This window comes from Podarcis muralis, chromosome 1 (assembly GCF_964188315.1).
Source record: "Podarcis muralis chromosome 1, rPodMur119.hap1.1, whole genome shotgun sequence".
In the NCBI taxonomy this organism is placed as follows: domain Eukaryota; kingdom Metazoa; phylum Chordata; class Lepidosauria; order Squamata; family Lacertidae; genus Podarcis; species Podarcis muralis.
Window position 1 is genome coordinate 119,393,542 of NC_135655.1, and position 233,469 is coordinate 119,627,010.

Consider the following 233,469-nt stretch of genomic DNA (forward strand, 5'->3'; position numbering starts at 1 on the left):
CTTTTATAATAATTTCATAATAATAATTTATTATTTGTACCCCGCCCATCTGGCTGGGTTTCCCCAGCCACTCTGGGCGGCTTCCACGGAGACCAAAAATACACTAAAATGTCACACATTAAAAACTTCCCTGAACAGGGCTGCCTTAAGATGTCTTCTGAATGTCAGGTAGTTGTTTATCTCTTTGACATCTGATGGGAGGGTGTTCCACAGGGTGGGTGCCACTACCGAGAAGGCCCTCTGCCTGGTTCCCTGTAGCTTTGCTTCTCGCAATGAGGGAACTGCCAGAAGGCCTTCGGCGCTGGACCTCAGCATCCGGGCAGAACGATGGGGGTGGAGACGCTCCTTCAGGTATACTGGGCCAAGGCCGTTTAGGGCTTTAAAGGTCAACACCAACACGGTGTTCAAGAGGCTGCATTTCATGTTAGAAAAATCCCAATTTTGGGAGCCGGGCTGTCTGAAGCCTTCCAGGCATGGCTAAGAAAGCGGGGTATCATTCATCGCATATCAAACCCATTTTCTCCCCAAGAAAACTCGGTTGCAGAATGCAAAATTAGATCTTTGCAGACAATGCAAGCTTCTATCCTGTGTGATTCTGGTTTACCCCAGAACATTCTGGGAAAACCAAGATCCTTCAAAGCACTGTCAAGACATTCATTCCAATTCCTAACAGATTACCGAAGCCCACAAAGCCATCTTGGGCTTTGACAATCTGCTTGGAATTGGTATGAATGTCTTGACGGTGCTTTGAAGAATCTTGGTTTTCCCAAGTATAGCTCAATAGAAGTATAGCTCATACTTGTATGTACACCAAAGGTACAGGTGACAAACGTGAACTGTGTCTTTCGTATGATGATGCTTCCAGTCTTGCCTCTGTGTTAACTCTCACATTTCAAGCAATCACGTTAAAATTAATTTTATGTCTTTTCTATACGGGCATAGTAGAAAGGATGCTGGGACATCTACTCTAATAATTCAGGTCTTCTTCATAGAAAGTATCTGTCCGTGGTATGTTTTAAGGTAAGGTAAAAAGGTAAAGGACCCCTGGACGGTTAAGTCCAGTCGAAATCGACTATGGGGTCCGGCGCTCATCTCCGCTTTTAGGCCGAGAGAGCCGGCGTTCGTCCGCAGACAGCTTTCCGGGTCATGTGGCCAGCATGACTAAACCACTTCTGGCGCAACGGAACACAGTGACGGAGGCCAGAGGTAAACGGCAGTATGTTTTACATCCTTCCCTTCACCTTGAAAACTGGTTTAAGCAGATGTTTTAACTTAAAATAGAGAATTACGCTGTAAATGTGCTTATTAAACTACAGTGAGGTAGTGAGGTAGCTCGGTTTCATAGGGATATATCCTATTACAGTGATCCCCCCATCTTTCTTGGTCCATTTGAAAGGGGCTGCAGGATATATTGGATGCAATATATCAACTTTCATATCAATAACCTTCAAGGCAGGTGTAACATTTCTCCCCCACTTGCAAACAGGTGCAGGCTTTGAACTGGTATTCCCATTTGGAAGGTACTAAACAAACGTACCAAATTTGATTCTTATCCCCCAGGTGCTTAGTGTGGTTACTGAGTTACAAAGGGACTAAACCAAAGGACTTACTTCGCTGTGCCATGATCTTAAGCAAAGGGTGGTGACAGCATGCTAAAGATAAACTATACAGTAGTACCTCGGGTTAAGAACTTAATTCGTTCTGGAGGTCTGTTCTTAAGCTGCAACTGTTCTTAACCTGAAGCACCACTTTAGCTAATGGGGCCTCCTGCTGCTGCTGCGCCACCACCGCGTGATTTCTGTCCTCATCCTGAAGCAAAATTCTTAACCCGAGATATTATTTCTGGGTTAGCGGAGTCTGTAACCTGAAGCGTATGTAACCTTAAGCGTATGTAACCCGAGGTACCATTGTATTAACAAACAGAGTAAAATTATAAACAAGTTCAGAAGGGGATTTATTCCAATTCGCTTTGGTGTAGGTAGCCTCACAATCAAGAAGTCCACAATCAAGAAGAGCAACTGTATTCAAGTATGCAACCACTTGGGAAAGGAAATGGAATTATCTGTCATGCACAAACCCTTCTGCTTTTACTTCTTCTTTCCACTAGTCCTTTTTGAAACCAAAAGCCTTGTTTAACTGTCAACAACGGTCAATGTTGAAATTTACAGAACAGGATAGAACGCTTAGAAATATCTTCTTCATTTACACCTTATAAGAATGCCTATGCTGATATCAATTATCAATTATTCTTGGTTTATTTTTCATTTTGATATCCCAAGTGTAGTACTGAAAAATCTCAGCAATGGCACATTGTCATACAGAGGCTGGGGCAAATGGCATGGAGCTCCCATTGAAATGGATGGTGGCAGAATTCACTTTTCACATCTGATTTGGTCTGGCATTTTGATGGAAGCTTTTTGGACTTCTTCTGAGATATCAGTCCCAAGCAGAGCTCTAATAAATAAGAATTAAAAAAACAAAACATTTAAGACACAAGCATAGGCATACCATTATAAATTCAGTATCATACAAAATAATTAGCCAGCATTATAAACCGCATACGTATTTGGCTCCTGTAGGTAATAATGAATTCTATGCTCAGTATCTCCTTTATACCATTCTTAATCTTAATTCCCATAATGAAGACTGTTGTACTATGCAAAACAATGCAGCTATAGTTTAGTATTACTACATTGTGCAGACTAACACCAAGCAGAAGTATTTGGGTTTTCTTGATCCGTATAAACAGATTTGACCTTTTGTATCTCATCTAGAATTTAAACATCTTGTTAATAAATTTTAAGTTTCCTCATAAGTCTTCGGACAATTCCTCTCATAACAGTGATGTCTCTTCATAGGATTTTTGAGTTCAGTATACTTTCTTCAGGAAAAGAATTATACATTTTCCACAAGGATAAAATTATTATTTGCCCTCACCCTTCTTTTGTTCCCAAGACAAATATCAGTAGTTCATTCTCCCCTCTTTCGCTCCTCAACCCCAAGGAGAGGAGAAGCTACACCAGAGAGATTTACTAAGTCCTGAAAGACCATATAAATAGGACAGAGAACATCCATAAGCTGAGCACTTTGTTTATTTCCTTCAGGGCAGCAGCCACGTGAGAAATGGTAAGTTGACACTATAGCTAAAGGAACGTATTTACATTTCTTTTATTTTCCCCACTCCCCCAAATTTCTATTTTGGAAGAAATTCAGTGAGAAGGGTGGCTACTTCTGTTGTTTTTTGGGAAGAACTGTCCTCCCCAGAAATATAGAGGCTCTGAAAGTACAGTTGGCAGAGCAAGAAACTTGTTGTCCAAGCCAAAAGCTACAGACAAAGTCACAGGGAATCAGACACAGCCGTTTGTGAGTGAAAAATCAGATACATGGCTGAGAGCCCGGAAGAGGGCATTGACAACAGCACATAGCTCAAATTCTGATGAAAAGCCAAGATGAATTTGGTCCTTAGGAAAGTGTAACTCAGTCTATGTTTAGATTTGGGATTGCAGCTGAGCCTAAAGGAAAAAAAAGATGCCAAGCTACAGCAAAAGAAAACAACACGCGACTAGTATTGCTGAACGAAATGCCGCTTATTCTTTCTTTTTTATATATTAATTTAAACAATTTAAGGACCTCCCACTATATAATATCAGCAGTAGGGTGTACCCCCAAATCCAGTGAGAGGAATTATGTGCTGTCTATAATATGAACAGGGTCAACACTGATATGGAAATCGTCCATAAAAAAGCACAGTGGTGAACAAACCTGTTGAAATATCTGAGCACTGTAATTAAAATTTAAAAACATTCTTTCTGTCTCTATGAAACCCCTGATGGATTCTGAGGTCCTATAACACCTTATCCAAGGACGAATAACAGAATTCAAAAAGCTCTATGTATCCATTCAACCTCCAACATGTCAATCAGTGTGGGCCAGCTGGAATTTGCCATCAATTTTTGTTCACTACAGTGATTTCCAACGGACAGGAAATCATATTCCCAAATTTTGAGAAGAACACCTGGGTAACATTAAAAACCTGAAATGGTCAGAGATTGGTGTTTTCTCTGTCAATATGTCCAATTTTATTCCCAACAATTGTGCAACATTTTCCTATTGTGCATTTCCCACACCTACACCCACCCACACCCACCCACCCAATATATTATATTTTGCAAGGTTAAATACTACTGAACTGATTTGGGCTGCTATACAGCAAGGAAGAATACAGAGGTATAATCCTGGATATAAGGAACAAAGGAGAGGAACACAAAACTATGGCATGGGACTTCTGCTACTCCACTCTCTCTAGGTCTCGTAAGATTTTAAAGCAGTCCACAGATAGTCTCTGTTTTTCTGGAGTGCTACAGAGATAACAGAACACAGTATATAAAACTGAGGGGAAAATATAATAAATACTACTTACTTTGGTTCGTATCTTATGCCTTCTGTGCTATATAAAACACCCAGTCCTGCACAAAGCCTTTCAATGCCATTCCTAAAGAGAGAATATTCGTGTAAAGTGTTTTTCATAAACTAGTTCATTTCCCCGCCCATTACAGTGAACTAAATGCAGTATTGTTGATGTAAGCTCAGCAAAGAGATTTCAGACAGAGATAATTTCTGCTAGCCTAAGAAGAGCCCTTGACTGGAGAAAACGTGGTTTGGCCATGCTCTTTCTTCTTCTTCTTCTTCTTCTTCTTCTCCTCCTCCTCCTCCTCCTCCTCCTCCTTCTTCTTCACCCAACAATAACAGGCTGTTTTCTCTCCGAAGGACAATGCTACCAGGGTGGTTCACACTTAATGAACTTCCATGTAAGAAAGGTAAAGGTAAAGGTACCCCTGACCGTTAGGTCCAACCGTGGACAACTCTGGGGTTGCGCACTCATCTCGCTTTACTGGCTGAGGGAGCCGATGTTTGTCCACAGACAGCTTCTGGGTCATGTGGCCAGCATGACTAAGCCGCTTCTGGCGAACCAGAGCAGTGCACGGAAACCCCATTTACCTTCCCACCAGAGCAGTACCTATTTATCTAATTGCACTTTGACGTGTTTTCGAACTGCTAGGTTGACAGGAGCTGGGACAGAGCAGCGGGAGCTCACCCCGTTGCTGGGATTCAAACTGCCGACCTTCTGATCAGCAAGCCGTAGGCTCTGTGGTTTAGACCACAGCGCCACCCGCGTCCTCTAAGAAAGGTATGTACCCCAAATATACAACGCCATCACATATACAAAACGTATACATTTATTGGCAACTAACTCCCATGGGGCTATATACAACTACACAGAAACTGTGTTTAGATATACCAACGAAGTGTTTTCCAATTAACTATGTTGCATTATAATTCAGAACAGAATTCCAAACAGAAGAAAAAAACCACATATTTGCTTACCATGCAATCATAACACCGTTGTCAGTGCACAGTCTGGGAGGCGGACATACCAGGGCGAAATCGGTGGCATCTGTTAAAACCTGCAGAGCTTTCCGGATATACTGGTTACTTGCAACACCCCCCGAAGCCACCTGAAACCAGTGTTTGAAAGTCATGTTTATGGGAAGTCTGAGGAAGTAGGGTGGCAGGATTATGCTTATAGCAACCTGGCACACCTTGCTGGCAGTAATCCCTGCACAGGGCAGAAACGTGGCCTCTCCCCCTCTGCCATTTTGAAATTCATATAAAGATATCTGAGTAGGCACAATTAGGTATTACATACAATGGGTGTGGCAAAGCCACATGACATGTTGACTTTCCCCAAGTACATGCAAAGTCTTGTGCTCTTGGATTCAGTTTTCATTTTATTTCCTTCGTGTTAGTTAATAATATTTGTTACTAATTTGTGTCTCTCTGTTGATCAGGTTACCACTTCCTGGACCTAAAGGTGCAAGCGATTAATACAACTAAGCTGCTGGCCACATTGTTGGAGCTTAGGATAAGTTAATTGTGCAACACACACATGTTGGGATTTCATTCCTCCCCACTGCTGATGTGTGATTGTTTTCATCACATGTCTGTGTTGACATTCCACACTGTTGGAGTCATGAGAAGGGAAGTTCAGTTACACTGTTCCGTTATGTTATGCTTTTGCATTTTCTGTTCTCTCTCGGACGAGAAGGAGAGAGGAGCCTTGATTTCTTTGTTCTGCAACACTTGATCTTGTACATAATAAATTAGCTGAGTATTCTACACCTCAAGTCCAGCTTCTGCTTTGAACTCTGCTATGTTTGTGTGTGCAGATATCTTCGGATATATGTCAGGACAGAAGAGTGATGAATCATCCCAAGGGGCGCTTCGGAGGGAAAGACACAGTTCCCTGACAACACACACACACACTGAAGAAGTGTGCATGCGTATGAAACCTCATACCAATAACGAACTTAGTTGGTCTCTAAGGTGCTACTGGAAGGAATTTTTAAATGTTGCTTTGACACTTACCAAAGTTGCCTTCCTCTGTGGCAAGATACCCTTCCTTCTACAGAAATGAATGGCTCGGTGCGTTCGAGCGACAATATGAGCAGTCACCGTGTGCTGGACTGCTGCAGCAAGGTCTGGTATGCAGGACAGGAGTTGTCCTTCCTGGCGCCCTGCAGAAATCACGATCAAATAGGTTTCCCAAGGCTATGTGAAGCTCTCATGCGCAATTTGTATCCGTCCTATTTTGGTAAATACCTTCCTCCTTTTCTTTTTCTGCGATTGCTCTAGTGACCTGGGACTGAAGTCCAGCAAAGGAAAAGTTGCAGTTGTGATGTTGCTCCATGGGGACTTTGAATTCATAACGCCATCTATTTCCCTGCTGAGCCAAACGTTCTATCGCTTTTCCACCGCTCAGGCCAGAGCACTCTGGGTGCTTTCGTAAAGAAAGCCTTCTGGCTACCTAAACAATCCAAATGGAAGCAGAAAATAAAAAAAAATGTGAACATATATTTTAAAAGTCACTGGAAAAGGCAAATGAGCACAAGGAATAGCTTTATGATTCTGAAGGACCCAAGTCACACCTCAAATCCTTGTTGTTATGTGCTGAGGCTTGACACTGAGCCAGCCGCATGGCAGCCACATTGTTACGGTTTTATCCCAATTAGCTAAATGATCACCAAGCAAGTGGGACAATTGCACAGGGCTTTCCTCATTGGCCCTGTCCCGTGGGCTATTCTGCCAACAGGATTCAGCAGGGGCCTTCTGTGCCAACCTTTAAACGCCTGCTGAAAACTTATCTATTCCACCAGGCCTATGCAGGCGATTAGGAATACTCAATCAAACTCAATCTGTTCCTGTAGTCCATTCAACTCCTGAAACTGTTCGAAAACCAAGGCGTGGCTTCCAATTGACTGCAGGAACTTCCAGCACTCAAGCAGAAGCTGTGGAAGCCACGTCAGATGTTTGGCTTCTGAAAAATGTTCACAAACTGGAACACTTCCGAGTTTACAGTGTTCGGGAGCCAAGCCATTCGAGTACCAAGGTACCACATCCTTCCACAATGGTTAATTGATGTCTGTTTTTAACTTTATAGCTGTATTGTATTGTATTGTATTGTATTGTATTGTATTGTGTTGTGTTGTGTTGTGTTGTGTTGTGTTGTGTTGCTATGTGTTTTTATTGCTGTAAACTGCTTTGATAGATATATATTTATGATATAAGGTAAAGGTAAAGGAACCCCTGACCATTAGGTCCAGTCGTGACCGACTCTGGGGTTGTGGCGCTCATCTCGCTTTATTGGCCGAGGGAGCCGGCGTACAGCTTCCGGGTCACGTGGCCAGCATGACTAAGCCGCTTCTGACGAACCAGAGCAGCACACGGAAACGCCGTTTACCTTCCCGCCAGAGGAATACCTATTGATCTACTTGCACTTTGACGTGCTTTCGAACTGCTAGGTTGGCAGGAGCAGGGACCGAGCAATGGGAGCTCACCCCGTCACGGGGATTCAAACAACCAACCTTCTGATCGGCAAGTCCTAGGCTCTGTGGTTTAACCCACAGCGCCACCCACGTCCCTATTTATGATATAGCAGCATACAAATGTTATAATAAATAAACACTAATTAAAAGGATTACCTTATCCAACATGTCCCCAGGTGCAATGTCCAATGTCTGTCCAAGGAGAAGGAAATCTGAAACTCCTTGCGCTACCGCTAGTATACAGTGACCCCCAGAGAGCAAAAGAACCAGGAACGGGAAGTCCACACGATTGGTCAACCTAACGGTGAGAGCGTGCGCCTCCATATGATGGATGGGAATGAAAGGCTTCTTGCATTTCTCCACCAGTTCCAGACTATAGGCCAAGCCAACTCCGAGGCTCAAAGCAAGTCCTGGCTTCACGGTTGTTGCAATGGCTGAGAGTCCATCTGCGCTAACTCTGCTGACGGCAAGTGCTTCTTGCACTACCCTTGCAATGTTTTCTTGGTGAAGCTGTTGTGCCACCGAAGGAATAATTCCACCTGTTCTGATGAGAAACAAACATGTACATGATGCTTACGTGAAAGGATAAGAAAGAGGGATTTATATCTAGATGTTAGGATAGAGATGATAAGGAAAACAGGAAGACACAGTGAGAGATAAAGGAGGTGCTGTGGGATTCGTGGAAGTCAATGTCTTGTAGCTGTTGTTTTAGTGTTTATAGTATTAACTTGTAAGATATGGATATATTTTTTAGTTGTTGTTGCTTTCTTTAGTTTTCAAATGTTGGTTTTTGTGCGTTGTGTATTGTTAATTTTCCATATTTTTCGTGTTGTTGTTGTGTGGAAAATACTAATAAAATTTATTTTTTTATAAAAAAAAGTACACAGTTCTTACGTTAAATCTGTTTGGCTTAGCTCAAAAGTCTCAAACACAGAAGTTGATGTTCTGGCTAGTCAGCACTTCTTTCTTTTTTGGCAACCTGCAGTTCTGGCTTCCAACACAGCTGTAGTAGCAACACTAGAGATCAATTTTGTGTGTGTGTGTGTGTGTGTGTGTGTGTGTGTTGTTTTTCCCAGACTTTTAGGAGCTTTTTGACACCACTAATCTTGGATTGTTGATACTGTGGCAGTGATCTAGATGCACTTACAGATACTGCGGCGTAACACATGATGACAAAATAACATGATATTCAACGTACGTAGTGTATGGAAGTGAGAGCTGGACCATAAAGAAGGCTGATCGCCGAAGAATGGATGCTTTTGAATTATGGTGCTGGAGGAGACTGTTGAGAGTCCCATGAACTGCAAGAAGATCAAACCTATCCATTCTGAAGGAAATCAGCCCTGAGTGCTCACTGGAAGGACAGATCGTGAAACTGAGGCTCCAATACTTTGGCCACCTCATGAGAAGAGAAGACTCCCTGGAAAAGACCCTGACGTTGGGAAAGATGGAGGGCACAAGGTGAAGGGGACGACAGAGGACGAGATGGTTGGACAGTGTTCTCAAAGCTACCAGCATGAGTTTGACCAAACTGCGGGAGGCAGTGGAAGACAGGAGTGCCTGGCATGTTCTGGTCCATGGGGTCACGAAGAGTCGGACACGACTAAACGACTAAACAACCAAGTACCTAAAACTATGTTTTCACCAACAGTAAGAATTACTTACTTCAGATGAACCGCGCTTTGAGAATGCAGGGCTTCTCCTAAAATGTTGCCAGCTTCATCCACCACAGCTGCGGCTGTATCATCGCAGCTAGTTTCGATACCCAGAACTATTTTGGTAGAAAAGCATTTGCCACAGCAAACAGGAACTCTTCTTAAACAATAGATCCAGCAAGGTTCAGGAGGTTTTGAAATTGCTCCTCCAAAACCGCTCACTGCGAAAGATTTCTGTAGACAGGCATACCTACAAAGAAACTGTACAATAACAGAATTTAGAATTTAACATCTTGTAGTCACTACCGTGCCCAGGCTCTCTATTCCCACCCTACAGGTGATTAGTTCCGGCATAACTTATGAGGGAAGGGAGTGCCTCAGTTGACTTTTTAGATGATTTTCCAAGTGAAACTAATTGTTTTTCCCCCTGTTCTCAGTGGGACGTCTTGACTGAGCTGACATTTAACCCCAGATCACCAGAACTGAGATCCTACATTTTGTTCCCTATGGACTACAAGCTATGGTTCAATGTGAACACTCAACATCCTGGAACACACTGTTCAAAAATTCCCATGGTGCTCGTCTGCTGTTTCTGCTGTTCCCATACCACTGATGAAACAAGCCAGGATCCAGCCTGTTGTGGTGTTCAAACCTGGGCTGCTCTGGACTGTTTTCCCCAAACCAACCATGAGTGGAAATCAAGGTTTGTTCTTAGATTACTGCTTGTTGTTTGTTTGGGGGAAAGCAACCGTGAGCCCTTTGAAGACGTTATGGTAAGCCAAGCTCAGGGTTGTTTCATACACGTTGTCAGTGCTTTTCTTCTAGGAAAAAATGGTACTGCATACTTTTGAGAAAACCCCAGGGGTGAAAAACACTGCATGGTGTGGCAACAGCTGGAGCAGGGGACGTATACCCTGGGAATTTTTGAGCATGCTACATGTTCACATTAAAACATAGTTTAAATTTGTTTAATGCAATTTAACAATACAGGCCCTCCCCCCACTATTGTTTCTATACGTGTATGTGATATACACCCACACATGTTATTTAATGCATATAGGCTTGAACAAATTCTGTTCTCTAAGCATCAAGCAACATGACAATACTTTTGCCAAGGTTTATCTATTTATTCAAAAACAAAGGCAGCCATGTTGGCCGACAAAAAAAGAATAAAAAATTCACATTAATAAAGTTGTTGACCTAATTATCTCCCTCCCATATGGATTTGAAAACCTTTGGTGTGGGGGGTAAGAAATTGGTAAGCCGTAATGAAGGAGGTGAGGACAGGTGACCCCACTTGGCCCGAAGCCCCCCCCCCAACCAGGCCTCAAAACTGTCCAAAATTCCTTTTGTCTTCTAAAAATCCAAAACAGCTTTTCTCTGCTCTTCTCTGCTTTTCTCACAAGATGCTGTGGCAAGGGCAAACCATTACTTTTTATCAGTACAAGAATGCTTCAAAAAGCTAATGAATAGGCTCTGTTCAGAGCAGGCCTGAGAACTGACTTTTATCTCACTCTAGTTGCAACATCTTTGGACATGCTGAACCACTCTCATTCCCCTTTCCTGGGAAGGGTGCCAAGAGTCCACAATAGTCCCAAGACAGCGTTCTGTTCATGCTCAGAGGAAACACATCATGGGCAGGACTCCTGAGGGAGGAGAAAGGGGAGGGAACTGGAAGGGGTACATATATATATACTCTGTGCATATGACTGTGAACTCATGCATGCTTTTTGTGAGTTATCACACTTGCTCCTTCTACCAGTTCATGGATGGTAGAAATAAAGCTTTTTCTCCGAAACTATTCCTTGAGTGTCTGTTGACTCCCATTTTCCCTTTCCCGGGCGCAATATTTTTCCCACCCGAGGGCAAAGCCTCATAAGGCTACAGTATAATTCTCTTTATCAAAGCTGGGGTCCCAAATAAGAGCTAGATGAGTATTTAAAACAAATTTAAACTGCAATACATGTTGGGGTATTTCAAAAACCCAGTGGATTCACACAATTACTCATTTGTTGGGAAAGATTCAGGTGTCTTTAACGTTTCTGGAATATCGGTTTCCTTGCACTCAGCAGTGCACTATTTTTCACTACTGCAATGCGCTCTACGTGGGGCTACCTTTGAAGGTGACTCGGAAACTACAGCTATTCCAGAATGCGGCAGCTAGACTGGAGACTGGGAGCGGCCGCCGAGACCACATAACACCGGTCTTGAAAGACCTACATTGGCTCCCAGTACGTTTCCGAGCACAATTCAAAGTGCTGGTGTTGACCTTTAAAGCCCTAAACGGCCTCGGCCCAGTATACATGAAGGAGCGTCTCCACCCCCATCGTTCTGCCCGGACGCTGAGGTCCAGCGCCGAGGGCCTTCTGGCGGTTCCCTCATTGCGAGAAGCAAAGCTACAGGGAACCAAGCAGAGGGCCTTCTCGGTAGTGGCACCCGCCCTGTGGAACGCCCTCCCATCAGATGTCAAAGAGATAAACAACTACCTGACATTCAGAAGACATCTTAAGGCAGCCCTGTTCAGGGAAGTTTTTAATGTATGATATTTTAGTGTTTTTTGGTTTCTATGGAAGCCGCCCAGAGTGGCTGGGGAAACCCAACCAGATGGGCGGGGTACAAATAATAAATTATTATTATTATTATTCTACCGGGTCAGAAGCAATCCTCCTTCCTCCTAGCACAGACATGTCCAAAGTCCATTTCAGGGGCCTAATCTGGCCTCCGTGGCAGTATATGTCCTGGGGTAAAAGCCTTAAAAAAGCTCAAAAGCTCAACAACTTTGGGGTTAAATCCTAAATCCTAAGAACCTGGGGTAAAATCCTTTAAAAAGCTCAACAACTTTGGTCGGCTCTCACGCATGTTCACTTCATCAAACCTGGCCCTCTTTGAAAAAAGTTTGGGCACCCCTGTCCTTGCACATTAATTGATTTTGAGGAATCTGTCACAGGCCTCTCATAAGCAGCACAAAGCAAACATATCCATTCTCTTGCGGTTTTGCAAACTTTATAGCTGTATAATTTTAACAGGTTTTTTTAATGTCTTGGCTATCTGTATAACTTGTTGAGGTATGCTGGATTAAGGGCAGCCTGAGGCTAGTGAACTATGAATAAATGTCATCAAACTATTTGGAAAACACCAATACTGTCTAGAATGACAGTCATGCTGAAGGTCAAACACTGACAGAAGAAAACAAAACACATTCTGAGGTAATGTAATGGGCTAGACATCTGGAAGCAAAGAAAGTGATCAATCATATATATATACACACACACACAGAGAGAGAGAGAGAGAGAGAGAGAGAGTGTATGGGGGATGATTTTACCTGTGTCAAAAACATTGTGTTGAAAGAGTGTTCTTTCTTTATCAATTCAGGCGTCACATTTCACAGTTTCCAAAGAGACACGGTTCAAATAAATCTGGAATAAATAGAAATCATGTTTTGGTTTAATGATGATGATAATAATAATAATAATAATAATAATAATAATAATAATAAGCCAAGACATAAAGTAGGCCTTTGGGTAATGCTACATGTTTTGGGATTGGCTGCAGCTCTTTGCTCCTTCTCTCTTTCCGCAAGCCAGCAAATATCTGCCAGCAAACGATGAAGTCTTTTATTAACTATAGCTTCCTGTTTTGTCTGAACTGGGAAACTGTGGCTAATTATTTCAGAAACAAGTCAGGATCTCAAACAATGGTTTGAAGCTGTCTTAATACCATGGCTTGTTCCAAAGCCATTGACCAATGGAACAAGCCAAGATTCTGGGTTTGTTTGTTGGCTTGTGCAAAGGGAAAAGCACATGAACAGGCACGAGGCCCTGAATTCCTTGTGTTATTGTGTAGTACAATGCTAGGGGTTAACAGACAGAAGGGGAGGTTTCTGCTGGGGTTTTTCTTCTGCTGAGTTTTTTACTGTAGTTAAGCATAGGGCTCATTTTCACAACAACCTTCTCTGCCCACAGCAGGCGTCAGTTATGGGTAACAGGTGTTTATGCAACATAAAGTAGCTGTGTGAGTGTGGGACGTGGGTGGCACTGTGGTCTAAACCACTGAGCCTTTTGGGCATGCCGATCAGAAGGTTGGTGGTTCGAATCCCCACAACAGGGTGAGCTCCCATTGCCTGGTCCCAGTTCCTGCCAACCTAGCAGTTCGAAAGCACACCAAAAAAAAATGCAAGTAGATAAATAGGTACCACTCTGGCGGGAAGGTAAATGGCATTTCCATGTGCTGCTCTTGTTTTGGTGTTCCGTTGCACCAGAAGCGGCTTAGTCATGCTGGCCACATGACCCGGAAAAACTGTCTGCGGACAAATGGCGGCTCCCTCGGCCTGTAAAGCGAGATGAGCGCCGCAACCCCAGAGTCCTCCACGACTAGACTTAACTGTCAGGGGTCCTTTATCTTTACCTTTTTTAAGCATAGGGCTCATTTTCACAACGACCTTCTCTGCCCATGGCAGGCATCAGTTACGGGTAACTGCTGTTTATGCAACATAAAGTAGCTGTGTGCGTGTGGATGATACACAGAGAACTGAAAACAGTTTGATTCTTGGAATGCTGCAAACAAGAAGTGTGTGGCAAAAGCTGGACAGTGGTGAATTCTGTGCATTTCTTCAGGATTCATGTGACCAGGGTATTCAGGTGTAGCTGGAAGTCAGTATCAATTGCCCCAAAAGTGGGAGAATAGTGAAACTGGATATTTGAGTCTTCAGCCACCTTCATTTTATGAATAAAGACTATGCCAATACTAATCAAGCCCTGTTTGTTGTTTCCAAAGAATCCTCAAGATTTGAGAAAGCTAAGCGTTATGGATGGCTTCGTATGCCAAAACTAAGAAAGAGAGATATGCTTTTGAAAGCTTTCAAACACTGAGAAATCTGTTGCGGACAACAAACAGAAGGATTAAATAACTGGACAAAACTCTGTTGGCAGGTTACAGAAGGGAACACAGGTGAACGAAACGCGAGCATCTGTGTTAATCCTTTATTATAGGGATTTTCCTTCATCGCTTCTCAATAAATAATGAAAAGCTTCTAAACCTTCAGCAGTGCATCATGAACCTTACTCTTGGCTGATTTGGAGAGTGGGAAAGGCACTCAGAGAGAGGGTCCCCAGAGCCAAACCTCTGCTATAGAGCATCTCAACAAATAGCACTGTGCTCTGGCAGAGCTCCCATTCATTTAAGAAAGGCTTATGCAGGAGAGCTCAGAGCTACCAGAGGCAATTTCTGCAGAGACTTCTGGTAGGTCTCTGAGTGATTTGCAGGCTATTGGAAAGAGCTTTTGGCTCTCAATTGTCTTAACAACAGCAGCAGCTAAAAAGCTCCCTCCTCTTCCACTCCACGCCAAATTAGATTGTTCAAACAGGAATCTTGAAGGAAAGCCAGGAATGGATTTTTCATGTGAAAGGACTTGTAAACTTGGAGGTTCGAAAACCGAAAAATTTACTTCTGGTGTTCAAAAACCAAAATGTTCATCAATGGAGATGTTTGAAAACCGAGGTTGTTGTTTAGTCGTTTAGTCGTGTCCGACTCTTCGTGACCCCCTGGACCTGAGCACGCCAGGCACTCCTGTCTTCCACTGCCTCCCGCAGCTTGGTCAAGCTCATGTTGGTAGCTTCGAGAACACTGTCCAACCATCTTGTCCTCCATCGGCCCCTTCTCCTTGTGCCCTCCATCTTTTCCAACATCAGGGTCTTTACCAGGGAGTCGTCTCTGTCCTTCAAGCTACACCTGCTTAAATTCCTTCTTCCATATAGCTATTCAAGGTACAACAGCCGTGTGTCCCCTACATCTGGCTGCTATATAATTTCATTTTCCCCTGTAGGCTTGAAATTACTGCAGTTTTGCTAAAAGCAAATTACATCCATTAACAGTGATTTATACAATCTGATGTTTCAAAACAACCCCTCCAAAAGACAATTTTGTGTGTTAAAAATCGTTTTAAAAGCTTGTGGCGTAAGAATTCTTTATAGTTTTTGCTCTTATCACTTGTGTCTAAAAATGTGTTACTCTTTTCCTTCATCCTTTAAGCAATATAGAAGACAGCCAAACACTAGAGTATGCAGTAGATGGAACATCAAGGCCTCTGTCTCCTGCTTAAGAGGTAGGTAGCATCCCTGGAAGGTTTGATGTAGGGTTATATGAAACTCAAAAGGGACGTGGGTGGCGCTGTGGGTAAAAGCCTCAGCGCCTAGGGCTTGCTGATCGAAAGGTCGGCGGTTCGAATCTCCGCGGCGGGGTGTGCTCCCATTGTTCGGTCCCAGCGCCTGCCAACCTAGCAGTTCGAAAGCACCCCCTGGTCCAAGTAGATAAATAGGGACCGCTTACTGGCGGGAAGGTAAACGGCGTTTCCGTGTGCTGCGCTGGCTCGCCAGATGCAGCTTTGTCACGCTGGCCACGTGACCCGGAAAGTGTCTCCGGACAGCGCTGGCCCCTGGCCTCTTAAGTGAGATGGGCGCACAACCCTAGAGTCTGCCAAGACTGGCCCGTACGGGCAGCGGTACCTTTACCTTTACCTATATGAAACTCAGGTTACATATTTGTAATCTGTCATAAATAAGCCAAATAAAAAAATATCAGCATACATTTAGTACTATTCCCTAGAAATTGCTATTAAAATTTGGGCTGCCCTTGAAGAATGCTTAGAAGTATCAACAGAGGCAGAATACCGGAATGTTTAACTGCCTACTGCTAGATGGAATCATATTACGCCAATTCTGAAATATCTTTTGCTTCCCACCCTAATTCAAGGGGCTGGTGCTGACCTTTAAAGCCATAAAAGTCTTAGAACCCAAATACCTAAAGGAGTGCCTCTTCCTAAACCACCTGCCCATTTCTTAAGGGGAGGATATTTTCTTTGTCCTGATGTCAGGGGAAATTCATCATGCAGCAACAATGTCATGGTGTTCCATTTGTGGAATGGAGAATGACTGGTGCCAACATTACCATCTGGGTTAAAAGGTTATTTGACCAAGCATTTGAAAGTTCAAAACCTGTTTATTATTTAGTTTCTTCTGTTTGTTTTTATATGCCTCTGTTTATTCCTGATGACTTTTTTTCAGCATGACTCGTTTTATTCCATGTCTTTTGTCTTCTGCCCGGGTGTGTAGATGAAGAGCAGTTTAAAAATATTTGCCATAAACATTTTTATTTATTATTATTAAACAATCCTGAGGATGTTTTCCTGTAGAAACTGTGCACCCACCACTGAGCTGCAAGGCTTCTGCTCAATGTTTGAAACTCCCATTGTTCTAGGCACATTTTGCAATGGGGAATTTCATTAGCGCAAGCAGTTTCTGAGCTCTGGGCGCAATATTGTGCCTAAGGTTTCAGATTAAAACTGCAGAGTGGAAGGAAAGGAGGACCTTTTTCTGCCTCCCCACTTCCAGCTACTCTCTGAAATCTGGAGAAGAGACCCTCTTAAGAATATTACGGGGGTGGGCAGGAGAAGGACTAGACCATGTGAAAAATGAACATAATATTTTAGCTGCAGTTCATTCCTTTTCAGCTTTGTATCCTTGTTATTAAAAAAGCTCGCCTGTACATTTCGTTGTGGCGCCCACAACCCAGGTTTAAGGTGCCATTTAGCTCCTAGTTTTCATATCTCAGTTTCTAACACTGCTTCTGCTGGGGAAAGCATCCAATTTATCAGCACTCAAATCAAATCGCAAATGATATGCCTGAGGTGGCAAATTGTACCCATGACTTAATGATATACACAAAGTCACCCAGAAAAGTGTCTTATGCCAAACTATTGCACAGCCTTGCATGCTCTTCCCAGCATCTTCACCTGATTGATATCTGTCTGTTAAATCAGAGATGCTAGGGAACTGGACAAGAGACAAGGCCCAGTGCTAGCACGTGGCACAGAGAGGCAAATTCGGAAACCAGTTTCTCCTATCTCCTTTTAGATATTTCAAGTTTTGTGACTTTCTGTTTTGTGGTTGGCGAACCCTAAGCAAATAACATCAGCATTCGTACAAGGTACATTGCAAACCACACTGGGATTGTTAGTGTTGTAGGACAATCTGCGTTTTCCTTTTTGTCTTTCTATGCACATCTTAGAATTGCTGCTCCCAAGTATGCACGCACAGAGAAGCAGCTTTAAATAATTTTGATTTAGGCACTGCATCATTGCCATTACCTCGCCCCTTTCTTTCTGCATTTGGCTTTGGCGGCTCCGTCCACAAAAATCATAGAACTGCACAGCTGGGTGGGATCCCAGCGGGTCATCTAGTCCAACCCTCTTGCAATGCAGGAAACACTGAAGAAGTGTGCATGCACACAAAAGCTCATACCAATAACAAGCTTAGTTGGTCTCTAAGGTGCTACTGGAAGGATTTTTTCTTATTTTGAAGCATCCATGACAGGTAACCACCCAAATTAAACAAGGTCCCTGCAGAGAAGGTCCCCCACCCCTTCCCTTAATCTAAAAAAAACCTCCCCTTTTCCCCAGGACGACAGTTACCTTCCACTCGCTACCCGCCAACCGGGTACTGTATGTGTCTACGAACGGGCAACAAACAGCCTCTCCCCCATTCAAGGGCGTGCAAAGAGGGGTAGGTTGAAAGCCCCCGAAAGGGTTAAACTGGCGCAATGACGCTTGGGACGGCCTTCCCCGCCCCCCATCGCACGTTCGGTGGGACCACGTGAGCGAGGGTAAACCAATCGAATTGGCAGGAGAGGCGAACGCCTGCAACAATCACGTCGCTGCAGACGAGCGAAAGGGTAGAGCAGCGAGCGCCCCTCGATTTCCGGGTCACTTTTTGAACCCTCCATTTTGGAGGGCATGGGGTCTGCTAGAGTTAGGGTTATTCTTTGTTTTCTGTGCTGTATTTTGCATGCATGGCGCTTTTTTCTTTTGGTAGGGAATCAAACAGGGAATTAAAAAGGGGAAAAACATTTTCCCCACGCTTGCTTTCTATAATGAGGGCTTTTCCAAACAATCATGCAAATTTTATAGCAGATGGTCCTAACTGCATAATAACATTGGCCCCAATTTTATTTTTTAATCCAAAAATGGGGTACAGTTTTGGGGCAGCCAAAAATGCACACCATAATGTGCAAACCTTTGACTTCTTCAGGGCTCTTAATCAGACTATGTCAAACAAAATCATGGACGGGGTGGGGGTGGGAAATTATCGGGTTGAAGAATTCTGGGGAACTTGGAAAGCTTGCATCCTGCACCCTCATGTGACATTTTAATGGGTTGGGGCAGCCGCCGGACCTGAAAGACAACTTCCCTTTTCTACAAAATAGGAACTACGCCTTCCTCTGCTCTCTGCTTCACCCTACTCCCACAGCCATGACATTAAAAAAACAAAAGCCTATGAGGTGACCTAACATCTTTTGGAACAAAAGAGTCCATCAAGCAGCAGTCAGGAGCCCATGAATCAGAATGGTTCTGTTCTTAATCATGATGTGCAAGTCTGTAGTGTGGAGTGGTATATGCTGCTTTCTAAAATAATTCAGAGATATTCTTGGTCTCAATGCAAGCCTTGTCCTGTCCCTTTCACTCACCAAATCTTTGCCCAACAGTAAACATTGGACTTCTTGTTGTTTAGTCGTGTCCGACTCTTCGTGACCCCATGGACCAGAGCACGCCAGGCACTCCTGTCTTCCACTGCCTCCCGCAGTTTGGTCAAAACATTGGACTAGATGAGCCTTGAACGAGCAGACTCTTATATTACATTCACATGCATTGCAGGGGACTGATCGCTCAGGATCTCTTCCAACCCTATGATTTGATGATTCTATCTGTCCTTATTAAAACCTCCCCCCCCCCTTTAGGCTGCATACATGCCATACACTTCAAGCAAGTTTTATTATGATTTTATATGTGCTGGAAGCCGCCCAGAGTGGCTGGGGAAACCCCGTCAGATGGGCAGGGTATAAATGATAATTATTAAATTGTTATGAGCACACACACACACCCATAGAAGCCTGTGAAATGTCCAACATCCTTAATGAACCAGTTACCAGGATGGTTGGAGGTAAGTGATGTGCTTGCAATGTATGGTGGCTTTGCAGTTAGTCTGGATTTGCAGAGCTGTTATCTTTTCCTTAGGAATATTATTTAAGAGGGGGAAAGAAGCTAAATGAGGCTGTTACATGATTTTTCTCCCCCCCCCCCCATATTGCATGTACACCCTGTTATAGGAATTCTAAGGTCTCATATATATATATATCATATGTTCATAAATGTACAAGGCAAACACATACATAAGTATATAAACCACATGTCTCAAATAGTACAGGAGAGCAATCCTGAAACCATGTTGACTCTCCCAAACGGACCTCAAATATTTCTCTGTGAGGAGGAAGGAAATGGGAAAGCCTCTCCATTGTCTTTTGCTTACTGTCTTGAGGATGTATTTGTGTATGAATAGGGTGAACCTGTCAGGTGGCGCTGTGGGTAAAACCTCAGTGCCTAGGACTTGCCGATCGTATGGTCGGCGGTTCGAATCCCCGCGGCGGGGTGAGCTCCCGTCTTTCGGTCTCAGCTCTTGCCCACCTAGCAGTTCAAAAGCACCCCTAAGTGCAAGTAGATAAATAGGTACCGCTTTAGTGCAAGTAGATAAATAGGTACCGCTTTATAGCGGGAAGGTAAACGGCGTTTCCGTGTGCTGCGCTGGCTCGCCAGATGCAGCTTCGTCACGCTGGCCACGTGACCCGGAAGTGTCTCTGGACAGCGCTGGCTCCCGGCCTCTTAAGTGAGATGAGTGCACAACCCTAGAGTCTGTCAAGACTGGCCTGTTCGGGCAGGGGTACCTTTACCGTTACCTTTAGGGTGAACCTGTGACCTGGATTCAGGAACTAAGTATTTAGCATCTCAAAAGGAATGGCCAGGCTGCCCAGGTAGAGGAATGAGTGGCTATTATCAGGTATCCTGACAAAACAGGAATTTTGTTGGAGACTGCCTCCTTCTGTGATGTACAGTGGTACCTCGGGTTAGGAACTTAATTCGTTCTGGAGGTCTGTTCTTAACCTGAAACTGTTCTTAACCTGAAACACCACTTTAGCTAATGGGGCCTCCCGCTGCCGCCGGCGCACGATTTCTGTTCTCATCCTGAAGCAAAGTTCTTAACCCGAGGTAATATTTCTGAGTTAGCGGAGTCTGTAACCTGAAGCGTATGTAACCCGAGGTACCACTGTATGTATGATGTTTTGGGGTGGCGGTCTTGAGCTACAGGGCGGGCAATTTCAAGTGTCTATATAAGGGCTTGTGCACCATTGTTCTGGTCCCTCCTGCCTCCTGCGTGTGGTAGTGAGCGTAGGGATGCAGGTGGCGCTGTGGTCTAAACCACTGAGCCTCTTGGACTTGCCGATCAGAAGGTTGGCAGTTCAAATCCCCGCGACCAAGTGAGCTCCCGTCGCTCTGTCCCAGCTCCTGCCAACCTAACAGTTCGAAAGCATGCCAGTGCAAGTAGATAAATAGGTACCGCTGCAGCAGGAAGGTAAACGGCGTTTCTGTGCACTCTGGTTTCCATCACGGTGTCCCGTTGCGCCAGAAGCAGTTTAGTCATGCTAGCCACATGACCCGGAAAGCTGTCTGCAGAAAAACGCCGGCTCCCTCAGCCTGAAAGTGAGATGGGTGCCGCAACCCCATAGTCGCCTTTGACTGGACTTAACCGTCCAGGGGTCCTTTACTTTTTTATCTGGTAGTGAGCACCCTGTTGCAACAGTTAATAAATATAAGGCTTACTAGCTGCCTTGCTTCTCAATATTCTCTGGTTGGCTTCTGTTATTTTCTCCTTCTGATAGGCGACCTACTTAAGGACTCCATACAGGCTCTGGGATACCCCTAAGGGAAAAGGAGCAGTATTTTCTTATAACAACCCAAATTTCAGTTTTTTAGTACCTACTTTTTCCATTACAGAAAAAGAATATGCATATTCAAAAAACACACACCGATACAGTATCAGAGCAAAAGCAGTCTGAAAGGAATTAAGCCACAGCAGTGTAAGAAACTTCAAGAGCTTATGGATGCAAGCGTTCAAAGTCTGTTAAGTCAGGTAAGCTGTCACATGATCTCCCAAACATGAAGCTGCATAATATTCTATTTCTGGATATTTGGAAAGAAGATGTCTTGGACAAAATGAGTCACTTTGTATCCAAAGTCCAGGCCAGTTGTGAATGTTGTCGCTTTCCTTGTGTTATCTCCAGTGATAGTAGAGTCGAAAGCCTTAACAAACAGCAACTGATTTAAAAAACAACGTGGCTGTACAAAGCTTCTGTCAATCATTTTTTTAAGCGTTGCTGACATTTAGCACTCGGGCACATTTCTTCCATTAAATCCTCTTTATTGATCAAGCTGAAGGTAAACATTCTTTAGTTATGTGTATGTATCTGGGTGGCTTAGCCTCTAATTCTAAAACCAGCTACTCCCATTTATTTTGTCCAGCTGAAACAATTATTTAGTCATTAAAAGGGCTTGGAACAACTTGCCCCAAAAAATACAGGAGCATGCAGTATGCCACATGAAAGGGCAATCAGTTGTTCCTCTAATAATTTTTAGTTACACAATTCTTGCTACGTAATTATTTAGTAAGTAAATAATCACCCTGCATTCAAACCAGTAGTCATATTTACAGTTAACACAGTATCTGATCCACTATTGTCTAATATTGAGCTTGTGACTGCAATGTTTTGTCTGCTTTTTTCTTTTAAAATCTTTTAATATAACTGCTATAAAACTTCCTTTGAAATTTGCAGCAACTTAAAAGTGGGAACAGTATTTTAGAATTCAATTTTAAAATCAGTTGTTAGGGTTAGGAGGTATAGCCACTAAACGACTGATTTATATTATGTCTTTAGAAATTTAATAATAATAATAATAATAATACCACCCCACCCATCTGGCTGGGTTTCCCCAGCCACTCTGGGCGGCTCCCAACAGAATTAATGATAATAATATAAAAGCGATGAAACATCAGACATTAAAAACTTCCCTAAACACGGAAGGCAGAATTTCATCAGGTTTGGGTCTCTCCCCATCCCCAATGGGCTATACAAGTTCTCTAGGCAACCCTAGTTGAATTATAGTCAGAAAAATTGAAAAGTTTGTCATTTGGAATATTATGCAAAAAGTTACTACATTTACTGCTAGAAAAGTGTTATCGTATCAGATTTAAATATTGCGGTGGCTGATAATGAAACAATGTTTGCATTTAGGATCTTTTAGTTCTTAACTGCTAATTTTAAAGAAACTGGTAAAGTGCACATCCAACGAATGGGCAGGAGGACATTCCCATCTGCTCCCTATTTCTGTTAGCAACATAGTTGGTAGAGATAGGATATAGACCAGGGGTAAGCAACTTAAGGCCCGGTGGCTGGATGTGGCCTTCTAAATCCAGTCCGCGGACTGTCTGGGAATCAGCATGTTTTTCCATGAGTAGAATGTGTCCATTTATTTACAATGCATCTCTGGGTTATTTGTGGGGCATAGAAATTTGTATTTTTTTCCAAAATATAGTCCGGCCTCCCCCACATGGTCTGAGGGATGGTGGACTGGCCCACAGCTGAAAAAGGTTGCTGACCCCTGATATAGGCCTAGAGATCAAGACAAATTGCAGGCAACTTCTTACTTCATATTTTCCCCTCCAACTCTGCATGGTTACTGGGAAGGAAGGGAAAGACTACTAGTATTCAGTTCATGAATTATGATCCGCCCATCACGCCTTATACTATGTACTTTGGAATAAGTTCAGTATGTGGTGCATGACCTAGACTACTTTGCCTTAAGCTTTTCAGCTTTTATTCTTTAAATGGAATATGACTATGCAAACCAAACCCAGTGACCCAGGTTAGCTGTCTGGTTAAGACTCACTTGATGCATGAGTAATTTCAATGGGGTAATAGTTACTCTGCACTTCAGCTTTCATTAGTCACAGTGGAATCAAAAGCAAAATACAAGTTAAACATGGAAGAGGCAAGCCTAAATGATGACATAAAGGTAAAGGTAAAGGGACCCCTGACCATTAGGTCCAGTCGTGACAGACTCTGGGGTTGTGGCGCTCATCTCGCTTTATTGGCCGAGGGAGCCGGCGTACAGCTTCCAGGTCATGTGGCCAGCATGACTAAGCCGCTTCTGGCGAACCAGAGCAGCGCACGGAAACGCTGTTTAGCTTCCCGCCGAAGGGGTACCTATTTATCTACTTGCACTTTGACGCGCTTTCGAACTGCTAGGTTGGCAGGAGCAGGGACAGAGCAACGGGAGCTCACCCCGTCACGGGGATTCAAACTGCCGACCTTCTGATCGGCAAGTCATAGGCTCTGTGGTTTAACCCACAGCGCCACCCATGTCCAAAAGGACTTTTGAGTTAAATCATTTGTCTCCGTCTTGGGAAAATTTACTATGTAAATAAGCTACGCATGCCTGGCAGAAATAAATGGGAGCGTAGGAACCGTAGTGCCTGAAGACTGTCAGAATGCATAGCAGTAACCACTAGGAGGAATGCAGAGAGAAGGGACGCCGTGGTATATCTGCAGCAGCTGCAACGAAACCTATCTCTCCCTTATCGGTCTCTACTGCCACAGCAGGCGCCATAACCTTCCAACAGTTTGACTTCAACCCCAAAGGCGCACTCCTCCATTGTCTCCTGAGACTGATGGATGCTAATAGTGACCTGTATCTTTCTTGCCACATCACAGGCCATTTAACGTGACAATTTTCACATAAGATCAGGCATCTCACATTGTGTAAGCAAGCCTTAACCTGCCATGTTAGCTTACGTAAGGTAAGCAAAATGGTGCGTTGATTAATTCATTTTTAAAACAAATGAAAGACTTCTTAGGGCATTTTTTCTTTAATCTGAATAAATCACAGAAATCAGATTTGAGGGGAAATGTCAAAAGGCAGACAGAAAACCCTTACCACATCAATGTCTTAGATAACTGTTGAAAATGCTTCTTACTCAATTCTTCATACATTTTTAGTACGTAGTGTTTCAAACACTAGCCCTACATTACAACTATAATTCTATTTACAATTCGTTATGCTTGCTTCTTCTTATTTTGGTACAGTGAACTGTACTTAACAATGCACTGTACTGATATGATCAGTCTCAAAGTCATTCACTTTATTAATATAAAACATTGATATTTTAACAGACATTTCCAGAGTCCAAGGAAAGTATAGTTTATTGGAAGTAGCCCATTAGTGCATAATCACTACTAGCTTGAATTCACACGTCTCTGTGGGCAATGAGGCAGAGTCTTAATTGAAGCAAGGTGCTTTTGTTTGCTACCAAGTCACATCCATTCCCCATTCAACAGGGGGAAACACATGCCTCTTCCTTGGGTCACACAAAATGATTTATCCAAGAGGTATTTGCCACATCAGGTTGTTTGTGCATATGCTGATACAGGGTGTGGTAGTACCAAACACTGAAACAAAGACCTTAAGCTCTTAAGGCAAAAAAAATCCCCAGTTTACAGTTCTAATCAAGCCTGCAGTCCACCCTTAGTTTTCACAACTTGCGTAAAGCACAAGGGGGTGGGTGCGGAAATCTGGAGGCAACACAATATGGTGTTGTGTGTTTCCCATCGCGTGGCAATTTCCAGCCGAGTACAGGCAATGAATGTTTTGCACGTGTCCAATATGTGCCTGACTGCACACGTGGGACAAGGAAGTATCCGGACAAGGGGGCATGGGCACAACAGAGCAGAGCGGGCTTATGCGAACTCAGCCGACACACACTGGGGTCAGGTCCACAACCCCCGTGCAAAATGGTTGTTGCCTGTACAAAGCCAGATATTCCACTGGAGACAGCGTTTCTACTAACTGAAACAGGGCTCTCATTTTTGCGAGCCATCTCTGGGAGTGAAAAATTATTTAGCTGTTTGCACTGAAGGCAAAATATCTCGGTCTTAATGAACCCAGCCACTAAGGTCAGCCAAAGCGGAAAAGAACCCAGTTCTACAGATCATTTTGTAAGTTTAGATACTCTGAACGTTTTAGAAGGATCAGCTTTGTCGGGAAAACATTATTGATTGGTTTAAATAGGTATGAAACAAAGACTTTAAATTTGACCACAGCCCCTAAACCGATAAGGCATGAAATCCATTACAATGGAGTCACAGCACTTGCTAGTATAATATTAACCTGGCAACTCCTGCAGCTGGAGATAAAATCCCGGATGTAAAATAATAACATTAAAAAACACCCGAAAAGCATTAACTGGCTACTTTACAGCATTTAAACCATACTCATCTCTTACAATGGGGAACTTGGGCAATTCCCCTTCTTTTCCTAATGCACTTTGCGTTACCACAGCTGTCTTAAGCTTGTGAAACATTATGCCTATGCTTCAATCAAATTACTCATTCTCCTTTTGAGACTCATTTATGCTAGCTTGGCATATATCCTGCCAGTGCACCTAACATAATAGAACTAGGCCTGCCCAGCTCCTTATGCAAAGCCTTTCCTCCAAAGATATACCACTTAAGTCTGATACGTCTTGAGAAAGTCTTATTCCTCTCCCGCATAGCTTTGAAAGAATAGCACACATCTTGGGAGTAGAAAGTCTTGTTGTAGATTGTTAGATAAGTGGCACTGCAAACTTTTCCTTCCGCCGAGGGAAACAAGCAGCCCATGCCACGTTTTGGTCAGATTGCTCGTAGTTTCGTTTCTCCTGCTTAATACTTGTTGATCCCAAAGATTCTGACTCCGTGCAGCTGTGGCAGCTTAGGAATAAGTACGCTTAAGAGAGAAGCTGTGTTTAGGATGAAATGCGCCGGATCATATTTTGTGTAGAAGCTTGCCAGGAAATACCTGCAGAAAAACAAAGGGGGAGTGAATACAGGGCAGAAGGAAAGAAATTTCTTTTTCATGAAGGGCATGCATAAAGTTACCACTTCAGAACTGACAACTGGTTCAAGGGGAAAATCTCAGCAAAGAATATGCATTTATTACAAAATATTTCCAACTGCAGAAGTCACAGGAACCTTTAAGAGATTAGACCAGGTGTAGGCAACCTACGAGGGATGCGGGTGGCGCTGTGGGTTAAACCACAGAGCCTAGGACTTGCCGATCAGAAGGTCAGCGGTTCGAATCCCCGCGACAGGGTGAGCTCCCGTTGCTCGGTCCCTGCTCCTGCCAACCTAGCAGTTCGAAAGCACGTCAAAGTGCAAGTAGATAAATAGGTACCGCTCCAGCAGGAAGGTAAACGGTGTTTCCGTGCGCTGCTCTGGTTCACCAGAAGCGGCTTAGTCATGCTGGCCACATGACCTGGAGATGAGCGAGATGAGCGCCGCAACCCCAGAGTCGGTCATGACTATACCTAATGGTCAGGGGTCCCTTTACCTTTAGACAACCCAAGGCCTGGGGGCCGGATGTGGCCCGATCGCCTTCTAAATCTGGTCCGCGGACAGTCTGGGAATCAGCGTGTTTTTAGACTGTGTTAGTAGAATGTGTCCTTTTATTTAAAATGCATCTCTGGGTTATTTGTGGGGCCTGCCTGGTGTTTTTACATGAGTAGAATGTGTGCTTTTATTAAAAATGCATCTCTGGGTTGTTTGTGGGGCATAGGAATTCGTTCATTTTTATTTTTTTTCAAAATATAGTCCGGCCCACCACATGGTCTGAGGGACGGTGGACCGGCCCATGGCTGAAAAAGGTTGCTGACCGCTGGGTTAGACTTTCTGGTATGTGGCTTGCAAGACAATTAACATCCATTCACAAAAGCACTTTCCCCAAGCACTCAAACCATCATATACAATATGTCACAAATCATTACGAGTAGGAAGCTAAAGGAGTGGGGATGCAGACAGTGACTTACCTACAACAAATTGCCACGTTTATACTATGGTATAAACGGTTTATATACTGTAGCTGAATGCCAGCAGTCTCGAGATATTTCAGGTTGTTGCATAACGTTATTTGCAATACCTACTGAGCTGCCAATGGACAAATGCATTCCTCTGTATAGTTCATGTTTCACAATCTAGGTTGCTACCTTGCTTGTTTCAGAAAACAGATGATCAACAGAGTACCCACAGGGCATTCTTAACACTTATGAACATTACCAACCGTTGTAATAAGGTTGCTCAAAGTTTGACTCTGGCTTAGAATACCATGGATACTGCATTAGTTGGTGGAAACGAAAGATCAAAGAAAAGGAAAAAAAAAACAATTAAAAGAGTCTTCACTAAAGTAGGTGTGTGTATCCTGAGGGCAGGAACAGCAATAAGATTATGTTTCTAAGCAGCTAAACAGAAAAAAATGAGTTCTTTTGTTTGAGGAATTACTGAACTCAGTGGGACTTACTTCTGAGTAGACAAGTAAAGGATTGTGTAAAACATATGTGACCCCAATATTATTATTTTTTTGCAGATTTCACACATTGTTACCCTATGCAATAACTGATTTTTCGCACCAAATATTACTGTTTCACAATTTCCAGACTACAAATACTGCCATAGTTGAACTTGAAAAAAAACAAAGAGACCTACAAAATAATTGGAGAGATTGTGAAGAATTTCCGGGAGGACGTAAACTGCACGCCGTAGTCCAGCTGCTCCCAGTGCGTCAGCAGTCTTGCTTTACCTTGGTCAGGTGTTTCAAATGGTGTCCCCTTTACAGCATGCAAAAATACATACATTCCCTGTGGAGAAAAAATAAAATAAAAGGCAAGCTATGGCATTATTAGAAAACCACAGAGAATCTCTGCGAGAAATAATCATGCCACATTAAGAACTGCCATTGAACGAAAAGAGGAATTTGTTCTGTGTTTGCATATGTACCCATGCTCGACAAATGACTACGCAGAAATGCCAAGACAAATGGCGATTGTCCTCAGTGGCTGGCCTCCATGTCACACACCCCTTAGCTTATTATTTTGGAAAAGTTGAATAGTTGATAAAGAAACGGACTGTGTGATCTTTCTCAAAATCCTATGAGTGGGGGTGGCTAAGTTCAGCCAAAGCAAAAATTTTGGCCCTGCAAAACTCCTCTGATTTTGAGCAACAACAACAAAAAGGGGGGGAGATTAAAGTACAGATAACACTGGATGAGGCGAAAGGGAGAGGTTTAAAGTTCTCTACTCTATTTAGGGCTTTAATGGGGATCCAGATTGCTTTTTCCCTGCCCATCAGACTGAACATGTGATGATGCCTTCTCTTCAGCTGATCTGCACAGAGCACCTACACTAACGTTGGAAGGCAGCAATGTTAAGTACCGTATTTTTTGCTGTATAAGACTCACCTTTTCCTTCCTAAAAAGTATGGGGAAATGTGTGTGTGTGCGTCTTATGGAGCGAATGCAGGCTGCGCAGCTATCCCAGAAGCCAGAACAGCAAGAGGGATTGCTGCTTTCACTGCGCAGCGATCCCTCTTGCTGTTCTAGCTTCTGAGATTCAGAATATATATTTTTCTTGTTTCCCTCCTCCAAAAACTAGGTGCGTCTTGTGGTCTGGTGTGTCTTATAGAGCGAAAAATACGGTAAATCCCAGGCCTTGTTTCTGAATAGAACTGCCCAGGATTGAGCTGCAAGTCACACCAATGTTGGAGAAATTCGCAGCTGGGGGTGCGACCCAAATAAGCTGATTTAAAGGCAATTTAGAGGTAGAGACAGTGGTGCACCGGTGTGTTTCACAATAGGAGCTCTCAAGTAACAAGTTGCTTATTTCTCAAGTAGGTCTCTTCAGGTGTCAAGGGTGTTAAGTGTCCTCAACACTGCACTCCCTTCAATTGAAGGAGAACATAGCATTCCAACTGCCCATTTTCCAGGGGTTTCAAAATGGTTTCGTAAGGTTCTCCCTTCAATTTTTGCACTGGCCATATGCAAAACAGGTTGAATTCCTAGGCTGCACCCAGTTGGGAAATTTCTGAAACGTTAAGCAGCATATAAATGTTTTCAATAAATAAAATAATCAAGTCTGTGATACTTAAAGGGCATGGCAGGACAAGGCGGCTCCTGAATCTTCACTCTAATCACCTTTCCCCCCCTCAACCACAAACTGAAGGTGCAAATTGAAGACAGGGCCCGAAATATGACTTTGTTGTTGTGGTCTCTCCACATGAACTCCCTTTCTTCATATATCATTTGTTCCCTTTTCAGTATCAAAAAGTACAGGAAGACTATTTTAATGCTCCATGTGCTTTTAGGAGCAGAAATGGAGTTTTTTTCCTCAGAGAAGAGCAAAAGAAAAGGTAGTCTATAAGCTGGTACTAAAGGTAAAGGTACCCCTGCCCGTACGGGCCAGTCTTGACAGACTCTAGGGTTGTGCGCCCATCTCACTCAAGAGGCCGAGGGCCAGCGCTGTCCGGAGACACTTCCGGGTCACGTGGCCAGCGTGACAAAGCTGCATCTGGCGAGCCAGCGCAGCACACGGAACGCCGTTTACCTTCCCGCTGGTAAGCGGTCCCTATTTTATCTACTTGCACCCGAAGGTGCTTTCGAACTGCTAGGTTGGCAGGCGCTGGGACCGAACGATGGGAGCGCACCCCGCCGCGGGGATTCGAACCGCCGACCTTTCGATCGGCAAGCCCTAGGCACTGAGGCTTTTACCCACAGCGCCACCCGCGTCCCAAGCTGGTACTAGAAAGCAATAATTTTAAAAATAATGGCCAGTGTGTTTCTGGAGCTTTGTGTGTTACTCCAGTACAGTAAAAGCAGCTCACTTAAAATTACTTCCTTTCCCTACAGCCTACAGGTTAATTAATAGCAGATAATGTGCAAATTATTTGCAGTCTAACATCTCACAGTTCTCCATTCATAGTGCCTGAAATTGAGCAAGTTATCTGCTTGTCACAATCAACACTTAATTCTACAAGCAGCATTAATACTCGCCAGGAGTAATTCATCACAGCTGAGATGTTTTTATAGGTACGGCACTTAGTAATATTCCCCAAGATGCCTCTTGTGTCAGAAGTTATAAATTTGACTCTTTAAATGTGGCATTTAAGGTAAACAAAATAAGAAGCCACTTTGGCTTGCTTTAATCAACCAAATGCCTCCCTGCATAACATTATCCAGAGATTTGCCTGCATCAGCTAAGTCTCTCGGGCCTTTCTAATGACCCCAGAGGCCTAGGCCCTGAGGTGGCACTTTGTTTATCCAGGGGAATATGGCAGTCATAGCATTTCTCATTAGGATTTTACTGCATACTTAACCTGTTGTGCCAAACAATTGCAAAGCGTTTGCAAAATTAAACCCTGCAGTTGCACACAAGGATCAAAGCTCATCTATATGAAGGTGGTTGCTTCAGTAAGGTATGCCTTGCAACCTAACCCCATCTCTGTGGAGTTAGCGCTGGACAGTCGAGAAGGAGCATGCAACAACAACAACAATTTATTATTTATACCCCAGCCACTCTGGGCGACTTCCAACAAAATATATATATCCCTATATTTAGGGTTTGTTCGTGCTGACCTTGCTATGCCTGTCATGGGGTCGTCTACTTTGGAGCAGGGGCCTTGTAGGAATTTTTACCACTTGGCTGATTGGCTGCTGCCATTTGGTTTTTTGCCTACCGCGTAGCAAATGGTCACAACTTATAAGGTTGCAGTTAGGCATTGGTTAATTTTGGTCGGTGGAGGGGATGTGGTTGGCTGTGCCTGCCCTTTCAATGCTGCTGCAGCAAGGGTATTCTGGTCAAGGAATCCAGGGGCTTGCCATGCTCTTGTCCGAACCCCTGGCAAGGGGCTAGGGCCACGCAAGAGCCCCTGGGAGCATTTGGGGAGAGGCGAGAGCCTGGCGCCCAGCTCTATTCTCTCCCCAAAAATGTTTACCCTTACTGACTTCCGCAGGCTTGCGGTTGTCAGTTCTGTTCCTACCTCTATATGGGAACAGATAGTCATAACCAATGCCTAAGCAACCACTCACATACTGTAATTCAACAAAGTTGTGGCCAAAATCATGCCAAAAACCAAAACAAAGATGTTGTGTGAACTGTGTCTTTATTTGGGGGTGTCCTGGGAGGCTTCGACACGCAAGTAACACCACCATCAGCACCCACAACCCTCAAGCAGCTTAGCTGGGGAGAATCCAGCGCCCTGGATTGAACGCAATTGTTGCTCTAGAGGTCCAATGAAGTCATTTAAATTCCTCACGAGTTTTCAGATGAGCAAGAGTGCTTTCAACGGCCATTTTATTTGAATTTTCCTAATATTTATTTTGGTCCATGGGGTCACGAAGAGTCGGAAACGACTAAACAACAACAAAAAATATTTATTTTTGTTCCTGTTTTATGTCCTTGGGTGTGTTAAGAGCCCCCCCCCCCCAAGATCATTCTGCATCCAGACGATTAGATTAAACATTTTATTTAACGTCTTGGGAACGATTTACTCCAATGACATTTCTGTTTTGACTAATTTCAAGACAATATTCGACAGTCTCAATTGTTTTCTGGGAAAGGAGCCAGGCCTCTACCTTGTAACAGGTATCTTAGTATCACCTTTCTTTCTCCATTTCTTTGTAAGGTACTTACCAAATTGTGAATAACATTGGTTAAGGTCCATGCAACCGGAACACTGAAGAACGGGATGCTCAGCAAGACAATATGGAGCAAGCCAACCCCAAGTGCGTACGTGAGCCACATTCCTCTGCTGTTCATTACTCTTGTGTTGGGGTTTACTTCACTGTGGGCAACCCCGACGTTCATCTTTTCTTATTCTGAAAAGTAATATTGCAGAAAGGTTGACAGAAAGTATGCTTTGTCAGGGATACCTGTTACATTCTACATACCACTGGCAGTCTATAGATGTGATCATAACAAGAAATTGCTGCACAAAATACCTTTAATAATAATAATAATAATTTATTACTTGTACCCCGCCCATCTGGCTGGGTTTCCCCAGCCACTCTGGGCGGCTTCCATAGAAACCAAAAAACACTAAAATATCATACATTAAAAAGCATCTTTCTCATAGGTTAAAACAATATATGGTATTTCAAAACAGTGTAGCACCAACTTCTGGCTTGCTTTTTAGCTGCGCTGCAAAATTACATGCACAGTATCTCCATTTTTACAAGTAGACCAACCCCTACCTAGCAGCAATGTTTGTGGCTTAGTGTATAAGAAGTGCTCGAGTTCAGAGGCACTTTAGTTTCAACGGACTTTAGTTTCATTTGTCTTCAAGGCAACAAAAATTCCACATATATCAGACACACACACACCTCCCCTGCAAACAAAGAGTTAAGAATGATGGAAGTTAAATAAGCTTTTGGAATGTTTATAAGCTGTCAGTTTTAGAGGTTGCTGCAACTTTATGCAGTTAGTCAATCACAGATCAATTTTATGACCTTCCATAGAAGAAATAAGCCCCCCCCCCCCAAATTAGGGAGGGAAATAAGTTTGCTAGAAAGTGTAGTCAATTCCCTACTCACAAATACTCAGAATTTAAGCATAAAATGTCAACCGCAGTTAACGTTACCTAAACATCAGGCTTAAAAACACACACTGAATGCTTATTTCAATGCACTTTACACAATGTAAAATCAGTCACAGAATTCGGTACACACAAAAAGGTCAATTTAAGAACAGGTAAAAAGTTAAAGGACCCCTAGATTTGTTTATATTTTGGATGAAAGGAGATGAGAGAGTGCAAGATCATCAATTTCCTAAAACTCAGCCTTCTTTTTTTAAAAAGAGAGTTCAATTGCATCTTCTAAATAATGTGATCCAGTTTTGTCATTCAAGAAATGACTTGACACTAAGGATGAGAATAATTTACATTAACCAAGTATGTTGGGAATAGAGACTTTGTGGAAAGCCTGAGTCTTATTTCCAAGGAGACACTAGCAAGTGCGTTGTCAATTTTAAACAGAACGTTCACTCCATTTTCCCTTTTGCATTTTCCTTATTGTACTAGGAGATGCATAATACCTGACTGGTGAAGGATGCCTCCTTGAAAACAATGTTCAGTTAGGCTCTGGTCCTTCCAATATGTGCATACTCACCCACCTGAGTCCCCAAATGAGAATATAGTTTAATGTAAATTGACTGTACACACACACACACACACACACACACACACACACAATTATTCTCAAGACCAGGCTTCCTCAGCCCTCCAGCATCCCTGACCACTGGTCCTGCTAGCTAGGGATCATGGGAGCTGTAGGCCAAAAACATCTGGAGGGCCGAGGTTGAGGAAGCTGTGGGAGCAAGATCTTCAAGAAGAATTAGTACAAGACCGAAGCCACATCAGCACATAGACTTAGGGCGTTTAAAAAAATGTGCATACTTGAAAATTAATCACTGTCCCAGTAAATCAACCAGGCTCATCTAGCAATAAAACTGCATACTTTCTCGAGAGTTGAACTTTTTAGGACTGGAGGTGTTTGGGTTACTAGCTCCACTAAAACCAAAGCTCTAAAACGGCTTTAATGGCAAGTATACGGGCATGTCGCTTGCAAACAACACCTGACTATAAAAGAAAGCGGAGAAGAACTCTTTCCCAATAGTTTGCTTCCAGGTCGAGAGGCCATTGTTTCACCACGTTCTTAAAATGTGCACGCCTCGGGGTGCATTCCTGCTTTGCAACAGGATACACAACTCCTGTACGTCTCTCTCTATGGGGTGCAGTATATATGGGGAAAAGGTAAACATCGTTTCTTCCTCCTCCGGTTCACACCCCAGTGTGGGCCAAGCAAAACTGCACGTCTATTTCACACCCCACTCCCCAGCTCCGCACAGCTCAAGCCACTTTTTGCGTTCAGCAACCACCACCCCCCGTGCATTTGTTTCGGCAACGCCTGCATCCATTTCTCTCTCTCCTTGCCAGCAGCACACCATCGCCACCAGCCCCGACACCCTGATCATGGCAGATGCAGCGGGCTCGGCCCGAGACATGACGGCAGCTTACTGAGGATCCTTTGTCTCGAAGCCGAGAGGTGCGCCTTTGCTAGAAAAGACGGGGCACACACCTCTAAAGCAATTCCTGCATTTAAATACCAGCAGCAAGAAGAGGCCTCCGTGCAATGCCTCTAGGACGCAGACGCAGCAGCAGCAGAGCTCTCTGCATTGTTCCCCGAAGGGTGCAGCCGCCTTTTGCTGCGCAGAGGAGCCGCGCTTGCAAGGAGCGCACGGCCCCGCGCACCACCGCCGCCACCAGTTGCATAACGACGGCCTTGGCGCCGAGAGCGCGCGCGCACACACACACACAACCATCCATGCACCTACCTGCCCCACGGCACAGCGCGCCTTCTTCGCCCTTACCGGGAGGGGAGATGCACTCGGCGACGGACCCTCCTCAGCAACCCCGGCTCGCTTGCAAACGCTGCCCGCCCCTTCTGGCCACCGCCGTGGAACGTTGCCCTGGGAGCAGGCGGAGCAGCTGATTGGCCGGCGCGTCTCGGCCCCGCCCCCGCCGCTCCTCCGGCCGAGGTGTGCGCGCGCGTGTGCGCGAGCGGTGTGGGGAGCGGCTCGGCGCGCGCCTCGTTCCCGGAGGCGGAGAGAAGGGGGAGTTTCTTCGGCCGGCTTGCGTGGCCGCCCCGGAACAGGTAGCGGAGGGCCGGCCTGACCAGCTGCTTTTTTTGGGTGCAGGGGGGGCTGTTTGCTTGTTTGTTTGTTCGCCTTCCTCTGGCCTCGCGGCGTTGCATCTGGGGACTGAGGTCCCTTCGTCCCAACGCCCCCACCCCCCATATAAAATACAGTGGTACCTCGGATTAAGTACTTAATTCGTTCCGGAGGTCCGTTCTTAACCGGAAACTGTTCTTAACCTGAAGCACCACTTTAGCTAATGGGGCCTCCTGCTGCCACTGTGCCGCCAGAGTACGATTTCTGTTCTCATCCTGAAGCAAAGTTCTTAAGCTGAGGTACTATTTCTGGGTTAGCGGAGTCTGTAACCTGAAGCATATGTAACCTGAAGCGTATGTAACCCGAGGTACCACTGTATTTAAAATTTTTCCAGTGACATGGATTTCTGTTCTCATCCTGAAGCAAAGTTCTTAACCTGAGGTACTATTTCTGGGTTTGCAGAGTCTGTAATCTGAAGCGTATGTAACCCGAGGTACCACTGTATTGCAATATCGGAGGCATTGCAATTCAATCGTGCATGCACTGCGTCCTGCGATCAGTTATATGGGGGTGGGGCTTACCTGCCTGCCCCCCACCCCACCCCCAATATTTTATTCCAGTTGGCACCCTTCTCCGAGGATCTTCCTCCGCTTTGCTATAGGCCTGGCTTGTGGCACCGGATGCAAGGGAAGGAAGAAATTGCGCCTTGGCGGAGAGAATATATGGAGGGTGGGTGCGAAGCTTTCTGGGGCTAAAAAACTTCAGGTTCTGTTTTTTTGCCACATACATCCCCAATCCAGTGGCATCTAAAAACTGACTTCAGTATGCAAATACAGTACGTATTGCACGTAAAGGTAAAGGGACCCCTGACCATTAGGTCCAGTCATGACCGACTCTGGGGTTGCGGCGCTCATCTCGCTTTATTGGCCGAGGGAGCCGGCATACAGCTTCCGGGTCATGTGGCCAGCATGAGTGGTACCTATTTATCTATGTGCGCTCAATGTCCTGTGGGGCACAGCACACCCTTGTATAGGTAAAGGTAAAGGGACCCCTGACCATTAGGTCCAGCCGTGACCGACTCTGGGGTTGTGGCGCTCATCTCGCTTTATTGTGTACAGCTTCCGGGTCATGTGGCCAGCATGACTAAGCCGCTTCTGGCGAACCAGAGCAGTGCACGGAAACACCGTTTACCTTCCTGCCAGAGCGATACCTATTTATCTACTTGCACTTTGATGTGCTTTCGAACTGCTAGGTTGTCAGGAAGAAGGACCGAGCAACGGGAGCTCACCCCGTTGTAGGGATTCTAACCGCTGACCTTCTGATCAGCAAGTCATAGGCTCATAACCCACAGCACTCATAACCCACAGTGCCACCCGTGTCCCAATTACAGAATTGTAGAGTTGGGAGGGATCCACCAGGGTCCTCTAGCCCAACCCTGCAACGCAGCTATGCTGCCCGCAGTTGTCGCTCAAGCCATCAACTTTCTGGTTGTAGGAGTCAACTCCTAGGAGCCGAGGTCCTCTTCAGCACCACCACCCTCAACATGGATGTAGCCAGGAGGGGCAAGTCAATTACGATACGATAATCTTTATTGTCATTGTCCCATACAGAACAACGAAATTGAAAAAAATCTACACCAGACATTCAGAAACCAACAAGTCTGCTATCCCAGCCTGGTTAGCCCCCTAAAAACTCTGGTACCCCAGAATTAAATACAATATACTCCCATAGAGACTACCTTACACTGCGTTTAAAACCAAAATCACATTTGGATAGAAACTGTTTCTCACGTGGCTAGTCCTAGTCTTTATAACCCTATACTTTCTTCCAGAAGGCAGAAGCTGAAAGAGATCATTTCTGGGGTGTGCACTATCCTGCACTATCTCTGCAGCTTTCTTATGACACCTGGAAGCATAGATTTGATCCAAGGTGGGGATTTAAAAAAAGCTTAACTAATAATAAAGAAAGAAAAATACTTCACCATTGCAGATAATTTGGTTCCACTCCCCCTGCAATATAATCCTGAATATGCCCATGCCCTAATAAAATATTTGAGGGGGCCCACCCCCTTCCAATTTGATGGGCATTGGCATTTAAATGGTATGCATGCACCGTGTCTTGTGGTCAATTATGCAGGGCAGGGTTTACCTGAGGGCCCCCCCCCCCCCATATTTTATTCAAGTTGGCACCTTTGCTTCTGGTTAACAGACAGGTGCACTGACTCACTGTGCCGTGACGACCACCTTCACCTTTTTAATTTCTCTGTTGAAGGGCGGGAGGTAGAATGCCCTTTCCACATTTTTTTTTTTTAAATGTGCTTCTAGGTAAAAGAGCAAAAAGGAAATTTATTGTGTAGTGAACGCCATCCACATCCCAGAGCGCTGTGGGATGCTGACCCTTAAAGCCCTAAACGGCCTTGGTCCAGTATACCTGAAGGAGTGTCTCCACCCCCATCCTTTCGCCCGGACACTGAGGTCCAGCACCAAGGGCCTTCTGGCAGTTCCCTCGCTACGAGAAGCTAAGTTACAGGGAACCAGGCAGAGGGCCTTCTCGGTAGTGGCACCCGCCCTGTGGAACGCCCTCCCTTCTGATGTCAAAGAGAACAACAACGACTAGACTTTTCGAAGACATCTGAAGGCAGCCCTGTTTAGGGAAGCTTTTAATGTTTAATAGGTTATTGTATTTTGGTGTTCTGTTGGAAGCCACCCAGAGTGGCTGGGGAGGTCCAGCCAGATGGGTGGGGTATAAATAAATTATTATTATTATGGGATGTTTTGGCTTCCTTCCTTCCGAGAGTAATAGCCCAGTCGCAAAGCATGCGCAAGTAGGGAGAAAGGGGCGCCCATCGCATGGCGTGGGTCTTGCTGTCAACAGGATTTCTTGGGAGTGTTAAATTGTGCTCAGGTGCTACGCTGGGACTTTCCATAGGCACCTGGTTGGCGACTGTGAGACAAGAATGCTGGACTAGATGGGCTCTTGGCCTGATCCAGTGAGCTCTTCTTGTGTTCTTATGCAATATCATCCTGCAGATCATAGAGTAGGAGGGGACCACAAGGGTCATCTAGTTCAATCCCCTGCAATGCAGGAATCTTTTGCCCAACGTGGGGCTGGAACCCACAGCCCTGAGATTAAGAGGCTCATTCTCTACTGTAGAGGTTTTCAACCTTTTTGAGCCCACAGCTCCCTTCACCAACTACATTCTTTCCAGTGTTAAAAACCGAGATATGAAAGCTAGAAGCTAAATGGCCCTTTATACCTAGGTTATGTGCGCAACAATGGAATGTCTAGGCGTGGCTTTTTTTTAATAACAAGAATGGAAAGCTGAAAATGAATGAACTGCAGCTAAAATCTTAGGTTCATTTTTCACATGGTTTAAGTCCTCATCTGGAGACTGCAAAAAACAAAAGCATGCTTCCTCTGCCTGCCCCCCTGATATTCTTAAGAGGGTCTCTTCTACCGTATTTTTCGCTCTATAAGACGCACCAGACCACAAGACGCACCTAGTTTTTGGAGGAGGAAAACAAGAAAAAAAAATATTTTGAATCTCAGAAGCCAGAACAGCAAGAGGGATCGCTGCGCAGTGAAAGCAGCGATCCCTCTTTCTGTTCTGGCTTCTGGGATAGCTGTGCAGCCTGCATTCGCTCCATAAGCCACACACACATTTCCCCATACTTTTTTAGGAGGGAAAAAGTGCACCTTATAGAGCGAAAAATACAGTATTTTCTTCAGAGAGTGGCTGAAAGTGGGGAGGCAGGAAAAGGCCCTCCTTTCCTTCCACTGTGCAGTTTTAATCTGAAATCTTAAGCGCAGTATTGCACCCAGAGCTCAGAAACTGCTCACGCTAATAAAATTCCCTGTCGCAAAACACACCTAGAACAATGGGAGTTTCGAATGGCAATTCTTTCTGTGGCTCCCCTGTGGAAAAACGTTCTCCGAGTCTCAGGAGCTCAGTTATGTCACCCCACGCCTGCCGAGCCGTCAACTCTTCACCCCTTTTTTTGGACACCCTCCCTTGTGGAGGGTTCCCTCAGTCCTCTCTCCTCTCCTTGGGAATCCTCGCCTGCTTACTCCAAGGCCACCTTAGCTCCTGGCCACCGGCACCCCCTGGCCAGCCGCAGAGGCACAATTTGCCAACAAACTGCTGTGCGTGCATCTAGAGGCAGAGACATGAGAGGGCAGAGGAGGAAGGGAGGGACAGAGGCCGGTGCTGCTTGTGGCGAACTTGTCCAGCATTCAGGGCACCCCAGGGTGCCACGGCTCACTGGTTGGAAACCACTGTTCTACCAACTAAGCTAATCAGGTAAAGAAAGCCAGAAAAGCAGCCTCTGGGGAGGGAGGCAAAGGTTAGCCAGTACAGAGGTACCTCAGGCTAAGTACTTAATTTGTTCTGGAGGTCTGTACTTAACCTGAAATTGTTCTTAACCTGAAACACCACTTTAGCTAATGGGGCCTCCTGCTGCTGCCGCGCCGCCAGAGCACGATTTCTGTTCTCATTCTGAAGCAAAGTTCTTAACCTGAAGCACTATTTCTGGGTTAGCGGAGTCTGTAACCTGAAGCGTATGTAACCTGAGGTACCACTGTAGTGTTCCAGGCCAGTACCAGCAGCGTGGGCAACACCTTTGAATCAGTGTGGTTGCATTCAGTCGTTGCCTGGTCCAGTTTTTGCATTTAACAAGAACACAGTGAGAGGGTATGGCATATAATAAAGTGCATGGAAGCAATGGAGTAGTCTCTGTCCTCTTCATAGAGCCAGATTTAGGGACCTGCTATACAAAGGGTGTGTGGGATGTGGGTGGCGCTCTGGGTTAAACCACAGAGCCTAGGACTTGCCGATCAAAAGTTTGGTGGTTCGAATCCCCGCGACAGGGTGAGCTCCCGTTGCTCGGTCCCTGCTCCTGCCAACCTAGCAGTTCGCAAGCACATCCAAGTGCAAGTAGATAAATAGGTACTGCTCCGGCAGGAAGGTAAACGGCGTTTCTGTGCGCTGCTCTGGTTCGCCAGAAGTGGTTAAGTCATGCTGGCCACATGACCCGGAAGCTGTACGCCGGCTCCCTCAGCCAATAAAGCGAGATGAGCGCTGCAACCCCAGAATCTGTCATGACTGGACCTAATGGCCAGGGGTCCCTTTACCTTTACCTATACAAGGGTGTGCTGCAAGATTGCCCCACAGGACATTGAGCACACATCACCCGGTCAGACACAAGGGCCACACATTGTAAGAGCACCGCTGGATCATGCCAGAGGCCCATCGAGTCCAGTGGCCAACCAGATTCCAATGCAAGCAGGAGCTGAGAGCAACAGTGCCTTGCTCTCCCCACTGGTGGTTCCCAGGAGATGTTCTTCAGGGGCATGTTGCTTCTAATACAGTGGTGCCCCGCAAGACGAATGCCTCGCAAGACGGAAAACCCACTAGACGAAAGGGTTTTCCGTTTTGGAGGTGCTTCGCAAAACGAATTTCCTATGGGCTTGCTTCACAAGACGAAAATGTCTTGCGAGTTCCTGCAGGGTTCCCCCCCCTTTTCCCCAAGCCGCTAAGCCGCTTATCAGCTGATCCGCTAAGCCGCTTATCAGCTGATCCGCTAAGCCGCTTAAGAGCTGATCCATTAAGCCGCTTATCAGCTGATCCGCTAAGCCACTTATCAGCTGATCCGCTAAGCCGCTTAACAGCTGATCCGCTAAGCCGCTTATCAGCTGATCCGCTAAGCCGCTTATCAGCTGATCCGCTAAGCCGCTTATCAGCTGATCCGCTAAGCCGCTTATAAGCTGATCCGCTAAGCCGCTAATAGCGCTAAGCCACTAATGGTCTTGCTTCGCAAGATGAAAAAACCGCAAGATGAAGAGACTCGCGGAACGGATTCTTTTCGTCTTGCGAGGCACCACTGTACTGTCCTTCCATAGTGTCCAAATAATGGCTCCCAGCAGACAGCTCCCTCCAACTTTGCCCAACATTGGACCACTTCTGTATAGCAGGAAGGCTTGATAGCCTTGCTGTGAAAAGAAATGGAACATGTTTCTTTTTTAGCAACCCAACCAAGATCACACTACTCATACAAAACAGTGGTGCCTCGCAAGACGAAATTAATCCGTTCCGCGAGTCTCTTCGTCTTGCGGTTTTTTCGTCTTGCGATGCACGGCTATTAGTGGCTTAGCGGCTATTAACGGCTTAGCGGCTTTAAGAAAAAGGAAACAAACTCGCAAGAACTTGCAAGACGTTTCGTCTTGCGAAGCAAGCCTATAGGGAAATTCGTCTTGCGGAACGACTCAAAAAACGGAAAACTCTTTCGTCTAGCGAGTTTTTCGTCTTGCGAGGCATTCGTCTTGCGGGGCACCACTGTATTCCTTCAGGGACATTCCTTCCATGTTCAGTCTAAATCACTCACCTCAACGGGTGAACTTTGTTAACTACTTTGGATTGACTGCCTTGGACCTCAGTGGGATGTTTTGTGGGGGGGGTTCTGTGTTTGAATATACCGAAATCAGTGTTTTGTAGATCACAGTCTCTAAATAATAAATTTATATTGTGAGTCTGCTCTTGAAAATATATCTATGCATTAAAAAACACCCGTACATAATCTCAGTGTCTTCAGTTACAACTGAATACAATTGTCTCTGGGGTCTCACACGTTCATGTTAACCCATGGTTGGCTTAGCATGTCATGCAGTCTGCGTCACAGTCACATTCTTACAATACTAAACTATGTCTGAACTAGTTTATTGACAACAAAAGAGCAGTGTGCTCTTAAAATACACTGGCTTTTTTTTTTTAATGCAATCTTGAAAATATTCAGCAATGGGTCTTTGGGTCGTCTAAACTTTCCCTCCCCATCGGCCCACTTCTATCAAAACCTGAAATTGGTCCCTGAAGATAAACCAAGCGTTACAAGAACACAGCTGTCTATATTTGAAAGGGATGGCCTACATTTTTTCCACTAATAAATTGATATTTACTGAAGTAGGCTCTGATTATATATGCAGTATGCAACAGGTACTGAGTTCAGTAAAACGACACCTGCAATTTAGCATTGTTTTGTGCTTCTGTCTTATTTTATATTTTACCCCAGTCGGAAATGAGCAAATATTTTTATTTTTTTTAAAAAACTACTACATTCATAAAATTGTGTTATTTATATTTCCCCGTTCAGATTTGATCCTGAAAGCCTGGAAATGAAGCAATTGGCAGCAGAAACTATCCGGCTGGTTTCGAGTTCGCAGGTGATAACGTCTGTTGTCAGTGTGGTTAAAGAACTATTAGAGAATTCTTTGGATGCTAACGCAACAAATGTTGATGTTAAATTGGTAAGTCATATTAAGCTAAAACTGGAACGTGGATGGGAATACAATAATACTCATTTGTTGTTGCATGAAGGTTTGAATAGTGCGTTCTTTTATATACAGTGGTGCCTCGCAAGACGAAATTAATTCGTTCCGCGAGTTTTTTCGTCTTGCGATTTTTTCGTCTTGCGAAGCACGCTGTCGGAAAAGTTTTGGAAAAGCTTCAAAAATACCAAAGTCTTCAAAAACCTCAAAAAAGGCTACCACCCCGCATGCTATGAGTTGCTCCTCGAAGTCAAGTCGCAACTGTATTAACGGTTTTAAGAAAAAGGAAACAAACTTGCAAGACGTTTTCGTCTTGCGAAGCAAGCCCATAGGGAAAATCGTCTTGCGAAGCAGCTCAAAAAACAAAAAACCTTTCGTCTTGCGAGTTTTCCGTCTTGCGAGGCATTCGTCTTGCGAGCTACCACTGTACTTGTGCTTTAAAATTTGACAAACACATTTCTGTCAACATCTGATCATCTTTGGCGGTTTATATGGATGTATAGCTTGAATTCACACAGGCACCATATAAATCATTCTGAAGTTCCTTAAACCTGCCAAGCGCAAGGAAATTGAACTTTGCTGAAATGCAGATCGCTTTGTTTGTGTCTATGATCTAAAGATGTTGGGTTTTGGCTGGTAAGTTCTTGATTGAAAATGTGTGCATATAATTGTAGAGCTCCCTATTGAACTCAAGATTTCATTTTGAAAGGAAATCATATTTTTGCATATGACTATTCATGTGGAATAATTATTAACATCCAGTACATACCAAAAAATAATAATTGTTCCACTCAGTGTGTTAGAATATGATTTTCAATTTTTTTTGAAAAATCCAAAGTTCCAGATAATATCAAATCATTGAAACAAGTTTGTGGACTGTTTCTGTGACTTCTGTGGGGTTAATCATTTGTTTGTTTGAGGATTACAATTTACATTTTACAGACTTTGCTCACTTGAATGCTGTTTACTTGAAGAAAGCTTCTGGTAGCCTGTTTAAAAACGGAGGGAGTGACCGGTTTTAGGAAGGGGTTGACAATAAATGTTTTCTGAAATGTAGAGGTCTCTGCTTTTCCTAAAACATATTTTATTTTCATTTAAAAAAAAATCCTAGCATCAACAACAACAGAATTCCTCTTAAAATACTGCACCCAGTAAGATCAAATATTCTATTTTCTGAAGGACATATGAGGAGTCTCTATGCAGAGGCGGTAGATTTGTTGAATATTCAACTATAAAGCATAGATTTATCTCTTATTGCTTCTTTTGTCTTCCAAAACACTATTTTGTTTGCACTCCTCAAATACTGGAAGGGAGGGGGTCATATAGAACAAGGCAACGAGTTGCTGTCTGCTACGCCATAGGTCTGGACTAGATCCAATGGGCTTACATTACAGGACAGTGGATTTTAGTTGCACGTTGGGAGGAACATACTGATGGCAGTTTGGAAATGAACCAGTTTTCTGGATGGGGTGATGGACTGTTCCTTGCTGAAGGTCTTTAAGAAGATCTTGGATAGCTGTGTGTTGAAATTATGGCCCTTGAACCGAACGGGATATAGGATCAGGATGAAAGCCATGGGACCCATGTACCCAGCAGGGTCTAAAAGGGTAGCATAGAGTCCAGGCGCAAATCTACAAGTCACATTGCGGTAACCATGCGCCACCAGATTCTCTGCATATCTGTGTGTGTTTCATAAGTAGGCAGTAGGCTTTCATGTGGGATTGATTAGCAAGGGAATACCAGGGTCAACAAATATAATGTGGAAAACAGCCCTGAGGAATTACAGATTTTGGACCCCAAGGTATGTACACGTGAACCTCTACAAAGAGCAGGTTTTCCAAGATTTCTCTTGTATGTTGCTGCTCCTTTTGGCAATGTGGATGATCTGGTTTAACTTGCCTTCAGGACTAGCAATCAAAACCAAAGGGGATTGTTTGAGAACGCAGAAGTCTTTCCATATACAGTGCCGGCTGATAATTTTCTGAACTTTGCTTGCAATCTTTTGTTTTGTTGAAACATTTAATAGATCGCACTTCTGCAAAAAAATAACAAAAAAACCAAACACCTGAAGTGGGATGCAAAGCATTCTAAGAAGCTTCAATAGGAGTATAGCATCTAGATCAAGGGAAGTAATAGTGCCACTGTATTCTGCTCTGGTCAGACCTCACCTGGAGTACTGTGTCCAGTTCTGGGCACCACAGTTCAAGAAGGACACTGACAAACTGGAACGTGTCCAGAGGAGGGCAACCAAAATGGTCAAAGGCCTGGAAACGATGCCTTATGAGGAACGGCTGAGGGAGCTGGGCATGTTTAGCCTGGAGAAGAGGAGGTTAAGGGGTGATATGATAGCCATGTTCAAATATATAAAAGGATGTCACATAGAGGAGGGAGAAAGGTTGTTTTCTGCTGCTGCAGAGAAGCGGACACGGAGCAATGGATCCAAACTACAAGAAAGAAGATTCCACCTAAACATTAGGAAGAACTTCCTGACAGTAAGAGCTGTTCGACAGTGGAATTTGCTGCCAGGGAGTGTGGTGGAGTCTCCGTCTTTGGAGGTCTTTAAGCAGAGGCTTGACAACCATATGTCAGGAGTGCTCTGATGGTGTTTCCTGCTTGGCAGGGGGTTGGACTCGATGGCCCTTGTGGTCACTTCCAACTCTATGATTCTATGATTCTATGATTCTAAGCACTAATGGTTTGTGTGTGATTTAAAATACAGGCCGTAAATCTTATTGGGCTCGTGGGCCTATTTGCAAAATGAAAACGCCATTGTGGCTACTGCCTACATGTTGCAGCCATGTACAATTACAATTAACCCTTTCCTCCCCAGATATGACACCCCCCCCCCCCCCCCGGAAATCACCACTCTCCTGCCACAATTAGGCTTGGGGAGAGTCCTATATAGTTGTACCTTGGAAGTTGAACGGAATCCGTTCCAAAATGCTTGCAAACCAAGGCATGGCTTCTGATTGGCTGCAGGAAGCTCCTGCGGGGGATGCTCGGGTTCCAAAGAACACTCGCAAACCGGAGAACTCACTTCTGGGTTTGCAGAATTCAAAATGTTTGAGTCGCAAGGCGTTCATCAACCAAGGTAAGACTGTACTGGTTCCAGGTGAGTGAGCATATTGTGGCAGGAGAGTGGTGATTTCCGGGGGGAGGGGGAGGGTCATATCTGGGGAGGAAAGGGTTAATTGTGATTCCCCCCCCCCCCAATTGTCCCTCTGTAGTTGTATTTGGGTTTAGGAAACTCTGTTATTTTGGTTCCAGTAGAAGGATGTTGTTGTGTTTTTTTGAAAAAAATTCTTATGGATACAGGCTAAAATTTCATCAGAATTAATGTCCGTAGAATTTGTGGTACACTATAAATTGTGTGCATGCTTACAGGCCCTGTAGCCTATAAAAGTACACATATTTTTGGAGCTCTTTGACAATTATGGATATGATATGTATTGAGAAGAGTTAAACAGTGTCCGGTTACACACCTGATGTGTTTGTGTGTGTTCTTTTAACTAGGAAAACTATGGTTTTGATAAGATTGAAATTCGAGATAACGGTGATGGGATCAAGGCAGCGGATGTTCCTGTTGCGGCAGTGAAACACTACACTTCAAAAATAAGCTCATCTGAGGACCTTGAAAACTTGGCAACATACGGTTTTCGTGGGGAAGCTTTAGGTTCAATTTGTAGCATGTCTGAGGTAAAAGCCTAACATAGTTTCCGGTGCTTATTTGTTTGTAAATTATTCTGGATCGGCCTGAGTGCCGATCTCAGGTAAGGCTCTGTTAGTTTCAAATATTCCATAGTAAAGGTAAAGGTACCCCTGCCCGTATGGGCCAGTCTTGACAGACTCTAGGGTTGTGCGCCCATCTCACTTAAGAGGCCGGGGGCCAGCGCTGTCCGGAGACACTTCCGGGTCACGTGGCCAGCGTGACAAGCTGCATCTGGCTAGCCAGCGCAGCACACGGAACGCCGTTTACCTTCCCGCTGGTAAGCGGTCCCTATTTATCTACTTGCACCCGGGGGTGCTTTCGAACTGCTAGGTTGGCAGGCGCTGGGACCGAGCAATGGGAGCGCACCCCGCCACGGGGATTCGAACCGCCGACCTTTCGATCGGCAAGCCCTAGGCGCTGAGGCTTTTACCCACAGCGCCACCCGTGTCCCTATTCCATAGTACTTTATCACATTTCTACATTTCACTCCGGGTACCATGTGTTGCCTTCAAACCTAAACTTCTGGATTCAATGTAGTAATTTAGAAGATGCTAACAAGGACACACCCATATACATACAACATCCGTCAACGGAACTCAACCTCCTTGCGCAAAACAAGGCGACAGACTTGCTCTTAAGATTTTCTTTGTCTTAAACGACCTCGGCCCAGTATACCTGAAGGAGCGTCTCCACCCCCATCGTTCATCCTGGACACTGAGGTCCAGCTCCGAGGGCCTTCTGGCGGTTCCCTCCACTGCGATAAGTGAGGTTACAGGGAACCAGACAGAGGGCCTTCTCAGTGGTGGCACCCGCCCTGTGGAACGCCCTCCCACCAGATGTCAAGGAACGCCCTCCCACCCCAATCGTTCCTCCCGGACACTGAGGTCCAGCGCCGAGGGCCTCCTGGTGGTTCCCTCGCTACGAGAAGCCAAGTTACAGGGAACCAGGCAGAGGGTCTTCTCGGTAGTGGCACCCTCCCTGTAGAACGCCCTCCCACCAGATGTCAAAGAGAACAACAACTACCAGACTTTTAGAAGACATCTGAAGGCAGCCCTGTTTAGGGAAGTTTTTAATGTTTAATGTTTTATCATGCTTTTAATATTCTTTTGGGAGCTGCCAGAGTGGCTGGGGAGGCCCAGCCAGATGGGCAGGGTATAAGTAATTTATTATTATTATTATTATTATTATTATTATTATTATTATTATTATTGATAAAGTATCACAGATTAGTACACGGTGTGTGCACAAAGGATGCTAAAGAAGGAGAGGAGGCGGCAAGGAAATGGGTATGGTGTTTTATGTGGAAGGAAGAGTGAGGAGGATGGAGGAGGACGGAAAAGGGGCAAAGAGGATAATGTGTGCATGTAAAAGTGTGCTGCACAAAAGCAGAGAGAATATGACTGGGACTGCGGTGATATATCAGTGTATTGTCCAAAACTGGTTTGAAGTCCATATTGTGATGCCAGTTTCGTAATTTTTGACCTGGCAATATATCGTGAATTGTGATTCTTGCATAACACACACACACAATGTGAGAAAAGGCTTCTCTCGATTCCTGCAGCCCCCATTAACTTTAATGGCTCAGCTCTCCCCTTCTGCCTCACACAAGAGGCAGCGAATCACAAGAGCAGGTGCCAGCAAAAATCACAATGCGGGAAAAACCGCGAGACCAGCCAATGCTCCGTCCTTATTGCAGACATAGTGATATATCGGTATATTGCGACGTTTGGTTGGCGAGGTTGAAAACCAGATCTTGCCCAGCCCTAGATAAGACACGGAAATAGGGGGTGATCAATGTGCAAGGGAGAGTTGAGGAAAACTGAGGAGGAGGGTAGAGGAAAAAGGAGTGAAGGTGAAAATGGGGCGGGGGGAAGAGGGAATAGGAGGCATGGGATTGGGTTCAAAGATAAAAGGGTCTGTGGAAGAGGAGGTGGGGGGCGACCTCACAGCTACACAGAAGGTGAGAAGGGTGCTGAGCAGCTGCAATGTGTGGGGGGAGAAGGAGGTGGAGGATACAGGAAGCTACCCATAAAAGTGGTTTGGGTGCAAGGAGGGTTGCACAGAAAGGGGGGGGAGCACATGGGTATTGGCGTGACGGCGAAAACAGGTTCACAGTGGGGCTGCAAAATGGAAGAGAGAAATCGCTTTGGGATTGGCAGGGGACAAGCGAGCTGAGTCGTCGTATGGGGTAGCCAAGGGGAAGCTCCAGGCGATTAATATGTGGGAAGATGGCAGCAGGGATTGGCCAGCAGGAGAGCAGCCTCTACTAAATGATTTTGGAAGCTTCCGTTTGACGCCAGCACCTTCCGCTTCTAGGTCCTGATTACAACCAAGACCGCTTCTGACGATTTCAGCACCCAGTACCTGTTGGATAGAAGCGGTCACGTGACTTCTCAAAAGCCGTCTCATCTCGGACAAGGTAGGGCCGTTAACAGGATTTATGGGGAGGAATTCAGTATCGTACTCTTTGGACCATTCCATCTGCAGGAGAAAACAGTCCCTTTGCCAGAGAAAACAGTCCCTTTGCTCTCCTCCCATCGCGGGCTGGGCGGGGGTTTGGGGGGGAGGTGATGGGGGAGGGAGCTATGTTGCCCTAGTGGGGAGCCCTTGGGCTGGCTTCCACTTGCACTGGGTTAATTGAACCCAGGCCATTTTCAATACCGTATTGGCCTTGAATATAAGCTGCACTTTTTACCCCCAAATTCCAACCGTGAAAAGTGCAGCTTAAATTCGCGACCTTACCAAAATTGGCTTTTACGACATCGCTGCTGAAACAGACATACGGTAAAACGGAACAAAAGAATGTTTTGTTGCCGATTTGCGAGCTTGAGACTGTTGTGCAGTTAATTCTAATGTCCTTCATCGCTTTCAATTGCGGGTCCTCTCTAGTACCCGTAGGATTTTCTTCTACGTTTGCCATTTACGGGTGTGAGTGCCTGTGGAATTTTAAGGGAGTGGCTTATATTTGGGTATTGTCTCTCCCCACCCCCCTTGAATTTTAAAAGTGCGGTTTATTTATGGGTGCAGCTTATATTCAGGCCAATACGGTATTTGAAGGGGTCTTCTCTTCTAAACCGCTCATGGACCTCCTCTCCCCATATAATAATGGTAATAGTAGTAGTAGTATCAGTAGTAGTAACAACAACAGCATTTGTATGCCGCCCATCTGACTGGGCCTATCCGAACTCTGATATCATCTTCTGAGGCCCTTCTTCACATGCCTCCTCCATGAGAGGTCTGGAGGGTGGCAACACGAGAACAGGCCTTTTCTGCAGTGGCTCCCCGTCTGTGAAATGCTCTCCTCAGGGAAGTTCGCCTGACGCCTTCATTATACACCTTTAGGCAGAAACGTTCCTCTTTCACCAGGCCTTTGGCTGATTGACATCCAATGCCCTTTTAAAATGTGATGGGGAGGGGGGATATTAGGTTCTTCTTTTTTATTATTTTCATTATGTCTTTTGTATTTTTATACAGTGGTACCTCAGGTTAAGAACTCATTATTTTTCATGTTAACGGCAAGCAACAATAATATGGAAAACTCCGTGACACGACTAAACTATTCAGAATGTAAAACAGATCTTATTAAGGAGATTATATGCCCATTTGAGCCCACAGAGCTCGGGGACAGGAGAGATAAACGTTGCTCAAATTTGCTGAACCAAAAGGAAATACAATTAGTATAGTAACTGATCTTGACTTGAATTTACATGTGCCCTTGTGCATGTCAAACATCTCATGCAAAAATGCCCCCCCCCCCATTCAATTTCTGTACAAGTTTCACTTACACATCTTGGGACCCAAAACCTTATAATATATTTTACAAACCCCTATAAAAGTCAAATATAGATGAAAGTTGGCATCCCAACACCATGGCATAACCAAATGTTAAGTGCAATATCTAGGAACAGAGTGGCATAACATCTACAAAATCCGTGATTAAATAGAATAATGTGCAATTATTTTAGAGTTTGGAAGATTTAACCCCCCCCCCTTTAATATATAAAAAAGGATATAAAAATGTCCTCATTTTCCAAAGCAGCAAACAACTTGCCGATTTTTAAAACTGCTGTATCAGGTGAAAATCTTTCAGGGAGGGGGGATAACATTTGCAATGCTAGCACAACACCCCAAAACATGATGCTATATAAGTGACTTTACAGTTGAGGTGCAAGCAGATATGACTGCACAAGTGTTTTATGATCAGAGCGATAACATATTTACAAGCAAAATGGGGGAGACACTATCATATTTAACAAGAAGATTCTTAAGATTTAACTGCTCTGATTTCTGTTTAGGCGACTCTCCACGCACCATGATTAAATTCCAGCATGGTACTCTATTTTACGAAGTACACGCCGTACCAGCATAAAAGTCCTACCCTTTATAGATGCAACGTATAAAGTTACATTTAGGATTGCACCATGGTGAGGTTTTCATTTGTTAAAAAGGTGACTCTACCAGCAACTAGCAATAAAATCAAAGTGGTGTGCCACCAAAACACATCTATTTAGATGTAGATAATGTAGTAGAAACACGTTACATCTTTAGAGTATAATCCTGCCAGTTTTTTTACTATTATTATTATTATTAAACAATCATAGGAAATGAAATGATTGATGAGTGATTGCTATTATGGGAATACATCTTATTAACTGAGATGCACCTAGCTTACCCTAGGTAAAGGTAAAGGGACTCCTGACCGTTAGGTCCAGTTGCGAATGACTCTGGGGTTGCGGCACTCATCTCAATTTACTGGCCAAGGGAGCCGGCATACAGCTTCCGGGTCATGTGGCCAGCATGACTAAGCCGCTTCTGGCGAACCAGAGCAGCGCACGGAAACACTGTTTACCTTCCCGCTGGAGCGGTTCCTATTTATCTACTTGCACTGGCGTGCTTTCGAACTGCTAGGTTGGCAGGAGCAGGGACCGAGCAACGGGAGCTCACCCCGTCGCAGGGATTCGAACCGCCGACCTTCCGATTGGCAAGCCCTAGGCTCAGTGGTTTAGACCACAGCGCCACCCGCGTCCCACTTACGCCCACTCGCTTACCCTACTTAAGCCCAATTCTCAGTTTTTAAAATACGGTTTCACTCCTGTGCTTAAGCTGCACCGACTGAGGAGCTATGGGATATGGCAGAAGGCCCTCACGCCAGTGCCTTCTCTGCCAATGAAATCATAGATACTGTACAATGCTACAACTACATGAGATATACAAGCATAAACTTATGGCAGCTAAACTGGCACAGCTCCACCAGCATGACAGCCATGCCAGATTGGAGACATATTTATAATTATGATTATGATTATTAAAATTTGCAAACTGCCCTAGACCTGCAGGTCTCACGGTGGTTCACAAGATAGAATCGCAGTGCAGTGGTACCTCAGGTTACAGACGCTTCAGGTTACAGATTCTGCTAGTACCTCGGGTTAAGAATTTTGCTTCAGGATGAGAACCGAAATTGTTCTCTGGCGGCGCAGTGGCAACGGGAGGCCCCATTAGCTAAAGTGGTACCTCAGGTTAAGAACAGTTTCAGGTTGAGAACGGAGCTCCAGAACGAATTAAGTTCTTAACCCGAGGTACCACTGTACTAATATGGGTACCAGTGGGAGGGAAATAGCATACATTGATAGAGCCATGAGCACTTGGACATCTTTGGCTTACGTCATATATCAAGTTAATCTTACTCTGTGGTTTCCCCCCCTTTCTCCTTCTGGCAGGTACAACTGTAACTGTTCTGAAGCTGTTCAAGAATCTGCCTGTGAGAAAGCAGTTTTACTCAACAGATAAAAAGCGTAAGGAAGAAATTAAAAAAATCCAGAAACTTCTGATGGCATACGGCATCATAAAACCAGAACTGAGGATCACATTTACACACAACAAGGTAACAAACGCATTGTCTTCAAAATGACTAAGATGGCTGCACTATTACGGTTGTATTTTTCAAACCTGGAGTTCTCCAAAGTTTAGATAACGTCAGATTTCCGTGGCCCAAATCCAAAGAAAGTTAAATTAGGCACCTTAGGATTTCAGCAGAGCTTGAGCACAGCAAGGTTTCCCATTTGGGCACCTATTGCCTCCATTTTGAGATGGTGGCTTGCAATACTGGCCAGAATAAAGGGGGGAAAGGCTATTTCATTGGCTCTCTGGAGATGCAGCTGCCTTTGGTCTCTAGCACTACCCGTTTGGTCAGGCTTTGGCAAATCTGGGTTCTTGCTGGGCTGCTGTCAACTCAAGAGTTTCCCCAACCTGTCGTGTTTCTTCATGCTAGCATACCATTACAGTGGTGCCCCGCAAGACGAATGCCTCGCAAGACGAAAAACTCGCTAGACGAAAGGGTTTTCCGTTTTTTGAGTCGTTCCGCAAGACGAATTTCCCTATGGGCTTGCTTCGCAAGACGAAACATCTTGCGAGTTCTTGCGAGTTTGTTTCCTTTTTCTTAAAGCCGCTAAGCCTTTAATAGCCACTAAGCCGTTAATAGCCGCTAAGCCGCTAATAGTCGCTAAGCCGCTAATAGCCGTGCTTTGTAAGACAAAAAAACCGCAAGACGAAGAGACTCGCGGAATGGATTAATTTCGTCTTGCGAGGCACCACTGTACCAGGAATTTGCCTCTGCTCCTCTTCCCTTGATATATTTTTATTAACCAAAATTTATATTCTGCTTGTTTTTTTTGAAAAACAAAACACCTGTAAGCAGCTGAAAATGATGCCCTGCTCATACACTGCTGCTGTCCTTAACTTTCTGCAAATCTGTGCAAAGCACTTCTTAGACTTGGTACCATTTTTAAAAGGGGATTGAGATTGTGGTGTGTTTTCAGAAGGGGATATTTCTGAATAGGTAGAGGTGCCCTACCTGTAGTCCATGACCATCATCTTTCCGGGCTTTGGTGAAGTTTTAAATAATCTTATTCTCGAACGGTAAAAGTTACCCACAACTCTCCTTGGATCTGTCTTGCGTTTGGAGGAAAGAACCCTCCTGGACATAACTGCACTGTTATTTCCAAGACGAGAGTGACATCTAACGGTCAAGCTGAATTTGTCAAAGCAACTTGATGATGTTTGGGTTATTCCTTCAGAGAAGCTGAGTTCAGCTGGCTTAAACGGGTTCTGTTATCTCTTCTGTCAAGGTCATGCTGAAAGTAGGGCCAGAAAGAGCCAGGGCTTCTCTTTCTCTTTCTGTCTCTCTTTCCTTCTGGTGTGGGGTTCTGTACATAGTTTGCATAGTGTTAAGGTTTAAACTTATTATAAGTTATTGTAAGCTTAAGTCTGCTGCAACTGGATTTCTTATGGACAGTGCCAATCCTGAAATGTATTGGATTTGTGACCATTCTGCTCATTTGCCTTCAGTAGCAGCAAAGCTCTGCTAGATGAAATACAATTGCCTTCGGTCTATTTTGGGGGGAATCCCGCAATGTATTTTAAGTTTTTACTATATGTCGGAGTTCTGCTCTGGATCGAAATTGAGTAGAATTTCATGTCAGATAAATCACGATGTTGCAAACCAGATATCGCCCAGTTCTAGCAGCGGGGCTGCCCCCATGCTTTACAAATGAGTTCTCCCCGAAGCACAGCAGTGCCAATGGGTGGCAGTCACAGCAGGTGGTGGGTTGTGTGGTTTTGTTTTTTAATTGGCTAGCAGGGCCTGGTGGTGCACAGCAAGCTGGTAGCAAAAGTACAGATTGCTACATCACTCCTTTGCCATTTCTGTTCTGACTGTAGAGGCCACGGGGCTTCACTTTCTCTGCAGCCAGTGTGGATTTATGTTCTTCTATGTTCTTTTTAGGGACGCGGGTGGCGCTGTGGGTTAAACCACAGAGCCTAGGGCTTGCCAATCAGAAGTTCGGCGGTTAGAAACCCCGCGACGGGCTGAGCTCCCGTTGCTCGGTCCCTGCTCCTGCCAACCTAGCAGTTTGAAAGCACATCAAAGTGCAAGTAGATAAATAGGTACCACTCTGGCAGGAAGGTAAACGGCGTTTCCGTGCGCTGCTCTGGTTCGCCAGAAGCGGCTTCGTCATGCTGGCCACATGACCCAGAAGCTGTACACCGGCTCCCTCGGCCAATAAAGCGAGATGAGCGCCACAACCCCAGAGTCGGCCACGACTGGACTTAATGGTCAGGGGTCCCTTTACCTTTACCTATGTTCTTTTTATTTAATTTTATTTTTAAAAAACATTTATAAACCGCTTAATATTTTTTAAAAATCTCTTAAGCGGTTATACGAGCTGCTATAATTGTGTAAAAGTAGATGCCTGCATTGAATTCCTCGTTGCCCATGGGGACCAGGTAAGTAGTTAAATTCAAGACGACTCTTATTTTTTTCCACTCTTGTTTGATTTCTGTATGAATAAATCGGAGTTATTTATAATAAGAAATCCTATCTGTGGGGGGAAGACTTTGTACATGTTTATTGAGAGCCAAGGGGTCTTTTAAGACAGAGTACAACTACTCACAATTGTTTGGGGATTTTTCTGTAGTGTTGACTCACCCCAAGTGATTTCTTTGGGGGGGGGGGGTCACAGCTTGTGAAAATCACCACTTGTTCATTTACTTTGGTCGCTTTGCGCTTGCTCTTATTGAATTTGTTTGACTCACCTGCGTAGTTGTGTAATGTCATCCGATTTGTGAACAATGGTAATTAATTGTGGACAAAGAGAAAATATTTCAGGGAAGTTTTTAATATGTGACATTTTAGTGTATCTTTCATCTTTGTTGGAAGCCGCCCAGAGTGGCTGGGGAAATCCATCCAGATGGGCGGGGTACAAATAATAAATTATTATTATTATTATTATTATTATTATTTATCCGTATTGAAAGGGTGGGAATGTGTCTACACCAGTGGGGGAAAGCAATTGAAGTGAACGCTATTGGAATAAGGTGAATATTTTCCCAGTTGAGACATTTTAGGGAAATGGCTTAACAAAAATGTCCACGTTCACCATTTCAGCTCAGAAATTTAAACCAGGGAGTATCAGATACAGTCATAACCTTCATGATAATCTTGCAGAATCGCATCCTTCTCAAATGTTGAGAATAAAACAAGCGATCTATAACAATCCTCGTCCAAATATATTTATAATGAGGGAAAGCCTATGCAAATCAAGAACCAGTAAGAAGGAATGTTTTCAAACAGCGATTTGCAGCAAAGTACTAAAGCTCAAAATGTTTCCCCAGGTCAAGAGATTCTGTAACAGGGCCTAAGCAAAAAGCCACATAATATGAATTCAGCTCTCTGTAGTGAGAATTGCATTTCTAAGTGTTAAATTGGAACTTTTGACAGGGCAGCTGTTAGTATTCAAAGCATTGCCCTTGAGACTTTTCAGCACTAGAGGGCAATCATTAGCTACAGCGTGAGTGGGAGCAAGGCAAAAACAAATCACTAGAATCCATTGGCCTCTTCATTAGTCAGTATATATACCGTATTTTTCGCACCATAGGGCGCACCTGACCTTAGGGCGCAGAGGGGGAAATCAAGGAAAAAAATATGACCCCCCCCCCCCAAGCTCTGGGAGCAGCGGACAGGCTGCAGGCAGCCTGTGCGCTTCTCCCAGACCTTCACCCTGCTTTTGCGGGAGGTGGGGGAATTCCCCTACCTCCCACGAAAGCCCACAGTTTGGGGACAAGGGGACAGAAGCGTGCAGCCTGCGCGCTTCTCCCAGACCTTCTCCCTGCTTTTGCGGGAGGTGGGGAAATTCCCCCACCTCCCGCAGAAGCCAGCAGAAGCCGTGCGCTCGTTAAAGGGTGCGTGGCTCCTGTGGGCTTTTCTACGAGGTAGGAGAAGGGACTGATGCGGCCAGTCAGTCCCTTCTCACTCCTGGGGAAAAGCCTGCAAGAGCGCACGGAGCTTGTGTGCGGCTCTTGGGGGCTTTTCCCGCCTGCCTCCCCCCCCTGCATTCGCTCCATAAAACGCACACACATTTTCCCTTGCTTTTTAGGAGGGAAAAAGTGCGTCCTATAGAGCGAAAAATATGGTATATAGAGAGAGAGAGAGACAGGTGTGCTGCCTAAAAGCCTATCCTGAAGACCAAGGAATCTATAATAATAATAATAATAATAATAATAATAATAATAATAATAATAATAATAATAATTTATTATTTGTACCCCGCCCATCTGGCTGGGTTTCCCCAGCCACTCTGGGCGGCTTCCAACAAAGATAAAAAATACACTAAAATGTCACATATTAAAAACTTCCCTGAACAGGGCTGCCTTCAGATGTCTTCTGAATGTCAGGTAGTTGTTTATCGCTTTGACATCTGATGGGAGGGCGTTCCACAGGACGGGCGCCACTACCGAGAAGGCCCTCTGCCTGGTTCCCTGTAACTTGACCTCTCGTAGTGAGGGAACCGCCAGAAGGCCCTCGGAGCTGGACCTCAGTGTCCGGGCAGAACGATGGGGGTGGAGACGCTCCTTCAGATATACTGGACCAAGGCTGTTTAGGGCTTTAAAGGTCAGCACCAACACTTTGAATTGTGCTCGGAAACTTACTGGGAGCCAATGTAGGTCTTTCAAGACCGGTGTTATATGGTCTCGGCGGCCGCACCCAGTCACCAGTCTAACTGCCGCATTCTGGATTAGTTGTAGTTTCCGGGTCACCTTCAAAGGTAGCCCCACGTAGAGCGCATTGCAGTAGTCCAAGCGGGAGATAACCAGAGCATGTACCACTCTGGTGAGACAGTCCGCAGGCAGATAGGGTCTCAGCCTACGTACCAGATGGAGCTGGTAAACAGCTGCCCTGGATACAGATTTGACCTGTGCCTCCATGGACAGCTGTGAGTCCAAAATGACTCCCAGGCTGCGTACCTGGTCCTTCAGGGGCACAGTTACCCCATTCAGGACCAGGGAATCCTCCACACCTGCCCGCCTCCTGTCCCCCAAAAACAGTACTTCTGTCTTGTCGGGATTCAACCTCAATCTGTTAGCCGCCATCCATCCTCCAACCGCCTCCAGGCACTCACACAGGACCTTCACCGCCTTCACTGGTTCTGATTTAAAAGAGAGGTAGAGCTGGGTATCATCCGCATACTGATGAACACCCAGCCCAAACCTCCTGATGATCTCTCCCAGTGGCTGCATGTAAATGTTGAAAAGCATGGGGGAGAGGACAGAGCCCTGAGGCACCCCACAAGTGAGGGCCCAGGGGTCTGAACACTCATCCCCCACCACCACTTTCTGAACACGGCCCAGGAGGAAGGAGCGGAACCACTGTATGACAGTGCCCCCAGCTCCCAGCCCCTCAAGACGGTTCAGAAGGATGTTATGGTCGATGGTATCAAACGCCGCTGAGAGATCCAGCAGAACTAGGAAACAGCTCTCACCTTTGTCCCTAGCCCGCCGGAGATCATCAACCAGTGCGACCAAGGCAGTTTCAGTCCCATGATGAGGCCTGAATCCCGACTGGAAGGGATCCAAATGGTCCGCTTCTTCCAGGCGTGCCTGGAGTTGTTCAGCAACCACTCGCTCAATCACCTTGCCCAAGAATGGAAGATTTGAGACTGGGCGATAATTGGCCATCGTGGCCGCATCTAAAGATGGTTTTTTAAGAAGCGGTTTAATAACCGCCTCTTTCAGCGGGTCTGGGAAGGCTCCCTCACGGAGGGAAGCATTCACCACCCCACGAAGCCCATCGCCCAGTCCTTCCCGGCTAGCTTTTATAAGCCAGGATGGGCAAGGATCCAGGAGGCAGGTGGTTGGCTTCACTCGTCCAAGCAGCCTGTCCACATCCTCGGAGGTAACAGGTTGGAATTGATCCCAGACAACTTGACTAGACAGGACTCTAGCACTCTCCCGCCCTGGCTCTGCTCCCACGGTGGAGTCTACTTCTTCCCAAATCTGAGCGATTTTATCTGCAAAAAACTTTGCAAAATCATTGCAGGAGATCGTGTGGCCCATACTGGGCCCAGATGTCGCAGGTGGTTCCGCTAAATTGTGAACCACCTGAAAAAGTCTCCTGCTGCTGTTTTCTGCAGATGCAATAGAGGCGGCGAAGAAGGTCTTCTTCGCCGTCGCTATCGCCACTTGGTAGGCTCGACGTTGAGCTCTAACCTGTGTCCGGTCAGATTCGGAATGGGTTATCCGCCACCGGCGCTCTAGCCGTCTCAACGATTGTTTCATTGCCCTCAGATCCGTGGAGAACCACGGGGCTCTCCGGGCTCCATGCAATCGGAGAGGGCGCTTTGGAGCCAAACAGTCAATAGCCCTGGTTAACTCCACATTCCAGCGGGCCACCAGGGAATCGGCTGAAAGGCCATCAACATGGGATAAAGCATCCCCTACCACTCTCTGGAAACCATTTGGATCCATTAAGTGGCGGGGGCGGACCATCCGAATTGGTCCCACCTCCCTGCAGAGGGGATGGGTCGCAGAGAAGTCCAGTTGCACCAGGAAGTGATCTGACCATGGCACTTCTTTCGTTTCGCTTTTACTTAGTGTCAGATCACCAACATCCATAGAGGTAAACACCAGGTCCAAGGCATGTCCGCGGCTATGGGTTGGGCCAGACTTATTCAGGGACAGCCCCATGGAGGCCATGCTTTCCACGAAGTCCCGAGCAGCCCCTTGTAAGGTCGTGTCGGCATGGATGTTAAAATCCCCTAGGACAACCAAGCTAGGTGTCTCCAGGAGGACATCCGCCACGACCTGAAGCAGCTCGGGCAGGGAATCCTTGGTGCAGCGGGGAGGTCGGTACACCAGTAGGAATCCTGTACTGCCCCTATTGCCCAACTTCCAGAACATGCACTCGGAAAACTGGGTCTTCCCAATAGGACGCCTGGTGCAAACTAATGACTTCCTAAAAATCACTGCAACCCCCCCTCCCCGCCCACATGACCTGGGTTGCTGTGCGTAAGAGAAACCTGGTGGACAAGCAGCGGCAAGGACAGGCCCATCTGCTTCATCCAACCAAGTCTCTGTCACACATGCCAGGTCAAGTCCTCCATCCATGATCAAGTCATGGATGGCAGTGGTCTTATGAATCATTGACCTGGCATTGCACAGCAGCACCTTCAGGTCATGTGGGTATCCCTTGCTGATTCTAGTATCCATCCGGTCAGGACCAGACCCGGAGGCAGGGATAGTCCTCAGACAACGACTAAACCTGCCTCCTCTGTAATGACATGGTCTGGTCTTAGCGTAACTCCTCCTCCTACCCTCCTACCCATATAAAGGTTGATAGGGTGCTATTGAGAGAATCAGCAGGTGCACAGACCTCGATCTCTGGATTCTCATGTTTAAAACCAGTCTCATTTTTCATATACTTTGGTTGTTGAATGCCTTGCGACTCGAACATGTGGGCTCCTAAATTCCGCAAACCCAGAAGTAAGTGTTCCGGTTTGCGAACTTTTGGGGGAAGCTGAACATCCGACGTGGCTTACGTGGCTTCCAGTTGAGTGCAGGACACTCCTGCAGCCAATCAGAAGCCGCGCCTTGGTTTCTGAACGTTTTCGGAAGTCAAACGGACTTCTGGAACGGATTCTGTTCAAGAACCAAGGTACGACTGTATAAGGAAGTTTTGTGTGCAGTGAATAATTCCGTTGTGGGCCACAGGAGCTGTGATGGATACAGAAAAATGCCACTAGCAGTAAGCTCAAATTCCAGGCAAGAATAAGTGATTATGTTGAGCAGCCTTTGTGTATTGATTATTGATTGGCTTTATCTATTATTATTATTATTATTATTATTATTATTATTATTATTATTAAAGATTTTCTTGTTTTACAAAAGTGTTTGCAATGTCTCTCTCGTATTTATTTTTTTCCATGTAACATTTTTACAAATCAGTTTCATTTGTTGAGACATTGGGAAGAAAAGGGGGAAAGAGGTGGAAGGAGGGGAAAGATGGGTGGGGTTGGGGTCTGGCGACGGTGTTACTATTTTACTTACTATATGTAGGGTTTGGTGTCAGCGTTGCTTGTGCAGGTTCTTTGTTGTTCGCTTGTGTTCCTTTGGTGGTGAGAGAGGTTGGGGTTGGCTTAGGGTGTGGCTGTTCATTTGTGGTTGGCTGTGGTGGTCTTTGTTTTCAGGTGTGCATGGGGTGGGTGGGTGTTTTGGATCAGGTTAGCCTTATTGATTTGTATGCTGTTGGTGGGTTTTTGTCATTGTCTTGTTGTGCTGTGTATGTGATAAAGGGGTATTGATTGGCTTTATGTGTTGTGTCTTGTCCATGATTGTGACAGAAGAGTCCCGTGAGCTCGGGGAGGCAGCTTCTAAAAACAAAAGAGCAGGAAGAAATGGCTTATGAGATAAATTATGAGATGAAGCAGGTAGCATAAAGTATTTTCAGGTAATGGGTACTTTAATAGCTAACTGAGGTGGTAGCGTGGTAGAAACCTTTAGCCCAGGAGTTGGCAACGTGCGGCCCATGGGCCGGATGCGGCCCACGAAGACTGTTTTACCGGCCCACGAGCCGCCCCCAAACTGAGCTGCTTGCTTGGCGAGTCCTCTGCGGCACCGGAAATGGCGTCTGCGCACGTGCAGATACTGGAATTCGCGTCGGTGCATGTCCAGACGCAGGTGCAATTTTTGGCATCCGGGCATGTGCAGAAGCGATTTCCGGCGTCTGGACATGCGCAAACGCCATTTCTGGCATCGCGCTTCTCCAGTCTGGCCCACGGACAATCTCCGTGGGAGTGATCCAGCCCATGGCCGGTAAACCTTGCCGACCCCTGCTTTAGCCCCAAAACGTAGTGATTGTGTGAAGAAAATTAAGAAATTCGCTTGTTGAAGCGTTATGGGTCGAACTGAGAGAAGCGTGAGGGAATCCTTCCTTAAACAGTGAGGCGCCCCACAAAAACCTTGTGGGTTTTGAAGAATGAGGTCTCTCTGGAATGGCATGGGGGAATTGGAATAATTTGGGGGGTTGCTTTGTGTGACCAAAAGTGCCTTTCTGCTCTGCTCAAACACCACGCCTTTAGACCCATCCCTATAACTACTGTGAAAATTTACCACAGCTCTTTTAAAAGGATTTCCCACCCCCATCCTGCGGTCAAAGATATTCTGGTGAAGATTCTGATGAAGATTCTGGTGAGATTTTTGGGTGTCTCATCATACAGTGGCATTTGAGCTCAATGCAAATAAGTAGGTGCAGTGCTTTTCCCCCCTTAAAAAAATCTTTAGGGGTACTCTCATTTTCCTACTCATATTGAAATACTGCCCTTCAATGAGGCCAAACTTAGATTCAGAAAATGTTTAGGGGTATGCGTCCCCCTGCGTTCCTCCCAGGAAAAAAAGCACCGAGTAGGTGTATTTTATAACACGCTGAAAATAACGAAAAGAAAATTAAAAAACCTCTTGGTTCTTTTCAACCCCGCTGCTCATTTTCTGTTTTTGCCAAACAGTATCAGTCAAATTACCTCTTTCATTTCTTGACATTTGATTGCCACGTACTGAAAGAACAGTCTGTTTTGTTTACGTGTTCAATGAAGACTTTATATTTTTGCACAATCAATCGGTGTTGCCACATGCTGACATTTTATTTATTTATTTCCAGACCAAAGTGGATATATAGGCTTAGCAGTCTACTTGGAAGTTTCCTGGTCGCTGCCCTTTACAAATTTAGGGTGATTTTTTTGTTTTGTTTTGGTTTAAAATGTTTTGTTTGCATTAGCAGTAAATAATGGCTTGCTTAACAGATCAACCCTTGACGGGACTATTGCTATTTTGACAACTTGGATTAGCTTGTGCCTCATGTGTTTATGAAGGTTTATCCTGCCAAGACATTCTTTGAATGCTGATAATGTTGATACTCCTGCCAGTATGGTTATGTTAGAAAGAGGTATTTTCCCTCTTTCGTCACCATGTTCCTTGAAAGCCAACTGAATATTGAGGTGGCCACAGGGAGATAATTTACTGAAGTATTTGTTAGTTAGTTTTTGGTGTTTTTTTAAAAAAAATCGATGTTCTCGTGGACAACAAAAAGTTGATAATATTGGGTGTTTAAAACGCAAGAATTAAAGAATGTTAAAAAAGAAATTAGCTTGCCATATTCTAGATACCTGGAAGCGACTAATTTCACCCTATAAAAGAATGCTGCACCTTGAAATCTGAGCTCTCTCATTGGTTGTTGATAAAGATAGTTTCAAATTCTTTGCTATTTAAAATCTTAGGAATAATTTATGCACATATACTATATGTACTTCCGTACTATATTAGCTATGTAGGCATTTTATTTGAATGAGTTCTAATGTGTTTTTTTTATGTATCTTGTGACCGTTGGAAGTAACTTCCGTCAGTCCATCTCAAATCTTCTGTCTGCAGAATTCTTTAATCTGCTGTAAGAAAATATTATATATTGCACACACAGCACAAACTCTAATTGATAATTCCATTCCAGCTATTTGTAACACTTCAGAAATAGCACTGAAAATAATACGAGATTGTGTTGCTACCTAGGAAGCGCTAACAGTTGTAGAGGCAACTTGGAGAGTGATAATGAGTTGTCGCCTGTGCCAACCTGCTCACATTTTGCTGTAAAACATCTTCGGGAAATAAATTAGACCACTTGGTAGCTGGAAAGTTTGAACTCCTGTTGCCTGTGTTTACCAGGTGTAAGGTAAAAGGTAAAGGACCCCTGGACAGTTAAGTCCAGTCAAAGGTGACTGTGGGGTTGCGGCGCTCATCTTGCTTTCAGGCAGAGGGAGCTGGCGTTTGTCCACAGACAGCTTTCCAGGTCATGTGGCCAACATGACTAAACTGCTACTGGCGCAACGGGACACCGTGACGGAAACCAGAGCGCACGGAAACGCCATTTACCTTGCCGCCGGAGCGGTACCTATTTATCTACAGTGGTACCTCTGGTTAAGAACTTAATTCGTTCTGGAGGTCCGTTCTTAACTTGAAGCACCACTTTAGCTAATGGGGTCTCCCGCTGCCGCACAATTTCTGTTCTCATCCTGAAGCAAAGTTCTTAACCCGAGTAACTATTTCTGAGTTAGCGGAATCTGTAACCTGAAGCGTCTGTAACCCGAGGTACCACTGTACTTGCACTTTGACGTGCTTTTGAACTGCTAGGTTGGCAGGAGCTGGGACAGAGCCAACGGGAGCTCACCCTGTTGCGGGGATTCGAACCGCCAACCTTCCAATCGGCAAGCCCAAGAGGCTTAGTGGTTTAGACCACAGCGCCACCCACATCCTACCTGGTGTATGGGGTGTTAGGGGAAGGGTAGTACCTCTGGTGGGGGACATGTCATGCTCCTTCTGGGATAGTTTGTCCTCCTGTGGTCCCCACCCTGCCCTCAGCTCTCACCTGTGGCTCCTAGAAGCTGTGAGCATGTGATAGTAGCCACATCCTGGGAAACAGCTTTGACTGGCTGCCTACACCAGGTGAGGTTAGCCGATGAGTGTCAAACCCTCAGTGAGTTAGGGACTTACCCTGCATGGGAAGATAGGCTTCAGCGGATTGAGTGTATGAGATTGGTGGAGCCTTATATGTTTCCTTCCAGCAACTCCTGCCGCCAAGCTGGTGCCAAACATATCGCTCTGCTTTCCTTTGGATCGACATCAGCGAGGCGAGGCCTTGTCGTGTGGGGAGGCCAGGACCTCCATACAAACTGCCCAGGCTTGCGCCTCACAGAGGTCCCTTTGGTGCTGTTTGACTTCACCCCTGGAGGTGCACTCCATTTTTATCTTAAGGCAACTTAAGTGCAAGGAACTGACTTTGAAGAGGTGGAGAGAACAAGGAAGGGCCTGTTTGTATGATTCACTGGCCCTGTAAGCAAGTGACCAGAGGAGCCTGCTGAGCTGAAGGCCAGAAACAAACATGTCTACCTGAGGAGTAAAGGTAAAGGGACCCCTGACCATTAGGTCCAGTCGTGGTCGACTCTGGGGTTGCGGCGCTCATCTCGCTTTATAGGCCGAGGGAGCCGGCGTACAGCTTCCAGGTCATGTGGTCAGCGTGACTAAGCCACTTCTGGCGAAACCAGAGCAGTGCACGGAAACGCCATTTACCTTCCCACCGGAGTGGTACCTATTTATCTACTTGCACTTTGACGTGCTTTCAAACTGCTAGGTTGGCAGGAGCAGGGACCGAGCAACAGGAGCTCATCTCGTCACAGGGATTTGAACCGCTGACCTTCTGATCGGCAAGTCCTAGGCTCTGTGGTTTAACCCACAGCGCCACCCACGTCCCTGAGGAATAGTTTGTGCTACTATGGCAGATTGGGAAAATGCCTCCATAATGGCCGCACCCTGGCAGCTGCATATACAGCCTCCTCCTACATTCGTGCAATAGTTCATCCACGTAGCATCTCTGTGGGCGTCTTCTGGTTGCATTCTTGGTGAAACCTCTGGCTAGCGTGAAGAGGCCTAGCTTAGCAACCTTGCTGAAGCTAAGCCGCCCTGGATCTGCTCAGTCACCTGGCTAGGGAACTGCTTGGAGGCCACATGTGTGCTGCCTTGGCTTCGATGGCAGAAGGGCGGTGGGATAAAGAACAGGTAAAAACAGTACAAGTGTTGGCTTTCAAAGACTGAACAGCTATATATCTAGCAGCTTTTGTTGGTTGATAGTTGGTTTGACAAAAACAGGATACTTTCACTGCATTGTGGTTATTGAGGACCGTGAAAGTCGCAATTCCCTTCAACTTCATGCTCAATAGGACTTCCAGTTGTTTCATTCTTTCTTTCTTTTAGCATTATTCTTTTTATTTATTTAGATTGTTTCTTAGGAGAGCCGAGGTGGAGAAATTAGGTGCTCTGGAACATCTGCCTCTCTGTGTGGCTTCTTTTAACTCTGTCATTTCTCGTATTAGCATGTTCCGATCTTTTCGACCTTTTCACTCCCCTCTCTTGAGTTTGTGAAGAAAGGAGGCGATCATTTCTTGATGCCCGGGAGTGGCTCATTTCCCCCATAGCAGGGGAGCAGACTGTTTTCAGTCAATGTTTCTGCCTTGGAACTTGCTCTGCAAAGGTCCCTTCCAAGGCAGTATGAATGGAGGGAAATGTTTTGCGTAAGAAAAAAAGACCCGTGCATACCCATGTGAAAAAGGAGAAAGGGAGCATGTTTAATAGAACCAGAAAAGAACTTATTGATTGGTTAGTAAATGTGCGAGAGATGGACACCTGTCTACTAGGAAATGACTGAGACCAACTCATCTTACTCTCCCAGCTGTTCAATATTCGATGTAACAACTCCCCCCACCCCCACCCAAAAAACAGGTTGAATTTGAAGTGCTGACCTAAAGGTGGAATGTTTTGTATCATGTTACCAATTCCTTGAGTCATCTAGTTTCTCATCCATTGCATTTTTCAAATGACAGCACATCATTTATAGCAGAAATGTTGTATCAGCTGCTCGCATATATAGTATGCGGTACCTGTTGAAATTCTTGTCTTCAGGTCTTATAGGTCATAGTCAGACATTACGGGCAGGGACTGCGTAGATTGGAGTCCTCTGAGTGTGTTTTGCAATTTTTCGAAAGGGAGCGGACTCGCTTTCCATCGATGTCCAGGAGAATTGGAGGGAGCTGCAGAAACGTCCAATGACGCCTTCGTTTTACTCCTTGCTTGCCTTGCAGTGTCACTGCTGGACACAAAGATATGTCCTCCATTGCTCCCCCAGAAAACAAAACAGTTGCTCTCGAAATGGTTGAGGCAAAGCTCAGTTGCTGTGCTGGCTGCCCATTTTAAAAACCCAATCAGTATGCATGACATGAGTGCTTCTTTCCCCTTTGTGCAGGAAAATGCAAGCAGCAAACTATCCTGCCCCTCTGCATTTTTCCTGTTCTTTCTGATTTTACTGGATCCTATTCTGAAGGAGCCCAAATTGTTTCTCCCTCCCACAGATGCACACCATGTATAGGCTAATGTGAATCCGCACACATCTCTTGCCTGTTTTCAGCTATAGAGTTATTTGGGGACATTCAGGAAATGTTTTAAAAAAGACAAATGGACCAGGGCAGTATTTCCTTGGACACAAGCGGCACTTAGGGTAGAACCCAAAGCATCTAAGTGGGTTGGGTTCAGACATTCACCATTTGGACTTTCAGCTTGGGCCAGATTGTTCTTTTTCTCTGGCAATTCCACTAAAAGTAGTAGAATCATAAAGGGGCCACAAGGCTCATCTATTCCAAACTCCCTGCAGTGCCGGGAATATTTTGCTCAATGTGGGGCTCGAACCCACAACCCTGAAATTAAAAGAGTCTCATGCTGTGCCGGCTGAGCTAATAATAATAATAATAATAATAATAATAATAATAATAATAATACAGTGGTACCTCGGGTTACATACACTTCAGGTTACATACGCTTCAGGTTACAGACTCCACTATCCCAGAAATACTGCTTCAGGTTAAGAACTTTGCTTCAGGATGAGAACAGAAATTGTGCTCTGGCAGCAGCAGGAGGCCCCATTAGCTAAAGTGGTGCTTCAGGTTAAGAACAGTTTCAGGTTAAGTACGCACCTCCGGAACGAATTAAGTACTTAACCCGAGGTACCATTGTAATAAAATCTTCTTCATCTTATCAGAAGAATGAAACCTGACACCTAACAATACAACCTGCTTTTGAACTGTATGATCTTCAGTGGCAGATACATAATAATTGGCAGAAATTGCGGGTCATCTTATACACGGAAAGCAGAGGTGTGACGGGCAATTGGTGGCATCAGGAGGTTTGCAGCAGTGATTGGTCGTGTGATTTGTTGCTGTGGCAAGGCCTGCTGGCGATTGGCTGTGATTGCGTCAAGTGGGCAGGCGGTCTTTTGGCTGCGAGTGTGCAGACGATTGGTGGTCGCAGCGATCTCCCCCCGCCCCCCCCCCAAAGCTCTGGACAATCTCCTCCCAAAAAAAGCTCAACAACTTTGGGCAACAACTTTGCTGACCCACAAAATAAGGGTCATCTTATACATGTGGGCGTGTTATACACGAAAAAAATACGGTATATGCACATGTCTGTAAAGGAGAAAATAGCGGTGGGTGGGGAGCCAAAACACCATAAAGTGCAACACTTTCTGTCACACTTCTTTGCAGATTTGAGATGCTTGCATAGAGTTGTCAGACTGTGTCTCTTGCATTTCATGACTTGTTTACAATTCCCTGCTGTAAGCCCATAGGTGCATTATTTAATATATTATCTGCTAACTAAGCAAAACTCTTTGTGCATCCGAGGGCTGGTGGTGGTCATTAGTCCATGAAAACTAATGCCACCGAAAGACTGTTAGTCTTTTAAGATGCCGCAAGATGCTTCACTGTTCAAAATAAGAAATGTCTTTAGCTAACTCAAACAAGCGGACTTGTGGAGGGAAACCTTTTTCGTGTCGTGTTCTTCAATCTCTTTCATACGCAGTGGAACAAGGGACTCATAGTTTCCGTGCTAAGATTTGTATGGTTGGGGTTTTTTTTTTGCTAAACTTCGCTAGAGGGAAGAGCTCGCTGTCTGGAGGCTCAGTACTCTCCCAACACTTCATTTTCAGATTTTTGGCAGTCCCTTTCAGTAGCTAGCTACCCTGCCAAAGGCTTCTCCGTCACCTGCTCCCCCCGAATACCTCCCCCTTTGAGAGGAAAGGTTTAGATGAGCAAGGAGAAATTTGAGTATGACAATGTTGACAGAATTCGCTCTGAAGACTGACAGTGGGGAAATCTAATAGAAAACAGATCTTCCCGAGGCCTGCAAGAGAGTGCGGGTGATGCTGAGAAGGTGTCCATAAAGAATAAAATGTGGCTCACCTGATCAGTATTGCACTCTTCAGTGAGCTGGGATTTATAATTGAGCACCATTCAGGTAAACAACAAATAGTTTTTTTTTTAAAAAAGCAACCACTGCTTGTAAATTGAGGGTGCAGAATTCCTTATCTCTGGAATTTACAAGTACTTGCAGTGCTTCTGTAGGACCAGGCAAACTCCTGATGGAGGTATTATTTTTCACCCGGCATTAGCTTTCAGTACTACACATGGCTGCATCTGCTTGTAGCTTTTTAACACAGGATTCTAAAGTTAGGCTCTTTAAAACAGGGGAGGCCATCTGGCAAGCCCGTAGGCCAGATCCTGGGCCCTGAAACGGCCTACCTTGGCTAGAAACGGTGGTCCCCTGTCCCCCCCACGTAAATGTGTGAAGGTATTTTTACACTGGAACTCCTTGCAGGCTGAGGGTTCAGCGTTCATACAGATTTTTGCATTTGCATAATGGGCCTACAGGACGAAGTAAGCTGTACAAATAAAAGTCTCTGCAAACGCGCGTTCGTCTTCTGTGGAACCACTCGCGGGACAATGATCTATGTGGAGATAGAATGACTGCCGAAATTATTCCCTTAAGGGAGAGGCAACAGTTGATCTTCCATGTTTGTGTTCAGTAGTAGCATACATATCCTAAAACAAATTGGTTTTACTTGAACAAGTATAGAATTCAATGAGGTAAAAGGTAAAGGACCCCTGGACGGTTAAGTGGAGTCAAAGGCGACAATGGGGTTGCGGTGCTCATCTCGCTTTCAGGTTGAGGGAGCCGACGTTTGTCCACAGAGAACTTTCTGGGTCATGTGGCCAGCATGACTGAACCGCTTCTGGCACAACGGAACACAATGATGGAAACCAGAGCGCACGGAAACGCCGTTTACCTTCCTGCCACAGTGGTACCTATTTATCTACTTGCACTGGCTAGCCTTCAAACTGCAGGAGCTGGCACAGAGCTCACTCCCTCACTGGGTTTCAAACTGATGACCTTCCAATTGGCACGCCCAAGTGGCTCAGTGGTTTAGACTACAGCACCACCCACTCCCGGAGAATACCATGAATTGTGACATGATTAAGGGGAAGACACATTTTACACAATAAGCGAACGAGCTGTACTTTCTCTTCTTACACTTCCAAGGTTTCTTCAGATATGCAGAGTAATTCATCTCCCCTCTGGAGAAAAGTATGAACACATGATGCAATTTTCTATGCACTAGCGTGCTGTTTACCTGGGATAGATTTACTGCATGGGAAAAGCTAGATTTTTCTGTCTGGGGAGAAAACTAGCAAATTAATTAGGCCTAGCAGGAGATATTAACACATCCTCTTCTAAAATTGTTTTCTCAATGCATAGGACATTGCGCTTGTTTAGTAGTACCTTGGTTTACAACCATAATCCATTCCAGAGGTCCGTTTGTAAACCAAAACAGCTTGTAACCCGAGACGCGCTTTCACCAATGGGTCCTCGTAATCCAAAAAAATGGGTTGTAATCCAAAAAAAGGTTGCAAACCGGGACATGCACTTCCGGGTTTGACGTGTTTATAATCCAAAATGTATGCAAACCAAGACGTAAACAAACCAAGATACCACTGTACTGCTAACCATGGTTTAGCAGCTAAACGTTAGCACTACATAGACAAGACTCGGGGGGCCTAGACAAAGTGTTCTTGTACACAATCCCTTCCCTCTGCTGTCTGTGAAGATTACTTTCAGTTTCAAGGGCACCTTGTTTGTTGTGTACAAACCAAGAATCCTGGTTTCAAACAAACAATAGTAGAGCCAGCTCTATAACCTGTGATTCGTAACTTGGGTTTAGTAACTAAACATGGTTCATTTTAAATCAGGATTCTTAGTTAACCCACTATTAAACCATGATTCTTTGAAACTGGAGGTAATTTTGGCAGAAGGTCTTTCTCATTTATATAGGAAGAAGAAGGGGGAGGAAGAACATGCAACCCTGATGCTTCCTGTCTCACTGAGGGTTGTCCACTAAACCATGGCTTAGTGCTACTTGAGACCCGGCCATTGCCACAGATCACAACTCAGTTTTCGTTGCCTATCAAGTGTTTGTTTGCATAGAACAGATGAACCAGTTTCCTACAGAATCTTAACCGGTTCATCTATTCTATGCAAACAAACACTTGATAGGCAACGAAAACTGAGTTGTGCAAGTAATATAAAGAAACGAGAATAGATTCTATTCTTTCATTCAGTACTGAACAGTTAGCATTGCCTCAATGGCCTGGTATGCACCTATCACTAAGCCAAACTCTGACTTATTGTGAACAAGCAAGTGTGCTGGTGCACATGGAGAAAATTGCAGCTGTTTTGCTCCTTACCTGCTCTTGGTACTGCCATGCAACCATGAGCTAAGCCATGGTTTGCCTTAGTGTTGTGTCCAAACTTGCTTGTAGTGAGACAAACCATACATCCAGGTTTGGACATAGCACTTAAGTAAACTATGGCTCAGCTTTTGCTAACATGGCAGCAGGACAGAGGGAAGAGGAGACTTGTGACAGTTTTTCCCCTGTGCACAAGTAAGCTTGCTTGTTCATGGTAAACCATACTTTGATATTGTATTACATGTGAACTAGGCCTTTGTATATGCTTTTGTTTTTAATATGGGTTTTTCTAATATATCAGTTTTTGCTTCTTCAGAGCATGATTCTGGTACTTGCAAATTCCTTGCAGAACTCATGATTGGTTCCCATTTTTCTCTATTCTTTTCATTTTTTTATATTATTATTCTATATTTACATTTCATGCACCTATTCAAAAATGTCTTCTGGGTGGTTCACAAAGGAACAGTAAGAGCTGTCAAAACAGTGGAATGGTCTACCTTGGAAAGTCTACCTTGGACGCTCCTTATTTGAAAGTTTTTACGCAAAGGTTGAGAGGGACGCGGGTGTCGCTGTGGGTTAAACCTCAGAGCCTAGGGCTTGCTGATCAGAAGGTTGGGGGTTTGAATCCCTGCAACGGGCTGAGCTCCCGTTGCTCGGTCCCAGCTCCTGCCAACCTAGCAGTTCGAAAGCACGTCAAACTGCAAGTATATAAATAGGTACCGCTCCGGCGGGAAGGTAAACGGCGTTTCCGTGCGCTGCTCTGGTTCACCAGAAGCGGCTTAGTCATGCTGGCCACATGACCTGGAAGCTGTATGCTGGCTCCCTCGGCCAATAAAGCGAGATGAGCGCCGCAACCCCAGAGTCGGTCACGACTGGACCTGATGGTCAGGGGTCCCTTTACCTTTACCTTAAGCAAAGGTTGGATAACCATCTGTCAGGGTTTCCTTAGCTGTGATTCTTGCATTGCAGGGGACTGGACTAGAAGACTCTTGTGGTCATTTCCAACACTACATTCTGTCAGAAATAAGCATCAGCATAAAAATAGTTCAATCACCACAAGACATCCTCCTTTTCACAAGTGTGAAGTTGTGTCTGTTTTGAGAGGAACTTCCATGCTCATCTCTAAGATTTTGTTTTACAATGTTTGCATCTACTTAAGGATCTAAAATTGAATTCCGCCAGGACGCAGTTGTCCTAGGTGGCAAGCATCTCTCTCTTTTTGCCCTGCTTGTAAATATACTATTTCTTTATCTCCTCTCTTGTTATTACCGTATTTTTCGCTCCATTGGACGCACCGGACCATAGGACGCACCGGACCACAGGAGGGGAAGAACAGGGAAAAAATTTTTTTTCTTGTTCTCCACCTCTAAAACAAGGTGCGTTCAAGGTACATTCACCCAGGCTTGTGGGGCTGGTGGTGGGGGGAAGCGCTGCTTTCCCCCACCACCAGCCTCAAAGATCCCTGAAGCCTTTGGAGCGCAGCGCCCGCTGCCCTGGAGAGGCTGTGCGCACAGCCATCCCCAAGCTAAAACAGCGAGACGGAGCCCTCCGCCTCGCTGTTCTGGCTTGGGAACAGCCTTGCTAGCTTCTGCAGGACAGCGGGGTGAAGGCACCCCGCTGCCCTGGAGACGCTCTGCGCGCAGCCGTATCCAAGCTGGAACAGCGAGACGGAGCCCTGCGCCTCGCTGTTCTGGCTTCGGAACAGCCTTGCAGCTTCTGCAGGACAGCGGGGTGAAGGCCCCCCCTGCCCTGGAGACGCTCTGCGCGCAGCCGTCCCCAAGCTGGAACAGCGAGACGGAGCCCTCTGCCTCGCTGTTCTGGCTTGGGAACAGCCTTGCTAGCTTCTGCAGGACAGCGGGGTGAAGGCACCCCGCTGCCCTGGAGACGCTCTGCGCGCAGCCGTCCCCAAGCTAAAACAGCGAGACGGAGCCCTCTGCCTCGCTGTTCTGGCTTGGGAACAGCCTTGCTAGCTTCTGCAGGACAGCGGGGTGAAGGCACCCCGCTGCCCTGGAGAAGCTGTGCGCGCAGAAATCCCCAAGCTAGAACAGCGAGACGGAGCCCTCCGCCTCGCTGTTCTGGCTTGGGAACAGCCTTGCTAGCTTCTGCAGGACAGCGGGGTGAAGGCACCCCGCTGCCCTGGAGACGCTCTGCGCGCAGCCGTATCCAAGCTGGAACAGCGAGACGGAGCCCTCTGCCTCGCTGTTCTGGCTTGGGAACAGCCTTGCTAGCTTCTGCAGGACAGCGGGGTGAAGGCACCCCGCTGCCCTGGAGACGCTCTGCGCGCAGCCGTCCCCAAGCTAAAACAGCGAGACGGAGCCCTCTGCCTCGCTGTTCTGGCTTGGGAACAGCCTTGCTAGCTTCTGCAGAACAGCGGGGTGAAGGCACCCTGCTGCCCTGGAGAAGCTGTGCGCGCAGAAATCCCCAAGCTAGAACAGCGAGACGGAGCCCTCCGCCTCGCTGTTCTGGCTTGGGAACAGCCTTGCTAGCTTCTGCAGGACAGCGGGGTGAAGGCACCCCGCTGCCCTGGAGACGCTCTGCGCGCAGCCGTCCCCAAGCTAAAACAGCGAGACGGAGCCCTCTGCCTCGCTGTTCTGGCTTGGGAACAGCCTTGCTAGCTTCTGCAGGACAGCGGGGTGAAGGCACCCCGCTGCCCTGGAGACGCTCTGCGCGCAGCCGTCCCCAAGCTGGAACAGCGAGACGGAGCGCTCCGCAGTGCTCCGTCTCCCTGTTCTGGCTTTGGGCTTAGCGGCGCAGCCTGCATTCGCTCTATAGGACGCACACACATTTCCCCTTAATTTTTGGAGGGGAAAAAGTGCGTCCTATAGAACGAAAAATACGGTATTTTAGTCTCCTTAATCCAGGAAGGAAGAGTGCAGTGCCTACAAAATATAGTTAGGTTATTCTCTTCTGGATTGAAAAGGGACGGACAAATAACTTTGATATGTCAAACAAGTGCTAAACAGTTTATGCTGTTAACTAATTGGCAGCTTAAAAAACGTACTTTGAAACGGCAAAAGTTTTCAAGGGGTGGAGGGAACAGTTGGAAAATGGAACATTACTGGTTTGTATCATTGATCATGGGAATTCACCAGCCCTGGAATCACCTCTCTGTGTTTGTTTTTTAAAGTAAATTTTCTCAGTGGCAGCCCATAGGAAGCAGTATCATTCGAATAGGTCTAGCAGGCATTTGTTCTGTGTAAGGTGGGCTGGTTCCCCAGCACCCCACATAGAACAGATCTGGGCAAAAGCGATGTCAAAGACTTCGTAGTCTTTCGATTCATGCAGTACTCTTCAATGAAACAGAGAGGAGTCAAGATATATTTGGCCAGCTCTGTCAAAACCTAAGATGGTCTGTATGTAATAATATATTTTGATAGGGTACTTTCGCAGTGTCATCATACTGCCCAGAGTCATATTCTTTCTTGGCTCATCCTAGGCCCCAGGTTTATGTGACCTAGAAAATACATGGGGGTGTGTGATATATTTATAGCACGATTTCGGAGTATAATCAAGATTATAAAGTAGTGCAAGGAAGCTTGCTTGGGAAATCAAGTTGCTTTCAGAAGTAAAGAAATGTAAAAGTTAACAAGGCTTTTTGGGCTTGGTGCATTTGATTTTTTAAAAAATCAGCTTTGGAGGTTTCCCCTACTGATTCCAGTTCCTAAGGAAAAGTAAATAAGAAATTCCTCCGGTGATTAGCTGTTACCTGCTTTTACAAACTTTGCATTTAGTAAGTTCTCATGTTCCAGAGCTCTCTTAAAACTTTTTTTAACTGATCTTTTGAAGAGTTATGTATATCAGACATTCAGCAGGTCAGGCAATGTAATAACATCCTTGCATTAATCAGCAACTAAGATTTATATCTGCGGCGTCACATTGATAGAAGCTAAAATAAGCACCGTGATGTTTATATCAGTTGTGTCAAAAGCATCTTGGTTTAGATGTAATCATTTGCTTTAAATGTTTAAAAAAAATACTTTTTAACAAAACAAGTGAAAACAATGCCTTGCAAATATAACCTCTCTCTTTTTTTAAATGCTATTAAAAAAACTGCTTTGTTGGAAGAAACAAGACCCAATCAGAAAAGTGAAAAACTATTGAAAGTGTCTCTACAAACAACAATTCCACAATTTTGGGGGCAATAGTGTTTGGGTCTCTGGTTGATTTCTTAGGTACTGTTTGCAGTCACATTACGGGGAATGTAGATCTGGGAAAGTTACTTTCAGAGCATATTTAGCTTCTCTGCAGTCTGTAGAACGTAGACATTTTAATCTCAGGGCTGTGGATTTTGGCCCCATCTCGTAGTTCCCTTCTAGCACTACAATTCTGTGATTCTATGTGCAGTATTGCATTTGCATACTGAAGTCAGCTTTTAGATGCCATTATATTGGGCAGGGGGCAGAAATAACAGAACCTGAAGTTTGTCCTTTGTGTACATTCTGGACGGTGCTGCGTGCAGGAAAACTGCTTGGATTGATCAGGTCCACTAGACTCCGTAGATGCAAAACCCATTGAATTTGCGGACCCCTGAACATAAGATAGTTGTGTTGCTCCTGAATCCGGGCGTAATTTTCCAATCCATCTCTGAGTGTTGGTACAAGTGCAGAGCTGTAGCTAATACGGTGGTACCTGAGGTTACAAACACTTCGGGTTACAGACTCCGCTAACCCGGAAGTAGTACCTCGGGTTAAGAACTTTACCTCAGGATAAGAACAGAAATCACGTGGCGGCAGCAAGAGGCCCCATTAGCTATAGTGGTACCTCAGGTTAAGAACAGATTTAGGTTAAGAACGGACCTCCGGAACGAATTAAGTTCATAACCAGAAGTACCACAGTAACTGCTGATGTGAATGGAACATATAACAGTAAGCAGCCTTTTGAGGATGTGCATATCTAGATAAAGGCCGTTTTCTGATCTCTCTGCAGCGGTAGGTTAATTGAGCATTTATAGTTTGATGGAAAGTGCCTATTTTGAACAGGATTATAATGAGGTAAAGGTAAAGGACACCTGGATGGTTAAGTCCAGTCAAAAGCGACTATGGGGTTGCGGCGCTCATGTCACTTTCAGGCTGAGGGAGTTGGCGCTTGTCCACAGACAGCTTTCCGGGTCATGTGGCCAGCATGACTTAACCGCTTCTGGCACAATGGGACACCGTGACAGAAACCAGAGTGAATGGAAACGCCGTTTACCTTCCCACCACAGTGGTACCTGTTTATCTACTTGCACTGGCATGCTTTCAAACTGCTAGGCTGGCAGGAGCTGGGACCAAGCAACAGGAGCTCACCCTGTTGCAGGGATTTGAACTGCCAACCTTCAAATCGGAAAATTGACCAAAGCACCGGCCGCTTCCCTAGGATTATAATGAACACTTAAAGGAAGACTGGTTTCTAATGCTCCTGCGTCTTCGCTAATTGCTGCTTTAGTTATTTTATACTTTTCGGGGAAAGGTTTTATAAAGATAACCAATAACTTCCTATGTACATACATACATACATGTATCCGATCTGCACCAGTGAGCCTATTTATTAACCTGTTTTGCAACTTTCCCTTAAGTCTGTTAATTGCGTTGTTGGGATTTGTGAGCGAAGAAGCAGACATCAGTGGTAGAATCCTGCATTTTCATATTTCTCAGTGGTTAAAAATAAAGCCCAACTCCTCAATCTGGAAGACAGGCAGCTCAGCCAGTCATGCCCCCTGCACTCAGATAGACAGCCCAGTTGCTTCAGCTTAGCTCATTGTGTACAAAAGAAGAAGGAAAGTGTTCTGTATTAGATACTAAATCATAAGAAAATAATGGGTTCACATTGGTGTCTAGGAACAGAATGTTAAACACACTGTTTCAAGTGTAGTGTTGCGCACAAATATCTGTGGTCATGTCATGTCCCTGTTGAATAAATCTAAACCTAATGTCAAAATTTTGACATGAAGTCTATGCTATATTGTTTCAGACAGTTATGTGGCAGAAGACCAGGGTGTCCGATCACAAAATGGCTTTCATGGCAGTAGTGGGAACTGCCGTTATGAGCGGCATGGTACCTTTTCAACACCATAGTGAAGATCCTGAGGTAAGTTTCTAATTATCTATATGTTTCCCCCACCTGTTATTTCATCAGTTCAACCAGCATGAGTTCTTCACTTTTTAAATAAGGATATAAAATCGAGCACCGTGCTTCTATTTTGGGTTGCTATTGTGTTAAATTCCATTCCTTTCTATCTGCATATGTTTTGTTTCGACAACAAAAAACATGCTTAATTTTTTTCTCAGTAAGGTGTAGTTTATATCTAAAGAACTTTTTATGCTTGGACCATCAATGGGTATATCATAGGAATGGCTTTGGAGTTTACCTGTTTGTCACTGGTTCACACAGTGAATTTCTAGCATCACATAAAAGGGCAACGAAGTTCGCACTTCTTAGGCTATAATCCTAACTAGATTTCCATGACAGTACAGGGGTACCTCGGTTTTTTAATGTCTCCGTTGACAAACATTTCGGTTTTGAATGCCGTAAACCTGGAAGTAAATGCTTCGGTTTGTGAACGCGCCTCAGAAGTCGAACATGCCACGCGGCTTCTGCTGAGCGCAAGATCCTGAGGCCTAGCTGTCGGCTATTGAGTTTTCGGTTTTCGAACGTTTCAGAACTCAAATGGACTTCCAGAATGGATTACATTCGAAAACTGTACCACTGTACATTCCCATGAAATCAATATGGCTACCTTCCAAGTAACTGTAATTAGGAATGAGGTAAAGATATTATTCCTATAAAAAGGATGTAAAAATACTTAAGTGCTGCACATGCAGTGCTTTTGTGATTCTGATTGGCTTGTGGTTGGTTTGCTCTGTGTCTTTTTAAGGTTTCTTCATTGCTTCTTTTTAACATTAGTGGAGGTGGGTGAGATCTCTCTCACCTGCCTTGGATTAGCTTGGAAATTATCCGAGTCCCTCCCTCCCTCAGTTGAGAAGAACTTGATTATTTCCTGAATTATCTTAGCAGGGCTGTTCTTCAAAACATCCCATTAGGCAGAGCAGCAGAAAAATTGCGGGGGGGGGGGGGGGGGCGCAAAAGAAAATTTCTGTAGAAGGCCCTTAGGACAAGAAGATCTACTGTAGGGGCTTCGAGCCTCCAGCAACTTTTCAAATTCAGGCTTAACTCCAGAAATCTCCCCTAGTTCAGAATTAAATCTCAGTTAGAGATGAATTCATGGTTAGCTTCAGTGTCTGGTAAGTGCTGACCAGAGGAGGGAGAACCACCTGGTGAGGTTATGAATGACATCTAGGGTTACCCGTTGACCTTCAAACCTGGATGAGATTTGAACTTGGCTTTTCAACATCCAAATTTAGTGCTCTGTCGACAGCCTCACACTAACTCTTGATCTCATTCATCGTCAACTGCCTTGATTTAATTTCAATGAAAGCGAAGCAGGAGACTTCTAAATGCCATGAAAATCTGGAGTCATTTCTTCTTTCTGATCTGAACCTTCTAGTTTCTGTGAAGTGATTGTCATGGGAAACAGTAGTTTTTAATGGCCAGTTTCATTGCAATTCTAGGTGTTTCTCAGCGGCTTTCTTCCAAAGCCCAGTTCAGATGGTTGTTTGACAAGTCATGCAAGTGCAGAAAGGAGCTTCATCTTTGTAAACAATCGACCAGTGCACCAGAAGGAAATTCTAAAGGTACGGTTTTTCTCAGCTCCTTGACCCAGCAGATTATAAAATATTTGCCAGGTTTGAAAGAGCTGCATTAGCTGCATGCAATGGCTAGGTTGCGCCAGCAGGGTTTTTAATTTTGTCAAGCAGGCCACATCATTTGAAATTCCCTTCAGTTTCAGAGTTGGTTAGTATGAGATAGAGATGGCAATGCCAAATCCCACTCTAAAGGTAATGGACCCCTAACAGTTAAGTCCAGTTGTGAATGACTCTGGGGTTGCGGCGCTCATCTCGCTTTACTGGCTGAGGGAGCCGACGTTTGTCCGCAGACAGTTTTCCGGGTCATGTGGCCAGCATGACTAAGCCACTTCTGGCGAAACCAGAGCAGCACCCGGAAACGCCATTTACCTTCCCCCCGGAGCAGTACCTGTTTATCCACTTGCACTTTGACGTGCTTTCGAACAGCTAGGTTGGGAGGAACTGGTACCAAGCAACGGGAGCTCACCTCGTCGCGGGGATTTGAACCGCCGACCTTCTCATTAGCAAGCCCTAGGCTCAGTGGTTTAGACCACAGCACCACCGCATCCTAGTTTGTGTAATTGGTTGCATGGCTCTTTCGATCCTGGCCATGAATTTTTTCCTTCTATATATCATAAAATTGAGAGAGATGCAATCTTTCTTAATAAGATAACAATAAAGGACCCCTGGACAGTTAAGTCCAGTCAAAGGCGACTATGGGGTTGTGGCGCTCATGTCACTTTCAGGCTGAGGGAGCTGGCATTTGTCCACAGACAGCTTTCTGGGTCATGTGGCCAGCAGGACTAAACCGCTTCTGGTGCAACAGAACACCATGACAGAAACCAGAGTGCACGGAAACGCCATTTACCTTCCCGCCACACCAGTACCTACTTACCTACTTGCACTGGCGAGCTTTCGAACTGCTAGGTTGGCAGGAGCTGGGTTCAGAGCAACGGGAGCTCACCCTGTTGCAGGGATTCGAACCATTGACCTTCTGATCGGGAAGCCCAAGAGACTACTAATGGACAATTAATTAGTGCATTAGTTAACTCTTGTAGGTGTAGAATAGTAATGAGCCAATTTTATTGACTCTCACATCTATTTACAATGCTTAATGAAAAATTGTAGCTCAATACCATTGTGTTATGGTAACATTTCTGGTAACAAGGTTTTAAAAAAAATATTCACAACTCTTTGAAAGTTGATTCCTTCCTACTAATGGGGGACTCCCCGCAAGATGTTATAGAAAAATTCATGCTTTGCATGCACATAAAATGTTGCTACTTGCACACATAGAAGATAAGTATATATCAGATTAAAGTTTTGTATTGCATTCATTTCTAATTGGAAAGTACATTTAAAATGCTATTCTTTTTGGTTTTAGCTGGTTCAGCAATACTATAACCTGAAGTCACACAAGGATTCTAACCGTTCACACCCTGTTTTCTTTATAAACATTGCTGTTCCTCCATCTGCTGTGGATGTCAATTTAACACCAGATAAATCTCAAGTGTTTCTGCATAATAAGGTACAGCGTGTCCATTTATATACAAATGAGCAGTTTAATAATGTTGTTTTGCTACAATTACAGTTAAAAATGTGTTTAGATTTTTAAAAAATAATAATGCTTCTATGCATAGCTTTAGGTTTAAAAATAAGCTGAGCAGAATCCATTTTCAATTGACTTAATTATGCTGTAGCTAGCTAGCATAAGTTATTTATCACAATAATGTACTTACCATTTTTCTGCTTTAGGAGTCTGTCTGTCTTGCTGTTGAAAATGTCTTGACCTCACTCTATGGACCTCTACCTGGGACTGCTTCTTGTGAAACTGATTTGTCAGGAGACATCTTTGTTAATGAAGCAGAACAAATGAATGTGTCTGTAAATGAAGCCGAACCCAGGAACATTGATTCACCTGCACACACTCAATTGATTTCATTGAGTAATGCACAAAATAGTGGAATGGAAAAACCCTCAGAGGTTTGTTTGGAGAATCAAATGTTGTATAATAATTCAGCTGTAGGATTTTCTACCAAAAATGAACTATCTGGCTGCGAGACAGCTGTGTCTGATAGATTTTTGTGTGAGCACCAACAGAATAAGTCTAAGGTGATATTTAACCTAGATGGCAATCCTTTAACAGACACAAATTCTAAAAATGGCCTTGATGATGATTTGAGAAATGACCATTTCCAGGAAGCAATAGAGAGAACCACAACCCTGAAAGCTTCTTCTGAAGTAACTGCTGACAAATGGAGTTTGGGGAATGCATTTAAGAATACCAGAGGAGAGAACATTGAACCTGTTCGGATTTTGGTTCCTGAAATGGAACGTGCAAGGCCTCAAGAGAGAAGAAATGATGATGGCCAACAAACATTTCAAGAGGGAAGTAGCATTCAAAGTCTGAAAAAAACAAATGTGGTAAATGATAAACTGGGACAGATTACAGCCTATGACATAATAAAAAATCGGATAATAAAGAAAGCCATGTCAGCATTTGACTTTTTTACTCAAGACCATCGCCCACGATTGTTAGCTGAAAATGCCAAAGTGAGCATGGAAGAACTAATGCTGAAATTGGAAGAAATGTGGGAAACACTGAATGAAGAAGAGAAAAAGAAGTAAGTTTGCAAACTTCACTTCTGCTCACTAAAACTGGACTGTAGTTTCCATCCTGTGTGTGACTCATGTTCAAAAACAAGTTTTATCCATATTGATTTCTAAACCAGAATGGAAAATGCTTTTGGCTTGATAAGTGTAACATCTTGTATAGATAATTTAATTCTAATTATCTACTGCTTGCTGCTACTGCAGCAACTTAGGTGTTGCTACCTCCGTCCCTCAGTTTTCCATTAAATGTATTCTCAAATCTGTATGAAACAGCTTAATGCCTGTACAGCTCATAAATTCCCATAATCTTGTATACAGTGCATATAGTTTGTATATCATATTTTGCATTTGGCGTTAATACTTTCCGGGTTAGTAGCGGTAAACAATACAAACATAAGATCTGTAAAGTAATGTGTTGATAAGCACTACTACAAACAGAACTGGCTGCTGAACATTGGGGTACTTATAAGAGACAAGATATTAACTAAGATGATAAAATAGCGTGGGAGAATGACATTTATTTTTCTTCCAACAATTAATTTTGAGAGAAAACATATTTTATAGGTGGATATATAATGACTCTGACTGAACCATTGCTAGTGTTTCATATGTTCCTTCTCTTCCCCCTTCTTCCCCTCTTTGTTAAGATATGAAGAAAAGGCTGAAAGAGACTTGGAGCGATACAACAAGCAGAGCAGAAAAGCTGCAGATCAGAGTATACAAAGATCAACAAGGGAGAGAGAGAGAAAACATAAGTCCAAACTTAAAGACTGTCTAATTAATCAGCAGAAACTTGATAAACTTTTTCATTCTCAAATGGAGGAGAAACCAAATAGTTGCAAAGCAATAAAAATTGTCCAAGTGCCCTTCTCTGTGGATTCATTCAGACATAAACTTCATGTGCTTAAACAGAAAGAGGCTGTTAAGGATGATCCTTGCCTAATTCGTCTTCCGAATTTTCCTGATGCGTGGATAATTGCCTCTGAGAAAAAGATAATGATGTTGAATCCGTACAGAGTAGAAGAAGCCCTTCTGTTTAAAAAACTGCTTGAAAACCATAAACTTCCTACACAGAAACTGGACAACCCGATTATATTAACTGATAGGTAAGGCGAAAGCCATTTCAAAAGCAGATCATATAAAGGACCACAAGCAAATGACTGGTTTTATTTTACTTTTTATTTTACAACAGTGTAATAAAAATGATTCCACCTTCCTGCGTTCCCTCCCAAATCCAGTATAGACCCAGCTTATATAGTTACAATCTAACAGAGATCCTAAGATCTCCAGCTTCACTTTGCTTGTTCTAAATGTGCCTGTGGCCTGTTTTGGACATTACATTTGAAGCTTCCCAAACTGTGGTTTTATTAAGCTCAAAATGCGCCTCAGGCCTGCTCACCAGCTTCTACACTGCCAGCCTGGTCTCTTCCACGTTATGTCTGAAACAGGACCCGTGGTTTAATACCGTTTCCCTCATCAGGGTCCTTAGTCCATGGCTTGACCCTGGTTGGTAAATTGACAGCAAACCATGGTCCTGTGTTTCAGACACACTATAGGAATCAATGTGAAGCCAGAAAATAACAAATGGCAGGATACTGGGCATTAAAGCTTGCCATTACAGCTGAATTGGCCCTATGATTGTTGTATGCATTGAGGTATAATAATATTCCAGTATCAAACAAATTCAGGAGATTTGATAAGTATAAGATATGTATAGATACCTACAGAGACTACTGGTTCAGACAGCCAGGACAAGACACATGTAGTCCAAGAGTTAGACCAGATTTTATTTACCCTTGAATGCCAAAAGCGCCCTGGTGATTTTTTGAAAGCCTACTACCTATACAAACAAAATATGGCAGTCTTAGTAAATACAGTGGTGCCCCGCAAGACGAATGCCTCGCAAGACAGAAAACCCGCTAGACGAAAGGGTTTTCCGTCGCGGAGGCGCTTCGCAAGACGAAGTTCCCTATGGGCTTGCTTCACAAGACGAAAACGTCTTGCGAGTCTCGCCATTTCCCCCCCACTTCCCCCCCCTTTTTTCAAAACGGCTAAGCTGTTAATAGCCTTTTAACAGCTTAGCCACTAAGCCCGCTAAGCCGCTAATAGCGCTAAATCGCTAATAGCGCTAATCCGCTTAGCCGCCAATGGGGTTGCTTTGCAAGACGAAAAAACCGCTAGAAGAAAAGAATCGCGGAACGGATTCTTTTCGTCTTGCGAGGCACCACTGTATCAGTGGTGGGGGTATGAAATGTGACATCATCAATATGGCCACCATTTTGTGAATCACCTTTTAGCTGTGCTGTGCTTTCTCCAAGGAAAGGCTTGCTGTTGCCCGGTCGCCATAATGTTTTGACTGAGTAGAGGGAACAAGGAAACCTTTGCTTTCCTTGCTTTCTCTGGCATTGTCTGTTCTTGCCTTAAATTGAGAGGGGAAAGAGCAGGAAACACTGGATGCCAGAGAGAAAAGAACTGTGCAATTACTTCCTTTGTTCCTGTGGGCCTTTGCTCTTCGGCCCAACTATATGTGACAGCATTTAAATATCTTTAATATTAGGGGGGGGGTGATTTCTAGCAGGATTTCTGCATGCGGGGAAGGGAGGTTTCGCCCCTCTCTCCTCAGCTGTGATCCCAATGGAAAATCCCCACATGTGCTGCAGTTGGCAAAAATAAAAGTATCTCAATGGTTTTCCCTACATCACTTAACTAGAAAAATTAAGATTGCAACTGCGATGATGTAAAATGGACAGCGGCTACTGTGGCTCTCTCCTTGTGGGGTAACACAGGACAATGGATAGCGGGGAAGATGTATTCTAACTGTGTATGTGTGTTTGTAGTTGCTGTCTGAGCTGGCATCCTCAGAAATACAGTGGTACCTCGGGTTACATACGCTTCAGGTTACAGACTCCGCTAACCCAGAAATAGTACCTCGGGTTAAGAACTTTGCTTTAGGATGAGAACAGAAATCGTGCTCAGGCGACGCGGCGGCAGCAGGAGGCCCCATTAGCTAAAGTGGTGCTTCAGGTTAAGAACAGTTCCAGGTTAAGAACGGACCTCAGGAACGAATTAAGTACTTAAGAACGAGGTACCACTGTAAAGCAGTTCTAAAATTTCATTGACGTGTCCTTTGATTGTGGGACACTATTAAAATTTGATTCTGTCTCATAAAAGTGATTAATGATTGATTTTCAGTTTTTTTAGTGATTCACGTTATAAAGAGGTTCTTTGCAATATGCCCAAGGAAAGCATAAGATTTGATGGGTCATCCTACTTGTCGGATACAAGACTTACAGCAAACGGATTTAAGATAAAGATAATACCAGGTATGGTGTGGCTTCATATTTTGATTTAATTCAGCACCTGTAGTTCTTATTACGTGCTTGCCTTTTTTTCATAGTTTTGTTGTTGTTTAGTCGTTTAGTCGTGTCCGACTCTTCGTGACCCCATGGACCAGAGCACGCCAGGCACCTCTGTCCTCCACTACTTCCCGCAGTTTGGTCAAACTCAAGCTGGTAACCTCGAAAACACTATCCAACCATCTCGTCCTCTGTCGTCCCCTTCTCCTTGTGCCCTCCATCTTTCCCAGCATCAGTGTCTTCTCCAGGGAGTCTTCTCTTCTCATGAGGTGGCCAAAGTACTGGAGCCTCAGCTTCACGATCTGTCCTTCCAGTGAGCACTCAGGGCTGATTTCCTTAAGAATGGATGTGTTTGATCTTCTTGCAGTCCATGGGACTCTCAAGAGTCTTCTCCAGCACCATAATTCAAAAGCATCAATTCTTCGGCGATCAGCCTTCTTTATGGTCCAGCTCTCACTTCCATACATCACTACTGGGAAAACCATGGCTTTAACTATACGGACCTTTGTTGGCAAGGTGACGTCTCTACTTCTCAAGATGCTGTCTAGGCCTATCATTGCCCTTCTCCCAAGAAGCAGGCGTCTTTTAATTTCGTGGCTGCTGTCACCATCTGCAGTGATCATGGAGCCCAAGAAAGTAAAATCTCTCACTGCCTCCATTTCTTCCCCTTCTATTTGCCAGGAGGTGATGGGCCCAGTGGCCATGATCTTCGTTTTTTTGATGTTGAGCTTCAGACCATATTTTGCGCTCTCCTCTTTCACCCTCATTAAAAGGTTCTTTAATTCCTCCTCACTTTCTGCCATCAAGGTTGTGTCATCTGCATATCTGAGGTTGTTTCATAGTACTGTATATCAAAAACAATACTTGTGTTTCATTACCACATTTGTGTCTAAAAAAACCCCAGACCCTATTATCCACTATGGGCCCCTCCGGACTTCCCTTTTATTGAGCATTCATTATGATTTTTTGCTTATAATGTAATTGAACTGGTTATATGCAACCAGTTGTGCCTGCAGAAGTTTTGGGCTTGTCGTAGTCCTTCGTTTGCAATCAGTGCATGTCCTGTTGCTTCCTGCGAAAATCCTGTAACGTTTCATACCACAAATGCTCTGCCCTGAGCCCAGTTTTAAAGAGGAAGAATGGACTCTCTCTCTTAAAAAGGAAGTACGAATTGGTGCCGCCTCATAGCTTGACCAATCACAGCTCGCAAGCAGCTCGTAGCTGGGTCAAATCATAGATTTAAAAGAAACAGTGTAGACTCATACACCAGCCAGCTTCCATTTTGACTTGAAATGCTCATTTTGGGCTTCTCTGAAGTACATAAAAACAAGAAGCGGGCAGGGGGAGCGCTGGCCTGCAAGGGCACCCATTAGAGAGGTGCTGGAACTATGCTCTGGCTGAGAAAAAGCACTGATTTTTTTTTTTATTATTATTATTATTATTATTATTATAATTATTATTATTATTATTTATACCCCACTCTCCCCAGACAAGACCGGGCTCAGGGCGGCTAACAAGCAATAATAAAAACAAGTTGAATGAATACAACTTAAAAACAAGATTAAAATACAACATTAAAATATTGAAACATTAAAATATTAAAATGTACTTAATATTTAAGTACTTAATATTGATTGGATTATTTCCACTGTTCACAGAGGTACGCATAGCATGAAGCAGAGTCTTCAAATGTTTGCAAGGACTTGAAGAAATAAATCAGCAGGTCTCTTGGGTGACCAGCAACCCTTGCCCTGCTCATCTTCATTCACTCAAAATCATTTAATTTCTCAGGGTTGTCTTCTATTCTATTCCTACTCAGAGTAGACCCATTGAAATTAATGCGTGACTAATTTAGAACCATTAATTCCAGTGGTTCTACTCTGAAAAGAGCTAGCATTGACTACAACCCTCATTTTCCATGAAAATTTGCTGGCCTCCTTTTAAATTCATCTCTGTAATCCTGCGGATTAGAGAATAGGGAGAAAAGAAGGCGTCATGCAGTATGAAGGAGACATGCGGCACACCCGAGCTTAGCACATAATTCATGCACTCATTTAGATGTTCAGAGAATATAATGTTACGTTCCCAATGGTACAAATATGTTGACATATTTTGCTAGTCTCTAATAAGTAAGGCCCACATAGGCCATGCGTTATAAGTTTGTGTGTAAAAACTTCCTTGCTTGTGAATAAACAGGCATCAAGCATTCTACAGAAAAGAGCTAGGTTAGACCATATGAAATTATTCTAACATCATTTTTCTCTCATACACACACAGACAGACAGACAGACACACACACATATACATATACACATACACACATACTGTATAGGATTAAAGCTTTGTTTCAAACATTGAAATACTAACAAAAATTTAAACAAGCATTTAGCCAATGCTTTCCAAAGTTGAACTTGAATAAACTGAAGCACTCTCACTGTGCAAGTAACTAATAATGAAATATTTTAAGTTGTGTTCATCATTTTAAGAAAACTAAAAATGTGTAGCTCTGGGGATCTATAATTGCAACTTTACAGCACAGTTCTATGCATGTTTACTCAAAAGTAAATCCCAATGAGCTTAGCCCCTAGCGTGTCTAGGATTACAGCTGCAACAACAATTTTCAATGTGAATATTTTGTTGTGTAAATCAAAACAGTATTTAAAACACACTTGGTAACTCCAGGTATCATTGTGTTCAGTTTATTCATTTGTTTACTATTTGGTGTTTCAGCTATGGGAAATCAGCTGGAAATAGAAGGAATGGCAAACTGTCTGCCGTACTATGGGATACCTGATCTGAAAGAAATTCTGAGTGCTGTGGTAGATTGTAATGCAAAAGAAGTTCATGAGTGTCGACCTCTTAAAGTCATGAACTACCTGGAGGTAAGTATTGCTTTATGGTTTGCAAGCTCTTCTTTAGCATGCTGCTTTTAATGCCACTGTCCTATCAAAAGATACAGCTTGATGCTTAAAGCATTGCTACCTAAAAGGAGAAATTAATACCAGAAGCAATCGCAATACAGATCCGGCCTGGATGACTGTTATTTTCATTACAATAAAAGGTTCCATTAGCACAAATGGGTGCCCTTCTTCCAATGCAGGTAGCAGATTTGGGTTTCCTGATCTGGAACGCACAAGCGGTCCGAGTGTTTAAAGCTCTACTCCTGTGCCCCAGTCCAGATCGCTTTCCTCCACCACCCATCTGGTGGTTGTTGTTTAGTCATGTCCGACTCTTTGTGACCCCATGGACCAGAGCACGCCAGGCACTCCTATCTTCCACTGCCTCCTGCAGTTTGGTCAAACTCATGCTGGTAGCTTCGAGAACACTGTCCAACCATCTCATCCTCTGTCGTCCCCTTCTCCTTGTGCCCTCCAACTTTCCCAGCATCAGGGTCTTTTCCTGGGAGGCTTCTCTTCTCATGAGGTGGCTAAAGTATTGGAGTCTCAGCTTCAGGATCTGTCCTTGCAGTGAGCACTCAGGGCTGATTTCCTTAAGAATGGATAGGTTTGATCTTGCAGTCCATGGGACTCTCAAGAGTCTCCTCCAGCACCATAATTCAAAAGCATCAATTCATCGGCAATCAGCCTTCTTTATGGTCCAGCTCTCACTTCCATACATCACTACTGGGAAAACCCATCTGGTATCAACTTCTAAAAAGCTATTCATGTAGTTGCTAAGCCAGGAGTGCCCAAACTGTGGTCTGCAAAATGTCTGGATTTGTGGTGGAAGATGGCCCATCAGATACCCATATAGATTTTAAAACTGTGTTTTTAATGGCCATTTTTATTTCTTATATATTGCATTTTATTGTTTTACAGTTTGAATCCCGTGGAATTGAAACAGTAAAACAATAAAATGCAACGCGTAAGAAATGAAGCAACAAAAATATAGTTAGAAATCATACGGCCTCTAAAACAGAGCATTGCAATCAGAAAAATCTTTAAGTGGTCCATCGAGACACTCAGCAAATTTCAAGTGTTCTGTGGAGGAGAAAGTTTTGGACCCACTGCCCTGAGCCATTTGAGTCTCCAGAATGTGGAATATATGAGCTAAAGGAAGGGAGGAGAGTGAAGAAAGGTTCCTTTTTTATTTTGAGCCAGCCCATGTATCAAATTCCATTCCTGCCTCTTTCCTTCAATGGCAACTTCTGAGTAGAATAATTTAGCTGCAGTATATCTGTAGGTTACCTATCCGAATCTGTACTTCAATTTATGGCAGGATCTTTTCCACACAGAAGAGTAACCTACTTACACATTGGGATTTGGGAAACTGGACAGCAGGGCAAATTTGTTCTAAAGTAAGCCTCACTGAGCTTGTTTCTGAATAGCAGCCTGATCTTATTTCCGCAGCAAAAAGGAAAAAAAGAATGTGGTTAAGAATGAGTAGTAAAAAATGTTCAGTGGAGAAGTTTACAACCTATATCATTTATTGGATTTTATTTTAGCCTCAGGTTAATGTCTAAATGTAAACATTTTTGTTCCCATAGGGAGAAGCAGTAAGACTGTGTCGGCAGCTACCTTTGTATATATCCAAGGAAGATGTACAAGACACCATCCACAAAATGGAGACACAACTTGGAAATCAACATAAAGGCTGTGTTCATGGTCGTCCATTTCTTCATTATTTAACAAATATTCCAGAGTAACTAGCAAGGAAAAACCTCATCCTGCAGTCACATTTCACACAATTACAAACAAAACTCTCCTTTTTTGCACAATTTATTAAGAAATTATTTGTAACTGTCTTGTGTTTTGATCTCTATGAAGTGGAAGAGTGCTATTTTTTAAAATGAACATGAACATTGAATTAATGGTATTGAAATGTGTTTTCGAATAATTCATTGTTTCTAAGAAAATATACTGAAGGACAATCCACGTTCTGAAAGTGTAAGATCAGCTGATGGAAATAGCTTTCCAAATAACTATTTTTACATTATTTTTCTACTGGACAAGTTTGTAGTTCATAATAAAAAAGTACAAAAGAAGACTGCTCACAGCAAGAAGAAAATGGAATATAATGTTTAATACTGATTTGTCTCCACTAAACTAAATGGATACTCAGTGTATGGCTCTATTTACAGATGCATTTTCTACAAGTGAACAATATGTGGATACATCCAAATAAAAATTTGTATTTCTCTTGTGTTATTTCATATTCTAATTTTTCAAAATTTATGAGATGGCTATTACTCAAAGCCACTGAAGCATGTGCAGAATCTGCGTCTGCTTGGGGATTGTTTTGCTGAATTAGGAGCTCTACAGATATTCAGATGTATATTCAAACATGAAACCTGGGCTGGATCTAGACACATCAAAGAAATGTTTCAGTTAAACGCATTGTAAACCTTGCATGAGAAACCCGCTTGTGTGCCATCTGGTGTCACAGTGTTATAATGCATATACGGGACACGGGCGGCGCTGTGGTCTAAACCACTGAGCCTCTTGGGCTTGCTGAACAGAAGGTCAGCAGTTTGAATCCCTATGACGGAGTGAGCTCCTCTTGCTCTGTCCCAGTTCCTGCCAACCTAGCAGTTCAAAAGCATGCCAGTGCAAGTAGATAAATAGGCAGCACTGCAACCAGAAGGTAAATGGCGTTTACATGCACTCTGGTTTCCATCAACAGTGTTCCGTTGCGCCAGAAGCGGCTTAGTCCTGCTGGCCACATGACCCGGAAATCTGTCTGTGGACAAACGCCAGCTTCCTCAGCCTGAAGCTCAACCCCGTAGTTGTCTTTGACTGGACTTAACCATCCAGGGGTCCTTTACCTTTTTACCTAATGCATATACAGTGGTACCTCGAGTTAAGTACTTAATTCGTTCCGGAGGTCCATTCTTAACCTGAAACTGTTCTTAACCTGAAGCACCACTTTAGCTAATGGGGCCTCCTGCTGCCGCCGCGCTGCCGGAGCACGATTTCTGTTCTCATTCTGAAGCAAAGTTCTTAACCTGAGGTACTATTTCTGGGTTAGCGGAGTCTGTAACCTGAAGGTACCACTGTACAACACATATATCTTTATCTAGCTGAGTCCTTGGTGAGTCTTCATTGGTGTAGTGCTCTGAAAAGTTAAATCTGTGGACTCAGCATAAGGTTCACAAGATCCAGTTACAGTATAATATTTCAAATTATAGTAGTGAACTAACATTGCAGCATATGGCTGTTTTTAAGAAAATACAGCCATCTGAGAAATGCACATTAGCAATCAAATGAAGCAGCTTATTTGTGAACAATGGCAAAGTCCTTGCAGTCATTATGCTGCAAAAGATTTTATGTCGCTAATCAGTTCAGCAATAATCAAGGACTGCATGAGACACACCAGACATAATCAGATTTCACTGCCTTTTCCATAACTTCAGAATCTGGATATGACATTCTGGGCCACATTTGAGAGATAGGACTTTTGGTTATTGCCACAGGCTAGGCTTGCTTGAGTAGAGGATCTGCAATGCTCGAGCCTGTTGACAAGATCCATTAAAAAAGCAACTGTACCAAAAGGAATTATTGTGAAAATAAGGATTTGGGGTGGGGGCAATTTATGGTCCTCCCTCAAAGCACCAGCAAAGCTGGTGGGGCTTCCCTCTGGCTAAATTCTGCAAACATACGAGGTCACTCAGACCTGCAAGTGTCCCTATTTTCCAGGGACTGTCCCAGATTTACAGAAATGGTGCCAGTCTCTGATTTGAACCCAGAATGCCCTGCTTTTCCTTAAGATGCCCCTATTTTCATTGGAGAAATGTTGGAGGGTATGGAGTTATGTGACCCCAGAGTCAGGGAAATAAGTAACTATACAGTCTTTAGAAAACACCTGAAGGCAGCCCTGAATAGGGAAGTTTAATGTTTTATTATGTTTTTATTTATTTTGGAAGCCATCCAGAGTGGCTGGGGCAACCTAGTCAGATGGGTGGGGTATAAAGATGATAATGATCACAGAATAGGACGTCCATAGTTTCATTGGAGAAATGTTGGATGGTATGGAGTTATGCAACCCGGAGCCAGGGAGATAAGTAACTATACAACCTGTAGAAGGCAGCCCCATATAGGGAAGTTTTTTTAAATGTTTAATGTTTTATTATGTTTTTTAGGGTTCCCATTCCATATTTCAAAAGTAAAATTCGTGACACCACATGCAAAGTTGTTGAGCTTTTTTAAGGAAACCGCCAAGATTGTCGAGCTTTCTTTTAGAAAACCACCAAAGTTTTAGAAATAAACCCAAAATTGTTGGGCTTTTTGGGGGATAACTAACCCCAAAATAGTGATTTAAAGCTTTTGGAGCGCTTTCTGCTGTTTTTTCCATCCATCCATCCAAGTTTCCCAGACATTTAGGCAAAATTCCTGCCCGACACCCATATTTACACCCCAAAAGCCTACTTCCTTATGTATGTTGGAAGCCGCCCAGAATGGCTGGGGCAACCCAGTCAAACGGATGTGGTATGAATAATAAAATGATGTTACCATGGACAATATGGTCAAATACAAAATACGGATTATGCAATAATATGCCGTTGAAAATGTTGACAATAGGACCCATGAAGGGGGGGGGGGGGGAGTCCCGAGATTCAGAGTAACCTCTAGATATGGAAATGCATTTGGATTGTTATAACTTTATATTTGTAAAATCAACTAAAAATGATGTAAACAAATAATAATTAGATGATGATGGAATAGGATGCCCCTATTTTCACGGGATAAATGTTGGAGGATATGCACACAGGTGTCACCCCCCCATCCCATCCACACACCGAAGGTCTCTCGCTCTCTCACACCCCCCCCCCCCCGTTCCTTCTGTTGTGACTCCAACCGCCATTCCAACGGCCGCAGAACGTTGCCTCCATTCGAAACGAGCTCGTGGCCTCAGCTTGGCCAGAGAGCGAGCAAGAGAGTGAGAGAGAGGCGCGTCGCGGCCTTCCTCATCCCCTCACCATCCTCCTCCTCTCCTCTCCCGCCGGAGGGAAAAAAAACACCTCTCCCCGTCCCCCAATAAATACTTCAAGGAACACCGACGAAAAGCGGGGAAAAGAAGGGGATGTTGTGAGGAAACGTTGCACTGGGGCGCCTAGATCCGAGTCCTGCCCGTCTTTCCCGCCTCGTTTGTGCGCCTCGAGTCCCGCCGAGTTGACTCGGGTTGCCTCCTCAGGCCTTGCTGGTGGTGATTGTAGTTGTGTGTGTGTGTGTTTTTAACAACGACACACGCACACACCCCGTCCACTTTAACTCAGTGCCTCAGTCTCTCAGCAGGTGAAGGAGAAGGGCGCCGATAGGAACCCCCGCCATTTTCTCTCAAAACGGGCAAACGGGCTTAGTCGGGTTTCGAAAAAACAGAGATGCCATTTCGGGTTTGGGAGCAGGAGGTAAGAGTCGCAGAAATGTCCCCAGGTTCAATTGCAAACACCCACCCACACCCACACCCAAACCAGCCTGTTTTAAGAGCCTATGCTCTTAAACCACCAAAAATACTCATAATAATTAGAAATAAGTTCTTGGTTCATGAATTGGTTTAAACAATTAAGAAGAAGAAGAAAGGGGGGAAGAGGGGGACATTGACCACTAATAATGAAACATACGTTGTAGATATTTTTTCCACATTTATTATGCTATTTTGGGGATATACAGATGACATGAGAAAACCTGGTGCACTTATTTGTACAGCATTCTTGTTTATAAAACCCAGTAAATAATTAGAAATAAATTAGGCCCTGAGGAATAATTCATGAGCGGCTCTAAAACACACCTTTCTAAATTGGTGTGATTTGCAAACAGCTTTGGGAGTGGCTACTTTATTATTATTATTTATTGCATTTATATACCGCCCTATACCCAGGGGTCTCAGGGTGGTTCACAGAATACATAAGAAAAATAAAAACAACAACCCAATAACCCTCCCCCCCCCCATTGGCAGTACCTCTCTCAGGCAGCACTTGTCTGCCTGTTGAGGCCTAAGCTTGCCAAAAGAAGCCTTCAGAGACCTGCTTCTTAATTATGTGTTAGGGCGGCTAACAAGCAATAATAAAAATGAGTTGAATGAATACAACTTAAAAACAAGATTAAAATGCAACAATTAAAATATTGAAATATTAAAATGCAGCCTCATCACAGGAGAAAGGAAAAAGAAAAAAGAAAGGGGGAGGGAATCAAATTGGCTCCAAGCCAATGGCCAGGCGGTACAACTCTGTCTTACAGGCCCTGCGGAAAGAAATCAGATCCTGCAGGGCCCTGGTCTCATGAGGCAGAGCGTTCCACCAGGCCGGAGCCAGTGTTGAAAAGGCCCTGGCTCTGGTTGAAGCTCATCTTACTTCCTTAGGGCCCGGGACCTCTAGGGTGTTGCTATTTATGGACCTTGAGGCTCTCCGTGGGTCATACCAGGAGAGGGTAGGTACGAGGGTCCTAGGCCGTGAAGGGCTTTAAAGGTCAAAAACAGTTTCTGGGACAGCTTCAGGGGCAGCTTCGCGTAGAGCAAATTACAGTAGTCAAGCCTGGAGGTGACCGTCGCATGGATCACTGTGACCAGGTTGGGGCAAGAAAGGTAAGGGACCAACTGCTTGATGCAGCGAAGGTGGAAAAATGTCGCCTTGGCTGTTGCTGTAACCTGCGCCCCCATGGAAAGGGAAATGTCAAGGATTACACCCAAACTCTTAACGGAAGGCAATGGCACTAATTGGGCCCCCGCAAAAGAAGGGAGTTGGTCCCTCATCCCCATGCCATCCCGACCCAGCCATAGGACCTCTGTCTTCAAAGGATTTAGTTTAAGTCAGCTCCCACGAAACCATGGGAGTGCTGTGGTTGCAGTCTCAGGTCAGATTTAGGCCTTGTACTGGGTTCTGCCTTGTCTGCTGAAGACCAGTGTCCTAGGGGGCACATCCCCTCACCACCCCGGGTATTTCTGCCATTACCTTTCATTCTGAGGTCCCAGGCAGGTTGCTTAATAGAGTCTGAGGAGGTTAGAAGAGTTGCTTCTAAAATTTCTTTAAAATACTGTGAGGCAGTGGGGAAATGAACAAGGACAGGAAAATCCCTTGTATTGCATAGTAGTAGCATGTGACGGCTGAGGTCTAGCCCTGAGCATCAGCAAAGCAACTCCAGTACAGTGGTACCTAGGCTCTCGAACGTAATCCATTCCGGAAGTCCACTCGACTTCCGAAACGTTCGATAACCAAGGCGCAGCTTCTGATTAGCGCAGGCGCCCCAGAAACAATAGCTGGCAGCCGCATCCGACATTCATCTTCCGAAAAACGTTTGAAAATCGGAACCCTTAGTTCCAGGTTTTCAGCGTTCGGGAGCTGAAATGTTTGAGTTTCAGGGCTTCAAGAACCAAGGTTCCACTGTACTGTACATTGTTATGAACAGAAATTTAGCTACGATTTCTGTAATATTTTTATTAGAAGAAGGAAAAAGTGTAATATATCATGGCTTGATTTCAATAAGGCTTCTGACAAGTTCTTCCATGATATTTTTGCCAGCGAGTTGGTACAATGTGGGCTAGATGATGTTTATATTAAGTGGATTTGTAGCTGGCAGGTGAGCCATACTAAAGGGTGCTAGCCAATGGCTGCGCATCAACCTGAAGAAAATTGACTGATGCGATGTCCCTGGGTTGTGTCCTGGACCTGGTGTTGTTTAACACATTTATAAATTGCTTGGTTAAGGAGCAAATGGCACCAAACTGAGTTGACGAACACTGACAGAAACAGGATCCAAGATGATATTGACATAATTGGAGACCTGGGCCAAAACTAACAAAATGTATTTCAATGTTATGTGTAAGTTCTGTATTTATATGGCAACTTAAAAAGTAGCTGCTGTTTGAACTTTTATGTTGGACCTTTGGAATTAGATCCACTGAATGCAAAACCAGCAAATTTGGCATGTATTGGATTAGGTCAGTGTTCTTAAACTCAGTAAGTATGGCAGTACAGTGGTACCTCGGGTTAAGTACTTAATTTGTTCCGGAGGTCTGTTCTTAACCTGAAACTGTTCTTAACCTGAAGTACCACTTTAGCTAATGGGGCCTCCTGCTGCCGCTGTGCCGCCGGAGCACAATTTCTGTTCTCATCCTGAAGCAAAGTTCTTAATCCAAGGTACTATTTCTGGGTTAGCGGAGTCTGTAGCCTGAAGTGAATGTAACCTGAAGCATATGTAACCCGAGGTACCACTGTCCCTTATTTAACAGGCTTCCAGCTTAACTTACATAAAATGAATAACCATTTCTTGATATAAAATAGTTTAATTTTACTTTCAATTGCAGGAGACTTATATTGAAAGAAAAAGCTTGATATATGACATCTCTGTGTGTAAAGTTGAGGCCCGTGAAGTAATTGAAGTAAGTGGAATTATCACATCTGTTAAAAAATACTTATAAGCATTTTCATACTGATAAGTGGATTTCTTTTTATTCTTTAAAAGGATACCCAGAGGAGTTCATAATTATTACAAGTAATATGATTTATTGCTTAATACAAATCATTCTGTGGCATTTCTTTAACCAAATCCAGCCACCTCTTAGATTAGTTAAAAGGATTTTCTTTTTACTTTTGTTCAAGTGCTGTAAGACCTAGAGTCGTGATAATACGTTTAGCACTACTGAGTGTTTAAAAGTGAAAATATTTATCACATTTTGTGAAGCGCACATCGTTGCAAATGGTACAGAAAACTGATTTTAAATAAATATACAATTTCAAGCTTGATGATCATTTATAGCTTAACTAAGATAGAGATATATTACTGCTATGAATTTGATCCTCTGTTGCTTCATAATTATCATGGTTTTCTGCAGTGAATTTGATATATAACAGTTGGCGAAGAAAAGCTGCTCAGTTGTGTGACTAAAGATTTTATAGAAAACATCTGACATAATTAGTTCAGCATGTGCACAGTATAAGCATAAGATTTTGAATTAAACTTTGAAGAAAAGTTATTTCATATATGTTACATATGAATCAAAGTCCATACAAATTAACTGTTTATAATATTGTAAATGGTGTTTGGAATATAATTTCAAAACATTCAACAAGGAAATTGAATTTAGCTTCTGTTTAAAGGCTTGAATGAACTGTTCACACCTGTTAGTTTAAAACAGCTGCTTCTTTTATTATCAGTAAGCAGATGCAGAAAGTAATGGAATGTAATAAGATAATCCTCACTACAAAATATCCTCAGAGCATAATGATTCAGTATTTAAATGTAATGCAGCTGTAATTTACAATTGTAGAATTTATGCCTTTTTCTTTTTATTCAAAATGCATATATAGTTGACAACCATTTCTCATGGGGGTTCTGTTCCTGGCTCCTGCATACGCTGGCAGAGCGCGTATAAGCATATTCCTCCCTGCCCCCGTTCCGCCCTTTTAGTGATGCATTCAGTGACGTTTTTGGGTAATTTCCGGGTTTGGCACCATGCATGCTTGTGCAATTGCACGTCATTCAGACATGTGTTAATCAGCCGTTGCCTGTACTTGAAGTCTAAAAATGTAAGCAATCCTATTGGATTCTTTTTCATATCCTCCAGGCCTCATCCTGCATATATTGTGCATATGACTTTGCTTATAAGTTCATGTGACAGGATAACTGACTGAAAAACTGCTGCATTTTCTCTGTTTATTGTACAGTGGTGCCTCGCAAGACGAAATTAATTCGTTCCGCAAGTCTCTTCGTCTTGCGAGTTTTTCGTCTTGCGATGCACGGTTTCCCATAGGAATGCATTGAAAATCAATTAATGCGTTCCTATGGAAACCGCCTTCAGACCAGGTCCGGGGACAGTCTGTCCCCCGACCTCTTCTGAAGGCTGGGGGGGGGGGGACAAGGGCTTTTCTTCCCACCCCCAGCATTTTTAAAAACCCCGGGACAGCGGAGGACTTCTCCGCTGTCCGGGGCGATCTTAAAATGCTGGCGGGCGGCATTTTAAAATCGCCCGGGACAGCGGAGGACTTCTCCGCTGTCTGGGGCGATTTAAAAGCCCCTTGGAAGGCAGGCAGGGGGGACAAAGACTTTTGCCCCCCGCCTGCCTTCAGAAGTGGTCCAGGACCTCTTCTGAAGGCGGGCGGGGGGCGAAAGTCTTTGCTCCCCCCCCCCTGCCTTCAAAAGCTGTCCTGGACAGGCTTCGCGGACCTCTCCGCAAGCAGCGGGAGCGCTCCAGCTGCTTGCGGAGAGTTGCCAGCATGCCGAAGCCTGCGCGCGCTGAGATCAGCGCGCCCAGGCTTCGCGGCCCCGCCGCCCCGCTTCGGAGCATCGTTCCGATGCCGGGCGGCGGGGGGAGGCGTTCCCGCCCCGCCGCCCCGCTTCGGAGCATCATTCCAAAGCCGGGCGGCGGGGGGAGGTGTTCCCGCCCCTCCGCCCGGCTTCGGAAGAGCCTTCCGAAGCCCGGCGGCGGTGGGAGGAGGTGTCCCCGCCCCGCCGCCAGGCTTCGGAGGAGGTCCGAGGACAGCGGGGGAGACGCGCTGCGCTTCCCCGCTGTCCCGGAGATTTCCCTATGGGCTGTTGTCTTGCGAAGCAAGCCCATAGGGAAATTCATTTTGCGAAGCGCCTCCAAAACGGAAAACCCTTTCGTCTAGCGGGTTTTCCGTCTTGCGAGGCGTTCGTCTTGCGGGGCACCACTGTAGTTTTATGTTTCAAAGTGGGCTTTCAACTAATGAGTCCCATCAGCTGAAGCCCTGTGCAAAGACTTTTGCCTGCCCAATAAGGTTCTCCCCTCCAGCCAATTGAATCTGTGGGGGTCTGGAGAACCCCTGGAATATACACTGTGGGTGGGAAAAGGGAGATTGTTTTGGTAAGTCAAAATGCTTGTGCTGATTGAACATTCGGAAGAGCACAGTGTTGAATTCCTCCCAACAAACGGACATTTTAGAGAAAAAATATTATCCTAGAGTAGGAGAGAGCCAGAAAGATATGCTTTGACTGTGCACAGTATTCATGCTATTAAAGTGGTAGTCTGTGACCCAATCCAGATTTTGTCAAGAAGATAATAGGAAAGTGGGAAGGGCAGAAGGCACTTGCAAGGATGGATTTACAGATAGGAGCGACAGTGTTTAATCTGCAAATTCCACCCCAAGGTTAATTTTTCCTCAGCTGAGTTTATTTGGAGTTTTAGCATTTTCTTGGTGGTGGTGGGAATGTTGTAAAACTGTTTGAACAGCATTTGCACAGGGAAATAATGGAGCTGGGGTATATCTAAGCACTGCTTTCCAGCCAGAAAAATTATTTCCCACAAGAAGGGCTTTTCAAATATATTTTACTGCCTGAGAACAGCAAATAGCACCACGCTAGTCAAGGTGTGTAGTATCTGAGGCGGCCAAGATGGGCATGGCATCCATATCAGAAAAAACCCACAAGCTCCTCTCCCTAGGAATGAAAATACTTTAAGTAACATTTTGTTGCTTTTTCATGACTTCTGAATTCAGTCGATAAAGGGAGCAACCTTGTTCTGTCTAATGGTAACACTAGCCCTGTACCCCCCAGCAGTAGCATTACCATGGAAATACAAGTTAGACACTCAGTCTAAGCAAAGCTAGAAGGAAATACAAAGTAGAAGTGGAATGGAGTAGCCAAGTACCATAGTTAAATAATTTCATTTTGCTCTGCATGTTGTAGATTGACTTGAAGTCCAATCCTTAACATATTATGTGGAGATACACTCTGTTATTGAATAAATTTGATGTTTAGCTCTGTATCCAAGTGGGTGTGTTTGGAAAAAAGGATTATGTCAATTTTTTTTATACTATACAAGTAATAATGGTCTATTATATTAGTATATTTATGGCATGCCAATCACTGTTCCTCTGGTATGGGAGCCTCAGCCAAACAACAGAGGCTTTCTCCATGCTAGTGTTGCTTCAGATTTAGGAAAGGATGATGTTTTTTGGCGTGGAACTGGAGTAGATGCATTTTAGGCTTTTCCCATACGGTTCAGGCTACATGTCTGATGTTATCAGAGTATGATGAAAGGTAGCTAATGCTGTTAAGATATAACTGCAGGCACATTTGATTTACTTTGGCTTCATTATGGCTTGAGGTGGAAAAAGGTTTTGTTCCATAATTAAGAGGGATGAACACTATTGTACTCCCCTTATAAACTGCAGGTGGGGGACTTGGTGGCAGATATTTTTTTCTTACTAGGGAATTGCCTCATACTGTGACACCATGTTTAGCTTCCTGGAGTCAACATGCATTTCATTTCACAGTGTCTCTAGGAAAATGACATTGTCTAGAGCAGGCATAGGCAAACTTGGCCCTCCAGATGTTTTGGGACTACAACTCCCATGATCCCTAGCTAACGGGACCAGTGGTCAGGGATGGTGGGAATTGTAGTCCCAGAACATCTGGTGGGCCGAGTTTGCCTATGCCTGGTCTAGAGATGTCTTAATATAAAAAAGAAAGATGATCTCTCCCCCCCCCCCAGATACCACTCATGCTTAGCATTGTGAGAATACAGTGATTAACTTGGATTGCTTGAAAAGAGGATCCAGAGAAGTGTGTTCAGAATTCAGCTTGCAGGGTGAGGATTTTGTGGCTCCTCTCCCTTCATAGCCCTCTGCACTTACTAAAACCCATTCCTGTGGGCCAAGAAACCCTCTGCAACAGTGAGAGATGGAGCATGGGGAGTTTAAGTAGGATGAGGAAATAAGAATTCAGTGGAGCTTCCTTGTACAAGCAGAAGTATATTTCCTTTTGTACAATACATCCTTGGATTGCTTTAAGCACTGAATTACATAACTTTCATTTGTCACTATTGTCTGTTCATTTGTCACGACAATCTTATCAGGTATAATGTATTTAGACTGTTATGTCGGCTACATTATAACCGAATGTAATTTAAGCATAAAGTGTTGACGTTATATTATAAATTGAATTAGGTATTCATTAGCATTGCATTAAGAACCCTTGTATGAACATGCAATCATAATTTACTTATAAAACAGCATTTATTCATTTTAATTTGGGATATTGGCAGATATTTTCATATTTTAAGTAGCGTTGTTAATGAAATGTCATGCAACTGTGAAGCATTATTAAGTCATCACTCAGAACAGAATAGAAGCATAGTAGTTGAGTGTTGTAACTTACGTAGGAGATTAGTTTCCGGAAACATAGAGACTAATGAACATGGCAGCTGCATTATTAAAATATTGTACTCCAGCCCAGAACAGTTTCTTAATTCATGCATACAGGAATTTAACATTAATTCATTCACTGTTTTTTTTGAGGCATCTATCTTCCATGTTTTTAGCAAATTGTGAGCGGAAGCCCTGGCCTGTGAGGGACTAACATCTGGCTGCTTCAGCCATTTCCAGGCCAGGAGATTCAGCTGCAGAGTAAAAATTGAAATGCTAGAGAACTGCTTCTAACACCATTGCTCCCCCAAGCTCCTTTTGCAGCTGCCAGTAGATGCAGAAGGCAAGGAGACATCAGCAGTAGCCCAGTGACAAAATCCCTGGCTTGTCTGCTTCTGTAGACATATCCAGGCTGGGAGTTTCAGCTGCAGTGTGTTAGTTAGAATATCAGAGGGCAAGGGGAAGACTTCTAACACCATGGCTCTCCATCACATTCTGCATCTACCACCAGAACCAGTAGCTCAGCAGTGGCCCAGTGGGAAAGCCCTGGCTTGTTAATTATTTTCATCCATCTGCTTTGGTACCATAGTAGAAAAGGCGCTTTCCTGTGACTTAACTAGCTGGCTCTCTAAAGGAGGTGCAACACACAGCCAAGCCCTTTGAGCACAGTGGACAGGCAGAATCATATGGAAGGGCACAATATTCTTCAAATATCCTGATCCCGTACTATTTAGGACTTTATAGGTAAGAAGCTGCACTTTAAATTGTGCCAGGAAATTAATTGGAAGCCATTGTTGATGCAATCAGGAAAGTAGAAAAGAGAGCAATTTGGCCACTCCATTTTGCAGTGACTAAAATTTCTAAATTCTTTTCAAGGGTTACTCTATGTAGAGTACATTACAGTAATCCAATTGTCTGTGACAAAGGCATGCATGGCAGTGGCAATATCTGCTTTATCACAGTCAAAGCTCTACAAAAGCACCTTACTTGCTATGGCAGCCACCTCGGAATCCAGCAGCAATGGCAGATACAGAAACACCCCCAAACTACAAACCCTGATTTTCAAAAAGGAGTGCAGCCCCATTCAAGACAGAACAAATTCCCACTTCAGTTTCAGCTCTCCTGCTGGCTAACAGCACCTCTATCCTTTCTGATTTAAAGCTGAATTTATAAACTTGATCCAATCTGTGACGGCACAACTGCACCCTTATAACACTTCAAAACCTCCACTGCTTCCTTGTCATTTGATGGAAAAGACCTATATAGAGAAATTGTTAAAACAGATTTAAGGATAATTATTTTGTTAAGCTGTTTTCTGGTTATCCAGCCTTTCAGCCATAGTTTAAAAAAAATCCAGAGCAACTATTTTGGCATAGGACAGTTTGTTGGAAGGAAGATTTCATAGCTTGTTATGCTCTATTTATACAAACATAAGTCACTTGGAGTTCAGGAGATATATTTAGGATCAGCATTTGTGCATGGTGTTGCAGCTAAATAAAGTAATGCTAGAGCAGCTTATTAGAAATGCATGAAACCAGAAATGCAAAATTGTCATTTATTAGTAATCAAATATAATTTGAAGATTCAGTAATGGAATCTGAATAAATAGACCATACCTAGACTTCATATTTTGTTTATTTAAAAAATGATAAATATCATTTACAAACAATTACCACAATCAAAATATTCATATAATATAATTTTTATTTACAGATATTACTGTGCAATGTTTCTCTGTTATCATATGTAATTATGTTGGTTCTGTTATTGTAGTTTCTAGGTAAATCCTGTGTAATTGTGAGAATTTGCCAGAAGGATTAACATTTTGAGAGGTCTGTTATGCTTTATGCATGATGTATCAGACTGTTAACAGAGATTACAGAATGATTTCTAATCTGTTTTCTGATTTGAAGACTTAAGTGTCTATAATAGCTGAAAAAGTATGCTAATCTGTCAGTTTATCATACGAATTTTATAGCATATGGTAAACTAAAACCATATTGACCTTTTGGTCTTGTTGATCACATGGATGAAGATGATCATCTGATTATCTGTACTAATCACTCTGAAATAACACCTGTGCAGAAGGCACCATAATACTGTTTGTTTCTGCTGTATTTCCTCTTCTAGAAATCTTTTATATTTAAAAACAATTTAGTGCACCTAGCTTAATATAAAAAGAATCAGAATATGCTTAATGCAGTGGTTTTATTTTATATTTGACTGTAATTTAAATTCATTTTATAATCATTTTAATTATTTATTTTAACATTTATATCCCGTCTTTCCTCCAAGTAGTTGAAGGTGGCATACATAGTTCTTTCACCTCCTATGAGATAGGTTTGGCTGGGAAACTGTGAACAGCCCAAGTCACCCAGTCAGCTTCATGGTTGAGTGGGGATTAGAATGCTACTTTCCCAAATTCTAGCCTGACACTAATCCTAGGACACTTTACATTCTTAATACAAAAATCCTTAAAAATACGACATCTGATGGGAGGGAGGGCGCCACTACCGAGAAGGCCCTCTGCCTGGTTCTCTGTAACCTTCTTGTGGTGAGGGAACCACCAGAAGGCCCTCGAAGCTGGACTTCACTGTCTGGGCAGAACGATAGTTACACTACATTATGCTTTTTGTAAAGGGACAAAGGTAGTTGGGCTTTGGCACTGTGTACATACTGTTATGAGTTTGGTCAGTCTGGATGATACCTGTGGGTACCTTCCACATCTGTATATGTGGAGGTAGAGGAGACAAATGAGTGGATGTTGGGTGATCCCAGGATGAAAGGTAAACACCAGCCAGTAGCTCATGGACTAGAGGAGCGGGGAAGGCTGAGAAATGGGGGAATAAGGGTTGAAGGGTGTGCAACTCAAGATCAAGAGACAGAAGGACTGATGGCGGGGCATTATAGATTTTGGTGCTGAACCTTAAAAACTTTCATTTGAGCTTCTAAACTTAATGGATGCTAATGCATTAATGGTATTGTTCTACCAGAGGGTTTCATGGTGCTCCCTGCACGGTGCCTTCTACCTCTAAAATGCCATGTGACTTTTGACCTAAGTAGAAAAGTTTCGATTGGAAGGAGTAAGGCATTTACTCATTCTCAGAGCTTTTTTTCTAGAAAAATAGATGCCGGTACTCACTGTGAAGTTGTTACAGTAAGTGCCACACTTTTTAACAACAAAAAGAGGTGCCATTACTGCGTACATTTGAGTACCCCCTGAAAAAAAGCACGCTCATTCTGGACGTCCAGATGCTTGGTGGGGAAATTCTTCCTGTCCATTCCAAAAGAGGACAGGTATACTTTTCTGGGACGCGGGTGGCGCTGTGGGTAAAAGCCTCAGCGCCTAGGGCTTGCCGATCAAAAGGTCGGCGGTTCGAATCCCCGCGGCGGGGTGCGCTCCTGTTGTTCGGTCCCAGCGCCTGCCAACCTAGCAGTTCGAAAGCACTCCCGGGTACAAGTAGATAAATAGGGACCGCTTACTAGCGGGAAGGTAAACGGCGTTTCCGTGTGCTGCGCTGGCTAGCCAGATGCAGCTTGTCACGCTGGCCACGTGACCCGGAAGTGTCTCTGGACAGCGCTGGCCCCTGGCCTCTTAAGTGAGATGGGCGCACAACCCTAGAGTCTGTCAAGACTGGCCCTTACGGGCAGGGGTACCTTTACCTTTTATACTTTTCTGCTGTTTGTAACCACTCCTAGATTCCCTCACCTTCCAAAGCAAAACAAAGGTTTTGAAGTAAAGGTGCTGGGAAAACCTCTCAAAACAGCAATGAGACATGCTCCTTAGGCTAAAGCAGTTTCTGTTTCATATGTTCCAAGCCATGTACAGCTATTTTTCCACACTGACAGTCTTGGAAGACAACATTTCAATACTGCTAAACTTACATCCTGAGATACAATTGTTTCTATTGACAAATGACTTTTGTAGGATTTTGCTGAGTAAAGCTATTCTTGTATATGAGCAATTGGCCACCTGCAACTGTTTGTCATATAGCCTTGTTTGGGAAATACTGGTAGTAACTGAAAACTTAGGAATGTGTGAAAGCTAGAAGCCAGCTGTGCCTTCCTCAGCTTCTTCCAGGTGTTGAGATACATGGTTACTTTGCTTCACTTTTGGCTATGTAGGCATAATAAACTCTTAACCCTTTCATTGATGTGGAATTGTTTTGGTCAAATATAGGGCAGTAATGGGTGAAATAAAAAGCAATTGGATGCCCAGATAACTTCGCTACCTCCTGTACCCTCATTGTACTCATTGCTTCATTCCTTTGTGTGACAAAAACAGGATGCAACTTCTTGGGGTGGCAGGAATAAGTAAATCCAAGCACAGTCATGGATGGGTCAGAATGGGACATGGAGGGGGAAACTGGCTCCTCAAGTACCACACTGCATTTAGCATGCATCTTCTTAACTAAAAGAATAGGTTTGCTGATTTTGAAACCCTTGCTTAAAAAGCTACATGCAGAATAAGAATTTGAGGGGCTAGGGCCAAGAATGGAGAAAGGTGGCTGCATGGAACATCTGCATGAACCTGGCTGGTTCAGTTAGTAGAACATGGCACTCTTTATCCTAGAGTGTTGGGTTCTTCCCTATGTTGGATGTATATGATTTTCCATATGATTGTAACTTTTTTTCTAAAAACAAAAAAACTCTTATGTGAGTTCTGTGAACTGCCCTGAGACCTCCAGGTATAGGATGGTAAATAAATTCAAATAATAATAATTTAAGATGGTAATAGATTTTTTGTCTTTGGGTGAATCCTATGTTAATATTAAGGTTGTTATGTTCTTCTATGTATCCATGTCACACATTTTGACATATGATACCATCTTGATGAAATGTTATGCAGCCTGCTTAGATGTTTATACACTAATGTTGTATCTACATGATTCACACAAACTCCTGTACTTGCTACAGAACATTTTTTTCAACACTGAAGCATCAGCCACTAAATCAGTAACTCAAACTATTGTCTAGAAGGTTGCTAATCCTTCATTTCACATAGCTGCTTAGATCCTTGTAGACCTTTGCACTCTTTATGTTAAGCTAATATAAGATAGAAGCAAAAGGCTTTGTCTTGATGACAGATAGTTGGATGGTAAACCTCTAAGGAATAATCTAAATGGTGTAGGAACTTGTGAGGCATATCTCACCCTTCCATTTAATTCCTGCATAAGCCAAAGCCAAGCATTATGTTTTAGAGCTTCTGTAGACTGAGATGTAAAACCAAGGTCCTGACCACTTGTAGCTGTTAAAATTCCTATGGGACTCATCATAGAAGTATAAGATGTTAATCTTAATATCCTGGCCAAATTCCAAAAGGGATAATTGCATTCTTCCTACCTAAATTCTCCCCGCAATTTCAATTAGTTCTGGTATTCTTCTTCACTTCCTTTTCTATGATGGGATGCATTCTATACTATGAAGCAGTTGTTGCATTTCATTCCAGAAGTGGCTGTATTTCAGTAACTGATTAAGTGATCACTGTGTATAAACTGTAGGCACTATTGAAGGAAGTGGAACATTTGATTATACAGCTGTAAATTATTTACATTTTCAAGTAAAAGAACAAGGTAGCAATGATAAAGTGCAAAATTAGCAGCAGCAGATAAAACAATAGAGTGGGAGTAAGAAACTGTTTTATAGTTCCATCCTCCTCATTTGCTTGCTGCTAGCTGGACCAAGCAGGATAGCCAGCAGGAATCAGAGTACATAACACCACCTGGATAAGATGGAGGTTCTATTCCTGCTGTAAAAATTATGTCTTATTTTTAAGCACTGTTGACTTTAATTCACCTGTCCTGCCACCCATTTCTCCTTCTTGCAGCTACCAGGAAACTTGAGCTACTGTGCTTTGAGGTGGGAATTGCCCTCTGACAATGTGGTGCTAAACTGCTCACTTTTACAAACTCAACGTAGAAAGCTGAAATTAGACAAGCAATCCTCATCACTGCTGGTCATAAGTCTGAAAGGCCTAAAAGTGATCAAGTTACTCATTTTAAATAATGTGTGTGCATACGTTTTAGAGAGCCATGGCTTGGTAATCTCACAGTGCTCAGAGTACAGTAGCTCAAGAGTCCCAAGCTCCAGGGAGAGATGGATAACTTACTGCTCACTCAACCTTGTGCAACAGTACACTTGACCTGTAGCGCTGACTTTGTTCCAGTCTTGCCATGTATGGCAACATCCACAGGTTTTGGTGTTACACTTGGGAAGCAAAGATTTGGGGTTATTGAAGGGCATGGCCTTTAGTCTTACAAGCCGCATGGACATCATGTTGATTCAGCAGTGATGACCTCGGGTGGTCATCTTAAGGTAGAAAATGTCTCCCCTAGAGGTTATGGAAAGGAGGTATTGAAACTAAGAGTTCAAATAAAGCAATCCACAAAAAAAGCAGGGAACTGCAGCTGGCCCTGGATAGGTCTGATGGTGCAATGGTACCTCACCCCAATGTTACAACAGCCTGGGAATGGATTTCCAGCAAGTGAGTGTAGAGGAACTAAACAGAGGCTTGACCCAATTCTGTGGCAGGTAAGTTTGGGAAACGTTAATGGGAGATGAGGGAACAGGTGATGACCCTTAGACACATTTGCAGGTGAAGGATTTTTCTGGGGGCCAGAAATATTATTGAGGCCAACCTGCCGCACCTGCAGAGATGGGAAGGCCTGGAAAAAATTGGGAGGGGCAGGTTCCCCCCCCCCCAAAGCCATTTTTTACCAGAAAAAAAAAGGTCTGGAATATTCAAACTATATCAAACTGTTTTTTTCAATTGTTCTGGAAACTAGATCTTCCCATCTCTAGTTGTGGGGCCCAGGAACGTGGGGTAGGAAGGCCTTTCTACTCATAAGGTTGGGCCCAGGCTTTGGAGCTGGGCTTCTTTTTTGTCAGTTGGCAAGGCATGATTTGGTTTATCCAAGGTTCCCACACTTGTCATTTCTCCTGCAGATGTTCTTAATAAGATGTGGCCCCAGTTTAAGCCATTTCATTCAACCCATCTCTATATCCAGTTGCAATTGTCCTGTGGTTCTTGCAGCTGAGGTTTGAGGCTGGATGAGTGTGAAGCTTCTCTTATAGATGTGTAATCTCATCCTATGTAGGGCTTCACTTGTGCTTGATCTGGAAGCTGCAGTTACAGGAGTGGGAAAGACTCTGTCAGCATATAACACCTGTGCTCAAAGATCTGTACTAGTTGCCAATTTGCTACTGGGACAAGTTCAAGGTGTTACTATTTAGTATATAAAGCCCTTAATAACTTGGCCCAGTTTACCTACGAGATTGCTTTACCCCATATATGCTCACTCAGCCACAACGATTTGCAGAACTACAGGCGCCGCATAATGCTCATTCTGCATTTGTAAGAAATTGATCTTAGTGTGGCTGTAGCCACACTTTGGAACTCCCTGCCTATTGACATCAGACAGGTATCTTCACTATGTTGTTTTAAGAGCCTGCTAAAAACATTTTTGTTTAAAACAATCCTACTCAAATATGTAGAATATTTACATTTATTTACATATTTACAAGGATCTGCTTCCATTATCAACCTCTTATAGTTTGTAATATTGAGCAGTATTCAGTTATTGAATGAATGAATGAATGAATGAATGAATGAATGAATGAATGAAAGAATGAAGGAAAATGAAGTAATTATTACTTGTTTTCTCTGAATTGGGAACCATAGCCAGCACAACCCAGTTTTTCAGTTCTTGTCAAGTAAGCATGAAAGCTCTGCCCACTATGATGGTCCAAACACTCTAGCCATTCTCAGTGCCAGTCAACGAGCTTGAGACTGAGAACCCTCGCAAGGAAAAGTGTTGAATTAGAAAAAATAATAGGATATTCAAAACTAGCTAAACACAGACACAGTGTCAAAGGGAACAAAGCTCAGTGCTGAACAATATTGTAGAGATGGATTCAGAAGGACTGTGAATGTCTATGTTTATGTGTTATTAATGTTATGTTCCAAATATATTGAAGTACAAATGGTGATATAAAATATCATTTCATTGAAAGAAAGTGACAGGAAATGTTTGTATTGCTTACTTAATATGAAAATAAAGATCTTGACATTTAAGAAATAGCGAAGTCATCAAGGGTTTACAGTGGTACCTTGGGTTAAGAACTTAATTTGTTCTGGAGGTCTGTTCTTAACCTGAAGCACCACTTTAGCTAATGGGGCCTCCCGCTGCCGCTGCGCCTCCACCGCGTAATTTCTGTTCTCATCTTGAAGCAAAGTTCTTAACCCGAGGTAATATTTCTGGGTTAGTGGAGTCTGTAACCTGAAGCGTATGTAACCCGAGGTACCACTGTATTTGCAGCTAGAAAATCATATGAAATTTGTGTGTGTCCCCCTCCAGTATGTCTTCATCGTTTTAATGTGATATAAAGCATTTATACATTCTTTACAACCTAGTTCTATTTAATTCCCTCTTATTTTAATTATTCACAACCACTTCATTGGGTTCTCATAAAGAATAGCTTACTGAAATTACGGAGACTTGTTCTTATGGAGAGCTAGTGATCATCTTACTGTTTTTATTGCTTGTTCCTTTATCTACTTCCACTTTTTAAACTGCAATCCTGAATAAATAGGGAGGATGTAATTCCCAGTGAACACAATGAGACTTCCTTCCATACCCAGAGCTCTGTGGTTATCTTGGCTCTCTTTTTAGTTCTTTGCATTTTATGGCAGTTTCCCTCTATTTTCTTTTTGTTCTGTACAAATACATGCTTCCAAATGGGGATTTCTTATTCGTAATTTTCAGATCTGACACCTTCCAGAGGAGTAAGACAAAGCGCTATGATCTACTATCACGGTGTGAGCTGTGGAAATCTATGCAGTCCATTGCCAAGAATGAGCATCACAGGAAGCAGGTACTTTCAGTTGAACTAAATTTAGTAAAACACACGTTGAATTTAGTATTGAAATACAGCAGTTAATAATATTTTAGGAAGGTGTAATAGATTCAGAGCAACTGGAAGGACAGCTCTGAAGCATGTACTGTTGAACTTGGGTGATGCCCAATATGTTGGTTGCTGCTTGGCACTGATAGTAACTGAATAAGGTCAAAAGTTCTGTATGTTTTTTCTTCTCATCTGAGGCCATCGGCCAGCAGCCGTAATAGCTGTCAGCTGTGATGAGAAGTAGGGGCTGTAGGAAGAGTACATCAGTACAGACCCATCCCAAATCCTAGAATAGGCTACTCTACTTAGTCATTTATACTTTACTTCTTGAAGCACTGCAGGACTGTGGGAATTTTCACCTTCACTGGAACCTCAGAGCCAATTCATGACATCATATTAAACATATGACTTCTCTCAGAAGTGCCAAAAGTTACAACTTGCTGGCCATAGCTCTGTAAAGTTAGAGTCATGCTACATATGATTTATACTATGCAAATCTCCAGTCAAACTCCCCAAACATTATGATAATAGCAAGAGCGAGAACTAGAATTTAGTAAACAAATTGGTGATTTTTTAAAAGAGGGTTTGTTTCTCAGGATTTAGAATTATGTCTTGAAGTACATGTGTGTGTCTTTTTGAGAGAGAGAGAGAACAAAAAAATGTGGATAGGAGTGCATTATAAGAACAGAGCATAGAAGTACCGGTAGGTTTTTTGAAAGCCATATAACTCAGTGTTTGACGATGCTTTGTTGGAAATCACACCTATCCCAGACCACTTCTGTTGTGTCTGTTTTTAGGAGCAGTTGCTTATACATTAATCTTTGATCACCTAGAGAGCAAGCCTAATTTCTGGGTGGGGAGCAATGGGGTTCAAATCTGAAGCCCTGTCACTTGCATTGGTCAGAGCAGAAGGGGGGGCAGTATTTTACTTTTTTACTTTTTTTGCTGTACCAGTACCAAACTGACTCTGCAGAGAAATTGAAATTGGGTCCCCTCTGGCTGCTGGACCATCTTAACACTCAGTAGATTCATGGGTGACTCAGCTCTACCTCTTTCCAGTTCTTGCTCTACCCTGCTTTGGGGGCCTTATACTTGCTACATGTGGCAGTAGTCTGTCCAGAGCCTGCATTATTGGTGGATGTAGGAAAGACCTCTGTCCGCTGTTAGCAGAGCTAATCAAAGATGGATGAAGACTGATGGAAAAAATCTGTCCCCACAAAATGCTCTGCCCCAAAGTGTTTCTCCTGCATTGCTAATATGTCAGTCTTAGTTTTCCGCAATTTATAACTGAGAGTAAATTACAATCAATGAGTACTGAACATTGTCAACAATTGATGGTGTTAAAAACTGCGTCTTTCATTCTTTCTCAGTTCAATGCCACAGATGCATTACTTTACATTATAGAAAATAAAAAAAATAAAATATTTCTGAGTAAAGATCTAATGGACCATTCATAAAACCCACAGTTAATAATACAATGCAAGTAATTGCTAAAAGAGGGGCATTCTGGTTCAGGTATACATGCAGCCAGGATTTCATCTGTGCTGTAAAAGGAATAGTATTTCCACTTCAAACTTGATATGAATTATACGCTTTTTGTACTACATTTCCCACTCTTTGGCAATCAGGACTGCATCAGTCTTCCCACATGCTATTGACCGGTAAAGCTATTTCGTAATATCTGCTTGCAGAGCAATGATGTTACTCCAATTCTTTAGTAATGTTTTTTGTTTACTGACGTCTTCTCAGAACAACTTTTAGCCAATTCAATTTTACAGTTATGGATGCTAAATGTTTGAAATCACTCTCAAATACTTCATCATGTGCTGTTCAACTGTGTCTTAAGCTCCCAGACTGATTCCAAAACTAACAGTTGGATCTGGAGTTGGTCAGCTGTTGAACAAGCTATTTACACATGTCAGCATCAAAGCACCTCGGCCAATAATTAGCCACTTCTTTTAAAATTTATGTGTAGAATCCTTACATTGTAATTGAAGAGCAAGGTTGTGATTAGTAGATAATTAGCTTATTTTTTAAAGAATATTTAGCTTCTTCCAGTTGGAAGATAGTAGAAAATGAATTACTAGATAGGGAAAGACATTCCTATAATGTGCATAATATGAACTGCATTTATAAAAAAACAACCTTAAACCCTTTTGCTGATAGGTATGAAGTCAATGATAGTCATAAAAGGCAGGCTCGATAGTGAGAAAAGCGTGTAGTATTAGGAGGATTATAGACTCAGTTGTTTAGAAAGCAGAAACTTAAGAAGACCTTTTGTGGACATAGTGATAGCCATGGTGGGAAGTGCTTCTGGCACGAATGTGTACTGCAGCAAAAGTAGGGTGAAGGTAAATATGAATAATAGCTAAGCACTTATAAACAGGTGCAGCACATTTTGTCTTCCCTGGAGGCTTGCCACTGTTATGTGATAGCTCAGCTTCTGTACAGCTGGGGTGGCAGTGATATTGAATGCACATCACTCTGCATAAGGCACATAAACGAATATGTCCTGATAAAGTCACATTAGAGGTGCCGAATGCTCATTCAGTAGTTAACAGGATAATATTGTAATATTATTTAATATTAGTACGGAATTTCTCTACCTTTTGCATGTTTGTCCCAGAAAATCAACCTGGTATTTAGGTGAAATTGAAAGCTATCTTGATAAAATAATTACCGTACCTCTTTTCTACTGGCTACAATCTTGGTAGCTTTCCAGAGGTGCACTTTGCATTGTTGTAGATACAAACATCTAGGTTGTTAGATACATTTCTGACACAGAAATTTATCTTATTCCCACATCCAGAGTTCATTTTCAACCCACTAATCTACAGTATTGCTGCACTTTAATTTTTTTCCTTTTATTGCCAGGTTTCTCAGTTTTCCTCCTCCTGTTTCTTGGCCCCCCACTTTTTTCTTTCTCCTGCATTTTCCTCACCCCACATCTCTCTCATTTTCTTAAAATCCTTGGTATTATTATCACTTCCTGTATATCTGTGTTTTGCTCATTTTAATGGATGTCTTGCATGCGGTACATAATGATTTCATCAGCCACCCTGAGATCGCTTGATAAAGGGTTTGCTTATAAATTGATGGTGTTGATAGTTGTAGTAATAATAATAATATTAAACAATTTGCTTCTTTCAAGGCTTAATTTGTGTCAGAGTCAACCCCATAACCTATTTAATATCAGGGTTGCGTTCTGAGATATAAGAAGAGAAGTTTCTATGTGCATAGGGATTTCCCCTCAAGACCAAGTAAATCACCACATGCCTGTTTCTATACATTTAGGATTAAGGGAGTATTACTTCTAGAGTAGGTAACATTCCTTCCAGCCCAAGGAAATAGCACACTTTCTTTTTACAAATCATTCATACCCAATTCAAATATTCTTTACCCATCATTAAATAAACATTAGGGATGGGAAAGATATTCTGTTCAGTTTGCATTTAAAGGTGAACCTCCCTAATTCACTTTACAAAATAACACAGGAACTGAAACAGCCATGCACTTTTTGGAATTTTGCAGTGCAGGTTTCCAGGCAAGTAATATGTACAAAAATGCATATAGTAGAGCGAGAAAACTCGCCGCGATCTCCCTGCGACCTGCCGCTGACTCTGGCAGCGAGTGGGGGGGAGGGAGAATCGGCTTGAGTTCGCTCAAAGGCAAAATTGCACCCGCCATCAAGTCAAATATAAAATGCAGATTTAAAACAGCTTAATTAACAAGAGAATAAAATATTATCATAAACATAGAATTGAGAGAAACCAAAACTGACAGATTTGCACATCAATAGAAACCTTATCTAGTCTATGTACCTTCGGAATTGGGTGCATTTGCCAAAACAATTATGATTTAAAACACAGAGGAAGATCAGATAGATGAGAAGAAAACCTTTCCTGGGATTACAGTTTGTTTTTAAATTATTATTATTTTAAAAAAATATGTTTAAATACTTTAAATAATATGTATACTGCTTTCAAGTGGATCTCACAAAGCAGTTTACATGAGATTATTGCAGCAATAATAATAGATTTTTCTAAAAAGTTGCAATAAAATGGAAAAGACAACTGTTTAGAAGAAGCTGTCACTGCTGCTGCTTACTTGCCTCAGGGCTAGATGTTTCTCTCATCCTGTGAAGACAATTGGAGGAATGAGGAACCATCACTGGTAGCTGTTTGAGGTACCAGTAAAGTTAACAGCTTTAACAACTATTTCAATTCATGTAAGGATATTTCACAGCCAAACATGGTAAAACCATGAACATAAATACTTAGCTCTATCAGGTAGGTTTGCCTATTTACCTTCCTATGAAAATGCATAGGATTAGGCTACATGCCTTCCCTACCTCCTCCAAGCAGACTCAGCACACTGGAACCCAGTGTACTGAGGAAGGCCTGTTCAGTATACCAGCTCTAGGGTGCTTGTACAAAGTCTTGTGGGGCCATCTAAGTACCCTTGAGATTTCCCAGAGCATCCCTAGCCCCTTAGACAAGGCAGAGAGCTTAAAAGCTCTTTTCACGTCTGGTCTGCTTGGGTTACTGGCAGTAGGGAGGTGAGGGAGAATATATTTTCCTCAGTTCCACCCTCACCCTTTGTTAGAGAGTCTTCCAGCCCTCTAGAACCTATTTTCAGGATAGGGACTGCAAGGAGAATGAAGAATCCCACTTCCACTGGTGTGAGTGCCCTGTGGGTGTAGTCTGCTCAGTGAATGCTTCCTTCAGTGGGAACAAACTAAGGATCTTAAGTGGCTTATGTTAAGGCTTATAAAATTGTGCATGGTACATTCATTATACTAGAACTTGGGATTGCTCAATGAAGTTGATTGTTAGTAGATTCGGGACAACAAAATGAAGTACTTTTTCACACAACACATAACTAATAGAATAGTAATCCATACTAGTTTAGCAAATTCTAAGGGTTAAAATCCTGAATTATAGGTGATGGATCTATGTAGATGGTGACTCCATGCGTCAAAGAGAATTACCATTGGTTGCAGGCTTCTTCCCCTTCCTGCAGCACATATTTTTGTATGAGGCACTAAATAAAGAAGGGCCATTCAGTTGTGGAAACCTGTTTGTGCACATGGATTGCCATGTGCTGTTCTGATCTGTATACATTCAGAAGCAAAGAAAACTGCCAGAGGTTGAGAGAAGAGAGGGAGCTACATCACTGCTGAGAGAAATGTGGTTGGGAAAACTGTTAATACTGTAGTTGTTAAGGCTGAAAATCACTTACAATGTAGTATTTTACATTCATAACATAGTTCTTAGAATGATTTCCATGGATACACATCCTAGAAAACCTTCCATTGGAAAGGTTCAACCATGCAACTTACTGGAAGATTATCTTGTGAAATGAAACCATCCAGCCTCATCTCACAGTATCATCTTTGAGCAAATTGCATTCTGTTGAAATGTTTTCATACGTATACATCTCTTGGATGCCAAACATTATGAGAGGATTGACCTCTATATCTCTCCCTACTATGGAATGTTCCAAACTGCTGTCAAAATCAGAGGTATTAATAGCTTTTGAATTAAATGTCATATGCATTATCTTCAACTGTCAGGCAAAACTGCAACTTAAACTGAGACCTTGACTCATATATCAACGTTGTTCAATGGCTGTATTGTTTGATCCAGCACAGAAAGGTATTACAAGATCCTTCAGAATAGAAACACAAGACCTAATCTAGACCAAGAACTAGTTATCTGTGTATTTCCCCACAAACATTCTTTGTGCATGGACTAAGATTTTCATTGATAGAAGAGTGATGGTGAAAAACAGGGGTTGTATCCAATATTGTGCAAGTAGAATAGACTTCTGCTCACACATCCCTCCCCCTGTAGCCCCCTGCACACCCTAAAAATCTAAGAACCTCTGGAGCAGATTTTGTGGGTATGAAGGGGGCTGCAGGGCAGAAGAAAGAAATTCTGTTGCACTTGCAGAATGTTGGCTACAACCTTATGTCTTTATCATTTTTCCATTTTCTTTTCTCTGGAGTCAACATAGCAACTAGGCATACTAGGCATACTCTTTCACATTATTTTAGACCAACAGCGTATGATTTTATGAAAGAAAAGTGTTCCTGAATTATATTTTGAATTATAGTAATGAATGTGACTGCCAGTCATGTAATAATGAACATTAAAGTACAACATAACAAAACAAAATATTTTTGATATAAGATCTTAGAGGAACGGACCACAACATTGTGTGTTTTTGTATCAGAACTCACTTTAAGAAACTTATCTGTTGCTATCTGATTAGTTGAAGATACAAGTGGTTAATATGCAGGAGGGTTGATTTATGCTGCAATCCTATCTCTACTTACTTGTGAATAAACCCCATTAAATTCAGTGGGACATACTTCTTAATAGAGTTGATTCAAATTCTGTTGCAAAAATACTCTCCCCCGGGTAGGGCTGCAGCACCACAACTAGGGTAGGTGGCGCCATTACAGAACTTGTCACTTGTGGGTGGAGCTTGGCAGAATCTAGAATTTGCTACTCTTTCAGACCCCCAAATTGACTTTCTGGCAGAACATGCAGGAAATTGCAGAACATGCAATTTTTCATTCAATTTTGTATATTTAGTTTTTATGAGCTGTGTGTGTCCTTTTATTTCTTTCCTGTCATTCTATTTCTAATTCATCATCAGAACTGTGTTTACATTTTTAAAATTATTAATATTATATAGAAAAAGTAATCTATATAATTATTATTTCCAAATGGAATTATTAGTCTATTGAAGACACATTGAGATGCATTAATCCCAGACGGCATACTGAATGCATCAGCAGAAACTTTAGGAAGATGAGAAGCTCCTTCTGTTTCCTGCAGAGGGTTACAGATGCCTCAAAATATCACATTCACAAGCTTAGCACGTATATTAGGTTTTAGGCATTTATAGATTTCATTCTTTATATATAGCCTATGTATGTCTTGAAAATAATTCTGCAGTGGAATCTTTTTTTATTAAGCTGAGATCGTCAGTGCAAATGTAATAAACGAAAAGGCAATTAATTAATTTCTTAATCAAGCAGTGCCTTGGCCAAGCATAGTTACCATAGTGAGAGGCAAGTTTCCAGGTCTCAACATTCCAGACATGTTAATCTAATGGAAACTAATGGAAAATCTTAAGTAAGAGTATTTTAGTGATGCCATTAAGATGTGATCTATTACACTTTGGTTTCAAGTTTCAAATGATCGTATTATCTTGATCTCAAAACTTGTTTGCAAAATGAATTGTAGTGGTGGTAGTACTAGTTGGAAACTGAGAAAAACATTTTAACATGTCATATCAAACTGATACACCTTTGTGTTATATTTTATCAGGATTTTTAAATTGCAAATAATGTTTAAGACTGATCTACCATTTTACACACATTAATTGATTACCTCTATCATCTGGTTTCCTCTTTGTTTTTCTGATGGTTTACTTGAAATAACAATGCTACTTAAGCTGATTTGCAAAAGGGTTTATTCCAGCCCCCCTGGATAACTGCATGGTATTTCACATTTAGACCTTGTGATATTCAGATAGCCAACTGGTATTGTATATTGACTGGTACTGCACATTGACATACATTCACACAGAACCAAAGACCTGCCTCCTGGCCAGGATAAATATTTACATAGGTGTAAAGGAATGAGATGTTAAGGAAACAAGAGGAGCAGAGGGAGAGCAAATGTTGTGTTGGAGCCTTGAACTGCTGTGCACAGGGTTGAGAAACTAGCACTGAATATACCACATGTTCATCTTCTTTCTACACTAGCCATCAATGAAAACTTTTCTATTTTAAATGTTTGCATAGATTGCCTTATTTCTACATATAGTACTTGATATAGCTCTGCTAACATTAGCACCACAATTGCACTATGATCCTTCAGGCAGCTGGCAATACTCTAATGCTTTTGGATAGTGACATAAAAGGGAAAGGGATATATCTTCTTTCAGTGTGCATGTGTAACTGCAATTAGTGTTAATAGGAGTTACGTGCTCACATTGGGAGGAAAACATATCCCTGAAATATGTAACTATATTTACAATTGGAAAATAAATATACCCTACCGGCGCTGCATATTACTTTTAGAGTAAACATCTGTTCTCAAGGAAAAATATGCACTCTTATAATGTCCTTGCCTTTATTTATTTTTATATTCTTTCTGCTTTAGAATACTTGATCGGCCCACAGATTATGTGAAAATTTCAGTTTCCTTCACCTTTGTGATCCTATCCACAATGTAATCAGTGTACTTTTACTTATTTTTTTGGGAAGAAAATGGGTTTATAATTTTAAGTGTTTTCTATAATTAATATTTGCGCCATCATGCAGGATAGATGTAATCAAAAGATGGAAGGAGAAAGGCAGGGGCCCTCTGCAAGTAAGCTGTTCAGATCTCTAGCAAGAGAGTCCGGTTCCTCTGCTTGGGCATATCTAGGAGTTGGTGAGGTTGGCAACCACCAAAGGCACAAGCACGGGGAAGTGGTACAAAATTGGCACCTCTCCACTGTGGTTCAGAGTGGCTATGAGCCCGTCTGCTCATCCGTCTGCTCTCTGTTGCTCTGGGCTGCTCCCTGTTGCTCTGGGCCATTGAGAAAATCATGGTGGAGTGCGAAAGGTGGCAAAAAGCAAAATTTCTGAGTTTCTGGTCCATGGTCTGGGGTGGGTGGGTGGCAATACAGCTCTTTGAAAAGGGTGCAACGGAACCTAGGTACGTGAGAAGAGAGAAAACTGGGATGGTGAGAGTGTGTGAAGGGGAAGTCAGAGGAAGGAGAAGAAGGGAGTTTAAGAAAACAGAGGGTGGTAGAAAGAGTGAAATATGGGTGTTGCAGAAAGACTTGGTTTTGGCACCACCACTACCAGCATATGACCCCTTGCAGATTGCTCCTAAGATAATGTAGTCCTTGATAGAAAAAGTTTCCCATTCCTTCTGTATGCAGTTATGTAATAATTGCATGAGGATGATTGACTAAGATGTGAAGTTTCATAGATTCTTGATGCAATTGATGTTGAAAGTAAATTCTCTTGCCTGGGTACTGTAGCTTGGAAATTAGGGAGTCTGCTTTTTTTCTTCGTCTTTTATTACAAACTGTAGAAAAGGTTAGAAAGCCTTGGAGTGTGTTCAATGTGAACTATAGAAAATAATTTTGACATTATTAAAAACATTTTCAGATAAAAACTTACACTGAACTAGCAAGTTGTTTTTGCCATATCGCTTGTAATAAATCACATGGAAAATGGAAAATATTTTTAGGATATGAGATAAGATGCTGCGTTTTGTGCCATGTATCAGTATCAATGAAATGAGTGGTATTTTCTCTATGGCCCATCACCCAGGCTGTGTAGTAATACCACATGGCAATAGCATCATGACACAGCAAACATCTTATCGCAGCCAAAAAGCATCTATGTAATATTCCTTCACTGCCATTGAGGTTGTTTGGCACAGTTCTACTGAATCATGCTGAATAGTAATGTAATGAAGGAGTGTTTGTGTGTATTGTTTTGATTTATGAAACTCAGTATGTCAAGTATATTGGCTATAACTGGCAGTGAAAACACCAATAAATCTTACTTAGGCCCATCTTTTGAGCAAATCAAAGAAAAATTGTCTTACCCAAGCATGGAAATGTTTTGGGGTTGTTTTTTTCATTTCCATAATATGGAATATTTTTCACCACATACTTTTTGTGTTATTTATGATAAGTGATCAGTGGATAAACTGGGTCCAAGACAAAACATATGGAACATAGTTTTAGACTAGCTGATTTATTGAAATATTGATCAAAACTGTTCTTTGCTGCTGCTGCTAGTTGAGGTGTTGCTTATGATCTCTGAGCGAATGTTGTACATCACTAAGTAATATTTTTTCTGAGAACAAAGTGAAGTATTCAGAAACAAAACGACCCTTTAAAACCCGACTTATTGCCAATCTGTGTGAATATTCTCTTTCAAAAAGTGCAACAGAACTAGATCCAAATGTTGCAAGCATGGAATGTAATAGGATTTTAAAGAATTGTATTATTTAAAATTATTTGGTAGGAAAATATTTTGAAGGACTCCTGTTCCCCAGTTCAGGCAAAGCCCATCAAAACATGCTATTTGGGCAGAGTGAAGCAGCCATGTATGGCAGCAGAATTTGGGTATGTTAACAGGGCATTAAATTTTATATATTGGTGAATTTTAATCCAAGGGGAAAACATTTGTGGACTTTTTCCTGAGGTGCCAAATAACTTTGTCGGCCCTGAAAACTATTGCTGTTGACTCAGGGAAAGCACAGTTATGCACATAATATTAGGGCTTTAGTGCTTTGAAGAGAAACTTCTCTTAAAGGAATAAATTGGAGAATGTGGTGCATGCAATTTAATGTGAAGCTAGCTATTTAAAAAATATTTCTTCAGCATTAGAAGAGACATAAGTAAATCTTGTCATTTGTGTGAGTTTTAAGACAAGGACCTATTTTATTATCATTGTATATATAATTTATTGCAACCGCAGCTACCATTGTATCCAGAACCTGTGCTATGTATTGAATCCATTTGATCAAAATGTTGCTAGTTCTTTAAACAAATTCCTAGCTGCTAACGTGCTTTCTGGAAAATCAGATTTGCGTTATCTAGTCATCTGAGATCTGCCAAGATTTCTTACGCATTCTTTCTATGTTTAGCTTTAAGGGCCTATTCCTTAAGAATGTCTATAAAAGGGGGCTAGACCAAAACAGTGGCTAAGGCACACACGATTGTTAAACACGAGAGTCACACGATTGTTAAACATGGTCCCTTCTCACAGGGGTGTGGGCTTGACACTTTACACAAAATGGAGCATGTGGGGGAAGTGATATTAAAGCACTCTCATGTGTTATCTTGCTGTATTTTGTAGCTTTTAAGCAAATCTTTCTTAGCTTGGCCTCGGTACTAGAACCGAACCAGGTAGGGAGCACAGCAAAGCAAGGCCAGGTGAGGGGTTGGTTTTGTTCCTTGTACTCCATTTTATGTACTGCAAGAGTATTTAATGCCCTCCACATTTTGGGGAAGTACAACTGCCATTACCTGCGACATCAGTTAAGTTGGCAGGACTGACATGAGTTGTAGCCCAACAATATCTAGAGGGCCACAGGTTAACTACCCATGGTGTAAAGAGCAGGCCACCAAAGCCTGTTTTATACGTGTATGGGAAAATGTGTGTTTTCCATGCTCCACATGTCTCACCTAACATTGTATTGTAGTATACCTAATATTCTCCAATATTGCATACACATTCTGGCTTCAGTACACTACAGGGTTAGACATACCTAAGTCTCACTGATTTCTGTGACTGCCATGTGTGATCTTCCATACGTGCGCAAGGACTTCTCAGTCATGCCATTCCTAATTTAGCCCCTCCCATGTAGATAGCTATGCACAAGGTCAGGGGACCTTCCATAGTGACATTCTGTTATGCTTGAGGGGGTGCTGTTGTGAGTAGAGAAAATAATTAGGCTCACTGTGTACAAGGGGAAGTGCTTTCCTTGTATGCATTATATTTCATGGATTCTGATAGTGGATCTTAACTGCACTGAACTGTGGCCTCTTCGTGCAACCCACAAAACTGTTTAAATTCCACTGAAATAAAAATTAAAAGAAAATTGGCATTTTAGCTATTTCACAGCTGGGGGAAAAGAAGAAAACCCAAAGACTGATATTCTGCTGTAATTTCACACAAAATGATAAGTTGAAATCCAGTATACAACAAATAGAGTTTTGATATTATACAAAAGTGAAAATATTTTAACAGAAATTATAGTGGTTATTGAACAATGTTTGTATTTTCAATTGTTTTTCACATTTGAAAATAAAGTTTCTTAATAGGAAATAGATTTCTAAACCTTGTTTTGATTAAAAATTACTGATTATGCTGAGCAAAATATACAGTAATACATGAAAATTAAAGTTTATTACATATAAAATGAAGGTAATAAAATATTTTGCAAGATTCTAGCTCATAAGAAAAATACAGTTAGTGAAAATATATGGGTTTGTGCTGTCAACAATGTGTTTATATATTGCTAAGAATTTAACTGAATCAATGATATGTTGAATGCAAAGAATGTTGAGTGAAGGAAAACAGCCACTAGTGCTGCCCTTCCCTTCCATCCCTGAAAGGTTATCTTTGGATCCAGCCCACAATATTTCCTGACATATACTGCTAACATAGTTGATCTGGCAATAATAGTTGGTTGCAGCAGACTAAATTCTACTCAGATTAGGCCCATTGAATTTACTGGACATAAGTTAGTCATGTTGATTAATTTCAGGGCATTTGTGTTTAATATGGATACCATTGTTTACAACCTTATGTCTGCCATTGCTCTGATCCACTAATTCAGGTGAAGCTACTTGATGTTGTTGGACTCCCATCAGACCTGACTGGTATGGCCAATGATCAGGGATAATGGGAGTTGGAGACCAACAAATATCTGGAGGGCACCAGGTTGGCAAACCCTGCACTAAGTCATGTGCATATGAAACTCTTACATGTAGGCTCACTCATAAATTTTAAAAGAAAGAAAAAACAGAACCCATATAAGCAACAAGTATACGACAAGTGGGTAGAGCAATAATTGATTAGGGTGATTTCATTTATATAACAGTGTTCTCAAGAGCATTAGAATAAATACTGAATCTGAGTATATTTGTTGCAAAATAATAAAATAACTTATTTATATCATTGACGGAAGTGTAATTTTAATCTGAGTTATTCCAAATTTGTTGCATCATATATATGGTATAGTCATAGTAACTTAAAAAAACACACATTTATTTACATTATAATATTGTGTGTATATATAATATATATATTATATTACACAAATATTCATGTTTTATTTTTACAGTACTGTACTTATGAATTCTCTCAATTGGTTTATCATAGTGCAAACTGTAATGTTGCAATATGGGTTATAACAATTGTACAATAAAGAACAATTTCTTGCCATTTATCATTTGTAATACAGCTGTCTGCTAAAGTAATTTTAAAAAATTCTTGTGAATGACAAACTGTAGTTTAGGAGAGGGAGATTCATTGTCGTGTGTGCACTTACAGCTGTCAGAACCTCAGTTCTCCTGGTGTCTGCAGTTCCAATACAATATCCAGTTTTGTGACAATATTGTAATCTAGCTGTTGGTACATCCCATCCAAAATACTTATTGCTTCCTGCAGCAAATCTTGGGACTGGATTGTAAGTCTACTATGATAGCACCATTGGCAGAAAGTAATGTACATACTAATTATAAAAGGAATGGAAACAAAATGTACCTACCCTAATTTGTGAACTTATCTGTTTTGTGGAATTTCATCTTATCAGTTTTTATACTCTAAACTCAATTCAAGTGTTTGAGAAAAATTCACTGGTACTCTTTTCACTCTATACGTCACAAATATATCCTCTAATGCAAGTACAACAGTGAATTCAACTGTTCAGACTATATTTAATAGCCTGCTCCTTTTCATTCTCTGGAATACAAGGAGGTTGCCTTTTTCTACTTCTATCTGCTGAAACTTGTATATGATTATGTTGTTTGCATAAATGAAAAAATACCTTCCCAGAATAAGAAATTCATTGTGAAATCCTGTGAGTTTGATTGTAGCTTATCTTTTTCACTGGTTTTTAACCAGCCCTTGCATAAAAATGTCTTTCAATTCACATACTGTAGCTTGTCTGGTACGAAATCTTTACAATAGCCTAGAGTATAGCCTATCAGAGGTAGGCCTATTGTACAAAAATTCACAGTTTCAAAAAATGCTCAAGGGAAATACTTTTCATAGACTCCATATTTTATGAAGTGGCAAACCTAATGAAGAACTCATGAGCACCCACAACGATCTACCACCATAGCTGGTATCTTTCCATATATTATCTGTTCTTTTCCATTGAAATACAGCATATTTATTGGGGACATCTTAGTAGGTGTGCAGCATGGGCCTGCTGAACCTCTTGGATTTGCTTGGTGTACAAGATGAGTGTGTGGATACTTTTGTAAAAATACAAATTCACATTCTCCAGAGCAGTAATTTGCTTTGTATCTTTTGGGTGCAATTATCCAGTCCCATCCAAAAGCTTCAAAATCCACAGTCAGCGGGTAACGGCAACATCGAGATTCTGTTGAGTGTTCATCACAGTCCAGACCAAAATCTCTGCGTGATCTTTTTGGTGTATCTGTAATCCTGACCTCTAAAAATGGGTTCTATGAATAAAGAAAAAGGAATAGTATTTTGGTAAAGTGATTGACGTTTGACACACAAAATATATTTTTCTAAACGTATAGCATTCGAGAGCTGTAATGATGATGATGATGTAACCAGCCTTGTTACAAAAAACAACACCTTGTCTACTTTTTACTTGGGAGGGGCTTTTATGTGTAAGGAGAAGAGTGGTAAAAATAAAATAAAGCCTAGAAGAATTGCAGCAGCTACAGTGTTACATGGCAATCCATTTTTTTAAAAAAACTAGGATGGTTTTGAAAACAATTTGTTATACAGTATACTGCCCAAAGGATAAAATTTTAAAATGTCACTGTAAATCCTCAAGCTCTTGGACACATACAAAGAGGAACTCTTTGGCTCCTAGTCATAAACTTTTTCATTGTCCTGTTAGAAAGCATTAAGACATCAAACACCCAAATTGTTGGTGTTATTAATTTTTAGCTATTAAAAATGCCCCATATAACCACCTTCCATATAGCACTCAGCTTGAGGAACTGAAAAATAAGTGTTAATAATTCCAGTTACAGACAAACAACTACATGAAGTTTATATACAATTCTGGTTTAATTGTTCTGCTGGAGCACGGAGGACATTTTCCAGCTCCTGGTATCATTAATTTGCTGGAGCTTTCACACTGCATTAATAATCACAGCTTTTGTAAATTCCTCTTTCATTTGTCTGAAACACCCTTTTAAGCAATGAATTACAATTAAGTTCCTGCAAAATTTCCAAGTGAAACTTACCAAACCATCTTCCCCTGGTCCTGGATAAGTTACTGCAAGATCTCTTCCTTTTTCATCCAAAGCTTTGATTTCAATACCCAAGTTAGATTCAGGTTGTTTGAGCCAATTTTGCAACACAGTCTTCACATCAATGCTCTGCCAAATACCAGTGCCTGGGTTCATGTCAAGTTTCAAAGATCGAATTGCAGTAGAGGTTGTACCATCTTTCATGGGTCTGATGAGTCTCAAGATCTGTACAAATACTGTTGTAGGCCTCTGGACTGGTCTTAAGTATATCCACAACTGAGCCTTCACTACTTTATTATACTGTATTTTGGAGCTAAACTTAAAGAAGCAACATTTGGGTTTTCCTTCCACTGGCATAGGGAAATCAGCTATAAACAAATGGATAGAAAATATTACTTGTTTGCAAACATCAGAAAACATGTAAACATTTTATAATATCTTCAGACAATTTCTTAGCAGTGACTTACAATTTGCAGTGGAAACAGTTGCTCAGATCTCATGTGACCACCTAAGATGTATACCACTTTTATTTTTTTAACCACCACAAGTGCTTCACACTTTGCCCCATTTTAATCAATATCCAATACTTCCATCAAAATTTTGCTATTCCCCTCCCACAACCTCTTGATGTGCAGCAAACATTTATGGCCAATTTGAGTGAGTGCATATCCAGTAATAAGGAGCACATAATAAATCCATGCCCTTATCGCATAGAGATCCCCATTCGCAGTTTGTATAGTTCCATGTATAATGTCTGCTGTTCCAGTGGTATTTTGGAGTAGGTCCAGTCACTTTTTACATTTAAAATTCTCCCTTGTCAATAGATGGTGGCCTTGGATCCAGTATTTATTTGTATTTATTTAATTTGAATTCCACCACCTTCTGGAGTCTCTAAAGCACCTCACAGTTTCCATAGGGTTGGGTCCAGAGTCTAGACTAAATTAGTTGCACCTAGATTCTGTTGATTTCAGTAGGATCTAAGTCATAACTAAGTTTTCATATTGATTTGAATGATACCTACATGCAGCTAACTAAATCTGGATCTACCAATAAAACACAATGATTCCATTAGCTTGCAATAAAAAAGAGAAACATAATCACAAAATAAGTGGCCATATGAAAGCAGATCGTAGGAAGAAAAGAAAAGGGGGGAAATATTGAACATAGATTAAGAAAGAAACTTAATGAAACAAAAAAGCTTGGATTTTATTTTATTTTTAATTTCCAGTACTCAAAAGACCTTTCTTGGAGGAAATCCGCTGAAATCTTAAGGAATTGCTTGTTCATTTGAGGACTTAGGTGAAAATGATTCATGTGTATATATAATTTCACTATTTGCTTTTTCTGTGTTGTGTTTTATGTTTTGATCTTGTACCATTTACCTGGGAGTAAATACCATTGAATTCCATGGACTGCTAAGTGGATATGATGAATATGATGTAATGTTTATACTATGTGATTACGCTGATTTCTGCTGAAAAGGACAGGCTGAACTTTTAAAATTATACTGATTATTAAAAAGAAAACAAATCATAAGGGAATATACCCTGAGAATCTTGGAGAGTCTGTGTAGTTATACTAACTGTCCAGCTGTACAAATCACTCTCTGAAATAAAGTCTCTCTCTCTCCCCCCACCCCCTAGTCAAAATTACCAAGGGTACTGAACACATTGTACAGTGTACTCAGCCTGAAAGTGGCTGTGACATATAACTTCCACTTAAAACACAATGAATGGCAAACATTCATTCAAGTTATGTTAGTGTTATTTCTATTTTAATTACATACAGTGGTACCTCGGGTTACATACGCTTCAGGCTACAGACTCCGCTAACTCAGAAATAGTACCTCAGGTTAAGAACTTTGCTTCAGGATGAGAACAGAAATCGTGTGGCGGCAGCGCAGAAGCAGCGGGAGGCTCCATTAGCTAAAGTGGTGCTTCAGGTTAAGAACAGTTTTAGGTTAAGAACGGACCTCCGGAACGAATTAAGTACGTAACCAGAGGTACCACTATATAGTAGAGTTGTGAATAAGCTATAAAAGAGTAGGTATAGCAGAAACCAAGTTGCTTTCATTTGCATTGCAACAAAATGTATGGTTAATAACTTTATTTTAATTTACTGATTTTTAATTTGCCATATCTGACTTACTTTGTGAGACTAGGAATTGCAGTATAGTAGGAAATCTTATTTTAGCATACAGTGAGATTATATAAGCTGTTAGATACATTTTAACTCTCCGTACATCTAGTGTAAAATAATATCACATATTGATGTATTCTAGCACTCATGTACCACAAAGAACCCCTATATGAGTGGCTTTTTCCAGAGACAGCAATATAAAGGACAGATTTACAATAGCATTCTTTTCTGTGCATGGGCCTGCTTCTAATTGGGATGTGGTTGCAGACCCAAGATCCTGTGCCTGAAGTAAAAATATGTTAAGGCTGCAATCCTAATCACAGGGGATTTACTTCTGAGTAGACATGTACTCTTAAGTCATTTTCATATTAAGTTACCAAAAAAGTTTTTGCATTTTTAAAATGCCATCAATGAAGAGTGAAATAAATAGGATAAAAGTATTTTCTACAATGTTTTTTATAAGTCAGCACAAATGATTAAATCATGTTTCTTTAAATATGAATTTCTAAAACATAAATTCTTGATTATTCTTTCCAAAATAAATGTTAAAATAACCATTTCACTCCTTTTGAATATTTTATGCCACTGTTGCTGGTAGCAAATCTAAGTCGTGTGTGCTCAAGCTGTCCTTTTACTTTATTTTATCATCGCCTTAAGTGTTATTCCGAAAACAGCTGCCATAGCCAAATACTTCAGCTAATGAAGAACATAAGATACTATAATATAAGCTGTGCAAAAGATACTTGATAGGAGCCATGGCAGATGCTCGGCACTAAGAAGATAACTAAGAATCTGCTCATTCAGTAAATATCTTCATTCCTTAACACAACTAATAGAATTCCTAGAGCTGTGCATGAACATTTCATTATTTAAAATATAGCACCATTGGCATTTATTAAGTGCTACATTAATGAATGCATTAGATTAATAAAGTGGTTAATATATAGATTGTATTAATTAACAGTTGTGGACAAAGTAATTAGATTAGGAGAAAGCAAATGTATGCTGGAGACTGAGTGTTGTGAACATTTTTGCCACTCAGAAAGCACCCGTCATGTTTAGTATTTTGCGGGGATGCAAAATGGCATGAAAATGTTTGTTGGAGAGAGAGAGTATGTGGCTCCGGATGTATTGACAACTCAACCAAGCCTTCCTGTCTGGTAACATTTTCACCGCAGAACACACCTTGGCAGAAAAGGAACGTTGTCTCTCGGTACTATGTTGCCTCAACAGGACACATGTTTGAAATGAGTATTGACTCGGTGACTCGGAAACTAAAACTAATCCAGAATGCAGCAGCTAGATTGGTGACTGGGAGTGACCGCCGGGACCATATCACCATATAATTCACTGGTTCCCAGTACATTTCCAGGCACAATTCAAAGTGTTGGTGCTGACTTTTAAAGCCCTAAACCTCCTCAGCCCAGTATACCTGCAGGAGCATGTCCACCCCCATTGTTCAGCCCAGACACTGAGGTCCAGCTCTGAGGTACTTCTGGCAGTTCCCTTGCTGCGAGAAGTGAGATTACAGGGAACTAGGCAGAGGGCCTTCTCGGCAGTGGCACCCTCTCTGTGGAACACACTCCCATCAGATGTCAAAATAGATAAATAACTATACAACTTTTAGAAGACATCTGAAGGCAGTACTATAGGGGGAAGTGTTTAATGTTTGACCTGGGCTCTTTCCAGTACATTAATTCAATCAACTACTTTGGGGTGCAGCTAGAGCTGAGTTTGGGGTTCTGGCTGGATTTTTTGCCCTCACTGACAACATTAGGTAAAGGGTAAAGGTAAAGGGACCCCTGACCATTAGGTCCAGTTGTGACCGACTCTGGGGTTGCGGTGCTCATCTCGCTTTATTGGCCGAGGGAGCCGGAGTACAGCTTCCAGGTCATGTGGCCAGCATGACTAAGCAGCTTCTGGTAAACCAGAGCAGCGCACGGAAGCGCCATTTACCTTCCCGCTGGAGTGGTACCTATTTATCTACTTGCACTTTGACGTGCTTTTGAACTGCTAGGTTGGCAGGAGCAGCGACCGAGCAACGGGAGCTCACCCCGTCGCAGGGATTCGAACTGCCGACCTTCTGATTGGCAAGCCCTAGGCTCTGTGGTTTAACCCACAGCGCCACCCGCGTCCCATGACAACATTAGGTAGCCAAATCTAATTGATTCTATGATGCTATCAAATTCACTATGTGATACATGATTGGCTGAGATAGTGTAAGGAAGAAGAAACGAAAGCTCTGCTATAATTAAAAAATTGTGCCAGTGCAACAGAAGATCAGAAGAATGATTGTGAATAAACACCAAAATTCAAAAAGTAGGAGTTTGGGGAATTTTCACACAGAATTTTTGGCATAGTTATAATTTATATATCTGTATGTGAAAACATGTAAAAATATATTAGTACATTGAAGCTTAATGTTTTATTTTGTCAGTTACATGGATGTTCCCCTTACTCCCTGTTTTCTGGAACTCCTAAAAACAAGTGTCCCTAGAAGATTTGTTAATGCAAACTGATGCATTAATATGCCTTTTTTACTTTTGCACAATAAATTACTGAAATAATAAGGTTGATTAACTAAATAACTTATTTACATACCAACAGCAATAAACAAGTTAATTGTTAGTTTGTATGTAAAGGGGGAAATACCATTAAAAGAAAAATTACTTGTCAGTAGAACATGATTCAATTAAAAAAAATGCTTTTCTCTCTCTCAGTTGCATGCTTCCACAAGCAGTTTGTTAGATGAGATCAAGAGGAGATTGTTGGTCTCTAGTGCTATCTTATAAAGGAATAAACGTACTTACACTCTGTAGGCATTGTAATAATAGTTTCAGTTGTAGCATGATAATCATCATCTTCCAAAGAGCCATCACTGCTGTCATCTCTCTGGACATCATATTGATCAATCAGTTCTTGCAGTGGCGGAGCTTTAGGTAAAAGTTGCCTTATAGCATCCCGGCTAATATTAGGTGCTTGCTCCAGACGCAGTTTACTGAGGATCTGAATTTTTATAGCTTCTATTCTTGAAGATTTTGTACTTTGCCTCCATGTACATGCGTTGCACAGTCCATCTTTTTCCATGTTTTCATTTGCCTGGTTACTTTCATTAAGATCCACTGGACCAGGTATGATTAACATGAAAAGGTAAATATAAAGATACATTTTTTATTTCTGCAGGATCTCACATTCAGTGCAGTGCTTTCCCTTCCTTCCTTTCTCCTTCCTTTGGTTCCTTTTTTAATCTTTCCGTACTGTGTGAATCACTGAAGGCAAATGCAATCTGAGACAACTCACCACTCTGGTGAATCATGTATATTCCAAGAGGGCTTTTTATATTCCAACCTTCATTAGACTTGTGTCGTCAAAACCAATGATTGGCTGCTAAACCAACAATGAATCTAACTGTCAGATGTTAAAGCCATGTCTCTCATAAGTTGCTAGACCGCATTTTGTTACTGCCAAGGGTGAGCTGATTTTCTGACTATTCCATAGAGAGTATCTCCTCACAGGCTGTAAGAATATTTCCAAGGAGCATGGCCAGCAGTATCAAAAGATAGTATTACCATTCTTAAATGTGAATCAGCTGCTGCTTTTATTGTGAATCAGTCTATGTATCCTTCCCATATCTAAAAAGGCTAGCCAATAATTGAAAAAGAAAACATTTAATAAGTGTAAAGACTGTCACTATTATAAATTAAAATTGTTCTTAAATATTTTATTTAACAATATGGATTTTTAAAAATGAAATGTGAAATACACCACTGAAAAGACAATAGCTAAGAATTTAAAACCAAAATCTTAACCAGTCTACATATGCATGTTTTATTAATTTGATTATGTTTGAGTTCAGGTGGTATAAGTAATTAAGGAGATAGAATCTCATTTACATCCTAATACTAAATACATTACAGGGAACAAATACATAATGACCACTCTACACAGGTCATTGAGTGCAGTAGTAGACAAGATATGTACTGTTGAGAAGGAATCTCCTTGTGCATATATCCAGGACAGCTGGCTTGTGTGGTATCCTTTAACAGCACACCAGTCACCTGTTTAGGGGTGGCAGTGTGGAGGACTAGATTCAGTATTTCTGCCCAATCCAAACAGTGATGCATATGCTGACATAACTCTGAAACCAAGCAGTTACCCTGTGGAACACACTTTTGAAAGTTTGAATAGTATCATCATACACAGGATCCTGCTTCAACATTCACATCATCTTTCCTTGATTGAGGTGAACAGATTTAGGATCAAGGTGCAAATAGCTGCAATTAGGGCTGGGAAGAAACACCATTTCCACCAATAATTTGATAAATTGGCCCAGTAATTTGAGGAGAAATGGTTTTGTGATATCATTCTGCTCCTAGCATTGTTTCTCTGGATCATTTCATTAATACTTCAGCTTGTTTTCTTGGGATTTAACCCATTGAATTTATATCTTCTGGTTTATTCAGAATTCATTGTTACTCTTGAATCCCACCTCCCCCCACCCCCTCCCGGCATGTGACCTTCTAAAACCTCAAATAAAACATCTTTACATGGGGGCATGGTTATTGATTATTGTAATATTTTGTGTTTATTTTTCTGTTTAACACTTTGGGCTTTCCCTAGTAAGGAAACATGGGATATAAGCAATACACAAAATTAAATTAAATCTCTCACCATTGGCCATTCTGCTTGTGGGTGAGGGGAGTTGGAATCCAATGACATCAAGAAGGCCCACAGATTCACCATTCTTGATTTAAGCCTTTGCTGAAACATCATCCCAAACTCAGCTAGCAGGAATTGCTGGGAACTGCCCAGGGTCCTACTTCATACATGTTCAGGAAGAGGCTCTGGTATTCATTACTACTTTTTCACAGGTTCCAAGCCCCAGCAGAATAAGATAAGGACCTCAGAATCTCCCACAAAGAGAACTTTAATCTGTATGTAGCTCAAATAGGTCATGCAAGATGCAGTTGCGCCTGTTGGGCAGCACGAGTAGCACAATTTGATAGAAATAGGTGTGAGTTAAGTGAGTCATGGACCACAAAGACATGAGGATCGGATCATCTCCTGTCCTTGGTTTCCAACTAACAATTGGCAGTTAGGTGCATCTCTGCTCAAACACTGGTGGACAACATAATTCACTGCTGAGCATCCCATTTCTGAGATGACATTCAGAGTCTGTAAGAACTAAAGAATGCTTGCATCCAAATGTACATTTTATTTTATTATATTATAATCACAGCCCAGCATATAGTAGATACCATTGAAAATATTTAAAATTACAGAAAATCAATAACAACCTTCAAAACAGCATCAGGCAGTAAAAAGTCTGGGGAAATAAATATGGCAACTAAATGTCAGCAATGCAGGGGAAATTCTGATGTCCGTCAGGAATGTGTTCCAGACATTGTGAACCATTGCCAAGAATGCCATGACCCATGCCAGTGCCGTGCCCATCAACAGCACCATGAGCAGGACTTACCTGCAGATATCTGAAAGTATCAAAGGTAGTGTGCCTTTAAGTATTTTGCTAGGTTGTATTGGGCTTTGTACACCATTACTAATACCTTGAACTGGGCCTGGTCCATTAGTGGAAACAAAATTGCAGATTACAAATCCTACACCACTTTTAGAGGCAGCCATCTATTTCCTATCCCTCATCCCTTGACCTCGATATGGAGGGAAGTGACCACAGTTGATCGACCTATGCATCAATTTTACCTAATTATCATTTGTGAAAAGAGCAGTTTCCTACCAAGGATTATCACTTTAGTCTTTAATAATTGATTTTGAGAAGGCCCATGTTTTCCATGCCTTTCTAATCTGACTCTCAAATTTTGTAGGATAAAAATCATTACTAATATAAATATTACCATTTGTTCACATGGGGTGATATGTGTTATGTGTCAGGCTATGAGTATGTAGAGCTGACCCACTGAAACCAGTGGCCTTAAGTTATTTATAAGCATAAAATACATTTCATAATGTCTACTTTATAAGCATAAAATACATTTTCTTACTAATAACATGTTTATCGATGAAATTATGTAGAGTGAAATTGTGATAAATTTTTGATTATCCACCTAGTCAGTTCTTCCCCAAATCAGTAATTGCCCTTGCTTCCAAAAGGTTGAGAAGAAATCTTTTCTCATATGGCTTGGTCTCCAGTTTTTCCACCATCCTTGTTGCTTGCCTCTGGAGTTGTTCCAGTTTGTCAGTATCCTTCTTAAACTGTAATGCCCAGGACTGGACATAGTACTCTTGATGCTTCACCAAAGCAGAATAGAGTGGTTGTTGACTGATATGCAAAGTTACTGCACAGCTTGGAGGCTTTCAGCTTGTGAATCCTTGTTAGGAGAGAGCTGGAAAAATAAGAAAGAGGTTTATTATTGGAAATACATACTTGGGTGGTAAAGAATTCTCTAGTTTTAACTAACTAAGTTGGAGTTCAAAGGAGCTATGTCCCTTGGTTTGTTTATTCCTTTGTTGTGGGCTGAGTCACAGTGCTGCCCCAAACCCGGGTCAGTGCCAACTGCGCTGAGGCAGGATGGTGCTGCCAGCTTTTGTGCCTCACTGGCTGCGAGGACATGCATGCAGCCAATACCCTCTCAGCCTGCAAGGCACATCACCCCCCGAAAGGCGACTCATTGGCTAATTTGGGGTGCAGCATCTGGCGGCAACTCAAGCCAGGGGGCCAGGGGAAATTCCCCCAAAGGCCACCCAGCCATGTGCACTCTGTTCTCACTGCCTGGGGATGGTGACCAAGCATGAGAGCCCGCAACTGCTGCCCACACAGAGAAAGAGGTAAGCGTCTATTTTCAGCAGAGAGAGTTTCAAAATGATGTCTCTGAATAAGGTAAAAAAAAAAAAGTGGGAGGGGAAACGGAAGCAAAAACATGCAAGCTTAAGAGTATCAGTCTAAGATTTTGAAGAAAGGGTCAGCATAGAGATCAAAGGACACAGAAACAGTTTAGGAAAATGAAGGTTCCATACACTGTCTGCTTTAACACCATGCAAACCTTTCTCAGAAGTTATATCCCACACTTTCAACAGCTGTACTTTTCATGATCTGGTTTCTATAAGTCTATTGCCGCAGTCTAGAATCTTTTCTCATAGTCTTTGTAGTTGCTGCATCACACTGCTTACTATGTTTGTAGTCTGCTAAAACTCTTTCTCACATACCACTTGCTACATCATGTGTCACCTATAATCTCTCTCAGTAAAATTGTGCACTCGACAGAAAAATATTCACATTCAAACACAAATACTATGATCAATGTTGCACCAAATTTTAGCTTGAAAGAAAGGATGCAAAATGGATGTGGGAAAGGGTGGAATGCTCTCAGAAACTGAAACTTACCATTTTCAAATTTTAGGAGGCTACATTAAACCCCCTTTTCTTCCCTTTGTTTTCCCCTCAACATCATTTTCTTCTCCCATAATCTCAGCCAATTCGCAGGTAGGGAGAGGTAACCTACTGTTTGCCACCAAGAGAAGACAAGATTGCTGCGCTAAATAAGACAGTTGGCCTGACCTAACACATCAATTCTTATATTCTAAAGCATTTTGTGCACAAATTCATTGCTCTCCTAGTTGATCACAGTAGCCATTCCACAAGCAAATTCTATTCATGCCATACTCCCAAGAGTATTGGGAGTATTGGGACTCAATGAGAACCCTACAGCATCCTCTCCATCTTTTATTATCTTCTTAGTATAGAAATATGCGTACATGCATTTATATCTCATTCATTGCTTATAGTATATTGAGAATTGTGGAAGGATTAAAATGCTTTAAAATGTCCTTCAGATTTATATAACTTTGTAAAAGTCAAAGTGATTTAAACATAACAATTTATAAATTAGATTTTGGTCCTTGTCGTCTTTGTGTGCCAGGTTTTTAACTAGAGGAAGTGTTACACAATGTCTAAAAAGAAACAAGATTTACAGTGGAAACAAATGTACAAATATTAAGCATCATTGTAATAAAATGCTGGAAAAAATGTGAGTATGCTGACGTTAATATCCGAGCTAATATTTTCACTGAAAAAGGTCCATGTTCAGCCAACTTTCTGATGCCAGCAAAAGACTTTGGATGGGAATCATCATGGCCACACTTAACACTTTATCATTCATTTACTTTTAAAAATTATGACAGTTACATCTTAGTTGTAAAGATATATGTGCTAATGTTACTGCAACAGTGTCCTAAACAGACCACATGCAGCAAGTCAGTCAAGCTATGTTGCCTATAATTTCCAGTGCCACTATAATAGGTTAATCATGCAATCGGGACAATTCATGCTTTATTGGTGCTGCCATTCCTGGTTTTATATGATGTCATTTTACTTATAGGGAAATTTTAAATGTTTGACGTTTTATTATGTTTTTATATGTGTTGGAAGCCACCCTGAGTGGCTAGGCAACCCAGCCAGATGGGCAGGGTAATAATAATAATAATAATAATAATAATAATAATAATAATAATAATAATAATAATAATAAATTGAAAACAAGGTGAATGTTACTAATAAAAAGAAGCAAGTTTGCATGGCTGTTACTATGATAGTTGTATTTTAATATCCCAGTGTCAACTGGCACTTGCTGAAAGAGTTGTGTAAACTATCTACCTTCAGAACATAACCCACTTCAACTGGGCCACTTGGAATCATATGACAGTTTTAGCAACCTTAGGCAATTTCCTATTCCTGGGACTCATGTTTCTCTATTTCTATCATTATAGAAGCATACAAGATAGGACCTGGAAGGGTTCCCCAATGTCATATAGTTCAGCCTCCTGCCCCTTAATAGAAAACTAGCCAAGACTGCTTGAAGGCATTGCTTGTTTAAACAGAAACTCCAATATGATGGTGGTGGTGAGTGGACATGTGGCTGCCATGCTGTGTGATATTGTCCACTTGTACCTGTGCACAAACATGGTAATATAGGAGGAGGAGATTATAACAACCTCCACTATTTCCCATGGTGGGATTAAGCCTATCAGGGTCAGGTTGGGTTCTGTGATCCCACCAAGCAGTCAAGGGCAGGCACAACGTACTGGGATGCAGGCGACTCCCATAACCTGTTCTGCCTTTGCGAATGCAATCACGTATCTGTCTTCAATTCTGTATCTTTGCTGTGTTTTTTCTCGGGCATTTCTTCTTCAGGCTTGTTTCTTGATATTTTGTCGTTCGTCTTGTTGTTCTGGTCGCCATTTTAGCTTTTCCCCAGTCACCATCTTGTTGCCTTCCTGCACACTCTCCTGATCTCTGCCTCTCTCTTAAGAAAAGATCGTTGTGTTTGCCCTGCCCTCTTCACTTGAGTTTCCAATGTTGCTTTCCAAGGGAGATGGATCTAATGCTACATTCTGAAGCACTGGAGCAGTAGTTCTCCATCCCAATCTTTTGATCAGCTGTATGACGGGGTTCTGAACAGTCAGCCCCTTACTGCATCAATTTTTATGCCTTTCCTCCTTTACAACCGTTGAGTTTACTACATCTTAGACATGTTACTTGTATGCTAGACCTGCATACTAGCTGGACACATAAATGCAACAGAGATGGCTTCCGAGGACCCTGCCTCAGTGGCAATAGGTGTCCTGGAGAGAGCAACAGCCGCAAGGCCACAAAAAAGATTAAGCAGTTGGAGTAGCAGCAGCGATATACCCAGAGCACTCACTAGCAGAAGTGTAGAGCTCCTACTGATGTCAGAAGGGCCCAATACCACCAGATGTCAGAAGGGCCCAATACATTGGTAAGGCATCAGTGGTCCTTTCAGCTCCTGTGGATGGGGAGGGTGGTTGGGTCCCTGTTTAAGGGGTTACTAGTCAGCAGCCTATGGATACACAGTTCTCAGTGCAGCCAGAACAACTTATGGTGTCCCCCCACCCTTCAGCCTACTCCAGCTGCAATGGATTTTCAGCACAGTAATGATCAGATCTCCTCTAACTTTAATCTAGTGGTTGCCCCTTATTGTAATGCCCCACTACTTCAGTCCACTAACCCTGTACAGCTGAACACAGAACTGGTTCCTCCAAAAGGAGCCTTTTTAAGGGTCTACTTCTTCATCATCTTCATCCTGAAGAAATAGCCAGGCTCCTAAAGTGCAGCTCTTTTTTGTCCCAAGTCATCTCTAGGTTTCATAGGCAACCAAAACTTGTTTCAAACAGCTTCCAGGGCACGTTTCTCCATTTTTTAAAAGGAATTTGCCAACCAGTAATTACGCCTCAGTTGTCGAACGTTTGGGAAGTCGAACTGTCTTCCGGAATGGATTATGTTCAGCAACCAAGGTTCTACCGTACAACTATTAAGCATCATTCTAATAAAATGGTGAAAAAAATATTCACTTATAGTGTTGGTTTATTGCCTGAGGCTTTTTAAAAAGTAACCACCCCTTTACATAGCATCATGAATCCTTTGGATTTCGAAATGCACCTTTCCACCAAAAAGATAAAAGGGGGGGGGGGAGTTTTCTTTCACTGTAGAGCTTTTCAGTACTGTATTATAATCTGTGTCCTTGCATTTCTTCTGATACTGAAGATTTCCTATAGAGCACATTATCAAAAGGAGACCATTGAGTTATGTAGTACTGTGTATATATACTGACCTCTGCTGGAATTTTTGGTTCCGATATGCATTAGTTAGAAAATCTCTGGATTTCCCTCACTAAATTTTAAACTTTGTAAAAATAAAATACAGTGAAAATGCATGCTCAGTTTTAAATAACATCATTGAACAAAGTCCTTTCCACCACTCACTTAACCCTTTTACAATTCAGCTCATACTTAGTGTTTTAACACAATCATGTGTAGCATTAACAATAATTAATTTAACCACATGTCCCTATTTATTCAGTTACCCTTTATACTTAAGTCTGCATTTTCATGATTTTATTTATTTATTATTGAGAATGCTTTGCTTGTACTTACATGCATATAATGCTTAATGGAATATATCTTTATGTGTCTTTATTTGAAGGCTTTCAAGATCTTGCTCTCTCATAGTCTACAATATCTGTGTGGCCACAGCTAGGCATTATTTTTCCTGTCCTCTGTCCTGCCACCAATTAATTAGGTTTTTTCCTGGGGGGAGGATTGGATAAAACTCGCTGCGGCACAATTGGTTATTGGCTTTGGCTGCTAATTGAAACATTTTGCTACTTTATTTTCTCCCTTCATATCTTGGAGAGGATGCAAAGACACAAGGGGAACATCTCTTGGCAGAATTTATTGGAAAATAATATTTAATTTAATTTATTAATTTCCCCCGAGTGAGACTTGAACCCTGGTCTCCCAAGTCCTTGTGTGACATCATCTGCTACACCACAAGCCCTATTTTGTGTATTAAATGTGTTGCTTACCCTACTCAGAATTATTTAAATAAACAAATTTATGTTTATATTTTTATACTTAATATAATTTTATATCTAAAAAGGAAAAGATAATTGTGCCCAAAAGGGCAACTTCGTAAAGCCCTGTCCATCATTCCACCTTCCAACTCATCTAAAATGAAACTTTTAAACAAATCAGTATAATTGTAAACAAGGTGATTCTTATTTTAAAAATGGAAATAAATTGTTTTGATATTATTATGTCATCTTTTGAGACTTTTGTGCCGCTTGCAAGCAAAAGGTGCATGTTTAATTGATATGTTCTTTAGTGGACACTGGAAGTCACAGTTATGTAATTCTGAGCATGGCCAGTAAAGATGACAAAACACCATGAATTTTGTCCCAAGGTGAGGGCTTCAATAATGGACTCACCACAAAACCCTTCAGATGACTGGGAACCATATTTTCTGAGAGGATTCAACATGGGGAAAGTATCTGAGTACATATGGATGGCTGAACAATAGCAAGCAGTTTCTCCACATCCTTGGGCAGCAACATGTGGTAAACAAAATGGATAAAATGAGGCCAAGAACACAGCACCATATCCAAAGAAGATTTGAATCCCTGAACTTCGCTGGGCACAATGGAACCCATGTGGAAGCCTTTGCCTTGCCCAGCCTAGTTGGCAAGGAATAAGTTTTTGCACATCTACATGTTCTGTGCTTTGATAACTCCTTCATCTCTATGACAGACATGCAGAAGCTGAAAGCTATAATTGAATTCACAAATAGATATATTAAATCCCTCAGGGGCTAATATTACCTTTCATGGGCTCTGCTTCCAGCGGTTCTCAAGATGTGGGTTCCCAGATGTTGTTGGACTACAACTTCCATCATCCCTGAGCTCTGGCCTTGCTAGCTAGGGGTGATGGAAGTTGTAGTTCAACAACATCTGGGGACCCACAGGTTGAGAAAGGCTGTAAGCTCTTAAACACAGAAACTCATCCTAAAATGCCCTGAAGCTAGCAATTGTGTCACAATGGCTGTATAAACAATGCTCGCCTAGGAAACCTTTCCTGTCTAGTCAAGAGATGACAGTTAGTGGTGGCAAGAGGTTGTCAGAGGTCAGAACTGTTACCAGCAACAAAAATTGTTTGAAAAGTTACTACAGCTCTTGTTTAAGGTACAGCTTTTTAAAATCACCGGTCACTATAGTCATTTAGAGTGTGCATATTTGTATACGTGCATGTGTGTGTGTGTGCACTAAATAATGGAAATGTTTGTTTTGAGCAGATGACTGCTGAAAGCAAAATGGGAATGGAATGGAAAGGAAAGGAACTAGGTCCAGTTCTATTAGTCATTGTATCTAGAGATAATCAGTTTCTCTATTCTGAAGGACCAGCCTACTCTTCTAGGCACTTGTTTGGGAGCTGCAATAATCCAACACCATCTTGGATTATCGAGTTTTATAAACAAAGGTCCCATTATCTAGTAGCAAAGGTTTGTTTGTTTTCACAGTGTACCCCTGGTACACTAAGATCTTCATTAAAGACCCTTCTCCAAGTTCACATCTGAAATGTGTGGCAGGATTACCTGGGAAAGGTCTTAGTGGTAGCTCCTACAAAAGCAGCCAGCACTGCTGCCTAGATGGACCAATGGTCTTATTTGGTGTTAGTCAGCTTCCTCAAGTAGTTTCATGTAGATGGTAAAATGCCTGGAGGATACCATAGAACCCATAGCAATTTTCCAAGTTCCATATTTAGGAAACAGTCCTGCAGGTAGGATCAGAATCATCATGTCCCACTATGTTCCCAACCCCTTTTCACTATACAGTGGTACCTCGGGTTACATACGCTTCAGTTTACAGACTTCGCTAACCCAGAAATAGTACCTCGGGTTAAGAACTTTGCTTCAGGATGAGAACAGAAATCGTGCGGCGGTGGCGGGAGGCCCCATTAGCTAAGTGGTACCTCAGGTTAAGAACAGTTTCAGGTTAAGAACAGACCTCCAGAATGAATTAAGTTCTTAACCAGAGGTACCACTGTACCCTTAATCAGCTATTTGAGAGGCAGTGCCCCCAAGAAACTGCCTCCCTCTGCCTGTTGGTAGAACTAGCCCTGACATGGGGTCTGCTGCTCAAGGGGAAGGGGGGATTACAGTTATTACACCTAAAGTAGCTCTAGGAATCTAAATCTTCATCAATAAAATGTTTGCTTCTATATTATTAAGAGTGTTGAAACAGATCTCATATATTCCATTGCTTTACTTCTAAGTCCAAACACTGATTTTACTTTCTGGGTTCCATGATCACTGCAGATGACGACAGCAGTCATGAAATTAGAAGACGCCTGCTTCTTGGGAGAAAAGCAATGGCAAACCTAGACAGCATCTTAAAAAGCAGAGACATCACCTTGCCAGGGCCAGTGTAGCTTGTTCCTCCCTCGACTGCCTGCGTGGGCAAGCAGCTCGTTTAAACTTCATTGAGGTCTGGCCCTCATACTGGTTTTGAGCAACGTATTGATACATCACACAGGCCTATCAACCAGTTGATTCCTGATTTTTTTAAAAGCAGTTGTCAGTCTGATTTCTCGGCTATTTATGTTCCTAGTTTCTGATTTCTCAGTCATAAATCACTTTGATCCTCTTTGGAGTATTTTAATGGCCTCTGCACAGTTAATCCCTTTGCTGTTTGGCAGATAACATGCCATATACTCTCTTTAACCTAAAAAAATTCTGTTAATTGAACACAAAATATGGTTAAAATACTGCAAAATGAGTAATTAAAATGCTACAGGATCTGTCTCAAGCTTTGATTTCAGTTATACCTTTTAATGCTTTTTGTTTATAATAAATTGAAGTGTGCATGCAAGGATTTGCATTGTAGTTCTAGGATGGTATCCAAGGCAAGGGGCAGAGTCTATATGCTTGTTAGTATTCTGCTACTAGCAAATGAGATCCCCACGATACCTGTGAGAAAGCACTGCAGCTCTGTGCTTGAAGCAGAAGATTCAGCTTTCTCCTTGTATAAATGGATTACTGGGTAAAACATCCAATCTGCCATTTACAACATTTGGCTGAGATCCTTCCTTTACAAATAGACCTGTTTCAGAGAGAAAAATTACCCTGCCTCTTCAATGAAAGTGACATTGCAGAGTACTGTGTTGCAATTAGATATTTGTGCAGGGAATTGCTCCAGCTTGCTGCTTCACATAAACAGAACAAATGGGCAGTGTGTCTTGTGATGTCCATTTGTATTTAATGCAGTAATTACTTACTTGTAACAATGGAAGTGGGAGTCTAGTAATTAATACCAATGACAACCAGATTGCTATTCCTGTTACTTTCTGGTATGTCCTGAGACATAACCTAGGTAAAACATGCTGTGCCTTATAGTCATATTTGTTCAGGTCTCATACTATTATTTCTTAAGAAAAAGCAGAAAAGACTTTGCTGTAAGGAACAGACAACAGCAAGCTCCAGTTGCAAAGCAACTATAAAAGAGTTATTAAATTTAATGTTTAATGCTGATCAGCATCAAGTATTTGGCACCTTCCAGTAAATGATATGCCATAAACATTAGTGATAATTGATCTTATAAATTTGTAATGTCGCAGCATAGCTATTGCAATTTATACTTCAATTCCTAAACTCTGCTTCCCAAAGTTCCTGAAATGCAAGCACCAAGCAAATCAATACACCATGTGATATCTGTAGTAGTTATTGGGGGGGGGGGGCACCACTGTAAATCTCAGTTTTATTCTTCACCTTAACTAACATTTTTATATAGCAAAATCAATCATCACTTGGACCTTGTGAGTTAAATTACCCTTGGAGGACTACTGCTGCTTTAGGCTTGTTTCTTTTAAACAACTTGAATGCTTTCTGCATCATCCATTTGTAGGCATACATTGCATCTAACCAATTTTTAAGTGAGAAGAATTGGCTGCTCCAAAATAACTGGGTCTAGAGATCAATTATGTGCCCCTAGGTTTGTCGCTACTATGTAGGAGACAATTACTGTCTGTGTCTTGTTAAAATGGTTCTAAATTAGGGCACTACTTAATAACTAACACAATATGGCAACAGTGAACCAAACATATTTTGTATCGCCACAATGCTAACATGAAATGGTGTTCAAAGAGAATATTGGATTATTTAAAAGAGTAAATGTCTTTAAGGACCAAACTAGGCAAGTTTGGCCATATATGTTTGCTGCTGTTATTTTTAACAATTAGCTAGCACAGGGACCCCAAAGTGGATAATAACTGGGATTTGTGCAGTGGTGCTGGTGCCCACTAGAACTGGTAGCCAATGAGCAGTAAGGGGGGGGTCTGGCCAAGTTATTCTGGTTTTCTCCCCATCCTCCCCTGTAAAGCTGCTTAGCACATGGAAGCATTGCAATTTGACAAATAGCTAAACTGAAAAGTGTCTTGCTTTGGTTAAGAAGGGATCCCATTTCTAATGTGGGTTGATGGTAAAGAGGCTGTACATTAAATGAAAGTAAGCCCCACTGGATTCTATGGGGATTGCTCCCTATGACACGATTGCAGCCTGAACTGGTTAATATTAAAGGTGCTAAACAGGACTGTTAGCAAGAGAATACATGAGTTTCCAGACTTATAGGAATAGATTATACCCCTCCTTAGTTTATTCACTTCTACATCTATTTTCCAGAATGAGGAATAAGGTGAAGGGATATTAAGTGGACTTGAAAGACCAAAGTTAAAATCAGCCACAACCTCATTGTCTGACTTGGGCCCAATTGCTGTCTCTCTGCCTAACCTCCATCACAGGATTAAGATGGAGAAAATGGCACCTTGAGCTCCCTAGAGGAAAGGTGGAATGAATACAAATGCAATATTGATATATAAGGAACAAACGAAATCTGAGTCTCTCCAGCCAGCCAGTCCCCAATTTTGAACTGGAGAAGGGTTTGGAATCATGAAAAAAGCCTAACCCAAAAATAAATTTAAAAATCAGGGACACAATCAGGATCCTCAGGCCTACAAACATTGGACTTTACATTTAGGTCTTCATCAAATCCAGTGTGAGACTGTCTGCTAGGACAAGCTGTGCAGGCAGGTGCAAACCTTGATTCCATACTACATACATATAGGCTCTGCACACCACATTCTCATCAGAACCAGCATGGAGCTCACTCCTTGTTGAGATCAGGCAGTCTCCTGCACTATTTCTGGATCCTTCTGGAATTGATTTAATTTCATTGATGACTGTTATTGCTGCATTGTATTTTATGTTACTTTGGATTGTAATTTTTAATTCTTATTTTAAAAGATTTTATTTCTGTGAGCCAGCCTAGACTACAGCTGAGGAAGGCTGGGGTAAAATGAATTAATTAGTAGTAGTAGTAGTAGTAGTAGTAGTAGTAGTAGTAGTAGTAAAGCCAACAGATATAAATATATAATTAAAATAGATTGCAGCTAAGTACAGGTGAAAGGTTGCACACTGTCTACCCCACACAGAGAAATGGAATGTTAGCTTTCAAAATATATCTCTGGAAAGTGTGACCATTCTTCTCTAATTTTATTTGCCTTTCTCTGACAAACCTCTTGCTAACAAATTGATTTTTTTAAACAACAGCAACAACTGGGCTCCTCCTTGAATTGTGTTTCATTAAGCTTCTTAGCTCGACCTCCAGGTGTCGCCGCAGTGCTGTGTGATTGGCGGGATTTGGCGACTGGGCGGTTAAGCGTGCAGGTCAAGCGCAATAAGGGGCGGATGAATTGCACGGAGGTGGTTGGGGTTTTCTGAACAACCGGCAGTTTCAATTGCTGATCTGACTAGTCTATAGGATCTATTAAAATCTGTTGCATTGGAGTGAGCCCGAACTTGGGCCCGCAGTATACTTGTAAAAGATGCATTCCCTTGTCTCCAGGCAAGCGGCGTTTGGAGCTGCAGCAACAGCCTCGAAGACGAGAGTGAGTAGCCTAAGCAGAAGGACGCCCTGTCCTCCAAATCCCTGCTCTTTTCCATAAGCTATCCACCACGGGAGGGGCTGCTGCTGCCGCTGCCCTTTCGGGAATGTGGGTGATTGGCAAAGCAGAGTTGGAGGATTGCATTCTTTCAACCCAGCTCCGCAGCATGCGTGCATCTCCCCGGGACGCAATCTCTCTGCCGAGCAACGTGAGTGACACCGAGGAGGAAGGGAGTTGGGCGGGGAGGAGAGGAGAGGAGAGGGCGCTGCCCCCAAAATAAGGCTGTAAGACGTTCCTGGGCCACCAGGGGGTGAAGAGTGATCTGCGCGGTTTGATCGGGTACAGCTGACGTGTTTTCTGCATAGATATTGCCCATCACGATAAAAGTATCCGGGAAGCTGTTTGCGTTCACAGGGTTGCCCCAGCCCCACCCATGGTGCTTAATTTCTAATCCACTCCATTCCTCCCCCTCCCCCCACCAAGTAGTTGAAAGGGAACAAACCACCTACTTCCCTTAGCTTCTCTGAAGCCAACAAAACTAAGGCGGGGTAAGTGGTTTCAGTAAGAATGGCAACCCTCCGTTGCAAAAGGTGGGCTTTGGAGTCTTCAGCAGGCTGGAAGTAATGGCTTGGTGACTTGTGCAGCCCTGTGTTTTCGGGAGGAGCCGGTGGGGCTAGCCATCCTTCAGTCTCTGCTAGATAGATGCAAAACACCCTACGTCAAAGGGCTTTGATGCCTGTTAAGCTGTCCATCAGGCTTAGGACTCGAGGCTCCAGCCGTGCAGTTCCTCGCCCGCTTTTTCTGTGCTGCGGTGAAAAGCAGACATCTGGTACTGGGCTGGCTGAGCCTGGCGCTTGTTTCTTGTCTCCAGTTTATTGGTGGGGCTTCATTGATTGTCACCACTCCCTTTTTTAAAAAATAGCGACGGAATTAGGAAAGGAAGAATTCATGAAGGGAAAGCCAGCAAAATGTGACGCTGGCTAAGCAAACGTGGCTAAAGGCGGACTGGGGGCACTACAAAATCCCAAATCAGTAGCTTGCAAGTGCAACCACTCCCCAAGCCGTGTAACCAAGGATAGGCAGATAGTCCAGCTAGAAAGTTTTGTGCTTTTTTTAGAAGCTTGCTTAAATTCTTCCATTAAAAGTGGTTCAAATTGTAGTGGCAAGTTGTATCATTTCTTGCTTGCTTCTAAGGTGGGAAAATGAAGTACACCTGTAACAACTTGTGTGAGAAGTCTCACTAAATTTAATAAATTGTGCATAGGACTAGGTTGATTGGTGACCCATTCCAGTTCATATTAATTTCTGATTAAATAATAGGCAGTTTTACACTTGTGCAACTAGAAGTTCTGGAGGTTGCACAGGTGTTGCTGAGGCATATGTGAATATGCAGAAAATACACAGATAAGGGCAGAGTCTTTCAGCTGCTTGATTTGAAGTCACTTAGAAACCAAGGACAAGTGTGTCTTACACAGAGCTGTGTTTGAAATTATCATCAGAGACCATGTGATATGCCACTGTGAGACCAGGATACTGGACTTGATAGGTTTTTAGCTTCTTAAGTTCATGTAAACATTTTCCTTGGACACAGTTGCTTATGGGCGCATTGAAATGGAACAGGATAGTTTGGTTAAAATTGGAGGACATCGCCAGATTTAGGGCATTGTGGGTGGTTCCTTGCACAGGGCACCAAGCTGAGGAGAAGCAAAATAATAATTATGAAAATAATAGCTATGGGAAGGGGGACAAATTTTGTCCTTGCCCACGATGCCATATTACCATCTCTGCCTCTGAGTGGGGCAGTTGATTTATATGAAAGAGTAACAGTAAAGTGGCGGGATTAGGTTGCTGTTTGTGTTAAGCCTGGCTAGTATTTAGTTAGCTGTGGAGCACCTGTCTAAATGTTAGTGCTTTTAGTACACTGCTCTAAGGGCCAAGAAAATGTGTAAGGAGAAGCTGAGAGCTTATTGATCAGTTTCAAAAAATACAAATGCCAATGTTCTTGCCTTGGAAATCAATGGGTTGAAGAGTCTGGGAAGCTTGTTCAGTCTGTTAAGTCAGTAGACCAGTCCAGTTCATAGGCTGCTTCAGCTGAATAGCGCAGTATTGTCAATACACTAGGAAGATACAGTGGTGCCTCGCAAGACGAAAAGAATCCGTTCCGCGATTCTCTTCGTCTAGCGGTTTTTTCGTCTTGCGAAGCAACCCCATTAGCGGCTAAGAGGATTAGCGCTATTAGCGATTTAGCGGCTTAGCGGCTATTAAAGGATTAGCGGCTAAGCTGCTAAAAGGCTATTAGTGGCTTAGCGGCTTTGAAAAAGGGGGGGGAAAGCGGGGGGGAAATGGCGAGACTCGCAAGACGTTTTTGTCTTGCAAAGCAAGCCCATAGGGAAATTCGTCTTGCGAAGCGCATCGCAAACGGAAAACCCTTTCGTCTAGCGGGTTTTCCGTCTTGCGAGGCATTCGTCTTGCGGGGCACCACTGTACTGGCATTAGTGGCAACTCTTGGGCAGTTTGTTTGTTTGCTTGTTATATTTTCTTGGTTTACAAAAGTACATGCATTGTCTCTTCTTTCAGGTTGTAAAGTCTTTTCTATGTATCAGTTACATATGATGTGAGACAGTGTTCTGTACAGAATAAGTTTGGGGCATTGTTATGCAGAATTGAGAGAATAAAAAGTACTAAACCTGAGGGTTTATCATGGGCATCCTTGCCTTTGTAGGTGGATAATTCCTGAATCAATCCCTGAGACAGGATAAAGCAGAGTCTTCTTGTACAGAAATGTTCATTTCACTTCTCAGGTGTGAGATGTAAATGTTGAACTGACTGGAAACTGGGTTGCCATCAGTTGAGTGGAAAAGAAAGTCCAGCATGGCTACTATTGATTTCAAAGGGGCCATTTTATTTTAAAAAGAAAATGATGGATTTAGTTACAAGGAAGTGGAAAGGGGAGAGTCAACTTCCTCCATGAGTGAAAGGTTATTGAAGGTTATTTAAATAGAAGCTTAGCTAGAATGTATATCAAAGAGCAGGAAAAGTACCTATAAATCCAAGGAGATGCCAGCATGGTTAAGAAGTAAATTAAAAGAAGCTATAAACAGCAAGGTTGTCTTCAGAAATAGAATTCTTGTCCAAATGAGAAGAAAGAGCCCAAGATCTGGCACAACATATGCAAGATAGCAAGACGCTGCAAGTGAAAAAAGAATTTGAAGAGTATATGGCTAAAAATATCAAATCAGCGATACAGATCTCTTTAATTGTATCAGAAATAGGAAACTAGCTAGAGAGGCAATTAAACATGAGACGATAAAATGAGTGGCAAAGGGGGATGTGGAGACTGCAGAGAAGCTGAATCAAAATTTTGGCAACTCTTTACTGTAGAAAATGTAGGACATAGATGTGCTTGGATCTGGGGTTTGTTTGTTTGTTTGTTTTGTTTTAAGATGGATGCCTGAAAGATGAGTCCAAGAGATGAGAAAAAGTTTTAGAGTTCACTGATAAATTATCAAGTCATCTATCTAGATGGAATCTAGGCAAGAATTCTTAAAGAATTCAGATTTAAAATGTATATTGTAACAAAAATAAGCAGCCTGTCCCTAAGGATAGTATTTGGATTGAAGAACTGGAAAATACATGATGTAAAACTAGTAATAATTGTTAAAGAGATTAGGTGTATGGGATGACAGGCCAGTTAGTTTAATCTTTGTTCCAGGGAAATTGGTGGAAAGCATTATTAAGTACAGGATTATTAAGCATATAAAGTAAAAAGTCTTGCTGAGGAGAAAATTCCTTGCTCCTGCAAAAGGAAGTTCTGCGTTTCCATCCTTTTATATGTCTTTGGTGGCATCAACATGTATATAGGTGTGGCCCAATAGAAACGGTATAGTTCCAGTTTTCTTTTTAATGAAAGACTTCTCTCCCCAAAGGCTCCTTACCAATTATTGGAAATGAGAATTATTATGGGTTGGTAGCAGCTTCAGCAGCAAGAGAGTGGGAATGATTTTCATAATCTAGAGCAATAGGAAGTGGGGTCCTTCCTATTTGATGCTTTTTTACTTAATAATAAATGATCTGGATGTAGAAGTGAGAAGTGAGCCTTTAGGTAACCAAATCACTCAGGGTGTTGAAAACCAAAGCAGACTGCAAAGACCTAAAGGATTTCTTGAAACTAAGTGAATGGGTAACAAAATGGCAAATGCAGCTCAGTGTGTCTGATTAACCTAAACTTCTTAATGTCATATATACACTGATGGCTTCTGAACTGCTAGTGACTAACTAGGGGAAACATACTAGGATTGTGGTAGGTAACTTAAAGCATCAACCCAGTGTGTGGTAGCTGTGAAAAATGTAAAATCCATGTGAGGAATTATGAGTGATCAAGTTCATAGTGCCCTAATACAAATCCTTGGAATAATGTGTGCAGCTCTGGTTTCCCCACTTCATAAAGAATATTGTAGATTAGTGAAAGACATAGAATACTGCAGTCAAAATAAACACTTGCCCTGTGGCAAAAGTCTACAAGCTTTAGAACTTTTTAGTTTAGAAAAGTAACTAAAGGGGGACATAATAGAGACTAGCAGCATTATGCATGGTGTAGAGAAAGTAGGTAGAGCAATGTTTCCCCCCTCTCCCATAATATCAAAACACAGGTTAATCAAATGTTCTTGATAGCCAGGAAATTCAGGACATAAGAAGGAAGTACTTCTTCACACATCCCATAATTAATTTTATGGAATTTGCTATCACAAGATAAGGTGATGACAGAAAACTTAGATGAATTTAAAAGGGGATTAGACAAATTCATCAAGGATAAATCTATCAGTGACTATCAGTCATGAACTCTGCATGGATATTCCAAGTTCAGAAGTGGTATGGAACTGAATGCCAGTTGCAGGGGGAGGGGTGTAGCGTGGACAGTTACTTTCAATTATTGATTGTGGGAAACAGAATGCTTGACTTGGTGAATCTTTGGCCTGATGTGGCACGGCTGCTTCTATCTTCCCAAGATTGTGCAGTATGTTTGGAATATCTCTGATATGAAAAAAGTTGCTAAATCCATGTGGATTGCAGATTAGAGAGAGATTGTGCAAGCCAACAGAAAGTAAAGTTGGTTTAGAAGCCAAGGCCGTGGAATTTAGTACAGACTTTCCTGTTCAAAGTACAATAAACTTCACTAAAGAATAGAATAGTTTGGCAAAATAAAATACAGTGGTACCTCGGGTTAAGTACTTAATTTGTTCCGGAGGTCCGTTCTTAACCTGAAACTGTTCTTAACCTGAAGCACCACTTTAGCTAATGGGGCCTCCTGCTGCCACCGTGCCGCCGGAGCATGATTTCTGTTCTCACCCTGAAGCAAAGTTCTTAACCTGAAGCACTATTTCTGGGTTAGCGGAGTCTGTAACCTGAAGTGTATGTAACCTGAAGCATATGTAACCTGAGGTACCACTGTACAGTATACTGCTTTATAAAAGTATACAGAAATATTTACATACTATGACTACTCTAAAAATGTTGTTGATAACCACACAATTTGGAAAAAGTAATACCAAGTGGAAATATCAGGGCCAAGAATGAAATAATACTTTTCACACCAAAGATGTGAACACACTTTCCCACTATCACACATTTCCAAATGCTGTCTTCTGCCTATTATAAGCTTTACTCATTTTCTTGTCAATAGCTCGTCATCCATAGTTTCTCAAATGGGTTGTGTTCATTAAGTCAGTGCTTTTCAACCAGTGTGCCGTGGCACCCTGGAGTGCCTTGAATGATGGTCAGGGGTGCTGCGGGCAACACTGGCCTCTGTCCCTCTTTCTTTCCCTCCTTCCTCCGATACCCTTTCACGTCTCTGCCTACCAAAGGCTTGCACAGCTGTTTATTGCAACAGCCCTGGCAATAAGCCCCGCAAGCGAATGGTGCCTCTAGGAGGCACCTCTCTTTGGGGCAGTGGGGACTCAGAGACTGCCCAGAGGACTCCCAAGGAGAGGGGAGGGGAGGAGAGGAGGTTGAGGGAACACTACACAAGGGTGGGTGTTTGGGAAAGGGTGAGAGGCTGGTAGCTCTGCAGGCAAGGGGTAACATAACTGGGCTCCTGAGCCCCACAGAGGTGCTGCAGAAAGAAGGTAGTTGATTAAGGGAGCTGTGGACTCAAAAAGGTTTTAAACCTCTGCATTAAGTGATTGTGACCATTTCTTACTATTGCTTAATATGGCAATGGATCTAGTTCTCCTTACTACTCTAAAATAGCTATAATCTCAACACATTACAGGTTTTCTATCTGGATAGGTGGTGATGGTAGGTGTGTGCTAAAATCAAAATGCATCTTCCCACCACTTAAAACACTGTCACATGTAACTTCTAGATATTCTGAGAAGATGCAATTCTATTTAAAAGGCAACCCGAACATCCTTCCTAAAACTGTATTTTACCAGAGAAACACACAGAAGATTTAGAGACTAACTCCGGGACAGTAAGGTAGAATGTTACCATAGATTTGTCATTGGACATATGATGCTGTATGTAAATACGCAAGCTACGGTTTTAATGCTGAAAGATTAAAAAAAGCTAGCATACTGATAAAAGCATTTCTGTAGCATAGTTCAAGGCAAACCTCATAAATTCTTGGTGTACACTATATTCTACATGGGAAAAATATGTCTATTGTAGGCATAATCTTAAAAGATAACAGTGGTGTTATTTTCTAAAATGCAAGAGTACAATTATACTATATGGTGCAAGCATGGTGAGATAGAATCAAAGGCTTAGTAATTAATACACTGATGTGCTTTGGCTATTCTGGACTGTAGTGTACTTTAAAAGCAAAACACATTTCTGGTTAAAATGCTTGTCAAATTAAAGCTGCAATCACAAACATACATTCCAAGTAGTAAATCCCATTTAACTTGGTGGGACTTGCATCTGAATAAACATGAATAGAGTTGACCTGTCAGAACTGTTAGGGCAAAGAGGTAAGGAGTTGTGGTAGGGCAGCTTTGTTCATTTGAGGCTGCTTAGTTTTAACAAGAACAAATTCTCTATTTGTTACACAGGAACCTAGACTGCGAGTTGTGCCTCTTATTCTGTGGATCATTTGGAGAAATACACTCAAAGCAAGATACTAATTGGTAAGTGGCCTCCATAAACGCTTAAGGAAAAGGTTGTAGCTAGATTTTTCCTTTTCAAAAGAGGTATTTGGCACATCTAACTGTAGTCTTAGGACACAGTATTCTGGCAAAGACAAGGCCTTGTTTAGGAGCTGTAAATCATAATGAGAGAAATGTTTCATGCCCAGCTGGTCAATTAGGCTTCAGTATGCTTAATTTAATGAAGTGAAATAAGCAGGGGTAGAAAAACTGTATGGCACAGAATGTAGAACATAGCAGCCTGAGCAGAATGTTCAGATTCTTGGCTTTTGTCATTTTAGACTGCATGTTGCTTCCAGTCACATAGTTGTATAGAAAGAATGTGGAAATGTGAGACAACTGTTGCTCAAAACATGAGCCAAATTCAAGCCTAAACCCCATGGAATTAGTGAAAGATTTTATCTGCAATCCTATACAAACACTTACCTGGGAGCAAGTCCTTTCGAATCCATAGGATTTATTGAGTAGATGTAACTGAAATTTGTGATGACATAGTTCTACTAACCCAGAGCTAAGGAATTATTGGCCATACTTCCACAATTGTAGCCTGCTCTTGAATGCCTATTGCCCTCTCTTCAGTAGTTTCTGTATATCTCATCAGTTTGGGTTCCCCTCCTCCTTCAAAGTCCTCAAAAAGAAGGACCCAGTCCAGCATCCTGTTCTCACAGTGGCCAAACAAATGCCCAGGGGAACCCTGCAGGCAGAACCTCATCTGCATTTCCCAGCAACTGTTATTTGTATTGCCTCCATCAGTGGGAGCAGTACACAGCCTTTGTGTCTAGCAGCCATTAATACTCTTCTCCTCCATGAATTTCTCCAATCCTCCTAAAGGCATTCAAGTTGGTGGCCATCATCACTACATCTTGTAGGACCAAATTTCATTGTTCAACTATGCAGGGTGGGAAAAAGTGCTTTGTTTTGTCTGTCCTGAATCATCCAGTACTCAGCTTCATTGTTTTTGTATTATGTGAGGGAGAAAAACCTCCCTCTGTCCACTTTCTCCACACTCTGTACAACCTTGTACACCTTTATCAGGTTCCCCTCTACTTGCACTATTTCTAAACTAAAATGCCCCGAATTTTGTAACCTTTTCTCATAGGGGAGTTACTTTTCCCCCTTGATCATTCCTTTTGCCCTTTCCTGAACTTTTTCCAGCTCTACAAATTTCTTTTTGAGGTGAGGTGATTAGTACTATACCCAGTATTCCAAGTGCTCTTGCACCCTAGTTTGTGTAGTGGCATTATAACACTGGGAGTTTTATTGCTCAATCTCTTTCTGCATGATCCAGCATGTGGAATTCACCTTTGTCTGCAGCTGCCACATACCGAATTGACATCTTCATTGAGCTATCCACTATGATGCCAATGTCTCATTCCTGGTCAGTCACTGACAGTTCATATGTGAAATTAGGATTCCGCCCCCCCTTCCAAAAAACATGCATCTCTTAACATTTGCTTTCACTGAATTATATGTGCCATTTTACTGTCCATTTACTCAGTTTGGACAGATACTTTTGGAGCTCTTTACTGTCTTTCTTTGTTTTAACCATCCTGAACAATTTGGCATCAGCAAACTTGGCCAACGCATTGCTCACCTCTAACTCTAGCTCATACATATATGAATGAGTTAAAAAGCATAGGTCCCAATAACAATCCTTGGAGGGACTCCACTTTCTATATCCTTCCACAGAGGACTTTCTGTTTTCTGTTCCTTGTTAATGATCCATTAGAGGGTCTCTTCCCTTACCCCTTGTTTGCTAAGTCTACCCAGGAGTCTTTGGCATGGGATATTCTCAGCAGCTTTTTAGAAGTCTTAAGTACACAATGAACAACAGGAGTTAAAGTTTTAAATATCCTCCTTTCATGTGCAATCTTGAAGCTTGTAACAGCAAACCAGTGTTTGTGGATTACATCTGTATCAGGCCATTGTGTGAAGCATTATAATTTGAGTCAAGTTGTGGGGAAGTGGTGCATTTGCAGAATACCAATCATAGGATTTTATCTGATATACTTTTGAGTTCTTGGTTGCAGAACACCGGAGCCTTAGTACAAAATCCCAAAATCTAACTGGCTTTTTTTAGTATATAGTACAGATGCAGTTGAGTAGTAGTCTTTTTGGAGGTTAGTACTGTACTTGGGAGTAGAGGGACACGGGTGGCGCTGTGGGTTAAACCACAGAGCCTAGGACTTGCCGATCAGAGGTCGGCGGTTCAAGTCCCCGCGACGGGGTGAGCTCCCGTTGCTCGGTCCCTGCTCCTGCCAACCTAGCAATTCGAAAGCATGTCACAGTGCAAGTAGATAAATAGGTACCGCTCCGGCGGGAAGGTAAACGGCATTTCCATGCGCTGCTCTGGTTCGCCAGAAGTGGCTTAGTCATGCTGACCACATGACCTGGAAGCTGTACGCCGGCTCCCTCAGCCAATAAAGCGAGATGAGCGCCGCAACTCCAGAGTCGGCCACGACTGGACCGAATGGGCAGGGGTCCCTTTACCTTACTTGGGAGTAGGATTCTTCAGTGATTTTCTAGATGAATAAAATGAATAGTGGAATGAAAAGAGTCCCCTCGCTAACAGGAATAAGGGAATTATTTCTTCATTTGTGTATTCCAGGTAGGGTTGAAAGAAATGTTTATGACATATTAAGGAACTGCTAGGCAGACCATTTTCTTTGATCTGTTAACTAGTTTGACATTGGGTGTAGTTATAGCATAATACCAATAACCCAATGTCTGCATTCATTTTCAAACAATGCTTAACTTCTGTCATTAAAATGCTTTTTCAGACTGGTTACAAAAGCCATTTTTTCCCCAAATCATAAAATTGGCTTATGTTAGTTTACTAATCCTGGAGTTGCTGTATGATAAGTAGAAGGTGCACTGATTAGCCACTCTGCTTTAGGAGGCTGAAGACATGTCAGAAAATATTGAACATGGACTGACAGTTTGATTGACAACTTAGTGCTGCAAATTCCCTTGTTATCTGTTAAATGCACCTGGACTTAAATTGGCTAAGGCTGTATTTTTTCTATGCCACAGAAAAGTATCTATTATAAACTATATGTAAGATTCATTCATGTTTAAAAACCTATGCATCCATCAACACTATAGGTCCTGAGAGCATGACTGGTTCACAAGCAGTACATGCATTAGGAGTTTTGCACATGGTAAAAAAGGGCTTTTAAACATTACCCTATACGATCAGGATAGTGATAGACTTTGCTACAGCTTGCATGTGGAGACAGTTTTTTTTTAGCCAAATTTTAGTACAGGCTTTCCCAAACTTGGGTCTACAGTTGTTTTTGGGACTACAACTTCCATCATCCCAGAGGTCAGGGGTGGTGGGGATTGTAGTCCAAAACCAGCTGGAGACCCAAGTTTGGGAAATCCTGCCTTAATAAATCGGTTGGACTACAGTTCGCATCAGCCCCAGCCAGCATAACCAGTGTCAAGGATATTTGGGAATTTTAGTTCGTGTAATTTCTGGAGGGCCATAAGTTTGCCTTGCCTGCTTTAGAGCATCTGCTTTGCATGCCGAGGATCATGGCTGGGAATGTCTCATGTCTGAAACCCTGGAGAGCCATTGCCACTCAGTTGGACAAATAGTCTGGCTTGTCATAAGACAGCTTTCAATGTTCTGTAGTGTTGAATACGTAAAGGACAGTTTATCTTCAGGTGCAGCTTCTGTCCAAGAAATTCCTTTAACGCCTACCATGAAATGCTTCTGAACTTGGATGTTTCATTAACAATTTACTGACAAAGTTAAGGTGATCATTGTCTTTTACTGGATGTCCATCTTTTCTTCATCTCTACTTTGCTGCTCTCATTCTCTGGACATATATGACAATAGCTGCTTGTATCTAATTAACTGTTGGAGCCTGCTGTTGAGCTTTCTGGTCTGAGTACTGTACTGTGTGTTTAAAATACTAGTTGTTAGCGTTTAAAATTCTGGCTATAGTTGTGGAACAGGTGTGTGTGCCAGACAGTGGAAGCAAGAGATGAGTGGAAACCTGTAGGTACAAAGATGTTAACTTTATTAGGCCAAATGCATTTAAGACAGGAATCTTCTTCAGGAACTCTATGCAATATAAATGGCTGGTGATTTTTTGTTATTTTAACTGCATAGTGCCCCTGAAAAAGTTCCTAATTCAAAATGCATTGATCCTAATAAAGTACATGCCTATGAATGAAGAAGCCTGTTTCACCCACAATTGGTGCTTTCACACCTTTCCTTTCTTGCCAGAAACTGCAGCCAGTTCTTAAAATTCATATGCAAGTTGATTAGCAACACAAACTTATTAAATTTCTATACCATCTTTCATCCAAGGATCACATGGCAGTTCACAATTTAAAAATGCAAAAATAACTAACATAGTAACAAACAAAACCCCCTCCCCTCCACAGTTTAAAAGGCCATAGATTATTTAATTAGCCAAAGGCCTGGGAGAACTTGGTTAGATACAATCCTTTAAACCAGGGGTGGGGATCTGATTGTGCTCAATACTCTTACTTTGCAGCCCTGGCTTTAATTTGATTTCAAGTCAGAGCTCCAAAGATCCCTGCCAAAAGCAGGTTTTGCAGTCAGCTCGGAATTTAAATCTATGGCTAAGTGCAAGTTCCATTTGGCAGGGATCCACTCCCAAGAGGATCTGATCCCAGCAGTGCATGCATTGAATTCAGCATCAAAAGCAAGCCCTGTTTTCCATACCAATCAATCATCATAATAATAAGGACCCCCCACCAGGCCAAATTCAAGCCAGAGGTTCCTCATCCCTTCTTTAATAAGAGGTCATTAATGGTCTAGCATTGCCAGAGGCTTGCAAAATCCCAACTGCGTAGTAGTGTTGGACACTGCTGAGCCTTCTGTATTTTCAGGATGCTAGGGCTGCTAATGGCACTTGCAAGTGCTAGTGCTGTCATCTCCTAGATGGTTGTCCTGCCTCTTAAGTCTTCTGAGGGAGGAATTAGCTGCTGGGCAGTGTGCTAAATGACATTCTTTTTTGCTTTACAAGGATAAAAAGTTAGAGGGGCTTAAGGACCAGTAAGGTGGCAGCACATATGGCCGTTTCAAACGCACACTTTAATGTAGAACACACTCCAACGAGAAAAGTTGTGCTTGAAAGTAATTTCACGTGGCTTCATAAAGTTTCTGAAAGTACTTGAGATGTTGAGTCTGTCTTTTGTGATTAGTTTCTCCAATACCTGCCTGTCTGCTCTTTCCATCCAACTGCATGGCTTCATTTGTCAAAGTTCTTGTGTAAGTTGTTATCCTGCTGTGTTGTATTTTGGAGGTTCTGAACATGCAGGCTGGCTGCCAAAGTTCCCTGCCCCATTTTTAAAAAGTCCTTCTGGCCGTACAGGACAGGGGAGGAGTTTGTGAGCCTGATGCTACTCTTAACCACGGAGGTTTATCCAGGTACCACTAAACTGTCATTAGCATTAATTGTATCCTAAAGCAGTCTAAACCCAGTTAGGCTAAAATTATTCCCGTGGGTGGTATCCAACACATCCTAAGAATAGAGCCATTTAAATTAATGGGCATTAATTTCAGTAGGTCTACTCTGAGTAGGGCTAGCACTGAATACAATTCTATATTCATATCCAGGACCAGCCTTTGAGGTCTGCTGAGGAACTCAGGCTAAACTTGAAAATAACATTTAGCTAGTGTGGGTAGCAGTTATGAAACTAAACTTTTTAGTAAAAGGTAAAGGTACCCCTGCCCGTACGGGCCAGTCTTGACAGACTCTGGGGTTGTGCGCCCATCTCACTCAAGAGGCCGGGGGCCAGCGCTGTCCGAAGACACTTCCGGGTCACGTGGCCAGCGTGACAAAGCTGCATCTGGCGAGCCAGCGCAGCACACGGAAACGCCGTTTACCTTCCCGCCAGTAAGCGGTCCCTATTTATCTACTTGCACCTAGGGGTGCTTTCGAACTGCTAGGTTGGCAGGCGCTGGGACCGAACGACGGGAGCGCACCCCGCCGCGGGGATTCGAACCGCCGACCTTTTGATCGGCAAGCCCTAGGCGCTGAGGCTTTTACCCACAGCGCCACCCGCGTCCCGCATAAATACTTTTTAGTATTTATGTTCTAAATTGGGGAGGGGGTGTTTGGAGAGAGTCCTTTGTTGTAAGTGGTTGCCATTTGCTCAAACCTTTCAAGGCCTAAATAGAAAACAAATTATATTTTTCTTAAACTCTGTCTAGCAAATCTGTCTTTTAAAAATCCGCTTTTAGAGTAGAACCCAAAAACAAGAACCTATCTAAACCCTACCATGTAAAATGTTTTCTCCACAGATATTGGGGGAGAGACATATTCTCATCTCTGCTTTCAAGAAAGTGGCATTCTCGAGCCCTCTGAAGGACAGTACTTCAAGGTTGACCGTGCAGCTAAATTGAACTTCCATTTACTGTTATTGTACCATGGGCTGTATTAAATCCAAAAGCCCCTTCCCACACACTATTCTAGATGATGGAAGCCGGGAAGTCAGCGAATATAGTGGAGGGAACGTAGATAAATCTTCCCAATTTCAGACAAAGTCTGGGATGTCGTCTTCAGCAAGCCCTGCAGTGATGGACTTTGCTCACCGTCTCTCCCTAGAGATTCTGGATCAAGCTGTGAAGCAATGGTCAATGATTGAAAACAAATATAGTGACATCCCCTACATAGAAAGTGACGATTCATGAATTGCAAGGCTTGGCTCCTCTCACTTTGTCAGGCGTCTCTTGTTTTTGGTGCTAGTGCAAATAAAGCGACATTCATACAACAGCAGTTGTGATTTTGAAAGACACCGGTTGTACAGATGCAGCTAGCCTTGATTCTGGTAATGTAACACCTTGCCTTTACTATTCAGTTTTTAACAGAACCACACACAGTAGCATCAGATGGTTCATCAACTTGTGTGTAACTTAGTGCTTCAATCAGTTGTGTTCAGTATTGGCGGCAGCACTAAAGGTGCACAAGAACAAATGCATAAGTGCTCGCGTTTTTGAAATCTCTGGAACAGTGGGTATAGTTGAATTAAGATTGAGCCAGGGTTTAAGAAATAAGGTTATAACTATTAGTTGTGATGGTGAAGTAGGCATGTGAATTGCTAACTTCACCTAAGAGAAAATTGTAAATGTAAGCATTGAATACAGTGTTGCCAAAGTTAAGAGTTTTAAGTCCCATTTATAGGAGAGAGTTAGCAAAGTGTTTAACTCTACCAGTGAAATACAAGGGATACAAGTGCTTATACCACCATCAGAGCTTCTTTTTCTAGACATATCTGATCCTTTTGATGTACTGGGGCTGTAACCGAACTTTGTTCGGTTGAGTACACAAATCGTATATCAGACCAAAGACTTGCTGCTGTAAGGGAGATGAATTAACATTGAATGTTGATGGTTAAGAAACAAATTACACTGAAAATACTCAACAAATAATGAAAATTCCTGGGTACTGTTGAAAAAGCATTCCAGACTATTTTTTTGTTGGTAACAAAGTAAACAGCAGGGCAGAATACCTTTAAAAATATCACATTTTAATTTGAATACCCTTTGTCGAGACCACAATATTCCAATTTAAAACACTATTTGAGAGAGAAAAGGGGAAATGCAGCAGACAGAATGAAAGGCAGAACTGGAAGAGGAGAGAACTAGGTAAGTTATTTGAGGATTTAGTCAAATGATCAACAGTTTTGCTGAAAATGTTTGGGCTATGTCCTCAATATTATTTTCAGCTAAGCAAGTTCTAGTTAGCAGAAGACAAATGAAATGCAGGTTATATCCAAGGCAACATAGGAGTCCCACTCTTTAGTTTTGCTGGTGAAAAGAAATTTAATTATGAATGTAATGAACTTTTACTTGTTCTTGGACCAACTGTGGCATGCAATATCATTTCTGAACACTAAATTTCAATTTAGTAAAATTTCAGTACTGAAATGGTGGGGGTGGAGGGGAAGGTGATCTCCAAGCAGTGCTGTCGTTCCTTCTGGTGTATCTTATTGTAGTAGAAATAGCAGCAATGTGGGAGAAGCCACCTGTCCCAGATGCTGCATTCTTTCTCCTGCTGCAGTCCTTTCTTTGGTAGCAGGCATACTGCAAAGATACAATCTTAAGAGCCCTGGAGTAATAGCAGGGGAAGAGCTTGACTTCTCCAGATCTTCAACACCAGATGAAGTTCTTAATATTTCTAAAAATATTTCATTTCTACGTAAATTAATATCACTAAAGTGGACGCTAACCAAAATAAAACTGAATGATATATTACTGCCAGTGTTCTATCAATGTATCACAAAAGATTTACCTTCTGTTTGATACTGTGTAATATGGACATTAACAATACACTTTATTTTGAGCATATTTTTATTTTAAAATCAGGAAAATGACCAAGTAAATATGGCAAAAGCCATGCTTTAAAGCACTATCTACAGCACAACTTTGTAAATCTGGTTCTTCTGTAGCACAAGGAAGTGGTAACCTAAACTATAGCTTATTACAATATATTTTTTACAGTATATGTTATGTTTTCTTTCTACCCAAATGATTAATCACTTTCAACTGTGTTTGAATAAAAAAAAAATCATACTTTTGTGTATTTATTTGGAAACTGAATGAGAGCTCTAAAAACACATACAACGGCTTGAATGGGTGCATGAGGGAAGAACTGGCATGACACATCAAGGTGGAAATATACCGTGATTACATTGCCTGTGTTGTTTTCTCTCATTTTCCAAAAACTTAATTACAAATATCGAGCCTGAAATCTGGTTGAAAAATTTGAACTTAAAAGCTGGGTAGCTGCCATTGTGTTGCAATGGAATTTTGCTTTCTAGCACAGAATGGTGGTTTAGCAGAATCCAAATACTAGATGTTTAAGATATAAGGCCAATTGATGTCCCTGGTCCAATACTGTACTGAAGGCCTTAAACAAGAACCAAGATGGGAGATGGTTTAAGAAGAGAACAAGGAGGGTGTGGCCCTTCCACTTACATGCTGTGTAGAGATGGATGGACACAAGTTGAGAAATCCTGCCCCCCCCCCCTCAAATCTTGGTTATAGAACAGTAGATTGGTCTGTATGTATATTTGCTCCCAATTTATGGAAATCAGGAAATCACAGTTCCTAAATTTCTTAAGGGGCTGCTGATGAATAATGTGGCTTTGTATTTCCTTTTCGTTATTCCATCCAGTTTCTCATTAACTATTACTAAAAATGTTTCTTTTCAAAGGAGCTTTCTCATTTTCTAACAATTTTTTTAGCTATCTTGATTCTTCAGAGAAATAGAAATTCTGAAATTGTGACATTATCATCTATTACCATGGAAACAAGTAGAACAGTGGCTTGACCTGCCTTACTATAAAAAGCCTATAGAAGGAAGATCGACAGCCAGCTGTGGCATGTAAATGTTCATTAACTAACCACCACAGTAACTAAAATCAATAGAATCTAGTTGCAGGGCATTGCTACATCTGCAGAAGCCCAAGAAACAGAAGAACTATTTAAATGCCAGCAAAATTTATATCACGGCAGAGCAGGGAATGTGTAGACAGAGTACAGGAAAAAGTCTGTGTCCACACAAAACTTAAAATATGCACATTGCAGCTTCCCCAGCCCTCAGGAAGTCAGGGCTCACTCTATCTCTAGCCTCTTATTTTCCTCTACAGAACTCAGTGGAAGTTCCTGAGAAGTGAACTAGCTGTGTATAGTCCAAAACCTGAAAATGACATACCATTCTCATGTAAGGTGGTAAAACTCAATTATGATTTCCCCAAGGGATCCTGGTAGGCAGTCACGAGGCTGGGATGTCTCCTCCCACCAGCTGCACAGGCGGGGACCAAATGGCTGATCCTACATGGGGGTGGAACCAACTCACCGACGCCTTTTGTTTGGGACAGCTGGGGTTTTCTTACCTTTTAAAAAGTGAAGAAATTCTCCATTGCTGCCACTTTCCAAGCAGACGCTGCGCAGGATGCAGTGCAGTCCAATGCCAGGGCTATGGCAACAACCATCTTCGCTAGATGTTAACATCTGGCTTTGCAAGTGGCACACCAATGCCACAGAGCCGGCTTGCTAACTCACAGCAGGTGGAAGCTCTTTGAGGAGCTGCTAGTGGAGACACATGACAAACAGAAGGCACTCCTGCGCTTTAATAAGGGTGATCACAATACGATGAGCAACATTCCTCAAGCATCTACAAACCACGCACAGCGAGCCACAGTCGCCTCTTCTGCTTGGCCACAGTCCAACTCAGGGTATTCCTCACCCATGAAGTTTCAGAAGGTAACCGAAAAGCAGTTTGCGTGATGCCAGGTCTCTGGGCCTCCAGGAGGCAGACTTCTCCACATCTGACAGGTGAGTGATTGCTACTCGCTGGATTTTTCAGACAGCCAAGAGATAAATTTATCAATACTCATTAGTCCAGGGAGCCAGACAAGCACAGCCACTAACCATCTTTTAGCTATTCTGGCAATGGATCCAGTGCCGCAATGAGACAGGAAGCACAAGGTGTACTTATTATTCTTCCTGGCTAAAAACAAAGAGGGAGATTCGAGCAATCCTCAACCTAAAGTGGCTGAACAGGAGGATGGCCTAAAAAGAATTCAAGATGGAGACCTTTAAGTCAACATTAGAGGCCATTCAATGAGCTGACAGGTTGGTGTTGATAGACCTGTTGGAGACTTGCCTCCATACACCTAGCAACAAAAACACAGGAAGTACATGTTTTCCATCAGATCTTATTTTTATGTAAATATTCAAGCAGGTTCAATCAATTAAGTCATATATCTTACCCTCCAAAAATACAATCATAGGTTTTCATGAATCTCACATGTACTGTCCAACGACAAATCAGCTCCTGACTCATCAGGACAAACTAGTTGGGTGTGGCTAAGATATCTTGGTTAGAACACTCTTTTCGTCCACTTCAAGTCTTTTGGATCACAGCTCAACAGCTCATCCATCTGGATTTATTAAGTTTCCATACATTATGATAAAGGTAATTGTGATTATTTTAAATTCTTGTTTTATCTCATAAACCACCTATAAAACATATTTTTAAAAATGGCACATATTTTAAAAACATCCCAATATGCAGACAACATTTAGTTGATTCAAGGATATCTGAGTCTTTATATGAAATAATCTTGTTCATTTCACATGGAAAAGTAAAAATGCAAACACACAGGTGATAAAGCTCTAAGATGGATATCTGGCTAACCCCTGGATAGCACTGCCCCAACAATTCCCTCTAGACCAATATTTGACCCCAGTACTTGATATAACAGCAATGAGCATTTCACTCAATGCCAGTTATCCCAAATATGCCAAATTCAAAATTATTCATTAGTTGCTTTAAGTAAAAGCTAGAACTAAAAGAGGCACAGCATTAGTCCAAATCTTTTATAATTTGAGATCACCGCTTCCAAGAGACTTAAAGCATGAGTCCAAATATTCATCTGTTACTTCTTCCAAAACGGCTGGCTTCCACTTTGGAGACTGATCTTTGTCAATTATCACTACCAGAGGAAACAAAAATAATAATGTTCTCATTAAGATATCTTTCTTAATATTTGAAGCAGGTGTTATCCTTGTGCCAATGAATATCGAGAACAAACTGTTATAGCACATCAGGATGTAACAGGTGGTCTTGGCATTCTCAAGAGAGAATAGAGAAGTAAATATTGCTTTAACTCCTATCTCCAGGAATAGAATGGCTGAGAACGAAACAGCAAAAAACCCCAGCAGCCTGTGATGCATGCATTGTAACGTTGAACTTTTGCCATACAAAGTGTCAGACCAAGCGATCATAATGGGTTCCCCTTTTCACTCCTAATATCCACATGTTTCGATCATTTTATGTTTGCTTTTCAAAAACTTGCTATGCTTCGTGGGCGTTAATCTTCTTTCAAGTCCGTATCTGTGCAAATGGCCCAAGGATCCTTGCTGATTTATGTTTCAAAAGAAAGTCAAACAAGACTTACAGAGGCCTCTTAGTTATGACACCTGCCACGGGAAAAGCGGGGAGAAGCTTCCCCCAAAGTGTAAAATGTCACAACGCATTCACTGAAGGCTTATTATGCTTAGCTAGCAAGGAAGACTCGTCTATCCAACACCAAGTAAGAGACCAAACCCTCTTTAAAGTGCACAGCACTCATTATAGGGGGCTGCACTGCTCTTGCCAAAGAATGGGGGAAATGTGACCTTCCGGGTGCTGCTGCTCTCCAAATCCCATCCCAAAGGCTTCCCAGCTCTGCTGTATTATTAGATTATAAGACTGCCTGCCTGCCAATTGCCTGATATCACAATGATGTCAAGTGACCCGTTTTGCTTTGGCGAGGAATTTGAAATCAAACTGCAAAGGCACGAGGCTTTTCATGTGCCAGTGATCAGCAGTGCCTGCTAACTGTGCTTTTGGCTGAGTGAGCCGCATCTATACCTGCTCACATCTGCCATATATAACATCAGGAGCAGGGCAGGTAAGTATGGATTGGCCAAAACAGTCTTGCGGGCCAAATGGGGAAGCCTGGCTGGCCGAATTAGGCTCACAGGTTGAAGGTTCCTCATTGCTGTATCAATGTATGTTAAAATCAAGTGCCAATAACTTCATTGTGAGGGGAGGGGTGTTACTAGCCAATCTTCCTCGCATGAGCACAGTGTAATAAGGTTAGAAATTGTATTGACCTAGTGACGATTTGAGAATGAAAGCAGACACTTATAACCCTGGTTTGGTAGCAGTCAACCTTCAGGTCAAAAAGAGCCAAGCTATTCAAATAGAAAATGGATTATCTACAGCTGCTCTGAATGTTTATTTCTCAGTCAGCACTTCACGGGGCTATGCAGATCAGCACGACAAATAATCTGGTTCTGCCCTCTGTCTGACTCCTAGATGGTTTTTAATAACCTGGCACATTAGCAATAAGAATCACAGTTATTGGTATTTCTGTCTGCTTTGAATGAGGACTCCAGCTTCCATCTTGTCACTGCTTGCATTCCCCCCCCCCCTTTAATGGCTAATGCAGTAAGTTACATGCTAGTAGCCTGAAAAGTAGAGCAACTGCATTAGAAACACTTTCATTATTAATCTTTAACATAATAAAAGGTAAAGGTACCCATGCCCGTACGGGCCAGTCTTGACAGACTCTAGGGTTGTGCGCTCATCTCACTCTAGAGGCTGGGAGCCAGCGCTGTCCGCAGACACTTCCGGGTCACATGGCCAGCGTGACAAAGCTGCATCTGGCGAGCCAGCGCAGCACACGGAAACGCCGTTTACCTTCCCGCCAGTAAGCGGTCCCTATTTATCTACTTGCACCTGGGGGTGCTTTCGAACTGCTAGGTTGGCAGGCGCTGGGACCGAGCAACAGGAGCGCACCCCGCCGCAGGGATTCGAACCGCCGACCTTTCGATCGGCAAGCCCTAGGCACTGAGGCTTTTACCCACAGTGCCACCCGCGTCCCTCTTTAACATAATACTTGCACATAATTTTTTGCTTTATCCACAGTTGGTAAGCAGATTGATAAACTTAGCAAAATGGAAATTAAAATAAAATTCAAAGTACAGCGTATCCTGTAACTATGTCCCATTTCCTCATTTGTGTTAGGCAATCTCATCATCAATGTATGTTTGCAAGGCAGAGAAACTTATAAACACCCCACACACCACAAGCAATGCTTCTTTCAAGCCTGGCAGGCTCTCCAGCCCTACGTCCACAATTCATCTTGGGGGAAAATCTGAGGCTGAGAAGAGTTAAGGGAGGCTTATTTCGGAAAGAGTTAAGAATTAATTAAAACAAATTAATTGGGTCGTCTGATTATTTCTTAGAATGACTAGCCATGTAAAACAATGGCGTAAGCAATTCTGCCTGGAGCACTCAGTAACTGTTTTAACATCATTAGTATTGGCATCATTAAAAAGTTAAACCGTACGTCAGGTAGGTAAGGTCACTGAATATTCACATTTCACAACTATTCTAGAGAAATTTGCGACTCAAGACGGCTTACTGCATTTGCTGTGGGACTTCATATTGGTGCATATTTCTGAAAGAACTGCACTAGAGTTCAATCTCATTTTTAAAATAAGGTCCAAAAGCATTTGACTGATGTTCCTAAACAGAGCAATCCAAGTCAACACTGTGGTTGGTATTAGCATTCAAATCTCTGTTGCCTGCTTGCTTCTGCTTCCCATTCTCGTCTGCCTTGCCTGAGCAAAGAGGCTATGCAACAAGAGTGCTTCACTGTGCCCTTTCTCCCTCATAGGTGTCTTGAAATATAATAGTTAAGGAACAGCAAAATGCAATTTTAGTGCTACAAATATCGAGTCTGATAACTGTTACACCTTTAGTTTTTCCCCCATGCATGTTCAATCGGGAATGAAGACCTCCAAGTAGTCCCTTGTCACTGGTCCGTGCTGCAGTCTTGAGAGTTGTTCTGGCATTCTGACAAGTTTACTAGGAGCCGGGCACCTAACCCAACTAACTGCCATCAGCCTTACGTGATGCTGGGTTCTAGATTATCTGCCCCAAGCCTGCATGCCTTGGGTTAATCTTTCAGGATGCTTAACTCACAAAACATTGTGTGCGACAGCTGTCGCTAATGATGAAAGGAGAACTTTTAAGTGAGAGAGTATGATGGCTGCAGTTCACCACAAAATAGAGACTATAATAAGGCAAACTGCTACCCACAAAGCAAGGATTTAGAGAGATACCCAATAGACCTGGCATCTAAAAAAAACAAAACAGGCCTGGGGATTGCAGGGGTCAGGAAGCAGGTTTTCTAAGTTTTACAAACATTTTGCAAACCTACAAAGGTTTGCAGCACAAGAAGTCAATGTCAAATGGGCTACTACTTGTCTACCAACAATACAAAAGCAAAAAAAAAAAAAAAGTGGGGGGGACGAAAGCTAGGAAGTTGAAATGGCCTCTCCAGCCTGTGCTTTACCTGCTCGGACGCCTTCATAGAAGTCATGGCCTCGCTGGAAGAAAAAATAACTCATCATAATACAGTAATTCCCTAGCACACTTTGAGATATCAAATTCAAATTAATGTAGTCTAGATAGCACGTGTAAGCCAAATTTCAGCATGGTGTTCATTTATTTAAATTATATCCCACCTTTCTCCCAGTGCAGGGCCCAAAGCTGCTCATAACACCTAAGGTCTGACTGAACAAAAAAGTCTTGGCTTGCTAGCAAAAAGAAAAGCAGAGAGGAGGAGAACCTGGGCTTATGTGGAAGGAAGTTCCACAATCTGGGAGCAGTCACTGAGAAGGCCCTCTCTCGTGTCCTCACCAAACATGTCTGTGAAGGTGATGGGACTAAGGGAGCTTCATAGGTCATAACCAGCACTTTGAATTTTGCTGGGAAATGGACAATAGCCGGTGAAGCTATTGTAACTAACAGTGTAACTACTGGTCAGCAATCTGGCTGCAGCATTTGGGGCTCACTGCAGTTTCCAACACATTCCACAAACAGTGCATTACAGTAATCCAAACAGAATGTAAGTCTCGCCACTTCTTTAATATTAAATATAAATATTTGCAGCATCAAATCTATTTTAATAAATGTTTCCTATACCCCAAACATGCCCTTGGTAACTAACTAATGAAGGAGCATCTCCACCCCCATTGTTCTACCCAGACACTGAGGTCTAGCGCCGAGGGCTTTCTGGCGGTTCCCTCACTGCGAGAAGCAAAGCTACAGGGAACCAGGCAGAGGGCCTTCTCGATGGTGGCACCCGCCCTGTGGAACACCCTCCCACCAGATGTCAATGAGAAGAACAACTACCAGACTTTTAGAAGACATCTGAAGGCAGCCCTGTTTAGGGAAGCTTTTAATGTTTAACAGACCACTGTATTTTAATATTTTGTTGGAAGCCGCCCAGAGTGGCTGGGAAAACCCAGCCAGATGGGTGGAGTATTAATAATAATAATAATAATAATAATAATAATAATAATAATAATAATAATAATAATTATTATTATTATTATTATTATTATTATTATTATTATTATTACCACCACTACTGAATTCTTTCTGGATCTTCTCCTGCTCAAATGCTGACATCTCCTTTGGAGAAGGGGCAGAGAGAGAAATATACCACTGTCTGCATTCCCAAGTCTCTTTCCCCCCTTTTCTCGAAGAATGTTCTATAGATAAGTCGTCTGATCTTCAGCAATTTTTTAAAAAAATCCTCTAACCATTCTGTGCCATGAAAGCAGAATAAATCTGGAATACACATCCTTCCCTGGAAACAGAGAAATGAACTGAAGTGGCACAGACACCATTTGGCATTATGCAGTTTGTCAGAAGATTATACAGTGGTACCTCGGGTTAAGTACTTAATTCGTTCCGGAGCTCCGTTATTAACCTGAAACTGTTCGTAACCTGAAGCACCACTTTAGCTAATGGGGCCTGCTGCTGCCGCCATGCCACCGGAGCATGATTTCTGTTCTCATCCTGAAGCAAAGTTCTTGACCCGAGGTACTATTTCTGGGTTAGCGGAGTCTGTAACCTGAAGCTTATGTAACCCGAGGTATCACTGTACATGTCAGTCATACTCAGAGGAGACTCACTGAAATCCACGGACTTAAGGCCATTGATTTCAATGAGTTTACTCTAAGTATGACTAAGGTTGGCTATTACTCAAACCCTGAGCACCAAGATAAGCTGGAATCACCCTTCTGAACCAGGAAGCTAGGTGCTTGACCCTAGTTACTGAATTATGAATGCATGACACCGGCCTGTAAGCTACCTTACCATGCAAGCTTGGCTCAGCCTGTACTCCATGGTGAACACATCCTGCAGGCTCAGGGAAGCTCCTTCTCTAAGCTGCCTCAAGGTCATCTTCAAAGACGTTGGAGACATTTTTGTAATGGTCTGTGGAAATTAAAAAACATTTCCAAGGTAAATTTTCAGTTTCCAGAGGAGGAGCTGCTGCACGTCGCAGGAACCTGGAAACAAACAAGCCTGCCTTTCCACGTTAACGCTACACAAGCAATTGTAAAGGTCACATACAATGTGATAGTATAAGTTCACTAGGTGCGCTGTTCCCTTTCAAAATACTTGACCGGAATCCAACCAATGTTTCATTCATGAAAGGTAATCATTGTTCTTTGACATTCCACATACACCCCGCCCCCAAATTAAGAGACGGCACTTCTGAAGAGTGACACTGAATACCTCTCAAAGTTCTCCTACCCTCCCTTCTAAAGCTCTTTGTTCCATTATTATTTTTCTCCTCCTGGTGGGCTTTGCAATTGCTGAAACTATACCCACACCTTTAGATAGGTCTTGGATCCAGTCCTGTATAAAACCGGCAAGAGGGCCATTTCGCAAGATATACAGCAGGCTAGAACTACTAGTTAACAGACTTCTGCAATCATGTTGGTTTACATACCTAGGACTGGGCATTTCCAATTAATTGAATTTGCACTGTTCCCATTTTAGAGGTTCTGCTTGCTCTTTGAACTAAACGACTACAGTGTGTCTTAATATCAGGCTATGTATTATTATACATTTATTACATTTATATCACACCTTTCCTCAAAGCAGCTCAAAGTGGCATACTTGACTATCCCTCCTACCCTTTATCTTCACAGCAACCCTGTGAGGTGGATTAGGCTGTGTGACAATGACTGGCTCAAGGTCATCCAATCAGCTTCATGGCTTAGTGGGGATTTGGATCCTGGTCTCTGGTCCAAGTCTGCTCCAAGTCTGACGCTCTGAAGAAGTGTGCATGAACACGAAAGCTCATACCAATGACAAACCTAGACAGCATCTTAAAAAGTAGAGATATCACCTTGCCAACAAAGGTCCGTATAGTAAAAGCTATGGTTTTCCCAGTAGTGATGTATGGAAGTGAGAGCTGGACCATAAAGAAGGCTGATCGCAGAAGAATTGATGCTTTTGAATTATGGTGCTGGAGGAGACTCTTGAGAGTCCCATGGACTGCAGGAAGATCAAACCAATCCATTCTTAAGGAAATCAGCCCTGAGTGCTCACTGGAAGGACAGATCCTGAAGCTGAGGCTCCAAGACTTTGGCCACCTCATGAGAAGAGAAGACTCTCTGGAAAAGACCCTGATGTAGGGAAAGATAGAGGGCACAAGGAGAAGGGGACGACAGAGGACGAGATGGTTGGATAGTGTTCTTGAAGCTACCAGCATGAGTTTGACTAAACTGCGGGAGGCAGTGGAAGACAGGAGTGCCTGGCGTGCTCTGGTCCATGGGGTCACGAAGAGTCGGACACGACTAAACGACTAAACAACAACAAAGGTGCTAATGGAAGAATTTTTTTATTTTCTTTTGACTACGGTAGACCAACACAGCTACCTACCTGTAGCTCTAGCCAATAGAAAGCTTGAGGATATAGCCTTACAAAGGGCTGTACACTTTTTTTTGTAATCAAGAGCCAAAAGGTTGTTGGAAGAACTACTAAGATGTATACCACTGTGAGCACTTAGGAAGAAAAGCTTTCTAGAAGTATTAAAGCCTAGATCCAGAATGCTGCACAATTAGTTCTGCCACTCAAGGCGAGGTGTGTCCGTCCCCTGAGCACATCTTAAGTAGTTCTTTGGATTTCTGCCTATGTATCATTAATTATAATTTACTACTACTTTATTCAGTCATGTGACACAGCCAGCACATCTGACTACTATTGACATAGCCTAATAAATCAAGTTTGTTTCCCCATTTGCTGTGAAAACATGTACATCATTAATCAAAGCTGCTAAAGGAAAATCATACATTTTATTTATGAGAGGAGAAAAGCCGTGGGTGTGTGGGTGTGGCTGGATTTTTTCAGAAAATGAGATATTGTCTTTATCTGGTGAATCTCCTTTATGGGGATGAGCAGAGGGACATTCTGGAAGTGGAAAGTTCCCATCCACAGGACCAGGATGAAGAAAGCTGAAACAGGCCTCAAGTGGGGGACTCCCTACCCTCACTCAGGAACAGCAAAATATTAGAACATGGAACTTTTAGTGAAGTACCTGCGCTCCATTTAGCATTCCTCTCCTGGAGGAGAGGAGTCAGAGATGAGCCTTGGAGACCAAACTGAGCTTCTTCCTTTCAGCCTTTGTCTCAAACTGGCACTTCCTCCCCAACTCTCCTAGCTAGGGAGGGAAGAGAATAATTAAGAGGATAGTTGGAGCAGAGGAATGAAGAACTGCCTTAAACCTGCTTCCTAGCTGACCCAGGAACAGAGATCAGGGAATGAATCTCCTCTCTTGGGTAAGACAAATTAAAAACTTCACTGCCTCCTGATCCTAAGGAAGGTGACTTGCCCCTCTGCTTATGACAGGAATGTAAGAAACAGAGAGAAACTGGAAAGATCCAAGCGAACAGCATTCAACATTGAAAGATACGCAAAATGGGAACTGGCAGATGGTGAGTTTCACCTCTTGCTGCTGTTTTCAATGGGGATATCAAATACTTAACCCACAGGGGCAAATGGCAGATTTCCAACCAGCCTCAGCATCAAGCGTGTTTCTGGCTCCTGATCGCGCAGGGCTCTCCCTCCCTCCAGACGCCAGCGGATAAAAGCAGTGACCCATTTTGCCTGCGTCCTTACATCTGCTAACTCCCGCAAGCACTGGCAGCACAGTTCTGTGCCTCTGGTTTTGTATACATGACTCACCACCAGCTGGCTTGATAGCAGAGACAAGGAAAGAACAAGCACTTGGGGGGGGGGGACAAACCCCAGTTAACAGCATCTGCTTCCAACCTCTCTTTAACGTTCCAGTTGCTTCCTAACCAGGAATTTTCAAAAGTCATTGATGAGGAGCATGTATAGGCTAGCTTCATGTCTCAAATTGGGAAAGTATTATAAAGCTGTGCCAAGTGGTAACTTGAGGTAGCTGTAAGCCTGTCCTATGCATTGTCCCTAGAGGCCTGCATATAATGTGGGATGGAGGAAGTTGGCCGCAACCTGAGAATGCTGCCCCACCTCCAAAAAAATTGCAGTACAAGCTCAGGCCTGGGGAATGAGCTTTAAGGGCTCTGTGGTGTTTGCATCAGAAGAGCTCTCAATCTCTCCAGGTCAAAGAAGACTTCTGAGTTTACCACCACCCTGGAAGTCAAAAACACCCAGTGGAGGGCAAACACTAACCCACCACTGAAGGTTGATGGAGAAGAGAATCTTCTGCAGCCAGCTACTATCCCCCGCCCCAAGCTGTTTGCAGGAAAATAGCCTCTTTGTTGCTGTTGTTTAGTCGTTTAGTCGTGTCCGACTCTTCGTGACCCCATGGACCAGAGCACGCCAGGCACTTACGTCTTCCACTGCCTCCCGCAGTTTGGTCAAACTCATGCTGGTAGCTTCGAGAACACTAGCCAACCATCTTGTCCTCTGTCGTCACCTTCTCCTTGTGCCCTCCATCTTTCCCAACATCAGGGTCTTCTCCAGGGAGTCTTCTCTTCTCATGAGGTGGCCAAAGTACTGGAGCCTCAGCTTCAGGATCTGTCCTTCCAGTGAGCACTCAGGGCTGATTTCCTTAAGAATGGATGTGTTTGATCTTCTTGCAGTCCATGGGACTCTCAAGAGTCTCCTCCAGCACCATAATTCAAAAGAATCAATTCTTCGGCGATCAGCCTCCTTTATGGTCCAGCTCTCACTTCCATACATCACTACTGGGAAAGCCTCTTTAACTCTCCCTATTGAAATCATTGGAAACGTCGTTTCACTGATTATCCTTGGAATAAGAGCACCCAGGCAGGACTTTCTACCTCCCTGCACCCAGCCACAGTTTTCCTAGGTGCAGTCTTTCAAAGCTCCCCATGCGAGGGGCGGGAAAACTGTGGCCCCCAATGTTTCTAGACTCAGACTCCTATCACCCCTAGCCAGCATGGCCAACAGACAGGGATGATGGGAGTTGTAGTGCAACAACATAGGGTGGACCAAGGTTTAGCCACTCCTGCACCCTGCAATTTTGCAAGGGGGTTACTCCGAACAGCTGCAACCAGGAAAACGGTCAGCAAACTTGGATTGGTTCAGAAATTGTCAGGGTACGTTGGCCCATCTCAGATCTTAATGATGTAACATCCACACTACTTTCCAGGCCAAGGTATCCCTGACGAGTTAACAAGTTTGAAAACCTCCAGTCTGCAGAATCCCGAAGAGGTTCCAGGTGGAGTGATCTAACAGTAGACAGGAAGCAGAAAAATGCTGAAAGCGAAAAGAGCACCAGTGGTAGGTACGCTGTAGAAAAGTGAGTCACTGAGCCTTAAGAACATATGACAAGATTACTGGATCAGGAGAGTGACCCACCTGGTCCAGCATCCTGTTCTCACAGCGGCAGCAGACCAGATACCTGTGGAAAGCCTGCAAGCTGGAGATGATCACGGCAGCAACGTAACAGAGATATTGTGCCAAGAGGAAATGATAAGCGGGCCTAGCAAATGAATGCAGTATGGAGAGAAAAACTGGTCAGTCAGTGGAACTTAAGGAAGACTGGAAGCTACCCAGAGAGAATGCATCTCTCAAGTGAGATTAGTCTGCCTCCTACAGCACTGTGCTGATAAATGCTTTCTGCTGGGCGAGTTTGAATTCTGGCGAGAAACAGCATACCAAGTTTAAAAACCCCAGCACACACCAAGTGGGGGACTCTGAAAATTCAGCATGCACAAAGCATTATCCAGGCACACAGGAACAATCCAATCACAATACTCTCAAACTGCATATCCCAATTCCTGCTTCCCCTCTCATTGAGGAAAGAAGTATCCGGATTAATGACAGATGAACAGCTGTGGTTTCAAGGGAGGGGTGGAACTGAAGTTGCCCCAGATTAAGGGATCCTCCTGGAAAACAGCAGCTTTACTAATCAATGGTTTCTTCTGTTTACAGTGTTTATTAACTGAAAGATGAAAGCTAGGAAACTCCTAGGACAAAGCTACAATACGTGAGAGGACTAGCTTGAAGCAAACAATACTATCACATACCCATGGTTCAGAAAAATGCCTCCGTGGGGGAATATGAATGGAAAGCCTCCAAACTGGCAAATCCCTGCAAGCTTGCTCAGTAATGACATCATGCTGGCTGTCATCCACCAACTTTTGTCAAGCCAAAAACTCAGCTTTACATTTTCCAGTCCAAAATATTTACAGTGACATTCGTTTCTTTTTAGCAAGCAACTGAATTCAAGTCTGGAGTGACAATACATAATGTGTTATGGGCGACCAAGGAAGCTTAAATTTTAAAAAAAGCCTGGGCAATGGTAATACGAAATTTATTCACTTGCCTCATGGTGGCCACTTATAAACTCACAGAACAACAATTTCGTCTACATTAAGCAGCGGGACGAATTTTATCAAATCTCTTGTGAGGTATATAGTAAAATCCTCATCTGGCTAGATGTTGGGAATAAATGGATGCCGGCTCTGCACCACAGCGAGTTTAAAAAATGGAATAAGCATCAGCATCCAACTTTAAGGTGACATTTTACAGAAACCACAACATGTCTATTCAAAACGAAGTCTCTAAGCGGGTATAACAGGAACAAGAGAATGATCCCAACTCTGCTTGCCCACGTATATAAAATCGTTTTTTTAATATCAATGCCAGAGCTGTAACTGCTGGGTCCTGTAGTGAGCACACACATATCCAAGCATTGTACGAACTAATATCTTTCACAGTGGTTGTAACTTCTCAAAGACACCATACATGCAAAACAAATCCCAATATTGCTACTCCACTAATGGCATTAACCTTTGCATGAGCCTGTCTACAACCAGCGCCTTCTATTATATTTCAGCTGTACACAAGATAAAGAATTACCGTATTTTTTGCTCTATAAGACTCACTTTTTCCCTCCTAAAAAGTAAGGGGAAATGTGTGTGCATCTTATGGAGCGAATGCAGGCTGCGCAGCTATCCCAGAAGCCAGAACAGCAAGAGGAATTGCTGCTTTCGCTGCGCAGCGATCCCTCTTGCTGTTCTGGCTTCTGAGATTCAGAATATTATTTTTTCTTGTTTTCCTCCTCCAAAATCTAGGTGCGTCTTGTGGTCTGGTGCGTCTTATAGAGCGAAAAATACGGTATACCACTTGACCTACTGAAATGAAAGCCCCAAATAATAGAGAGGGTTGGTGAGCCCCCTTCAGCATGTAAAAGTCCTTGCCTGGGGCTCCCACTGATGGGATTCATTCAATCCCACCCGCTGTGTTTTACATATCTACAAAATCATTGTAATAATTTCTATGAGTCTATAAAGGCACCGTGGATTTTTACGAACTGCTCCAAATTCCATCCTATGTTGAGGCTAGACAAGTCTCCACTAACAGAATCACGGCCTTCTCTTTAACAGACTGGATTTTCTACAATTCTCTTCTTCTATGAGGACCCTGACAGCCTCCTGCCTGCTTTCTACAGCCATTTTTTTATCCAGAGAGAATTTTGGAAACTCTGAGAGAGACCTCTTGACGGCTACTGCTCCTTGTTACCCCCTAGTTTGTTGGTCTGTTTATTTTACTTTAAATTACTTTATTTGGATTGGTTTGTTTTAGCCTATTGCTAATTGTATCAGTAGTACTGGGTGAGCTTTCAATACCAGTAGCACATATTGTAAAAGACATAAATTAATTGTCTTTAAACTGCTTCCAAACAAAATTTGATTTAAGTTAAGTACAGACTCAGATAGATAGATAGTTTTGTTATGTTCTGGTCAGCCAAGGGCAAAAACATCAGAGCCACTGTTTTTCCACTAAGGTGCATGGTTAAAATTAGCTCAGGTGTCAAAAATTTATGTGATGGCTTTCAACACTTCTTCATGTGTGTCACCAGAATAAACCATATTTCAATATACACCGAACAAACTCATTTTATAATAATTCCAAGGAAGTTCAACACTGCTTTTAAACTAGCCACTCCAACCCAAGTCTAGTCACCATTTTTGAAGGTATTTAGATGTGACAAGTTCTGAAATGGGGATGCCACACAGATGGCCTATTTCTGCACAAATCAGATTTGCACACATGGTTCCTGATTCAGCCACTGATCCATGTGTGAATGTCCTTAAATAAATTAAGGCCAGTGGCTACTACTTACAAACAATACCGTGCATTCATACAAAATATGTACCTTTTTGCCCACACTTTAGTTTTTAACTGGATTTTATTGCAAAGGCAGAAAGCAATGCATATATTCCATTACCTGTTATATTTATCAGTGGCAACTATACTGGGGAGGAATGGCATTATTATATCAAGCTCCAATTATTAACTTCTGCTTTGTTTGCATAAAACTACAGCTGTTTTGATTAACAACTCGGTGTGTGTACACAAAGAGAAAGAGAACAAACTTTGCAGGCTTTTAGACTTTTCACTGGGGGGGCAGCAGGAATGACCTCCAGTTTCAGCACCTTTGTTTTAGCAAAGCTACATAGAATCATAGAACTGTAGAGTTGGAGGGGGTCACAAGGGCCATCTAGTCCAACCCCCTGCAGTGCAGGAATCTTTCACCCAATGTGGGGCTCAAACCCACAAGCCTGAGATTAAGGGTCTCATGCTCTACTAACTGAGCTATTCATCACCTCATTTTCCTAAAAACAGAGGGTGAGAGCCAGCATGTTACTGGTTCAATTAAATGGACAGTAAATAGGACTTAGGCTTACAAATTGCATGGCTTTGTCTAGACGTGGATTTAAAGGTATCATCATCTAAGTTAATTAGCATCTGCTAAAAGACAACTTTTATTTTGAACTTGAACTGACTCTACCCACCTGATCCAATCTCAGACCTTCTCGACGGTAAAGAAAGGGTTATTTTAGAAACAAAGATTGATTCATTATTGACATGTGGAAATTAATCGAAAACTAAGTTGGAGTGAACCTCTATAAGCTACAGGGAGGCTAACATTCATTCATTTATCTTTTTTTTTCAATGGTAGAGTTTAAAGGTGCTTTAAAGGTGCTGACCTTTAAAGCCCTAAACTGCCTCGGCCTAGTATACCTCAAGGAGCGTCTCCACCCCCATCATTCAGCCCAGACACTGAGGTCCAGCGCCGAGGGCCTTCTGGCAGTTCTCTCACTGTGAGAAGTGCGGTTACAGGGAACCAGGCAGAAGGCCTTCTCGGTAATGGCGCTCGCCCTCCCATCAGATGTCAAGGACATAAACAACTATCTGGCTTTTAGAAGACATCTGAAAGCAGCCCTGTTTAGGGAAGTTTTTAATGTTTGATGTTTTATTGTGTTTTTAATATTCTGTTGGGAGATGCCCAGGGTGTCTGGGGAGACCCAGCCAGATGGGCGTGGTATAAATAAATAATATATTGGCTGAATACAGCACACACATACATCCCAGGAAATGCACACGGGCCCCATTTGTTAGCCAAAGGACTGCAGGGTCACTGGGAAGTTGGGGCATCTGCCTCCCAAGAAGAGCAATGTGGCAAGGAGGAGACTAGCCTAGTCCCATCTAACATCTATCCAAGCAGTTGCAGTAAGCTTGTTTGTTTCTCCCTTGCCCAGGGACTGCGGAAGTACAGGAAAGGGCCCTCAAGCACAGGCATAGTCAAACTCAGCCCTCCAGATGCTTTGGGACTACAACTCTCATCATCCCTGACCACTGGGCCCTGTTAGCTAGGGATGATGGGAACTGTAGTCCCAAAACATCTGGAGGGCCGAGTTTGCCTATGCTTGCTCAAGCCCTTCCTACAGCCAGCAGAATAATGGCTGCTGGCTGCTGTGTGCATACACACTTTGTTCGTTCCACTGTGTGCTGCCTTTTTTTGTTGTGAGCTGCACTGAGGATCAAAAGGCAGGGTATAAATCTTCAAAAAAGGTAAACAGAAAATCAAGGCCATCAAAACATTAGTGAAGTCTAGGAATTTTCTTATCAGCAATTGCAGAACAGAAGGGCTTGAGAACAAGAATAAACAGCAGTAGCTCTAAGTTAATCATTACCTAATCTATATACTGTGATATAACTTTTGGACACACAGAATGTGGATTCTTGGAGCAGGTTGCGGGACAAGTATTCACCTGCTTGATCTCCATTATTTCAGCTTCAGAAACACCATCCAGCAGTGCAACACTGAGCAAACGTTGAAAACCAAATCAACTGTGCTGATAGTTTTAAAACACAGCAATGAATGTTTCCCCCTCTAACATACCAAGTCTATATCCAGCAGTGTTTTTACACCTGCTGCCTTTGGCTGCGTGATTCAAGACAAACAGCAATTTTACACGTGTGCCATCAGCAGATGTTTACACATGTTAATAGATTCTGCCACCTAAGCCAAGCAAAAATCTGGTGCTACAGCTACTTTTAAAAACAGCCCCAAATTTCTCAATCGTTTGAATAAACGCCATTTGATTATGGAAGAGATTTAAAATTTCATGCTGCTCTTTTCAATTAAGGACGCCCTTGATACCTCTGAACAGGTCCATACTCATTTTCAACAATTACATTCAAAAGTCCTTGATCCAGATTGAAACAGATTCCTCTCTGCAGATACACCTGACTAAATAAACATAAACACTCAAAACACTTACTTTAAGTTAAAATGCGTACTTCAATTTGGTTATATTTATAGTTTCCGTGGGTCAAAATTGAGATAATACAAAATCTAAAGATTGAAATGCTAGCAAATGTAAGCTTTCCTCAGAGTAGCGTTTTGTGGTTTTCATCCAAAATTAAATTGGAATGTTAAAGGGGGAGGGGGAAGTAATCCAATACCGTTCTTCCATTGACAGAAAAACTCTCTGACCCTGCACTGGGGGAGGAAGTAAAGGTAAAGGGACCCCTGACCCTTAGGTCCAGTCGTGACCAACTCTGGGGTTGTGGCGCTCATCTCGCTTTATTGGCTGAGGAAGCCGGCGTACAGCTTCTGGGTCATGTGGCCAGCATGACTAAGCCGCTTCTGGCAAACCAGAGCAGTGCATGGAAATGCCGTTTACCTTCCCGCCGGAGTGGTACCTATTGATCTACTTGCACTTTGGCGTGCTTTCGAACTGCTAGGTTGGCAGGAGCAGGGACCAAGAAACGGGAGCTCACCCCGTCGTGGGGATTCGAACCGCCGACCTTCTGATCGGCAAGTCCTAGGCTCTGTGGTTTAACCCACAGCGCCACCCGCGTCCCTGGGGGAGGAAGTAAATTCTCACAAATTCCTTCTGCATCCCCTCCATACCCCTTAAAATCTGCTCTAGAGGCTTTGAGGACCCTCCAGAGGTGGGTGGGAGGTGGGTGGTTGGAGGGCAGCAAGAGAAAGGGAGAATTCGTGGGAAATCACTTCCCTCTCATTTCTATCCACGGAAGCCTCTGCTTGGTCACAAAGCTTTCATAGAAAGGAAGTCCACTGGATACAACTCATCATGTAGCTAAACTTAAGTAAAATTAGCTACCTGCTTCAGACAGTAGCTTTGCTGGAGTGCTCAACCTCCTCATGTGTAAACAAACTTGCAAAAGGAAGTGGGAGGGCATGTTGGTAAGCCCCTCAAAGCCCATCATCTCCACCAAGTTTAGAGCCCTGTGCATGTCTGAGGCCAAAGGACTGAGGTGGGAATTTCCTGTAGTCATGATTTAGAAACCTAATAATGTGTTTGTTTACACATCAGGGCCAGTGAATTTTTACAAACTAGTACTCCGGAGTCCACATTTACCTGAAATCCTATTCTTCACCAACCAACACTTACAAATTGTGAGTATGACCCAATCAACAAGGGAAAGCAAAATCCCGCAAAATCAGTGGAATATGTACACTTTTAAAACTGCAGACAGCTAAGACCTGGTGAACACTTAAATATCCTCGAACTCCTAGCGATTAACAAGGTCCTCACATTTTACACATGAATGTCCTTCTCCTTTCCCCTTTCCAGGATAACTACGGCGCAGCATTATAATTTCATTGATCCTCTTCATGCTAACCATGGAGTCTGCAACCATAGTTAGCTTCAAAGCACTGGTGCTGAGAAAAGCTGTGCTGTTTGAGAAATTCAGGTTTAAGATGTGGGTGCACAGAACTAGCTACACCGTTATTTTGAACCCAGCCACTGGGCCATTCAGAGAACAAGTGGGGATCCCAGGATTTATTTATCACCCCACTTTTCTCCCAGTGCGGCCCCAAAGTCAGTTCACAACCTGCATTAAAAACATACAGCTATAAAAAAACCATACCAATCAGTTATAATTTTATTCACACACACACACACTCTGAAAAAACTGAATCAAAACAACTTAAAACCTTTTAAAAACACAACAAGAGAAGAATAAAATATACATCACCCACCATTAATGACCGTGCTGCAAAAACCAGTTTGTGGTCAAAGGCCGGCCTAAACAAGCAGAGAGGGGACGAGCCTAGCCTCCTGTGGAAGGCAGTTCCACAGTCTGGGAGTAGCCACCGAAAAGGCCCTCATGTCCTCACTAAACATGTCTGTCAGGTGGCAGGACTGAAAGTCTTCCCAAAGATCTCAAAACCTAAGCTGCCTCATATAGGGTGATATGGTTCTTCAGAAGGCCTAGACCCAAGCCATATAAGGTTCTATAGACAATAACTTTTGATTGTGTGGACCACTCACCACTGGAGCTGTTGTGACAAGGAATTTTGGTTCTCCCTATTTACATTAGTCAACAAAGGTTTATTGTTGTTGATGACGACGACGACGTTATTTAATGGATCTGTCAGGTAGGCTGCCATTTTTCAAACCTGAGAGTTAAGGTATCTATGTTGTGCAAGCAGCTTTCTACTCACACAGTGGGAACTTTCCTCTCCTCTTCCTGCAGTCTGCTCCAGAGGGTCCCCCAACCCTCTGGAACAGATTCTGAGGGTGCCGGGGGGGGGGCGTTGCCAAGGAGAGGAGATGGAAGCTGTGAAACGCTCTCCCCAGAGAGGCTCGCCTGGCTCCTTCATGACATATCTTTTAGGCGCCAGGCAAAAACATTCTTCTTCTCTCAGGCCTTTGGCTAATTAAACAATCTATGGTCTTTTAAACTGTGTGTGGGTTGTTTGTTGCTATGGTATGTATTATTGTGCTTTTATATTGCAAACCATCCTGTGATTCTCGTATGAAAGGCAGTATATACATTTAATAAATAATATTAAGTTTAACTGCACAAGTGGAAATCTGTTGCCAGAGCTAGATACATCCTACAGTGGTGCCTCGCAAGACGAAATTAATTCGTTCCGTGAGTTTTGTCGCCTTGCGATATTTTTCGTCTTGCGAAGCACGGTGTCGGGAAAGTTTTGGAAAAGCTTCAAAAATCACCAAAGTCTTTAAAAACCTCAAAAAAGGCTACCACACCGTGCTCTATGAGTTGCTCCTTGAAGTCAAGTCGCAACTGTATTAACGGTGTTAAGAAAAAGGAAACAAACTTGCAAGACGTTTCCGTCTTGCGATGCAAGCCCATAGGGAAATTTGTCTTGCGAAGCAGCTCAAAAAACAAAAAACCCTTTCGTCTAGCGATTTTTTTGTCTTGTGAGGCATTCGTCTTGCGAGGTACCACTGTATTGTGGTTTGCCCTGTGCTACACTCACGGCAGTATGGCAGGCTTAAAAATGGTAGCTTACATATGCAACCCTAAAATAAGATAAAAATCAGCTCACCTCTAGCTGCTTAAGAGCAAAATGGGAGCCATCCTTCTTCAGGTTCTGAACAATTTCTTCCATGCTATTTGCTGAAAATAAGCTGAAACAGAAAATATATCACACTTCAGTCAAGAGGAGAAATATTTTGTCAAGAGTCAGCAAAATTACAGGGGTTTTTTGGAAGCAATTATAATATTCCCAAGCTATATACCTTATTTACATATTTATAATACTTGGTGGTATTACTGCTATATGTATACCTGAAAGTTGTAGAATACATGTACCATCAGCTAGAGATATACTAAAACAGCCACACCAGGCAGCATGTGAAGCTTTTGACCCTTTCAAGAAAATGTCCTTGGCAAGATTTTTCCCATTTGAAAAGAGATTTTAAGAGATTAAATCACAATCCTTAATGTTTGTGCCAAAGAGGCCACAATAACATATAAAACAATGTACCTCAATCCTAAAGAATTGTTGGCACACCATGTTTTAGCAAGAACTACCTGGGCAGCAATGATTAACATGGTCAAAGTGGTATTCAGATAACACCTTTTTTAGAAAAATCCTCATAGGCATTTCTGGTTTTATGCATGGAAATTATTACTTACACAAGCCATGGTTATCATTCCTTTCTGTCCACTAATCAGTTAAAAAGATTTTGGTAGCACCTGACTTATTCCAGTGTTTTTCTGGAAATTCAAGTAACTGAATCCGGCCTAACAAACCCATGTCACACTTCCACTGGGGAAGGAAGGGGTGTCACACAATTTAACTCATGTTTGCACAGTGATGTTGAATCCTCTCTCCTTCCCTGAGCTTTCCACCCAAGGGAGGGTCCTTCCTCTCTAGCCAAGCTCACTTCCAGTATTAGAGGAAGAACAACAAACTGCAAAGGAAAAGGAGGAGGATGGAGAGGGAGAATTCGGCACACACAGATCCCACCCCTGTGCTCCTCCTGCTTTTGGGATAGCTCTATACATGATAGCAACGGGCCTGTATAGAAAGAAATCTAGTTTCTTTTTGCTATGTGCAGTTTGGCCCTCAGTGAGGAACCACAATTATTTAAGAGCTACTGAATCAAAGGAGCTCCACCACATAAATCTTTTTGCAAAAGAGGTCTATTGGATAAATATTTTTGCAAGAATCTCAACAAAAAGTAACCGAAAGGTTTACTGAACCCAATCCATAGCTCCCGCTAAACATGAATGAATGGTAAGTACCTGTTAATCTTGTCCATGTGCTCGCCAAGCACGAATTCTTTTTCTTGATCAACTTTGCACTGTTACAAAAAGCAGAACACACCAACAACTTTCATATCCGTATACCAAATGCTAAATTGCAGCAAAGCAGCTATTTGCTATTTTCTCTTTTAAAAAAGAAATGCAATAAATGAGCATTTTGAGTTCAAGCGACTTTTCTAAAATTATAGCTAACCTGTTTTTGTTTCTCGGTTTGCTTATTACACTTCAATTTTGATTTTGCATGGTCTCCCATTCAAATTTACAACCAAGCCCTGAACTACTTTATCATTCAGTGCTGCATCCTCAGGTGGGCACAGACTGTAACTAAAACAATGTCCATGATTCCAGAATCCCTTTTAAATGGCTGATGGAACACAAAGCTGTCTCTTTTGTGCTTCTGAAAACGAAGTGTCTCACACATTCTAGCTATGCTTTGAAGATAAAAGTTTATCTACCGTTTTAAAAGCTTATCTACTTTTACACAGTGTGGAGTATAAGAACAGTGCACAAAAGAACAGGATGGCCTGATATAAAGAACAACAGGCCTCAGAAACTCTGGTGCTGCAATGGTAGTGACACTTAAGTAGGCATGGACGTGATCAGCCCTTTGGATGGGAGACTGCTAGGAGCCCATGACATTATAATATACAGCCATACCTTGGTTTTCGAACAGCTTTGTTCTCGAACGTTTTGGCTCCCAAACGCCGCAAACCTGAAAGTGACTGCTGCGTGAGCTTCCGGCAGCCAATCAGAAGCCGTCCTTTGTTTTCCGAACATTTTGGAAGTCGAACGGACTTCCGGAACGGATTGCGTTCGACTTCCAAGGTACGACTGTATGCCCAGATAGCTCAGTTGGTAGAACATGAGACATAATCTCAGGGTTCTGGGTTCACGTTCCACGTTGGGCAGAAAGATTCCTGCATTGAAAGAGGTTGGACTAGATGATCCTTATGGACCCTTATGATTCTATGTTCTGTAGGAGGGGGAATTTTGTCAAATGCAGCATGGCACGTCGTCAGGGTCAGCAAACCTACAAACTAAAGAAGGCCTCTCCTCTGTTTGTGGTAAAAGCTGCTCCTTGTGACATTATTTCAATGTATGAAAGGCGCTCCTTGCCACCCTGCAAATTAACCTTCCCTTCTCTATCTTCAGCAACACGCAGTGCTACTAGAACTATATTTATACACACTTCGATTGAAAGGAACGTCAATTAGGTGACTGGTATTGATTATTCACGGCCAAACAGAGGGGCCCTGCACGGCATGAAGCGTTCAAATTGTGGCTCGTGACAAATGCCTTGAACCTGCTGGCGCTGCAGGGGCCAAGGTTAAGCTACAAACATGTGTTTCAGTTACAACGGCATCAGCTGTGGATCAAAAACTAACGCCTGTCATTTGTATTCTGGTGGCTCCCTGCGCACAGCTTCCACTCCATTAGCGCTCAGCTTGCACATCACTATTCTCTCTCCCAATTTGCTGAAAATTTACTCATTCCAATAATATTCCCATTGTCTGTTGATCAGAGAAGACTGGAACAGAAAGAAGCAGAAAGAAGAAGCCATATTGGAGAAAGAGAATCAACCTTTCATGTGTCCGACTTCTTCGAAGACAGCAAAATTTTAAGCATACAGAGGCAAGAGTTAGACTTCATTCCTTTCCATCTAAGGAAGTACAGTGGTACCTCGCAAGACGAATGCCTCGCAAGACAAAAAACTCACTAGACGAAAGGGTTTTTTGTTTTTTAAGCTGCTTCGCAAGACAATTTTCCCTATGGGCTTGCTTCGCAAGACGGAAACGTCTTGCAAGTTTGTTTCCTTTTTCTTAACACCGTTAATACAGTTGCGACTTGACTTCGAGGAGCAACTCATAGCACGTGGTGTGGTAGCCTTTTTTGAGGTTTTTGAAGATTTTGGTGATTTTTGAAGCTTTTCCAAAACTTTCCCGACACCGTGCTTCGCAAGAGGAAAAAAATCGCAAGACGACAAAACTCGCGGAACGAATTAATTTCGTCTTGCGAGGCACCACTGTACTCTGTGAAACTCATTAGCTTGCATACATTACATCTGTTAAACCAGGGGTCTGCAACCCGCGGCTCCGGAGCCGCATGTGGCTCTTTTACACCTTTTCCGCGGCTCCGGGGCGGATACTAGCGAGGGGAGGAGGCGCATTGTGGGCCCCGACACTCCCCACTGTGGCGGGCGCTGTACCGGCTGTGACGTCGCATGGGGGCGGGGCGGGCGTTAGTCATGCACCGTCCCGACGTCACCTTCCCGCCCACCCGCCCGCCCGCTACATTGTAAGGGGCATGTACGCTGGTCACTGCATTGAAAGGGGGCATGTACGCTGGTCACTGTTTTGAAGGGGAGTGAAGAACACACACACACACAAAAAGGTAACTTGTTAATTTAACGTTTATTTCTATGAGGAGGAGTAATTCTGAGGGGTCAAACAAAGAAATAATAAAAAAGTGACCGAAAAGTTATTTTTATAATGACGAGTTTTGCGGCTCCCAGTTTTTTTTTCTTTGGAAACGGGTCCAAGTGGCTCTTTTTGTCTTAAAGGTTGCAGACCCCTGTGTTAAACAGAAGATTAGCGTCTTACAACACAATCCTAGCCATGTCTACTCAGAAGTAAGCCCCAATTATCATAGAATCGTAAAATTGGAAGGGATCACAAAGGTCCTCTAGTCCAACTCCCTGTAATGCAGGAATCTTTTGCCCAGTGTGGTACTCAAACCCACGGCCTTGAGATTAAGGGTCTCATGCTCTACCAACTGAGCTCTATTACTTCAATGGGACTTTCTCCCAGGTAAGTGTGTATAGGATTGCAGCCACATACATTTTTAAAAGATAACAGGCAAAGCAAGAAAAACTAAAGCAAATCCATAAAGTGTCCCATATAAGAATAACACCAAAGATGTTATTCTAGCAATTACAGCAAGTAATTTTTAGCACTAGCGTTTCTGGAACACTATCAAAACAAAACAAAAATTATGTTCAGTGCTCTGACACCAACAGCTGCTCTAGCTGACAACATTTCAAACAAAAAGTGACCTTGTGAACAGCAACAATCAGGGAGGGGGAGAACTGCAAAGAGAATAGGCCGTAAGTGGGTGCAGTTTATGATCGATTGTCAAACTTGATTTTATAACATGCCACTGAGGTGCTGAGGGGGAAATCAATTAGCAACACTTACAGAGACTCAGTGTCCTGTATGAAGGTTCTCCTTTTCGCAGTCTTCTATTATTGTTAGCTATCCATTTACCTTCTTGTGATACGAATCCAATATATCAGCAACATTTTCCTTCGATGGGGACTTTAATTCCGTCAAATCCTTTTCTAGGGCAGCCATCTGCAAACGAAAATACAATTGCCAAATGCATTATTTCATGAGATGCTGATATAATTTAAATATATTTTCTTGCAAAGAACTTGTGGCTATCAAATGGGGTAGGGCAACCCCCGCTAGCAAGCATATTCTTTTTCCCACTTCTCTCAGCAAAAGTGAAGGTGGCCTTCTTCACAAATACACAACAAGGAGATCAAAAGACTTAAATACAGTGGTGCCCCGCAAGGCGAATGCCTCGCAAGATGGAAAACCCGCTAGACGAAAGGGTTTTCCGTTTTTGAGTTGCTTCACAAGACGATTTTCCCTATGGGCTTGCTTCGCAAGACGAAACGTCTTGCTAGTCTTGCGATTTTTTTCCCGCTTTCCCCCCCTTTTTCTAAGCCGCTAAGCCGCTAATAGCCTTTTAGCAGCTAAGCCGCTAAGCCTTTAATAGCTGCTAAGCCGCTAAACCGCTAATAGGGTTGCTTCGCAAGACGAAAAAACCGCTAGACGAAGAGAATCGCAGAACGGATTCTTTTCGTCTTGCGAGGCACCACTGTATAGTAGCCATGTTCAGATTACCATGTCGCTAATCAACAGGCCAACATGAGTGAGTGCAATCCAGTTTCCATTTATTATCATCTCCTGTTTGAACCAGGAAACTACAATTAACAGCTTCAGAACAAGCCAGGATATTTTTTAAAAGGAAGAACTCTATACAAGGCCACATAACTCTGAAGTCTCAGTGTAGCTTAAGAGTAGGCTGTGCTAAAGTCCACTCAAATAAATAGGCCTTAGTGTGCCTAATTCAGTGTTGCAATGTGTCCTGGAAATTTGTTTTGAGAGCCAGGATACCTCTAGAAGCATTAGCAGGGGAAAGGAGGACTTGTTCTCCTTCTCAGGAAGCGAAAAGATGCCTGAGAAGACCCCCCCCCCCAAATCCAGCAGCCCCAAGCTAGGCCCCAGTGTTCACCTAGGATTACAGCATGGCCAGGTACCTGCTCAGGTAGATTTACCTTCTCTGCTTCTATGAAGTGAGTAGCAATTCCCGCTTTGTGAACATCTTTTCCTTTCAACCTGAATCCGGTCATGGCAAGAAAATATCCCAGCTTCCCTGAAAGCCTTGGCAAGAAGTAGCCTCCACCTACGTCAGGAAAAAGACCTACAATTGAAGAAAGCAAAATTAAAATTAAAATTATGAAGGTGGGAAACTATTCCTCTCATTAAAACATACTGCTGCTCTTTTGTCTTTTCCAAACCTTCCCTAGGCCTTGTAGCTGGTCACTTTCATCTGAAATTAAGATCTCTGCCTCCTTTTTTCACTCACTACCAAAAAACACATTAATGCTCAGTCATTCTGCTACTGCCTGATTTCCATGGCCACTATGCTTCATAGACCTGTGTTTTAATTGGCAAAACTACACCTTTTTATGAATGATGCTGACCCTGGACTTTATGTTTTCTTCTTGTATATATTCCTCACACTGCCCTTTCTTCTTGCAAATGTCTTGGTTCAGACCCTGAATTACCCCTCCATGAATGATCAAAAATTGCCTCTCCTTTCCACCAGGAAAGACCTGTATGTAAGGTCTTTGGAAATCCTGCAGCGGGGTGGGGGGTAGTGATATTATTACAATAAACACATTATATTCCACTTTTCTTCCTCCGTTGACCTTAGAACAGCATACATGGAGGCAGGTCCATCTGAAAGACTGTAACCAAGATCTCCAGCAAACTTCATGCAAAGGCAGGGATTTGAACCCATTCCCCGCTAAAGTCAACAATCTTAACTTGCTACACCCCACTGCTTCTTTATCAAAAGTCTTAAGGTAGCACAATGGAAAACGTTAACATGCAGTCTTTACCTATGGCTGTCTCTGGCATTGCAAAAACCGTCTTCTCTGTAGCAACTCTGAAATGCCCATGAACAGACACACCGACACCCTACCAAAAAGAAAAAGAAAAACGGAAAGGCAGAAGTTATACTAAAAATCTGCAACATACCGGTATGCACACGCATTTACAAACACAAATCAACTGCTTATCAAAGTCTATTTATTCATATACCTCCTTTTCTTCAAAATGGCATACTTGGCTCTCCCCAACCCCTGTATTTTTTAGCTATTGTTTAAAATCCTTATATACTCCATTTTACAGCCCCAAGAGGTGTTCACTGAAGCTTAAAATAATAATAATCTAAACTTAACATTATACCCCAAACTAGTACAAGGACAAAAATCACACAGTATTGATACAGAATCAGAATTAGCCAGGTAGCATCTTCTGCCCCCATCCTTGTTATTTCCAGTTAACAACTTCCTCCAAAATCCCCTGAGGCAAAGGAGTGGCATGATGGAAACAATTCCGCTTTGCTTCCAGCCAACAGCATTCACTGAGCTGTTATCAGCAATCTTGTGAGTTGGTTAGGCCAGGCTGAGAGTTAGCTATGTCGCCAAGTGGAGAGATCGGAACCCGTGTGGAATTAAGATGCAACAACCATGTTGTGATGCAAAGAATACCACCCCCAAAAAAATAATAATTATTGTTTCAATTACAAGAACTACCATCAATGGAATGATTCCAAGCATTTTACATTTTTATGATTGCTCTTCTCCTTTTCCTTGGTAACGTAACTTCACTTGATGGCACTACTTTCCTGTCAAGCAACCTGGGACCATATTAAGCTTGTCCACTTAATATGGCTTTCTCCCTGCTAGTGGAAGTTCAAACCATTTGTCTTCCTGGTGTAGCAAGAGGCTACCTCTAATATGGAGCTACCTTCAAATACACATTTAAAAGCTATTCTTCTCCAAGAACGGGCAGGGCTTCCTGAGAAGCTGGGAGATGTTCCCAGCAGCGGCCTCAACTCCGCCACCACTCAGTTCCTCTGTAACTCCTGGCTGAGCCAGGACTCCACGGAAAACCCTGACCTCACACACTCAACAGACCAACACAGTGAGCTATGAGACTGTTAACTGGCAGCGATGGGACCAACATGCACTATTCCCTCTCCTCGGTGAGCCTTCTGAACGACGCACAGGTCCGCCTAACCCTATGTCCTCCCCTTTGCATTTGAGCCAAATGCCTGCTCCCGCCCAAAACAAATATGGCTGCCAGCAGCTGAGTCAACATCAACTCTCTTTCTTCACCTCTGAGAGAGTGCATGATAGCTCCGTTTTATGAGGGTTGCAAGCTTAAAATTGTTTCATTGTATGCGTTTCAAAATCAACTAAGAAGGTGCCCCTCATTAGGTCAGATATCAAGGAGATACAGTCGTACCTTGGAAGTCAAACAGAATCCGTTCTGGAAGTCCGTTCGACTTCCAAAACATTTGGAAGCCAAAGTGCGGCTTCTGATTGGCTGCAGGAAGCTCCTGCAGCCAATCGGAAGCCATGGAAGCCCCGTCGGATGTTTGGCTTCCAAAAATAGTTTGCAAACCAGAACACTCACTTCCAGGTTTGCGGTGTTCGGGAGCCAAAACGTTCGAGAACCAAGGTACGACTGTACAAACTTTAGAAGTCATCTGAAGACAGCCCTGCATAGTGAAGTTTTTAATGTTTGATGTTTTATTATGTTTCTGTATATGCTGGAAGCCACCCAATGTGTCTGGGGCATCTCAGTCAGATGGGTGGGGTACAAATAATAAAATATAATCAGCACCAGCATCTTCATCAGGTAGCAGATAACAAATATATGCTTTTTAACTACAAGTGCTTATAAAAGAACAGCCAATGGTATGCAACATCTTAAGATCTCACTTCTTTCACGCATGCAGGACAAATGCTTCTGCTAACATGGTGCCTGTTACTAAAAGGTAAGGTAAAGGTCCCCTGGATGGTTAAGTCCAGTCAAAGGCAACTATGGGGTGCGGGGTTCATCTCGCTTTTCAGGCAGAGGGAGCCGGCGTTTGTCCACAGACAGCTTTCCGGGTCATGTGGCCAGCAGGACTAAACCACTTCTGGCATAACGGAACACCGTGACAGAAACCAGAGCGCATGGAAATGCCATTTACCTTCCTGCTGCAGTAATACTTATTTATCTACTTGCACTGCTATGCTTTTGAACTGCTAGGTTGGCAGGAGTTGGAACAGAGCCTGTTACTACTGCCCATGAAGCATCATTTAAAAAGGAGAGTTGTGCTTTGGAAATACTGGGTTTCAAATCAATCTACATAAAATAGTAATAATTAAACCAATCAACGCTGCTTGAAGTTTTTATCTAGAGAAGCCAACACATAGGCTGCGCCGGCCTTTTCTATCTATTTCCTGACATCTGTCAGTAAGTTAAAGTGGCTCTTGAGGAACAGCCTCAAGAGCGAAGCATCTGCAGAGACATTCGCTTCCCCTGGCACCAGCACACACCACCTCCACTGGGCTGCCAGAGCCCATGGTGATTATGACCTTCAAAATACAATAAAAGGCTAATTAATTCACTTACGCTGTTCCCTTGCAGTGCATCTCTGTGGGAAAACCAGATTATTTGAAGATATGGGTTCCCTTACTTCAAGGCTGCTACATAAATGAACCCCTTTAGCAGGCAATCAAGTCTCCAGATGCGCATCATGTGAACAGCAGAAGGATGGTGAGGTTTACTATGGCTAAATAGAAGGCAATTCTGGTAAGGATAAGCGGTCTTAAATACGTACACATTTCTATCTATATATGGCCAGGAACAAGAAATGAACCACAAATGCATGATCAAACCAACTATTTGATGAAAGCTAATTTAAAGAGAGAGCCAGTGTGGTGTAGTGGTTAAGAGCGGTAGTCTCGTAATCTGGGGAACCGGGTTCGCATCTCCGCTCCTCCACATGCAGCTGCTGGGTGACCTTGGGCCAGTCACACTTCTTTGAAGTCTCTCAGCCCCACTCACCTCACAGAGTGTTTGTTGTGGGGGAGGAAGGGAAAGGAGAATGTTAGCCGCTTTGAGACTCCTTAAAGGGAGTGAAAGGCGGGATATCAAATCCAAACTCTTCTTCTTCTTCTTCTTAAAGAAAAAAGAGTGTGCTCTGCTGTGAGATTAAGAGCAATTAAGCATCCATAACTGGAGTCCGACTTAATGTAAAGACACATGAAGAAGTACCTCTGTCTTGACAACAAAGGTCTGAACAAGGTTCGATTGTGATTTTTTTACTTGCCAGCATCACCGTATCACATATCGAAACAGGGACCAGCTCCTGCATCAGACCCAGATGCAAACTCTGTCGCCATAGTATTCTGGCAATACCATTTCAGGAGGACCTGATAATGTTATCCACAGAATCAAGAGTTTCAATATGATATATGCTAACATCTGCCAAAAATAGGGTCCCTGCCCCCAGGATCCAAAGCCCAAGGCTGGCCAGCATTGCTACTGGCCACCTTCCTCCTCTCCAGTGAGCTTGGGATCTGCTGCTTCTGCTACTGCTGCATATTAGGAGTGCAGGAAGGGGACTGGAAGCAGTCGCCGGGCTGCCTAGCAATCTGCAACTGAAGCCACCGAACTGAAGCCACCTGGCCTCTTCCCCATGCTCCTCTCTTCCCACCGCTGGGCCAGTTTTTCAACCCATTTGGCTGTAGCAGCAGCATGAGGTGGAAAGGGGCAGGTCTTAGGAACACGCCTACTCAAGGAGGGAGATTTCCATTTAATGCTCTTTGAAGATGCTCCGAAAGGAGGCTCTGAAAACTCACTGCGATCACACACACACACACACACCGCTTCTCCTTGCATCTGAAAAGCAGGGATGATTGCAAAAGCCCTTTATATGCAGCAGGAGGGCTACACGCCCCATTTCAACCTCCAATGTTGCACAGGGAACAAGGCTGCTGCTGCTGCCATTGCCATCACAAAAAGCAAGAAAGAGGCCCACATTTCAAAATACAGCCTTCTTTCTGGCATCCCTCAGCAGAAGCTTCAGAACCCCACAAGGGATTTTGATAGGTTGATGGAAAAACACACCTATAAATTATGTGATATCATAAAGATTAAATGTGATGGATAAGGGACTTGCCTTGCCCATCAGTCTGTGGTGGCCTGTGGGGTAGGAGCTAACAGTTCCCCACTCCTGGGTTAGTGGTGGTGGGGCAATGAGAGAAGGGGCACACCTCCTAGAAATACAATATAGGTTCAATGACTGATGTATTGTTTTGTCTGCAAGTCAGTTCCAGCACCTGCCAGACTCAGCATTCGGGCAAAAAGACGTTTGTACTTTGTGCTGGATTCCTACTTGTGAAAGATGCCAACAAATATGTCTCTCATTGACATCTGGTGGGAAGCAGACTGCAACACAAACTGAGAAAAATCTCAAATCGTTCCATTCAGGCTGCGCTGGGAACTGTCATTTGCTAGGACTTTTGTAAATGTCAGGGGTAACGTGCAGGACACAATGAATCAGGCGAAAATGGGAATGTGCCAAGAAGCGACGGGTTTATGGGTTTAGACTAATGCAATGTAACGGAACAGGGAGGGAGCTGTGGGTATTGCTCCATGCTCTAATCCCCCCAAAAGTCAATGACTTGCTACACAACTGCTTTTCCAATCTGATGCATAACAGGGAGCAACCCATGCCTTATCAGCTGAGTGTCAAAAGTTCAATTCCCCTAGTGAATGGCCTGGGATCACCTGGCGCTGCGCAGTATTGATGAAACTAAACATATGAGGACTTCTCATTAGCCCCTTGGATGTGAGGGAGCCTCTTATCAGGAATAGCTGTGATTAAGAAATGCTTGAAAAATTATCTTGGGTTCCCATAAACTGTATTGGGCTAGATTATCTAACACGGCATAAGGCAGCTTCATAGGTTCAAAAGGGGAGGAGCGGTAACAGCGAGTGGCAGAAACCACAATTGCATAGATTCATAGAATTGTGGAGTTGGAAGGGACCCTGAGGATCATCTAGTCCAACCCCCTGCCATGAAGAAATATGCAGTTGTCCCAAACGGGGATCAAACCTGCGACCTTGGCGCTATCAGCACCACACTCTATGCAGCTGAGCTGCCCAGACTTCAAGGATTGGCAAACGGATCTACATGGGCCACAGAACATGATTTATTTTTAGCTTGGCTGTCCTGTAAGTGCTCAGGCAGCCAGAACAGCAACCCTGTGAGGTAGGTTGGGATGGAGTGAGTGGCCCAAAGTAATTCTTACCCAGCTTCATGGCTGGGGTGGGGAATGTGAACCCTGATCTCCCCTGTCCTGCCTAGTCAGTCAGTCTAAGCCCAGGTCAGGAAACTTTTTCAGCAGAGGGCCGGTCCATTGTCCCTCAGACCTTGTGGGGGGGCCAGACTATATTTTGGGGGGGAAATAAAAAAATGAACGAATTCCTATGCCCCACAAATAACCCAGAGATGCATTTTAAATAAAGGACACATTCTACTCATGTAAAAACACCAGGCAGGCCCCACAAATAACCCAGAGATGCATTTTAAATAAAGGACACATTCTACTCATGTAAAAACACGCTGATTCCTGGACCATCCTCAGGCTGGATTTAGAAGGTGATTGGGCCTGATCCGGCCCCTAGTTTGTTTGTTTTTTTGTTTTGTTTTTTGTCTACTCATGGTCTAAGTGCTGCAGCAGGTGAGCTCTCAAAATTCTTCAAGAACAAGAGATGAACACACTTCTCCACAGTACCTTGCCAAAACACAAGTGCACAAAAATTTGCATGCTTAGGATCTCAAAGAATACCAGGCCTACTTTATGCTCTAAAGTTCTGACATTGATCTGACATTGCCTACATATAAGATTAAAGTAGGCATCTTCTGTTGAATTATGAGTGGGTTCTATCAAATTATGAGTGGCAATTTACTTCCTAAAACTTTATTTTCAATACGTATTTTATTTCATTCCGTATCATTTTTTAAAAAACTATTCCAACTCCCAAGAAGAACAGAATTAAAGTATTCGACACATTACAGTAATGTAAAACCCTGTTCAAGCGATTCCAATTTTTGCCAGTGCCTTAAACCTTCCACAGAAGTCTACATCCACATCTACAGAATTCTTCGCTTGAGGAACAATGTACGTTTGATTGACTACACAAATACAAGCATTACATGAATCAACGGGCTAGCACCATTTTTATCCATTACCAGGAATTACTACGTATAGCCAGAGATTAGCTAGGAAACTAACTGCACCATTTATCTGCAGGATAAATACATAAATATCTGCAGGGACTTAACGGTCGAGCCAATATGCCAGATGGGAAATATACTGCAGCATCAGCAAAGATACAATCCTTTTCAGTCTTGATTCAAGGCTGCTTTCAACATTTTCAGTCGTGAGCGCAAAATCGTATGCAGGTCAATCCTGTACAAATTCTATCATGGGGATTAGAATCTCCAGCACATCTGGGGTATTTTAGGGTTCTCTAAACAAAGCCTCAGGAACACAGAGCTGGAAGTTTATATATCTGTATGCACAGAACATCTGTCAGAACAGGGAAGGAAGAAGAGAGATCAACAAGCAGCTACTTGAATCTACTTTTTGGATGGCAGCAAACTTCTAGGCAGGTGTAGGAAGAACTGAGCGTTTGTCGCATCTGTGAGTTTGAGCTGCTCTAAATATTGCCCTCGTGACAAGTCATTCAGCTCATTTTTACTAAAGTCTGCTTTAGCAACCTATGCGATAAATGGAAAAGGGCTTAAAATCAACACAGTGTGACATTTGCCCACAAGGATTTTACAAAATGCAGGATGCGATTCTGCTAATAATTAAATTTGTTATTTCCGTTAGATAAAATTTGCTCCTCTTGTTAGCCTGTGCCATCATCCATTTGTCCAAAGCAATTCAGTATTCAAGCACCTACATGTCAGCCTACTTATCTTTTAAACCTGCATTCTTATTCCATTAACTGATGATAGCTCCCACACACTATGTGCTTCTAAATTTACACAGTCACATTCCATTATTCTGGCACTAAACAGTCTGATGCAGTTAAAGGTTATATTTAGCATGGAACTAGGTGTTCAAAATGATACACCAGTAAAGTAATTAGCGAAAGCTCCATAAGACTATGCAATTCTCACAGGCATGGCCCCCGATTCTTATGGATAAATTAACTGCACTGCAGCAAGAATGCCTCAATAGGCCAGTAGGTAAAGCATGAGACTCTTAATTTCAGTATTATGGGTGTTGTAAACAAAATCTGCCCTTTTTCCCTTATGGGGTATCCAAGAGCCGGTATAGAGTCCTTACATGGGTTCCCTATTGGTAGGAGAAAATAACAGAGGCCAACCAGAGAATATTGAGAAGCAAAGCAGCTAGTAAGCCTGGTTTTTATTAAAGCTGTTGTAACAGGGTGCTCCCCTCACACACAGGAAGGAGGAAGACCCAGAACAAAGGTGTGCCTGCCCTTATATAGACATTTTAAATTGCCCGCCCTGGAGTACAAGACCACCCCCAGAAACATCATACATATATCACAGAAGGAGTGTAGCCCAAGACCACCCCCCCGATACATCATAGAAAAGGCGGTCTACAACAGAAATCTGAGTGTGTTCTTTATCTCCTGTCTGGCAGGTTACCTGTTAATGGTCACTTGATTGGATTACCTGGGAAGCCTGGCCACTCTTTTGTAATGACAAATACCGTATTTTTCGCTCTATAAGACGCACCAGACCATAAGACGCACCTAGTTTCTGGAGGAGGAAAACAAGACAAAAAAATATTTTGAATCCCAGAAGCCAGAACAGCAAGAGGGATCGCTGCTTTCGCTGTGCAGCGATCCCTCTTGCTGTTCTGGCTTCTGGGATAGCTGCGCAGCCTGCATTCGCTACATAAGACGCACACACATTTCCCCTTACTTTTTAGGAGAGAAAAAATGCGTCTTATAGAGCAAAAAATACGGTATTTAGTTCCTGAGCCAAGTCACAGGCTCACCCTATTCATACACAGACATACCCTTAAGACAGGATTTGTGAATGAAAAGACAATGGGGAGGCTTTCTTTTCCATTTCATGGGTTGACTTTACTGAATATGTGCAATCTGTTGAACATGGCTTCCATCCACCAGCTTCTCATGGAGCATTGTGGAACGATACATTTGTTTAAATTCAATTTGTGGCAAACACTTCAGGCTCTGAAGAAGATATATCTACATCTCTGCACTTCGGGTAGGAGGGGGATATCACCATTGTTGATCCATTTGGTTCTGTTCACAGCCGGAAAATCAATAAAAAAGAATACACAGCTCAAAAGCTGATGCAGGGAGACACATTCCCCTGTATGGTGAAGAAATGATCAGGGCCTATAGAACCATATGCAGAGTTCCACACGACAACATCAGGCTTGCGTTTCTTCAGCAACAGCTTTCTCTCACACACAAAAAGTCAAATCTTTCAAAGGCAGTTGGCAATAAGGCACTCTTCACAAAAGTAAAAAACTGAGCTGACCAAAAGGACACACATGTACCAACCAATTGGATCCTCCTGACCATTGAAGTATAATTTAGAGAGGACACTGAGAGTTATAGACACACCTTTGCTTGAAAAATAAAAAGCAGAAATACTTAGTTGAAGTAGGCTTCAATGGCCGATTCTACAGTTGACACCCCCCCCCCCCCAAATAATAAAACTCTAGGTAATTAATGAAATTGTGCAGCACACGTTTCCTAAAGTGTATCCCAAACATACTGTAGGTGCTCTTTATGAACCTTTTCACTGCAAAAAAGACTTAAGAAAACCAGGCGTGATTTACAAACATGTATTTTGGTAAACACGGTTGTTGGGATCCAACTTCTGATCAGCTAAATCTGGGGCACTTGTATATTTAAAAGTTACCTGAGAAGCAACACTAGCTGGGATGCACAGAGCTACTGTAGGAGCACCTAAGAGTTTGGACAAGATCAGTGGTTCCTTAAAACTTTTTTGTTCTTTGAACTGGACCCACACACCCCCTAGCTATTCAATAATTTCTCAGTACTATTTGAGACACACACTGTATCATAAACTGTTTGCAAGCATCTGTTCAATTTCAGAAGCAACTTGGCTTCTGGAATTCAGAGGGAATACAGTGGTACCTTGGGTTACATACGCTTCAGGTTACAGACGCTTCAGGTTACAGACTCCGCTAACCCAGAAATAGTGCTTCAGGTTAAGAGCTTTGCTTCAGGATGAGAACAGAAATCGGGCTCCGGCAGCGCGGCAGCAGCAGGAGGCCCCATTAGCTAAAGTGGTGCTTCAGGTTAAGAACAGTTTCAGGTTAAGTACAGACCTCTGGAACGAATTAAGTACTTAACCCGAGGTACCACTGTACTGCTTAAGTACCAAAGGTACATAGTCCCTCCGCCTTGGGCACACAACACTTTAGATCTCAGACATCACTCAGCGGCACAATATTTTTAATGGATATGGAGGAAATTATTCCAGTGATTTATTTGGATATTTGGGCAAGCACATTAAAAAAATAGCAAGTTAATAAGACCGTCAAGATTAGCACTTTGTTTCTGAACTAATTTGATATGTCAACGCTCTCTCACCTCTATTCTGTAGGCAAAATTATTTGGGATTATGCATACAAATTGTTAAATTATACCTCCATTTAAAGTGTTATGTAAAATCTCATGATGGCAATCTTTTGTTCCTCTTTTGTACTGGAAAAGACAAAAGCCTGGCAAAACTACTGTCGAAGTCTTAAAAGTCTCTCATTTCATCAATGAATCATACCCCACCACCACCTCTCTGGTTGGTATCCTCATCAAGGAAGTGCCTCTGTGCATACAAGAATACATGGGTAGAGGACCAATATTTCTTCCAGAAACTGCCCCATGTGTCTTACAGGGTGCTACTTATCCAACCTTGAAAGGGAGGAGCTGCCACTGGAAGTAAGGCAATGTAAAGTCCCTGTGCATGAACAGAAAGCTACCTACTGCATCGTAGATCTTCTCCATCTTTAAAGATGACAAAGTAAACAGCAGTAGCTCAGGGGAAGCATCTTAAAAACTGTTTACATACAGTTAGATCCAGACTGAATCATGCTGAGAGTAGATTCACTGAAATCAATGGAACAAGTCCCACTGATTGTAGTGAGTCCACTTTCAGCATGAATAATTCTAGATCAAATCCATACTATTTACATTTCCAACCATTACCCACCCCTAAAGCCATGCAATTATTGATTTTTAGTATGCGTGTATCATGTCAGTGTCAATGAATAATAAATGTTGACATATAATTAAGATTTTGAGACCAGCAGGAAATCCCGACACTTTTTTATAAAACCTCAAAGCTTACCCTTAATTCCGTCATTTATAATGACTTGGTGGATAAATGTCAAAAACAAGCTTTATCTTTGACATTCACCAATTTAAAAAACACCAAGCAAAGGAAAAACTGAGCTAGCAAGAGACTGAGTGCTGATGACCAGTAAATGAGGGAAATTATGGAGGAATGTGCTTCTTTATTCAAGGTACATGACTAGACTTACCAAGAAATTCTGACATTTTTCTGAAGCCTCCCAAAAGCTTAAGAATTATTGGTAAACATAAAGGTTCAGCAAGTTTCACATTTTGATAACCTGTCTGCCAACCATTTCTCAGAAACAGAAATTTATGGACCATACATCTGAACACTGTTTTATTCAGAATTGTTTCATTATAAACCCTTAGAAATGATAGAATGGGAGCAAAAGAGACCTCAGTGTCCAGGAATGTGTTTTCCTAGCAATATATTATCAATAACTTGTGAAACAGTTATTGTTTACAGGAGCAGAAATCAGCAGCATGACAGGTTATATTACTCTGCAAACTTAGCCAACCCATGCTAAATATTTTATCATTCATAAAGGACTTCATATGATCCCAGAATGAGGTCATTCCTACGCAAAACGAGACTTGAGAACTTGCATCCTGGCTAGTAGCTGTCTTGATAAACTGGGCATTCATACATCATCTTATTTGGAACAGAAGGTGGAAAAAAATCATTTGCCGCTGCCCTAAATCAGGCGCAGAGAATTTGTTCTGAAATGCACGACAAAGCTCAATATTGGAAAATAGCAACAGGAAGGATCTAGACGAAGGGGGTGATGGAAGATTACTTTTTATACCTATAACCCACACCCTTAAAATGCTCCTACATGGGCCTCCTCATACCTTCAGCTTTGCTGAGGAAGTCTCACTGATCCTAAGCAAACTACAGACATTCTAGTAAGCGAATGAAAATACTCCTGCCAAAAAACAAAACAAAACTGCAGGTGATTAAAATTCTGCTCGTTGCCTCTGTGAAGTAAGAAACCACAATCAATACCAGAAACTCAAGAACAGATATTGTAGAAACCCAGCAGCACCTCAGTAGCATTTTTCCAAGTAGGAAGTCATCTGTAGAGAAATATGCAAGGGGAGAGTATACCAGAAAGGGACAGTTCATCAAATAAATCCTAAACATCAGTACTGGAGTCTTGAAGAAGATAGTAAAATCCTCCAAGACACATCAACAGTCTGAGGCAGCGTGTTTTTTAATGCAGGCAGCTCGAATCCCTGCGACAGGGTGAGCTCCCATTGTTTGGTCCCAGCTCCTGCCAACCTAGCAGTTCAAAAGCACATCAAAGTGCAAGTAGATAAATAGGTACCGCTCCAGTGGGAAGGTAAACGGTGTTTCCATGCGCTGCTCTGGTTCGCCAGAAGCGACTTAGTCATGCTGGCCACAGGACCCAGAAGCTGTACGCCCGCTCCCTCGGCCAATAAAGCGAGATGAGCACCGCAACCCCAGAATCGGCCACGACTGGACCTAATGGTCAGGGGTCCCTTTACCTTAAATACATTGGCCATTTACGTAATTGTGCCTTTCTTATTGGGGCAGGTTGGAGAAATGCCAACCATTCTATCTCTTCGTAAGTCATCCATGTTCCCTTACTGGCAGATGATGCTGGACATCAAACTGGTGCATCTTACATGTATAACACGTTCAGACAGTCCCTATAACTGCATTTTCCCAATAACCAATTTATGACAGTTTGGAGATTCTACCTTTTTGGAACTAGCTCCTTGTTTTGCAAACAACCTCCCGTGTTACAATGGTCCCCCCCCCAATACCTTTTAAAAATACTCCACCATTTGGTAACTAAATACTTTCCAGTAATAAATCTTTTAGGAGTGACGTTTCATTATATTCTTGACAAAGGAGGTGATATATTTTTTAAAAAGATTTTGCAACATCCAAGGTCTCCCAGCAGTACATTTGCCGGAAGTCAAAGAACCACAGTCGGGGTTTGGTTTTGTTGTTTGCTTCTCTGAAATCTTCCCGTGTTCTATTATCTACAACTAATAATGCGCAGCAGGTGTTACGCCAAGGTTTGTAGGCCAACAGATTTGCCTTCTGCAGTCAGAGAGCAGTAAGGGGCTTCCTGTAAGACAAAAATACATTTTTGTCTTTCCTTATGGTTTAGATGCACAAATTACATTGAGTTTCCAAGGAAACACCCAGCACTGGCTCTAATCTATTCATTTTGGGGCAACATTACACATTCGAAGCAAAAGTAGGCATAACTTACATTTTGCTACAGCATTAAATATGACATTATCAATGGGGCGGAGACTAGCAGAGATACTCCCTCCTCACAGCAAACAGTAACGTGCTGTCATAAAGGTCCCAGGCTTTAGAGGCTGAGTTTTCAACTCTTCCTGGGTTGGGCAGAGACACCCAGGCTTTGTATCTCCAACTCCAGAGGAGCAACCCACCTCCAATATCTGCAAAGCCCTCTGGCTCCACCTAAGATGCTACTCATCTGTTGGACAAAATGCAGCCGTCTTCCCTTCTGAGTGAGGGATGTCACATTTTCCCAGGAACATTCTATACTGGGGAAATTTCCATTTCCCCTGCAGGCAATGAAATTTGTTTCTACTACAGCTGCTGTGCAGATTGTAGCTGCACTACGTATTACAGGCACGGAATGGATTTGACACATGGCAAGAAAAATGAGAAATAGCAGAAAACACACACAAACACACACCCCAACCATCTTTTAACTGTTTCATGCAAATTTTGTGTCTCCAGCACTGGAACACACCTCCGATTAAGAAAAATAAATGGCACATTAGAAAGGCTACCTTTTTGCCCATCATTCTTTGATGGTTTCACTTCTTATTTTTAATTTCAAAGAACTGCCTCCATGTTCCCTAGCAAAACTATTGACTCCCACATTAGAGTGCTTTGCACAGTCATGTGGAAAGGTCTTTCTGTTTTTGACTCACTCGCTGTTGGCCTGACGATAGAATGTATGCTATGTTTATACTAAGCCATAAACCTGTGGAGATAACTCACATTGTTCCACAGATAGAGTAGTTCCTGATCCCTTCAGTTCAGCTTAAAAACATTTCCACTTTACATCACACCTAGCTGGGATGACAAACAGAACTTTGACCTGTTAAACAGTGAAAGGCTTTCCCCTTCCAAAAGGGGCGTAGACAACCTCGGCTTCAAATTTGCTTTCTTGCCAACTTCTGAGAGACTGGGGCAATTGCAACTTGCGTGAACTTAATATAGGACTTCAAAGCAGCATAAAACTGGACCTCTGCAATCAGTAAATGTTCAACGTTTTCAAAGGGTCTGTGCCACTTTTCTAGTGAAATGCAAATGTAAATATTCTTATAAACTAATCTTCGTTACTTAAGCTGCAGCAGCTTGCCCTACAGCCTGCCAAAGGAAGCGTTCTCCAAACCTGCTTTAAAATACAGCTTTAATTTGGAGTCTGTCTTTCAAGCCATCAAAATCAAAAATGAAGTCTGCAGCTCTAGAATTATGTGACACTTTTTTTCAGTACCGAGTTCTAGACAGTTTTCTCATGGCTAAAAGGAGCACGGGGGAAAACCCAGGCTGCAATGCCCCCTGTATTCTGTTAAACAAGCCACTGCAGGATTGGATTAGAGACAGAATGGTTTTCCAAAGAGAAAAGCTTAGACAAATCAGTTCAGCCTGTAGAAAATGAACTTGAGCTCCAGACATATCTGCATTAGGGACTTTCAACCCTCAAATTGCCTTGTTAGCAGCGCCAAAACATCATTACGCTTAGTGGTACTGAAGACAGGTCGCCATAATCTGTGCCAGTCCTTTTAAAGTTCAAGTGTATTGTGTGAACTCATTTCCCCCCCTTCTCCTTATGAACTGAACAACTTGTTCTGAAGCCATTACACAAACAAAATGGTATTCAAATGAGAAACTGCATGCTACTGAAAGAACTGTGCTTTCGAAGGGCGTAAAAGAGAAGCTCTACACCCCCATCTATTGGATGCTTAGTTTAGAACTTATTGAAGAGCAAACCAGCACCATAAATAATACCTGCTGGAGGACTGATAAACCAATGAATTATGCATTCACCGTTTTCTACGCATTATAAGTACCACCAATGATGGTATGATCTCTCTACAATATTCAAGCTTTATGTGCAAAAGTGAACTGCAGTTCCCACGGCCATTCAATGGAAGCCTTCTTCAACCTGACTCCCTCCAACTGTTTTGAACTACAAGTCCAGTCATCCCTAGCCAGCATGGAATGATGGCAGCTATAGTGCAAAATCACAGAGTTGGTAGGAACCCTGGGGATCATCTAGTCCTCCCCCTTGCAATGCAGGAATATGCAGCTGTCCCATACAGGAATTGCACCTGCAACCTTGGCGTCATCCACACCACACTCTAACCAACTGAGCTATCCTCCCATAAATGTCTGAAGGGCATCAGGTTGATAAGGCTGAGCAGACAATACTGACCCATGACTGGACTTGGAATAGGAAGCATTCTATGATCCTATGATCTTACTTTGGAGTAGGACTGAAACTGAGCTGCCTAATTCAGTTTTGGCTTCATTCGCCCTCAGCTGTATGTCTGCTCCAGCCAGTTTGGTGCTTTTTCTTTTTAAGCATAATAATAAGGTAAAGGTAAAGGTACCCCTGCCCGTATGGGCCAGTCGTGACCGACTCTGGGGTTGCGTGCTCATCTCGCTTAAGAGGCCGGGAGCCAGCGCTGTCCGAAGACACTTCCGGGTCACGTGGCCAGCGTGACGAAGCTGCTCTGGCGAGCCAGCACCAGCGCACGGAAACGCCGTTTACCTTCCCGCTATAAAGCGGTACCTATTTATCTACTTGCACTTAGGGGTGCTTTCGAACTGCTAGGTGGGCAGGAGCTGGGACCGAACGACGGGAGCTCACCCCGCCGCAATGCAACTCCTTGATGGATCACACATTTCTCAGGATTCTGCGACGTTGTTTTGATGTGCAAAAAGCAAATACAAAAAATACGTGGTTTACAGGAAAGTGCATTGCAAAGCATTGAGAAGTGCATATTTTATGTAAAAAGTGCAAATAAAATATGTACAGTTTAAGCATAATAAAGTATATTATTTGCACTTTTTACATAAAATATGCACTTCTCAAAGCTTCGCAATGCACTTTCCTGTAAACCACGTATTTTTTGTATTTGCTTTTTGCACATCAAAACAACGTCGCAGAATCCTGAGAAATGTGTGATCTATCAAGGAGTTGCATTCTGGTCTGCACAATTTTTTGGGAGCATCACATCAAGTCAGCTCCCTGTAAAAAGCAGGCTGAGGAAGGTTCTCCTATGCACATCTTCCTAGTAGCATACTGGGCTCCGGCTCATGCTGTGGAACCAGTGTCAAATGCTACTAAGGATATCCAGAGTTCCACAACGTGCATATAATTGAGGATCTGCAGAAAATTCCAACAAGTTAAAATGTCTGCTCCATACTGACCCTAATTTCTTACCATTGCCAAATGCATCAGTAAAAGATCAACTGCACACAGGCTGAGTGTTTTACCAAGTCTAGAAAGACCCAGTTGAAATGGTATAATTTGTGTTAGTAGCTGTTTACTGAAATGTGCAGGCAACAACTGAATCATTAGCATTGCAGCTCCTACCTGCTGACAGATAATACCAGCAGGAACATTTAGCTAAGTGCTCATCAAAAGATGCTAAACTGCATTTACCTGTATGTCATGATCACAACAACTGAACAGTTACATTCATAGTTCTAGAAAAGTGTGAAATGAATTCACTCAGCACAACAAAGGCGAACTTTGCTAACTGTACATTACTCAGCTCTGAATGAATTAATACCTATATTCACTGTTACATTTGAGTGTGCAAAATCCTCTCTGCAGAACAATCACAAACATCGTTTCACTCCTACTTTCAACACCCTTCTTTCCCCACCACAATTTGAAGGTGGCGGAAACAGGACTGAGGGAACAGCATTCTGCCCAAGACCACCATTGGACAGAGACGGAGAAAAGGGATACATAGCTAAAGCCAGGACGTCAATACCCAATCCAAGTTCAATCATATTGCCTGCCAATGACCTACAAAGCTGCAAAAATAAACCTACAAAGTCTAGCTTTTTGGTTCACTTTGCTTATGATTCAATGGTACACAGCTGCTCTCACTCTCCCCTACTTAGGTTAGGGGTGGGAAACCTGTTGTTCTGCAGATGTTGTCTGATTACAGCTACCAGAACACTAGTCATGTTGACTAGGACTGATGAGAGTTGGAGTCTAAGAACATGTGAAAGCCCAGCCGATTTAGATGCATAACCTGTAAAGCTGTCTCCCCCAAACTGTGAACCAGGGTATGCTAATTACAGTAAGGGAGAACTGTTCACGTGTCAATAATTAAAGCAGGCATAGGCAAACTCGGCCTTCCAGATGTTTTTGGCCTACAACTCCCATCATCCCTAGCTAACAGGACCAGTGGTCAGGGATAATGGGAGTTGTAGTCCCAAAACATCTGGAGGGCTGAGTTTGCCTATGCCTGAATTAAAGGCTCCCATGAACTCAAAGAACCCACCCATAGAGGAGCTCTCTGCTGCATCTTCACGTGGTTCTCTGACCTTCGTTCTTTTCAATCAGCCTCCTCAGACACAGGCAGTTTAATTGAGTCTCCGCACTGGGATAAACTGGAGTATTCAAATCCAACAGAAACAGACAGAATAATCACATTACATCTCCCAATGAGTTTGTTCTGATATTGGCCTCTCTGCAGCCAGAGGCATGCACAGAAGCACACAAAAGTGGGTGATTCTGACTCATATGCTAGAGTAAAGACTCTGGAGGCAGACCAGTGCACAGATGAAGGTGTAGCTAAGTCAGTAGAGCATGAGACTCTGAATGTCAGGGTTGCAAGTTTGAGCCCCGTGTTGGGCAAAAGATTCCTGGGGGGTTGGACTAGATGACCCTCATGATCCCTTCCAACTCTACAAGAATAGAGGGTTGCCCTATCTGGCGAGCACAAGCATCCCAAATGCCAGATGGAATGATCCAACCTCATCTCCTCACCCCCCCAACCAAACCCATTTTGGGGGTGCAAGGAGAAAGCCCTGCTGTACAAGTGGGAGCCTTTGTGCACAGGTTGGGATTCATTAGGTGGATCCCTCCCAGAAACCCTCCAATTTTAATTCAGAAGTTGTGGTTGCTATTTTTGTGGAGCCAGGAAAAATAGAGACATTCACATGGTGGAAGTAATGAGGCCTAGAGGAGAAGGGCAATTTGGGTCTATGGTCACATTCATATCATGCATCTAAAGCATGTGACCTTACCCCCCCCCAAAGAATCCTGGGAACTGTAGTTTACGCCTTACAGGGCTAGACTTCCCAGCACCCTTAATTTCCCAGAATTCTCTGGGGGAAGTAACGAGCTTCAAATATATGGTGTAGATATGACCAAAGGATGGTATCTAGTTAAACAGTTCCACTACTGCTAGGATGTACAGCTGTGTAATGGAACTTTCCCAGCCTCTCCTCTCACTGTGTTACCCTAAATATAGTCCATGGGTTCCCCTAATCCTATGCATAGAACATCCTTGCACTAGTGCGCCTGTTTAGCTGAATACCACCTACATCTTTTATGAAGGCATTTTGAAATGCAGCAAAATGGGTGCACATGTCAAGCAGCCTCTGAAATGACTTCGTACTTTTTACAAATGAATGATATGCTCCTTTTATTATTCTCAAGAAGAGACAAGTCCAATTACTGGTTTGTAGGACAATCCACTCTTTCCACCAATAGAAGAAACCACATGTAGAAACCACTAACCTGTTATACTTTTGCTCAAAAATCAATGCTCTGAAATGTTCCTTAAATAACCCTCTTTAATATAGCTTTTACGGCATAGCATGAAAAGTACTAAGCTTGTTGTTAACAGATTTATGTTGCTTTTTAGATTGATTTAGAAGGGGGGGATAATAGAGTAACATTTAATATAACCCTCTGCAAAATTAGGAATACGCACCTTCTAGAAAGGATTTTTAAAGTATCAAACACTTCACACGTTTGCTCCGGATCTCAGAAGGATGCAGTTAACCACTTATTATATTCAGCAGTGATAACAGAACATTCTCACTGTTTAAAAGCAGACAATGGAATATTTGAAGAAGAAAAAATATTCTCAGAAATCCCCAATCTGTACAAACTATACAAAAGGATAAAGACGCCCAAGCTACACTCACTTCCCTGCACTTTGCTTACAAAATGCTAGCATAAACCAAGTCACTAATGACTTTATTGCACACCAGCTTTAAAAAACACACCCTAAAAACCAACTTCATAACTATTTGCAGGAGGTCACATTAGGCCACCAGATATTCAAACCGCCATTAATTCCATGTACGTGAATTCTGATGAAACCATGGCCTCTAAGCTAATGCAATGTTCTTAAAAGCACCCTGATGCCTGACAAGTGGAAGTAGTCTGTTTTCCATCCATTCGTACCTCACAATATTTTATCTTGACAGATGTTTGCCTTTTTCTGCCTCACTTCCATTCTGGCCTATGTCATCCAAAGACAGGTGGTTTAAACAAGGAAACATCTGCAGGGCTGATTCAATAACTGAGGAAAAGGACGATTAAATCATCTAATATTCCATGATGCACTTTAGATATGCGAGACCCTTAAGCATTGGGAGTTAAAAATGTGACATATTTGTTTTTAAATTCAGATATACTGGGCTGTATTCAGTGGTGCACTTTGGCAAATGGAAGGACTCCTTTTATTTGCATAACAGTGTCTTTGATCCGGCAGACGTCTTCACTAACTGAAGGGGAGAGGACAACATTTTGCCAGTTTCCATCCTTCCCTCTGCACTACCTTCCATGCTGTTCTGTCCCCACAACCCCCTGAAGATGAAGAGGGCAGATGGGAACTACAGGGAGAAAGACCAAATCATCAAAAACCATATCCCCACTTCCTCCAAGAGCAGAGATAGCCACAGAATCAAAAGCAACAATGGATTAAAAAAATTCACAATTGGATCAAACCCAGTAGCTTGTGCATTTGCAATGAGCACTTTATAACTTTTTGGTGTTGTCTGGCATTTGCAGATAACCAAAATATTTAACGTACAGAATTTTGTAATGGATACGCTATATGTGATATTTCAGGATCCTAACTATACATATCTTCACAATGAGAATCACATCAAATATTCTGAATTATTTTTAAAGCATGAACAAACACACTGTCTGTGTTTGATAAGCAGCTTTGGCTTTAATTCAGCAGTTACTGTCAACAACCACATTTCAAGGTCCGACCCAATTGTGAGTCAAGGAACACCAACACAGAAGGAAAAACATCAACGTCACACAAAATACAAAGCATAACTTCCACAAATGTGCTGAATTATTCTGCATTGTCCAGCAGTATACAAAACTTACTATTTCTTGGGCACACAAACATCCTTGAAACCAAGGGTGAGTTCACACATTACTTAACACTTGATGGCTAGAAGCTACATGTGAACCAATTCCACTTCAACCCCCATCAATCCTAGCCAAATACCGTGTATACTCAAGTATAAGCCGACTTTTTCAGCACATTTTCTATGCTGCAAAAGCCCCTCTTGGCTTATACTCAAGTGAGGTGGGCGGCGGCGGATGGACGAGCGGCCCGAAAGCAGCCCTTTCGGGCTACTTGTTCTTCCTCCACTGCTGCCGCCACCACCAGGTTTGTGGTGTGGTGACCTGACATACTCGAGTCAATAAATTTTCCCAGTTTTTTGTGCTAAAATTAGGTGACTCGGCTTATATTCAGGTCAGCTTATACTCGAGTATATACGGTATCTTCATCTTCCCTTACCCTCAAGCCCACACGCCCATCCCCAAGTCTGCATGGAGATCCTTCTCAGTCATACACAGTGCTAAAGGGGGTGAATAAGCACCCACCCCAAAAAAACAAGGAGCTTGCTCCCCACCCCCAATTGCTGGACTCCTGCCATTAACATTTGCTGCTATTTTGCTTTGAGTTTTTACTGTGTGTGACACAACTCAACCACTAAGAATTATACTTTGCCCATGCTGCCATTGTTCTCAACGAAAAAGTGCTGCTCTTTCAGCTCACAGGGAGCGGGATGTTGTAAACGCTCTAAGACTGAAAACTGCCCTCAGAAAAGAAGGTGCTCAAGAACATTTCACAAATGCTAAAAATATAGAATCCTAGAATTGTAGAGTTGGAAGGGATGCCAAGGGTCTCCAGTTCAACCCCCCGCAATGCAGGAATCTTTTGCCCAATGTGGGACTCAAACCCACAACCCCAAGATGAAGAGTCTTGTGCTCTACTGACTGAGCTATCCCTGGTCAATGTTATTCTCATGCATCTCTCTTCAAAACCCCTTGTAGTCACTTCACTGGCGACTTTAAAACAGAATGAAAGCACAAGCCAAGCCAATTGCCTTAGAAAATATTTCTACTTACACCTCCCATTGTAATCCCATCAATAAGCGCCACGTATGGCTTCTGGCAGGTGCCTGTCAGGATGGAAACAACACGTTTCGTGAGGAGAGAGAGACTTTGTGCTGGCCACCAGGCAATGGCTTTTTCCACCTGCCTTGCTCCAGGTGGAGTCTTCATAAGAGAGATGTTCCCAGGTGAAGAATGGTGAGGGCAGAGAGACTCTGTGTTGGCCATCAGGCAAAAGTCTTTCCACCTGCCTTGGCCCACCCTCCTAGGAGCCTTTCCCAGACCATGACTTTAAGAATAGCAGAAACAGCTGTGAAGAGAGGAGCTCAGGGATTGATTTATTTCTTTAAAAAATTATGTTGTGTGTCTTTGTTCTCAGTTTGATCTTTTCATGTGTTTTTGTATATTTTGTGGTATTTTATGCATTGTGACTTGCTGTTATTTTTATTGGTTATAGTTTAGGAATTATTTATTGTAAAAGTTAAGTATAAACTGTTTCATTACCATTTTCTTATATTTAATTTTACTGTTTACCATTATATTCTAGTGGGTTATTGAATATTGCTTCGTTTTAAAGTTATGTTTTTAATTTGACTTTTTTGGTATTGGATCAGATTGTTATTAGGTGTGTGATCTTTGCTGACTATTTTGTTGTTTCTTCAGCTTGTAAACCTACATTAGTAATACAGGAAGGGGGTATACAAATGAAAAGTGAAATGAAAAGACATTTACATGTTTAAAACAGCATACTTCTGCAAGGAAAGACCTTGTGAAGCCTGATAATGTAACTCGAATATTCAATTTGTTGACCAAATTATAATTATTCCACTCTGAATTCTGGGATTAGCCATGTTAGTCCATTGCAGCAAAGAGCCAAGAGTTTTACAGCACCTTAAAGATCAGCAGACAAAAGCATATGCCGTAATAAACCTGTTAACCTTTAAAGTAGGCGCAGGGACCCTTTTTCAGTCTGAGCACTCCATTCCCTTCAAAGCACCCTTTCCAGGTGCAACAAGTCAGTGGTGGGTATGGCTAGGCAAGTGGATGGAGCAACAAATGCTAATTTTACCCTAGCACACTATGATTATTTCTACACAGGCCCCCCTCTCTATCATCCATCCAAGTAGCAAGAGGCATTATCAAAGTTGGGAGACACACTGCACTTGGGCAAAATCATTCAGGGTGAGAAGCAGGACCAGTGAAGGGGGTGGCCTGGGGAGACTTCAGAGGGCCACAAAGAGAGATGTGGAGGGCCGCATTTAGCCTGAGAGTCCCCATCCATGCTTTAAAGTGCTGTGGTGCCTCCTCTCTTTCTGAATACAGTGGTACCTCGGGTTACATATGCTTCAGGTTACATACACTTCAGGTTACAGACTCCGCTAACCCAGAAATAGTGCTTCAGGTTAAGAACTTTCCTTCAGGATAAGAACAGAAATCGTGCTCCAGCGGCGCGGCAGCAGCAGGAGGCCCCATTAGCTAAAGTGGTGATTCAGGTTAAGTACGGACCTCCAGAATGAATTAAGTACTTAACCCGAGGTACCACAGTATAAGATTTGGATATTTAAAATGTTCTTTTGCCACCATTCCGTTAAAAAAAACCCGCACAGGGCAGCTCACAACAGTGATAAAATAAGGAATGAACAAGAGAACAGTAAAACCGAAGCAAAAAACCCCCCAAAACCTGGCAATACCAGGGATGGGATGGGGGGGGGAATCTACTGATTAAGAAGGGCTTAGTGGTGAGCCTGGGTAATAAAAAGTTATTTGCCTGACACAAAGAGTATCTGAAACTAGACGCCAGGCAGGTCTACCTATACAAAGCATTCCACAGAATATAGCAGCATAATAGGTCAGGTGTGGGGAAGCTCAGGGCCAAAGGTCCAAGGAGAGCCCAGGCTTCTTGCATCTCTCACCAGGCCACACTTCCTCACCCGCTGTGCTTCACTCCCAGAGTGCTATTGTTCTCAAACAACAACACCTCTTGTTTCTCAGGATAAAGGCTAGTGGGGAGCGTGTGAGCATGTGCAGAAACTACCCTACTGCACAAGAGGAAAATGTAAGTGTGTTGCTCCACCTACTTTTGCTCCTAGCCTCACCTACCCCTGGCACATGGCCCTTGGAAGGTTGTTAAGAAAGGAATGCGGCCCTCAGACTGAAAAAGGTTCCTTCCAGTGTATGAAAGAAACACCGCGGAGAATTGGTGTAAACTGTGGAAACTGGCAATACTATTCTTAGAACAATTTTTAATACGAATGGTGATGTGTTACCAACCACATAGGTACTAGTGTGAAAATGCGGGGTAGGGAAGGGGTTTAAGAAGGGTTACGTCTAGCTCAGTTGGTTAGTGTGTGGTGTTGATAATGCCAAGGTTGCAGGTTCGATCTCCATATGGGGCAGCTGCATATTCCTGCACGGCAGGGGGTTGGAGAAGAGAATCCTCAGGCTCCCTTCCAACTCTATGATTCTACGCCTACTCAAATTAAGCCCGTACTTTTAAATTACTAAAGTACTTTTAAATGACTAGGATACACACCGATAGCATTGTTCAAGGCGTACTCTTCTCTGAAGAAATATTGTGGCATCCCTTCTCCCGCTCTTCCTGCTTCAGCGATAGCTAGCAAACAAAACAAGTGTCAAATTTAGCTACCAAAACACTTAACTGTCTGGAATACCAAGAAATGTGACTGCAGCAAACTTTCATGATCACAATATATGCAATCCAAGTTGGTGGACACCCAAATTCTGTAATTTAACTAGGTGCGATGTAAAGAAGCACTTTCTTTTGTCTGTCCTGAATTTCCCAACATTCAGCTTCATCGGATGGCACCAGATTCTAGAATTAGGATAGGGGAATAAAAAAACAACCCTCTGTTCACTTTCTCCACACAGATAATCTTATACACCTCTATCATGTCTCCCTCTGCTCTCCTTTTCTGTTAACTAAAAACCCACAAATGCCCTTTCCCTACAAAAAAACCTTTCCCTACAAGGGAGTCTCCACCCCTTGATCATCTTGGTTGCCCTTTCCTGAAACTATTCCAGCGCTACAATATCCTTTTTGAGGTGAGGCAACCAGAACTGTACAGAGTATTCCAAGTGCAGTTGCCCCACAAGTCTGTATTACTGCATGGGCAGTTTCATTTTCAGTACCTTTTCTAATGATCACCAATATGGAATTCATCTTTTCCCAGCCGCTGTAAACTGAGACAACTTCACTGACCTATCAACTACAAGGAGCCAGTGTGGTGTAGTGGTTAAGAGCAGTAGTCTCGTAATCTGGTGAACCGGGTTCAATTCCCCGCTCCTCCACATGCAGCTGCTGGGTGACCTTGGGCCAGTCACACTTCTCTGAAGTCTCTCAGCCCCACTCACCTCACAGAGTGTTTGTTGTGGGGGAGGAAGGGAAAGGAGAATGTTAGCCACTTTGAGACTCCTTAAAGGGAGTGAAAGGCGGGATATCAAATCCAAGGCCAGTTGTTCCTGGTTAGTCACTGCCAGTTCAGACTCCGAAAGCATATACCGTATTTTTCACTCTATAAGACACACTTTTCCCCTCCTAAAAAGTAAGGGGAAATGTGTATGCATCTTATGGAGCGAATGAAGGCTCCATGGCTTCAGGCGGCTATCCCTGAAGCCAGGAGAGCAAGAGGGATCGGTGCGCACCAATCCCTCTTGCTCTCCTGGCTTCGCTGGAGAGGCACTGCACAGCTTTCCCTCTCTGCGCAGCGCCCCTTCAGTGGGAGGAGAAATGGAAGGAGCTCCGCTTCTCCTGCCGCTTCGCGATCACTGACAACCGATCTCAGTGATCACGGGTAGGAGGAGGAGTTACGCTAAGACCAGACCATGTCATTACAGAGGAGGCAGGTTTAGTCGTTGTCTGAGGACTATCCCTGCCTCCGGGTCTGGTCCTGTCCGGACGGATACTAGAATCAGCAAGGGATACCCACATAGCCTGAAGGTGCTGCTGTGCAATGCCAGGTCAATGATTCATAAGACCACTGCCATCCATGACTTGATCATGGATGGAGGATTTGACCTGGCTTGTGTAACAGAGACTTGGTTGGATGAAGCAGATGGGCCTGTTCTTGCCGCTGCTTGTCCACCGGGTTTCTCTTACGCACAGCAACCCAGGCCTTGTGGGCGGGGAGGGGGGGTTGCAGTGATTTTTAGGAAGTCATTAGTTTGCACCAGGCGTCCTGTTAGGAAGACCCAGTTCTCTGAGTGCATGTTCTGGAAGTTGGGCAATAGGGGCAGTACAGGATTCCTTTTGGTGTACCGACCTCCCCGCTGCACCAAGGATTCCCTGCCCGAGCTGCTTCAGGTCGTGGCGGATGTTCTCCTGGAGACACCTAGTTTGGTTGTCCTAGGGGATTTTAATATCCATGCCGACACGACCTTACAAGGGGCCGCTCGGGACTTCGTGGAAAGCATGGCCTCCATGGGGCTGTCCCTGAATAACTTTGGCCCAACCCATAGCCGCGGACATGCCTTGGACCTGGTGTTTACCTCCATGGATGTTGGTGTTCTGACACTAAATAAAAGCGAAACAAAAGAAGTGCCATGGTCAGACCACTTCCTGGTGCAACTTGACTTCTCCGCGACCCTTCCCCTCTGCTGGGAGGTGGGACCGATTCGGATGGTCCGCCCCCGCCACTTAATGGATCCAAATGGCTTCCAGAGAGTGGTAGGGGATGCTTTATCCCATGTTGATGGCCTTTCAGCTGATTCCCTGGTGGCACGCTGGAATGTGGAGTTAACCAGGGCTATTGACTGTTTGGCTCCGAAGCGCCCTCTCCGATTGCATGGAGCCCGGACAGCCCCGTGGTTTTCCACGGATCTGAGGGCAATGAAACAATCGTTGAGACGGCTAGAGCGCCGGTGGCGGATGACCCATTCTGAAGCTGACCGGACACAGGTTAGAGCTCAGTGTCGAGCCTACCAAGTGGCGGTAGCGACGGCGAAGAAGGCCTTCTTTGCCGCCTCTATTGCATCTGCAGAAAACAGCAGCAGGAGACTTTTTCAGGTGGTCCGCAATTTAGCTGAACCACCTGCTACATCGGGACCCAGTACGGGCCACATGATCTCCTGCAATGATTTTGCAAAGTTTTTTGCAGATAAAGTCGCTCAGATTCGGGAAGAGGTAGACGCCACCGTGGGAGCAGGGCCAGGGCGGGAGAGTGCTAGAGTCCTGTCTAGTCAAATTGCGTGGGATCAATTCCAATCTGTTACCTCCGAGGATGTGGACAGGCTGCTTGGACGAGTGAAACCAACCACCTGTCTCCTGGATCCTTGCCCATCCTGGCTTATAAAAGCTAGCCGGGAAGGGCTGGGCGATGGGCTTCGTGGGGTGGTGAATGCTTCCCTCCGTGAGGGAACCTTCCCAGACCCGTTGAAAGAGGCGGTTATTAAACCGCTTCTTAAAAAACCATCTTTAGATGCGGCCACGATGGCCAACTATCGCCCAGTCTCAAATCTTCCATTCTTGGGCAAGGTGATTGAGCGAGTGGTTGCTGAACAACTCCAGGCACGCCTGGAAGAAGCGGACCACTTGGATCCCTTCCAATCGGGATTCAGGCCTCATCACGGGACTGAAACTGCCTTGGTCGCACTGGTTGATGATCTCCGGCGGGCTAGGGACAAAGGTGAGAGCTGTTTCCTAGTTCTGCTGGATCTCTCAGCGGCATTTGATACCATCGACCATAACATCCTTCTGGACCGTCTTGGGGGGCTGGGAGCTGGGGGTACTGTCATACAGTGGTTCCGCTCCTTCCTCCTGGGCCGTGTTCAGAAAGTGGTGGTGGGGGATGAGTGTTCAGACCCCTGGGCTCTCACTTGTGGGGTGCCTCAGGGTTCTGTCCTCTCCCCTATGCTTTTCAACATCTACATGCAGCCGCTGGGAGAGATCATCAGGGGGTTTGGGCTGGGTGTTCATCAGTATGCAGATGATACCCAGCTCTACCTTTCTTTCAAATCAGAACCAGTGAAGGCGGTGACGGTCCTGTGTGAGTGTCTGGAGGCGGTTGGAGGATGGATGGCGGCAAACAGATTGAGATTGAATCCTGACAAGACAGAAGTACTGTTTCTGGGAGACAGGAGGCGGGCAGGTGTGGAGGATTCCCTGGTCCTGAATGGGGTAACCGTGCCCCTGAAGGACCAGGTGCGCAGCCTGGGAGTCATTTTGGACTCACAGCTGTCCATGGAGGCACAGGTTAAATCCGTGTCCAGGGCAGCTGTGTACCAGCTCCATCTGGTACGTAGGCTGAGACCCTATCTGCCCGCGGACTGCCTCGCCAGAGTGGTGCATGCTCTGGTTATCTCCCGCTTGGACTACTGCAATGCGCTCTACGTGGGGCTACCTTTGAAGGTGACCCGGAAACTACAACTAATCCAGAATGCAGCAGCCAGACTGGTGACTGGGAACGGCCGCCGAGACCATATAACACCGGTCTTGAAAGACCTACATTGGCTCCCAGTACGTTTCCGAGCACAATTCAAAGTGTTGGTGCTGACCTTTAAAGCCCTAAACGGCCTCGGTCCAGTATACCTGAAGGAGCGTCTCCACCTCCATCGTTCTACCCGGACACTGAGGTCCAGCACCGAGGGCCTTCTGGCGGTTCCCTCACTGCGAGAAGCCAAGTTACAGGGAACCAGGCAGAGGGCCTTCTCGGTAGTGGCGCCCTCCCTGTGGAACGCCCTCCCACCAGATGTCAAAGAGAACAACAACTACCAGACTTTTAGAAGACATCTGAAGGCAGCCCTGTTTAGGGAAGCTTTTAATGTTTGATGTATCACAGTATTTTAATATTCTTTTGGAAGCCGCCCAGAGTGGCTGGGGAAACCCAGCCAGATGGGCGGGGTATAAATAATAAATTATTATTATTATTATTATTATTCGCTGAAGGGGTGCTGCTCAGAGAGGGAGAGATTTTTTTTTCTTGTTCTCCTCCTCCAAAACCAGGTGCGTCTTATAGAGTGAAAAATGCGGTGCGTGGAATTAGAATTCATTGCCGCAATGTGCCTTACTTTACACTTGCTGACAATTAAATGCATTTTACTGCCCATTAACCTAGTTTAGAAAGATCCTTTTGGAGCTTCTCCCAATTTATTTTAAGTACCTTGAACATTTTGGTATCAGCAGCAAACTTGGCTAACTTAATGCTCATCCCAACTCTAGATAATTTATGAACAGGTCCAGCACTGATCCTCGGAAGACTCCATGCCTCCAATGGGAGGACAATCCATTTATTCCTATTCTCTTCTTCCCATTTCTGAACCAGTTCCTGGTCCATAACAGAACCTCCCCCTTATCTCGTGACAGCTAAGCTTACCCAGGTGTCTTTGCTGAGGGACATCATCAAAAAGCTTTTGAAAGTTTAAGTACTCAATGACAACTAAAACTTTTGAACTCTCAACTTTTTGAATACTCAAAACCTTACCTTTGATATCGCCTCCTGCACAGAAAGCTTTGTCTCCAGCTCCCTTTATTATTATTAAAAAGGTGTCAGGGTCCTTCTCCCATTTCTACAAAAGATAAAACATGTTGAATGTGGGCTCCGATAACAGAAATAAACCAGGCTAAGGACAGCAGGGCTGGGAACAGTTCAGCATTTCTGTCTCATTGGCTGCTTCTACACTGGAAGCTGCTTCCACCCTCGTTATATCTGTATGGTAGAAATACATATTTTGGGGGGAAACAGAAGGCATCATATAGTTTCACCCTAATTTCCTTGGGCCAAAGCCACATGCTCTATGAGACTCCATACCACCTCTCTCTTCTTGAACACAGAACAACCACCTTTGACCCATTCCCTTGTTCAGAGCAGTGTCAGCACTAAAAGGGGTGTGGGGAGAACCCCAAAAGCTCTCTAGCATACGCTTTGCCTCTTCCTCCTTTCGATACAGACGGCAGCAATGCCACACCTTCGGGATGAATCTCAGCAACCTGTCGAAACCCTGAATCCATATGCACTGCACTTCCCCCTACTGAGCCATGGCTGAACCAGGTGACAGACTAGAAGTCCAGGAGAGCGATAAAAGGCCCTGGCTTCTTAGGATCCCAGTGAAGTTTGTTTATTTGATTTATAGCCTGCCCTTCCTCCAGAGGAAGTCCAGGGAAGCCACATCTTACCTCCCCTTACCTGTCTCCCCTACCTAACTTAAGGAAAGCTGCAAAGCCAAGCAAACCCCCAGCCAGCCTGAGCCGTTTCCTATAATGTTGACTCTGCAGATGGCAAGGGGAAATATCCATCCCCACCACTTCCCACCTTGCACAGGAATCCCCCTTGAGACATTTCCTTTTTCCAGAGGGAGCGGTCACACTCATTCTTCTCCCTCCCTTGAAGCAATATTCACTTGCTTTCAATACTGCCTTTCTTGGCCCTGCTTCCAGGCTCCACCCACTACTCTGCCATTTAAATAGGGATTTCTGCTGCTACAAGTTTGGCTGTGGGACACCACAGGGTACGGTTGCCGACGCTAAGACCACCAGTATACTTCTGTAAATATGGCGAAGATGAACATGGTGTGTGTATCTCAGTACTGCCTGTTACTTATTCAGTGAGCGTAGATAAAATCCACTACCAGTACAGTGGTGCCTTGCAAGACGAAAAGAATCCTTTCTGCGATTCTCTTCGTCTAGCGGTTTTTTCGTCTTGCGAAGCAAGCCCATTGACAGCTTAGCGGATTAGCGCTACAGCGGTCTAGCGGCTTTTCGCGATCAGCTGTTAAGCGGGTTATCAGTGGAACAGCTGATAGGTGGCTTAGCAGCTTAGGAAAAGGAGGGGGGGGGAGCGAAAAAAACCCGCGGGGACGCACAAGATTTTTTCGTCTTGCGAAGCAACCCCATAGGGAAATTTGTTTTGCGAAGCGCCTCCAAAACGGAAAACCCTTTCGTCTAGCGGGTTTTCCGTCTTGCGAGGCGTTCGTCTTGCGGGGCACCACTGTAACAGCATTTCTGCTGTTCTCATTTTCAGGTCCTTCTCCACTCCCCAGTACATCCCCAATTAAATCAGACGGATGGCCATAAAATTAATCTGATTGCTGGTTCATCCAGAGCCCTTGGCTTGATTTGCACATGCATGCACATTGCCGAATGAATGCGAGGTCAAGACTTGGCTTTTTTTAGTGAATGAGCCATCACAGATCATACGTTGCATACAGAACTTTCGCACCACCTCAAACCCATTGGTTTTCAACAGAGGCTGTTCACACATTCAGCTGCTGAAGTGTAGAAAAAAAGTGATGGGCTATAGCCGCTGCTTGAGGTGCTGCCCTTGAATGGCCTCCTCTGTCAATCCACACACTGTGCCCACAGCACTGATTTAAAAGAAAAGCACCAACCTTCAGTTGTGGATACATCTGTCGAATCATGGATATATTTAATGCATTCAGAGCTTTGGGTCTGTTCATGGTTATAACTCCAGCACACCCCTTTTTTTCCAAGAGAACCTCAGAGGAAGAAGCTGTCGTCTTGGACATACTCTGCATATTTGAAACAAGAACAAACAAAACAAAACAAATCAAGGGACTCAGCCACATTAGTCAAAAAACAACATTTTGAATGTGTTATAAACACGCAACACCAGGTGGCGCCAGAGAGCAAAAAAATTGATGCGATTTTTACATAGCGGGTTTTTTTTCTTTTGTTACGATTTAATTTCTGACTTATTTATAGTGGGGGAGGGCTCCTATGTGTAGATCCACCCAAGGCTTTTAACAAGCTGCTAATTTGCAAGTTGGTTCCAGCATGCAAATTCTTTAGAGCAGGGGAGGGAAAACTGGCTCTCCAGATGTTACTACCCCTCCCATTCTATATGGCCATTCTGGCTGGAGCTGATGGGAGCTGGAATCCAAAAGTGTCTAGTTTTCATGCAGAAGGTCCAAGGTTCAATCCCGGGCACCACCAGCTGGGATGGACTCCCTGTCTGAAACCCGGAGAGCCACTGCAAGATAATGCGGAACTCGATGGACCAATAGTTTGGCTTGGTATAAGGTAGCTTCTATGTTCCTATCTAGCAAACTACTTTAGGCTCATGTATGAGCTTATGCACGCCCACAAGTGCTTGTCTCCTGCCTTTCCCCTATGTGAACAGTATACAGGAAGCCCACAACTTATGAACATTTGACTTGTGTGCATTCAGCTTTATGCACTTGGCAAAATAATTTTTTAAAAATTAAAAAGGGGGTGGGCATTCAGGAAAAGACTTTGGCAATCCCACCAGCCAGTACACCCAATGCGATTTTGGCTTTAGGTGAGATCTCCAAAACGTAAGTTGTGGGCTTGTTGCAGCATAAATTGCCTTTGAAACTTGTGTTTTTGTCTTTGTTGTTGGAGGAGCACAATTCAAAAGCCCCCATGGGCTTGCTGAAAACAGTTTACATATTGAACATTACCAAACCCACATTAGCCTCCTCAACCTGAAGGAAACCTCCACACTTACCAAATGTTCTACAATGACCTGTAACCTGTTGAATGGCTTCAATCTGAAACAAGAAAATCAAGTTCAGCCATATCTTCTGCCACAGCCTATGTAAAAATGTCAAGCAAATCAAGCACATGCTTTTGTCAGACTACACTATACATTGAAAGCAGAAACAGCAGGGGGGAAAACTTTCTAGAGTAGTTTATGAATCAACCCAGGTGCGGGGAGTACTCCATATTTATTAACATGGGTTTCCCCCCCACACATCCATTTTATATTGTGTTCTAGGTGCCAGACAGAAGCTTTTCTCTTCAACCAGGTGTTGGCTGATTAACATTATATGGCTTTTAAAATGTGTTTGTGGGAGAGGGGCTATTGGTTTGTTTTTGTTTTATTATGTATGTTGTATTTTGATGTTGAGAACCGCCTTGTGATCTTCAGATGAAGGGTGGTATACTGAATGAACGAACAAATAAGCATCATCCATGTGCAAACTTTAGGACAAATAGACCAGCTTTCTAAAAAAATAATACATCTTCCCTACGTTACCTTTCCTATGTTGTGCTTTTGGTACACCTTAACATGAACACAAACATGTCCAAAAATTAAATTTTCAGCCAAGAAGGAAGCATTCCGCATAGAAGGATAAGCCTTCCCAAACTTTTTTCTTCTCACAGGGCTCATTTAGCTACTTGGTCCCTCTTTAAAGCCCCAACTTTAAATTCAGCCAATGAGCTGAGCTGACATCGCCCTTGACCTTGGATCACCTTAATATGACCTTAACATGCAGCAATGGGATACTTGCTGGAACTCCAGGGAGAGCAAGTACCTGTCGCCGCACACACATCTGTTGAAAAACAAAGGGCATGAACCACAAAGAGCTGCCTTCATTTGAAAAGAGATTTTGTTCCTGAATCTTGGCAGCCCAAAGCACTTGTTCCCGTCTTCCATAAGTTTCCTTCTCCACTTTCGTGACCTAGAAAAGAGTTCCTGCTCTTAACAGTGTCTATTCCCCTCTGAGGCATTCATGGTCAGAGGCACTGTTGGGAGGCACTCCTTATGGCTGAAAGGTCAATTGTAAACCTACTGAACCTCTTGGGCTTGCCGATCAGAAGGTCAGCGGTTCGAATCCCCATTACGGAGTGAGCTCCTGTTGCTCTGTCCCAGCTCCTGTCAACCTAGCAGATCGAAAGCACACCAGCGCAAGTAAATAGGTAGCGCTGGAGCGGGAAGGTAAACGACGTTTCCGTGCGCTCTGGTTTCCCTCACGGTGTTCTGTTGCGCCAGAAGCGGTTTAGTCATGCTGGCCACATGACCCGGAAAGCTGTCTGTGGACAAACGCCGGCTCCCTTGGCCTGAAAGCAGAGATCAGTGCCACACCCCATAGTCGCCTTGGGCTGGACTTAACCGTCCAGGGGTCCTTTACCTTTTATATTATTATTATTATTATTATTATTATTATTATTATTATTATTATTATTATTATTATTATTATTATTTATTCAATCTGTATACTTCCCTTCATCCTAAGATCTCAGGGCGGTTCATGGAATAAAACAACAAAAATGCGTAGTAAAAAGAAAGTACAAAAACAAAAGAAATAATACACACACACACACCCTTCCCTCAAACACATTTAGCAGGACTGCTAGTAATCCAATGGCCTGGTTGAAGTTTATAGCGTCAGCCAGGACGGTAATAATAAAAGTGTTCAGCGAAAGCTACGCGGCGCAGGCCCCGCTACTCGGGAGTAAGCTCCCACTGCGTTCAAGGCTACTCCTGAGGAAAGGTAGGCGGAGCTGCGCTTCTCGACGCCGCTCTCGGCCCTCGCCCCACTCGCAGGGCCGCCGGCCTCGTCTAACCTGGGAAGCCTCCGCCTCAACACCGGAGCCACAGCCGGCAGCCCCATCCTGCCACCGGCGCTCTCTCGCCCACTAACGCACGGCTTCGACGGGTATGAGGAGAGGAGGCCGGCAGGGCGCGAGGTGATGACATCACGTGGCTGCGCCGCTATGCACGCGCGCGCAGCTGACTCTTAGCGCGTCAACGGTTTGGGAAACTTTTCAGAGCACAGAGTTCGCGCGGCCTAGAGAGGCCGGGGAGTGGAAAGGAAGCAAGAGATCAAGTAAAAGGAAAGAGCCGCATCGCATAGCCCGGACGCGGCGTTTCCGAGTTCCCTTTGGCAACACAATCCTGACCGTGAGAGCTGCCCATAAGTATCAATGGGGGGAACCTTATGACGTAGCTGCGACTGGACAGCGGCAATGGGTCTTATTTTGCGCGATTTTTAATTTTTTTTAAGCCTTTAAATATTTTTGCAAGGGAGTTATGGCCGTGACTGCAGGAACGGTTTACGACAACCCTGCCGTGTAGTCCCTTTTTAATACACTACAACCAAGTCCCATTGAACCCAGATGCGCTTAATAAGATTGCACGGGAAGCTGCACACAACAACGACCCTTCAGTGTAGCCCAGTGCTCTTGCCTCCACGTTGCTGTGGACAGGCAGAGGCTCACGGCCGCCCTGCAATGGAGCCCACTGCTCACACTGCAGGTGGGATAGAGGTTTCTTTGCGTTTCCAGCCAACCCCCCCCCCCCCAAAAAAAAACCCACCCCACTCTCATTAGATTGCAGCAAAGGTTGATCTATTGCCCATTCTTTAGTTGCCATTCCTGCATTGCAGGGGGTTGGACTAAATGGCCCTTGGGCAGGGGTAGGCAAACTATGGTCCGCGGGCCAGATCAGGCTCAATCGCCTTCTCAATCCGGCCCCCAGACAGTCCGGGAATCAGCATGTTTTTACATGAGTAGAATGTGTCTTTTTATTTAAAATGCATCTCTGGGTTATTTGTGGGGCCTGCCTGGTGTTTTTACATGAGTAGAATGTGTGCTTTTATTTAAGATGCATCTCTGAGTTATTTGTGGGGCATAGGAATTCATTCATATTTTCCCCCAAAATATAGTCCGGCCCCCCCCCCCACATGGTCTGAGGCACGGTGGACCGGCCCCCTGCTGAAAAAGTTTGCTGACCCCTGCCCTTGGGGATCCCTTCTGACTCCATGATTCTTCCCCACCCTAATCCGCAGTAATTCAGATGCACGCAGAAGTGTTATCCCAGAAACCGGAAAGTGGAATACAATGCCTTACTTGTTGGGGAAGCGAGTAGAAACATTTTTCTCCATCACCTGCTTTCCCTTTCTCTATGACGTGGGAGGCCTCCTTGTTTCTTGGCATTAACGCCACCTGGAGGCCTCTCTGATAAACGACTGTCTCCCTTCTCCCCCCTGATTCCCATCTCCACCTCCCAGGACTCTCTGCCTTCCTGCACCGCACCAGCCTCCAGAATTATAGAGTTGGAAGAGATGACAAGGGTCATCTAAGTCCAACCTTCTCAACAATGCAGTCCCCCATCCAGTTTGAAACCAGACCAGACCCTGCTTAGCTTTGCAAATGTGCTAGCGGTTTTCTTTGGGGGTGGGAGTTGGGGTTTATAAACTAGAATAATGTTACACAAATAAGTATACCAAGTTTCTCGTGTCATTTGTATATCACAAAAATAGCATAATGAATGTGTAGTAGTATCTACAACATATGGTTCATTATTAGTGGTCAATGTATAAGTTGTTATTATTACAGTGGTACCTTGGGTTAAGAACTTAATTCGTTCTGGAGGTCCGTTCTTAACCTGAAACTGTTCTTAACCTGAGGTTCCATTTTAGCTAATGGGGTCTCCCGCACCGCCACCGTGCGATTTCTGTTCTCAACCTGAAGCAAAGTTCTTAACCCAAGGTACTATTTCTGGGTTAGCGGAGTCTGTAACCTGAAGCGTCTGTAACCCGAGGTACCACTGTAATTTCATTTCTATACCGCTTTACATTTTTTAGAAAAATCTCAAAGTGGCTTACAGAATATTAAAACATCAATAACACAAGTCAAATACAGAGTATACAATTAACAGAAAACTAAAATATTATCTTAACAGATTTCAAAATAAAACATTACAAAGGAGGTCAACTACAAAAGGTGGTTATTGGTTCATGAATTGGTTTAAACCATTAGGAAGAAAAGAGGGGGGAAGACGGGTGGGGGTGATAAGTTGGGTGGGGTCGGGTGGTTATGCTTCTATTATTCTACTTAGTGAATGTGTGGGGTTTCCTGTCAGTGTTACTTGTATGAGTGGTTCAAAAATACACACACACACACACACACACACACACACACACACAAAAACAATTCTCACTACAGCCAACCAAAGACAACCAACCACACCCTAAGCCACCACCAACCTCTCTCACCACCAACGAAATACAACAAGCGAATGTGCTAGCAGTTTTATTGCTGCACCACTCAGCTGTTGCCCCACTGGCAGTGCCCACGGATGGTGTGTGCAACACTTGCATCACACAGTCGTGCCGTGGACAGACTGAAAGGGCTGTCGTCTCCCTCCCCCAGTCCCCTGAAAGCTGTATTTTTTAACTGTAGCATAGCATCAAAAATTCAACAGCAGGTCTTTCCCATCTTGCAATGATGGAGAAAGGTGCACCTGCTGTATTTCTGTTTTGTGTGTATGTGTGCACGAGTGGACACAGTGCTGGAATTTCCGTGGATTAGATAGACACTAATACACTGGAGAACATAAATGCTTTTATTGTATTAATATATATTTTTATGAAGTGCGTACAATGCTGCTGGCTTCTACTGGCCTTTGGCTTGGAGCCAATTTGATTCCCTCCCTCTCTTTCTTTTTTCCCTTCCTTCTCCTCCTGCGTTGTGGCTACATTTTAATATTTTAATGTTGTATTTTAATTTTGTTTTTAAGTTGTAATCATTCAACTTGTTTTTATTATTGCTTGTAAGCTGCTCTGAGCCCGGCCTTGGCTGGGGAGGGCGAGGTATAAATAAAAAAATATTATTATTATTACACAGAGATTAAAAACCATACAGTACATCTGTGTACTATTAATAACTGTTGCTAATGGCTGGCATAGGTTGTATGATACACATGAATAGGGTTTTAAGGGGATTTTCAGCTATTAACCTATATATGGTGGGGATGAGGCAGAGCACCAGAGGAAGCAGCTCCCCGATGAGTGAGATCTTGCAGACCTCTCTCACACAACCCCAGTAAGTGGTGGGGTGGCAGTGGCAGGAGGGGCACATTCCCGTTTCAACTCAGGCAGCAAAATTGGATGTGCCAATCTCTTATCAAAGCAAGGAGTGTAGTTAGCATACCGGCCTGAGATGGAAAAAAAGCACTCCTCTCCACAACACATCATCAGAATCCAGCAGCTCTCTTAAATCACACATCCCCTGAAAACCTATATGTGAAAAAAAGCTAAACTGAAAAGCTTTCAAGTGCTGCATAATAATTCATTCAGAATAGATGACTCCCATATTGCCTTATCAAGAAAAGTACCATCAAATGTCTCATTTGAATTCTATGCCAAAGATGGAAATAAGAAACAGTCCCAACAAAAGAAGTTTGGCAATTAAAACTGATGGAATATGCAGTGATGTTGAAACTTAACAAAAGAATAAGAAATCAAGGTGAGAGACCTTTTTTAACAGACAGTGGGGAAATTATTTAATATATGTAGACAAATTGTAAACAATCAAAAACATTGGCAGGATTGACATAAACACAAGCAGTAAAAAAACCAAAACTTACAGAGAGTAAAAAGATTAAATTCACAAATAGGTTGGAATTGGTTGTGCAGTAAATAAGAAACCGCAAAGGGGAGGGGAGGGGAGGAGAAGAGAAGGTTGGTTTTTGTTTAGATTTAATTTTTGTTGTAGAAACATTGTAAAAAGAAAAATAGGAAAGAGAAATTTTATTTTATTTTTAATAGGGTTGGGCATGCTATACTGGAACGTTCATGATGACACACTTCAATCGTCTGGAGAATCTAGCCCAGCGACTTCATCTAAATGTTAGTTAGCATAAGAGAGATTGAACCCTGCAACACCCTACTAAATAGTTCCTGGGGCTGGACCTGAAAAGTCCTAATGACTCCCTCTGGAACAGGCTGTGAAATCGAAGGACCAAAACACTGCAAGGCAACATCCCATATTACAGCCTCACTTCTACACAGCTGGTCCCATTCCCATAAAATTTTGGTAGCTGTGTGGTTCTGATATTTATTTTACCCATCCGGGGCACAAAATTGCACCTTCCAAATAGTATCTACATGCCGGGAAGAAGAATCAAAATCAGAACCTACATCCTAAACTTCCGCTCGATTAAAACCTCGAGCAGCTGTTATGTCTCGGAAATGCTCACGGCAGACCCCAGATGGCAACCTTGTTCTTCCCTTAAAAACAGAGCTCCTCCATCTGGCTCATTTAGAATCCCTTTGGTAGAATTCAACACAGCCACTGTTAGCTTTCTTTTATCATTCTCAGATCATCAGTTGTACAGCTGAAGCAAAACTCATGTCAGAAAAGGATTCTATTGTTAATGAGTCTCCCATGGGAGCTGGTATAAAGACCCTGAGGCTAGACAATGTACAGTGGTACCTCAGGTTACAAACACTTCGGGTTACAAACTCCGCTAACCTGGAAGTAGTACCTTGGGTTGAGAACTTTGCCCCAGGGTGAGAACAGAAATCGCATGCCAGTGGCACGCCGGCAACAGGAGGCCGCATTAGCAAAAGCACGCCTCAGGTTAAGAACGGTTTCGGATTAAGAACGGACCTCCAGAACAAATTAAGTTCGTAACCCAAGGTACCACTATATTGATAAAGGGGAGACAACTTCCCTCCCCAGCCTTGATCTGGCCTATATGGTCAGCAGAGAATTTTTTTTCTGGGGGTACTCATAGGTAAAAAAAGTTAAAGGACCCCTGTACCGCAACTTCAGTCAAAGACGACTATGGGGTTGCGGTGCTCATCTCGCTTTCAGGCTGAGGGAGCCGGCGTTTGTCTGCAGACAGCTTTCCAGGTCATGTGGCCAGCATGCTTCTGGCGCAACGGGACACCATGACGGAAGCCAGAGCGCATGGAAATGCCATTTACCTTCCCGCCGCAGCGGTACCTATTTATCTACTCGCACTGGCGTGCTTTCGAACTGCTAGGTTGGCAGGAGCTGGGACAGAGCAACAGGAGCTCACCCCGTTGCGGGGATTCGAACCAACGACCTTCCGATCGGCAAGCCCAAGAGGCTCAGGGGTTTAGACCACAGCGCCACCTGCGTCCCCTGGTTCTGAAGGGTACACAGTACCGGTACCATCCCCCCCCCCATGTTAAAAGTGGAGGGCCACAGATTCCCTACCTGTTATAAATAATCCACATTTATATTTAAGGGATGGTCATCTTTGAAGCCATATTAATTAATTTATTGCATTTATATCCCTCCTTTCTTCTCCTTGGAGCTCAAGGTGGGTTACATGGTTCTCCCCCTTCACATTTCATCTCCACAACAACTCTGTGAGGTAGGTTATGCTAAGAATGAGTGACTGACCAGAGGTTACCCCGTGAGCTGCATGGCCCTGGTTGGAGTCCGACACTCTAACCACTCATAGCTACACATAGCTCATAGCTACACATAGTTACGCAATAGTTACACATTTGTGAACAGTGCAGTAAACAACCTTCCTTCCTTTTTAATACTATTTTTTAAAATATATATATTTATTTTTCTTTTCTTTTTACACAACAGAAACAGGAATTGGGAAGAGAGGAAGGAACAAGTGAGGAAGACCAGTGTGGTACAGTGGTTAGAGCGCATTCTCTTTGCCTAATCTACCTCACGGGATTGTTCTGAAGATAAAATGGCGATGGGGAGAACTCTGCAGCAGTGGCGTAGCGTGGGTTGTCAGCACCCGGGGCAAGGCAAGTAATTTGCGCCCCCTAACCCATGGATTTTAGCACTCGAGTCTCTTCCACTAGATTAGTTAGTTCGAGCGCGCCCCCCCCCCGATGTTGTGCCCGGTGCGGCCGGCCCCCCCTGCACCCCCCACGCTACGCCACTGCTCTGCAGCTTTGAGCTCCTCGGAGGAAGAGAGGGATCTAAATGTAATCACGAACAAACCCAACAATGATTCTTTTGATTAAGGGAAGGAATGTACGCAGACATTTATTTATTTTTGCTAATTTTGAGTGGCAGAATTTCTGTCACACCCTGCCTTGCAGCATCCTGTTCCTGGATCTTTGCCCAACTTTAGCCTGGTAGCATTTCGGAACAGCAGCCGCTGTATTCTGACTCATACGGTCCTAGGCTGCAAAGCGTCTCTCTCTCTCTCTCTCTCTCTCTCTCTCTCTCTCTCTCTCTCGGCTTGCTTGACATTAGCTGGTCACCGATAGGCATAAATGCACACTGATGAACAATTAGGATGCTTTTTGTCTGAAGCTCTCTTGGAAATATACCCAGGGTCACCACAACCCTGCGGAGTTAGAAGAGTCCGAAACCAGGTTTGCTTAGCACGAGCAAGGAGACCTGGGGAAAGGAGCAGGTTTTGGATTTCACAGCCCTCCTGGCCCCTAGTTGGATTTTAGGACTCTTTCCTGGGCTGGGCTGCCCTCCCCACCAGCCCTGAAATTATGCATCCCCTGAAGTGATTTTGCCTGGCTGGAATGTTTCCCTGAACCACACCCGTGTATTCAGTGGTCTGTGTTTGCCTGAGCTTGAGTCTGGACTAAAGACTCTGAGACCCTGTGTTCCAAATCAAAAACAGGGCCAAGCAAATTATAATAATCCCCAAACCAAACCCCAAGCAAGCAAGCCACCATCGGAAGTGGCTCACACTCCCTTTTCTCTGTAAACAAAGCCACAGATTGTTGAAGGGTGTGTGGGAAGAGCTATAAAGAACGGCATAAGGCGAGTTGGAAAACGAACTCTCCTTACAGTAAAATTCTCTGCACGTTGATGCAACAGAAGTCCCGCTGAACTCGCTGGTGCCAACTCCCAAGTGAATACACATAACAGCACCTGACACCGCAACCTTATGCATGTTTACTCAGAAAGGAGTCCCGCTGCATTCAACTGGGGCTTACTCCCCGATATGTTTGCCTAGGATTGGAGCTTCAGGAACAATGGAGGTTTATTATTACGGAGGGCCATAAATCAATTTGTGGCAATGTCGCAGGCAAGCCCTATGCATACTATGAAATCCAATAACTTGAATGGGACTTTATCTCCGGCAACCAGGGACGGGATTGCAGCTTTACGCGGGGCTGCCCTTGAAGCTGACCCAGAAACTCCAGCGGGTGCAGAATGCTCCTTTATGGGGTCCTTGCCATGGGATCACATTCATCCAGTGCTTTACCAGCTGCACTGGCTCCCGGTGGAGTACAGGGTCAGGTTTAAGGTGCTGGTTTTGACCTTTAAAGCTCTATACGGCCTAGGACCCTTGTACCTACAGGACCACCTCTCCTGGTATGCCCTGCGGAGGACCTTAAGGTCCACAAATGACAACATTTTGGAGGTCCCAAGTCACAAGGTGGTTAGATTGGTCTCAACTAGGGCCAGGGCCTTTTCAGTACTGGCCCCGACTTGGTGGAACACTCTGTCACAAGAGACTAGGGCCCTGCAGGACTTGACATCTTTCCGCAGGGCCTGCAAGACAGAGCTGTTCCGCCTGGCCTTTGGCTTGGACTCAGTCTGACCCTTATGTTTTCCCTCCCCTTAATGTGTTTTGATCTATGCACTACTTTTAAAATGAGGCTGCATTTCAAATTGCATTTTAACCTGTATTTTAAATTGGGTTTTAGGTTCCCCCCCTATTATGTTTTTATTGTAATTTTACTGGTGTTAGCCGCCCTGAGCCCGGCTCTGGCCGGGGAGGGCAGGGTATAAATAATAATAATAATAATAATAATAATAATAATAATAATAATAATTATCCCAGTTGCTCATAAAGTTTCAGATTTGCATAGAGATGGGATACTTATAATGCATGTCCCCTCAGGAATAAGTCCTAATTGGGCTTGCTCTTAAGCAAGTGGGTACAGGACCCACAGCTTTTAAAGTCCTCTCTTTTTGAGACTGGGGAAAAACACGTTTTAGCGACTGTCCTTTCATATTTCAAAAAGTTTGTGCAGATGAGAGAAATTAAGACACGGAAAGCAGAAATTAAACCCAATGCTATTTTATGTTGCTTTAGAGAGCCATGGATGGAGAGAGATGTATCCTTTCACATTTCAGCTCTGCGTGTGTTCTGCGTAATTTTCCACATTGATTAATTGAGACTGACATGTGTTTGGGAGCAGGAAAAGCAGGACTGGCCAGAGGACAGAAAGATTCAATAATTATCCTAAGTGCCTGCATAATTTGTATGTATTAAAAAGTAAGGATTTAAAATAGAAGAGATTTGCTGCAGTGCCCAGGTCTAACAACATTACTTTGTGCTAGGTGTAGACTTAGAAGTTGTGAGTTGGAGGAGCCGGACTTGGTCATGCTTAGAGTAAGTTCTCTTGCCTTCAGCATTAACTTATTCTAAGCATGGCTTATGTTTCTTGCAATTATTGGAATATTTTTAAAAAGATTTTATATATGTTTATAGCTCTAATTTTATCTATGTTTACAGTGGTACCTCAGGTTAAGAACTTAATTCGTTCCAGAGGTCCGTTCTTAACCCGAAACTGTTCTTAACCTGAGGTACCACGCCGCCGCACGATTTCTGTTCTCATCCTGAAGCAAAGTTCTTAACCTGAGGTACTATTTCTGGGTTAGCGGAGTCTGTATCCTTAAGCGTCTGTATCCTGAAGTGTCTGTAACCTGAAGCATCTGTAGCCCGAGGTACCACTGTATTGTATTTTAATGATTGATGTTTCCATGTTTTTAGCGGTTCTTGGTTTTCTTTGTAAGCTGCCTTAAGTCCCAACAGGGAACTTTTCAAAGCTTACTGGTTTATATTTGCAATTTTCTACTTTTACCATCAGAAATGTTCTCAGTCCTCTACGGCTAAATTGGTTTTAACTGAAAAGCCACATAACAAGCCAGCTACTTATTAGCTTAGCAGGGACACGGATGGCGCTGTGGCCTAAACCACTGAGCCTATTGGGCTTGCCGATTAGAAGGTGGGCGGTTTTAATCTGTGTGATGGGGTGAGCTCCTGTTGCTCTGTCCCAGCTTCTGCTAACCTAGCAGTTCGAAAGCATGCCAGTGCAAGTAGATAAACAGGTACCATTGTGGCAGGAAGGTAAACGGTGTTTCCGTGCGCTTGGTACTTGTCATGGTGTCCCCTTCTGCCCGAAGCGGTTTAGTCATGCTGGCCACATGGTCCGGAAAAGCTGTCTGTGGACAAACGCCAGCTCCCTCAGCCTGAAAAGTGAGATAAGCGCTGCACCCCGTAGTCGCCTTTGACTGGACTTAACTGTCCAGGGGTCCTTTACCTTTTACCTTATTTATTTAGCAATAACCTTTTATCCCTTTTGTAGTTTTAATTAATCAGCCCTTTAATCTGCAGGTAACCTGCATGTTGCCAGTAAATATGGCTTTATTGTCCAATAATATGCCTGGCAAAATAGTATGTCCTGTCTTTTGTGTATTAGTCTGCATTAGGTAAACAGTGAATTAACAAATCCATGGCCTCTTAGGAGACAGACTTCACCTTGGAAAAAGTAACCTTATTCACCTTACTGTTGAGAAACACATTTCATAGGAAAATTAGTACTAATCATTTATAATTGCCTCATATCCATTCTACAGAAAGCAAGTGTGAAGGCAGCGGGTGTTAATTGGTTTGTGGTTTCTTTTGTTCCTGCTTTTAACGTATATTTTGTGTTTTTATGTTGTGAACTGCCCTGAGATTTACAGAGGAAGGGCGGTATATAAATTTACTAAATAAATCACACAGGACGTTCTCCTGTCATCTCTGTGTGTGTGTGTTTTGAACAAGATCGTCCTGACAGCTCTTGATCGACTCTTCAGGATTGCTGAGGCATAGCGGGCAAAAGCACGGTCTGCCCCACAAGGAGTGCCACATAAATGTGGTAGATGGGAGGACCTCCTACAGGACGTTGTTGGGACTACGTGGCCAATGGACAGCGATGGTGAGAGTCGTAGTCCAACAAAATCTGGACGATGGCAGGTTCCCCACCCCCTGCTAATGTCTGCATGAGGCACACCTGCAGGAACCAATGGAGGGAGGAACAGCAACCCTGTCATAAAATGCTGATAATCTGATGAAATTCCCCCCCTTTCCATAGCTATGAAGAGTACAGACATTGTGTTCTTTGTTGTCCCTGGTCACTCTGCCTGCACTGGGCACTGATTTACAGATTGTCAGCGACATTTTAGCCATTGTAGGAGTATGAAAAGCTGCAAATAAACTGACAAATCCCCTCTTCTAGTTACATAACGATTACATGTACAGGAGGCCTGCTTTCCTTTGCAGCTGGCCACTCTAGAATCTCCAGGTATAAAACCGTCCCTTACCTGTAAATATATCATCTGTTAAATAAATGCTCTGACGTTGTAGGCAAGTTGCTTACCCAACATGGTCACCAATTTCCTTAGGGCGCCCTCTAATTCTATGCCCCATATTTTATTTCCATGCCAGGAACAGCTTCACCTTCTACATTTCTCCATGTGAGGCTGTGATTAAAAAGTACAGAAGCATGGCCTAGGACTGGCATGTCTAAAGTCTGTTTCTGGGGCGTAATCCGGCCCGCCGGTCAGTTTAATCCGGCCTTAACAACTTTGGGGAACTTTGCGGTAAAATTGTATGGCAGTTTATTTTCTGGGGTAGTAAAATCCCCCCCACCCAAAAGCTCAACAACTTCAATCCTAAAAAAAGCTCAGTACAGTGGTACCTTGGGTTACATACGCTTCAGGTTACAGACTCCGCTAACCCAGAAATAGAGCTTCAGGTTAAGAACTTTGCTTCAGGATGAAAACAGAAATCGTGCTCCGGCGGCGCTGCAGCAGCGGGAGGCCCCATTAGCTAAAGTGGTGCTTCAGGTTAAGAACAGTTTCAGGTTAACTACGGACCTCTGGAACGAATTATGTACTTAATCTGAGGTACCACTGTAACTTTGGTTGGCCCTCATACATGTTCACTTCATCAAATCTGGTCCTCTTTGAAAAAAGTTTGGACACCCCTGGCCTAGGATAAGTAATTAACAGGTAACACTGACTGTGATCTCCTACAATACGTTCCTGCGTTCAAAATAAACATCTGTCCCTAGTGATAATTTCTAGCATCAACGGGCTATGTGTAAATTGATCTGCATCCCCATTTAAGGAGAGGTTCCCTTTTGTCTTTCCAATGCAAGCAGTAGCTAAAGCCAATAATGGATTAGGCTTCCAGTACAGTCAACCACATTGTGATGAGTCTTTTCCCACCCCCATTTCACAGACAAAAACAAAAGCCCAGAGGCGGGTGACTTATGCAGGCCCGTGGAGCAAATCCTCCGTACAAATACAAAGGATGCAATTCCACCCTATGCCCTTTTAGTTAAAGTAGAATATGGATGCCCTCTCTAAGGGCAGAAGTTAGTAATAATATGCCGTGCACAGATCAGGGTTGTTACCTTCTCAGCACATGGCATGCAGGAAAATGTCTGATATTTCCAGGAAGCAATGCTACTTTTATAAATCAATGGGCGCAACCTATACGAAAATACAGTGGTACCTTGGTTCTCAAACTTAATCCGTTCCGGAAGTCCTTTCCAAAACCAAAATTCGAGTAGCAAGGCGTTCGTCAACCAAGGTATAACTGTATAGGCACTGAAATTATGTCAAAGGACGTAGTCCTGTTTCTTTCCCAGTGAGAGTCAAATGTGTTTTTGTAGGAACAAAGGAACAGCAGCCCACCTTCTAGCTATAATTCAGCAACCTAATTTAAAAAGTTAGGTCAGGGGGAAAAACACGCTTAACCAAAAATAGCCTGTTTCTGCCTTGTTTACGTTTTCATTTCAGTAACTAGCTAGGCAGGTTCTAAAGTTGCATTGTATTCTGGAAATAGGATCTTTTCTGATGGTATCTCGGATTAGCACAATTGCTGAAATGGTTGGGGAAACAGGTGCCCTAAAAGGAAGCCCCAACTTAAAACAGGGTTGCCAACCTTTTCTCTGCTGAGCTGCTGGGCCTTTTAACAGCTTTCCAGCAATTCATCTGTTTTTATCCTCTATGGGATTAAATGCAATCTTTACATTCCTTTATATTCAGCTTTTTTTGGAATGTGAAACAAATGGAGGCGGGAATCCAGTTTTCCAAATATTGTGCCAGAATCCTCCTTATTCCACTGCCCCATAAATTTATGTTATTTCTGATTTAATGTTAGTAATAACCCATGTGCCCTCAAAATACTCCTCCTTAATCTGGGTTTCAAAATAATTTGTTGTTTGAGTCCTGTTCGCTTGCAGAATTCCGTTTGTCACAATGTCTCCTTTACAATGTGTTTTCCTTGGATTGCACTGTGAGTCATTCATTGATGTCATAATCCGAGGTTCGTGGCAACTCTCAGTTTGCTTCTATAATTATAAACCGGGACATCCATTAAAGATTTAATCAATAAGACCGAATTAATATTTCAAAAGGCATTTTCTGCTTTTGACACCAGAAAGCTTGCATTCTGAAGCCGTATCTACAAGTTTATATCATGTAGAATTGTAGAAGTGGAAGGGACCTTGAGGACCATGTAGTCCAAAACCCTGCAATGCAGGGATATGCAGCTGTCTCATACGAGGATTGAACCTGAATTTCAGACTTCTCTAAGGACCAAATGATGTGCTGCCTTAGCGATCTGTGACAGATTTTGTGGCTTTGCAAAAAAGCAACCTGCTATAGCAGAGGACAGGTTGGAGGACTAGGGGGGTGGGATGCAGCTCTTTAACCCTTTCCCTGCTGAAATAGCTCCCCTGAAGCTGCTGCCCACAATAGCTTTTTGGGGAGAACAGTAGTTCTTGGAAGCTGAGCCAGAGAGAACTGAACACTGGCACCAAACTACAACTCCATGGATCATTTGGAGGAAGCAACGGCTGGGTTAATCATAGCAGCTTAAGGGGGGATTTTGATGTGGAAAGGGTTAAACACCCTCTTTCTACACCACAGATTTCCACATCAAGTGGCCATTTTCAGAAGAAAGAAAATCTACCCAAAGAAGGTTGTTGTTCATATAACGGTTAAGTCCAGTCAAAGGCAACTATGGGGTTGCAGTGCTCATCTTGCTTTCATGCTGAGGGAGCTGGCATTTGTCCACAGACAGCTTTCCGAGTCATGTGGCCGGCATGATGAAACCACTTCTGGTGCAACGGGATACCGTGATGGAGCGGTACCTATTTATCTACTTGCACTGGTGTGCTTTCGAACTGCTAGGTTGGCAGGAGCTGGGACAGAGCAACAGGAGCTCACTGCGTCACGGGGATTCGAACCACCGACCTTCTGATTGGCAAGCCCAAGAGGCTCAGTGGTTTAGACCACAGGGCCACCTGCTAATTTAATGCCAATGGCATGAATAATGAACAGGACTGATTTGAGCTAAATGAAGTAGAGCACAGTCTGCTATGTAGTTCTACCAGCACACACCAGCTCTGACCCCTGGCCACCTTCCCACAGCCTTCCTCCTGAGCCTCTCTTGCATGGAAATACAGAGTAAGCTCTATGAGCTGGTAAGAGCAACTAAAGAGAAACGGCAAAGAGGGACTGCAGTGAGAAAAGCCAGGAGTAGAATTCTTCCTGTTTACACACACCATACATTTAAAGCACATTCAAACCACACCCTCCCACCCCCAAATAATGGGAACTGTGTTTTAAGAGTGGTGTTGAATTCTTTAGCTCTGTATAGCTCTGTAAATTGCAGTTCCCATGATTCTTTGGAGGAAGCAAGGTGCTTTAAATGTATGACGTCTACGCAGTAAGTCACCTTTCTGTATGATAAAAATATGTTTACTGAAGTGTAGGTGGGTTCCCATGAGGCAAGACACAGTGATAACTGCAAGAACCTTTATTGAACTACATAACTGGGCAACAGGGGCAAAGCAACTGCTTATATACATTCCTGAAAGCCTGGGCCACTCCCACTCCCAACATGACTGGCTGTCTAAACTTCCAAGCTGCAAATCACAACTCAGAGTTCAAGGACCAATAGCAGAGGCCCAAATCCTGAAACGTTCTGTGATTGGACATCATGTATCAAATTGGAACACAGGAGCTCAGAATCCTGAGTCCAGACTCAAGCTCAGGCAAACACAAACCACTGAATACATAACATTTACAATGGGCAAAGCGATACCCTTTATGTGGCGTTTAATTGTCTGAGTTTGGTACAACCCAGTTCTTTATTTAA

General features: G+C 43.0%; 6 protein-coding genes and 1 long non-coding RNA gene across 16 annotated transcripts; 3 read left to right on the forward strand and 4 right to left on the reverse strand.

Moving 5' to 3' along the window:
* Positions 1–1,937: 1,937 nt before the first annotated feature.
* Positions 1,938–18,137, reverse strand: OSGEPL1 (O-sialoglycoprotein endopeptidase like 1). Of its 2 annotated transcripts, XM_028750385.2 has the most exons (9): positions 18,003–18,137; positions 12,861–12,954; positions 9,549–9,799; positions 8,040–8,427; positions 6,661–6,865; positions 6,427–6,575; positions 5,386–5,516; positions 4,421–4,492; positions 1,938–2,454 (listed from the first exon to the last, which is right to left on the reverse strand). In XM_028750385.2, exons 2-9 carry the CDS (start codon positions 12,873–12,875, stop codon positions 2,373–2,375), a joined length of 1,293 nt encoding a protein of 430 aa, XP_028606218.2. In that variant the 5' UTR covers positions 12,876–12,954; positions 18,003–18,137; the 3' UTR covers positions 1,938–2,372. The 2 variants fall into 2 exon arrangements, with proteins under 2 accessions (XP_028606218.2, XP_077773402.1); XM_077917276.1 differs by lacking the exons at positions 12,861–12,954; positions 18,003–18,137 and having other exon boundaries at positions 8,040–8,422; positions 9,549–9,686.
* Positions 18,138–24,593: 6,456 nt separating this feature from the next.
* On the reverse strand, positions 24,594–34,802 carry ORMDL1 (ORMDL sphingolipid biosynthesis regulator 1). 4 transcript variants are annotated; one of them, XM_028750421.2, is made up of 4 exons: positions 34,663–34,802; positions 31,966–32,150; positions 27,989–28,140; positions 24,594–26,309 (listed from the first exon to the last, which is right to left on the reverse strand). In XM_028750421.2, exons 2-4 carry the CDS (start codon positions 32,137–32,139, stop codon positions 26,174–26,176), a joined length of 462 nt encoding a protein of 153 aa, XP_028606254.1. In that variant the 5' UTR covers positions 32,140–32,150; positions 34,663–34,802; the 3' UTR covers positions 24,594–26,173. The 4 variants fall into 4 exon arrangements, with proteins under 4 accessions (XP_028606254.1, XP_028606262.1, XP_028606273.1 ...); XM_028750429.2 differs by having other exon boundaries at positions 34,699–34,795; XM_028750440.2 differs by lacking the exon at positions 34,663–34,802 and adding an exon at positions 34,407–34,534.
* A 74-nt stretch (positions 34,803–34,876) lies between these two features.
* On the forward strand, positions 34,877–88,789 carry PMS1 (PMS1 homolog 1, mismatch repair system component). 4 transcript variants are annotated; one of them, XM_077917282.1, is made up of 14 exons: positions 34,898–34,982; positions 36,830–36,927; positions 42,141–42,210; positions 45,829–46,011; positions 48,341–48,443; positions 51,742–51,905; positions 75,967–76,083; positions 77,565–77,687; positions 79,063–79,206; positions 79,434–80,302; positions 80,939–81,397; positions 83,484–83,614; positions 86,378–86,529; positions 88,134–88,789. In XM_077917282.1, the coding sequence occupies exons 3-14, from the start codon at positions 42,163–42,165 to the stop codon at positions 88,290–88,292; spliced, it is 2,652 nt and encodes an 883-aa protein (XP_077773408.1). In that variant the 5' UTR covers positions 34,898–34,982; positions 36,830–36,927; positions 42,141–42,162; the 3' UTR covers positions 88,293–88,789. The 4 variants fall into 4 exon arrangements, with proteins under 4 accessions (XP_028606241.2, XP_028606232.2, XP_077773408.1 ...); XM_028750408.2 differs by lacking the exon at positions 36,830–36,927 and having other exon boundaries at positions 34,877–34,982; XM_028750399.2 differs by lacking the exon at positions 36,830–36,927 and having other exon boundaries at positions 34,878–34,982; positions 42,141–42,294.
* Positions 88,790–91,423: 2,634 nt separating this feature from the next.
* LOC114607356 (uncharacterized) lies at positions 91,424–156,535 on the forward strand. Its single transcript, XR_003709125.2, has 5 exons — positions 91,424–91,991; positions 94,883–94,957; positions 108,446–108,554; positions 150,035–150,109; positions 156,414–156,535. It is a non-coding gene; the product is annotated as an uncharacterized LOC114607356 (long non-coding RNA).
* Positions 121,162–129,051, reverse strand: MSTN (myostatin). Its single transcript, XM_028750472.2, has 3 exons — positions 128,537–129,051; positions 123,582–123,955; positions 121,162–122,819 (listed from the first exon to the last, which is right to left on the reverse strand). Exons 1-3 carry the CDS (start codon positions 128,892–128,894, stop codon positions 122,439–122,441), a joined length of 1,113 nt encoding a protein of 370 aa, XP_028606305.1. The 5' UTR covers positions 128,895–129,051; the 3' UTR covers positions 121,162–122,438.
* A 4-nt stretch (positions 156,536–156,539) lies between the features above and the next one.
* AKAP19 (A-kinase anchoring protein 19) lies at positions 156,540–156,803 on the forward strand. Its single transcript, XM_077923913.1, has one exon. The coding sequence runs from the start codon at positions 156,540–156,542 to the stop codon at positions 156,801–156,803; it is 264 nt and encodes an 87-aa protein (XP_077780039.1).
* Positions 156,804–157,618: 815 nt separating this feature from the next.
* On the reverse strand, positions 157,619–220,438 carry HIBCH (3-hydroxyisobutyryl-CoA hydrolase). 3 transcript variants are annotated; one of them, XM_028750450.2, is made up of 14 exons: positions 220,389–220,438; positions 217,261–217,303; positions 216,161–216,301; positions 214,258–214,342; positions 209,355–209,435; positions 206,837–206,889; positions 186,038–186,116; positions 185,189–185,334; positions 184,110–184,196; positions 180,826–180,884; positions 179,621–179,702; positions 166,846–166,965; positions 165,032–165,065; positions 157,619–161,614 (listed from the first exon to the last, which is right to left on the reverse strand). In XM_028750450.2, the coding sequence occupies exons 1-14, from the start codon at positions 220,421–220,423 to the stop codon at positions 161,499–161,501; spliced, it is 1,161 nt and encodes a 386-aa protein (XP_028606283.2). In that variant the 5' UTR covers positions 220,424–220,438; the 3' UTR covers positions 157,619–161,498. The 3 variants fall into 3 exon arrangements, with proteins under 3 accessions (XP_028606283.2, XP_028606279.2, XP_028606289.2); XM_028750446.2 differs by lacking the exon at positions 220,389–220,438 and adding an exon at positions 219,105–219,263; XM_028750456.2 differs by lacking the exon at positions 220,389–220,438 and adding an exon at positions 218,862–218,893.
* Between the last annotated feature and the right edge of the window lie 13,031 nt (positions 220,439–233,469).

Bases quoted from the DNA above. Each gene is read 5' to 3' on its own strand.
- PMS1 (XM_028750399.2), top strand. From the start codon at position 42,163: ATGAAGCAATTGGCAGCAGAAACTATCCGGCTGGTTTCGAGTTCGCAG. The intron at 42,295-45,828 runs GTAAGTCATATT...TCTTTTAACTAG, and splicing joins CAAATGTTGATGTTAAATTG to GAAAACTATGGTTTTGATAA. The intron at 77,688-79,062 runs GTACGGTTTTTC...TTTTGGTTTTAG, and splicing joins ACCAGAAGGAAATTCTAAAG to CTGGTTCAGCAATACTATAA.
- MSTN (XM_028750472.2), bottom strand. From the start codon at position 128,894: ATGTATCTTTATATTTACCTTTTCATGTTAATCATACCTGGTCCAGTG. The intron at 123,956-128,536 runs GTAAGTACGTTT...ATTTGTTTATAG, and splicing joins TATTACAATGCCTACAGAGT to CTGATTTCCCTATGCCAGTG. The intron at 122,820-123,581 runs GTAAGTTTCACT...CTTTATTCATAG, and splicing joins GACCAGGGGAAGATGGTTTG to AACCCATTTTTAGAGGTCAG.
- ORMDL1 (XM_028750421.2), bottom strand. From the start codon at position 32,139: ATGAACGTCGGGGTTGCCCACAGTGAAGTAAACCCCAACACAAGAGTA. The intron at 28,141-31,965 runs GTAAGTACCTTA...TTTTCTCCACAG, and splicing joins CCAATGTTATTCACAATTTG to GGAATGTATGTATTTTTGCA. The intron at 26,310-27,988 runs GTAGGTCTCTTT...GTTTTTCTGCAG, and splicing joins ACAATCTCTCCAATTATTTT to GTATTTCCTGGCAAGCTTCT.
- AKAP19 (XM_077923913.1), top strand. From the start codon at position 156,540: ATGGGCTGTATTAAATCCAAAAGCCCCTTCCCACACACTATTCTAGAT.
- OSGEPL1 (XM_028750385.2), bottom strand. The intron at 6,866-8,039 runs GTAATCCTTTTA...TGGATTGTTTAG, and splicing joins CTGGGGACATGTTGGATAAG to GTAGCCAGAAGGCTTTCTTT. The intron at 6,576-6,660 runs GTATTTACCAAA...TGATTTCTGCAG, and splicing joins AGAAAAAGAAAAGGAGGAAG to GGCGCCAGGAAGGACAACTC.
- HIBCH (XM_028750446.2), bottom strand. From the start codon at position 219,151: ATGGGGCTGCCGGCTGTGGCTCCGGTGTTGAGGCGGAGGCTTCCCAG. The intron at 186,117-206,836 runs GTAAGTAGAAAT...TCTTTTTGGTAG, and splicing joins ATGGGATTACAATGGGAGGT to GGTGTCGGTGTGTCTGTTCA. The intron at 185,335-186,037 runs GTAAAGACTGCA...CTTCAATTGTAG, and splicing joins AATGCCAGAGACAGCCATAG to GTCTTTTTCCTGACGTAGGT.